Source organism: Chrysoperla carnea, chromosome 5, assembly GCF_905475395.1.
Source record: "Chrysoperla carnea chromosome 5, inChrCarn1.1, whole genome shotgun sequence".
Classification (NCBI taxonomy): Eukaryota; Metazoa; Arthropoda; class Insecta; order Neuroptera; family Chrysopidae; genus Chrysoperla; species Chrysoperla carnea.
In genome coordinates, this window is record NC_058341.1 from 32,971,655 (window position 1) to 33,213,714 (window position 242,060).

General features: G+C 28.8%; 5 protein-coding genes across 8 annotated transcripts; 3 read left to right on the forward strand and 2 right to left on the reverse strand.

Annotated features, from left to right (window-relative positions):
• Window positions 1-1,307: 1,307 nt before the first annotated feature.
• Window positions 1,308-129,751, reverse strand: LOC123301121 (potassium voltage-gated channel protein Shaw-like). The gene is made up of 10 exons (XM_044883853.1): window positions 129,555-129,751; window positions 94,505-94,637; window positions 81,206-81,385; window positions 66,834-66,932; window positions 66,624-66,743; window positions 57,527-57,841; window positions 25,672-25,881; window positions 24,392-24,545; window positions 5,911-6,027; window positions 1,308-1,732 (listed from the first exon to the last, which is right to left on the reverse strand). Exons 1-10 carry the CDS (start codon window positions 129,746-129,748, stop codon window positions 1,308-1,310), a joined length of 1,947 nt encoding a protein of 648 aa, XP_044739788.1. The 5' UTR covers window positions 129,749-129,751.
• On the forward strand, window positions 29,174-39,156 carry LOC123300349 (acid phosphatase type 7-like). 3 transcript variants are annotated; one of them, XM_044882913.1, is made up of 5 exons: window positions 29,174-29,534; window positions 30,461-30,669; window positions 30,732-30,829; window positions 30,914-31,595; window positions 39,097-39,156. In XM_044882913.1, the coding sequence occupies exons 1-5, from the start codon at window positions 29,192-29,194 to the stop codon at window positions 39,127-39,129; spliced, it is 1,365 nt and encodes a 454-aa protein (XP_044738848.1). In that variant the 5' UTR covers window positions 29,174-29,191; the 3' UTR covers window positions 39,130-39,156. The 3 variants fall into 3 exon arrangements, with proteins under 3 accessions (XP_044738848.1, XP_044738850.1, XP_044738849.1); XM_044882915.1 differs by having other exon boundaries at window positions 39,084-39,126; XM_044882914.1 differs by lacking the exon at window positions 39,097-39,156 and adding an exon at window positions 31,774-31,882.
• A 28,804-nt stretch (window positions 129,752-158,555) lies between the features above and the next one.
• Window positions 158,556-160,455, forward strand: LOC123300751. Its single transcript, XM_044883394.1, has 5 exons — window positions 158,556-158,669; window positions 159,145-159,292; window positions 159,452-159,640; window positions 159,728-159,839; window positions 160,208-160,455. The coding sequence occupies exons 1-5, from the start codon at window positions 158,558-158,560 to the stop codon at window positions 160,412-160,414; spliced, it is 768 nt and encodes a 255-aa protein (XP_044739329.1). The 5' UTR covers window positions 158,556-158,557; the 3' UTR covers window positions 160,415-160,455.
• Window positions 160,456-186,392: 25,937 nt separating this feature from the next.
• LOC123300748 lies at window positions 186,393-187,984 on the reverse strand. The gene has a single exon (XM_044883392.1). It carries the CDS (start codon window positions 187,880-187,882, stop codon window positions 186,731-186,733), a length of 1,152 nt encoding a protein of 383 aa, XP_044739327.1. The 5' UTR covers window positions 187,883-187,984; the 3' UTR covers window positions 186,393-186,730.
• Window positions 187,985-188,520: 536 nt separating this feature from the next.
• LOC123300869 lies at window positions 188,521-202,086 on the forward strand. 2 transcript variants are annotated; one of them, XM_044883526.1, is made up of 4 exons: window positions 188,521-188,704; window positions 200,745-200,933; window positions 201,002-201,175; window positions 201,872-202,086. In XM_044883526.1, the coding sequence occupies exons 1-4, from the start codon at window positions 188,525-188,527 to the stop codon at window positions 202,022-202,024; spliced, it is 696 nt and encodes a 231-aa protein (XP_044739461.1). In that variant the 5' UTR covers window positions 188,521-188,524; the 3' UTR covers window positions 202,025-202,086. The 2 variants fall into 2 exon arrangements, with proteins under 2 accessions (XP_044739461.1, XP_044739462.1); XM_044883527.1 differs by lacking the exon at window positions 188,521-188,704 and adding an exon at window positions 200,405-200,476.
• The last annotated feature ends 39,974 nt before the right edge of the window (window positions 202,087-242,060 follow it).

Genomic DNA, 242,060 nt, shown 5'->3' on the forward strand with positions numbered 1-242,060 from the left:
CAGGCTAATCTGGTTCTTTATCAGTTCAATTTCCATAATAGTCAAGGTACTTAATACATTCCAGGATAAAGTTACTAATACGCAGGACAAAGGTTTATTTTTATATGAATTATGTGCATTGTTTGTCTGGTAAAAAATGTTATCTCGAAGTGCAATTGACATTTAATTGTATATAATAGATAGTTTATTTTTATAATTCAGTATTTGATACATACGAAAAATTTTCATTCATTAATTCCATTCATTTTTTAAAATTATTTTTAAAACGGCAGTTTTTACATAAAAATTTCGAAATTCACTATTTTAAAATATTTAAGATATGCATATGATTTTTAATTCAGTTAATACATAAATTTTTCATAAAGATTTTTCAAATTACAAATATTTAAAATTGTGTGTTTTCTCCTGTTGAGAATTTGAAACATTCAGATGGCTCAAAAAAAACAAATATTACTTTTTCTTTTCAATGTTAAAAAAACGACTAAGCGTCAATTAGTTTCCTGGTGTAAGAGCGCATACTGAAGGACACTCAACTTAAAATTTTATCATTATGGGAATGCATTTTTGTTTTATTAATTATTATTTTTTTATAAAATGTAAACGCGTTCTCCGAGTTTAATAACTCTAAATCGTTTTTAAGTTGCCGAGCGAGTTAAGGTGCAATCGACTTTAACCGTTTAGCTACTTAGACTTAGGTTGCGGCTTTGAATCCCGATTGCGGTAGTCTGATCAATTGTAATTAATGTCTTTAAGTAAATAATTTTATTTCGAGTACCGGGGCTTATTTGTTAATTATATGCCCCTGAACTGAAGTCAACAAAAATGCATTGCAAGTCGGTAAGAACATTAAAGTTAAATCGTTTGTCTTGTTCTTAAAATTAAAACAAAATTAATGTCACTAGCAAAAATCTCTCTGAATTCTTTTTTATTCTATCTACTTATTTGTATTACCAGGCCATCAGTTTAAGTACGAATACTTCAAATTAAAAAATAATTAAAATTTTTGTTTAATAATTGAGTATTCTATATAAGGTAGTAAATTTTCTTCTTGGACATCTTCTTTCGACATTTCAAATCTTTTATTTCGTAGTGCTTATAATATAAAATTCTGTCACAAGTAGAAAGATTTTTTCTTCAATCAAAACGGAAAAATTTATTTTCCTTTTCAGATGAAGCCAATTTCAAAAGATGCAAAAATTTCTACAGTACTGAATTCTGAAAGACTTTCCGACATTTTATTGGACCATATAATACTTCAAAGATATCATACTTATAATTAATTACCCCAATTTTGTAAATGTCCAAATTTACAAAATTTCATTACGTTCAGCATTTATTAAATCTAAACACAATAATTTTTCCTTACTAATAGCACCACTAGATAGCGTTGTTGTCGATTGTTGCTTTTCCTGTTCATCGACAGTTTTACTAATTGTCACAATTTCATCATTGGTTTTCAATTCAGTATTTTTATAAGATGGTGTTATCGATGTTTTTCGATTTATGGCCACAGATGTAGTAACTTCACGTGGTTCCGATTTAGTTTCACGTTGTTGTTGCTGTTGTGAATGAGCTGTGCTTTCTTTTTCTGATGACAATATAACACGAGGTTGACGTGGTGCTGTAATTACATCTAATCCACCAATTGTTGCTGGGCGGGGTTGTAGAGGTGCCAACGGTAATATTGAACCGCAGCTGGCAGCCGATGGTGCCCAATCAACACTTGTTGTATCTGAAAATTATCAATTAAATAAATTAAAAATTATTCATAACAGGTTAAGTTAATTAAAATTATTCGTTTAAGTCGCACTTTCATTCTTCAAGTTTATATAAATTTTAAATAAAGGTACAAGTTTTTAGCGATATTAGTGATACTTAGAGGAGACTGGGTTGAGACTAAACTTGGCCAAATATTGATACTTAGTGTTACGAGAAAGGGCCAATTGCTTTTTAATCCATAATTAGGAAAAAAGTCTTGAATTAAAAACGTAGGTATCAAAAGTTTCTAGAAAATCATCTCTAATCAGTTTCAACGTATTTGCAATAGAATCCGAGGTATTTCCAATAAGCAAATATCTTTCAGGTATCTTTCATAAGGTTTGACACCGAACTTTTCATTGTCATATAGCTGAAAAATACAATTTGGTTAGGGGGGGGGATTCTGGATGGAAATCTATTCATATTTTATGCGAATGAGCTATAAATTAGATTTGTTTTTTCAAATATCTCGTTTTCTATTGAAAAAAAGTCAAAAGTGATTAGAAATAATTTTATAGAAAATTTCGATACCAACATTTTTACTATATCAAAACTTTTTCCAAGTCTTCGTATATTTTCGAGATATATTCAAAAAAGCAATTTTGGGGGTAGTTTTAAATGTTTTTCTATCCCCTTAACAGGGCTATGTATACTTCAAAATGTCAGAACGAATTTATATTAAAAAATGCAGGTTTCATTTTATTGGAATATTAAGATGCATTTTTGTTTGATATAAAGAACTTGTGAATCTTTGTACAGCTTTGTACAGCTTTGTACAACTTGTGGAATTTCGAAGATAAAAATGCAAAAAACTTCCAAAACGTCATACTCTTAAGGGAGACACTGCTCCTTTTTAGAGATATTATCAATGAGTGAACCAACCTATAAGAAGCAGTTTTTAGAGTTTTTTAGAATATTTCTAAAATTATTAAAATAGAATGGTTTTGACAATATATCTATGACGTATACAAAACTGTTATTGTATAGTCCTTTACTGACTATAAACTTATTACCACACAAATGTTTTTAGTGAATTAAGCAAAGTAGTTTGTTTCTATTGTATTATCAAAACTAATTTTGTGAGTTTCGAAAACATTTTCGAAAAACAAGCAACTGTTTTATAACATCATGTTTATTAAATCTACATTTATATTTTCGTTTAAATAGTCTAGGTAACTACATTTATATATTCAATAATTTGAAAAATGATTTGCCAGTTTTATTAACAGTCTTGAAAAATCACGAACTGAGGACAAAGTTTGAATGTATGTGATTGAAAACCCTTACACGATTCTCTTACAGACATCCTATTCTCTGAGGGTCTAGTAGCTTCAACTGGTATTTTTACGATTTGAGGTGAATGAGAATCTTTTTCGCATGTATACCTCACTTACGTACACTTAGTTATCCATAAAAAAACAAGAATTTAATCGAAAACATTTTGTGCACATATGTTACCATTTATCAAAGGTACCTTATGTTATTCGATTCAAGGTACACGACTTTGAGAATTTAAAATTATTTATTAAAACTTCCTCACTAATAAGAACTAACGATTTAAAAATGAATAGGAAATTGATAGGCAGAGGATCCCAAATTTTTTACTAATTCGTAATTTTAAAAATTCGGCCAGAATAATTCAAAGTATATTTTTTCTAGGTAGTACATCTGTCCCTATAAGTTTTGATGACCAGACTATAAATAGGGACTATTCATTATCTCGTCAGCTATAAACACATTGTTTTAAACGTAAAACTTATTTGAGTATGTTTAGCTGTAGTTATACATAACATAATATTCACATTCATCACTTGTATACATAAAATAATGTTACCAAACAATTTGCTAACATTTCACAAGTGTTTTATTTACGTAACATTGGTAAATAGTCGATTGCACGTACATTGCAGCATATAAAACCTATTATTTGAAGCACAATCATCTTGAGTTTTCACCACTCATTTATTGTAAATTGAATAAACATCTAATGAAGTATAGAATTCGATGAGTAGAATCTGATAATAAAGAAAGTATAAGTGTGAACAACATAAAAATTTTGGATGCTTTTACCTAGATTATTTAGAGTTAAAAAAAATTCCAAAGCTATTTGAAATATGAAAATAATTGTATTGCCGACTTAAGAATATTCATTAAAAGCTTAAAAATTTGAAATTTTAAGACTACCGCATCACAAATAAATTAATTTTAAGCATGTGCAATAAAAAATTGTTTTACTTCATGAAAGGGCAGAAGTTCTACAGATATATATAAGATGAATTTTTCGATACAAGTTTTAATCGGATACCTATAAATCAAAACAAAGCGTTTCTCTGCTAATGTTGATCTTAGCTTATTTCTACGAGTTGTATTTTTATCCACATCCTCAAGTAATGTTTCCAGTATTGTTAATTGGGGTTAATTGGTAGCATATTGAAAAGTTGCATTTTAATAGCAATTTTAATTAAAGCCTTCCATATCTAACGGGCACAATATAATGTGAATAGCATTTTATTTTCATCTTCGAAACTTCTAGCATTGTTCCTGATATTCTATACTAAAATTATTGTAACTTTATTCTTGACAAGTTCACAAAACCTATTGTTAGAGTAAAGTATTATAAATTTAAGCAGATCGTCGAACTACCACTAAAAAATATGTCTCCACACAATGTTACTGAACTATTCTTATTACGTTTCACAAACCTTTTATAAGTATTATTGTACCAAACAAAAGAAATTTTTTTTCAGGATTAAATCATATAATTTATCAGAATTAGTTTGTACCAACATGTGTCATTCATATATAGATAATGTTTTTTCTAACTTTCGAGGACAGGGAACTCGTCTATCGTACATAAAGGGTGTTCGTAAAACAAAGTCGGTATCGAAATGATGTTCTGTAATTCTTTGAATAGTTCTTCACTAAATAAAATATTATCTCTCCTGATCATGAAAAAATTTCAATAAAAAAAAATATAAATCCAGACAGAAGACAATAGAGCATCTGATTTCCGAATCTTCTTGGGTGCTCTCACACAATATATGGTCCGACTGTGTTAACCAAAACAAATATTTCAATTTCTCTTCAGATGCCAAGCAGCATTTATGGTAATTTTAATACGTGAGCTAGAAATTTTAAGATAAATAATGTATCTAGTCTACGGGAATATTTACTCTTTTGATCTTCAAACGGCGTCCCCTTAAAAGTTTTTTAATGAAAAATGATTTCTATTTAGTCCAGAAGAAACAGAATTAACCAGAAATTAAACAAATCATTTTAAATGGCATTTTGGTCCAAAATCCAGAAACAGGTAAGTTCTGTATTTCTCTTCTTTATATTTTACGAAGAAGAAAAGCCATCATATTTTACCGAATACTTTATTTTGTCGTCACAGGTCGTAGTTTTTAAATTTTTTTTATGTTAAAGAATCGTGTCTACGTATAGTAAAGGACGAAAATAAATTTTAGAAAATAAGATATTGTGTATGGAAAAACAAACATTATCCAAAAAAGATCTTAAAGTTTCTATTGCAAGTAACCAACATACATGGCTATTACAGCTTCAATATGTATTCACAAAATTGACAATTTCGTTCCAAACGCTGATTGTTCAATATTGGTTATTCAATTCTGGATACTTCAATTCACTTTTTCAAAAATGATTTTTCAATACTCAAGGAACTAACAACAGTTTCCTGCGGCGGAATACATGCAAGAATTCGCTATAATAAGAATACTTCGATTTTTTCAGATTTTATACGTCTGAAATGGAAAACATCGAACTAATTTAAGTAAGAGAATTGTTATGTTATATTACAACCTTTTAAGGCGACAATCGTAAGATGTCACGAGACCAATTTTTTAAGATAATATTAAACAGTACTACCTTGTTTCATTATCTTGACTTGGCATTTAAAAACGAAGGTCAAAAACAAAAACCACTTTGTATACCTGGAGCAAGATTTTCTATATCATTGGCTTAGAAGAAGTAGCTTAATATCCTGGTTTATAAAATCAGTCTAGTGTATATTAAAAATAATTCATGTTACCCTGTTTAGTTCAATGTAATATGTTATTTTTCATTAACTTTAAATATGTCTTTATCTGTAAACTTTATAAACTGTAGAAAGAAAAAAAAACGCTTATTACTTACCACCAGATGGTACAAGAGAACGCGAATCAGACGATGGGTGTCGTATAACGGCAAGACTTGGAACCACTGATGGTGTTTGTAATGCAATGCCAATCACGTTTACACCATTCACATTTCCTGTAAGAAAACCAGACAAACTGTGTTTTAACATGCTATTCAATTACTATTTTTAAAATATTTAAGAATTTAACGCCTCTTAAGATTTTTTTCATATGCTGTTCTTTATTTTCTTATACACCCGAAAAGGGTTAGTTTAGGGTACGGAATTCTAAACTCGCATTTGAAACGTATCTAAGGCTACTCTCCATTAAATTATAGTTTTCCTTAGAGCCTTCTCCAAACTGAGCCGATTTTGAGGATCATTGCCTATTTTTTAGTTGTTCCAAGTACGGAACTCTAACTCGCACTTGAAACATAGTAAAGAACACTTTCAATAAAATTATCTTACAAACAAAAGAAAAAAATGCAAATCCGTGCATCCGTTTTGGTGCTACGATGCCACAGCTGGTCCAAAAGTATTTTTCATCCTCCTACTCCTAGTCCGTCTAAGGGGGGGGGGGGGGGTTATTGAATCCACTACAAATTATTTCGACTTTTTAATGTTGTTGCAACTAACATGGGTTATATTTTATTTTCTAAAAAATTTAGATTTCACAGAAAAAAACAAATGAAATTTTGAACAAAAGGGAAAACAAATGAGGGCATTAGAAGTGAAGGCTATAGCGCGGAAATTTTTGTTTTTAAAGTTGAAATTGCCTAGCAAAAAGACATTCGTTGACCGTTAGACGGTATGAAGTTCGCCGGGTCAGTGAGAATCTACCATCGATTATTATACTAATTGGATTAACTCATTCAGTTAATTTAAGTTGGAGAGGGTTAATTTGTGAAAGCTATTAACATTAATTTTATTTGCTTAATTACTCTTTCAGTTAACTTTGTATTTTTTAGAATAAATCTGGTATCATTATTTTTTGCTTAAATTTTACAATTAGCAAAAAAATTATTTGTTCTTGTACTTCCAAACTCGCAAATAAAAAACACACTTTCTTCATTTAAAAAGGTTTAAATATAAAAAAAAAATTGAAAAAAAAAATTGAGAAAACAAAAAAGTTAAATGAGAAATAAGCAAATACTTTGATTTGATTCAAAACTAAAAATAAAAATATATTCTGATAATTTAAAAAAATAATATACAATTAATGTGTTTAATTTTTTGTTAATGTAAGTTTTCCCCACATTAACTATTAAATATATATAATTACAATAATAACGGTAAAAAATGTTTTTCTACTGCTATTTCACGGTAAATAAATTTTAATCATTTAAATGAATGAATAGTAAATAACAGGTTAGTAGAATATATTCGAATTTCTAAGTATATCTATCTATACCTACGTTTGTATAGTTAAAAAATATATATATCACGAAATAAACAAAATTTTTTTTTAAAACATAATTTCATTTATAAATATTTATTTATTTTGTTTATTTTTTAATTAAAAATAGTAAAAAACTACGGAGATTAAATTACAAAATACTTCTAAAGCTGACATATTCCTTAATTATATAGTAATGTTATTGCTAAGGCGAGAATTAAGAAGCCTTTCCTAAGATTCGTCGATAATAATAGCGTAAAACATTCGGTCATAAAAGTAGAGTGTCGAGTTTAGCACCTTTGAGTTTTGGTTTTCTTGGAGAACGGTGGCATTATTTGGCAGTCGTAACATAATGATGAGCCATTGAACATAAAAGTACAGAAGTGTCGAACTGGTAAAATATGTTCGTTACTAATTAAAACCTGGGCAGCAAAAATATTTGTCCGTGAATTACCTCTGTTTACTTCTACATTTATACTTCAACAAATATTACCGTTATATTACGACCGTTAAATAACGCCAACACTCGTGGCTATTTTAGGAGTATACACAAGCAAGAAGTTATCTTTCAAAGTAAGATTTTAGTCATTTTCAAAATAGGCTATTGAAAGTAAGATTTGTGGTAGGCAGTCAATAACAGCTTTTTGATCTAATGTACCTACTGTTAACGAAATAATTCTTCGTTGGTTTTCCTTAATTGTGGCGTTTTTCATGAATAATTCTTTGCCGAAAGATATTAAGGAATTAAAACAGTATACGGCCATTTTAATATAATAATTTTATACAACTGTGATTGCAAAAAAATTATTTATATTTTAATGAGCGATGAGTAAGCAAATAAGCCTGATTAGTGGTATCAACTTATCCGATAGTAGTGAAAGGAAAAAAGAAGTCAGTTGTTGCACATTCCTCATAATTTATACTTTCGAACAGATTGAAATTCGTTATGCTTGCAAGCAATTCAGCGATAAATTCAAAGAAATTGTTATGCATTTTAAATCCTTTTCCTTTCCCGAAATTTTTCGAAAGATGAATGTGCTATATACGGGATAATACAGCAAAATTAGATTGCTGAAAATCAAAAACACTTCAAGAAAATTTTTATACATAGAAAGAAAATGGTAGAATATTGAAATGACATTCTTAATTTGATGAATGGCACCCGAAACGAAGATAATAAACTTCGAAGTATTGTGTTTTTATGGACTATAAAATATGTATTCTATGTTATTTTAAGAAATTCATTTTTTTTCTTCCGTGTATATTTTTTTTACAAATAAATTTCATTTAAATACTTAATAAATTGTGTATTTTTTAGGTTCACTAGTCTCTGTCTGTTGAACATTGTTGATAATAATGTATTATGATTTCTTTAGGCTATAAAATAAAATAGGGCATGTAGAGAGTTCACACATGCGCAATGATAAATCGATAACAACACGTTCAGAATTAACTTTTCTATGTACACATGTACCGGGTATAAGAAAAATACTAGAATATTCAAAAATAGTTTTTTGTGATCTTCCTTTACTTAAAAAAACGAATATGAATCGAATGAAGAGAATTTGATGTAATCCTTATATTTGGTTGGATGGATTAAGGGCAAATGATGTCGAAAATGGTTATTACTTGATTACAAATTGTGTATAAGAAGATATATAAAAGTAGAATGAAAACGTTCACAACAAAGTACCTTAGTTTTAAAGTAAAGATTACGTTAATAGCATTTAAAACGAAAGTCGAGTGGACTTTCAACTAGAAAAATTCACATTCTGATGTCATTGAAATGGGTTTTGCGGAAATATATTAATGGATTAATTTTTTACTTCAAACTGAAAAGATAATTTTGTGTTACATTGATTTTGTTACACGTGGTATACATATTATTCATTTCATATTGTAATCACATGTATAAATTTATTTCTGTTGCATTTTTTCCATGGAGAGTGCGAATATTGAGTAAATAAAATCTATATATACACATTTACGGCCTTTTATGTTTTGCTTTTTGCTTGCGTAAATAATTACCTGATAGACATATGTGATACAAAAACTGTTTCTGGAGAGTTTTATTAAAAGTTGCAGTTTTATTATTTGTTGTTTGATTTTTCTTACGTATTTTTGTATTCTCAGGTTCGAAAACAGCCCTTTTACATTCGAAAAAAAAATATTATTTTTTTTGATATTGAAGCCTCAAGGACTAAAGAAAATGGCATCTACATAAACTGATTTTTCAGTACTAAACGATATCCTAAGCTCCATTTGACATGTCACCCATACCATCTGCGTTAGACCTGTACCATTTTTTTATTAAGTAGTCTGAAAAAAGTGTCTGTGTATAGTTAACAATCTAAGAACAATCCATAAGTAAGGTTCAAACCTCTTTATTTTCAAATATATTCTTATTTTAATTTAATTGATTTTAAATCTTTAAACATGTCGTATATCGATGCGATACAAAAATATACGAATTTTTGCAACATTAAGTAACATTATACATGTAATTTTAATACCTTATTTAGGGGAAAGCTGACTATATTGTACCACTATATAAAATGTATCACTTGTAGTCTTCCGTTTAAATAGTTTATTTTTTAACCCCCGAACTAAAGAGAGGGTTTTATAAGTTTGACCGCTATGTGTGTGTGTCTGTCTGTGCGTCTGCCTGTCTGTGGAATTGCCTAAAAGGATGAGCGGATTTTGATTTTCATACACGAAAAAACTAAAAATTAGCATGGATTTCGTACTCTTTTAACAAATCTAACAAATCGGTTCAGTTTGGTAAAGGCTTTAAGGAAAAAGGCAATTTAATGGAGAGTGTTTTAAGATGAGTTTCAAATGCAAGTTTAGGGTTCCGTACTCGAAAAATTTGTCGGGGGTGTTTTAAATTTTGTAAATATTACTTGTACTTTATAATATAGACAAAATACCAGACCTTGGTATGCTTATTCACTCATATATCTGACAGCCTCTTTAAAAACGAAATATTCAAGTCAAAACTGGTACGATGTAGCCAACTCCCCCTATACAATGTTTGGGTCGTTGAATGGAAAATTTATATCGATAGATATCGACACAAAATATTTTACCAAAGAAATAAAGTAAATAGTTATATGATACTTTTGTAACATCTCTATAAATATATACAACCCCCAAGGAATTATTGAAGTTACATAATGGAATACTAATGCCCACATCAAGTCTATTTTTTTCTGATCTTTATACATTGTAAAAGTACAAATTTTTTAACAAAAAAGTGATAAGACATTATTGTTCAGGTCATGTTACATTTTTCAAGTGTATTACATGATTACGGATGTATTTTACCGAAAATATTGTTATTTAGTAATATAACAAGGTACGGCGAATAAGCATGTTAATACCGAAATAACTTAGTGCGATTATTTGGTAAAGACTGCCATTTCTACTTATTATATAGAATATCCGAAATGCTCTGTTTCAAACAGTTATAATGAAAAAGCCATATCAAGTTCACTTTTATTTTTAACCCCCGAACTTAAAAAGGGGGTGTTCTAAGTTTGACTGCTATGTGTGTGTGTCTATGTTTTTGTCTGTCTGTGGCACCGTAGCCCCTAAACGGATGAACTGTTTTTAATTTTTTTTTTTGTTTCCTTTGCAAGATTTTTTAACGGAGAGTGTTCATACCTATGTTTCATGCGTGTTCTTAGAGTTTTGTACCCGTAAAAAATTGGCGATGATCTTCAAAATCGATTCGGTTTGGATAAGGCATGACTTTAATTTTAATATATAAATATTTACTATGGAAATTGAATGGTAATAAACATGGCTCTATTCATTTCGAAAAGTGAAATGGTATAATTCAAAAGAACAAAGTCAACTCAAATATTTCAATTTCAATTAAAATATTTCCAAAAATTTGTCCCAAAAAATGATAGTTCTCTAAGTATCCTTTTCATCTCATCATGATGTCCTTGATCATCACTTTGATATTGATTAATGAAAGAGTTTTATATGTTTAAAGTGTTTATTTGTGCGTTTGTGTGTTTCTCTGTGACATCTCATTTAAATGAGATTTTTTTTGTAAACCAATTTTACAATTTTTGAGATAATTATCTCACTCAAATTTTGTAAATTTCAACTTGTTACATTATTTGATTTAGACCATTTTTGTTAAGATTGAGAACTAAATGTACCTGTGGACATGAATTTGCGTACGTTGCACTTTTTGTTGTAACTCCGTATAAACATACAGAATTTTTGCAAATTTTGTATTACAAAAGTGAAACGTCATGAAAAACAGAAGTTAATAGGCTATAATTTGAACAAAACACCAAATCTTTAGACTTATTTTGAAACTTTTTCTAAATATCTAATGGTACGCGATTTAACCATACTTCGTTGAAATAAAAAATTGATACAAATTAAAGGAATAAAATATTGAAGTTTTTTTTTTTTAAGTGAATTCCAGTTATGAACTTAAAGAACTTTTATTTAACCGTTTTAAATAAACAATAGAAAATTGAATCTTATTATGAAAATGACATGAAATATGTTTTTTGTTTATACTTCATTATGCCCATAATTTTTTTTTTTTGTAATTTAAAATACAAATTTCGTAGCTTACATACTCGAAACTATATACAAATTTTTATGTACTTTTTTTTATACTTTTATGTACCTACACAGTTGCTATTCTTTTATTTTTGAATAATATTCACATTTATTTTATAGAAAGATAAAAAATTGGTTTAAAAAAAAAGTTTTTTGTATGCATAAATAAAAAAGCATTGGTTTTTATTAAGGCCGCTATCCACGGTCAGATTAATGTGTTCACATCGAACTGACTGTGTGTATGTTAATTTGATGTGAGCTCACATCGAGAAAGCGGACTGATGGACAGAAGAAAATTCATCATTTCGGCGTTGAATTGAATTAACACAACGAAGTCGGCGTTTAGTTAAAAGTGCCAGTTAGAAATTAACACACCAGACGAACACGCTAAATGGACCGTGTGTAGGCCGCTTTATAGAATAGTATTTAAAACGAGATTAAATATTCTTTAGGTCTCTCTGTTTTTTAATACGATTAAAGCATGAACAATATCAAATTTTTATTAAGTATTATGAACAGAGGAGCTGACATGCATTCTGGCATAAAAATCCCAATCGTCTGATTGTTGGTAAGCTGATAGCTAGTGATCACGCAAAATATTTGTTTCCTCTACATTTAGTTGAGAAAGTCGATGCTTTTGAGATATTCGTATCTAAGAAGGTAATTTGAACCTTTTTGATAGGTTCATTCGGCACTCGTAAACATTCTAAGCTGTTATTAAGCTTTTCTAACAACCTATATCAACTAAACTATCAAACTACCAAAAATCAGACGATTATGCTTCTTACATAAGAACGATGTCAGTGCCTTAACTATATAAATATAATAATCCAGAATCAATTGGCGTGGTGTATGGTAATAACCATTTATATGAAACTGTTTTTTACAATAATGATATTAACAATAATAACTTTGATAATTTATTCAATTTATATTTGTTATATGGCACGGGAATTACCAAGAATACAGGTATACTGTGAAAAATATAGGGTAATCTGATACTAAGTTTATAAATCCATAAATTTTTTGAACGAAAATTGAAACTTTTTATTGAAAATTAAAAGTAGTTCTATGCCGTTCTTATATTTCTTTCTGTTTTAGCATATAATTTTATGATGATCAATAGGTATTTTATTTTGTTATTACACCACTGTTTAATTTTCACGCTATATTAATATTTCGTGAAAATTTTAAAGTAAATTTTATATTCAACTTTATTAATTTTTTGAGTTCTATTTCTATTTTAACAAGTTTGGTATAATACAGGTACGTAAAGATAAGCATGTGACTCTATAAGTTCAACAAGACTTCTCGATAGGATTTAACTTTTAAGTTTTTTCGCGAAATATTCTTTTTATGACATTATCCAAATACGACCGTTCTGGGACACTCTTTATTAGTTATATTATAAGACATTTAAATGAAAAGTACGTCAAAATTTATTCGTATATAATTATTTAAAAGATAAATTTCCCAAATTTAAAAATAAATGGAATGTAAAAGTACCATAAATACCAATGAAAAATAAAATAAACTTGTCATAATTGAAAATTAAATTAAAAGTTTAGCAAATATAAAATTTAAAATTTGTCAGGAATAAAAATCTTTTTATTCTTAACTTCATAAACAAAAATAAAGTTATAATTTCCTTAACAAATCCTGTAATACCTGTAATAACTCAATTCTTACGTTATAAGGGAGAGTATATAGAACCATGAAAGAAAATTTACTTGTGTTTTAAAAAATCATTTTTTAAAGTATCGCTACGGAAATACTATCTTCTTGTAGGACTAATGTATTTATAGCCTACATGCTACGTTTTTGTTTTTTAATGAGAATATAAAAATTAAACCGCTATCGATAAACAGGTATGAAAACAAGGTACACGATGTAGTACAGTATTACAATGTACCATCGAACACACTCTAATGTACTCAGGATCATCCCCACTGATTGTATATACCCGAAAGAAACCTCTTAAACATGTGATCGTCCTAACACTTCAACACGGTTCGCATTAGGAAACGGCACCAGAGAATATATGTGGTCCACTACTCTAAGCGTCGAGCGATAGCTTCAACTAGTATTTTTAACGACTCAGGGTGAAAAAGACATTTTTTTCTTTTTCGATTACCAATTCTTGGTTACCAATACAAACAATAATATAATTGAAAAATTCAGTGCACAAATATTACCATGTGTCAATGGTACATTTACATTATCTTGTTAGTGGTACGTGACTTTGAAACTTAACCTCTAAAGGAGCATAATTCTATGCGCTTCTATACACTTTAAAAATAGCTAGCTGACATGTTCAAACATGTTTGTGTCGTGCTGGCACTTCAACAAATTTATTTTATGCATTTTATAATGACCAATTTTCTATTCGTGAAAATCATTCTATTTATTATTCTACCACCCATAACTAATGGTTTACGTTGAGTATGATTTATAAAACAATGTGCAATCAAAATTTATCACGCATGACAATTTTTTTTTATTTAATGGTGTAAAATGATTGTCAAATAAAGAAAATGATAAAAATTTTGATGATTTTTAAAATAATGGACAGTTCAACTGGAAAATAATTTTACAATGCGATGACTTTGATGTAGGCTGAATATGTTATAAATATATTTCGACTTTGGAAAAATTATTTATATTTTATTTTCCTGTTAGAATTTAAATAAAATTGGTTGTTTGCATTCCATGAAAGATACTCCTCACTTTATACAGATCAGCTATCCAATCTAAAAGCTTTATATTTTATGATCAGTAAATCGTTCAAAAAGATTATATGAAATATTACCATTACAATATAAGCTACCACTTTTGGTAGAAAAACATTTGGCGAGTTTCTCAAACAGTTGTAAAGAAATGGAAAAATATTAAAACTTATGTGTACCAGGGCTTTTAAATCTTAAAATTACCAAAACTTCCGAAAAGTACAAGGATATTTGAAAATTTTGGTTGTTGTGACACGAAACTCGAGTACTCAAATTTGCAGAAAAAATATATATATAGTTATCAATTTATCAAGTTGAAAATCACTTTTTGATGCTGTTTCTCCCAAGATGATGAACCAAAAACTTTAAAACAAACGCGATTATAAATGATAAGGTACGTATATTTAATTTTTTCAATATTTTGTACCCTTAGAAAAAACAGAGGGTTGAGCGTTAAACACTGTTCACCCGGCATACTCTTAAAAAAAAATTCAATATATAGTCTTATCGAAAATGAATGAGTATTGAATTAATTATACTTACTATTTAATACCCTGATAAAAGTGACAGGGCTTACGTTAACTAAAGTTTGGTCAAATTTATAGAAGATATATTACTTTTCATTTCATTATTTATGCAAATATTTCTTACTTTTCTTCACAATAAAAAAAAATGTATATATAAAATACACCTTCCAAAATAACTAAGTACCTAATGTGAATTTATTATCCAATTACAAATTCTTATGCCTAGGTACAGTTCTAGGAAAATTTATTGATTTATTATTATTTATTCAAAGGCGATACGTTCGGTTTTTTCTTTGTTCAATAATTAACATTAATCACAAATTATATAAGGAATATGTACATTTCCGGGCCAGAAAATACCCAGTACTTATAGATAGATTTTTTATTTTACACAGTATGTCCTAAAAATTTTTAGTTACTGACTCTTTGTTAAGTTTTTATAGCAAACAATTTTCTTTTAAACGAAATTGTATCTCTATCCAGTTGCTTTTCCAATTTCACGGGTAGTCTTCAAAAGAATTCTTAAATCGAAGACAAACCAGAGAAAATTAACAAAGACATCATTGAACTAGCAGCTCCACTATTACTCAACATGTCAAATAAAATTCCCAATACCTCCAACCATTGTATGGACACATAATCAACAATATCCACTTAAAATGGGTTCAAAAAAACGTTTATCCGAATAATGTTCGATTCAAATCATGTTAAGTTAAATTTTGGAATATTGCCATAATTTTAAAAACATGATTACACCAGTATTTTTGAATATTTTTATGATATAACTTTAAGAGAACCGTCTATTTGAAGAATATAACTTAATTTTTTTGTTTGAAGATGTAGAAAAAGAGAATAAAGTTTTATGCCTAGTATATATTTTAATTTAAGTAATCATAGTCACATCAATCTAATTTTTTTCGTAAAGAGGATTATTTGCAGTATATATCGATTAGGTAGCCTATTTACCAACACAGATCTCAGTGGATAGTTTTATGAAAAAGCTTTTCTACGGTTTCAAGAAGTCCGAAATCGTACCTTCTCAATATAACATTAAGAGAACGGTCTTCACATTTTAGTTTAAGTAATCACAGTCACATCCGTCTAATTTTCGTCGTAAAGAAGATTAGTTGCAGTACTTATACATCCATTAGGTAGCCTAATTACCTAAATAGATCTCAGTGGACAGTTTTATGAAAAAACTATTCTATGATTTCAAAAAGTCCGAAATCGTGCCTTCTAAATATTAATGGTCACATTTTTCAATAGCTGTCATTTTATTCAAGAAATTTTAATGGGTAGGTTTGAGTTTTATGACACAATGACATTTCCAAAAACTTTCTATATAACTACGCCATCCCTAATTAGAAAGTTCTTTTATGTCTTTTATATAAATCATAGATTTTATATATTTTAATATATGAAAGTAACTTCTCTTTATAAACCTATAAAACGAGGAGGAGTTTTCTATTTTAAGAATCAGATAAGTGATTAACGCTACCTATTATATATTTCTCCATAAATGTGGGTAGTTTTCCTTTACTTTGTCCAAAAAAATACCCATTATTAAGAATGCTACCACTTTAGAATAATATATCAATGATTTCAATGATAAAGAAGTTTTTTTTTTTTTCAAAGCGTGAAGAAGATTTCAAAATTTAGACCAGAAGGAAATTAATATATTTAAAGCTATTAATTAGAAAATGGAAAAGTTGAACAAAGAAAAATTGTTAAAATAATGACTTCGCGATTTGTTCTTAAAAAATACTTGTTGAAATTGTTTCAAAAATAATATTCATCTTTTCTATAAAAATCAACAAAATTTTTTCTTTAGACTTAGATTTAACAAAATTTTTAAGCTCTTGTATTGAGTTGTACTTTTGTAGGAAATCAACATGAATTTTTGATTTATATTATTTTGATGTTATTTACAGAAAGTTTCACAGTTATTATCTTGAACATTATTTTTTGTGAATATAAGAAAGATATTTTTTTTTTTTACTTTATAAATTTATCAAGTTGATTTTAATGCTAAATATTTTATATTTAATGTTTCCTGAGCTTTAATATTCTATTGCATTATAATGTATTTTCTCGAGTAGATAATATGATGGCGTGAGAATGATTTTCATAACCAAAAATACAAAAATACTCTCTTATTCTTATAAAAAATGAAATCTACCGACATGTAGCTTTCGTTTCCAAACCAACTTCATCAATAGAACTTGATTTATTTGAGTAAAACTTCAATCTTTACTTTCTTAAAGATATTTTTAGAGGGAAGCTGATAACAAAAGATAGATAAATAACAATCACATCTTAAAAAGGAATAAAGTAGAATCATGCAAGAAACAGAAACACTGAATCTCAATGAGGTTAAATTTTCGATAGTCGAGACGAAAGATGCAAAAATGGAACTCAAGCAAAAAGCAAATGAGAAAAATTAAAACTTAAGTTGATTGACAATTTAATAAATATTCAAATCTGAAATTGCTAGTCAAATGGAGGCAAATATTTTATGGATCATAATTAAATAATCAACTGAGTGCTATTAGCTTCCGAAGTAAAAATTGGGTTTGTTTACTAATGCAGGATACGTACTCACGTATTCTCCAAACTGTTCATCAGTGTTCCGAACAAAAAACATCTAAATGGTAATTTGAGTGCGACAAGTAAATTTTGGGCACTCAGCGATCAGTAATCTATTTGTTATTGGGAGGGAAAACGTCCAGTTAAAGTTAATTAATCCGGAATTCTTAGAAAAAATTGTTTTTGAAACTCATACTAATTGTCTGTTAACCACTCGATAGCTAAAATGCATTTACTTAGTTGGTTTTTCTGACTCTGTGAACTCATGTTTGTGCATTTTATCGAACTTTTTGGATATATTATTGTGATTCACCAAAAATCATGTGCATGTGGCCGAAAAACGTGATGTCTTGGAGCGATTCATGGAATTATTTTGGAAACAAGCAGAATTCTAAGCGTCAAATAATATAAATTATCGTTTCTTGAACCGTTTCAAGTTGAATCATAATGATTGATGATTCGAATGATGATGATTGAACCCATAAAAATTTATACTCCTTTAGGAAGAGATTTAAAAAACACAGGACTAAAAATAATTTTAGTACGAAATGCTAAATAAGTTAGTTAATATTGTAGCACATATAAAAGTTTTACAGTAGCAGCTATGTAATAATAAACACATGTTCAAAAACTTTCTGAATCCACTTTCAAATTTATTATTTTATCTTTATACAATTCAATAACTAACTGTTATAAGAATCTGTATGAACAAGTTTTTTATTCGTCGATGTATAAGCAAACAAATAAAATAATCATTACTTATTCGAAAACCGATATTTACTTTTTAAGTGACATTTAAATTTCAGTTAACGAATATTGAAATAGAATTATTAGTGTCATAAAGATGCGTAAAACATCACTTTACTTCTATCGAATATGGTACGTTCATATATAGTAGTCAATTAAAATACTTTATTTGTCAGTGTGAAATATCGAAAAAGACAATAGTTTTGTAAAACCTATTCGAAAGTTTTACAGGATGTATCATCGCTGTCTGTAATAAAGCTGCATAAAACAGTCTCGAAAATTGTGTAGAATACAAAAAAATACGCTGACGTCAGCGTGTTTTGTAGCAATTATATTGATTCAATTAAACATTGTTTTATTATTGCACGCTATTTGTTTGCTGGTTGGAAGTTAAAACCAAAAAACTGCAACAGGCACAAAAAACCGACATCTAGAACACTAAAACCTTTTCAATCGATTCAAGTTGCCATGAAATTTGAGAAAATGTAAAAATCGTTTTATTACTGTCAATTTGTATTTTTTTAAGTTGTTCAGTTCAATTGAGTTGTGAAAGTTATCAGAAGTTAAAGAAAGTAGAGATAATTTAGAGTAAGTACGCAAAATGAAATTTTTATGTTATGTCATAGTAAATATGGTAAAAAAGGATTCCTTCCTTATGAGGATTTATATCTCTCAAAGGAATGGGTAACTACTAAATAATAAAAATTAAACTGAACGATTAACTATCTAAACTAACTAAAATACATGATTAGCATATTGCGACTGCGATACTTTGCATAACGCCAAACATAACTTTTTATGGTGACTTTGTGTTTGAAAATTTGCATTACTATCGAACTCTAAACTCTTGTCTTATGGATGAGAGGGTTTTATAACTTAAATAAATCACATAATGAGGTCATAACATCTTAAAATATTTCTTTACATTTACAAAGAGTAAGTTCATTAAAATAGCTTCTTCTAAAAATTCAATGACTTTTATCAATTTTACATATGATAATATTTGCAACAAAAACCTATCTAAAAGTTTTCTGTGCCATATTTATTCAATTTTTACTCTCTCAGCTACAAAATGAAGATAGAATAGAATATAAGCTAAATACAGCCTGAATCATATTGTTGTAGAGTGCCAACATGTTAGCACTACGTATGTATAACTTGGCATGGATGCTCTATCGTTTATCAAGATAATGGTAGTAAAATGTGTTTACATGAGTATACGTAATGGCATTAGCTTTGTGGAAATCATGGAAATACTACTAATAAATATGTGAGTCTATGAAAACTTCGAATTTAGTATTTTTACTCCTGATAAAACGATTTCATTTTATTAAAATATATCCTTGTGAGGATCCACAATAAAAATATTTAGCTGAATTATAAAATTATTACTAATTAGCTAGACTGGTTTCGATTGCTTTGACAATCCTCTTCAGTAATCGAAACCGGTCTAGCTACTCAATAATAGCTTTATAATCCAGTTAAATATATTTATTGTGGGTCCTGAAGGGGAGTTGATTTTAACAAAATGTATAATACAGCCCACAGAAATGCTCATCTTTATTTGAATAAAACGATTTTCATCATGACGTGATTGTGAGTTTATCCCTAATTTCTTAGTTTCCAAACAAGTTTTTCAATAAGACGTTTGGCTTTGAAATCTTAGTTTAATCAAAAAGGCTTTTAGTTGTATTTGATGAAAGATAGCCACTTAAAGCTAAACCTAAAGTCAGTTTGTCAATCGTATCTTTTTTTTTCTCATTGTCAAGCTAAAATCATAATTAATATGCATAATTTTGATTCGGGGTTAAAAAAAGCCAATATTTTTTAACCCCGAATCAAAAGAGGGATGTTATAAGTTTGACCAGTATGTGTGTGTGTGTCTGTGGCATCGAAGCGCCTAAAGACTAAATAGATGAACAGATTTTAGTTGTTTTTTTGTTTCGTTTGAAAGATAATTTAATGGATAGTTTTCTTAGCTATGTTTCATGGGGAGTTTAGCGTTTCGTACCCGGAACAACTAAAAATAGGCGAATATCCACAGGTTTAATAAGGAATGGAAAGAATATCAAGGTTTAGTTTGGGAAGGCCCCAAGGTAAAAGGTAATTTAATGGAGAGTGTTCTTAGATGTGTTTAAAGTGCGATTTTAGGGTATCCGAAAATTTTGTCGGGGGTTTTTAAAAATTTGTTTTTCCGGGAGGGACAGACCGTGCAGTTATTATTCAAGTCCATCTCTGTTTACTTTGACGTGCAATGTGGCCCGCACACTACCATTTAAGTTTCTTGTAGTGGGTTAACGCATCAATAACTTTTGTCCATTCTTCTATTTCTCTGTGTCGTTTTCTGTGTCTGAATTTCAAGTTAAGAATGAATGCTCTTCTCCATGCCTCTTTGGCATTATTCAATTTTTGCATTCGTATGTGTATTATAGATCCAGGTTTGACTTGCATATGAGAGGCAAGGTAAATAACATGAAAGAATAACACAGGCAAAATAATAATTTGCGTTATCTATGTGCAGTACTTCTATGATGGCAATATAATAAAAAAGATAATATCAGCGAACGATGAATAAAAATGAACAATAATGGAAAAGACGTAGAAAATATGAAGACGATGATTATTATAATAGTCGTAGTACATGTATGTTACGTCTCGAAAAATATTCTACATATTTCGATTCTCAGTGGTATGTTTTATAGAGTACACAAATACATTCATTTCGAATACTTACAATTTTATTTCTAGAAGAACCACATCATTTTAATGAAACGAAAAAAAAAAAAAAACTGATTGCTATATGTATGAAAGGATAATTGTTTTAAGCTTAACTTTGTATTTAATTATATTTTTAATGAAGTAATTACGGTCTTAGTCTTTTTTACAAAGAAATAAAAAAAAACATTATTAATTAAAAATTTTGAAAAAAGCTGAAGTACGATTTGTAAAGATTCAAAATACAATATAGTACAGTATAAGTTCAGTCTTCACCCTCACATAGACATTGTGAAAAATCAAATTAATAATAAAACGTGTAAAAACATGACTGAGTTAATTGTTGAAATAGCCAGTATAGAAAATGGTGGCTTGCATTATTTTTTATAAATTAGAAAGGTCGACATTTTTCGTTTTCGAGAATGTGTTACAAGACTATTAGTTGAGGCAACCTGCAAATTTTCAACTCTCTATAGTTTTGGAGAAAATGGAAACCAAAATTTGGTCCTAATTCGCGACCTCACGGATAAGCAGTGATGTTTACAAAAAAAAAAAATTTCAAACAAAATTTGTTTATTTTTATATTAGGAATATTTTTTATACTTAAACTTTTGTTCTATCTCTACCAGTTGACAAGATGGGTTCAACGTACCCAAGACTCAATTGACCTATGTTGCTCAAACTTAGCCTCATTCTCTACATCCTGAGCACGCTATAAAAATTTCATCTTGATATCTCTTTTCGTTTTGGAGTAATCGTGTCGATAAACAGCCGAACTGGCGGACAAACGAAAATGGACTAAGTAGGTGAATTAATGAATACCTTTATCGAAATTTCGTTCCTGGCGTCAATATTTTTAAGCGTTACAAACTTGGAACTAAACTTAGTGTATCTTATACATATAACATAAAGGTATACAGTGTATAATAAAACAATATAGTAAAAAAAAAGTAATAAGTATGTCCACAAGACGCTGATTCCAGTTAGACACTCAAGGAAGTCTACACAAAGCCTTTATAATTATTTTAAAGCAATCGTCATGCAAATCTTGCATCGTAGAAATCTGCACAAAACAAAATATAATAGCCACTAAAAGTTTTTTCGAGTATACTAGACACTTAATTTAAATTTTGAGATATGCACGGAAAAAATTCGTAAGGGATTTTAATATCATTCAATGATATCAACGTTTCGTAAAAAGACTGATTCGCGGGTAAGTAATATGCCCCGAAAATTAAAACAATTCCGGACACACATTTTTTACTTTTAAATCTAACATAGACAAATAAGTAGCAATAGATCTATCGGCCACTTGACGGCCGTGTATTTCGTCTCCTTTTTTAAACATTTGGGATAACTATAGCGTATAGGGCTGATATTTGTGCCTTATAAGCCATTGAGTATGTGAATCGTTTGTTAATAACATCCGCGAAACACCCACTGTGTCTACCTTACAAAGACAGAAATGATCATGTTGTTGTTTCGTAGGAACTTGTTGGTCCAACACTTATCAAAGGGTTCAAGGTTGGGTAAATAGTTTATTGAACATCTCGAACCGAGTTCATTCGTTCGTTTGATTTAATGTTAGACTAAATTTAGTTCACTTTTTGCCATAAATTAAGACCTGTTTAAGATGACCCCTAACAATCCAATCTTATCCCATTATTTATAGTAAACTTGAATATCCGATACCCACAAACAAATAAGTAGAAATTTTGTGAGAAAATATGATATTTTATCAAAAAGTACTATTTGACGAATAAAACTTTTCAATAGGAAAATTTATCTTTCAACGAATCTAAATTAAAAGAAATATTCCTTTTAGAGAATTTGTAATAAGTTTTTCGTCTATTATTCCCTACTAATTTTCTATCACCCTTAGTTTGCACGTTATAATGTTATCGCAAAAGTTTATATATTATTTGGTAGAAACTAATTCAAAGAATAATTTCGTGGTTAAAAGTTTTCATTCGTACGTTTAGCATTACATTTGTGCGTTGACAATTAAACCACACACAAAAATTTTAAACATAAAGTTTGCTTTTAATAGCAACAAAAGAAATGTATTCAGAATTTTGAAAATGATTGAAATTATCTAAGTACTTTATTCGAGAGATCTTTAAAGTAGGTAGAAATGTTTGTTGTTACTACAGCATGCGATAAAAATATGAAAATCAAATACTCTGATGATCCGTCAGCAAAGGCTGTTCTTAAATTGCGTCTCAATTATGCTTTGAACCTATATATCAATCCTTCCACTTCTTAAATTGTAGTTTGTATGTTTAATCTTCAAAAATTTAATCTTAATTGAGAATTTTTCCAGTGTCTCAAAATTAAACCTTTGGGAGATATGTGCCGAGGGGACCCAAGCTCAAATTCTTCTGTGAGGATTTTTGAGAAAACTTCATTTTTCATTTCCAAATAGAATGGGACAAAAGAACCCATATCCCAGGGAGTCAATGAATGGCCCAATGAGACACCACAAAAGCATGTATCGAGAAGCAAATTTTATCGCCTTTTAATTTAGAGCTGGTGCAGCCCACAAAACCTATCGGCTGGATACGATTTTTAATTAACACAATGTTACCTTTCCCGAGTGGAAAATGAGGATTTTTGAAAAATAAAAAAAAATGAAAATTGCGCCTTTTATAGAGAACTTTCGGGAAAAAAAGGTCTTTTTTTAAATTTTCTACGGTCCAGTATATAGATGGCCTGAGGAAACCATCCGGGCCTTAAATTCTTCGTAAAGTAATATTTCGTAATATATTTCTTCTACTCGATCAAATTTTTTGCTTTTCCAGAGCCTGGATTATGTTTTTTCAGATAACAATTAATTTCCTACAAATTGATTTGTGTATCATCTGTGTTTTTTCTGGAAGTTTAGAAACTTGTATACGTAATCTTAGAAAGCGTGAATGTAATATTTTTTTAACAAGTTTCAACTTAGCTTGTAATAAATAGATAAGAAATATAATAATTATTGTGAATATCATTTTCTTATGAAATAATACTCTCAAAATATTTCTTTTATCATAAATAAATAATCGTATTTGTTTATTCAATAATTATAAATTTTTTATCAAGTATTGTGTAACTTTTATATCTTTCATATTTTTTATTGATAAATATATTTATACATAAAACGACCTCTATATTTCAGAAATAAATATTTGGTATGTAAACTGAAATTGTATAGTGTAAAGATACTTACCGATTTTAGCGTTACCGAAAGCATCCTTGAACAGCGCAGGGTGATGATGTTTTATAGCATTCATACGACGGTTGGCAGCACCATCTCCACGTTTTCTACGCGGTTGTTCAACTGGTAAAACACGTCGTCGCTTTTTCGGTAACTTCGATCTAGCCTAGTAATAAACCAATGTTTTATTAGTTATACAATTTTCTACTAGGTGGAGAGAAGGAAAATTTTATTTGAATGGTATGGTATTTTTTTTGAATGCAATTTTATACGAATCGGCGGATGAAGTTGAAATTGGAAATAGTTGTTGTTGTTGTCCCCTTACATAATTTAGGAAAGTGATCTCTAAATCTCTTGCCTTTTTTTAATTCCCCTTAACTTACTTTTAGTATCTACACTTTAAACCATATTCTTTAGCAAATCATAACATGGCCTGTTGTTTGACAAAACGTTTCGGGAAAAATTACCCAAAAAATTTTGAAATTTGAATGTTGTAATGTTTAATAGGTAACATATATGCAAATTCGTAGACTTACAAAATTTTGGCTCATTATTATCGAAAAAAAAGAACATTTTGCTTTGTTATATGAATCGAATCGAAAAAATTTCGAACATAATGCTGATTCTTATAAACAGAAAATATAACCGTATCACTAGAAAAACTCTTTTAAAATTTTGACTAACTAAAATATATATTTTATGTTTCTTTAGACATACTTTTGTATGAAATAACTGAAGTACACGTGTATGTAATTTGTAAACATTTTTTTACAATTTACGAGTACAGCTACGAATAAGTATTGGATATTGTTTGACGAAAAATGAAACAAGGTATCGAAATATGTCGTTAGTCTAAAGAACTAGTACAAAAAGCAGTCACAAGAATGGATAATATTCTCCCTATCCCCTTACAAGTTAATTTTTATAAAATCTGTCATATTTGCTAGGTCAGAAAGCAACATTTTTTGAAATTTCAGATAAATCTCACTCAATATTCTTAATACGGAAATATTTACTGAAAATTGAGCTTTTCAAATAAACAAACGATATAACGAAACTGAGCTTCATAAAATGATGCTTGTAGGAAGTTTTTGGAAGGAGTGTTATGAACTTTCCTTGATAATTTTTTTAGGTAGAGAATAATAGCTTCTTACTTTTACAGTTTCTTCTTGATCTTTCGCTCATTTACAAAATCGATTTATTCCCATAAGAGCACGTTATAGGTTCATTAACATTCAGATAATAGAAATCAACCTGTAAATATTTTGTTATTCGTATTTTTCTTTACTTACCTGTGTATGTGAATAGAACATACTGAAATTTGATACAATAACTGGTACAGGTAAAGCTATTGTTAATACACCAGCCAATGCACATAAAGCCCCAACGAACATTCCAGCATATGTTTTTGGTGCCATATCACCATATCCCACTGTTGTCATAGTAACAATCGCCCACCACAATCCTTCCGGTATACTCTTAAAATTATTCTTTGGATTTTCCTAGAAAAAGAAAAAAAAAACGAAAAGGTAGAATGTGATATTTATAGAATTTATAGCTATCGTTGGAATAACATATCAATAATAGAACAGGCTATGAATGAAGAATATTATTTTTCAAATGAAAATCTTTTTGGTAAACTCTAAGGTATTCATGTATGTAATATTACATAGATTGGTAAAACGGTGTGCGAAAATTTAGTTTACAAGCAATTGTTCGTATTTTTTAAAAGCTTTTATTTAACTTGCAATGTATGCCGAAAACAGCTTGCTTGAGAATCTTTTTTATCGTTCAATTGTTTATTATTGAGTCCGCATTAAGCTTCAACTAATGACAAAATCATCAACTTATGGCTCTACTATAATAAACTGGAAAGATCTTACTGTATGTCAAAAACTTATTAAAGTATGTTAATCTAATTTAAGTTTGATTCAAATTAATGTTTGTCTCTCCGATAATTTCTACTTTGGCGATTGAAAATATGTTTGCGAGATAATTTTTGAATACTGTGTACATTATGACTGTTCTATGTAAACTTCATAAGATATGAAAAGGTGGAGAAAAAATAGATGCTATTATCATGAATTTTTATCCAGGTTGCTTTTAACTTTTCAGGAATCATTCTTCTGAGATCATTTTCTGTTATATTTTAAAATTGTAGGTACATTGACTTGAATTTTATAAAACTTTTACTACATTCAAGAAAAAAGTAAAAAAAGTGGTGTTAGCATATATGAACTTGATTCAAAATATGCCCTGTTGTTGCGATCAGTACGCGAAGAATAGCATGTGATGTAGATTGTCTCATTTTGGAGGCTAGCAGTTAATTCCTGGTGTACTACGCTTGCAAAGTCAAGTAATTGTAGAGCTAACTTTCGCCTAGAAGAAAATATAGTATATGTTTCTATAATGGCAGAAAGTAAATATTTATTTGGTTTAAGAAAATATTTAGTAGCTATACTTTTTTAACAGTCAAAAACTTTTTTTCTTGGCTTAAAAATTGAGATCCTTAAACAGTTAAAGATTATTTACTTATTAAGAAAACATAAAAATGATAGCTGTCTAAAGACTCTTGAATAAGTGTAGCATAACATGACTACAAACGAAATAAACTCCTTAAGTACAAATAAAGTGATAAAATCAAAAGCACATGTTAGCTACTCAAATCCGGACAAATATGCTTAATATTTTGCTTCGCACACTGGATAAATATTTTGATAACTATCGTAGTCAGCGGTGTTTTCCATATGGATGCATCTATAACCGTCGGTTGAATTGTTTGTATGCGCTTTTGTTATTGCATTATTTATTACTGAGCTATTAGCTTCAGACATTAATTTAAATCCGTGTATTATTTCAACTATATTAAATATTATCAATAACTGGAGGCAATGTATATATATTATTAAATATCTTCAATAACAGCGGGAAAGTACTTGTAGTACAGTCAAAAATGAAACAGGATAAAGAGAATGAAATAAACTGATCACTTTTTGCTGAAAGCTGGTGGAAAGTGTTTCTTAGATGTCAAGTATCATTAGTAAACTAGTTGCGCAAATGTTTCTATTAGTAAAAATGTTAATTTAGTAAAACTTCCCATATAAAATCTAATAAATAGGCAACTTGTATTACGCATATGTTCTACATTTATGAGATTGTATTTTTCATGGTTGACTGTCAAATGATCGAGAACAGTATAACATATATGTAACAAAAGTTGCCTATTTATTAATTTTTTAAGTGAACTTCATATGGACCGTTTCATTCAATTACCAAGTTATTGTTTATTAACAAATAGAAAAATTTTCGGAACTAACTCATGAATTACGAATCGTATTTAGCTCCTCAGAAACACATTACAACAGGTTTTAGCAAAGAGGGACTTTTATTCCATTTTCCTTACTGAGCTTAATTAACCGATTTTTGTACTGTTGCAGGTATACCGTGAATCATTTGACGATTATATTTGACTAGAAAAATTGTCCGGTTTGAATACAAATATGCAGCTTTTAAAAATATTCTTTTCTATTCGTTATCTGTTTATTTATAATAGCCTAGAAGACTGGTTCGCAGCTTTACGATACTTGAAAAGTCGAAAAACTGATACAGATAATAGGGGATGGTGAATCAAGAAGGCAGTTCGTAGTCTTGGAAATTATCCATTAAAAATATCATAACAAATTAACGACCTCTGAATTTTTTGTACTAAAATATGCGAGAAACAGACGATGAAAAGCGAAAACTTGCTCGGAAAAGCATAAACAAGAAGAAGAGAATGCTCAAACGACAAAAAGCCAAACTTATTTCAGGAGCATAAAAGATAACCTTCTTTATGTATAGCCGTTTCGGTAGCGCCTGCAAAAACGATTTTTACCGTATACACAGTAAACACACTGTAAACACAGTTATTTTTAATCATACAAAGTGAGTATTATAACGATAAATATAAGATTAAATAACGTTCAAAATATTTAATTGGAAATAGGATAATAATATATTAGAAAATGGAAAATAACAGTATACGTAATTCTAAATATGGAAAAATTTCCTATCGTTATTTTCATGATTATATTGAATTGCATAAACTTTTTGTTTACACTTCTAACGCCATTTATGTAACATTATTTATTTATTTATGGCTAAAATTTTCGCAAGTTTTTACGTATGCATCGCCTTCGGAATTTGTTTTATCTAGAAGTTAGGTAAAAAAAAGTTGTTTAATATTTTAGGAACATTTTTCCATTTAAATTTTTATCTTATGTGTAATGATTTACAAGATGTGTCCTATGGATCCAAGACTCGATTGACCTATATTACTCATTTAAAAACTCATTCCCCCTCCTTACATCCTGAATACGCCTTAAAAATGTCATGATATCTCTTTTTTTTTGAGTAATCGTAAAGATAGACGGACAGGCGAGCGTGCAAATGAAAATGAACTAATAAAGTGACTTTATGAACAGCTATACTAAAATTTTTTTTGCAGCATCAATATTAAGCGTTACAAACTTGAATATTTTTTTGATGTCTCTTAAATAATACCATTACATAAACAGTATTTTAAATTTCTTCCTGCTGCTTCATTTTAACAATAATAATAATTTGAATATTTAAATGAACTCTTGAGCTCTGACTCATGATAAAATTACTATTAGATATTTAATAATTTTTAAAACATACAATAATGATGATTTAATTACTATCAATATTTTAGAACTAAAAAAAAGATTTGATAAAGATATTTTTGAACATTTAAAAATAGTTGTTGCAAATATATTAAGATTCCGTCTTGTACGATTAGTTGTAGTAAAAATGTCTCAACCTTTTATTAATTTCGTATTAAAAATTTTTATTTTAAATATTTTTGTTATATTAACTTCAAGTTTACTTGTTATACCTCCGGTTAACATTGTATATTACCAACCAGAACAAATACATATCGCATTTGGTGACGGAGTTAATTATGATTTATCAATTACATGGTCAACATTTAATTATACAAATCAATCAATTGTACATTATGGTTTAGATTTGAAAAATTTGAATAGTGTGAAATATGGTTCATCAAAATTATTTGTAGATGGTGGTCCAGAAAAACATTCACAGTATATACATCGTGTTTATTTAAAAAATTTATTACCAAATACGCAGTATGGTATGTATTATGATTTTTTAATAATTTTTAAGTGAATTAGCAAAGAATAAAATTGAAAAGCAGGAATTAAAAGTACTTATTCAAGATTGACATTATTACTGGTCATGTTATTGAAGTCTAAGATCTTATATGAATCCAGAGATCGAACTTAACAATTTAGATACATTACTGAAATATACTCTCAGATAACCAATTTAAGTTTGAAACAAAAGTTATTTATTTTAAAAAGATATGCAAGGATTGAGTAATACTAGGGATTTCAATAAAACTTTATAAATACATTTTTTGATTAAGAAAGTTTCAAAATTAAAAATCACAAAAAATTCCTAGCGATTTTTATTATTATTTTATCGTTCAAAGTTGGCTGAAAAATTGATGAATCACAAAGGTTATCCTTTTCAATTGGATATTTCTATATCAAAAAATCTAGAGCTTGTGATAAAAAACTATCTAAAATATTTAGACAATCTTGTTGTTTATAATAATACCATAAAAATATAAGGTTATATACCGATTATATAAAAACAAAATTTTAATTTAATTATGAGGTCATAGAAGATCCATCATTTGATAAACAGAGACGACTATAGGTAGAGTATTGATGATTGAAGGGCGATATCTATATTATCAAATTTATAAGCATCACTTGCACACAATATATAAATTATATATTTTTAGTATTGTAAAGCTAAAAATAAATCATTACTTGACTACAAAGCATGCATTTGGTTTATATGTATGTACTGTGCAATAAACCAAAACTTTTTTTACAAAGCTGTGGGTTAACAATCACCTTAACTTGGGCTTCTAAACTTTCTTCTGTGTCTTTATGCTTTCATTTTGCACATAAAAAACAAAACAAACTTCAGTAGCTTAAATCTATAAATTTAGGACCGTAAGAGATAAAAATTACTATTTATTTGCAGTTTATCGATGTGGTAGTGACTTGGGATGGTCAGGACTTTTTCGCTTCACTACGACACCAAATGGTACCGACTGGAGTCCACGATTTGTAATTTATGGTGATTTAGGTAATGAGATTAGTGTTTCATTACCATTGTTACAACAATATGCCCAAAGTGGTTACATGAATGGTGTGGTTCATTTGGGCGATTATGCATATAATTGGGAAGATGTAAGAACTTTTTATCATCTTAATTGTTTGTACACGGTTTGTTAATTGTGCTAAAATTACAGGATAATGGACGTTCCGGTGATGCATTTATGAATCAACTACAATCAATAGCTGCCTATGTTCCGTACATGGCTGTTGTGGGAAATCATGAACAAGCTTAGTGAGTATTTTTCATGGTTACAAAATTATAACTTCGCATTTCTAAAAACAAATTCTAACGTTTGCTTCTTCCCAAATTTTTTAGTAATTTTAGCCATTACCGTGAACGATTTACAATGCCTGGTAATACAGACAACTTTTACTACAGCTTTAATAAAGGTCCCATTCACTTCATAGTGATATCGACAGAACATTTCTATTTCGAAGAATTGAGTCCAAACTTAATGAAGTACCAATATGAATGGTTAATTAATGATTTAAATCAAGCACAAAAAGAACGAGACATACGTCCATGGATTATAATATTAGGACATCGACCAATGTATTGTACAAATATGGGAAACGAAGGTTGTGTCAATTACGAAACAGCTGTTCGTACAGGAGAATTAAATAAAACAACTGAATATGCCCTTGAACCGCTATTTTACAAATATAAAGTTGATTTAGCAATGTGGGGCCATGAACATTCGTATGTACGATTTTGGCCACTTTATAATTTTGAAGTATTAAATGGTACAAATAATTCTGACGCTTTTCATAATCCATTAGCACCAATACATGTTATAACAGGTGCAGCCGGATGTAAGTATCCAGAAAGTATTGTACCAAAAGCTGATATTTATGCATATCGAACCATCGACTATGGTTTTACTGTTCTGCAAGCGTTTAATAAGACCCATTTATATTTTGAACAAGTGTCGGCAATAAATGGTACAAAACAGGATAGTGCATGGATCATTAAGGACTCACCAAGTATTGAATACACGGTACTTAAGTCATAATTTTATTATTGTTATCGTATACATGTTGCAAATTTTTGAAAGGGTAGCGAATTCACGCTGTGGTGTATCAAAACCTCAGCCTTACGCTACGATAAGTGGTAGTATAAGTTTATTACTAATTTCATACATGATTTTTTTTTCATCGGCATACATGATTTTTCAGAAATCCATCAGCTTACAACTTTAACACTTGAAATTTTTCAGTAAATGCATAGTTACTGAGTTGTAAAACTGTGCATCCTTTGAAGTTTGAAGTATCTAAGACGAAATTTTGGATGAATTTCTTCTTTTTTATTTGTGCGAAGGGTATTTTAAATAAAAATAAAATTACAATATTACAATTTAAAAAAAAAAGCCATTTATAAATGAAAAATATATATAATGGGTTTGGTTTTTGTTTTCTTTTGCTTACAATAAAAATCAACAAACACAACCATTAATGTCAATAATTCCCTAGTAAATAATGTTCGCAATAAAATTTTATATCATTCCATTTCAAACAATAAGCTACAAAATTACTGAAGTCATTACATATTATTAAAACATTAGTGGTCAAATAACCAATTCGTTTTTAAACTAGGTTATATAGGATCGAACAAAAAAATTAAGTGTTTTTTGATTGATTTGAATAGGCAGAGATGTTTGGTTTATTAAAATACATGTCTTATCTCAAAGCATCTATGTTTCAGTGGCCATCAAGGGATTTTTGATCGTTTAAATAATGCATATTCAAATATGATTGTTTAGTTCGGAGCAGTGTTGTACTGCATGCATGTCGCTAGAAATTCAATATTTATCTAAATTACTCTATAGTTTAGGATAATTTTCTGAAGCCAATGCTAAAACCGCTAATTAAACACCCAGCAAACAATTTTTTGTAAAAAAAAGGTTCATTTACTATACTACTAGTCCCGCCAGAGACACAATTTTATGTTTGATTAATAAATTATGGCTCAATATTGACAAAAAGCCTCCTTTTTTATTATTGTTCCTTCTGTTATAACGCTACTATTCTGACGTAAGATTGAGTCTCTGGCGGATATACAAAGTCATACCGAAGGATTTTGTGTCAAAGATATTGTAAACAAGTGAAAACAAACAATTGACTGAGTTAATTGTTGAAATACCATGTATTGACAGTGTTGATTACTCTGTCACATGACACACATACAACTTATATACCCATATAGTACTACAATTTGCGCATAATATGTGCTCTCACGGGTAAACAGTGATGTTTACGAAAAAATGTTTCAATAAAAAGTTGTTTATTTTTTTATAAAGTATTTTTTTTATATTTAAACTTTTGTTCTATCTCTAACGGTTTACAAGATTGAGCCTGCGGACCCAAGACCTAATTGACATATGTTGCTCATTTACGAACTCGACCTCACTTTGTACGACTTGAGCACGCTATAATTCAGCTTGGTATCTCTTTTCGTTTTTGAGTAAACGTGATGGCAGACGGACAGACAACAGGCGACAGATGATAGACGACAGACAGGCAGACAGCCGGAAATGGACTAATTAAGTGATTTTATGAACACCTATACCAAAATTTTGTTCATAGTATCAATATTTTTAAGCGTTACAAACTTGGGACTAAGCTTTTTATACCTTGGTATATTTCATATACATGGTATAAAAATCACATATACCCTCCCTTTCTTAATAACCAAGTTATTCCTGATGAAAAAACACTTTCTTTTCATGTCCCAGCCTGCATGATATAGAGAAATTTTCTACTGTCCAATCAAGCGGAACATTCATTAATTTTGTAAACACCTATCAATGTTAATTTGAAAATGTTTTTAATTGTGATGGAATCATTATTTAGAACACAACGTATCCATCTGGTTGTTTATTTTATCTTTGTTAACAAAAAATAAGATTGACGATATACAATTTATATTCATTTTGCAAACAAATAATGTAAATAGGTTAAATAATACACCTTCCACCATATTATCAAAGTACACACACACATATAAAAAATTAAATGTTGTTTATTAAATTTCAACCATATTCAATAATACCTTCCCACACACACATTCGATACCCTGGTTGTTATTATTTGTCAAGTATCGTTGAATAAATACACCCACCATTCACCCTTGTTGAAAAAAATAATAATTAATTGACATCATTATTTGATTGGTAGTGGATGATTCAATTTGAAATTAAAAATTAAACACTGGTAATGGATTTTTTCGTATCGACGATAATTTGTGTAGCTACCTTTTAGGTTTAACTCGCTTAAAAATGGTACTCATCCGCTAAGTAAACTCGTTTTTATACCTTGCATATATGTAATATGCAAGGTATACTAGGTTTAGTCCCAAGTTTTTAACGCTTAAGAATGTTGATGCTACGAACAAAATTTTGGTATAGGTGTTCATAAAATCACCTAATTAGCCCATTTTCGGTTGTCTGCCCGTCTGTGAACACGATAACTAAAAAACGAAAAAAGATATCAAGCTGAAATTTTTACAGCACACTCAGGACGTAAAAAGTGAGTTCGTACATGAGCAACATAGGACAATGGGTAAAGGTACGGTACCCATCTTTTAAACCGTTACAGATAGAGCAAAAGTTTAAATAAAAAAATATTCCTTATCAAAAAAATAAACAATTTTGGTTTGAAACATTTTTTCGTAAGCATCACTGTTTACCCGTGAGGGCGCAAAGTAGGCGTAAATTGTATAGTATGTATTATACGGGAATATCAGTTATGTATGTGTTTTCAATTAATATAAGCAGGAAACTAAACTTCCACTCCATCAGAGAAATTTTAATGTAATGTGAACATCTTCACACTTCTTCATGAGAGTCGGAATGTGTACTCAAATATTGCTAAACCGTTTATTTTTTCAACGATCTTCAGCCAATACAAATTATGATGGCTGTTCACAATTACATTTTTTTTAATTAAATTTAATTAAATATTTCATCGAACATATTTTAATATGGTAGCAATTATTGATTACTGTTTTTATATCAGCAGTGTCCATTTAATGACACAGAAAACATGAGTGTTATTAAATAATATTAAATTGAAAATTTAAAAACCCCCGACATAAAATCAGGTCTGACCGATTCGTTTGTTGTATTTGATACATAGTTAAGAACACCATCAATCAAATTACCAATCAAACAAAAACAAAACATAGCGTGGGCTCATCCGTTTAGGAGCTGGTATGCCATAGATAGACACACAGATCAACAGATACGCAGATACACAGATACAAAGATGCACAAATAAGTTAAACTAAAAACACCCATCTTTTTTGTCGGGGGTTAAAAATCAAATGTGATATGGGGTGACTAACATACTGATTATTACAATAGTAGTTTGTGTATTTAATAGAAAAATAGTCCGCCTGGTTATGTAACAATAGATATAATTAAATTTTTTCGACATAATACAAATGAGATCATAGAAAAATTGAAAATGACACAGATAAATGACGATTCTTAAAACAGAAGATTCAAAACCGTTTTACCAACCTCTAAATGTACGTGATGTTCAATTCTATGATCCACCGTATTTACCAGTTATTGAGCCTCTGGAGAATTACTAGAACCACTTTTTCTGTAAATAATCTAAAAAAATTTGATTTCTCTTCGACAGGTACCACATCCCAAGCTGCACTTTCGAATTCAGACAGCGGCAGTGTGAACAAAAAAGTTAATGGTGCGGTAAATTGATCACACTGTTGTCGTTTGGATAAGAACGAAATAACCGACTTAACCCACATTCTAAAATTAATTGTATATTCAGATGTAGTTTAAGAAATGAACAAAGATTAAAAATAATGATGTGGGTGGCCTCAGTTATAGACGTGGTTTGAGAAACAGAAGTGAAACCCCATTATTAATTTAAACAACGACAGTTAGCTCTATTATTTCTAAATGGGTGCAGTGAAATAAAAAACAAAGAACAAATGTAGTGAAACGACACGGGAAAAAAATTTTTCTGATCTAGGACGGGAACTGTAATTTCCCCAACCGTTATTGGTTTCATTACTCGGTAACCATTTAAAATACCATAAATTTCTGACGTCAACCATCATCTGGAAAATTGAATGTGTGGACCATAAGTGTTGCTATCACATAGCGGCTTGTTTATATTTCTGGCATAGTAGCGCCAATGATCTTAATATTAAAATCCAATTGGTTTTTTTATTCAAAAAAGAAAGAAAAAGCTTTATGATTGAAATAAATGTTATACACGTTTTCTCCATGTGGAATAACCTTAGGAACGAAATTGCGTAACATTGTTTGATAGAGTAATACATAACGTATTCAACAAGAAATATTGATTGAACGTTGGTGTTTTTTAAGCCACAATCCCTACGGTCAGATTTATAAGATAATCAAATTTTCGTTTAAAAAAGAAACATTATTTATTCACAGTGCAATCAACCACCCAAACATACGTTAGTCAAACTTATATTGGGTACATAAGTGTTGAAAAACACTTTGCCAAAATCAGAAAAACTATGCGTAATAAGTGAAATTAACAAAATTTAAAAAACCCCCGACAAATTATCGGCTATGTAACTCTAAACTCACACTTGCAACATATCTAGGACCAATCTCCATTAAGCAGACCCAATTTTGACGATCATCGCAATTTTTTAGTTTTTTTTTTTTGGGTACGGAACTACAGACGCACTAGAAACGTTAAGAACACTCTTCATTAATATACCATTAAAACGAAACCAAAAAATCAAAATCGATTCATCCGTTTAGGCGCTACGATGCCACAGGCAGACAGACAGACAGACACACACACAAACAGACACACACACATAGCGGTCAAACTTATAACACCCCTAGACCGGGGGTTAAAAATGTCATGTTTACGGCAGTTTTTTTTTTTTTTTTTTTTTTTTAAAATAAATGTTCTAAAGAAAGTCCTAAAAGAAAAACAAAGTGTTCTTTAATTATTGTAAGCAGAAAAGGTTTGAAATCAAAAATAATTTGTAAATTACAATGTGAGGAATCCCTACAAGAAGCTTAACTAGTTGAAAAATTTTCCGAGGAATGTTTTAAAATGAACTGAATCCCTATTAAAGATCAATTTCTGTAGGAAATCTGTTCTTTGACAAAAATGACAAAAACCGTATCTTTAAAAGGTTGTAGGTCGGTCGACAATTTTTTTTCTATCTGCCCATAAAATTTGGAGGTGCTAGCGCATGAAGAATTTGAGTCGCATAATTTTTAGCATTGGTGACTCGCTGATATTTACCAGACTATCTGTGTTCGTTGGTGGTCAATTCCTTTTAAACTTGTGTTAAAACTTTCATGAGTTATACAATATTTTTTTGTGTGTGCCTTGGATTCACAAAAGAAATAACAAATTTGTTTCTACCTTTTTTGGTTACTTATAGAAAGAAAATTTAATATAAATCATTATTATGTTCTCAGCATGTGGACATTTTATTAATGTATCCTTTATTGTATATCGAAATTACTAAGTGATGCGCTAACAAATTGCTAGAACCGATATGAATGAGTTTCTGAAAATTGATCCCAAACAAAATCTTAAAGAATGCACGAGGGCCAAAGCAATTTTGAAAAAAGGGCTTCATTTTTTTAAAAATAAAGTTGAAGTAATTCTAAAGCGATTCCGAAAATCGAGGGGGGAGTTGCGCTGTTATTTAAATAAATAAATGACTTCAAAAGTAGACATATTTAACAGTTGCAAACTGTAGATGAACTAGTGAATAAGGTAAAACTGATGTGAACATGTTTTAATGGAATTCAATGATCGTGTATTTGAACCATATCGTCCCCAGAAAATCTTCTAAAAATTCCATTATTACACTATCGACTATGTGTTATACTTTAATATCGAAGCTTACAATCGACCAAAATTTCTTATCAAAATGCTATTTAATGTAAATTTCAGCTATAGGTATATTTTTTGTTTATTTCCCATAAGATTTAAGTTTACCCTTTTATCTCAATTTATTATTTTGTACATTAAGTTTACAATAAACCTACGTCTTTGTATTCTAATGCCACATTCACATTTAAAATTGTTATAAATCATTTATGGAAGAAACACTCATTTATACAAATAATAAATGTGTAGATAATTTTTTGGCTGTTTACCAATTTCCCGAATGATGGAAGTATTTCGTCAACAACAAAATAAGCCTTTCACGCAAATAATGCAATATCAGGAAAGATATCAGTAGCGGTATCTATCGATGACAACGCTGAGACCTTTCAATAATAAAGAGAGAGCTCCTGAAGAAATCCAAAGAAATTTTATATCTCGATTTCGAATATTTTTTAATCTAAATTTATCTTCACTTTCTAAAGATTTTAAGTGAGTTGAAGAGACACAGCTTTTTTTCCTTGATGTGTTTGATCATTATATAATCCTTTTTCACCATAAAACCTTCAAACTTATAATTCGCACCGTAGAGGACTTATCATCATATAAATACTTAAATTATATAGCTCACTTCTTTTACTAAAGCAAATGAGCAATCCTATAGCAACAATTAGATTAAAAGCGTCACTTTGTTTGGGTAATCTTTACTATTAAAGTTTAAGTTCTTCTAAAAATTCTTTATTCAAGTATGAAGGATAAAACTATGTTAATCAGTGCCCTAAGTAAAACTCTTAAAAATTGAGTTTATTTCAATCAAAAATCTTATGTATATTCTATTTATATAAATAGTATTGTTTCATTTTCTACGCTTTGAACATTGCGTCGATACAACATTGTTTTTTCGAAAAGAAATCGACCGACTACTTTATACGGAACCTTTGAAATACCATTCACTTAATTTTTGTCGATTTGAAATAAATAGTGTTTTTATATTTTTTTCTTAGTTGAGAATGTATTCGGCATATAATTATATAAAAAAGCAATATGTGTCCCCATTACAATAACACGCTGACAAACTTATGTGTTTGGAATATCTAATAAATTCTTTACTGCCTCTGTGTACAATTACGGTAGGAGCAAGATTACCACTATACACCAGCGCTTCACGAGGTGCAAGGTGAGGTTTTGGTATTGCCTTTAAAGTATAACCCTCTCCTCGGTGGAATGTTAACAATCCTCATCTCACCTCGACCTCGGCGGAGGTAAATTTTGACTAGCCTCGCCAAGGTAAAACTATTTTGTCAAGGTTTTGACTTATTTTGCAAGAAGGTACATAATATGGTTAAAAAAAAACCTGTTAGAAAATAAATTTCTCTTAATGTTCATGACTACTCGATTGAAAACAATAAATTCAAAAAAAATTTGGCCTACCCTTACAAAATACTTTGAAAAATTCTTATTACGAAAACCAAAATGAATTCATTTTTATCGCATTACGGTTTAAAACTGTAGGGTTGGCGGCCCCTGGCATAAAAAGTACATACTATGTTTTCGTCAAATCTGTTGTTTTAACATATCTTAGTATAATAAATACTATTTTTAACCAATAACATTAATTTTAGTTATGAATTGTAGAAAAACGCTGTAATGCCATATGAAACCAGTTAGTGGACGCTCGATGGAGCATAGAAATAGTGAGAAAATAAAAACTTCATAGATTGCATTAAACACAAATAGAAAAAGATGACGATTTGTGATTCTATTTTCGCTGATGTAGTTCTATTATCTACCTTCTATCCTATATAACATTTTAATTTCCCTTATGTAGTTTTGAAGTTATATCCAAGAAGTAGCACTCTCTACGTTATTCAATATTATTAAGAATATGGAAAACTTTACAAGGACCTTGAAATGCTTAAAACCCAAGGACTTTTAAAAAAGTATTATGTTCAAGAAAATTCAAGTATCACAATTAATTGGAAATCTCCAAGAAACAGCTGAAGCACTTTAGTAGATTAAATGTGCTATATGAATAAACTCAGCCATGAGCGAAAAAAATCCAAAATTTGTTCTATTCACATCTGTTGTTTGCACATAGAAGTCGTGTGGCGTTCATGCTAGTTTTTACTGTCTCTGTTGACAAGTATTATTTTTTATCAATGTTTACGTAGTATACGGAGTAAGGTTGTGTAAGTGTGTAATAACCATCAATATACTTAGGAAGAACGCATTAATTTTGGATTACAGGCGAAAAGATAAGTTTTTATTTCCTCATAGATAGAATAATAGGTAGGCGTTATATTATTACGTGTGTGAAAGATTTTTTTCGTTAAGATAAAGAAAAAAAAACAACATTAAACAATTAAAAGTACTATAATTTACGAAAGTATCATTTTCATGAAGTGAGGAAAACTCGTTGAAAAATCAGCGATACCATCTTAAAGACAAATTTACTTTGAACTTTGGTTGTGAAAAAAAGACACACATTACTGTTTCTCGTGGGAGCGCAAATCAGGCTCAAATTATATAGTATGTCTTATACGGGAATATCAGTTAAATGTGTGTGTCATGTATGAATGTATGTTTGGCATTCTTTCTTTCCTTATATGACGTCAATTATTTGTTTTCACTTGTTTTTAGATTCATTTGATCAGACGTCATCGGATGCGTACGAAAACTATAAACCTAGTCACTTATTAGTTTTTTTTTTTCAATGTTTCTAGTTTGTTCATTACACCCATAACTGAAAATCAATATTTGTGGAGTAATAAATTTCTCGGAAGTACATAATGATTAAGTATTTTACTTCTTACTCAATCTTACTTCCACAATTTTTTTTATTTATACTCGCCTTCATCATCTACCATGTTAAAAATCTAGTACAGTATGATTTGTTAATGATGATTACAGGTTCATAATGACATAATCATATATATAAGTTTTTATGTGGAATATGATATTATTATTTAATAAGTTTGTCATTTTAAACTTTTGGCATAAGAGTTGGCAACTTCACGAAAAATTTAATTTTGAGACGACTGGTTTATGCATATTTCTTTTCTTATTGAAATTAGGTAGGGATGGATTATGCTTGGCACCTAAGACTAGTTGCGTTTATTAGCGCAAATTCCGTTTAATTTTAAAGTGGAAGTAATTTTTATATGATTTAGTTTTACAATTGAAGAATGTTATTAGTTAACGCAACTGCTCTAAAGCTCAAGACATCCCTTGATGGCATAGATTCATTCGTTTATAAGTTCATTGAGGTGAGAAATATTCGAATTTCAGCAATCGTAAAATGAAATTTCGCAAGCGTTGCCATAGCTGTCGTACCATTACATTAATCTAATAGATTATTATACCCCTAATATAATGGATAAATATAATAGTCGTACCATTAATATAATAGATTATATACCGTATTCTGTTATTGGCTGCAGAAATTCAGCTTTACAAAATAAGCCCATTAAGAGCAACAAAAAAACTATTTTCCAAATTTGGATCTGAGGCCTATTTTTGAGAGATACGGGTATGGCAAAAATTGATAAATTTGTTCATTCACTGACTATCATTCGATAACCAGTAGCCAATTATAATCAGTAGATATTAGTAAATTTCACTTAATAATGGAAGGGATTTAAAAAAGTATAAAATGATTTAATTGGATTTGGTCAAATTATCCCACGTTTTATATTTTTATTATATTTTTGTTAGAAAAAAATATAAACTAGTATATTATATTAATAACGTAACATTAAAATCGCCACAATATAGTATACACATAATAATATATACTTTGTTTCATATTAAATTTAGATCTCAAAGTAACGTAGATAATTAGTACACAAAAGTAAATAAAATCTAATCTTAGCTAAGTGCATTGCATTGTTGTATATATTACATTATTACACTATGTGTGTTCATAAAATATCTACAGTCTACAGTTGATCTACAATAAGTCTACAGTCAGTTTATGGTCTTACGTAGACTGTATGAACCATGAAGGATGACACAAATTCAAATTATTCATTAAAATACTTAAACATGATTAAGTAAAATACTTTCCGAGAAATTTATTCCTCCACAAATGTTCATTTCCAGTTCATGGGTGTAACGCCTTAGGACAAATCATTTCAAATGAAACTATATGCAATGAATTAACTTTCCTCTCTCTTCATCAAACTTTTAAATGACCTTTGACACATTATGGAAAATTAAAGTTAGAAACAACTGTTTGGATTAAGCAAGGTTGTTAATAGTCACCCTAATGGGGATTGGGAAGTTATTAATTGGGAGGGTATTCCCATATTGATAACTCCGAAGTGGCATAAATGGTGAATCATCGAAATATAAATATATAATCCTAGTAACTATCCTAGACAATCCTAGTTTCACCTAGAATGTTCATTCGTTTCCAAAATCAAATTTATTAAAATACTTTCCATTTACTTTTAATAATGATTTGCAAACTTGTGTTACCATTTTCTGGATTGGTAGATTTGATTTAGGATTTTTATGGATGCTTGATTGCCGGGGAAGATAGTAATGCCATTAATAAAGTACTCCTGTCTCTTGATTCATTTAAGGGTAAGATTTCCAGTTACGAATGTGATACGCTCTGCGATTTATTTATTTACAGGTATTTCCGTACCTTCACTGAGGTCACAGTAAGGAAAAATATAAAAGCACAATTTCATAGTACAAATATAACATTTTCCAATGTTATTGGTTTGTTATAAACTAGATGAAATTTAATTTGTTTTAATGTCCAGAATTTTATATAATAGTTGACAAAAGTTTTTTCATTTGTTAAATGGCGCTTCTATTAAATATGGTTTGTTTCAAGTTGAGTTTAATTTTTCGCTGCCTTACATTTTGTAAAACAGTTCTGTTGTCTACTTTTCATTGATAATATGAACTAATTAACAACTGTGAACTATGTTTATCTGTTGTGAAAACTTTTATTTTATTTTTTCTATGAACATCGCAAAACTCAATTTACAATAGTTTATTGTTTATGAATGTTGTAAGGGCAAGTAAAGTACCAAGGATCAAAATATACATTTATGCTTTTTTATTACCACATGATATGTATTTTTTTAATAATTTCAACTTTAATCAGGTATGGGTAAAAACATAAAAAATTAATGTGTACGATCATAACGTACCATGAATCGCATCCTAATTTACCAAGGATTATTCCCGCTGATTATACCTGAAAGCGATTTCTTGTATGGAACAGCTACAACTGGTATTTTTACTTACTTGGAGTGAAGGAAACTTTGTCCAACTGGCTATGCATTGATATGGTTACCTATAGCATCGAAGAAAATTGTCCAATTTGATTCGTATCGTTCCATATATCAGTAGTACAGTCCGTAGTGTTATTCAAGGTTCATGACTGTATTATATCTTTTGAAACTTTACCTCCTCAACTTTTAACAAAATAGATGAAACTGATATATGTCTTAATAAAATATCCATAAATTATCAGAATGTGATATAAAAACACTTTTTTAATTTTTCATGAAAAACTTTTGTTTATATTTCACTTGAAAACAAGTGCCATGGATAATTATTCTCTCGGTTGCTGATCGTTCAGTAAGTAAACTTTTGTTGGCATCTCAATATTTGTCTATTAGCTACGTGATTCAGAGCATTTTACATCCAGGGCACTACATAGTATCTTACTGTACATTGCTGCAGGAAATTATATCTGTTGAAAACTACACAAACATGCATAGTAACAAATAATAACAAGTCAAAGACTTTGATAATAATGTGTTCTATATTTATTAATTCATTTACTCCATGACGGTGTAACAAAATTTTATTCTAGCTTTCCAGGCAAGATTTATAGTTCAATTTTTTAACTAGTTAATGGGAATTCTACACTGAAATGAAGTAGTTCACTAATACTCTTCAGTGATGCATTTGACTTATTGTCAGTGAAGCCCTGGAAGGCCTGGCCTAAAGCCTGTGGTAGCAACAATCTCAAGAACCTTAATCACAAGAACATTTAGATAAAAGTAATGCCATAAGTCCGCTAGTAATAAATAACCTTAACAAAAACAATATGAAGCTGTATGAGATGCAAAAGATTAAATATATAATAAAATTCAGACAACGACTAAAACGAAATGTACATGATGAACATAAAGAACAACTTCGTGGTCTTCACCTTAGTTTTGAGTTCGCTCATTAATACTGGATTATTCCAAGTATGTACGCCGTATAAGTCAGAAAGTATTTCTCTTTTCCCAACTACATGAAAGCTCATTAAACCATTATTCGTACAGCCATGGAAAATTTATGAGATGATTAAAAAAAGATGCATGAGAATAATTTCTAGTTCGTATAAGTTTTTTCCAAAATTTTCGAAAATTTTGGTATATTATTAATCATCTTAAAGAAAATTGTTTCCCTGAAGATGAAAAAAATGTGCTTGAACTACCTGTATGAAATGGATCATCAGTATAAAATGTCATTTAAGTTGCAAAACAATTATTGGTTAGCCTTGGAAATATTTGCTTATATTCACAAAGACACAAATTGCGCTGTGAAGGGATTACCTTTTAAAATATCAGAACTTTAAACTGAAATTAAACAACCTATCTCAAGCCATGGCTCAAGCCTCACGTATGTTGTTTGATTTTTTACCGAACCGGCTTAAAATGTCTAGCCAAATCACAAGAAGTTGATTGAAATTGAAAATATGAGACATAACAAATAAAAACAAATTATTAGACAAATTTCCATATCATACTCTTTAAAAATACCCTTCAAAGTTATATCATTTAATACTCTTCAAATTTATATCATTTTAAATAAAAACCCCTAAAAATCATATTGTTTTAATTATAATTAATGTTAAAATCTTAATTTTGTATTGAATTTCATATCTCAAATCAATTTAAACGTGACAATTGTAGTACATACGTGAAATAAGTAAGTTGGTAACATAATATTACAATCATTACAAAAGTAGAGAATATTCTAGATAAAATTACAGTTTTATGTTACATATTCGATACTATTAAGTAATTTACATTGTTGATATTCAATATTTTCTTCTAAGTAGCTAGTATAAACTTAGAAGGAAGTTATAAAATCTGTAAAATAAAATATATAATAAAATAAAGTATTGACTGAGTGCTTAGAACATTTACCAAAGGCGCGGAGTATATGGTGGGGATAATTAAATCGAGTTTTATGAGACCAGTGATTAAAGCTCTGTTCAATGTTTCGTCACGCCTGATAATTAAAATAAAAAACATAATGAATGAGGAGTTTTTAACTTCTCGATCAATACGCAGAAGTACAACTGGAAATTATGTTTTCAACTCTATTTAAATACTTAACTAGGAATTAATCAAAAAGATAACCGGGTAATTTTCTTTACTAAGGTAGGCGGTGAATTACTTTTGGAATTCAAATGATTCCTTAAATATGTAATCCTAAATAACACCTTACCGGTAAACTGAATTTTTTAATGCTCGGCGAGATTCTTTACTAGGATAACGACCATTTTTTTCTTTGTTTCAACAATTCAATAGTATGCGTATTAACTTTCGCTCATAGAGCAATCCGTTACATTCAGAATTCGTACTATATTGTTTTATCGAATCTTACAGTTTTCAAGCTTTAACATATCAAACACTTTTCATTATTTAAATGGGCAACTTTAAGCATCTGCTTCTCGGTGGGAATATTTTTCTGACCTAGAAAACGGATTAACCCGATTTATTTATCATTACCAGTATAATAATCACATTTTTCGCTTTAATAAACTAACAGCAATGATGTTGATATCCCTTTAAGCTACAGGATCATTTTATATCAAAATGATTTTTCAACATTTTAAACGGAATTAATTAAATTCAGTGGTTTTAATTTTCCATTAAGCCATATTAAAACTATTTTATCTAAATATGGTAAATAAAAATTTAATGTTGATAGCTCTTGGTTACGGGAGTATTTAACATACAATTTGTATCTTTTAATGGTTAAATAATTAAATTTTTGTTTTATCAATATTAAAATATAAATTTTAATTTTGTTGTAATTGATATAAAGTGCCGCACGTATGCATAATTTTCCTCTTTGTAGAAGAAACCATCTAAATAATTCATGTAAATTTGGTGTCAATAAATTGACAATATTTTAAGCAGAATAGAAATTTTTTTAATTAATTGATCAAATTTCTATATTTTATCCTTTTATAAATATACTACCATCTTCTTGCGTTGGAATTTTTTATTATTTTTTGAATACTTAAATAGTTGTAGTTTAAAAAATGACAAAGAGCTATGGAAAAGCGTCTGTTTGGAAAATATTAGAATTTTTTTCAAAAATGCGCCGAAACGATTACGAAATGTTGTAATAAAATGAATAATTGACATATTAAAATGAAAACCCCCCACGTAAAAAGTTTTAAGATACGACTCTTTAAAAGTTGGGTGTAACTCATTACAAATAAATAAATTAAAAACGTGATATACTAGCATATATAAATTAAATAATAATAAACATAAAATAACATAAATTTTGTATTTTATTTACATTTTGTAAAATTATTCCATTTTATTAAAAAGTATTTCAAAACATTAAATGTGGTGATGGTTTTTCAACTGTTTTAACCACAAACTTTTAAAAGAGCTTTTTATTGTGAAAGTTTAAAACAACAGACATTCATGAATATTTTTCACCTCTGAACATTTAAGAATGTTTTCTGAAAAACTACTTTCTTTTGTTTTTGCTTCATCGTTTTCTTGGTGTATGTTCTTTAATCATTTATGCCAGTATTTATGATTTGCTGATTAAAATTAAGTATTCTTTTGAGCAAACTTAAAGCCTAAACACCATTTTCTCTGATTGCAATAAAAGTTATTATTTTTGAATCATTTCTAATATTATATATTATAACTAAAAATAATGTTCTTTGTGAGTGAACTTTTTCCAGAACATAGTATTTTTTGAATCTTTATAGACTGTAACATTATAACAGACAGTTCAAGATACCCAGTTTCCATTTTTTTAAATTCGTAGAAGTGAAAATAACAAAAAAAAACGACGGGTTGCACTCCGGGAGTGCCGGCAGAAGTGAAAACTTGAATATTAACGTTGTGCATTTTTGATGTTTTGGAATGGCTAGGGAATAATTTTGCACGAATAACAAAAACAAAAACAAACAAAAATTATATTTTTAATAAAAAGAAAGTGAAAGTAAAAGGTCACATGTCCTAACGCGAGTTTAAAATTTTTTACCCATTCCAAAAAAGTGTACAACGCCGCTAAAGAATCTTTCACTTCAAAAAAAATTTCTGTCCCAACTTTTTTAAACAACTACGATTTTGTCTGATGTTAAGGATTTAATTAATATTGAAACAAGCAGTTATCACATCGCGAAAGCCGTAAATAATGTTAGCATATCGTCTGGGAATAGCAGAGTAAGGTTAGGAGATTGGTTAATACATTTTTCGATATATATTATCCTCGCTAAAAGCTTGGATAATAATTTCAAGCTTGACATTAAACTCTCTAGCAATAAGCAATACAATTTTTTTTTTCAATGTATATCGTAATAATATATTTATCAGAATTTTCTTTACATCAATTAACTAAATACATATTTCACTGAATACTGCTGAGGAACAAAGACCCTTATATGTGCACTTTCATCTAACTATACACAGACACTTCCAGTATAAATTCAAAACAATGCTAATTGTTCTTCTTGTCATATGATTTAAGAAACAGTATTTACTCGGGACCGTATTTAACTTTATACTAAAGCTTTCAATTTTCCATTTGTACCTATGAAGGTACCATAGAAATCAATACACCTAATCTTATTTTTCTGCTTTTACGAGAAGTTTTTACATATGATTTAAAAAAGCTTTCATTTATTTGATAACGCTTTGATAATTTTAAATACAACATATTAAAAATGATAAATTGGAAGCCTTTTTAATAACTACACTAGTTTAGCTGGTTCTTCAAATGTCCATTCAGTTAGCTTTTACTATGCATATGGCTACCATATTGTTTTTACGCAATTATCTTCAAAAGTAGCTATTACTCACTAAGTGAGCTTTGAGGCCTCTATGTGACCAAAGACCTTTGGAAAAATTCACTTTTATTTTGGGAAGTAATCAAAACAGCAGCGTTAAATAAAGATACATCCCTCCCTTGACATCCCTCCCTTGAATTGTTTTTTTGGCATACTCCCGAAACAAAAAATATTAGCTTTTTAATTTTAAATGAAAAGTTCTATTGAATCTCATAAATTAAAGTTTATTATAACAAATCTTAGATGAAAGAAAAATTATATAATGTTTTTCCAAAAGTCATTTAAAATTCAAGCACCGCATTTAAAGTTATAAATATTTTTAAATTTAGAAAAGCACACTCCTTTGTCACGTAATAAATTTAGAACCATCTCTATTCAGGTAATTATTTTGTTATTGGTTCACTAACATAGAGAATATAATTAAAATTACAATATTAAGTTAGAAACGAACTTGAAACTTTGTAATTTTAATGATACAATATTACCAAATATTACCAAACAGTATGGTAGCTAAGATATTTTTTTTATCATATTGAAGATATTAAAAATTTATTTTTATCGCAAATTTGCTCAGCCAATTATTTACAAGTGCCAAGTTTACATCTTGGAACATATCATGAGTTACGCTGAAAAATGGTCTCTTAAAAGTATCATATTCATAAGTAAATTGGCTTTACTAATATTGAGTTGACATATCAATACACCTAATATTATTTTTGTGCTTTTACGAAAAGTTTTTACATATGATTTAAAAAAACTCTCATTTATTTGATAACGCTTTGATAATTTTAAATACAACATATTAAAAATGATAAATCGGAAGCCTTTTTAATAATTACACTAGTTTAGTTGGTTCTTCAAATGTCCAATCAGTTAGCTTTTACTATGCATGTGGCTACCATATTGTTTTTACGCAATTATCTTCAAAAGTAGCTATTACTCACTATGTGAGCTTTGAGGTCACTATGTGACCAAAGACCTTTGGAAATATTCACTTTTATTTTGGGAAGTAATCAAAACAGCAGCGTTAAATAAAGATACATCCCTCCCTTGACATCCCTCCCTTGAATTGTTTTTTTGGCATACTCCCGAAACAAAAAAGATTAGCTTTTTAATTTTAAATGAAAAGTTCTATTGAATCTCATAAATTAAAGTTTATTATAACAAATCTTAGATGAAAGAAAAATTATATAATGTTTTTCCAAAAGTCATTTAAAATTCAAGCACCGCATTTAAAGTTATAAATATTTTTAAATTTAGAAAAGCACACTCCTTTGTCACGTAATAAATTTAGAACCATCTCTATTCAGGTAATTATTTTGTTATTGGTTCACTAACATAGAGAATATAATTAAAATTACAATATTAAGTTAGAAACGAACTTGAAACTTTGTAATTTTAATGATACAATATTACCAAATATTACCAAACAGTATGGTAGCTAAGATATTTATCATATTGAAGATTATTTTTATCGCAAATTTGCTCAGTCAATTATTTACAAGTGCCAAGTTTACATCTTCGAACATATTATGAGTTACGCTGAAAAATGGTCTCTTAAAAATATCATATTCATAAGTAAATTGGCTTTACTAATAATGAGTTGACATGCATTGTCATTTTTCAGATATTCGAGTTCTGAAAAATTATAGAAGAAATTTCATATATAATTTTGATTGAATAAAACTGATGAGCATTTAATTTCAAAGAGATATTATACGAGAGGTTGTGTTTTTATTGCTCTTCTTGGTGGCTTATGGTACAATTTTTCGATAAAAACATGCTTGGCTTGATCGTTAATTGTGCAAAGTTACCTATCATATTAATTTCTAACACATTTATGAATACAACCTTGCAAACACGCTGGCTTTTCGCTACTAAGTGTGTAAAATAAAAAAAGGCTAATTAGTCTTCTTTTTAACTTGGTGCCTGGTTCCAGAAGTGTCATTATACAAAAACAAATTCTTTACTTTTACATGTATGAATTTATCCCCCCCCCCTGTACGAATTTTAAATTCATTGTGAGCTTAAATGTTTTATCCCTTTTGACCAACCTAAATTTTCGTTTGATCCCTCTCCATTCGGGAAATATTCTCTATTGAAATTTAATTTAGAGTTAATAACATTATGGCACTCCAATCAACGACTATTATTTTAATCATAAACACAAGTTTTGGACCATTTTTGGCTATTTTCGTTAGACTATCCTCGGTTCAAAAAATATTAACGATTGAAATGATTTCCCACGACCACCACAATAAAATGATAGCACACTTGAACTGCAAACACTTGATCATCCATTCGCCTCTCTTTACCATCCGTGACGTGACATCATGTTTCATTAAAGAGTTATTAAAGATTACAAATTTTCGATAATTAACAAATTAAAGAAAAAAAAAAAAACATAAACTATATTTTAAGCTTAAATAGTGCGAATTTTTGAGTGTGGTTGGTTTTAATTGCTTCACCATCGTATGACCACTTTTATTGCTGTTGTAGTTTATTTTCATTAATATATCTGAAGCGAGACAAATATTGACTGCAAGCTCCGTGTCTCGTTCTTCCTCCCCCTACACTTAGTATCGTGTACACGGCCCTGTTAATTTTGAGCAACCCTCTTCTTATAACAACATCATGAATATACCATATGTACATATTATAAACGTACGACATCATACACTCATTTATACACAAAATGTTATTAGTTCGTTGGCTCTCTGCCATATCAATTATGAATTACTTAATCAAAATCAAGTAATAGTATCTACCATACATTATAATATACCTAACTATGTCGGGTGTATCAAAAGTATCGGAGTGGTCCAAAAACTTCAAGGATTAAAAAATCAATTTATTAAGGATCTAAAGGTGGTCATGAATTGACCATGACAGGTCTTATAATGATTAAGTTCAAAATTTCTAAAGGAAACGCCTATTTTTTCAATTCGTATAAGAGGTCGTAGAAAATATATTTTAACCAAACATTTTTTGATTACCGAATAGTTACGGCAGAAATCAACTGTAAAATTTTCTCCATAAAGGAACGAAAATGATTGATATTCTCTAAGGCTAGCCATTTTCAAGATGAGGTCATATAAAAGTAATTTTCAACGAGGAATCTAACAGTGACCTTAGTTTTGGTTCGTAAATTTTTTCTCTTATGATCCAACAGCATATTAGAATTACTTTTCGCTAAGATCGACACCAAGATCGAAATTAAGGTTAACGTTAGATTTCTTAACGATAGATCTTACTTAATTCAACTGATAAGCAGTCATAGAACAACTGGGTTTTTTTGAAAGCGATTTTCAACGTGGTATTTAAGTCACGAAGTATACATGTCTCGTCTGAAGTAACAATCCAGACCATGGTGACTACCAAACTAAAATTTTTACTCTCTACTAAATATTATAATAAAATTGCTCAACGTGGTTTCACTTCACAGAATGTCCGAGTTTTACAAGTAAAATTTTTGCAGTCTATTTTTGAGGTAACTATTCTTGTCGCAATAAATACTTCAGTTCAATATATTTTTCTAAATGTATTTTATACGAATTGACAATAAATTCAATTCGGTTTCAATTTAAATATTTGAAGGTGACCTTCATTTTGATAGATTTTTTAACTGTAAAAGCTTTTATTTGAAACATTTTTTCAAAAGATGTTTCTCTGGAAAATTCTTGGACCGTCTCGATACTTTTGTTGCACCCCATATATAATAGGCTCTATAATAATAGCATAAAGAAGGCTAGTGAATATGTATTATAATTTACCTGCTACATAATAATGACATCACTTCATTTTGTATACTAGCCGTGGGGCTACGGCCTTTAAGAACCAGATCGAAATAACTATTTGTTGTAGAGTAGAGTAGTCTTAATCGTAAACCTTTACTTTAAACAGCCAGTGCAACAATCTTGTTTTCTATCAAATGATAGACTACTTTAAAAATGTTATTTTCGTATTCTGGACAAAAACGTAAGGATATCACAAAATTTTGGGTTTCGTTTTTCGGAGTGAAAACAATACCTTCTTAGCAGGATATTCACTACTCAGTTTGTCTATCACCATTTATATATACTTTACAGTATAAATTATTTAATAATAATTAATAATAATAATAATCGAATTTTCAATTATATTATACCGACAATAGGATATTATTGTCTGTGTTTGAAAGATATTTAAATTGAAATAGATGTTTAGTCGATGTAAAATCTATTTCAATCTACGAAACTTTACTTTAAAGGTTCTACGACGACTATTATCTATTATAAATTACGTTTTATTCCGTTAAGATTTTCGTCATTGTGAATAATCGTCAGTAATATTTCTCAATATTAGCTTGTTTATTTGTATGCTTGTCCTACTTTCACGCCAAAAACGAGATAAATAATCCACGGAATTTTTTGCGTAGCAACAGTTAAAGGTCAGTTAAAATACAATGACAGCTTTCTTTCCCCCAAAATTTGTCATTCCTACGAAAAAATGTTAATAAATTCATAGAATTATGAATGCATATTCAAATAATGCTAAAATTAGGTCATTAAATTTCCTGAAAAAATAGGAAACAACTTTTTAGAGTTTGATAAACGTATTTTAATGATAAATTTTATAAATACCTTGTATTTTTTTGATAAACTTAAGGGAGATGAGAAAGAGACGTTTGAAGTCGTTTTAAAGATTCAGAGCACGATGTTAATATTTCAGCTCGTAATTTCTCTACGTTTCGAGAAAATGGGCTGGTTTTATGAGCATCTGTATACCAAAACAAGCATGATACTTTAATATTCCCTTCATATATTATATGTAGTATGAAAAATGTTAATAAGTATTTTAGGTACGAATTCAGGAAGCTAAATAAACATGATTCTTATTCTCGAGGTTTACAGAAATGCAGGATTGTATATATTCCTGTAAAGTTTATTATTAAATTCATTTTATAGAAAGCTTTATGTCTGCTTAATTTACATATTCGGGGGCGCAAAATGAATACAAACATCAAGCTTTACAGGAGTATAAACAACTCTGTATTTCTGTAACACATAGAGAATAAGAACCATGTTATAGGAAGTTTTATGATTATTTTGGGTCGTTTAATGCGAACTTAAAATATTTACTATTTCTCTTGAAATACCCTGTATATGCAAGACATAGAAAGCCAAGTTTGACGATATACGAATAGTCAGGATTTGAAAATAATGTTTATCACGACAGATTTGTTTTACAAGATAAGAGTTAAATAAACGATGTTTGTTTGTTATGCCTAGCATAAACAACTTGTTAAATGTTTGTTTTCGTTGGATAAAGTTGATTTTGAACGTAAAAATGTAAACTCGTCATCAATATTTAAATTTTATAGTAGGGTTTGAAGGATTATAGTTATCTGCAATACAATATGGTCTACTCAGTCATATATAGACATTTAATCTTCTATTGATTGCTATAAATAAAATAATGTATGAATTTTAAATTTTAAATAATTTAATGTCTAGACACCTTTTTTACATTAAAAGCTTAAGTAGTTTTGTACATTTTCATTCAGTTTTTATTACCCATTTGGTATATGATATGTTGGATATAATAAGAGGTGAAAAATTTAAAAAGATTACTTAAATATTCAACGCATACAATGGTGACCTTTGAATCGTCGGACGTTAAAAGGTTAAGTAGTTTTGTAAATTTTCATTCAGTTTTTATTACCCATTTGGTGTATGATATGTTGGATATATTAAGAGGTGAAAAATTAAAAAAAAAAACTTAAATATTCAACGCATACAATGATGGCCTTTGAATCCTCAGAAACCAATAAACTGTCGTAAATATTATTTGCTAAAGTAGGGGGGTCGTACAGAAAATCTTACACGGTAAGTGAGCTCCATGTTCTTTAATTTCAGTGTTCGGTTGTTTTTAAAGTGACGATGACGCGAGCTCTACGATTTTTGTTCATCCAAAAAAGTGTTCAACGCGTCTAAAGAAGTTTTCACTTCAAAACTTGCAGACGAACAACGACAAATTTCATTGAATATCTGCAGAGTCATTGTTAAGCCTTCTCAAATATCTTGAGGCAAGGTTTTCTTAATTATGACTTGATTGAGTATTTGCTGTGGCATTGTTTAGTCAAATCTCTTCGGGAAAGTTTTCTTAATGGTTGGGAAGAGGAAGCGGGCGAAGAGTTGAAGAAACAACGAAGTTTAGTAATCATAAATGTATTAGAAAAAGCTCACTTTGATCACTAGTTATGTAAACTACTTTTTAAAGTAGAACAAATGTTTCACTTTTTTTAATATTTAAATTATATTGCTATATAAAAGTGCAAAGTTTTATATTTGTTTAAACAAAAAATATTCGATTCACAATCTAGTGCTTATTCAAGATCGTGTTCTATATTCAAACATGATTTTTTCGAACTATTTGAGTAAGAGAAAATACCATTAATTTTTTTTATTGTATTATGTATATTTCAGATAGCCCATCACATCTTTTACGGATCAAATAATATATTATACGTATAGAAACAAATGGTGTAAAATAATAGCCATTAACAGAATATTTATATTCGTTGTGTTTTATTAGCCATCTAAAAAGAAGGTTTTATATTATATTTTGAATGCGTTTGTTCAGCGAGCATTTAAGTTTATTGTTTGATGAGCTTATGATAAGAAAGACAATTTTATAAGATAAATATAAATAAAAAATTCAATTATATTTCCTAGTATTATGATCGTGCTGGCATAGCTGGAAAATTGGAGACGTTGTGGATATATGAATAAGATTTATTTTTTACAATTTCGTCATTTCAACAATATTCCTTAGGCAAATTAGTTGAGAAAAATTTATTGAAAAACCGTTAAGAACCATTTAAGTGTTGCAGCAAATGAAATGTGGTTATAAAATGTATTATCGGAAAAGAGAGAGTAACGCAAGGTTTTAATTGGATCTTATTTAAACGTTTTTAATCGTATTCAAATTTGTTTCTTTAATGTAAGAACTATGGGCTGATATAAACGAATTTTTATCCGTTTTATATTCTTGCAAAGAAAATTATAGTGAGCGATATTTTTAATGGTTTTAACAGAACTTTTTCTATTGATATTTTTAAAAAACAAAGTTTTTTCAAATGCTTATTCTTTGATCCTTGATAAGGTCCCTTTTTCGATAAAAAAAATGTGCCTTCTATTATTAAATGTCTTTATTGCAGTTTTGGAAGCTTGGAAGTATAAAAAACAATGCTAGATATCGAACAATTTTACTCTTTCTGCCTAAATTCGCCGATTTTAAACATCGAGTCTAGTTGAAGTTTAGTAATAAGACCCTACAGAACCGCAATCGTAATATAAAAAATATACTTTTAATAAAAAAAAGAATTAATTTTTTCTTTCAAAAAATTAAAAGTGGTTCTGTGCCATTTATATATAACTAGCTGTGAACTGCCCGCTTTGCTGGACAACATCCCCGCGTTCACCCCGTCCCCCTATTTCCTTTTGCGTAGAGGTAGTTTTGTTATGTACACGTCATGCTGTTTTATTTGATACCCCATTAGGATATATTTGAAAATTTTCGAATATTCATCCCCACTTTTTCACTCTACTTTTCCACCTCCTAGGAAATATAATAGATAATAAAAATCGTTGAAGCTGGTTGTATACCATGTCAATGTTTGAGCTAAATCGATGGACAACTTTTTAAGTTTTTGAAACACATCCCTTCCAACCCCTATTTCTATCCCTTTATCTACTATATTATACATGTATCATAAAAACCTTCCTCCATCTATTAGAAAAAACTGCATCAAAGTCCGTTGCGTAGTTTTAAAGATCTAAGCATCCATAGAGATTAGGTACAGACAGACGGAAGCGACTTTGTTTTATTGGTACTTTGTATATAAAATAATACGAATTATATAACAATGACCTTCAGTGGGACAATTGCAGTATGTTCTTTTAGTTTATTTGAAAAGCGAATAGAAAGTGGATAAATCACAAACAATTGAAGGCAGAAAAGTCCACGGGGAATTTATTGCATAATTTAACTCACATTCACAGAGTGCGGTTTTCTAAAAATAAGATTTAGTGTTATTTTCCTTGGACTAGGTTTAAAGATAATGCAAACTTAAAAGCATTGTAAATAAAATCGTTCGGTTAATTTTAAATACGTAACAATCTACATAAAAAAAGTTCTAGTATAAATTTTTGTGGACAGGTCCATTATTTATCGGTATATACGTAAATGTTCTAGTTCATGCTTATGTAGTCTCATCTATATAAAATTTATATACGTTTGAGCTCAGTGATTTTCGTTTCATCTTTATATGTTTTAATATTTTATTAAACACCATAAACTGCTCCATATCGTTATGCCAACGATCACTATGATATTATCGACCCTAACAGTTTAATACAAATTTTACGATTTATTTATTATCTATTATAAACAAAATTTTGGTTATAATAAATCTATAAAGATAAAAATGTTCGCCCATAAGCAAACTTATAAAAGTATTTTCTCATACATATTTATAATTTTAACAAAAATTAATATATTCTTGAAGATAAAATCATAAATTTTAACGTATCGTTGCTTTTTACTGTTCATGCAAAACCACTGACAGTCAACTGGTAAACTTCAATCGTAAGAGAAAATAGTTGTGTTTTCGCAAAATAGGCTTAAATATAAGTATATTTTTCTATTAAAATTATTATCACATTATCAATTAATTATGGGGTTTATCAATTAATATTCCAGTGGCAAAATGTCACAAATATCAACCATTATCGTCATTTTTACAAGCTTCTATTTAGTTTCACCTATCCCGTTATATGCCTGTAATTTGGATGACATTATCTGGTAAGGTTGTGGCATCCTGATTTTCCCATCGCAATATGGTGGAAGCGATGGGAAAATCAGGATGCCACAACCAAAATTTCAATAAGAAATACTTTTTAAGGAACAAGCTTTTATTGTACAAAAAAGTAGAAAATAATTTTATCTATGAGTCACTCATACCCGACTATTTGTTGTGGAGTGGATGAGGCGTTCCGCTTCATTATTCATACATTAACCTCAAGCTTTTACAAATAGTCGGATATGACTCATAGATAAAATGATTTTCAACTTTTTAGTACAATAAAAGCTTGTCCCTTAAAAGTATTTTTTATTAAAATTTTATCGATATAATATCGACCAAATTGAAAATTGTTATTAATTTATATCAAATATTTACATGCGTTTATTAGAATTAAATTTGACGGCAGCATCGTAATATTTTCCATTCTACTGACTGCATTAAATATGCCGTCCGTTTTAGATCTCAGTCCATTGCTGTTGGGCAGGACAAGCAAAATGTTAAACCATTAACAGCTAAAATTAACATTACTTTTGAAGTGTTCAAGTCGTGATTCTATATGTTCAAAAGCGCTTTGATGAAAACTGTTTTTTAAAGTGAATATACTATAGACGCGTTAGACTATATTTAAAATATCTATAATAAATAATATTTGGTAGGATAAAATATAATGGTTTCGTGTCAGCAATTTGTTATGAACATAGCTACAGTACACCGTAACACAATAACATACGTTCTAAAACTATTTTCAATTGAAAAAACGATACTTATTAATATTTAAAGCTGTATAATTAACTACTAACTAAGTAATTGATGACTCTATTAACTGACTATATTTGGTTAATGAATTAACCATTAACTAAGTAATGGATCTTTGTTAATTTCTAATTACTGTTCATAGATGGCCTTCGACAATTTATTACTAACCCATACGCCGTCTATCAAAAACTTTCAGTTTTGTATTGATATAAATGGTAAGCAATTTTTCGGGTAACAAATTTTTCTGTTATATTTTGAAGTAAACATGAATGAAAATTATCAGAATATGCTAGAATTGTTTTTGAAGGAAGTTTTCCCAACAAATGATGATTTACCAAAATAATATCTCAACTGAAATACCTAATAAATATCAAATGAAAGAAACTTACCTGTAAACGTTCCGCATAATACACCAAACTAGCAAATACAACTATACCCAAAACAAGAAAAAACACTAATAATGTTAATTCTTTCGCACTTGCTTTAAATGTATGTATTAATATTTTTAGGTCCGGTGAATGACGTGTTAATTTGAATAAACGTAATATACGTATTATTGAAAAAAATTCTAAAATATTCGCTTTATCAGCAATGGGTTGGGCAATACTAGTTTGCAATATCCAATCCGTGTAAAAACTTAACGTTGCTATAAAATCAATTATATTTACTGGCGATTTTATAAAATCCATAATGTTTGGTGCAACCTGCAACAAAAAAGATTGGCTTCAATATATATGTTTTAATGTATTCAGTTATATTCCATTTTCAAATAAAAAATATTAATAAAATAATAGACTTGATAGTTCTTTGGTGTTATTTAAAGGTCTTGAAGACAACATAAAAACAATTTGTACTTAGCTAAGAAGATAGTATATATTTAAGTAAAATAAACCTTAAAAAAAGATTCTTCTGTCACTTTTAAAATAAACAAGTGAAATTTACTCAATTAAAAAACCCTCGACAAATGTAGTTTTTTTTTTGAAGCTTTCTCCAAACTGAACCGATTTTCTCTAAACATATCTAGGAACAGTCTTCATTAAATTATCTTTCTAAATAAAATTCAAAATCAAAATCGGCTCATCCGTTTAGGAGCTACAATGCCACAGACAGATATACCATAGCGGCCAAACTTATAATGCTCCTCTTTTTCTAACCGACAGGAGCAACCATAACTTTTAAGCTTATCGCATACTTTTCCCGCCTTCTCGAAAGGCAACGCCCCACTTACGGGAATTTAAAAAACTTATAAACATAAACAAAAAAGTTGTTCGGCTTAGCAGAATTAAACCACACATCATATCCTGACTGATACAAAATCTATAACAAGCCAAATTCCCTGTAAAATCGTTGAAATCTCCTGTACTACAAAGTGTAGAGGTAATACTAACATATTCTAGATTAAAACCGTAAATGTTTACAAACATCCATTAACCTCTATATACACTTGAATATTTATCAAAACTTGCTTACAAAAAACCGAACTGACTTCAAACAAATGCCCAAGCAAGTAAAATAAGAATTTTGAAACCAATAATGAATATTTTTTACTATAAATATTTTGAGCTAATATGTTTTGAAGTCAACGTCAATGAATCGATTACTAGACACAGATATGGTCGGGGCCAACTTCAAGACGTCATTGCTTAAAAAGGAAAATATGTTAAAAATATTCATTTCATAATTAGTTTTTATCTTTCTGTGAATTTGTTTAAAGTAGATTCTATAGTTTATGTTTATTTTTCTATTTTGTTAAATAAAGTACGTCTCAATAACTACATTAAATAAGTGAAAACAAACAATTGACTGAGTTAAATTTTGAACTACCATTTATAGACAGACAGTGTTGATAAAGTTATTGTTGGTAAAGAAAGATATCCACTTCTCTTACACACACATACAATACGTGTATACATACTATATGTTCGTTACATAATTTGTGCCTTTACGGGCCAACAGTGATGTTTAGAAAAAAATGTTTCAAATAAAAGTGTTTATGTTTTTATTAAGAGCATTTTTTTATATTTAAGATTTTGTTCTATCTCTAACGGTTTACAAGATGGGTCCTACGGGCTTAAGGAACAATTGACCTATATTGCTCATTTACGAACTCCACCTCACTTTTTACGTCCTAAGCACGCTTTACAAATTTCAGCTCTAATATCTCTTTTATATCGGTATAAAAAAAACGGTACCACCATGAAAAGATACCATATTTGATAGAAAAAGAGTCAATAAAGAGTGAATAGTTTATAAAAAGCGAAAATATCGAGCGACACAAGAAAATACACTCGTATTGGTAGCCTCCTCTTTTTTCGTCGGTTAAAAACACAACATACTATGTTTATATAATAACAGCTTATATTACAATGTATATTATTATTATACATCCAGATTTTAGTGTCAAATTATAATAAATTTTATCTATTTAATAAAATTACTTACACTTTGTTTAGTATAACTTAAAATTAATACATAGATGAATGTACTATATAAAATTTACATAATTATTGTAATATTTTGATACATAATCCATTTTATTATATCTTCACATAGGGAAGTTCTTATAATCGGCCCGAAAATTCAAACGAAAAATTTATCATAACTTTCGTTTCATAGTTAGGACGATATTTTTAATACCCCTTAAAATAAAATCAAGATTTCGTAACTATATTTTAGGAGAAATATAAAACAACACAAAATTGGAATTTTTGATAATTAGTGAAATTGTTGCAAAATTTCGTCTACAGACAAAAGTACTAATATTTACAAACCAAAACTGAATTTTATGAATTTGTATAATTAAACAAGTGAAATTAAGCAATTTACGGAGTTTTCCAGTAAGTAAAGAAAGATAGCCACTCTTACACACAACGTAATAAGAGTATATTTCTTCTCACTACCTGAGTAGACATATTAATAGTAACATTTTCTTACTATTTCGAATAATTTTTGTTTTCGTTGATTAATGAAGGAACTCTTTGTAAAAAGATTGTAATAATAAGTCTCGAATCATATAAAAATTTATTTATTTATTTATTAATAAACAAACAAATACATATATACATATATATACAATACTTGATACATTGCAATACATGTATAATGTTTCTGACCTACTTTGCGAATAAATAGTAATGTTTACGAAAAGATGTTTCAAACAAAATGATTTTGAGTTATCTTGATGACAGACGCACAGACGGACAGACAACCGGAAATCCACTCATTAGATTTTATGGACATCTTTACCAAAATTTTGCTGGTAGCATCAAAAATTTAAGCGTTACAAACTTTGGACTAAACTAAATATACCTTAATTTATTTCATATATACATGGTATTTAACGTGTCGGGTGTTAATTTCAGGACTTCTTGCTTGCAAAGCGTGTGGGTAGCCTCTAAACTACACATCTTTCTTATACAAATAAAAAAATATAATTTTCTGAAAAGATAATGATGTGGACCATAAGGGTCGCATTCACACCTTAGTTCATTTTATTATTAGTATGTAATTTCCAAATTACTTGGACTTTATTTATTATATGCATGAATGTAGTAAGGTTTTCAAAATTTGAGTTTTACGGTTGAGCAAATTTTTAAAGAAAATATAAAATAGGTTTAAACACGTTAAAATAACAATTATTACATAACTTACTATTACTAATTCAGTTTACTATCTCTGTTCACCTTTTCGTTTTCCCACTCAAATATATTATTCATTCAACGTTTTTTTTTCTTTCATTTGTATTAAGGAAACTCATAATGAATCGAGCATTTAAATTTTTGTCCTTTTCGACAATTTTTTTGTACACTGTATGGTAAACGAAAATTATTGACAACAGGCGCACTCTGTGTCACATCAAATGCAACTGTTTTACTATTCTAAGTGATATCTAACATTATATATGAATTACATGTACTATCATAGTAATGTCATTTAGAATGGTTCAACTTTTGCAATTATTTTGACACAGAGTGTACTTTGAAAAAATGGGAGGAAGTTTAAAGCTGTTGAAATAATTGAAAAAGGATTTTTCGCAAATAATTTGCCTACAATTTTCTTCATCTGTATCTTTCTGATATTTTTTTTTCAACAGCTTAGTTCTAAATAGAAGTTTGTTATCTGGTTACATGTGTTATGTAAGCAGACAACGCTGCATAATTGGCAGCGGCACTAATGCGGCGATCTGTATGACATTGTTATAATAATATTAAAATAAAAGTTTAAAGAAAACCCCCGACACAAAATTAAGGATGATCGATTCGTTTGTAACTTCTCGTTTGTAATCGTAGCTTCTAAACGAATGAACCAAATTTATTTTTTTCATATTTGGTTGTTCTTTGTTGGAGAGTTTTAAAGGTTATTTGTTGGAGAGTGTTTTTAGCTTTGTTTTAAGAAAATATGCTCGTATCTTAAAACATCATCACCTCTTTTTTAGTTGTTACCAGTTGCGGAAACAAATACGCGCACTTGAAACAGAGCTAAGAACACTCTCGATAAAATTACCTTTCGAACAAAAAAAATCAAAGTCGGTCCATTCGCTTAGGAATAAAGATGCTACAGAGAGGCACACAGATACACAGATATTCAGATTCACAGACAAGTTAAGCTTATAACACCCCTCTTATCAGACGGGGACTAAAACATTTACTACACTTTTTATTTGGTTAATGAATTTATTTAAGTTAATTATAAAAATTACTTCATTAGTAGGTACATTAAAATTACTTCATTATCACATTACTTACTAATAAAACAAACAAGTGGATAAAATTATACCCGAGTGAAAGAATACCTCTTTAAATATTTAAAATACGTAAAATGAAAACAATATTATTTACATTATAATGGATTGAGGAAGGAAATGAATTTTTTTTTTTTAGATTCATATGTATTTTTAGTATTTATCATATTTATAAATTTCAAAAAAAACCTCTATAAAAACACAGGATGTATCGGGAAACATTACCATATAACTACAGAGGCGGATTCTACTCAAGAGTATAATCTTTATACCATGGATATATGAAATATACATAGTATATTAAGTTTAGTCCCAAGTTTGTAACGCTTAAAAATAATTATGCTTGGAAAAAAATTTTGTCATAGGTGTTCATAAAATCATCTAATTAGCCCATTTCCGGTTGTCCGCCCGTCCGTCTGTCCGTCCGTCCGTCCGTCTGTCCGTCCGTCCGTCCGTCCGTCCGTCTGTGGACACAATAACTCAAAAACGAACAAAGATAACGAGCTGAAATTTTTACAGCGTACTCAGGACGTAAAAAGTGAGTTCAAGTTCGTAAATGAGCATCATGGGTCAATTGGGTCTTTGGTCCGTAGGACCCATCTTGTAAACCGTTAGAGATAGAACAAAAGTTTAAATGTAAAATGTTCCTTATCAAAAATTAAACAACTTTTGTTTGAAACATTTTTTCGTAAACATCACTGTTTACCCTTGAGGGCGCCAATTAGGCGGAAATTTTATAATATGTACTATACTTGATTATCATGTGTCATGTGATTATGTATGTGTCACATGTTTGTATATGTAATGCGATAAAGAAATCAATACCGACTATGCATGGTATTTCAACAATTAACTCAGTCAATTATTTGTTTTCACTTGTTTTTATTTTACTTCTCTTTGTTTCAAGTTTTGCGTTTATTTTGAATTAGAGTATACAATTTTCATTGCCCATTCTTTTTAACTCATCATGTAATGCATGGAGACAAATATAAATTCTTACAGAGTTTTTACACTTGTTATAGTGGAAAAAAAAGGGGGAGCGGACAAATACCATAGCGCTTACACCGTCTAAGCACATGTGTGCGCATCATGTGAGGTGTGAAGACATAAATTAACCGCGAAATATCAGATGTAGGCCTTATTATCATGTAGGCCTTATTATCATATTTACCTAAGGTACCTTATATTTTCACTCAATAATTTTGTCATTTAAATTTAGTAATTGTAGTGAGTAAACATTCTAAAACTATTTTTTCACCTGATTCCCTTTTATTTTCAAGTTAAAACTGTCTTTTAGAACATTTTTATGTTTCGATGAAAATTTATTAAATAGATAAATTCTTAAAATTTTATCTCGAAGATTTGATCGATTTTACTCAAATGGGAAAGGTTTGTAATCCGATATAGGTACCATAAATGAAATGACTTTGCTCTGATAATAACTATTAGGCAGTATATTCATTTCGAAAGTGTCTACCCTTATTAACTCTTGATCCGATGGGATTATTCTTTTAAGTGAATACACGTCGATTTAGATATCGACAGGGAAGTTGAAAATGACACCTAGAGAATTTTATGTTTCATTCCTTCATCCCCAGCTACACCAACTTTGAAATTTCAAATGGCACCCCCTTACTTATTATACGTCATTTAAAAGGGCATAATAATACTGTATTAAATCATAAAAAAGGGGTACACAGAAGATGGAAATATCCACCATTAATAATTCATGACCTGGTGTGATTATTGTTTTGAGTGAAAATTGAACAACATAATGAATTTAAAAAAAAATCACATTAGGATAAAAATATATGCGCTTTTTTCATTACTTCTCTATGTACAATATGCTACAGGGATTAAAACATTTTCTCATCCTGTATACATATGACATCAATGTTTTGTAAAAGGAATACTTTTTTTTTATTTGAAAATTTTCTGAGAAAATAATAAAATAAATGCATTGCGGTTTTATTTGTCATATAAAAATTAATAGGTTTATGTATTTAAAAAAAATAGTTTAATATTATATAAGATTGCGGAGAAAATGTTATGTATTTTATAAATATTTTTTGTTTATTTTTATTTTTTTTTATTATGAGTCCGTAGCAGTGCAAATGTTAAAAGGACCATACCCGAAACCAGTGTTGAAAATACAATCTCTTATTCTAATGTCAATTGAATTCTCTTTTTGGTTTTTACTTAGAAATTTCCCACTCATAAGGATACAATGAATGTGAGTATTGTAGCGTAAAGAAGAGTACACCAACACTAAGCCTGGAAAAAAAGGCTAGAGCTCATGTTAAGACGCGACACAAATAATTTGCTCTTCAAGAATCCTTCCAAAAAACTTTTTAGTCAAATTCTATACTTCGAAATAAAACGATTTAAACTTTTTTTAAATCTGAGAGCCTTTTATATCAATACAATACAGAAAGTGTTTGAAAAATCGCCTTATAGGTTAGTTATTTCACTCAAATTTAATTTGAAAAAGAGACAAGATTTTGATTTACAAAGACTTTTGATTAATAATGTGTCTCGCTCTTGGTTTGGTTAGGTTAGGTTATATTGCCTATCCACGAAGGACACACTTACTCTATAGAGCCCATCGTGATACCATATATGTGTTTTACCACATTTTCCGCTGATAATTTCATTTATCAGTTCCTCAATTATTTTCACTACACCAGCCCATCACAACATTTAAATAAATTAATTTTTGTTTTGGCGGCTGGAAGTGATTCCACTACCCTAGCATACCGCGAACAGAATTGGTTACACCTTAACCAACTGAGCTACTAGAGTTGACACGATCTAAAAATGTAACAATTCTGGCGCAAATTATAACTTTTGTTTTAGTTTTGCCTCATTATCAAAAGTAGAAATGACGATAACTTCCAATTTGAGTTACAAAAAAACAAAATTTTTAAATTGTTATTTTTCGAAGTATATATGTTGATTAGAATTGTCGGATTAGGTTATTAATGTTTTTTTGGAGCGTTTTTAACAATTAATGTATGTAGCGTTCAAATGAGAATGTTAGCCCAGTTTTCTTGCTAGAAACCTGACTAGACGATGTTTAAAAATCTCCAGTTACACGTTTTACTATGCAATGAGTTGTCTTGAAATTGTTTTGACATCTTTTAAAGTTACATCATGTATATAAAGATTTTGTCGCAGTATTCGATGTTATTTTCTTCTTTTTATTGCATTATTTATATGATTTTCTCAATTACCTATTCTTTTATTTATGGTATCAAATATCGTAGATAAATTTTTTTTAACCTATATATTTATAATATGCGTATTTATAAATAAGCACTTTAACATGATATATTCATAATGTGTAGTAACCTTTTACGCATGTTGTGTGGTGTGTTAAACATGAATTTACATAATTGAACTAAGCATGTGAACGATACGATTTTTATGCTTGAATAAATAGATAATCATTTTTCTTTCCACACTGTACCGTTTTTATAACTTTTTACGAAATCCCGCACAACCAGTATGTTTAGACAAAATATAATTTTTTTTATTTCAAGATATTGTGTCCAATTACCCTCTCAGAGGGTAATTATGACAGGAAGAGATTGAATTTATTAACAAAGTGTTGTGCCATTTTGAACAACAACACAACAACCAAAGCCTTAAGTTTGATTTGATCCGAAAAACAAAGTTTAGAATACAAAGAAACAATTCAACAACATTGAAACAAGAACAGAACAGCATCGATAAGAAGAAATGATGCAAACTTACATATTTTCAACCATGCATCAACAAAACAATAAAAGAACTTGGATAACATAGCCTGAAAATAGCTCCCATCAGTAGAACTAAATTGAACACTTACTTGGAAATCCAAAAGATAAAGTTAACAACGAACAACAGTCGGGAATATATTAGAAGAAGAGAATTAGAAGAAGTAGAAGACAAATTATTACAAGATTTAAAGAACATATGGAACATTTAAAATATGGAAGAATAGGTAAATTATGTGTAGACGCCCATGTTATCGAAAATGACCATAATATTGACAAATCGAACCTAAAACTGTTAAAATCAGTACCCAATCTTAGCGAATTAGACGCTTATGAAAGAATCTACATTCAAAAACTAGGTAATGAAACAATGAAATTGGACAAGGGACGTACTCCAAATTCGAATTTAATAAAATTGATAACGGATTGTGAAAATAAAATATTATTTATTTTCATGATTTATTTATAATTTTTAATTTAAGTTTGATTTTTTAAATTATTATTTTAAACGTCAAAAAATACTCGAATCTCATTGCGCATGAGGATCATGCGCATTGGCCGAGCACTAGTTAACTGAAAGGAGATGATTGGCTGACGTCACTGACATTAAAATTTGACAGATACTTGGAAAAGCATAAATTGTAGGTAGGTACACGAAAATATCCATGCGCAGTCCGCCACCAAATTAGCAACGAGTAACATACACAATAAGAGTAATTACGATTGGCTAATTCATACAGATGATAAGAACTTTGTAGTCGAAATACGTATTTATAAAATACAAAAACTCCTAGAGTTCTCATTTATTATCTTTAATAATATTTATATAAATTATCATACATTTTAAACGCTGAATTGATAATAATGACAAATTATGACAAATGATTAATTAATACTCATAGTCCAAACAATATAATTAATAATTATAGCAACATTAATAATGAATTGTTATAAATTAATGAATAATAAATTAAAATACACACTTACCACAAATCGTACTAATAATTCAAATGTAAACCAAACATTACATACAAGTTCCACATAAAAAAATGCTGAATGTGGTACATCATCCACTCGTGTTAAAATAATACTGCTACCATTAACACCCTCAATTGCCAATATTGTTGTATTTATATTACTATTATTATTATTATTTTTATTAGTACTATTATTATTATTATTATTATTTAAATTAACTATTGGTCGTTCAATATGTATCCGCATATCCGGATGTGTTTTTAAACAAAATGATAATACGGATATACATATAAAAAATACAGATATAACAGCAACAATCTGAAACAATACAAAATTATTATATAGGTATTATATTTGTTATCTAGAAATATGAATTCAATTTGTTTGATTTTAGAGTATTAAATAATATATAATAATAATTTAATACATTTCATTTATTAGGGCACTAAATTATGAACCACTTCTTATTTGGAACATCCTATTTTGAGCGGCTAATACCAAGTTTTGACTGAAATTTGTCCAAACATCAACTGTTTATAAGAAACACAAATACGAAAATTGGAAATTATTTTCTACATTTTAGTTCAGCTAGTTACAAAAGCGTGTTTTTTAGCTTTTTAAACTATTATTTATTACGTGTTTTTAGTTTTTTAATTATTTATCAAAAGTTCAGTATTATTTATATATGGTGGGAGCGCAAGTAAATATATATATTTTCAGATATGGAAATCGTAAATCAAAAATTTGCCAAATTTCGAGTTAATCCAACCTTTTGAAGGGGGTCAAAATCATGTTCAAATTTTCCGTTACATACTAACAACGTAACATACGTATGAAGTTATTAAAGCGTGTTAAAAAGGATAGAATTAGTTTGAAAAATTCGAGAAATGTTTGTAGAAATTTTATTAGACATTTATGATTAGGTTCCTGCAGATGTGATAAAGATATAATTATGTATGCGTTGGGAAGGACAAAATATAAAATTCCTATATAATAATTTCTCGTTTTTATTATTCAGTTATCCAGAATGATCATATTTTTAACGCTGAATGTAAATGCAAATTGTGTTGTTATACGTCGATGATTTTTTAAATTTCCCCAATTTGATTAAGTATAACGACACTTATTCTATCAAACAAAAGTAATTAGTTTAACGATATAGTATTTATGTATAAAATTTTATTAAAAATAATTAGTCCTCAAATTCCCAGATTCATTTGCTGGTAAATAATTTTATGTCATAAATACGTTAAATGATTTCTGTTTTGAGTAGAATACAATGAAGTTTACGTTTGAATACGTTTTCAACATAAAGATTTCTTCAATACTAGTTAGTATACTGGTTGTTTTATTTACACCTTGGTATGTACTTTACTATTAAGCAATGGGTACAAGAAAGAGGTGTTATAGGCATGTTTTCTTGCTTTGACTTGAATGTAGCTTCGATACGCGTTGAGCTGTACACAGCACACACAGCAGCAGTAGAACCAGTACAGTTGTACAGCTAAAAGGGAACTGAAGCTACAACACTTGCAAGAAACATATGACATCTATAAGACCTCGTTCTTACACGCATTGCTTAAGATATGTACTCTGTCATACTCGTGGGAAATGTCTATGCCAAGATGTAAATTAAACGCATGGTATAATAATATCTAAAAGCGTTCATCTTAATATAATTTGTCATGTTCTGTTGATGTTATAAATATTGTTGTCCTACATCTGCTGATATGATCATCGTATGAAATGATTATTAAGGCCTTTGGTTTTGTACTGATAACATTATGAATATTATATACATCTAGTAAGTAAGAGATTACACTGCGGTAAAATATGCTTAAATATTTCTCAACCGTCCACATAGAGCACTCTCGTGATTTTACCGTCTAAGTTCCCAAGATAAAAGTTGTTAAATTGTTTCAATTTTATTTCATTATTGCCTCAAATAATTGAACGGACGCCAATTTTTCTCTTTGCGATTGATTCTAAATTAGAAAAGTGTGTCCCAAGTGTCAAAAATTTAAAATCAAATTGAACAAGATGGGCAAAACTAGACAAATGGTCATCGATGCTTCACACTTAAACGAGCAATTCTTGTATATATATATATATATATATATATATATATATATATATATATCAGGAATCTCGAAAACGGATACAAAGATTTTCATGAAATTTAGTTTATGGATTTCGGGGGTGAAACGATTTCCATGAAAAGTAGTACGCAGAGGGTTTTCGGGGTCAAAAATCGACCTAGCTATGTTTCATTTTTAGAAAACGTAGTTTCATCTCAGCAACTTTAATCACGTAAAAACACGATTTATCAAAAAAATTTTAATAATATTAATGAGCTCGGTCATACAGATTCTAGAGATTCTTCTTTCTTAAAAAAGAAAACGCTTTTGTGTTTTTCTCACTTAATACTCAGTCTTCGATATACCTTCAAATTGTTAAATTACCCCCATGTTATTTAATTATAGCCCCATGGAAAGACGAAATTTTTTCTCATGCGGTAGTTTCCAATTTTCAAAGGAGCTTCCCATTTAGATCGTTTTGAAATTTAAAATCGTTAAATATAATACATCATTGAAATTTTGTGTTAAATGAAAGAGTATTTCATCTTTTTTTTGGTTATATTTAATACCTGCCAAATGAAAACCGTACATCTAAGCTAAACAGCGTTTACATGAAAATGCACAAACAAAGGAAAAACACAACTCTTTAGTGACTGGACCACAGAAATCGGTTTCGATATCATCGATGATATTATTTGAAAAGATAGCGCGAATTGTCATCACGATTTTTGATACCAAAGTTCAATAACGATGTATGATGGATGGTATTAGGGATCGTTAAACACAGCTTTTTAATTATACGCAAGTCTTCATCATTTTCTCATATTTAATATCAAATGACATTAAAGACATTTGAGGCTTATGTAAACACATGACGTCATTGGTTTCTTAACCGTAATACAAGGGATCAACTTTATTTATTTAGTGGTGATAAAGTAAAATAAATTTTCTGTATTAAGTGAACAGCAACTTCAGGAAGGCTGTTTAATGAATATTTAAGGATTTAAGTTTATCTATTTATTACGTGATGTAAAGAATACATTGATTTCAAAAACTTCACTCAAATTCATTTCTAATCAAGGGCATATTAAATAATTAAAGCATTCGATTTTCAACTAAAAAATTTCGATATTCCTATATAAGAATGCCCTACTTTCGAGATTTTACTCCAATCAATGTGTGTGACGTGTGAAAAAACATCTTTTGTCTTTAAAACAAAAATTTGTATGTAATAAATACTGTGTCCAAAAAATAAGGTGACATTTGAATTTAAACTTCACGCGTTTGTTGTGCATTATGAATTCCTTCTGGCCGGCCAAAGAATCAACAAGGAATATTATTTTAACGTTATGCATCATTTGCGTAACGCTATCCGCTTAAAAAGGTCGGGATTGTGGAACAATTCATGGTTTTTACACCACGATAATGCACCAATCCATAGTGTACTCATAATTCGCGGTCATTTCGTCAAAAACTCAACCCATATCGTTCCGTAACCACCGCATTCACCTGATCTGGTGCCGTGCGACTTCTGGCTGTTCAGCAACATCAAAAGACCGCGAGCTGGAGGCAATCCCGGAAAGTGATTGCAATCAGTGTTTCGAAGATTTTAAAATCCGTTGGCATAAGTGCATTACATGGGGAGGGGATTATTTTCAAAATATATAAAATGTCAATTTATTTTTTGGGCACATTGTATGTATCAAATATATTTAGGTCCCATTTGGCAAAATTAATTCTTTACTTAATAATTTCTGTATGTAACATTTTTTATTTTCCCGCATATTTACCGAAAGAATGACGTGCAAAAGGTTCCAGTTTCATTTGATTTCAAACAGCTAATTTTGTTAATCTTTACGACAATAACAATAGTATTTCTTCGATGTCAGGCAATGAACATATTTTGTCGTCATTAGTAGAATTCAACTAAACTTCGGAAGGTAAGGAATTGATTTTTGAGTTTTAGAGTTTAAATAGCCTCATAAACTGAATAGAAATCCAAAGCAGATTGATTGTTCGATTTTTTTAGTTTTAAAGGAATCGATCACGGAGAATCGCTTTTCGCATAGGATTTTAAGCTGTCTATTTAATGATCCAATGAAGTTTATATTTGAATTTTTTGGGTCTAAAAACGCCATGTTATCGAAAACGGTAATCAATAATATAATTTTAATGTTTGTTCCTTTCGAAAACTTGAGAAAATAAAGTTTGAGTACTCCTTTGGAAAAATCGAAAAAATCTAGAAATTTTTTTTCCCCGTTTTTCAAGTTATTCACTTTATAAGACGCCTTTCACCCAAAAAATTAAAAAATTCATTCCAATAAGAGCTTTTGGATGAATTGTGTATAAAGGGCGGTTTTATATCGATGTTAGGCGTGATATCACAGAAACTAGTCTTTTCAAGAATTACATAATAAAATTATCTAGTAGAAAGTTTGTATATAGTTTTCACATTTACAGGGTAGTCCAAGTTATTCAATTCAATTCGATTCAATCCAATTTTTATCCATTACTTTTTAAACAATACAATAAATTGTACAGCACATGTCATAAAAAAGGAAAATAAAAGTAACTGGAAGCTAAACAGCTATGGCTGACAATGAATTTATGGCTGATAACAGACTACAGTCATAACAGCAGAAGTTTAAGAAATGGTAGATAACGCTTAAATAAGGATTATTTTTCATGATTTAAGGTCTAAAAACAGCGGTAGAGACATGTCAACACCGTTTTGAAAAAAATATATAGCGGCATTTACTTTATGGCAAATACAGTAAATAATATAATGCCATGCTTGGAGCATTGAGTGAAAACTTCCCAATTTTCGTCAGAAGCCATTTTAACATTTTCACAATTACATCTTTTTTTTTATAAAATTTCTGTATGTATAAAAGGACACTACTCACTATAAGTGTATTGAGAAATTTTCATTACTATGACGTTATCTACCATTTGATAAGGCTAGTGGTTGTCACTTAGATCGTCCTGTATTGGATCGAACCATCTATCGATCAGATGACTGTCATTCATTATATTTATATAATAATAAACATGTTTGCTTGAGCACTATGAAAACATGGATTTCTATACTATTTGTATATAACACATCATTGAAATCAGATAGGTATATACTACGTAGTACGTATATACGTATGGGGTTTAGGTAACTATTATTGACAGACAATTCTTTACTATGACAAAATACCTGTCAAATACATTATTCTATTCGAATATAATATTATTTTCAACGTTAATGATAATAGTTTTGAATAAAAACTATACTTATATATCGAATTCTATAGTATCGTTAACTATTTGTTGACAGTCTATTTAGATTTATTATCAATAATTTTTACTGAAGTTAAATGTTTTATTGTATGATAAAAATAAAGTCAAAAGTTATATAAAACTAAAACAAATAAAAAAAATTTTAAATAACAAAAAAAAACCGACTACGGTGTTCAATAAGTTGGATAGTTGGAGGTGAAATATATTAAAATGAGGAGGAGGCGTTAGTATATATAAATTAGTTACAAATGCTGTAGAAGTTTCGAAACAAGAGCTATTTTCCTGTTTTTTTAAATTTTTCACGCTAGTAAAAAAGCGCTGCCAATATGGCAGTTAAACTGGACAGTTCTATTTAAATCATGTATAGGTAACTAGCTTTATACTCGCCCGCTTTACTGGGCTTAAAAGTAACAACCACCGCTTTTAAGGCTCCCGCTCACTTAATCTCACTTATCTCCCTTCCATAGAACTCGAAGGGACTGTTTTACACAGCTATTTTAGCTATACGCACAGTTTTAAATTTTTTTAAATGTAAAATAATCATAAGTCATTGATTATATCAAAAAAGATGGCCATGAATTTATTTAAAATCATTTATTATTTTAAATTTTTACAGATATCTTTAATTCCTAAATTATATTGTTCTCCAATTTCATTCAAATGCATTCGGTTGTTTATACATGAAAGCGTAACTAACAAACAAACATTTATAGGGAAACATATTCGCCATGGGAACTGATTATAGCGCTGAGAATCGCCATGAGAACTGATTCTAGTGCTAGAATCAGTTCTCATGGCGAAAAAAATATATGGATAGCAATTGGTTCGGATTGGTTAGGAAGATTTAAACAACCTGTTAAATTATGTATACAGGCAAGCATAGTCAGTATATAATCAGGAGTTTCAGAATATAGTTCTGAATTTAAAGAAAAAATAGCCGAATCATTGTAACTCTCAAATGAGACATGCCCTGTAAGCTTAAAATATATACCTCTGCGTTAGCAGTTATAATTAGTTTGATACATTCATTGATCCTCACCAAATTTCACATTATAATATATCAGGATCAGGATCAGAATTATTTTGTAGGTCTGACGTTTTCTGAATTTAAAAAAAAAAGGTAATAGGTTCATAAACACCCAAAAAATAAATGAATGATTTAAGGCAGTAAATGTCACTATTTCTATACTATTTTTTGATAATTTTCTAATAAGAGAAAATATTTACTTTTAATGAGTAAATATAAATGAAATGCCTACCAATGGTAAAAATAAAACGAGGAAATGATTGAAGTACTTACGGTAGTTTAAGAACTTATTTCCGGGAAGCAATTTGATTGGACTAAATTTTTAATAATTAATATTTCTACGAATGTTATGTAATACTTAAGTACAAGTATATAAAATGAAATTAAACTACAGTATTTAATTGTTAATTCATTGAAAAATGTTGACAAAAACATGTTTTAAAGTTATTTTTTCTTTTCAAATAGAAGCAATATATATTTTATTTTCCATAAAAAATAAAATAATTAAAAAAGTTACATTTTCATTTGTTTTGGAATTTTTTTAAGTTTTCATAAACAATTTTTTTTAATCCATTTATTTTATAAATTCATTAACTTTCTTCTTATATTCTTTTACGTAAAGTTAAAGCGTATGCTATTTGAATATTAAGTATTTTTGAAGAAATTTTTCACTATAATAAAACAGTCAAATTCTTGTTGCAAAATACTTAAAAATGTATTAAAAGCTATTTACACTTGTAGTGTTCTAAAGAAACATTCGACTGATTCGAATGCACTGATCAAATTGTTGAAGGACACTTTCGATGAAATTATAAAGAAAAAGCTGATATTAAATACGTACGAATTGGGAAGATTGTCTCTTTGAAACATGCGACTGAAAAGTAGTAGAAACAAACGACTAATGAAATGCGAGAGTTTAATTGTCCAAAGTGTTTAGGTAGTAATTGTCAAAAGTTCTTATTGTCAGATGCTCTAACCAACATAATCTAACTAGAATGTTACTCTGCTTCTATTGAAAATTTATAAATTATCTCTATAAATGCGAAAGTAAGCATATTTTTTTGTTTGTTACACTTTCACGCTTAAACTAGCGAATGGTTTTTAATGAAACTGTACAACAATATAGCTGATATATTAGAATAACACATGAACTATAATTTATAAAGATATATTTAAAAAAAAAAAAAAAATTTAAATTAATTTAACATTTGACATTACTATAAATTACAGATTTCTGTAAAAGTAGTCATTTGATATATTTAAAAAAATTGAAAACCATACATATATTTTACCTGTGTAAAACAATCCTTACCATTATTTCGAGTGTTATAGAAGAAGGGTGTTATAGGGGATAAGCAAGAGCAATATTTATAGAGCAATATATATTTATCAATCTTTACTTTTAAACCCAGCGAAGTATCACTCTAGTTTATAAATACAAGCTTTCGAGATTCTTTTTAATTAAGGATCGACAACGTCACTTATTCTTGTCACAATTCAGGGGTACATCTTCTGACACATCTGGTATTTGTATTCAATTTATGATGTTGGAATTTTTTGTAATAAATACGCAATTTGAAAGTAAATAAATATAAACAATAACAATATTTGCATAATAATATCTATTTGATAAAAATAATGATAATAATGAAAATATTAAATATCCATCCATATTCATAAAATTTTTAAATGTGAAAACGAGAATTGCAAATAAATATTTCATGATTTAGCAACAAAAATTTATACACATTTGCTTTCAAATTGAAAAATTGGAGTAAGATTATGCGTAATTTTTTTGTGTCCAATATTGTTTCATCTTGAGAACTGGAATAGTCAAAAAATTATTTAAATCCCAACCAGATGTAGATTTTGTTGGTCGGTATTGATTATAATATCTAATATAAAATATAACCTTATTTTGGGGCTTGAGAAACGTGTCAATTTGAATTTATTTACTATCGTATACAAGAGAAACAGTTCGATCAGTTGGAAGGGCAAAAATGTCAAGAATTGTTTCAAGCTTTCATTAGCAATTACATATATAAAACAATAAGTGTAACATACAAGCTCCGCTCTTCACACACCGTTTAAATTGAAGTCTTCAAGCTGTAAGAAATAGATCGGGAGCCAAATATAAATGATTTTGAGAGAGCAATATCGTTCAAAACAGCAAACCCTTAAAAATGATAGTCAAGACTAAATGAAAATATCTTTCCATGAGTGCAAATTATTTTGCTATATAGAAGACTTATTTTCTATGATAATTTTACTAAACAGGCGCTGCATTTAAACGTTGAATGGCGTTGTGCAAATTGTTTGAATATTTTATTTGGAGCGCATAATTATTTTATATCGAAGAGAAGTTTTTAAAGCCACTACAAATTATATTTAAAAAATAAATATTTACGAAATACTTTATATATATTTTTTATTATATTTTTACACTTTCATTATTTTAATGAAAGGCTGCCATAAAACAGATTTTAGCATAGGATAAATATGCATGTTCGTTGAAAAAGTTTCCGTTACGGAATTGAGTAACAATGCCTTACGTCCAAACAACCTACATTTTGATAATGCTGAAACAAGACATCAGTACACCTTCTAGAGTAACAAGCTTTCTATCTCGCTTCTTTTCACAGTTAAGGATGGTCTTGGAAAAAATACATATTACATTAGTGAAAACAAACAATTGACTGAATAAACTGTTGACATACCCCTGTATCAAAAAACCTAAAGACGGTCTTTTGGTTGCTATTTGTTTTGATTTTCGAAAATATTTTCTAGTACTGTTCATCGTTAGTACATAAATATTACTAGTTGAGGCTACCTGCAAATTTTCAACTCTCTATCGTTTATAGACAACAAAGATTTGTCCTAATTTGTATCGTTGCGGGTGATATTTACGAAAAAATGTTTTAAACAATAGTTGTTTATTTTTTATAAAGCAAATTCTTAAATATAAACTTTTGTTCTATCTGTACTCGTTTAATAGTCGTACGGACCCAAAATCCAATTGACCTATGTTGCTCATTTACGAACTCAAACTCAAGTTTTACTGTAGGTCAATGAGTTGTATATGCCTGACTTCATTTTCTTTAGTTTCGATTATTTCTTTGAGCGAACTTAAAGAAACATAAAATTTAATCGGAAAACCGCGTTCACCGATTTGGCCTATGCTATTTCTATATTAAAATATTTGTGTTATGAATAGAGTAAAAATGGTTTTTGAGGGGTATAACACTGCATGTTCTACCAATAATTGCACATAGTGTGACAGATTTGTACTATAAAGACAAAAGGACACCTGTTGTGAACGCAACATGACCTCTGTATACAAAATTTAATGCATGTAATGAAATGCCTTTCAAGAGAGAATGCTTTGAAATTCCAATATGCCAATATTGTACTGATTTATGCATGTATTGTATATTACACTTTTGTGTTTAACTTATTATTGATTCATTTTTTGCATTTTTGCATTTTCAATTACTTTTAGGCGAGTTTACTGTGGTTCTACCTAACCACTGTTTACCTGAGAAGCATCAGCCTAACTAATTACTGTATATATTCACTGAATAAGCAAGCATAAATAACTTATTATTTCGAAAGTAATCGAAAATCATGCGAGGGAAACTGCGTTTACCAGCTTTGTAATGTAAATATATCATTGTATTCCTATTTGTCAATAATACAATCAAAATATTCAATGTTTTCGTTTTCAAATAATAATAAATTCTTTATTATACCTAGACTAGTCATTAGAGGTGATGAATTTTGAAAAATAATTTACTAGTAGAAATTCTGTTTAACTGTTTTAGGGTTGGATAAAATAAGAAAGAATAATTTCTAAGAACAAAAACCCCAGTAGCTCAGTTGGTTAAGGCGTAACCAATTCCGTTCGCGATATGGCTAGGGTATCCAGTTCAATTCTCGCCGTTACAACAAAAATTAATTTAATTAATGGTCATGAGGGACTGGTGTAGTGCATGGTATATGCATGAAGGAGTTACACTTAGCCTCTGAAAACAATTGAGGAGCTGAGAAATGGAATTATCAGTGGAAAAGGTGTAAAGCACATATATATTATAACAATGAGATATATAGCCTAAGTGTGTTCTTTGTGGACAGCCAATACAACGTAACATAACCTAAGAACAAAAAGGCAATGCTCTTATATTACTCAATAGGACAAAAAAAAGTAAAGTAAAATATTTAAATTGCTTAAATCATAGCAATTTCAAAAAAATGGAAAATAAGGAAGGAACTTTTCACTCATTCTTGTCAATTTTCGTACCCCATATTTTTTCATTGTAAGAAAACCTTTGTAACAAGAACAGTTAGGTTATAATTGTAAAGAGCAAACATATTTTCATAATTTATTTTTTCCAAAAAAAAAACACTCTCAAGCTATGCCCATCGAGGGAAGGACACCGATTAAACGTATATAAACAAAAGAGCTTGCCAAAATGATTTCTTGTAAACTGATACACACATATTTTGCCACACAGTCTGTTGCGAGCAAACAAGATGCGATGTCAAGGCAAAAGTTAAATAAGTGAAGAATATTATGTGCTATTTGGAAGTTTCCAGTGTTCAGCGACCCGGGTGAGTAACGACGACTGGTATTCTATAAATTCAGAGAAGCCTTAAATATTACCCACATATGACTCTTTGTTTTCAATTTTATCACATAAATATCATCCATAATGGCTGGTGTAATAGTATTTAGAGATGTAATTATTTTGTTACTGCATTGTTTAGTTTTCCTAGTAATAATACTACAGCAAAGTTATGACGTCAATCAACATGCTACAAAGTGTATCAAAATATAATTCTGTGTAATAGTTAGTTTAGTTACAATGTAAAAGCTTTGTAGGCTTTGTGGTTATATAATATTAAATTCACATATTATTAATTGCTTTTTATTGATAATGTAAGCAAATGCAGTTCCATCAGAGAAAACCAATGCAATCAATGTATTCAATTTTATACACACCTTTGATACCAATTAATTTATATACGTTTTGATACCAATTAAGGTATAAAACACACTCATTTACACTGACATTGAAGTTCGAGCGTTTAACATTTAATCAGCATATAAACAGGAATAATCCATGAATAAAATAATACATTAACTTATATGGAGCTTTTATAAATTTGATATATCAGTGCTTACACTCACAATTTCTTTAAAATTAATTTGCGTCACCCCCGTGCAGAAAGTGTCAACTTTCTGTTCACTGTGCAAAACGAAGTTGTCACTTTCCGACTTTGTCGGGGAGAAAAATAGTATACACACCACGGGAGCAAGTAAAGTATATCTCAAATCTCATATTTGTGAACATACAATCTGAGACAAATGAACATACGATCTGAGACATTCTTTACTTTTGCTCCTTAGGTGCGTAAATTTTGTAATGAAGTATTTTATTATCAGTTAATATTTGATATATTACTGCTCGATTATTTGAGTAAACGTTATTTGGCAACAAAGGAAATTTTCTTAAAGCAAATGCGGAGAAGCTCTAGTAGTGATTGAAGAAAAATTTTAATCAAAAACTTTAAATTACTATACTTAACAATATCTTTACTTTATTGACTACATTCATTAGTGCCCATACCTCTTTTACTATTCATTAGTGCCCTTAGCTCCTTGTGTTTTGGCCAAAAACATAAGGCACTTTCGCCTTAAAATCCAAAGAATACGCTCTTATCTATATACACAAATTCCAATGTTAATAATTTTGGCAATAGGGTGGTATTTTTATTATAATACAGTCATCGTTGATAAAAACTATATCCTTTGTTGGGGAAAATGGGAAACTAAAGTTATATATGTTACACATTTACCGGAAATCGACTTCTGAACGTCTTTCTATCGCGATTTGTGTCTTTACCTTCGACCACAAAGGGTAATGGTGTTGATAAATAATTCAATCATTTATTTCATTTACAATAAATTACTTTGATTTTTAGTCAAAGATAAAAAGATAATAAGTTTTAGTGTCCAAATTATGAAATTTATAAAATTATTATTAATGAATGTCACATCATATCTATATCCTATTATTTCCACTAACGATGTGGCTTTTGAAACTTCTGGGTAGATGGGTTAATGTGGTCAATATATCGAATAACAGAGAAAATCATAACTAAATTATATACGAATATTGTAAATGGAATAAACAGTTTATGACATAAATTTCCGTCCGTGTAATTTACTTGATATTTACTGTTCTGTAATAGATAATGATAATTTTATATGGTTTCGTATAGGACGGCCCTAATTATGATTCATTAATTCCATAAAAAAACAATATTGTTTGGGGGCATGCAAGCAAAAATATTTTCTAAACAAATTCGTGAAAATTTTAATATACCAATCAACGATGACATTCAATATAGACCAGACTAGATATAGATCTTAGCTCCCAAAAATTAAAATAATTCCTAAAACGTTTAATCTACATCGCAAAATATGGACAGATACGAAACAACATATCCAACTATCACTAAAGTTCCAACGCATCAACAATTCGAACAAGTGAAATTTACAACATTTTAAAAACCGCCCATAAATTTTTCGGGTACGAAACCCTAAACTCGCACATGAATAATTGCTAAGAACACTCTCCTCCATTAAATTTCTTTTCAAACGAAACAAAAAAATCAAAATAAGTTTATCTGTTTAGGCGCTACGATCTCATAGACAGACAGGTAAACACGGCCAATCTTATCAAATGGCGGTCAAACTTATAACATATCTTTTTTGTAGGCCGGGGGTTAAAAAATATATATTCAATGTAACTGCTCGGGAAACGAATTCAGATTTCTAATAATGAGCAGATTATTACTCCTGTTGGCCCTAGACTTACAATTTAGGTTTTCTCAAATTACCAAGCATCTGAAAATTAAACGTTCCTCTGACATCTATTCTGAGGATTATATTTATGCGTTTTAATGAGTATCCTTACTGTCCATTGGTTAAAAAATATTCTTGAATAAAAGTTTTTTGACTTTCATGAGTATTGAACTTTATTTGTCTTCTTATTTTCTTCAATGCTAGAGACCAACAGATAGAAATTTTACTGATATATTGTTTCTAAGTGCTAAGTGCAAATTTAATATTTAATATTTGATGTATATACTGGAATATTCCAATACATATAAGTGGTAACATTATACTGAAGAACTCTGTAAATGGTTATATTTAAGCTTATACACAGCTATACACAGCTTATACATGGTTATTTTTATTTTTCTTCTTGCATACTTAGTGAATTTTTAAAATAATTTGTTTATCATTCCGTGAGAAATTAGTAATATTCGATGATTGTGTCATGTTTATTGGATCGTAATTGATTGAGAAATGCACTTGGGTATTGCCTACGAGGGATATATGTATATACAGATACGTTTGTCAGAATAATTGCACCTGAATTTATTTAACAGGCTAATTATTTTCCTGTTATAAAGCATCATCTATGTTATTTCATGCATCAGCACAATCTACATCATAATTTTGTCATGTATTCAAATCCATTACAAAATGTTTGCTTTATAAGGTGTTATATTATACAAAGTGATTACAAATTTTGGAACCACGATCCTTATCGCACGTTATAATGTTTGCCTAAGATGTTTGCTGGTTGGGAAGTAAAACCAAAAAATGTGTAACAATTTTAAACGACTCCAAAATTCGACGATGTTACCTAGGAAACTAAAACTTTTTTAATCGATTCAGGTTACCATGCATTTTGAGAATATTTTGAAAAGAATTTACAAATTTAAATTTTTGCTCCAAAGATTATGTTTGTCATTGAAAAAAATTAGTTGTGAGTTAAAGAGAGAAGAAGTTAAACATAATAGAGATAATTTAAAGTACATTGGATTGACTACTAAATCAGAAATATACCTTTTTTAATATCAAAATATACCGATTAATCTCATTGTAAATTGCATAGCCCATTGGAGATGAGAATCTAAAAGACTTCTTGACTCCTTAAAAATGTCGCTGCATTTTAAATTAGTTCCGGCTTATATTTTGCTTATCCAAGAAATCATGTGAATAAACGAACGCTTCCATTTGTTTTAAAGCAACCAATTCATTACGCAGATTATAAAAAACCTTCATTTAAATCCTTCGAGCGGCCATAATAGAAAACTGTATATAAGAATAAATAAGAACTTACTTTAGCAGCCGTTGAAGAGTAATGTTCATCGAATAAAGACCATATTTGAGGTTTTATTCGTTGCCATCGTGTTAAATTACCAGCTAAAAATGCTTCTTCATAACCAAATAAACGAGCGATTTCTTCATCATTTGGTTTTTCAGCATCAATATCTAATTTATCCAAAATTGCAAGCGTTGCCTGAAAAATACAAATTTATCTATTAGACCTTTATAGAATTCTTTTAAAATTTTTTTCTAATTAGTCCGTCTGTGGGCACGATAACTCAAAAAAAAAAAAAACAAAATATATCAAACTGAAATTTTTACAGCGTACTCAGGACGGAAAAAGTGAGGTCGAGCTCGTAAATGAGCAACATAGGTCAATTGGGTCTTGAGTCCGTAGGACCCATCTTGTAAACCTTAGATATAGAACAAAAGTTAAAATGTGAAAAATGTTATTATAAAAAAATAAACAACTTTTGCTTGAAACATTTTTTCGTAAACATTACTGTTTACACGTGATTGCGCAAATAAGGCGTAAATTGTATAGTATGTATTATATGGGAATATCGGTTATGAATGTGTGACATGTATGTATGTGTAATATGAAAGAGTAATCAACATTGTCTATGCATGGTATTTCAAAAATTAACTGAGTTAATTGTTGATTTTCACTTGTTTAAAAATAGTTTTACAATACACATTTTAATAATTATGAATTTCAAAAAATATGAACATAATATTTATTATCACGTTATTGCAGTAATAATAATAAAATTCTAAAGAGATTATTGTTCTGTTTATAAATAAACTCATAATTCTGATTAAAAACAATTTTCACGCTATATAAATCTATTTATTGTAAATTGAAACAGTTCCATTAAAAACTAATGGATTTTACAATAAAACAATTTTATATTAATATTTACGTCTACGTTATTAAATTTTGTTAAAGTTACATTTAATTGATGTTGTGTTGTAAGAACAAGACCGACTATATTAACATCGTGAGTTGAAATTTCAAATCGCATCGTGTTTTTGGGCACAAATCAGTTTGCAGATAAACCACAGACAAGTCAAACTACACCAAAATTATCAAATTTTAATGAATAAAACGCAATGTATGGTCGTTAACGCAACGAAGTCATTTTTAAGGGATGGCGGCGAAAGGGCTTATTTCTTGCGTACGTAAAATCAAATAAAAGTCTCCAAACAACTACCTATTGAAAGAAAAATCTTGTGGCACAAAGTTTAGGGTCAGGTGATTGTAAGCCTACAGTATTGTAAAAAAGTTTTGATTTATTGCACGTTACATATCTTAGTGCCACAAGAGCTGCACGGATTACATATAGTATTATATGTAATCCGTGCATCTTTTTGTGACACTGAGATACATATAAACCAAATGCATGCTTTGTAGTCAAGTTATGATTTTTGGCTTTGAAATACTACGCAACTACAAAAATACATAATATATTGTGTGCAAGTGATGCTTATAAATTTGATAATATACATATCGCTCTTCAATCACCAATACTCTAACTATAGTCGTCTCTGTTCATCAAATGATGGATCTTCTATGAACTCATAATTGAATTAAAATTTTGTTTTTATATCATCTGCAACTTTATATTTTTATGGAATTATTATAAACTATAAGATTGTCTAAATATTTTAGATAGTTTTTTATCACACTCTCTAGAGCTTTTAATATACAAATATCCAATTGAAAAGGATAACCTATAAGATTCATCATTAAATAATAATAAAAAATCCGGTGACCTCCGAATATTTTGTGTTTTTTGGAAACTTTGCTAATCAAAAAATGTATTTATAAAGTTTAATTGAAATCTCTAGTATTATTCAATCCTTACATATCTCCTTAAATGATATCACTTAAGTGATGGAGCTGTTTTATAACAAGTTTTTATTTATTTATTCATTCTCATGATTCAATTAAAACTTATTCAAATAGATAATTTGTAAGATATTATTATTTTCCAGTATAAACATGAAACCTTAATAATCACGTAGGAATATGAACACATATTAGAGTAATAATAATAATTTGGCATGTTCATATGCTGATTTGCTTGTTTATATTACCTTTGGGGTTATAGATCGTTTCATATGTTCGTTCGTATAAATGGATTTGAACAAAGCTTACAAATTAATCTGGTACCAATAATTTATCATTCTATATATGAACGTAATTTGAACATTATATTGACAGTTACTAACCAACTAATTTAAATAATACAAGCGTGTTGGCTACAATAATGTGTTATTTACTTAAATAAAATTTCGCTTGTTAAATTTCCCAAGTTAGCTTAATAGATTTACAAAACTCCACGAAATAAATAAATTTGTTTCATTACCGTATTACGAGCGAAAAGGAAAGTTAGGCTTGTGGTTAAAATTATTTGTACCTTATTTTCAACCTTGATGATGAACTTTGCTATAACTTCATGAATTTAGACGAAAAATAAGAATAAAATTTTTCGAAAATTGCTTTGGTTTTCGAAAAAGCAAAAGCTAAATAATTAATTAAACAAAATTTGCAATATTTTGAAATTATATTTTCAATTTCAGTCTTTCGCTTACCATATCTTGAAATTTTTTTATTTTATACTTTCAAAATTAATAATATCCATATTTTTGTATATCATATCGTAAATATTTACAAAAATAAAATATCACCGTAATATTTGTTGCCGTTTGATGAATTTTAATTTAAATGAATGATTCAGTGAGCGTACTTTATTAAATTTTTTTTAAGTTCCTGTTTTTAATACAATGGGAAAATACAGAAATTCTATTTTTAACTTTCTGATAGAAAGCTATTGCTTTGAGATTTCCAGATACTTTGATATACCATTTATTTTTTATTAATTATTAATTCAAAATAGTTGCCTATATCACTCAATCATAAAACGGTTGTGGCGTATTTACCCTTGTTGAGGCCGTGAGCCAATCGCAATCACGCTAAATTCACTTTTTTCATCTTGTTTCTATGGAAAATTACGTTATAATATATTGAAAGCAAATTAAGAAACAAACCATTTATTATTCTATATGTTAAAAAAGATGTGTTGACATTTTTAATTGTAAAATTACATGGAAAAGCAATTTTTAAAAATTTCATATTTATTGATGATGATTACTAAATAAGAAATATTTAACAGTAGTGTTGCATAAATTTGACAAGAATGTAACATCTATCTTCTTAATATTTACGATTTAAATATTATTAAATACAAAATTGGTAGTTTTTATACCATGTATATGAAATATACATATTATACCATGTATATGAAATATACATATTATACCATGTATATGAAATATACATATTATACCATGTATATGAAATATACGAAGGTATATTAAGTTTAGTCCCAAGTTTGTAACGCTTAAAAATATTGATGCTACGAAAAAAATTTTGGTGTAGGTGTTCATAAAATCACCTAATTAGTCCATTTCCGGTTGTCTGTCTGTCATCTGTCATCTGTCGTCTTTCGTCTGTCGTCTGTCTGTATCATCCCGATTACTTCAAAAACGAAAAGAGATATCAAGCTGAAATTTTTATAGCGTGCTGAGGACGTAAAAAGTGAAGTCAAGTTCGTAAATGAGCAACATAGGTCAATTGGGTCTTGGGTCCGTAGGACCCATCTTGTAAACCGTTTTAGATAGAACAAAAGTTTAAATAAAAAAAATATTCCTTATAAAAAAATAAACAACTTTTGTTTGAAAATTTTTTCGTAAACATCACTGTTGACCCTTGAGAGCGCAAATTGTATAGTATGTATGTTATGGCTATATCAGTTATATATGTGTGACATGTATGTATGTGTAATGTGACAGAGTAATCAACACTGTCTATACATGGTATTTCAACAATTAACTCAGTCAATTGTTCGTTTTCATTTATTTTCAATATAAAATATAAATATTGATAACCAAGCAACTTTTTAAGTATTTTGTAAAATGTTATTGGTATGCATTCTGAGAGTAATATCCATTACGACTTGTTTAATATCATATCATATTTTCAAGTTTAAAAATCAAACATCAACAAATATGCGGTATAAAAAAATAGATACTGGATATACTATTAAAGTTATGAACAGATATTGAAACTTTTTTCATTAGTTACTAAAAAATTACTGAATGTAACCTTTATTTATTTGACTTGCTTATTTATTTATTTGGTTTTGAATATGGTGTGGGCATCACGCAACCTCTATGTACAGTACAAAATTACACTAAAAAAATAGAATCCTTGTTTGCTGGCGTGGAGAAAACACTTGGAATTAAATTTCACCGTTTTTTTAACGTTTTGGTGGAGAGATATTGTGACTATTTTGTTGCTTTTATTATTTTGGATATTTACGTCAATCTCAAATTAAATAGTCGAATAAATATAAGAGAACTGGGTATAGATTAAATAATCTTTCGTTTAATTCAGAAATATATCAACCTATTATATATAACAAGACTACACTAATATAATAAAGTGTTCTTGTTTAGGTGAAAATTTGTAAAATTCACTGAAGATATAGATAGTAGAAATGGAGAAGGTGTTTGAAAGAAAAATCCTTTTTCAGTGTTAATTTCTCCGTTCTTATGACATTTTGGTGAAAAGGTTTTGTGGCCATGGTTATATTGTTTTGGATATTTACGATTGCCTCAAATAAAAAAGAGGTATTTAGACTAAATTTAAGAGTATAAGGTAGATACATCTTAAATAATTTATCATAGAATTCAGAATAATATCAACTTCTAGGTACAAAACAAAACTACACTAACATAAAAAAAATTTTAATAAAAATACTTTTTGAGAAAAAGCTACTATTGTACTAAAAAGTAAAACATAATTTATCTTATCAGTCACGTCGTGCATGACTACTGCAAATGCTCGATGCACTAAATTTAAAATATCAAGGATGATTCGGAGAGCCTTAAGCTTTTGCAAATAGTCATGTGTGAATGGCTCATAAAACAATTTAATTTCTACTTTTTAGTGCATAAAAGCTTGTCCCTATTGAAGAGTACATTTAGACATAACTTAAATAATTTGTTACTTTTTACATTTTTAATAGATTTCAAAACTTGATTGTAGCACACCGTAACAAAATGACGTCTACAAAAAATTCTTAGGGTATCTCCTCCGATTTAAAAATATATTTTATGATTAAACTATGCGAGAAAAGTAGTATAAAATTTAAAAAATATATTTTAAGTTCGTTGGATAACATATCCATTACCAAGATGAAATTTGCGATGCACGCTATAAAAATTACATTAAACTAAATAGTTAAAATGAGACTTAAAAAATTCCTTATCAGTCTTTCGGCCATACGAGAATGAAAAGTAAATTCAATTGTGGCAACAACAATGGCATAAAATATGATGCCTGGACAGTTATTGTACATTTTATTATGAATAAAATATAATCAGTTGTTTATTTATTTTTTGAATAATAAAAATATATGGGTTGCAACTTAAAAATGGTAATTTTGATGAACAAAGAAAAGTTTAATTTACCAAATACAGTCATTTTTGACATATATTACATTTCTTTGCTGTCTTTTACCAGTAGAATTTTGAAGCACTTTTTAAACATTTCAAAAAGTTACAGAAGAAAGTTGTTATTACACTCTCTTCAAAATTGTGCTTATGTATTCGTCGCTAATCAGTGATCAATGCCCTACAAATATGAAGGGAATAAATAATTAAACATATGTGCGTCGAAAAATTTTCCGAAGTTTTTATTATTCTTATTTTTAGTATTCTCCTCCTTCAAGGATAAGTAGTTTTTTGTAGACAAGCTAACAAAAAATATCTCAAATACCCCTAGAAGATAAACAACCAGTTATATAAGTAGAGTGGCTTTCCCGTGGCCCAACGACAGCGCTGATAGCCCTAACTGGATTATTATGCCTTCTTAAACGAGTGTCAAGGGATACGGGTGTAGGCCGATTTATCCACTTTCCTAGTTGTGATACCTTTAATTCTGAGACTGTTACGTCCACATAACTTTACTCTACGCTTTTGACTCAAAAATTTACCACTTTCAACCAGAATTAATAAGTATGTACACTCGTTTTATTTTACACATAAAACGTATATTATATTTATTCAGAGAAAATATACTAATGCAATTGTATTTTATATATTTATTTTATTATATTATATATATATAGTTACAATTGTGCAGAGAATTTTATGCATTATAACACTTCGAAAGATTAGAACAGATTAACTATAATTGTATTAGCTTTTAAAATAAAGTATTATCACAGTTCCTTTCTTTACTATTACTATTTTACATGTGATAGTGATACATATAATAATCATCTCATTCTAATCCTTTGCATAAGAGAATTATTATCTTCACACTTTTGTGGACCAGAAATAATCAGCTGTGGTGTATATGATACTCAAAGATGAGGTTAATAATTTTAAAATGGAGTAAAAGCTTTCGTTGCAATGAGCCAGAAATGTAACATTTGCATTACTTTATTATTTTGATACATCAAGAATAAAGAACACTGGAATATTTTTGGCAACAATTTACTTAATAACAAGTGAAATTTACAAAATTTAAAAAACCTCCGACAAATTTGTCGGGTACGGAACGTTATAATCGCCCTTGAAACATACCTAAGAACACTCTGCATTCAATTACCTTTCAAACGAAACATAAAAAATCAAAATCGGTTCATCCGTTTAGGCGCTAAGATGCCACAAACAGTCACACATACCCACATAGCGGTCAAACTTATAACACCCTTTATGGTGCGAGAGTTAAAAATGCATTCAAGGATATTCAAAAAGAGAAGCAAAGTTGCATGCTAATACATTCCTAAATATAACATTCTATGGCTTTTGGTTTTTAAGTGATAAATGTGTTCCTGGTTGGCGAATACTTATTCGATGTTATTCGCAATGCATTTTTGCGATTAATAATAAAAATAAATAAATGAAAACTATAAGCTTTTAAGTATTAGCTTTACGGAAATCTTTGGAACTACTATGATTCAAACTAGCTTTTAAAATTGACACTTCAAAACTTTGCCTCTGATAAAATTTTCAGAGAAATCTTATATAAACAGCATCCTTTCTACAAAAATTTCCAGATAGAATCTTATGTCATAGTTTTAAAGGATCTTAAGATATTAAGGACGCCTTAGAAAGTAGGTTCATTTTATAATTTTTTATTTCATGTTTCGAGGTGAAATAGGAAATTTGTATCAGCCAGTTAAAAATAAAACGCAAGACAAGACAGACATGGCAGTTAATCGAATGATTTCTTTATTTCATCATTTCATCATCGTGTTAAATATATTTGTTTCGAATTTACTTACATAGATATAATGGTATTAATCTGAGTAAAACCCTGAAAATTGTATTTTATAGTTGAATTTATCAAAGTAAACTATTCCTTTGATTCTTCCAATATCAAACTCTACAAATAATTTCTTACAACAGAGTAATAAAGGATTATGATTAATATATAAATCATTTGAAGTTTGATGAAAATGTACTCAATGTGTTTAATGATCATCAGATAGTTTTCCTATTTATTCAGAAATGTTAGAAAGAAAATACGATTTGAATTTGCATGATTTTAAAATTTATTATCTACCCTCGCTAATAGAAATATCAAGCAAAGTTAATTGTTTGCTTCAAAGCTTGCAAATTCCTCTTGTAGCATTCTTTATTCAAAGAATGAGTTCCTCGATTCAAAATAACAAATAGCTGACTCTCATAAAGAATGATTACTAACTTTTGGTATCTGGTTTCTAGTACTTAGTGAGTATCGTCAAGCTGATAATAAAAATCATGAAGTAGATCAAAATATTTTGTTCTTCTTTCAAGCCGATGATAAACTTAAAAGCACAATATAAAACTCAATAGGAGAGTTATCTACTAGGATCGCATGTGAAAATGAATTCCTTGTTTTAGAAAGGACCGACTTTCTACACTACTTGTGGTTCAGAAAATATTAAGGAGTAAAGCAGAAAGTACAAAAAGAACAAAGAAAATACCTGACTCTTTTGGCCACACGAGTAGTTAGATATTTATTAGAACGGATAATGTGTGCAACACGGGCGAATTGTCGTTAACCTACTCGAATGGCAACGCCACAAAATACTTATCAATACACAAATATACTATTTTTCTGTAAAATCTAACAACTGGAGCAAATTTTTCGAATATATTTAACCTCTTTCACAAACCACTGTGATATTTCTAGAGGCATAAACATTATTTGATCCCGCATTAACTGGTGAAATTATAAAATAATATAAAATCATGTTTATCATATTATACATGTTTGTTATTTTAGGAATATATTTCGGTATAAAAGGTGTTTATAGTAAAATACTAGTTTAGATTATAAAATGTTGTACATGCTGCATAAATATAGTGTACTTAATTATATGTAAATTATAATTTAGTACAAGGATGATTTTATAGTGAAGGTACACCAACTTTTGAATTTTTAGGTAACAGCAGACCGGGAGCCTATATTGAATCGTATTTTCTATGTTTCATTTTCTTGTCTGCTACATGCAGCATTGATAATTGTAAGTTTTGTAACATTAGAGAAAAGTTTCAATTCTGACGTGAATGCCGAATTTAAGCAAATCGAGTAAGTTGAATTTCATGTTTCGGTTTTTGTTATTCGTCAATTTTTTGTCTGAAATGTGTATTAAAAGATCATAATAACTTTTTATTGAATATAAAATTTTCCAGAAGGTTTGCAATTGTCTAAAGGGTTGAAGGAGTTTTCTTATAGTTTGAATCCGTTTTACAATTCCTTTGAAAGTTTTAATTGTGTTGTCAAAGATTCTTTTAATATATATGATATAAAAAAAGGCAAGAGAGGCTCAATTTTCATAAATTAGGCCGTCATGCTATGTTTGAAATCTCATTTTTTGAACTCAGCAATATGTGCTTGAATGTGTTTCCTTCATTTTTTCAATCCTTTCAATTTCAATACCTGTTTTTATCTTGAAACATTTCCAGCTTTCAGCAAAATTCATTATCATTTTAAGATCTACATTTCCATTTCAACGACACACAGATTTTCTACTTTATTCTCGATTTTAACATTTTAGAAGAATACCTTTTATATGTTAAAATTGTTTAATTAATCTTGGACCAAAATTTTCATGCGACTATTATGTTATTAATAAAAACTATTTTGATAATTTGTGTTTGAGATATCAGCCAAAGTTTTCAGCCTATACGACTAATTTATCATTATTAAAAACTATCGCAATTATTTATACTTAAGGTTAAGACCTCGAACCATTATGTTTTACATACTCTCATACGGCTAGTTTCCTCTTTCTTATAACGAATTATGATTATTATGATAAATAGAATATAGTGTACATAGTTATAATACCTAGTTAGTACTTTAAGCACATCTTTATACACAAATGAAACTACAAATAATTGTATAATCAGTGCTTTATAAACAATAACGATTTGTGTAGTTATTATAATAATGTGTGTGTATCTACATTAACCATACTGGCTGATTAGAATGGCAGACTGTTGTTTCTCTCTTTTGGCTTATATAGATAAACCCCTGAAACAAAATATCATTTTTTTGAAAAATTAAGCATGTTAGTGGTATACTTTATTTATAATTTATTTTATAATTTATCTACTTATGTAAATTTAAAGGGAGGAGAGTGAACATTGAATTAATTTTATCAGAAATTCGAGATCAGCGAAACAGTAACCAGTAAAACAACTAGGTTGCATGCAGTGTGGTTGTAAAGCTATGTATATACATATAGCATGTGTAATAAGGCAATAGTTTTATACTGGATTCTAAGGAGGAACTACTTTAATTAGTTAAACATTTTCAATTAATTATCGAAATTATTGAACTGAAAATTATTTATATTATTTCAATAAAGAATAATGGTTGTGCTGCAGGCATATTAATATAAACATAGTAAAACGAATAACGAACAACTATTTTAATTGTTAATGTATAAGGGGTTACCTACCAGGTATATTATAAAATATGCTATTTACAAAACTGAAAACTAGTTATGGTCCGGGTGGCAGATCGGAAAAATACGAGTATCTACTTCGCAAAGTCGATTTTTTTTTAATTTTGAGTGTGTTTACCTTTAATTCAATTGAAGCAATGCGTGTAAAAAGTGTTAAAACTTAATAGTTGGGTCTAACTTTCAACGTGTTGAAAGTTGAAAGTGTTTCCCAAATTATTTCAGTTTTGTAGTTTTATATCTCTCTCCTGATTTGAATTAAGAGATCGAGTCCAGGCGGCGGATAGAACGATATCTTTGAATAATATTAAAATCTCGACACTGTGGTCTTGTACGAAATTTATTTATATCAGCAGATTGGACAACGTCTTCGAATAGTATTAAAATCTCAACACAGTATTTTGCTCAGATTTTTCTCTGTCAAGTCCCAGACATTTATGTGGAGTATGAATTATGGATTATGAAATCAGCAATTATCAAGTTTTAGTATCTTAAACACTTTGTATATATCGCATGGATGGTTGTACGTTATCTACCTTATGATGAAAATTATAATTCGGTTCATTTCCTTTCTTTAATTTCATTGGAAATTACTGTTCTATATTATATCTGAATATCCAGATTTGTATGTAATGGGTCTTCCATAAAGATTTTATTATATAGTTCTAGCAATTTTAAGATTGCCAGAAAATAGTCTGTTATTTTAATTGCTCAAAAAAGAGAGAGTTACTATCGGTGCATGCGAAATTTTATACAATTACTACATAACGTTCAAATAAAAATTTGCCACTATCTTTTACCAAAAAAAATTCAGTTACGAACATAAGCTATTTCTTTGCTCTTTGCGTTATGTAACACCTACGACCTTATAAAATTTGACATTTCGCTTTAGAAACTGTATACTGAGTATTTAAGAGAACAGATTGTAATCTGCTCTTTTAATTTTCTATTAAAATCGCTCGATCAACCGCAAAATTAGTATATCAACAGAAAAATGAATTAATTTTGTGAAAAGTAGAACAAAATATTTTTTGTTCTAAAATTATAAATTCTGATCCTGGCATGGAACACAGTATGCCTTTTGAATAACCTTTTTAGATTATCAGCTTGGTAATCTTCAGTTCATAATAAAAATTGAACTGGATAGCGAACTTTTTTTTAACCTTTTTAGATTATCAGCTTGGTAATCTTCAGTTCATAATAAAAATTGAACTGGAGGCCAACTCTTGTCTATAAAAGTTTAAATACATAGAATTAAATTAATGCATGTTCATTTTAAAAATGTTTATAGCTTTTTTGTCTATCTAGTTAAAATTTGAAAAAATTGGTTCCAGCAAAAGTTAGCATTTCTATAAATTTATGTCCGAATATCAACATTGAGGCTATGAGAGTCATCTTTCGGATAATGTAAAATTTTAATTGGTAATCTAAAAAAGCGTTTTTTTAACGTTATAAACATCTTTTGCTATAAATTCAAGTAAGAGTATTTTATTTTAAATGAATTATTTGCTCTATTTCAGTTTAAAGAAAGAAAGACCATTGAAATGCAAGATGGGGCAGAGAAATTTTAATTTTGAAAACGCTACAAAGAAAAATACTATCCAAATAAAAATGTATTTAAGAAAACTACAAGCTCGTATTTTTAAATCGATGTTGCTAATTAAGTAAATTGTATTGAAAATCAAAAGGGCAGGTTTTCTGTTTGCATATCACGTTTTCCTTGTACTTTATACAGTAACAAAAGCAATGGATATGCACTTCCACTGTGAAAGGCATTATTTGCATAAAAACACAATTAATTTTTAACAGTAGGTATTAAAACTTCTTTGATGCTTATTTATAAAGCTTAAGGTGGTAAAAATATTTTGATATTTCTTTTTACAACATTTTTAAAATCGCACATTTTTCTGCCCCACCCTGTTTATGTTCAAATAATTTAATATATTTTATTTATATAATTCAAGTGTTTATATATAAAGTTTTCTTCACCCATTTTGTATTGAATAAATATAAAAAGAATCTTATTAGATTGTCACGATTCTTTTTTCTTGGAAAAAGTTCGATAATTTTTTTCTAACGCTTCATTTGACAAGTAAAATTTAGTTCATGTACTATTCGTACAAAGCTGAATTTAACGCCTTGCGCATATATTGAAAAGATATAAAAGTTATAGATGAGCAGCTTCGAAACGAGATCTTCAGATAAACATGTAAATCGTAACTTTAATAATTGATATTTATAATGCAATGTTTCTTAAAAGAGCTTTTCATAAACTGTATTAATGTAAGTGGCTTTCTATCAATAAAACATCAAATTGAAAATGTTTATGATGTTTCTCTTACTTCTTTGCTATATTTAAGTATTTTTAAAAGAAATATCCTTTATTGACGTTAAAAGAGCAGATTAATAAATAATATAACAAAATATCCCTGCCATAATCGTTGAACAAACAAAAATATTAAGGCTTTTCAACATCCTAAGTTTTGCGATGGGAGCTTTTGAAATTTTTTAATTCACTGAGAAGTCAAATTGGATAGTCGCAAAAATACTTTTATTTTGTTTCAGTATATCTCATAGTACGGTAGTCCAATTCATTACATACTCTCGGATAAATTAATTATTGGATAATTATTTCTTATTGAATCGCTTAGCTCCCGACGGTACTTACACGAACAATTTTTTAAAACTCTAATACTTCCACTCCATGAAAATACAAATTGAAATTAAAATGTTTTCAAATTTCCGTTTTGCTTGGTCTTTAACTAATGAATAAAACATTCCATAGATAATGAAAATTATAAGCACAAAAATCACAAAAAAGAATTGAAATCATGTCTGGCATGACATTCAACAGACAAAGTATTATCCACCAAAGATGCACTAATTTCTTTAAATAGCTGAACCTGTTACAACATTTTCAAAAATTTGATAATTATATGGTGATATTTTTGAGATTTTTCGAACATTTTTCTAAAGATTCGAGAAGAGATTAGTCCGAGGAAAATTGGTTTAGGAAAAGGTAGTTAACGGTCTTAATAAGTCTGGTAGGGGTAAAAATAATTAATTGGATTTAAATTCAAAAATAAATTGTATACCTACGGTAGTCATTTACCTTAAACCAATATTCAAATAATTTCTAGTAGAATTAATTATTATTCCCAAATGTTTACGTTAATTACATGGTAATTAAAACCAAACAGGCATGATATTTATTCAAATGACAAACAAGATCTTACAGATAACAATAACAAGATTTTGGTAATAATATAATTTACCTGTGTATCACGATGAATACTGTAAGTACTCCAACAACATGGTTCAACTTGATTTGAATCAAGTCCCCAAAATTCTAATTCTTCTTCAAATAATGGACCACAAACATTTGTTGGATAGTGTAATTTACCAGTTCTGAAATAATAAATAGAACGAAATTTATCAATATTCATGTATATGTAATAGATAAAGTAAATTAAGAGATCGCGTTAGAAAAACAGAGTAAAATACAGGACGGCATTCCAGAAGAAAGTTTTTGGATACGATATAATATTGACAAAATAATGTTTCCCAAATATTTGTTTCTAATTTTGAGAATTTCTGGATTAATATTAATCAAGTTTAAATTTAATACAAATTTAAAATTTTTTTCATTTTTTTTTAAATACAAACTAGTAGAAAGTTTACTACAATTACTCGTCTTGAGTGTTCTAAATAAAATATTCATATTTAAAGTTTTTCGACATAATCGATAACTTTTAAACAGTTCATTATTCAATTTTTTTTCTTTCTGAACAAGTAGTTCGATAAAATATGGTGGAAGTGCATATAAACACATAGTGTATACTAGCTAGCATTTGACAGAATTGGGTTGAGTAGTGTGTGATTTTAAAAACGCTGTAAAACAATAACTCATTTCCTCAAATTTTTTCTTATTTACTATAAATAAGTTAAGTTATTTCAAAATTTACATAAATATTTAAGATGAATTAAAAAAAGTTTTTTTTTTTTTTTTAACTAAAGATAACGTAAGCGTTCATACAGGCCTACATTTTCTTCCGGACGACCAAGTTATTCGTACATGACACACGATTTGAACTACAAATTGTCAGTTTCGTTCTTTCGCTGGTTCCACTTTTTCAGATAAACTCAAAAGAAAAAGTTAAAAGTTGTCTGATATTCTCTGAGCATATTTTATAATATATTTCTTAAATAGCTCGTTTCCGATATTCAAATTTATTTTCCACGAAATATAGTACTTTGGACACGGTTGTGTTTCAAAATTTTTTTAATGTATTCTGTTAAGAAATTGTTTTGTGAAATCATACTATCAAAGCTGCGGGTGCAGCTTGTATAATTATAAAGTGGACATGACGATTATTTCATGTCCGCTTTGATATTCTGTTTAATCTGTTTTATGTAATATATATAACGACCATAATTTATGTTATACAAATTTAGTTTTATGTGAAACCTTTAAAATGTAAAAACGCCCTTTTTAATCCTTTAAGCACTTTTTTATACTATTTTTATAACAAAAAAAAAAAAATTAAATATTAATTTTTTTCCTGTAATATTTTATTAATTTAATCTCTCATTTTATAAAACAATTTATTCTTTTTGAAATTTGGGAATCATAATTTTTAAACCATTCTCGTTAATTGTTTGTGATTTGATATGATATGAAAGCATATAAACCCATCATTATTATTTCAAAATGTTTATTTAAATAAAATCGGCCTGGCATACACGCTTAGTAAATTTACATTCAAATAAATATAGATTCTGGTAATTAAAAGGGATTAATTTCCCCAAGTTAGATTCAATATTAATTTTGAATCGTCGAATATTATTTCCCTTTGATCCAACCTTGATAGTTAAGCAGAAAGATTTAAAAAAGGTTCTATAACATTTTGTTATCGACCCAATATATGCGTACATTACGTTTGGTTTGATCAGGATATTTATTATAACAGAACATATAAATTTCATTGCACGTACTTTAAATTATCTGTGTTATCTTGAACTTCTGATAACTTTCACAACTCAATTCTTTCAAATCATAAAACATAACAATTTGACAAAAATTACAAATTGATAGTTATAAAAATATTTTCGCATTTTCTCAAAATTCGTGGCAAGATGAACCGCTTGAAAAGTTGAAAACTAGATTAAAACAGTCACTTTTTAGTTTCGTTTTTTTAACACTTTTTTTGGTTTTACCTCCCAACGAGCAACCAAATCAGAACGATAACGTTCGATATGGAACATAGTTCAAAAAGATAAATATTTGTACGAGTTTTTCAACCAAAAAGTTCTCCATACTTCAATATAATTTTAAAAATAAATATTCAAAATTCAGTCGTCTTTAACTTCACTTTCGAAAATATTACCAACTAGCGTACCAATGAGTAAAAACGTTTATTTTCAACAATAAAGATTATTTATAAAATCCGATAATATAAACACTAAATAAGTAGCATTCAATCCAATTTTCATTATAAAATAATTCCTATACAACCTGATAATTTAATTTATATTTCGTTTTATTTCAGACACATTTCTTCAATAGGTATAGGTACATAATAACATGAATTCAACTTACAAACAACAGCTTTAAATACTTTCATACGCCTACAAATTTAATTTTGAATCACAGTTTATTATTATTAAAGATTCAAATTGCGTAATTCAACAGTCTATATAAATTTGCACACAATGGTTTTACTTTTGTACTTCTTATAATTATTTTGTATACATAAAATTTATATCCACTTTAAAATTTTAAAATAAAATTTACCTAATATTTACCAAGAATAAAACATTGATTGTCTTTAGGTATTTAATAAAAAGAGATAAACGATGTAAAGAGATAAATGATATATTTTTTAATCTGTTAGTTTGCTTCTAATTTTTCCCCTTTATTTCTACCTCCGGCCATAGACTGTAACAATACAATGCAATCAAGAGGAGTTAGGGATTTTCATCGAATGCTAGTGTTTCATCCTAAAAATCGTAATTTTACAGAACTAGTCTATAAACATATTTAAGCAGAGATTTAGAACATAATTTAAATATTTTGGTTTCGGCTTAGGGTTGCCACCTCAAAAAAAAAAAAAAAAAAAAGTGGGAAATCGGGAGATATACCAAAAAGCCAGGAAATAGTAAAATGAATCGAATTATAATTAAATAGGTATGCTTCAAGTTATTTAAAATAAAAGCAGCTCAAAATTGTCAAATTTATCTGAATATGAGTCAAATAATCAAAATATATGTTTATTTGCTGAACTCTAGAGAATATATTTTGATATCGGTGGTCGGGAGAGAAACCATTGATAATGGGGTTTTCGTTTCTTGTGAATTTTCAGAAAAAACAGTTTTATCGATTTATCTTTTCATTTTTGTTTGTCTTGAAAATGACCTAATTTTAATTATTTTTTATGCGTACCCTTCAATCATTTTACTCAGGAAAATTATATAAAAAACTGGCTTTTTGGAGTTTTTCTTTCATGTTTGTATCAACCAAATAATGAGTGATCGAAATGGATTATAAGTTTTTTGCTTATCATAAATTAATTCTTGATTGATTTTCGTATAACGTAAATAATGCATATCCTTATTTTTATTTAAGCTATATAAGCTTTGATATCTCAAAAAAATAAGTTGAATATGAAACAATTTCATAAATTTTACTTTTTTCAAGTTCTTATACAATTTATAATTAAAACTGGAATTTGAAATCATAAAAATTTTTAAGCACTCCTATGGTAGAAAAGCTTTTGGAAACAACTATTTAGAGAGCCGGCCATATAATTTACTTATGAGCCTTGAAGATGGCAATAGAAGATGCCCCAAGTTGCCCCGTAAGGGTCCAGAAGAGGGCGGATTGAAGAAACTGTTAAAAAGTGGTGGTGTTGTTTGATAATACATTTGATGTGATTCTGAACAGTCTTTCTGCAAAGTCGTGTCGCAAGTGGTTCCAATCCCGAGTTATGCCGAAAAAACTGGCTATTCGATTTTTTCCGAACTGAAGAGTTTAAAATGTAACTCCGAATTGAAGAGTTTAATATGTAATTTTAACATTTTAAAAAATGTTGTTCGTTCAAAAATACCTGTAACAATTTGATGTTCGTTTGACTTTACACTTTTATCTCTTATTTTCAGCTGTAATCAATTATTTTTCTGGATGTAATAGAAGGGTGGTGAAACAAAAGAGAATGGAGCTTTAACAATATGTTTTACTGTTTTCAAATAATCAACATCACTCATTTATTTATTCATCGTATAAAATCAATGGAAAATAAAAATTACAAATTAATATTTGTCATATTATCATTAAATTTCATAATTTGATTATTATTATTTTACGGTTTTATTTATTAGGGATGTAGGGTTGTGTGTATAAAAATTTTTTTTGTAATTAAAGTCAATAATAACATTAATTAATTATCATTATTATGTTTTTGTGTTTTGGTCGATTGTTACTATTTAAATATTTAAACACGGGACAGCCACACACCCACACACACACAAATTGAAAAAGTTCGATAGAAATATGATTGGTCCATAATAGATAATAAGGGAAACGTTTGGAACGCAAAGGTGGATACGTTGAAGCTAAAAAGAACTGTAAACCATAAAATAAAAATGTTTTCCATAGTGTGATATGTATCATATAACGGTATTTATCGAGAAATTATAACAAAATCCATCCTTAAAGTTTGAATTCAATATTTGACAGAAATCTTAAATCTTCTAATACACGCATTTAAAGATGTATGAGCACGGTAGTGCGGGCACAAATTTAAAAAATTGATATTTTCAATTTTGATTGTGAATTATGTTCTAACTTGACGATATAAGACGAAAAGTAAGAATTCAATTTTTCGATATTTGGCGTATTTTTCAAAATATCGAAAATTGAAAATTTTGTTAAATTATTCAGCTTTCGATATTTGGTAAACCAAGATAGATATCGAACGTTTTATTCTTATTTTTCGTCTACATTCATCAAGATATACTAAAATTCATCATCAAGGTTGAAAATAAGATAAAAATAATTTCAACCCTAAATCTACCCTGCTCGAATATCCCTTATATGGATGGACACTTTGTTTTTTTTTTCTATGTCATTGCCAATATGTTTACTTTCTATTAAACCGTTTTTTTTTTTAAATTTGTTTTCTTTCATTCCTAGTAAAAATTATCAAAAAGTTTCAAAATATGTCGTTTTTTGAGATTTCTCCATAAGAGCAAGGTTTTTTGTATAGATTTTCAATGATATTTTTTTTAACTATGATATTTTTCTACCCATGAAAAAATTTTGAGCCTTTAAATCAATTTTTGTTGCCATGCTCATACATCCTTAATGAAGAATAATTATAAGTATAAAATTTTATTTTTTTAAATGGGAAACCTCTAACATTAATAGAATACAATAGAAATAACTCCAACTGACTAGTGACTACTTTCTTCGATATAAACATTCTACATATGTAGCATCTTCTACGCTATGAGTGCTAGAAGGTAATTTAACTGATACTAGGGTAAGTACTCAGTTTATAATATTTACTATTTACTTTCAACAAACTATTATATAGAACGAAAAGCGGATTATTTGTTTGTTACTTACTTTATTATGTACAGAAAATATCTGTTTGTGTTGTGTAGGTAACGAGGTAACGTAAGGTTAGTTGCCTTCTATCACCTACCTACGTAAAACACATGCATACAACAAAGTTATGAAACAAACATAAGGTTTTTTTTTATTATTATGTTCGTACTAAAAAGTATATCATATACTTGAATACTTTTGTTTATACAGGGTCCGCCATTTATCACAAAAAGGAAGTGGGTCCCAAATCAACAGGAACACAGTTTATTATTTTCTGTTATCCAAACAGGAGACAATTTTTCCTAGTTACTGATTTCAGATTTTTCAGGTTAAAAACTTTCTACCAAGAATATTTCAAATTTGCTAGTTTTCAAAAAAATTATTATTTTCTGATAATTTTTTTAATCGAAAAGTAACTTTTGTCCACAAAATATTTCCCCTTGTTTGAATTTTAACCAAGTAATGGTATCAGCTACTAAAAACTTTGGTCTAGGAAAATTTCTTACAAAATTTGCTTTTCTTAAGGCCAAGAACAAGAATATGCTTTCATTCCACCAAAAAATGAGACGATATGTGTTTCCGAGTTGATTTTTCGTTTTTTACATATAGGGGGGGGATAATTTATATTGGCTTGAATGTTTATCTGTTACTATTTTAAAGGCATATTCGTTAAAATATCGCAACGAAGCTGCTTAATTCAACCATTCAAAAGGGGAAAGTAGTGTAGCACTATTATGATAACTGCTTAAACATCGCTGCAGCGAAAATATCCTGCCAGAGTACCTACACAACGATCATATTAGAAGAAGGTCTTCTTAATTTCTGGCAATCACTTTACTCCGAATTATGTATGAAGATTTTTAGTTTCAAACAAGATTTGAAGTCTTTTACCACACAAAACACCGAATGATTAAATTCAAATAATGAAAATATTCCATTATTATGTGATCCATTTATACTTATTCCATTTATATGATTTAGCACCTTTTGTTATTCGCAAATTCTCACCTAGCCTGGTTCAGTCACAATTAATTTCTCGAAAAATATGAGATGAACTTGTTTCTTCGTTTTATGTTGAAATATAAGTAAATTTCCGCACAAATAACTCAAATAAAAAAACACATACTTATTTCAAGTATTGTGCTACCTATCTTTGTTCTGGATGTTCTAAAAGCTAAAGATAGCTTTTTACCGATATCCATCAAATTATAATATTTTTCAGGCAAGTATTTTGACAAAATGTTTGTCCGGAAACTTCATAATCATTTTTTCGTGATTTTAATGTTTTAATTTTGTTGACAATTTTTTTTAATCATACTTTTTTCTAAGCACTTAATAATCGAAAACATCAAGCCACTGAAGTTGGTAAGTAATTAACAATTTGTAAAATCATTGCAGAGAATATAAAAATTGTTGCGTGGTATGTTCAATGATGATTTTTGGAGACTAAACGAATATATTTTGTAAGGAATTGAGATAGTGTGATATCTGTTACTTTTATATGCATATAATATGTATAAATAACGTAATTTCATTTTACAACCTTTCTTATATAATCTTATTAAAACCAGAACGCATCTTTTCTCATTTTTAAAAAAAAAGCCACTTTGGCTTTAAAAGTTTTAACGTTTTTTATAGACCTCGAAATCTATGCAACTGGATAAAAAAATCTATTCGCTATTAAAGCTCTCCTTTCTTTTCTGTTGATACCTATTTATTGTTACTAGTCTGCCTAATATCTATTTTGATGAGAATTTGAATACCCGATGCATGTTTACACCATAATGAATATTCAAAATTTATAAGTATACATGTTAAAAACTATTCCATTTATTATTAACATACAATGTTCTCATTATTAGATAGTTTGAATGTAACATGTCAGTAATAACCAACATCATGCTGCATTTGAAAGTATACAAAGAGTTCAATTTTTGCCGAATTTCAAAAGATAATTTAATTAAAACTCGAACGAATGTCTTAATGAGGAATAAAAGAATTGTCCTATAACAAGAACACTTATTATCTTAACTCAATCATTCTTTGACAACCGTTCATGATTAAAAACTAGCCAGTCTACTACAAGTGTCACAATATTCTAATATAGACAACAAGTCCATGGTAAAATTTTTCAGGTGAAATGAGTCACCGGGAATCAAGTTGAAAAGGATGCTCCTACCTCCTTGGTGTCTCAGCCCTGCAGCAGCAAATATGTACAGCGTTACTGGCAACTAACTCCCTTATCGGCAACTAATAATTATCCGAAACGATTTACATAAATGCCATACAGAAATAAATGCGGTACCGTATATAGTAAAAGTTTTTGATCTTCCGTCAATTTCGAAAGTCCTAAGTGATTTACTTCTGTACGGCATTTATGTAATTTGCTTCAAATACTTACGCTGAGTTACTATCTCGCAACGCCATACATATTTGCTGATGCGCAGTGTCAGATTGTCACCTGTACTGCGCAAAACGGATGCCATGGTGCTGAAACTTACTTTTGCATATAGGAGCATCTTTTTCAACATAATTCCTGGTTGGTCATTTCATCCTAAAAATTTGTGAAGGACTTGTAGAAAATTGCCTTATTCAGTATAGCCAAAGCGTAAATAAAAAGGTAAATATCACTTCGCAAAAAATTACTGACAAAATTGAGATGAGGCGTTGCTTCCTTATAATATCTTAGTGACTATTTATTGGCTCACAATCTGTGGCTGACAGACTTACAGTTTTCTGACTCACTGCATCATCATCCGCAAAAGCGCGGTCAGACTTTTGCAGTTTTATGAACTACGTTATATAGGAATCTCTGCGTCTTTTGACATTAAAAACATGCAGGCAAAAGCATTGAAATTTATTAAATAAAGGCAGGTATGGAAAGTTATCTTCATCGGCAGAAATATAATTGAAAAATAATTTTAATTTGTTTTTTCTTATGCTGGAAAGTTGATGTTGTGACTTTTGAACCGTATGAGTGGTACTGACGTGAATAGTTGATTTTAAATAAATTTGACACATTATACACAAGCTTTTATTATGTACAAACCGTATACTAGCAGTCTAACATTTATACATATACATAAAACTACATGAATGTATACAGAATGTTCGATTTACATCTAGGCATATAAATATCACGAGTATGACAGAATACATGTGTTGAATCTTCGATATGCGTTAAGATAGTTGTAAGATGCTTGGAGAGTGGGAGTTTCTTAGTTGCATAGATGAAATACAACAGATAAGCCACGATACAAGTCACTTTTGCGATTTCATATAACACCTATAATACTTCTTACTTAGATGCATTGCTTAACGCATGTACTCTTTCATACTAGTGATATTTATATGCCTAGATGTAAATCAAACAAGTGGTATAGTTTTAATATATTACGTCCTTCCGTATTTTATGTGAAAAGTCGAGTACCTTCATTTATTATTGATTACATTCTCATTGCTAAATTGTTACGTATTACAAATACATGCATATAAAATATATGATGTATGATGTCTATAACATATGCGAATAACAGTTATTTTGTCTATTACGAGCGAAATAATATTGATTGTAACTTAATCAAAAAAATATAACAAACTGTTCAAGTTAGTGAGTCCCTTTTGGTTCACTCATTCAACTTGTAGATGACGAAAATATCATTTTCAAAAAATGTCGATTAAAAATGAGCTATCCAACATGGATAAGTTTTTATCCATGATTGAAAAATGAGCTATCCAACATGATTAAATTCGTATACATGAACATCGTATACATGATTAAAAAAGTAAACAAAAACAAAAAATAATAAATCTTATTAGTTGTTTTTTCATTACATATTCAAACATAATTTAATTTTTTAACTTTAACCCAGTATAGTTGTTGTAATGGGTCCGATTTTCGAGTTCGAAATTTTCAACTTATCTTTACGTTTTATGGTTAGGACAAGAATGTGTGTGTGTGTATGTATGTATGTACGTCTATAGACATTTTTTTCGTCGTCGATATCGCGCGAACAATAAGGGATACCAGCTTCGTTGAGGTATCGAGCGTATTAACGGAATTTGATCCGACAGGAATTTCGTAATATTTGGTCTAGTAGTTTCAATAAGGTCGAGAGATTTTGACTATTTTTATGTGTGAAGTTATTTGTGTGAACCTCAAGGGTCGCCTCAGACAGAAACCACGGCTTGTGTTTTTTTTTTTTTTTTTTTGAAAAAACATTAAGAAAACATTTGCACAGTTTCTTTCGAATACGATTGCTCGGTACATCACTATTTTATAATATAGCATGTCATGCAACGTTCATTCTTTTTCTCATATATGTACATTTCTCATACATGGTACAAAAGTACCAAATAATAGTTGAATTTATAAAAGATTAAATTGAAATACTGAATTATTCAAACTTGACAATTTGTTTTTATTTATTCTACTTAGAAACTAAAACGTCGTGTTAGCAAAGAAACTTTTAAATCTAATATAGATATAGAAAAAGGAAAGTGCACAATCACTACGTGCTTTTGGATGGGTGTTTATCGTTGGGTGTAAATCTTTTAGTTTGAGTTCACTATTGTATTTTTATAATAAACCTTTCCTCGTACTATTTTTATTTCTCTCTTTCCTTAAAAATTGTGTTTTAAATGAATATAGGGTCGAGTTGCTACCAATTATAGCTTTAGAATTTTTTAGATTCAAATTTCTACAAAATTTTTGCTTAAAACTTTTCAATTTTTGAGTTACGCTCAGTCTCAAAATAAAATGAACCGCCCTGTATAGTAGTTAACAAATCTGTGATGATTATTATATAACTTTCAAAAATGATTTTGTATATGTGCGGGTTACAAATTTGATTTGTGGAAACTTTTTTTCGTTTAAATACCTGAAATTAGGTTCCAATGTTTCAAACGAAAGTTTTTTGTGGTAAATAATAAGAATTTAATGTAGTTTCATTTAAAAAAATAACGTGGACCCTGTTTAGAAATGAAGACGTTCCCGTATAAACAAATCTAAATAGGTACTATATGTTGTCATTTCCTCTAAAAATAGAAGATATGTGTTTTTCCGTTTTTTTTGGCCCCACTTTCGAAATTTTAGGGTAGAAACTTTTTTAAAAATCATCCTGTTTACAATTGTCAACTGTTGTCCATAGTATCTTAATATAACTCTCATGACAGGGGTTAAACATAAAATACGATTTTGAACAAAATAAACCTCATATTACCAACACACAAAAATGGAAAGGAGTATATATTATTTATGAAATTTAAGAGTCTGAGTCCAAAACACGTTTAATTTTACCCATGCTTTCAAGTTTTAATTCACCAGGGGCAGAAAATCTGCATTGGAAAACTATTCAACTAACAAATAATAAATTAAAAACAGAAGTTTAATCCGGTATACAGAATACTTTTATTGTATAAAGTAATTACTAATTACATATACCCATAGGTATGTATAATAAATAGGTTTTATACTTGTGAATTTACTAGCAATAGGCATACGAGAGTAAGTACCTATGCACAGAAAGTTCGTGAGAAATCATTGCTGATTTTTACATAATTAATTACGCGACACAAGCCGTACACCGAAGAAATATTCCAGATGGGCAATGAAATATCTGCTGCGTTTACAAAAAGTGAAGAAAGTGTGATATAATAAAGTTGTTTAACTAATAAACTAAGTACACGAATAAAAACTGTTATAACGACAAAAGTTGTAGCTTAATTGAGGAGAATTAGAAAAAAATACTCACGTACCAGGAACGCTTAGCAGGAAAGGAGATTCCTGCTAAGCGTTAAGTTGAAACAAATTGCACAGTGTGTCCAGTTGGTTATTGCGCTTGGCATAAATCGCAAAGACCCTGGCTTGAATCTCGGTACTCCCAGTGAGTATTTACTCCAATTCTCTTTAATTAAGCTATAACTTTTATAACTTTTATCGGGTTAATTTAGAATTTTGCATTTTAAAATTTTTTATTTTTAGTTTACGATATAAACCCTCTTCACCTCAATGGCACGGAGGTTAAAAAGTTCCGTCTTAAACCATATAGACTTTTTTTAGGATAATTTTCTAGATAATGCAAAAAACCACAAGGCAATTCACCCAGCAAACAATTTTTTGGTAACAATCTATGAGTCTAAGTCAAAATCAAACACTATTAAATTTAGATCATTGTAAAAATCTAACAAATTTCATATTAATAAAAAAATTCAATAAAAACAGAGTCGATTCAACCACTTTTTTTATGTATTTGAAAAGTAAGAAAATTGCATAAGCGAAGATGAGGTTCGTAATTTTAGGCTTTATTAAAACAATTTCAAACATTCCAGAAATTTTTGCCTTTGGCATTTTTAATTTTTTTGTATCATTTCTTTGGTAATAAATCCTGTCTTTAAAATTTCAACAAGCATCATCCTAATCCCACTCCTAAAATATCTTGCTTTACTACATCCACCCTAGACGAAGATCGTTCAAGTCTAACATGATTAAAATTAAACTTTTATGTTCTTGTTTAAGATATGTGTAATACACTGAGAACTGGGATCCATTTTACGTTTTCTCTTTTGGTTGGGTTTACAGAAAATAATAATTATAACCTGATATATAATGAATAATAAAACACATACACACAAATATGGAATATAAGGGTCATCTTCCCTGTAACAGAATTTGTGTAGCAGGTATATCAACCCAATCCACACATGTGGAACTAATTTAGTTAAGGTTTTAAAATTATATATCAAATTTACAAACCACTAAAAAATATCATCAAAGAATGTAAAAGTATACTCACACTTACTATTTGTATCTGCATTCGCAATCTCCGATTTTTTGAATTAATTTTAACTTTTGTATTCATATTTGCATCCGTGATAACGAATGCTAGACTTTTGCAAATCAATAACAGAGTAATTGATCATATTTTACACTAGATGGGTAGAGTCTCTATTCGTAATTTGCATTAGAAAGTCTTTGGTCAAGAGTCTGGCAAAAAAGTCACTTTGGAAACATTACTTGTGTTATTTGTGCTGTGCTAATTTTTTTTTAATCAACAAACACTTTTTATAAGAAAATAATCCGATTGATTTATGAAATAATGGTACTGATTAATGAAAGAACAGAGCTGGCCAGTCAACCTTCATGTATGTACAATAAAAAATAAGATTAAGATCTGAATGACCAGCTCTATTATCACATTTAACTGACTGACTGGCATAACTGTTATTTATGTGTAATACACAACCTGTAAACAATTTTAGCATTTGCAAGAGCAAATTGGGTAAGGTTTGGGAAAAAAAGAAGAGCCATTGAAAATATGGCTTTTTTTCAGAACGCAACTATTATTAAACTGTGTGAAACTGGCTTTCTTTTCAAAGAGTACTTCACTGTGTGTATTGATAATCAGGCCATTTCCGTAGATACTTTAACCTCAGTTTTTGTTTGAATTGCTTTTCACACCCTTCATAACAAATCTTTATGTTATGTTAAATTATATAAATATTTAAAATAGGCAAAGGAATTAATGCATAAGGAAACATCTGGCGTTAGTAACGCATGACCTCTATGTGTAAGCCTACAAAATATTAATAATTAAATGTAAAATTGTGAAATAAGAAAAAAATTTATAAAATCATTCAAATAATTTAATAAATTTTTTTCTATTTTAATAATTTAGCCAATCGAGCCAATTGATGGTTTAGAATTTGGTGGTTGTGAAACAAAATATCTCAGGAAAATTATTGAAAAAAACATCTGTTAAAAATATCCTCTAACAAATTAAAAAATACGTTCGTAGAAAACAAAATCGATAACAAAGTGTAAAACATGCATCACTCTTTTAATGCTAAGTAGGAAAAATCACACTCTTGAAAACTCAACCCGTTTTTGCAGGAAAATAAATTATGCGGATTTCTTATTCTATTATTAGAATTAACAATTTATTCTATTTATTTCTTATTCTATTATTGAGATTCTTTTATTGGAATTAACAACTTGAAACTAAACTCGTAATACTATCACATTAAACGTTCTAAAAATATCAAATTCAAATAATGTATTCTCTTTATTTTGAAAATAATTCTCAAGTAATCCAAAGTTGTCAGTAACAATTTGTTCTAATACTGCGTAAAAAACAACGTATTTTTATGTAACAAAGAAAATAAACCCATAAATTTTATGAATATTTTTATTTAAGTTTAATATTTCAATAAGGAAATGAATAAAATATTATATTTCATGATCGTATTGGTTCTTATTATTTATATTTGAAAATATTTTCAAGTTCAATAAGTATAATAGAATATATGTCTTTTTATTTCAAAATATAATATAGGGGAGAGTATTGTGGCTTGAATTACAATTTACATTTTATCCGGGTTATTTATAAAAATAAACTTTATTGATATGCCAATTGACTAATAAAAGTAATACATTGTTGACATTATATAACTTATACACAGAAAATCAGAATAAAATTGAAAGATAATACAGCGCACAAAAAAAAAACATCATAAAAATATAAATAATAGAAATTTTAAACTAAATCGCCAATCAGAAATAAATGAATTATAAAATAAAATAAAATATGGTCACAAGTCAAACAAGGTAGACTGAAATTCAAAGATATTGTGAGCGCTTTTCCCAGGTGAAGAGCAAATATTTATACACTGCTTAAAGATCTACAATATGCTTAGCGTCCAAAATCAATTTGGTATTATTCAATCCGCGACTGTAAAGATTGTCTCTTTCTTTCCCTACTGCCCCATAGGATTCCTCTGTAAGATGTTCAATTGTTTCAATTCCGTTACACAGAACACAAACCCTCTCCCCGCTTCGGTTTTTCTTATTTTCTCAAGCAAACCTGTTCATTCTGAAAATAGCAATAGTTCTTCTTACATCTCTGACTGTTAAATTAACATACATTGTTCCACCCTTATAGTGATCCAATATTGAATACAAATCCAATGAAATTTTATTCCTCACATCCATAATCATCCTCAATTACTCTTTTTGTTGACTCTATCTGAATAGACGACTTCTTTATTTGCATTTTAACAAAAGATAAAATAATTGCAATTAACTGCCTTTCAAGGTTCATTCTATGTTTAAAACTGAAATATAGCATAACAACAAATAAGCAGTGATATCCCCCAATAAACAGTGGTTTGGGTGGAATATGAGTAAAATCCCAAAATACTGGGAAGCAAATATATAAAAAAAGTTACTAAACTAAAAATGTCGATTTCTATTTTACTGGAAAAAAAAGTATTATTTGCCTTCTGGTAGATAAATAAGCTTGATTGTCAATTGCAAACACATAATTGCTGTCTCGTAAATATCAAAACATTGCAACTAACTCAAAAGTGTTCAAGGCACAACCCCATAACATATACTGTATCTTTTTACTTCATAAAATAAAATACATGAAATATACATTATTGAATTTTATTTTTGAAAAAAAAATCTAAAAATAAAAATCCTGAACTGAATAATTATTTATTTAATATTGTTTAAATAAATAACAAAATTTCAATGAATGCTTTTTTTTTGTTATATAAATAGTTAAATTTTATAAATATTTATTAAAATGAAAAATATTTTTTAAAAAGTTCATATTAAACGATTTAAACTACTATTGTTTATTTTGCTTTACCTATTCAATATTGATATAAAGGCTGAGAGCACACACATTTCGTTCTCTGTACCAACTTTTTTTTACGTTCACTGATTTATAAAAGAATTGAAGAAAGCCTATTACAATTTTTAATAAAAATGCCTTCATTTTAATATTTTGAAAATCGAGAACTTTGAGAGCGGTACAAACTTTTCAACACACAAATAAGAAAACGAAGTTGTGCTGAATCAATTCATTTGACCCTCAAAGCCTATTCCATACAACTTTACCTAAAAGAGACCGCACATTTTCATTTTGCAATGTAATGCACTTTTTAATATATTTGAGCATAGCGCAATTTCGAAACAAATTCATATTATCTTTCATATCTTAGCAAAATGCTTGCCTCAGTGTTTATAAACAGTTTTGGTGTTATTGAGAAACATACATACATTCTCTAAACGTCCTCATAAGCAGATAGAAATATAATCTATTTTGTGTTCCCATGTTAAGCATCAATTGTATGTAGTTTCGCGTTTCGCATTGAGACTATTAGACCATGGGATAGAAAAGGTGCTTTTTTAAATTATTAATATAATCTAGAGTAGCTCCCGAGTCTACGAAATTTTTCTCTACGACTTTTTTCGAATGAAAACGGCTTAGTTAAGCTATTGATCTGAAAAAACACATCAGAGAATTTTTCTAACCCTATGACCACTTGATAACATAAAAAAGTAAAATATTTTTACCGACAAAAATACAGCATCGATGAGCTTGCCGTACTTAAATATTTTTGTTTTTGAATTCATACATTTTGCTGTTTAATAATTTAATGTTATCACGTGATCATAGTGTCTGACGAATTGTAGGCTGCGTTTTTTCAAAACGATGCGATAGCTTAAACATGCCGATATCATGCTCATAAAAGCAGCGCTTTCGAAAAAGTCGTAGAGAGAAGTATATGGTACACTTGTCAAAAGGAAGCCACTCATGAAGTTTCAAGTATGTATATTAGTAATTTAACAAACCTCCTTTTCTGTCCCACGGTCTGTCTATAATTCGAGTATTCAAAAGAGCATTTTATAATTTGTTAAAATTATCCGACTATTATTTATATTATTTGGAATCTATATTGTAATACTTTTTCTGAAGAAAGGCACTTTTAATATTCGAACATTTGTGAGAATACTAATGAATAGTAGGTACGTTATAGAACTCCATTACATACCTTCTAGTTGGGAATAATGTTCGCATATATAGCAAACTAATGGCTTAACATTTTTTTTCTAGAAATGTAGTGATCCGGTATTGTTTTAATGTTCATATATGCTGTTAATGGATCGATCATACCCTAACTATAATAATGTATAGGAATGTTGTCAAGTATGACTTTGGCTTGAAAAATTGTCGAATATAGAGTGAAATACAAATAGGCATTTTGAAAATAAAAAATTTTAGACAAGGAACAAAATCTACGTAATATTTGCTAACATCTTCAGTTGATAGAAGTGGTGGGATATTTGAATTGAAATTGTAAATTTTCCTTAATTTCAGGTCCGTTTTTAGGACTATAAATATGAACTTCGATTACATTGTTATTTATAAATTAATTAATCGCCTGAGAGGGATAAGTTACTTATCCCTTATTTGAAAAGAGTTTCATGAAACATTTATCTAGATGGCAGGAAGACTTAGACAACTTTCCTCTACCTTTACTATGAGGTAGAATTTCACCTTTACTGTTTTGCCTAGTTACCCATAGATTTTTTTTTGTTATAATTAAAAATACAACACACATATGATATACTCGGGTATTGTTTACTTTAACAACAATAATTGCTTTTGTTTTTATTTAACATGAATATTCTGTACATTATAGTTGCAATACTCAATTACGTCACCGTTGTTTTCCACATCGAATGTATCCAATTCATTAAACAAGGTCAATTAGTTGGAATGTACGAATCGTGCCAATAACTTTCTGATTTTTATTTATGAACTTAATTGATACCCGCCCGCTTCACTGAGATTAAAAGTTAAAAGCACCGCTTTATAGCCTCCACCCTTATCACTCTTTCGTAACACTCGAAGAGATTGTTTTACAAAGCTAATATATATGTACTGTTTACAATTTTTTAAAGTGTAAATAATAAATTGAGTATATCAGAAAAGATGGCCATGAATTGTTTGACATTTACTATTTTAAATTTTTACAGACATCTGTAATTTATGGTACAATATGATGAGCATAGATAGAGCAGTAAAATATCAGATTAAAAATTTTTTTTAAACTTTTTTTTATTATATTATTGTTAAATTTCATGCAAATCCATTTATAAGTTTTTGCGTGAAAGCGCAACAAACAAACATCCTTGCTTTCACATTTATAATTTATAGGAATGAAAAAATGTACCATTACACAGTATTAATAAATGAAATGAAAGCGTTACTTTTGAAATATGGCTACGTTTTGTGTGCAAACAAAGAGTTGAAAGTTTGGTTACATAGAGCACCGTCTATTTTTAGGTAAATTTAAATGCTTTTCAAAAAAATTTGTAATTGAATCGGATCAAATCCAATTATTATAGAAAAATTTTATAAGTTCTGAGAAAATTATTGAAGCTTTTTTATAAAATGTGATAAAAATAATGAAAATTTAAATAATGGTGTTCGCAGCACTATCTTTGAAAAGTTCTGAAATAAGAGATCGACTACATGAAAAAAATGGATCATTGGCAAAACAGGAAAAAATTTATCTGTCTAATGGTCATGTAAAGCTGGTTCAGATAACAAATACAAGAATTTGGTCATTACTTTGTTGTATTGCTACCTAAACTATTTTCTAACCTTAAATGATATTGAGAATTTTATAAAAGCTTATTAGAATTTTATTAATTTTTGTTGCCATCATATGATAAAAAATGTTCTTTTTTTAAAAAAGGGGAGGAGCTACATTTTTTTTCTTGTACTGACAAAACATGTTTTTGTAAAAGCAAATAAGAGCGAATTCTGAAAAAAAAATTTTAGCCCAAGTTGATGAAAATGTTTTTATAAATATTCGCTGCCACCAACTACTCCTGGTCCATCACTGTTGACTATGTGTTTATACACATCCTGTAGGATAAATATGCGAATATTTATATTTGTTCTCTTCAACAGTATAGTGTGTAAAGCGGAGAATTTTGTTGACAATTGGGATTAATCCTTAATATTACTCTCATCACTGTACTAAAGTATTCACTATCCCTGTAGGATTACATGCATTTGTAGAGGTCGGGATTATAATATCTATTCTATGAAATTTAAAAATAAACATAACATTTACAAATTATCCCCAATGTATTAAAAAAATACGTAAAAATATTTTTTTTCTCTTGTATCAAATATGGAAAACCAATTAAATACAGGCGAACGTTTATTGTGACAGTAAAATTATAAATCTCGCCACTGATTAAGCTTAGCAGATTAAAATTAATAGAAGAGATCGCAATAACTCAAATTAACGTACTAAAAACTTTTTATAGAATTAAGTTTAATTTTTATCTTTATTCAGTTTTTTATTACATGAAAAATGATTAATTTTTTTTTCATAATTTTGATTGAGGAAATAATTAATACTTAAATAAATATAAAAAAATAAACGTATACCAGAAATCGAACCCGGATCTTTTAGATTCATGCCAAGCTCCTTACCAACTGAACATACGATTTTTATTTTATATTTAATTATTGCACTTACTTATTTATTTAATATTTTTTGTTTGTTTGTTCAATTTTGTACGCAAATTTAAACATCAAAGTCGATTTACAAATTTTATTAACATTGAGACCCGGGTTCGACTCCTGGTATACAGGTATTATTTAACGCTGCTACTTATGAAATAATAAGTCAGTATTCTCGCTTTTAGATTTTTTGGATTAATATTGACTCATCCAGGTACTGATTAAATTTGAAAAGTCTTGAGTTCTCGTCGATAAGATTTCAAGTTCCTTTTAAGACTTTGTTTGTGTCTCGATTGTTGTGCTTTAGGGTCTATGCATAATATTTCCCAATTTTCTTTACTTAAGATTAACTCGACATCTTGTCCTGATAGTTTATAGCATTGTATCACAAACATTTAAGAATTTAAAAGCGATTAAGAAGTTTTAGTTTGTGCACAAATTTGAGTAGACAAACAAAAAATAATAATTAATACTAATATTTACAAATTATCCAATTATTACAAAATAAATTAATTTTATTTCTATTTAAAATATGCATAATTTATTTAACCGTTTTTTATCACGATAACAAATTATGCATAATTATTAGTTATTATCATAATAATAACTTTCATAGTCATTACATCTATATATTTTGGTAGTACGAGCGCCAACACAAGTTTAGACATGTGGTTGAAATAATTTGTACCCTGTTTTCAATTTTGATGATGAATTTTGTTATAATTTCATTAGAAGAAAAAATGGTTTTTGAAATATCGAAAGCTAAATAATTAAACAAAATTTTTAATTTGCCATATTTGGAACTGCCCCCCCCCCACAATGCAACTCACATAAGTAACAGTTTTCATATAAAAAAAACTATTATCCAAAGCCTCTTATTCAAAATTGCCCTTGCGCTCGTACATCAAAAATTAAGAAATGCGAGAACTGTAGATTACATTGGTTCAATTTATTGACACAACTATTTACCAACTTAAAAGACATTTAAATCTTAAGAAACTTAAATGTACTACTTCAAGTAGTTAGTGTTATTATTAATGACAGACACTATTGCAATTCACTAATTCACTAATTAATAACAGTAGTAATCTTGAGTATCAATGTTTTCCTAGAGCAAATAATCAATTTTGTTTACAAACAATCATGCTAATAACATCTTAAAAGTCTATTAATGATTTGTCTTCATGTTCAGAATGTGAATCGTCCTGTATGATAATGTTTAAATAATAAACATGTTGCAAGTATATGTATGTGCGAATAAATAAATGGATTTTTTATGTAATAATACAGGAGCTTAACCATGATTCAAAGAGATATTAAAATTAAACAAATATGTTTAAAATATTAAAAACTGAGTTAAATTAGTTTTTATATGTTATATGTAGAAAGTGTTTTTAGTTATATTTTCATCGAATGCGAACTGGACAGAGTAGGGGTATGTTATAAATTAGGTTTATGCCTACCAGTTTCTGTGATTTTTTTGAATATATATACATATACATGTATATTATATACCGATTGTAAGCTGTCCCGTTAGCCATAATATGTATGACGTAAGAAGACTTTTAATGTACGTTCTTTTGTATAAAACAAAGAAGGAATGTGTATTGTGTGTTATGGTAATGTGTTACTTGTGTGATTGGTATTGCGTATCTACAACTTCAAGTGATGAGTCTGACCGGCGGCGTTCATGCATACCCATACAGAATCCCTCTTTGTTTTATACATAAAAACATCCATACAAATTCAACAGTAACAGTATATTAGGTATATCTAATAAATAATTGTCAGCAAATAATATGGGCTTTATTGGGCTCTAAAAAATTAAAACCTATGTTGTTTAGAAAAAGTGGAGACAGGTGAAGGCATGGGAATTAAAGCCTTCATCGTGGTAGCCTTCGTTTTAAAATTCCCCAGCGAATACGATAATCCAACAGTCAAAATTAATTGACTTTACGATAGCCAGCCATTGACTGTATAGCCAGCTAGTATGCAGGGTGCTTTTTTATGTTAACATATGCTTGAAACTTGATGAATTAATATTTAAACCAGGAAAATGCTAGTTTTAAAGGCACACATCTTATACCAGTATCGAATTCTTCTACGATTCTACGGTTTCGTTGATCTTTAATCATTAATCCCGTAACTTTCAGGTAAAGTCCACCGTTTTACTGTTTTGTCATCGGTTTCTAATAGTCTGCAAAATTTGGACCATTCAGACTCCAGGAAATGGTTGAAAAATGCCACAACATACACACATACTGGGTTAACAAATAAAAGTGGTATAGTTAAAATAATGAAGATATGGAATCAATAAACCTAGTCATGGATGAGCATTTTCTGAGAAATTATTTCTTTACTTTTCGAAAAAAGAGCAAGTGTACATGTTTTTAGTTTATACTTTTACCAAATTTACAAGTATATTGGATACAGAACGTATAACAAATGAATATAACTATATTTTTTTCAATGAAAATACAACAGAATTTTCTAATCAAACTAATGGTTTTAAATACTAAAGCTCTTTTACTTATTATTACTAATTCTTTTATTTTGAAATATTACTTAAAAATATTCAATGCACTAATACATTTTGTTTCACCATAAAAAATATTATGATTTTATTATTACAGTAAAAATAGACCAGCAGAAAGAAGGGATAATTTAGGGCTAATATCAATGATGATCTAATTGCTTGTAAGTTGTGAATAATAATCAGGAAAGTTTCCAAACTATGAGATTGTAAAAAAAAATTCAAATTTAAGATATTTTTCAAGCAATTGTCAACCAAGAATCTTGTCTTATTGCTTTGAACGAAAATTCGATATTAAATATTAAAAGTGGAATAAAAAGAAATTTTTAACGAATTTAAAACCGCATATTAATGTAATTGTTAAATTTGATATATAACAGCAAATAGATAGATAAACAGATAGATTAGCAAATAACAAAAAAAAAAAAATTAAAATCGTTAAAATATTTAAAAACTTCTCAATTTTAAATTTAATTTAGCTTAGGGATACAGAAATGAAATGAGAAGAATGAAAAAGTGAGTTTTGTGATATTATATGCGTTAAAAAAAATCATTGACAACGTATTATGTAAGAAAACCATGAAGTTTGCAGATTTAGATAGAAATTTGAAAATGCAATGTAATGGTGAAGTAAGTTTGACTTTTTTTGCAACAATCATGTGAGACAAAATTCACATTATATTACTCAGATAACTATAATAAATATTTAGTACATAATACATTCTATAAACTGAAAAAAAAAATATATTGAAAAAATTCAAACCCGATTTTGAAGTGGAATGAATGTTACTTTCTGATAACGTACATTTTTTGTGAAAACAAATTTCTCGTAGATGAAAGATTATTTCGAAATTTTCGAAAATTTGAGGTTATGAAATAGCTTTGAGCTCATAAACTCGCGTTTTGGTACCTATTTGTAGACTATTAATTTAACAAACAAACAAAAAAAAGGTAGTCAGTCAAGGGACTGTCCACGGAATTGAAAACTTAAAACTTAGGAATAATTGGCCTATGGCCTGGCGGAAGCCTTTGGCAGTGGAGATCGCTGCGCTTGCATATAGCTTTAATAAATACCTGTTCGCAATACCTGAGTAATTATAATAAATAATGCCTCAATATTATTCAAATAACTGTTCTAGAATTTAGATAAATACATTACAATTCTAGATAAATATGGTGGGAGCGCAAATAAATACATTTGAATAGTAAGATGTTATGTAGCATAATATTTATGTGCGTTTCCACCATTTATTACATGAGATTTAATTTTTTGGTGACAACTCTGATCACCAAAGTGATCAGAGCTCTCATAAACATTTTGTAGTGGACCGAGTTGTGAATTTAAAACATCCTCGCACCCACTTAAAATCACCTATACAAAATTTTATCAAACCGGTCCATCCTTTTAGGAGGAGTTCAATTACAAACAACGATGATGCGAGTTCCACAATTTTTGTACACAAAAAAAGTGCTCAACGTGTCAAAAGGAATTTTTCACTCAAAAATTTGAAAACATTAGATTCAAGCCGCAAAAATGTTTCAATAAAAAAGTTACAACGTATGAATATTTTGTCGTTTTATTCAAAATCAATGTATTATCAATGAAAAAGTTGTTGATTATTTTTCCAACAAGCAGTACAAATTATTGCAGGAAAAAGAAATAAAGTTTATCCTCTGTACGTAACATAAAACACTTTTACATTAAATGTAAAAAGAACATGTCTCCTAAACCACCACATATAGTCATATATGTTCTGGTCTATACGATAAAAACAATACCATTCTGCTGTAATTTATTTGAAACAGTATTTTCGTTTATATCACATATAAGATACGATTGTGAAAAACTGTAATTCGGAAAGTTCCATTGTGCCTAAATTGCACAAAAAGTAATGCTTCAGGCTTTTCTATATATATTTAAAAAAAATGCAATCTCGACATCAAAAAAAGCATTTGCCTTAAAAGAAATTCAAACATTTGTGAAATTTCAAACATCTGTGTCTTTAGAATCTCTCATCGGGTGTTATCGGGATTATCTGAAATTCATTCGACTGGTTGCATTTTAAAGTTTTGTAATACGAAAGCAAACAATTTTTATCACCTTCCCTCGCTTTGTATCGAGGGTTAGAAGGTAGGCATGAAGTGAAAAAATGAATTATTTTACAAACAATTCAATCGAAAGCTTATAAATTTTATAATTAAAAATTACAACATGAAAAAACTTTTAATAAAAAAAAACAACTTCAAAAAATCTAAAGTGCACTAACTTATTTGGCACTTAAAAAAGGATCATCAAAATCGGTTGGCGTGATATCGAGTTATTTGTCCGTTTATCGCGCACATACTTAATGCACTCTCTCATGGATGGTCATCAAAATCGGTTCATCAAGTCAAAAGTTCTGAGGTAACAAACATAAAAAAAAGTTGAATTGAGAACCTTCTCCTTGTTTGAATTTGGTTAAAAAGAACTATACTTAGAGTTATTGATCGTAAAAAACCGTTTATTTATTTATTCATTTTTGGCTGCAATACTTAGGAAAGATATACCATATTTTGAGCCGAAGTTCTAAAACGAAATGATATTAACTAACATTAAGAGACTTTAGATTTTTTTTTAAAAAAGGTATCTAAGGCCGAAATTATTTTTTTGTTTTCACTTTAAATATACTTTTATGAACAACTTATGCACTTACTAGACAAAGCCTTCATTTGCGAATTTTAAAAACCGATTACTTCATACAGATAATTCGTATATAAGTTAAGTGTAAAGAAAAAAAGCTATAAATGTTAAAATATATAAATTTATTAGTCATAATAACCTGTATGATATACTATTGTTTTGTTGTTACACACAAAAAGTGTACCAATTGTCCTGCAAAAAGCAAACACACATAAAATCACAATACCGTTAAAATATATTACGTGATCAAAAAAAACTTGTTGTTGTAGTTCCATAGACAACTAATTATCTTTATATAAAAAAATTACGTGTCACGTTGTTTGTCCGCAATGGACTTCCAAACTACTGAACCGATTTTAAATTTGATTTGCACACCGTGTACAATTTGATACAACTTGAAAGATAGGATTCAATTACGTGTCGCGTTGTTTGTCCGCGATGAACTCTTAAACTACTGAACCGATTTTATATTTGATTTGCACACCGTGTGCAATTTCATCCAACTTGAAAGATAGGATAGCTTACATCTCAATTTATAGTCGCAATATTATTTTATTGCAAATTTTTTGTCTACTATTTGACCGTCACAATTATATGTTAGCTCCAAACGATTCTAACAGATGGCGATATGTGTTGACTGGATTGAGTAAGTATTCAACATATGGCGCTATGTAAAAAATACAAACATTTCATATAAGTTACAATTTAATAGAGCCACCACGTGTTGCTGAGCCTAAGGTATATGAAAGGCTATTGCTGAGTCATGTCCTTCTACTGTTCCCCGTGAATAGTCTACTACAATGTAATATAACAAGAACCTTAGCCACAGAAACGCGTCGCCGGGTCTGCTAGTTATAATAAATATTTATTATCTATGTGTAGTTCTATTATTGAACAAAGAGATAATATTGGATTTAGTTGTATTGTTTAAGCTTTATCAATTACATTATGTTGACTGCTTATATAATCTGACGTCAAACGATGGCAGATGGATTAAGTAATCCATCTTTGAATAGAGTAATATACATACGATTAGAACTTCTCGATATTATGTCTTCTATGTAGGTACCAATGAGATCTGTGCAATATATAATTCCAGTAAATTAAAAAAAAAAAATTAATTTAAAAAAATCAAAAACCCGACTATATTGAATAAAATCTGAAGAGAAAGAAACAAGTCCAGTAGTTTACGTGGCGGCTCTTAACTTTAATAAGGCTCGACTGTAAAAGTCACTTTGTAAACTACGGTACAACGGTACCAACGGCGATTTGATGACTTTTTTCACCCTATATATTTCAGAAAACATATTGTCATATATCATTGTTACATTGTTGATGATACGAAATTATTATTTTTAATTTAATTAAATTAATAAAAATTCGCAACATGTTATTATTTTTGTCACAACTAATTAAGATTTTGACATTTATGACCCATATGCTCATTTTATATAATAGAAAAATATTATGAAAATGTTATAAAATAACACAAATTTACGATGACATATAAAAATTTCTGAGTAATATTGCGAAAGAAATACACTAGTTTTTCACTTGCACAATGTATTTTAATTTTACTTTCAGAATGTTTGGCTGAACAATATACCTACTCCATCAGCCAAGAGGCCAAGAACGCTTTGACATCTCATCGTTCTCAATTCAAAGTATTAGCTTCGTATTGTTTGAAACTGGATGGTTATGGATTCAATTCAATTTGCCAATCAAGTAAGCGATTGCACTCGGGAAGTTGTCTGTAGTTTTCCGGTCGCAACCTGCAGCCGTATTATCGGTCTTCATCTAATTATAGTTACAGACGCATTGTTGTCTCAGTTCTAGCACCTTTGTCTTCTCTGTTGAAACTTTTTTTTTTCATCTTTTTATTTATATCACCAGTATTTTTCCAACGATTTTTTGCAACAAAAGTGAATTCGGTAAGTTAACAAATCTATTATATAGAGACAACAAAAATTTTGTTTGTATGAATAAATGTTTTGAGCCTTGACAGAAAATTTTCGTTTATTTCTTTAATGTATTGAAAATTTATATTTAGAAATTCATCATATAAACAATTATTTCCTGTTGACCTTTCAAAATATTGTTAATCCTACATCTTTCTTTCGTAAAAAATTGAATTGTATTAAATATTTTAAACCTAAGTTTATAATAAAAAATTAATAATAATATCACCTTTTTTTTTATACTTTCAAAGATATTATCCTGCAAAAGCAAAAAAAAAGCATAACAAAAAGAAGCTTTTCAGTTAATATTCAATTCTGAATTTATTTTGTAGCATTCAAGCATTCAATTTGATTCAATATTTATTGCAATATAAGTTCCGCTTATAATAGAAACCAAATTTAAAAAAAAATATTTTTTACATAAAAGAACTTCCTATTTTACTTTCTTTTTTTCTCAAAAAATAATAAGTAAGAAAATGAAATATAGTATTCATGGTATCAGAACTTTATGACTCTACACATTTTGTTTTTTCCCGAAGATTCTGTTCAAGTTTAACATAAATAAAATTTCGAAAAAAAGGAGTTTTTTTCTCTTCATTTTATAAAACCGACTGATAATAACTACATTTTCAACTATTAAATCGATTTTTATCAATTAATTGAAGCGCTATTACCCGAATAAAATACATCAATAGTAGAAATTTAAAAATCATTTTTTCGATGAATTTTTCTTTCTCAACACCTGTGTATGCGTATATGAATGACCTAAAGTTTAGTTAAATACTGTGTGACATTCCAAAAAGCACGACTAACTTACGTACTAATATAAGTATCTTTTTAAGAGACAGAGTTCTTTAAAACGTAAAAATCCATTTTATAATCGATTTTTCGAGTTAAAATCATTTTTTCCGTATTATCACGTATATAGAGGGAAAAAAACCACACAAATTAAAAAATCATTTCTCAGTATAATATCTATATAAACAAAATTTTTTTTAAATAAATTTTTTTAATTTAAACCCTCATCATACTTGTCAAATTATATACAAGAAAGAGTTTACTGATACCGTTAACTTGGTAGACATGAAACAGTACCCAAATTTTTAATTATTTGTCATAATAATACCTGTTATAAATTAAAATAATGGAGTTGAAAGGATATTATGGTTTTGGTCTAATTAAAACAAGATATGAGAGAGCTTGCGTTGGGGTAGAGAAAGGGTAAGATGTTGATAATGTACCTTGAATAACCCTTCTTGTATAAAAATTGGAAACGAAATGAAATATTTAATTTTAGGGAGGCCGCATTTTTGATATTTCTTTTTTACTGAGATAAGGAATAGGTGAAATACGGATAAAACTAGAGAGCGGGCTGTGTTTACAAGTGAATATTTTCGGAAAAAATGATAAATTTCTTGTCTTTAAAATTATTAAGATTTTTTTTTAAATTCTCTTTTTTATCCATTTGGCAATTTAAATTATAATTGATAGATAGGGATTTAAAAAAAAACGTTATCAAATGATTTCAGTGGGGCTGTAATTTATATGCAATTAACTTACGTTACTTAATAATTATAGTTAAAAATGTTATTTTGATTTTCCAGGCAAAAATTTGGTTGCTTTACTTGTATGCAATCCGTAACTGCTTTCAAAAACAATACTTTACTCCTACCTTATATTTAATAAAGAAAGACGCGTCGTTACTAGCTCTCGTCAGTTTCTTGAGAAACATTTAAACTCACGAAACAACGACTCTTTGTAGGCAACAGTTGCTCGATAGGGAAGGCCAATGTAGAAAATGGTTGACCATGTAATTTTACTGTTTGTTGTAGGTTGGTTGGCACATCAAATAGAGTAGTATCAATAAAAAATAAAGTAAATAATTTAAAAAAACAAAAACCCGATTGTGTTAATATAATAAAATCTGATAAGAAAGAAACTAATCAAATAGTTAGCACAGCGACTTTAACATTCGGGGCCCATTAAAATCTAAACCGGCTCAAATCTCCCCAATAATGAACCCCGCCCGTTAAAGTTTCTTTGTGAACTATATTATACTTGTTTTTTCTTTCCAGATTTAATAAAGCACAGTTGGCTTTTTGATTTTTTTAATTATTTATTTTATTTTACTTTTGTGTCCCGACACTAAAGAAATAATATACTCCTAAACACCTACTTAAGCACATTTGGGTTTTCATGACGAATATAGCGATTCCTTAAATGTCGATGTCCATCGAAAGTTTTTAACGGTACGAGGTAATAAAGACATTTACAAACAATTATACGTACATACATACAAATAAACATAACCACTCCTTGACCGTCGGGTAAAAAGAGTTTTCAAGATCTTAAAAAGTGGTATATTAAAGTTAACATCTTCGAACAGAGGTGATCCAAGGTACAAATGGGGGTGGCCTATGGTATACAATAGTTTTGTTGTAACATGGGCTATACATATAATAAAATGTAGTTGATAAAGTTTTTATCGATAGCATATTAATATATTTCTGTTCCTATACATTTAAAAACGTGTTGAACTAATGGTGTTAATTGATTATTTTAGCTGGTGCATATAAACAAATTATGTATGAAAAAACATACAAATTGAGACTGTGAGCCAAGGCACGACACTCTTTAATACGAAAGCTGTGTATATAACCAGCAGCTAAAAGGATGAGCTATATAAAGCAAATTTTAAAATAAAACGTCAACAACAACTTTTGTTTATTAATTTATTGAATTATTAAATTTATTTTAAGGATTAACAAACGTATCCTGCGGCTCTACTCACATTCAATTAGTGAACTTGTTGGTTTTATTTATTCCTATACTCGTAACTTTTAAGATATTGAATGATTAAATAGACTGGCTGTACACAGAAAAAATGATTTTCTGGAATAAAGAATATTGGAAGGAAAACGAAAACTTGGTTGAGACAAGAAACAAGTATCTCGCGCTAAGATACCTTTTGTAGCACAGTTAAATTGATTTTCGCTCCAAGAATATTTTTTCTTCCTTGTAAATTCATTATCTCTCAACTCATTTTCTCGTTATGTACATGCAGTGGTCATTTAAATACTTTAAAATTATTTTAAGCTTCTTAACTGCATTAACAGTTTTGAAGGACTTAAACACGTATAGCTCATATTTCGATGTTATTTGCCATGATGAAAAGTAAGGTTGTGTTTGGAGAATAACTTCCCTGAACTTGAAAGCCTTGCATTTGGTATAGTCTCTTTCACTCTCTTACCAGCTTGCAATGTCTTTGACTGACTTTAAACAAATAAGGAGTTGGATGATTTGCATAAGAATTTATAACGGCAGAAAAGCGAAAACCTTCAAGCTCGATCACAGTCAAAGTTGTCAAAGTATGAAAATCCCAAAGAAGACAGGTTGGATTCTCAACCTCAGGTAAGAGGGATAAGAGAGAGAGTGGCTTCAGAAGTTTGATTGAAATTTTTATTTTACAGAGCGCAAAATTCATATGACTATGTTTAAAGTAATTTTTATCGAGTTAATTAGAGGAACTTTAGTGTAAATAATCAGACAAATTTACGACGGTAAGATTGAAGAATAGAAATTAAAATCATAACGACATGATGATCAAGTTATGTACGATTAATGAATACAAGAGTGTGCATGACCGAAAATTTTTTGATCCTCCAACAACCTTTAGCCTCTAGATGGGAAATGAATTATTGCTGTACATTTTGGTTTTTTTTTTTTCTTCCATTTTAGCTACAACGGTTTTAATACTTATTGCATATAAGTAGTGTCGTGTACACGAATTTAAGGTTTTACTTTGTTCATCCAAACATTTCCTTTTTCCAAGTGAAAAATTGGAATCCCTAATCCTCGAGAAAATAACCGTTCCGGTCTTTCTATTTCTAGAAATCAAGCTTATGACAGTCGTAACATCACTATTGATATCGGTCATATTATGAAATCATGTAATATTATCACTAATACTTATAGTATTCCTTGAGCTATTTTTTTCAGGATATATCCGGAAGAAACATTCAACAAATTTATTTATATATTGAAAATATGAATATAAAATGTTTTTCTTATTATGTCAAAATAAAGTATAAGGTAGCCAATACACAAAATGAATTTCAAAGAAAATGATAATCAAAAAACATCTCAGCAAAAAGCCATTCCATACCATCATAAACACAGTAATCATGACATATTCAAAAGATGACCTCATGTTTTTTAACGAATTGTGACATATTCACGATCTAGGGTTTATTAAAGAGAAATGAGATATTTATTATACAAAGCTTTTTGTTTGTTCATAATCAATGTAACCAACTATTACCCCCAACCTATATATCTCTTTCAATATTTTTAATAAAATAAGGTTTTATGAAATGTTATATAAAAGATGAACTTAAATTACAGCCGTCAGACGCCATAACTATATCTTTATAATAACATTGAGTTGTGTTTATACATACAGTGATATAAATACGATATATTTATATTAAGAGAATGAAGTTTTTTAAAGTTAATTAAAATATCGCAATGGAAATTGTCTTTGTTTATAGAGCACCGTTAGCCTTCAACACTATGTATTTTTTGCACACTAAGTTATCAAATTTTTTCACTTTTTATTTTGAATTCGAATGGCAATAAAACGACGTGACAGTCAAAATAACCTTTACTTATTTGGGTAAGAAAACAAGCACATATCTTCAGATTATTTTCTTATATTAATATTGCAAAGTGTACCTCATTTTATGATGTTAGTAACAGATAATCTTACTCAAGAAAGAACCTAGTAATTCGAATATTTTACGGCATGTTTAGGTAACCATACCAATAACCAACTTGGTTGAGCTAAATTTACATGGAACGAACTAGCAAGATTGGTCGTTTTTGGAAACTCAACACAAGAAATATATACTACGATCAATAGAGAAGTTGCATGTTTTTTTATTTAATTTAATTTATTTTTGTTCAAAAGATTACTAAAATTTACTAAGAAAAATTTAAAAATAATTTTTAAATTGGTTTTTCATGAAATTTTACAATTGAAAATGGTTTTTCCAAACTACAAACTCAAAAGACATAAAATAAAATGACTAATAGTAAATGGTTTGTCTCTCAGCTGACTTTCACTATATTATAACGTAAATTTCCATAGAAACCGATTCGCTGATAGCCTCAACGGAGGTTCATACGTCACTACCGTTTTATTTATTCAAAACTATAACTATATTTTTTATTAATAATTAATAAAAAAAATGGAATTATTAATTTTTTTTTTTTTAATTACAAAATATACTTTAGATGAATTATTCTATGAATTTGTGACAAAAAACAATTTAAAGCAACTTCTCTATTATCCTAGAATATTTAGTCATCGATCCCTACCCCCACATTTACAATTATAACATTAACTATTTTAATTTGACTATTTTCTACAATTATTTATTTATTTAATTATTTTTACACAATTTATTTGTTACTTTTTAATATTTACGAATTTAATGAAAGTAATAATCTGTTGTTGGTTCATCTCCACATCTCCACATATTATTTTCAGAAGATATTCGAATTATATAAATATTTTTTAACATTTATTTCCTATAACGATATTTATTAAAAAAACGATAAAATATTTCTCTCTTCATTTTTTCTAAGGGCACGAAAAAGGGGAGCTTAACAAAATTAATTATATACCTTTTTGTTTAATTTTATTAATGAAAATTATCAATTAATATTTATTTATCAAACTTTTTTAATCCCTAATGTAAAAGGTGTTGAATTTAAATTGAAAATTGAAATTATATTTTTTATATAAATATTTGTATCCCAAATTAATGGATTAAATTTCTATAAAATAATAAATTGAATTAATTTCATTATCTCTCTCCCTATCCCTATATATTAGAATCTATAAATGTAAAAGTAAGGATGTTTGTTTGTTTGTTACGCTTTAACGGAAAAACTAGCGAATGGATTTTAATGAAACTGTACAACAATATACCTAACGATTTAAATGTATTCAAATTGTTATATATAATGTTTCCAATTGTTATATATTATGTTAAGGAAGGAAAATTACGTCACTTCCCTTTATTTTAAGTGATTGTCAATTTTCCCCCTGAATCCAATTTGTTTAGGTGCTATTATAATCGAAGATTTACATGATTAATCAATATGTTTACTTGTGAGTTTTCGAAATGAAAGCTGTATGACCAGCGTGTATTGAATAAAATTAAAACTATTAATCCTTCAGGAATTTTTTCTTCTAAGAAGTCATTTTTTAGAATATTTCGTCAGTTATAGGCGGAAACTTATTCAGTCAGAAGGGCAAAAGTACCTGGCAACTCTATTTCTTAAATGAAAATTCATATGTTCTTAGCAAATTGATTTTCCTTTGTAAAAAAAACATGAAACTCTTATTTGAAACAGGTTTTTCTTAAATATAATTTTTTGTTAATGAGTAATCAAACCAACTCGTGATTTTACTTATATGTATGTATCCTAAAATTAAAAGCAATCAATAGCCTAAAATTAATAGCAATCAATTTATAGAGAAAAAAAGTACTGACATTCTAAAATTTAAATTAGAAAAATAACGATAAAAAATTATACAAAATTCTGAATTTGTTACTTTCACACATAAAGATAAATGCTTGACTTGATAAGAATGGATCACCCTATTATCCCTGTCGATAAATAGACAAGTTGATTTTGCTTATCGGCAACAGCAATTAGTATTTTGATCTATTTCTATAGTTTCCATCTGATCAGTATTTTTTATGACAACAAGTAACAGTATCGATTCTTATCTAAAATATATTTAAACTCGCTTTTTTTTAATAAATTAAAGATTATTCATTTCATAAATAATCAAAATATATTGTTGAATAAATTATGAATTACTAAGAAAATGTACAATATATACCCTCCTTCAGAAAGGCATATCTCAAGGTGAACGTATTCATAGTGGTGGTAAGTAAATTTATGAAAACTTTGAACATTTTTTTTGTGGAACTTTTTAGAAATTGATCCACAATATCGTCCAACGCATGTAATTAATTTTTGGTCGTATCACTGATTTTAGGCTATATCTAGGAGAAATTTATAAGAGAAATGTTTCCCACTTCTGAGAGTTCTGTTAAGAAACGATTTTCCACTTTAAAATAATTGTTTCTTCGTGATTTGAACCTACTTGGATAGATAGATTGGATAGATAGAAGTTTTAACCCAATAAATACAAAAATTCAGTTCTTTAAACTAATTCATTTGTATTTTTTGAGATATTGTCCAAAGTCCTTTACAAAAACCCTTAAATTTAGTTAAATTTTGAAGATATCTCAAAAAATACTAACCATAGGGTATAGTCAATTCCAAAACACGAAAAACCCGATAAAATTGCCATAGTAAAATTACATCATGTACCTACACGATTTTAGTCGATGCACATATTGTTCGACCAATCATTCTCGAGCTAATTTCGCTAAATATCTCAATAACCAATAAAAATTGCCAAAAAATGTAGCAAACACTTTTTACTTCATATGCCATGCTTTAAATTACTTATGGGTTCAATTGCGCCATAATAATTCGCTAGGCAAGGTAATTTGATCCGGTATAAAAGATTCTGTCACTTCTTACAAAATTCGATGAATATACTTTCGACTTTCTTACTTCTACTTTGTATGAGTCTGTTATTTTTACATTATTATTTTTGAATGCGTATAGCATGGGGTCTTTCAAGAAGAGTGATACTTTTTAAAATTGAAAAGAAATTTCTATTTTACAAGCTTTTATTTAGTTTCACCTGCCTCTTTGTCTGTCTGTAATCAAATCTTGCAAGTTAAATTTGATCCACTTCCCCCTTTCTGACCGAGCTGAAATTTTGCATTCATAGTAAAGCGGATGACAATGCATTTTTATGGTAAGTACGACCTGATTCTCCCATCGGTTCTACCATATCTAATATACATACGTTTTTTAGTTTTATATGAAACATTTTAATAAATATACTCTTTTAGAGACAAAATTTTACTGTACGAAAATGCAGCGAAAATAATTTTTATTATGAATCATTCATACATGACCATTTTTAAAAGATTGAGCCGCTTCGAATCAGCCTTGATATTATAAATTGTGCTCGCCCAACTTTCACAGTCATAAGAAGAAATATTTTCTACTTTTTATTGCAGTAGCTTATCCCTAAAACGTATTATTTGCTAACATAGTCTCATTCTTTTTAGAAGACCTTCCTATATATATAATAAAGAAACAAACATAAATCTTTCCATGAAAAAGTAAATTCAAAAGAGAGAAATGAAAATGGTTTCAAAGAAATTAATTAAATTCATTTACTTTTTATTTCCATTAAATAGCATTATAATGAATGTTTTGTGAATTTACCTGCACGCCTATAAAAAAAAATTTATTTTCAATTTAAAGAAAAAATTATTTCACGTTTTTCAGTATTTCTTTTTTGATATATACATGAATACTAAATAATATAATACTAAAGAATAATAATCATAAATATGTATAAATACGTATCTATTAACATAATTGCACTTTGAATTTATGTGAATAAATTAAAGTTCACCTTCGCCAGGATATTAATTTTATGATTGAGTTTCTGAGTCTGTTGATCAATAGCTTTCTACGCTCATGTTATGATCAAAGTTCAACCATAGTAATCTTCCCTTCAAAAGTAATAAAATTAAATACACAAGAGACAAGTGAAATTTACAAAATTTAAAAAAACCAAACAACCAAACAAATTTTTCGGGTACGGAACCTTAAACTTGCACTTGTAACATATATAAGAACACTTTCCATGGAATTACCTTTTTCCTTAAGGAATTTTGAAGATCCTCACCACTTTTTTAGTTTTTTTCGGGAACAGAACCCTTAACTCGGATAGTTTAGAACATTCTCCGTTAAATTACCTTTCAAACAAAACCAAAAATTTAAAATCGGTTCATCCATTTAGGCGCCACGATGCCACAGACAGACACACACATAGCGGTTAAACTTAAAACACCCCTTTTTTTTAGTTCTGGGGTTAAAAACTAAGTAAATGTAACATGCACTAAAGCAATGGTAGAATTATGCGAAAATAATCCAACTTTTTGGGAGTTTTTAAAGTTGGGTGTAAAACACTGTTTTTTTTTCAGAAAGCAGGCAACTTAAATACTATGAAGTAACTATCTTTATTAACTTACCTATAGTAGTTTAGAACTTGAGCAAAAACGCCTGGATGTCGATCGAAGAAATATTCATTCAATATTGGATCATAATTGGCTAATGCTTCAGTTAAACGAGATAATCTCGTTGCAGGTATCTTTTTCAACGTAGCTTTATATGTTTCATATCGAATTCCACCAACATTTAATATTATACGATTTTCGCCATCCATTATCGTAATAAAATAACATTACTTAATCAAATATCTTCTATAATTCTGAAACAAACAAAATATTAATGTGATAAGTATACTCCTTGTCATTAAAATCACTTCCATAAAAAAAATTTTGGTGTGCTCATTAACATGTAATGGTATAATAATAGCACTTAAATGTTAAACCGAAGCGATTTTAGTGATTTATCAATGAGACCATTTTTGTTTTGCCCCTTAACCTAATTTTATCAATAGAAAACGATAATTTTGAAATTTTTTTGGATTTAAGTATTTTATTTTTTGATACTATTTCTTTTTTCTTGTTTTGTTTAATCAGATTATTTAAGTTAAATGTAAAGAAATTCAAACTTCCTTAGATAATTAAAAAGTTTTTGAGCTTCATTTTTCTTTGAGAAAACTTTAATGTACTTTTTTTCAAATATGGCTAAAATACAAACAAAAAATATCGAAAAAAATTGGAAAATAAGGTGTTGCATATTTTATTCACAAATCAACAAAAATACTTATAAGTCTTACATAAATTTATTGATAAATATCATCTTCAAGCTTCATAAATAATGTATTCTGATATTTTTACGTCCATATACAGACGTAAATAACACTATATAGTATGTCAAAAATCTGTTCATTGACCAAACAGTTTTGAATATAGTTTTCAACCAGAAGGCTTAAAAGCTCTAAGTAATTTCGTTCAAGATTGCCTACAAGCTACAATTATTAATATAAATGGTTTCAAAACTTTAATATTGAAGTTTTATTTAATTGACTGAATAATATAGAAAGGTATCGTCTAAAGATGATAAAAATTGACCTTGAAAGTAATTTGTTGAAAATAACAACAAAGCCTTCGGCAAAAAGTCTCAACGAAGCCGAAGCCAAAGCTTCGATCGGACACTATTTGAATATCAGTTTTTATTACACTGTTAAATGGTTGTCACATTAAGGCTCAATGAACTGAATAGTATATTTGACGTGCTCATATTGTCTGCTAATTTTTGGAATATAATGTGTCAAAGACACTCCCCAATTAATTTTTTTAATTCAAAAGATAAACTTAACCAGAAGTTTTAGTTTGTATAGAGGTATTGTAAAGTGATTTTTTGGTATTGAAAAATTCTAAAAACGAACGCCAAACTGTCAATGATACAGTGACGTCATTTGATCGAAAAAAAAGAAATATATATTATATATTCTTCTCATAAAACTTGGATGTTGTTTAATGTATACCTGTCTACAGAGTTATCAAAAGTTTGTAACCAAATTTTGTTCTTAATTTTAATAACTATGACCTTCAGAACAAAATCTCTATCGATAACGATATAGACTGTTTGAAACATGTTTAAACATAAACCACACTCGTGGTTTACTGTGTATGAATGAAGTATGTATGAAGTAAAATATTTTTGAAAATCAATGGATTGATATCTTCATTTTGTTTGAGTGTTGTTTTTGCATACAGAAAACTATTCGTAAAAACTGGAGGCGCTCAATTAAAAATATTCAGAAAAGAAAGGAGCACCTCAAGCTTGTATATGTGTCATTAATGAGTGACTATACACAAAATTTCAGCTGAATGGGAAACCGGGAATTCAATCAAATTAAACTTGGATGTTTTGTTTACAAACAAGCGGGCAGGTGAAACTACATAAAATCTTGTATAATGGTAATATAAGCTAAAAAATTCAAAAATTCTCCAAAAGCCAAATACGAATTTTTTAGTGCATAATTTGAAATATTTCTACTAGAAAAAATTATTTTCTACTTGTTAGTACAATAATGGCTAGTCGCTTGAAAAAGATTTTTTATTTAAATTTCTTATAAAAACATTTTTTTACATGTTTTGCTAATTTCTATACCTTCCTGTATTTGCATATCATCGTTCTTTTATCATCTCTCTGTATATCATATATTATGAACCTTACTACATAATTTAAAGGTTAAAAAGTATTCTTTGAAGATTCGTTGCTGGAGACATTTTTTTTCTAAAAGCTATTGTATAATAATGTCCAAATGCAAATGAATATAAAATTCACATATCCGAATCTAGGCAACATAATGCAAAGTTCTTTTTTTTTTTCCTTTTTGTTAGTCTTACAACATTGTTAACAAAATATACGTTGATTTTTTTGTGGTGAAAATTCTATTTTTGTATATGTATACCTAGTACTTCAAACTATTTTCTTGGTATTTTTCCATCTAGAAAAATTTTATAGTGGGTGAAAATGCAGTACCAGGGGACGAAATTTACAATTATGTGTTTGTTAAGCCCAATGGAAATAGCCTGTATTTCTATCAATGTTATTTCTCTAAACAACTGTCGATGAAAACATGTGATCGTTGGCAGATGAAGTGCGTTTCTAGATATAATATCATAATTTATCATTGATCATACCCTAATATTACTTGAAATTTATACCTGAAAGTGCTCTCTTCAAAATAAGCAGAGTTCATTTGAGATAAATGAGTCGTATCATCATTAATGTATGTGATTAAAATTGAGGAAATCTTACAAGTTTTTATTACAGGCGTTCTCTTCTCTTAGTGTCAGTTGTAATTTTTATTGACTCAGGCTGAATGAGATTTATTTTTTTCCGACTTTTTACTACGCTGATCTACATAAAAATACAAAGCAGAAAATAATTATAAATTTTACTATGTATTTATTATCATATTATCCGTTGTAATACACGTTTCTCAATTCGTAAAACTGAGTTCCGTAAACTGAAAACTGAAATCCGTAAAACATTTTATAAATGAATAGAATGAGCAAAATGCTGTTTGTTTTTTTACTGGCTCATTCTTATAGATAGCAATATCTGACAGGAAATTAGAGAATGTATTCTTGGTACTGCGCCTTACCCTGCATCTACTTTAATAATGTTTCTTTTCATCGTATTGAAGTGTATTTCAGCATAACTTTATTTTCATTATTGTTATATTTGGGACAATTTTGTACTAATTCGTCATTTCATAATTTAGAATTTGATGGTAGAGATATTGATTAGTCATTCATCCATGTTTTACAATATGACATTGATAGAAAATATCAGAAGTCGGATAAGTATTATCTTTTTTCGCTATTTCCGTGTGGAAAATAGCAAATTAGTAAATTAACTTGTCGAATAGTAATTTGCTATTTGCATGGAATATCGTGCAGAAAAGGAGATATAGTTGTATCTATTTTGTATTCTATTTCTAACCCCCGAACTAAAAAAAGAGGGTGTCATAAGTTTGACCGCTATGTGTGTCATAAGTTTGAACGGATGAACAGATTTTAATTCTTTTGGTTCATTTGATGAAACTATAATAAAATTTAATAATCTCAGTCAGACAATACACTATAATAAATAGTTTTATTTACATAGAATTTTCGTATTTTCCTTATACCTAATAAACTGATCTATTTAAGTACTTCAAAGAAACTCTTCTAGGAAACACATCTGGTTAATTTTCTTCAAAATATTCACTAACATTTAGAAGTCCTGTTGTAAAGATACTTCAAAGAATATTCAATGTTGTATAGATAAGATCTTCATAAACCAGTCACTTCAGTTTCCAGATTATTTGAATACTCATAAACAGATACTCATAATCAAAATTGAAAACAGTTTTTAAAATGTCTTTTGATGACACTTCATGCAAACCAAAAAAGGGATATACATAATAATATTATTGTAACTGAAAACATTTTAGGAAATTATATAGATAAAAAATCGGATAACACATATTTGAAGAGGTTGTTCTGGGTTCCGTAAGGGTTTATTAATGCAATGTTTAATTTTTAATAACATGCATTTAAATCACATTATTTTCATAATTTTTTTGTCAAACGTTACATGTTTAAAATCAATTTATCATACAGGGTAACCAAGGGTAATCAAAGATAGCCAGGGGTAGCCTAGGGGTAACCTTAAGGTAGTATACCCACCCTCTACGAATATATTTTCTTCTTCTTATACTTATACATATTTCTATTTTCTAAAATGGTATCTTAAGCTGCACTATTTAGCTATATTTTCTATTTAAAAAGTTTGGTATAACTTTATTAATTAGTCAGTTATTAATTATTCTCCCAAAATGAGTTTGTTCAATTTCTCCAGCGATGGTGGGAGACCTCTCCCCACAATAAGGGAACCATTGACCTAGTGAAAATGCGTAAAACATCTATGATAAAAAGTTACATTTAAGATAATTAACTTTGTATTACATCATAATACGATGGAAAAATTAGGAACTTTGAGGTATAGTATCACAATGATTATATGAGCATTGGCTATTTCAACCCCCTGGTTAACTCGTCCGACCTACTTTCCTCCTACTCTCGCAAAATCAAGTCTCCGGCTACCGATATCGTAAAACAAACATTTGAAATTTTCGGCCGGACTTTGTATCAACCAAAAACTTCAACCTGTTGTTTATTATGTTCGATTATATCGTGCGTTTCTGTTGTCATTGGGTTTCCGGCGCATTTACAAAGAAGCGAGAGATTTTCCCCCTTAAGACTTTCCTATCTAGAAATTTCCTGTAAATTATGTTTCTGGAAGCTGATAAAATAGTTAAAATCATTCAAAATAGATTCATGGATGTATAGGGGACATTTTGGCTGTAAAACAAACTTCCATGTATGAAAATCTTTTGAATTTCCAGGTATCTTTTACTTGTGTAGACTTTTTCATGTCCAAAATTCCTCACATATACAGGTCTTAGCTTATGCGATTCACATTTCAGTTGCTACGGACCATTAAAAAATAACATTTTTTCATCATAAGTGAATTGAGTTTTGATAAAATAGACTTCTTATTATATTATAGTAACGAAAAATGTCTTTATTATGAAGACGAAAAGAAAATATTATATGGTTTTATTTTCATTTTTTTGTTAACAGATGTTATATCCCAAATTGAATATTTATATTTCTGTTTATTTTTTTCAATGTTGTTTATTTCCTTGAAGTGATGTAGGATCCCATACCGTAGTATGGAAGACCGTGTGCGGAGACAACTTGATACATTCCTGTAAAAGAGTTTTCAATAAAATTCGTTTAAAACCATTTTTGTATATCATCCGCTTTTAAACCTAATTTTACCTTTCAAAGATTTCTTTCTTGGAAAACACAGCTATACATAAATATACAAAAAATTACTAACATAATTCTATATTCGCCTTTTCCTAGACACACAGACCTATGCATTGTATCGAAGGTCAATGGAGAGGGCGAAAATGTGCATAAATCTGATAAAAAAAATTGAAAAATGATTATTTGATACATAAACTTTTAGTACACAAACAAATCAGAATGATTATGTGCGATAAGGAACATATTTCCAAAAATAAATGAATTTCAAAAAGTTTACAAGTTTTATAAAGATCAAAATAATAAGACAGAATACAGAAACCCGAATGAAAGAGTTGCGTTGGTTGGCAACGATTTGATATTTCTTTTGAATGATTTCTTATTTAGTTGAAACATTTTAATTTGTCATGTAATTGTTTATGCTTTTAAAAAATCCATTTTAAACTTTACCTTACAGTGAATAATCCATTGTAAAGAAATCATGAAACAACTATTTTCTAAAGTAGTTTTTAAGACATTAAATAAAACATTGAACAATTGTGCATTACTCACATATTTAAGAAGCATCAATAAGAATTTATGTTACTTGAACACCATAATAATCCATTTCTAAATAATTATTGTTCAAACTATTGCCAACATTCTGAAAGGATTTACAGAATAATTCACTCCTGAACAGATTATGTCATAGAATTATTAAGACAGATAGTATGGAGCCATTCATTAATTACGGAAGCATAATTTTGACGATATTTGAACCCGCCCTCTTCCATGTACGCAACTATAAGATGTCTCGTACCTCCCCCCTGCTCCATCTTACGTTAGATTCACTCTCGTTTTGTCGAATAACAAATAACAAATTAAAGATTTTTATTTTTCAGCACAGGAACTTTAGTTCACGATGTGCAAAAATAATTTCTTATATTAAATTTCAACTCATAAAGTCTTATGTAATAATGGCTTTAACCCTCCCCCCTCCTCCTCCACTTAAGCACATAATAAGATTTTTTTAAACCATTTTAGTCATTTCTTGTCTAATACAAATTTCTTCCAAGAGGTTGAATTTCACACAAACATCTCGAACTATAAATTTTTTAAATTTAATTTTCCAACTCTATACCTCTTCACTATCCAGCACCTCTTCACCGGAACACTGGCCGACGAAGCCCTTGTGTCATTTTGCTGAAGGTTACTGTTGAGGTAATCAACAGCTTATTTAACCCTTTTATTAGGTTTCTAGAATTTAAGCGAATGATTGGTAGTCAAGTTATATTTTAAGCTTTGTTCCTTGAAAATTTTCTTAAACACTATTGGTGGACATAATATAGATCAATATTACAGAAAAAACCTAAGGCTACTAAACATAGAATTTTGAAAAAAAAAACCCAGTTCTTGCATAGGCCATCTACAAAATGTACCCATGCATTCTCGTTCTTATTAACCACTATCTGAAACCTTACCATAAATTTGTAATATCAAAACAATGTTGATTAAATTGATACATCTGCACTTCCAACAAAGGCTACGAAATAAAATAATCTAAAAAAAAAGTTTTTTTATTACCAATTTGTTATTTCCAGTTAACCGAATTTAATAAACCGATGTACAAGGTTTTATTTTAGGTATTATATGAAAATTGAGTGAATTTTCTTTCATAAATGTATAAAAATGGGTAAATGGTCGAATGGATATTTAGCAAATTTAATCAGTATTTAATATCAATTGTACCGTAAAAATAAAATTTGTTTTTTATGCCGTTAAGTGTATTTCTATTCTATTTAAACGTAGGTAGAAATAAATAGAAAAACGATAAGTGAAATATTTTTCTTATTTTTTTTATACTAATGTAATTTTAACAGTAGCATCCACTTTATACTCTTGAGACGTCATACAATAGGGTCATCCTAGAAATATCTCTATCATCTATTTATTTCCTAGGAAAACATTGTTCTTCAAAGAAATCTTTGTTTCCAAACCCACCGATAAGTCACACATTAGTTTAGTTATAAAAATACTCTTTATTTATATCCTTAAAAATGTGGTTTTGACACCTCATGACTCCCTTGTGAGTTGACCGACAAAAAAATTTTTGAATTTATCGAGTGTTAGTTAAGAAACTGCTCGATATATTGAAGATCTGGTGTCTGAATAATAAATCTTTTATTCTGTTAGATTAACAAAAAACAACCATTTTATCTGACTGTCCTGATTTTCTGAATCCTGTGAAAAAAGGCCTTACCCCCGATAAGTTTTTACTAAAGACACTACCCGTTACGATTAAAATAACCCATATACTCTCAACTGTGACGTAAGCTGTGGATAACTTTCCTGTTAAAAATTGTTATTCTTAAAAGAACAAACTTAATCAATAAAATGGAAATAAACGTGAAATTTGTAAATAAATTAAGTCAATAAATCTCCGTCTACAGAATGAAAAATCAAAGGATCAAATGACACACATAGATTGAACATGGTGTTATTTTCATTGCTGTCCTTGTTGTGGTTAACCTTTGTTTAACTATGTGTCCAGACATAATAAGTCTAACAGGACTACTACAGTATCTATGATACTAAATAAATACATAAATCTTCATTTTCAGAGTTTTTTCTATAGTTTGCTTACTTTTCGTGCAATTAATATAAAGTATTAAGGATTACAATTATCGACATAGTAAGGAATAGTAAAAAACAAATTTTGGCTTGATTGAAAAATTGATATTCAAGCTGCAACGGGATTAAATTATAAAATTATACTCTCCTATCAAATAGGAGCCTCCCTTCTTCTCCCCGCGGTACAATTACAAATGGTGTTGAGAATCTACTTTGCACAATTTATTTTGAAAATATCAATTACAATGAAAATTTAATAATCTTAATTTATATAATTTCAAATTTTCATTTCTAAAAACTTTAGTTTTCTAATTTTGTCGCTCATATTCTGAAATTACTCTCAAATTGTTTTGACAAAAGTAACACAAAGCTCAGATCAACACCCACTCGTGGTTTAAGAGATTGCGAATGTAAGGAATAAAAGATAAAAATGAAACATAAATAAAATAGAAAATCAGAGTGAAGTAATGCATTTACTTTAAAAATGTACTGTTTTAATAATTGAAATTTTTTCGACTTTTATTTCATATTTATTATAAAAATATGAATCTATGCACCGAGAGTAAAACAAGAGTGTTCATTTAAAGTACAGGGATTTATTTAAAATTCAATTTTAATTTCTATGTAAGTTAGTGTCAATAAAAAGCCTGTCAAAATATGAAGATTTTACTGTTTCAAAGCTTGCACCATTCCACTATGCGATGCACGAGATTTTTATTATTTACACGAAAGTAACCTTTTTATTGCTGTCTCCTTGGAGCCCTATATGACAATTTTTCTTCTTGGCTTTCTAATGATCTTCAATACTTCTGATAGGATTTTAAGAACCCAAACTAACCAGGATTAGTAACTATTAAATTTAAATTGCCAGTTTCTGTTTCATAGCTGTGCAGTTTTGAACGAAAATGTGAGTTTTTCTGACTTCTAATTACTCAAGAAAATCAGACATCCTATTAAATTGAACAAAAAACTGTGCATTGTAAAACGTAAAGTGACTCTTCTACAATATTATATCATAGGCGGGCATACGAAAAGAAAACAAAGAAAACTAAACAAAACTTTTGTTATCTCAATCAAGATTAATCGATCTATTCTTTTTTACTCGCCTGATTTGTCTAACTACATAGAAGCAATTATATTTTTATTTGTTGAAAAAAATAATACTCTTGTTTTCATTAAAACTTTAATTAATTAAAGCTTAAAGTATGCTTAAATCCTTTTAATTGTGTATGTTATATTGATGACAGGAATTAAAAGATTTATGCAAACAAGCTTGTATTATCATATAAATACTTTTGATAAATTTTTTTAATTCACCTATAGATAGGATTATGACACAAAAGTACATAGCTAATATAAGGTATATTTTATTGGAAAAAAGTTAATTATATCCGAATTATACTAATCAATTGCTGTTATACATCTCAAATACATGATATCTATCTATCTTTACCAGTGGCGCCAGTTCTTCCAATCCAAAAAAACTATAAAATAATATATAAGGTATCCAAAAATTTATTCAAACTCCTGAGCCTAAGCTTTTCCGTTATTTAAAAATAGGAATGTTTTCAATCGAAGTTATACTCTTTTTTAGAAACTTAATTTTTTATAAACAGTTCTATCAGGGTGTAGCAACTTATTAATACTGTTTAACATTAAATAAATTGACTATCAAGCTACGAACTTTTAATTTGTTTATCCTATATATATGTAATATATATCAAGGTATACTAAGTTTAGTCCCAAGTTTATTGATGAACACCAAAGAATATTGATCCTACGAACAAAATTTTGGTATTGGTGTTCATAAAGTCACCTTATTAGTCCATAGGACCCGTGTAGTAAGCCGTTAGAGAAAGAATAAAAGTTTGAAAGTAAATCTTCCTTATAAAAAAATAAACCACTTTTGTTTGAAACATTTTTTCGTAAATGCCGAAAAATTATAATGAAGTTGTTTGTTTATCCGGAAAACTTTGATGTCCATTTTCTCCAAAACTATGAAAGAGAGAGAGTTGAAAATTTGCAAGTAACTTCAACTAGTAGTCTTGTAAAACGAAAAAAAAAAAACTTTCGAAAATTCCCACCAAATAAATAGAGGCCGAAAAGCCGTCATAATTGTGTTAGTTTTTCTCTTTTACTAATTCATAAAAACATAATGCAAGCTCTGGTATTAAACAGTTTTATACAGAGTATTTGAACAATTAACTCAGTCAATTAGTTCTTTTCACTTGCTTCCATTAAAAACTGTTATCTATAAATATATAGGAGACTTTCTATAGATATAGATAGTCACTCATCACGATATCTCTGGAACTATAAAACCTAGAGACTTGAAATTTGGCAGGAAAATTCCACCCACAAGGGGGGTTGCGGGGGTGTTCATGAATAAAAAATTCATATTTTTCAATTATGGCTTTTAATAGTTCAAAACTTGGTCAGAATGTTTTAAATTACATTTAGAAATTTTTTTAACCTTCGGAGGGTAGAAAGGTGTAGCGAGAAAGTGGGAAGGAAATATCGAATATTTACAAATATACCTAAGTGGGGTATCAAATAAAAGAGCATGACGTGTACATTACAAAACTGTTATCCAACGCAAGGAAATGTGGAGGGAGGGGTGCAAGTGGAGATGTTGCCCAGCAAAGCGGGTAGTTCCCAGCTAGTTATTAATATTTTAAAAAGTAAAAATAAGATAAAACTTGTCACAAGGAGCTGATTGGATTTTATCCAATAGCTGTTTAAGTAACGGACATAACCAAATACATACTTCCATATTTCAAAAACATAATATTAAAAAAAAAAGCCGGATATTAAATAATCTAGTACTTGGCATTTATAAATGAAGGTAATTTTCTTCTGAGAAAACTAATTTTATTCTTTGTCGCTTATATCATATATGAGCAATAGGTATACTTCTTATATACATAGATATATTTTATATTATGTTCGAGTAATTTATTACTTACATAACTTTTTAATACTTTAATGGTTAATGGGGTACTAATTTTTTTATCAAAAATACATTACCAAGCATTTTGTTTCATGTTCTATACATACGGATAGTGTCTTATCATTTGCCTTTCTTTTAAAAAATCGCTACTTTGAATATGTTTAAATGATAGTTGCTGTGCAAAGAATAAGAAAATAAGAAAGGCGTTAAACATATTTTGCTCAGCCAACCTCAACTTTACTTACTTTTTTTCAACGAAATTCAGACTGCCATAACAGAAATACTCTTAAAACTTTCCAAGTGATAGTACTACAGTCTCAGACTATGAAATAATGTTCGGCTATGAGATGGCCACCTGAAAGAAGCCCACCACTCTTTGTTTTGGGTGGTTATGCAATTAAATCTCATGTGCAATTTGTAGAATTGATGTTACTTACAAAAATTCATATATTTGTAAAGGTTGTTCTTCATCATATTAGATGCTTTCGAGCAAAACAATGACTAAAACTCTTATTGTTTATGATTGGTTAGCACAAAAATACTTTATGGCAAGCGAAAAAGGGGGTCTCTAAAGTAGGGGATGGAGAGATTAATTGAAAAAGTTGGAGTGAAATTAATGAAAGTGGTTGGCCAATATTATATGTCATAAATATGTAATTCTATAACAAGCAGATCTTAAGTCAGTAGAAATCAGTTTAACAAAATTGTTCTCAAATCAGTTGCAGTACCAGAATCTTTTTCCTTCAAGACTTTTTTTTCACTACGGTGCCATTTTACGATAGAATATAATTCAAATTAATCGAAAATTATATGATAACTTTTCACATTTTTGAAAGTTTTTATTCCTACAATACATCCGAAACTATATTCTTATAGTATACTTTTTATTCTAACACTATGCCCGAAAGTTCCTGGAAATCTAACGTTTAAAAAAATCGATTATAATAGATTCTACGTATATACACTTGTAAACCTTCATTCTTTATTTTCAGTACAATAAAATCAGTTCAATGGTTTCAGATATAAGCTAGTGTTTGATACTTTTAAAAAGCATCATAGTATTAAATGTATGCCTGCCATAAAATGTAGGTAAGTGTTATATTCCCTATTGAATAAAACAGGAACTAATGCTACGCTTTTTACCACATTTAGGATTCTGTTTTATGTTTTTAGAAAGCTTTGTATATGCAATTCAGGTACATGGAACTAAAACTTTTTGGGGGTGGAGCTGTTCGCATATAGAAATTTCCATCTTATAATGTGGAATTTGTAAATAATAAGAAAAAACAAATGAACATTGCAAAAATTTTTGTTCTACAATGGCCCTTTTTAATTTAATACATATACAGACAATTGTTTCCATTTTTGCATCATATAATACAAAAATAATGAATAATTTGACATTTATTCAAAATATTACTACCTTCAAAGTGTTACGTCTTTATTCGATTATATCAGTAAATAAAGATCTGGTTCTGAATAAAGGTCAGGTCAAATTTCTTATTAAGACCTGCCAAAAATAAGTTTCTAAATAATCAAACTTCATTTTTACTCAAAAAACATTTTTATTTAATACTTGTATTGATACCAAAATACATATTTGTTTTTCTCAATATACCATGTTTTTAATAATAAATGTATATATTGTCAACCCAAATAAAGCAACCTGTATATATCATATATTGATATCATAACAATTATATCACATTTTGACACGTGTATTCAGTTTATTTGGGTTACCTTGAAAAGATGGAAAACATTTGCTAAAAGAAAAACTGTTCTAATCCGATGTTCGCATCATTTGAGAGATCAAATATCATTTTATTTTCGATATGAAAACTAATGATATACTTTATATTCTACGGCTATAACTGTATTGAATAATTCGATATAAATAAATAATATGTGGGTTATAGATATAGATTGGTGCTAAAACCATGGCTGTTGTTGGTTAGAGTGGTTTACTTCTGATATTACGCATTTAATTGAAATAATATTAAAACTGTCATAGATGTTCAACATAATAGTTTGACGGATTTAAGGCTTACTGATTGAAGGTATTTACAAATTTTTAACTATCTATCTCTTATAGTTTTAGAGAAAAAAGAAACCAAGTCTCCCTTAGTTTGTACCTTAGGGAAAAAAATTATTTTTACGAACCAAATGCAAACACAAATGTTAATTTTTTTATAAAAAACAACTTTTATTTTCAAGCTTTTTTCTATCAATTACGGCTTAAGAGATCCAATGATCTATGGCCAAATTGATCTATATTGCTCACTTAGGAACTCAAAAATTTCAGTTCCTAAGCTTTATTAATTTTTTAGTTTGATTTTTGAGGTAGCAGACAGACGGATGGACGGATGAACGAAAAGCCAAACGAAAATGAACTAATTAAGTGATTTTATGGGAACCTATATTAAAAGTTGATGTACCTAATTTAAAGCATTAAAAAGTCCTTACGATTTTAAGTCAAATCGTAATAAGATAGCACATTAAACAAAAATTTAAATTGATTAAAAATTTTTCATCATAAGATACTACTTAGATAATGTAGGACTTTGTCAAATCTTTCGCTCGTCCTTCGACGGTGTTTACTGAGCAACTAGGTTTAATACTTGCAAACTTTAGGTTTAAACTATTCTCAACCTATGTGAGTAAATGCAATACACGAAGCACTTTAATGTTTATGTTTTCAAGCTGGTTTTCTCCATCAGATATTTTTCAATAAGAATTCATTAATTTTATGATGTAAGAAACTAAACAAACTTACCCTTTTTCATAATAATTTCATTTATTATGTTTACTATGGTGAAGTAATATAATTTTAATAATGTTTCTTTCAAACCATAAATTATTTCAGTGTTCTTACAATATTTCTTCTTTACAATGTTATAAAAATCTACACATAAGCCTTTTAAAGTGTAACAACTAACCAGCATGAAGATATGTCATAAAAGAAAAAACTTTACGAAAACGACTTGAATATAATCGAATTACAAATTGTTTTTTTTATAATGAGAAAAAAACATATTTACTGTTTATAATTTAATAATCAATACAGGGAAAACCTTAAACGTACGTGACTTAGAAGTTATATGGACTTGACGAAAATTTTCTGGGAAAAAACAATCTTTCTAAAACAGCGACTACGAGAATGTCGAAATAAAATATAATGTTATGAATATAAGGTCTAAAAAAATATTTAAATATTAAAAAATTAATTTTCTCTGCGGCATGTAATGGAAAACGTTGCAACAGTGGCACTTTTAACGTTAAAATGATTCAAATAAAAACAAAATCCGTGTCGGTCAAACAAAAAAATCGATCTGTTAAACAAAATGTCGATTCAACAGAAGATAATAACGCTAGATTTCCCATTCCATCTTCTTCCAGATATTTCTTGAAAAAGAGATGTTTTAACCAAGCTCTGATATGAATGTTAAAAAAGTGATAGCTATTTGTATATGTCATACATATGAATAACTGCCCAATGTCAGTATCTAAGGACTGTAAGTTTTTGCATACTTGCATATACAATTATTTTATTATGTTTGATTAAAAATTTCCAGGCACGGGCCCCTTGGGATGTCCTACTTTGCCTTGTGGATTTTCACCTCTGCTTTCATCGTATTTTCAAATTTATGCAAATCTTATTTTTCGTGTATTTGGAGTTTTCGGTATGTATTAAAAGACACCCATTGTCAACAGAACACATCCAAAAAAAGCTGCAAGTTACAAGTACTCTAGTTATCAATAAGTAACCGCACAGTAAGAAATTTTTCTGGATAGACTAGGTCAGTATATTGTGAACGCCATTCTGTGTACTGTATTGAGCTCATAGTAACATTAGCAATAATTATAGGCCCATACGGGTTGGCGATGCCAACAATACTTCTAGTGGATAGCCCTATTCAATGCTGTAACATATGACAGATGCAATCGTATCTGTCTATTCAAAAGCATGGTAGTAAACGCCATGCATTTCTTGCCGGGAAGAATGGGCTTACGTACAAATTGATGCTCAAAGTACAAAATTTCGACTATTTTCAAAATAAAAACATACTTTTGAATTTTTTGATCAGTTTTAAGCAATTAAGTACTTTGGTGATTTCTTCTCTAGACGATTAGTTTTTGAAATAAAAATTATTGAAAAATAAAAATGGGGAATTCGTTTAGCTACCGCAGCCCCTGCGTTAAAAGTAGTAATTAAATAAATAGTAGGGGACTCAAGGTCTTTACTATATGAATTTTGGAAACGAATCTTGAATACAGGAATACACCGCCAACGATTTTGGTTCACGACAATGACAGTAAATACATAGAAAAAATCTATTTTTCTATTTTTAATTAGTAAACTTTAAACTAAAAACTTATTTTAATTAGTAATTAGTTTTTTAAATAATATGTATATAAACCTACAAAGAAACAGATTACAAAAATAATGAACTTTGGTTACGCTACGCTTTTAAATAAATATAAGAACTTGTGGTGAATAAACTTGTGGTGAATAAACTTGTGGTTCTGATATGAATTTTCATTATTTTCCATAAATCCACAACTTAAACGTTTGTACATAACCACATAGTATTTGGGTTATAGGACGACACATACTTGAAAACAAAAGTTTATGTTCAATTTTATAGTACTTAAAGTTTAAACATTTATTTAGTTCTTTCAAAGTTTTTACATAAGGTAAGTTTTTGTAAGTTCAATTAAACATTTCTACAAGATAATTGATAATAATTGTGGAAATATAATATATGAATGCAGATACAAATTCAAAACATCCTTCTAATATAGTAAATTCTGATAGTTTGATAAAAGTTATGATTTTAATTTTTCAAAGTTTTCTATTTTTTGTATGTAGGTGTTTCATATACAATGTACATAGAAAAGTTAAGAAAATTTTCTATGATTTTATTCGTGGGTTTAAATATTAATTACCTTTTCAACAAGAATGTCTATACAGATTGTTTTGAAGAGAGTTTCTCTACAAAATCTAACACGTTGAAACTAAATTATGGGATGAAAAATCATATTAAAATTATGATTTATATCCACTTATTGGCATCGAATGTAGTCGTTTCAAGTGATATTCTCCCCTAAATTATTACACCAATGTATAAAAACTCTTAACGATACTCTATGACTTTCATGGTTTATTAGAAAATTTTCAATGTTAATCATTGGTATCATTTGGCTTACATATCCAAATTTCTGTCCAATAATTCATCCTAGTTATTCTTTGGAATAAAAAAATATATTTATTTGATATATTCATAATCAGGGCGCATGTTAACTCTGGAACTAAATTAATAAAGTACAAAACTTCCTGATCATATAAACACAACAAAATTTTAATTATTTTTCACATAAATAATTTTTGTTTAAATAGTATATTAACTGTATTTCCAACTTAAACGGTCATATAAACTTCAAGTGATGAGTCTGACCGGCGCGGCTGGATTTATGTATACACATACAGGGTGCCCCGTAAGTATCGCACGCTTTGGTTGCATCAGATAGAAAACCAAATTCTAAGACGAACAGTACTCTTCCAATTTTTGATCCGATCCGATTATTTTAATTCATAGCTAGTTATCTGTGAATCGGATCAAAAAATGATAGAGGACTTTTCGTCTTAAAATTTTAATTTCTACCTGATGCAACGAAAGTGTGTGGTACTTAAGGGACACCCTGGGCACAAATCCTCTTTATTTTATACACAAGAACGTCCGTAATAACTCTTCTTACTTCATTTAATATAAATGGCTAACAAAATGATTTACAAATTGCATACAGCACTATACATGTGTTGAAGCTTCGATATGCGTTGATATAGTTGTAAGACACTTTGAGAGTGGAAGTTTCTTAGCGGAATAGAAGAAACTACAACAGATAAACCACTATACAAGTCACTTTTTCAATTTCATATAACTCGTTTAATATCTCTTACTTAAATGTATTGGTTAACACATGTACTCTGTCGTACTCGTGATATTTATATGCCTAGATGTAAATCGAACATTCTGTACAATACATATACATGCATACCGGTTGGTTAGTGTTTAGAGGCTGTTGTATAGTATTAGATTATATTTTAATCAGTTTTCTATGTCATTATCAATTCGTAAGAATCTAATTTAATATTTTAACTGAAATACACTACATTTGAGCTTATATAAATAAAAGATTTTCAATGTTTTACTGAGTGTATGCAGGTACTGAACGATATATATGTCATTTCTGGAATCGTTAATGTAACCAGTGTACAAGACGTTTAAAATGTAATTGTTTTTGAAAATATTATTAGGTGATACTCTAAGTTTTTATGAGCATAAAAAAAACACGATATGTGAACTAAAATTGATAAAACTATTTTAGCACTCTATTTAACACATATCGAGCACCCTATGTCTTTTTCTGCTAATTAAATTTGATCTTGCCATAACTTGTGATACGTCTTAGTTTAAAGGGTGATAAAGACTGTTTTTAAAATTATTGAAATTTAAGACCGATTATTCTTAAGAAACATGTGTCTTCCCTGCAGATCCACCATTTCTATATATATTCTATATTTTGTATAGTATTTTCGAACGACGCTACGATTCCAGGTAAAGCCTGTATAATTTCACACCGTTCAGACATCTGGACGTAAATAAAAACTGAATTGCAGCCCATAAAAGCGTGTTTCAATTCAATTAGATATATTGCTGTTTCTATTCAAATCTCGATTTAAGTATATCAATAACATTGGCTCGTTTTAGTCAATAATTTTTCTTTAATAATATACACTGTGTTTTATCCTTACTATATTATAAAATAAATAATAGCTCTGCCTTTCTCTCTGGCTGTCTGTCTGTCTGTTACGAAATCACGTTCAAATTACTGAACCGATTTAAATAAAATTTGGTACAGAGAAAGTCTAGAGCCTGAGAAAGAATATAGGATTTTAATGCTTTAAAGGTTTTGAATAGGAGATGCATGTTTGTATGAAATTTACGTCCATTGTAAAGCTAGACGCTCGAAACTTATTTTTTACGCTTATCATTATATAAAGTTTTCGTGTGAAGACGACAGCAGAAAAGCTTACGACCCAGAAAATACATATAAAGAAGAAATTACAAAATGTGAAACTGAAATTACCGCAATAACCCAAAAAAGGTGTCTTTATTTAGAAAGGTGAAAATAACAGAGAATAGGAACTAGGCCACAGTTTTCAAAACAGGTATATGCCTCAAAGATATAGATGTAGGTAGGTACTAGGTACTTAACCGATTTGTAAAATTATTTTATGTATAGAAAACGTCATTATCAGGGAGTAACATGGGATGTTTTCAAAAAAATTAGTCTTCCGCACCAAAATAATAATTTCGACGAAATTTGGAACAAAAGGAGGATAAATGATGGCATATGAAAGGACGATAAGTTGGGCCGCATATATTGGGCCGATATTATATTGGGTCGCAATGTGTACCCTAATACTCCTCTCTCTTTTTAGCATACGATTTATCTGCCATGTTTTTATTTAGGTACTCGCTTACCAAAAATGATTGACTTGTATTATGGATTCCGAATTTTAATGTAACTGTATTGAGTCAATAATATTGCTTCAATTATATTGATCATGTGAAGATAGTCTATTGTTCATGTGATTTGGTCACAATAAAGAAAATATATTGTAGTTTTTTAGTTTGTAAAACATTTTCTTACGTAATAGCATAAATTTCCATGATACCAAATTATAATATTTATACAGTTGTTACTATTTCTGTACAAAAAATTTACAATAACAACAAAATTTATTTCATTACCTGTGGCTATGAAACAACTATAGTTATAATAATAACATTGTTACATTTAACATATGAGTGGGCCGTAAATGTAATTATGTGTTATTTCTCTCAAAATTATGATCGAGGTGACCCAGAAAATACTTTAAGAGTAATAAATAAAAATATGATCCCGTAAAACTCACAAAATTCATACATCCAATGAAATGTAATATCGCGTGTCATTTTATCGCCAATATTTTTCCAAAATACTTTTTTTAGAAGCTTTATAGCTTTATTTTACAGATTAGTCTTGATGTAGTAAGACTTTTTTGGTCTTGCTATACTCATCAAACAGTTTTTAAGGAAGATTTAATGTTTTTTTTTTTAATAAAAATAACCACTGTTTATTTCAAAGCGTTCTTCTACCTAGTATCAATAAATTAGGGGTATAACATGGGATAAATTTAAAAATATTTAACAATTTTTCTCTCGAAGTCTGCCATTCATGAAGAACTATCCGTAGATACCTGAAAATATTTGTTTTTAGTTTTTTTGATTCAATAATTGAATATGCTAAGCCAGAAGTATTCAAACTTCTTTCGTCTACCGCCCAGTTTGAGCTCCTCTGTAGGCCTCTCGCACCCATAAGTGGGCTTTATTGCCCACGTAGAGAAACACTGTGCTAAGCATTGAATAGGTTTAATGGCTTTATAACCAAAGTGTTCATCTTTTTTGTTCTGGTTTTTTTTTGCAGATGTATCGCTTTCAATTTACTTTCAATTTCGACGTTGCAATAAGTTAAGAAAAAATTTTTTCCGCAATTGTAAATTTACTGTTGGAAAATTTAGTTTTTTATCACCGGGCAGGGCCTTAGCTAATTTTAAATTGAACACCAGCAGATTTCTCTTTTGTTCTTTGACACACAAATCTGTGGTTCAATACATATATGCACTTTACTATCAAGGTTTAGAAGTAAATATAGTCTGTAACAAACATTTTCGATATAAAAATGTTTATTTACATCGATTAAATGAATTATACCAAAACAACGAATAAAATTTATGCGATTTTCTGTACCATATGTTTACAGAAAACAATACCTATTAACATTATATTTCTCCTCGGATTATTTTCAATAGAATGATAAACACATTATCTGTCTCTCTACAGCTTTAATTAGGTTTTAAGAAATAGAAGCTGGTAGCTGGTAGTTTAGTTGGTAGATCTCTAGGGATCTGTAATTCAAACTGAATGAATTTTTGTATTATATATTAAATTTGTGAATAAGTCATATCTGCATGTAGTTTATTGTCAAAGTAAATAAATATTATATTCTCTCTATGTTTTCATTGTAACTGTAAATTAAATAGATTAAATATACAGGGTATCTCAGAACTATAGATATGAGTGAAAATCGGCAGGGTATTTATTTATAAAAAAGCCAACTGTATGAAAGCTGTTGTGTTTATAAGCTATAAAATTCTGATCTAGTATTTGCCCTTGAATACGTTTTCAAATAACAACGATGGTGAACTTTGTTAGTGGATTTTATTACAACTTCGTTATTTGGCAAAAATATAAAATTTCTGCTTGAAAATTTTTTTTCTACTTTACGTGACATATAATACTGGAAGTGTACTTTACAAATTCATTCTAATATTTTAAAAGTGTTCCAGTACAGATTGTAAGCTTTTTTGTTAGTTTTCTCAAGTAAAAACTCAAAAATTTAAAATATAAGTAATATTTTACAAAAAAGTATCGTATAGGAGAGCAAAAAATTAAGATTTCTATTTAAGTTGATCATCATTTAATCTTGAAAATTTCCTTCAATGTAATCTCTTGTATGGATCGCCATACAAAAACTATTATGCAGGGAATTTTCGATATATGACAATTCTCCAGCTCTCCTGATACTTTTGAGTCATCTTGTATATGTGTATAAGTATGACGTCATATAAATGAGATATTTATATTAATACGTATATAAATTATGTATATAAATTATTATTTTACTTACACTGCAAATTAAATTGAATAAAATTCATAAATAATAACTTTTAAATGATAATAAGCATACATTTTACGGGGGTAGTATTCCTGGAATGCATAGGACGAGATTAATATGTATAGACCATGTAAGCAATTGAACTCTGGTATACGATCCAACTATGAGCACTTTATCTGATTCGAACACTCTTTCCATTTCAATTTGGAGGAATAAAACATCAAAAGAAAAAATATTGTTCTGTTAAAAAATAGCTCGAATAAAAAGTTTGAAGCAGTTTCCTGAAATGACAAACTCCACAAAAAATATAAATGCTTCTCGCTGGTTTGCTAAGCTTATACGCCCGCTCTATTTCTAATTCAGTCTTTTCAGCCAAACTTCAAAAGAATTCAAATTTTACGCTACTTTAACAAGCCTATATGTGTTATATTTGTAGTAAAAAGTTAAAAAATTGCTGCCTTTTCCTACTCCTTTGTATCAAGTATTTATTTATATTGTATCAAGGTAAAAAATACCAGTTAAGTGCAAACTTTTGCAAAAAATGCTAAGAGCTAAGTGCAAACTTTTCTTTAAAATGCTTTTTATACAATCGCGTACGATCTTTTTTGACAGATTTATCCACTGTTATAGCAAGTGATTAGGATAATTAATATTTTATATATTCATGCGATTCCATTAAGATAATGAATTAAACTTTTATCAATGATAACTTTACGATAAAACAATTTTCATGAATATCCAATGTTTATCATTCAATGTTGATTACTACAGAGTCAACGAACTTTGATTTCAGCTAATTTTGAAATTTTTTTTTGCCCAGTGAACTATGCTACTTAGGCAGTTGAAATTATCAGTTTAATATTAAACAAAAAAAATTATGAATCAGGTACCATCCAATTCGTCTTGTTCTTTTTAAAAATTGAATTGTCTATTTTTAACCGAGCTTTTTACGTAAAAAATAGATAATACCAAGACCGTGGGACAGAATGGGTGCTTTGACAAATGATTAGTACATACTTCAAATACGCTTCTTTTTGGCGAGTCTACCAAACTTCTATTACTTTTTTCAAAGATGCTGCGTTTTCGAATGAACATTATATCGGCATATTTAAGCTATCGGTCTGACAAAACGCGGCATGGAATTTGTAGGGTACTATGACCACTTGATAACATTAATAGTTAAATTACTATTGTCTTCAATTATTTTATGGTTTATTTTATTACGATAAATAAAATTTTTGTGGTAGTATGGTTTACAACTCAACGAGGTTCAGCTAATATAACTGTGCTAGTAGTATATTAATCATAAAACAACTAGTCAAACTTTGAAGGAAATATCTAAAGTGAAAAGTTCTCGTTTAAAATAATAATTTGAAAGATAACTTTTCAGAAACTGAGTTGTTGATATGAAATGATTTTCGTACATCTAAAATAAAGGAAGGTCTGTTTCTACAACTTTTAATCACTTCAATATTTTAATAGATGAGTTCACTCAAAAACAAATATTAGTAGAATTGATTACTCAATTAAAGATCGACAATTGCCAATGACATATAATTGACTTGTTTAAATATCCAACTCATTCTGTTTCGAAATTTTAGAAACTTTATTAGGCTTTAAACATTGAGGTAAGATTTAATACAAATATGTGACGGAAACACATTTTTTTGTATTTTTACCGTATACCTTCTCACATCTGTTCCAAGTAATTATTTTCCTAACTACTTGTATAAAGTAAAAATCTCGCGAAATTACATACAAGTATCTGTTCTTTTTCTCAAATTTCTAAGCTGCTTTCCAAATTCTAACTATATTACTAAAGGTCTTACTTAGATTTTATAAATTTTCTTGAGTTTTATTGAGTTCAGCTTTTATTTCTAGGATGTTTCTTTTTTATTATTAGTTGAGCAACACGTTTCACTTAATAAATCTGCTTAAATCTTCTTCACCCATTTGGCATGTATAATTCTGATTATCTGATAAGCTCGATTTTTTCATCACATATTTATTTCATGAACCTTAAGTGTAATCAGAATAAGTTTAGACGAATGAGGTTTATTTATTTATTTTTTTTAACCAACTTCAAACAAAAAAGGAGGAGCGTATCAATTCGACTGTATTATTTTTAATGTGTGATAACTTTCGACTGGATGAACCGATTTTGATATATTTGAAAGCTGGTGCTTCCTATGTGGTCCCATTTCATTTTGGACTAGTTCTAATAACGGCATCCATGAAAAAATCATAAAAGTCTTAAATTTGCGTTAAGTATGCACGACTAGAGGACGAATATCTCAATATCACGCCAACCGATTTGGATGAAACTTTAAAAAAAATGAAAAACCGACTTCAAAAGAAAAACTTTAAAAAGTAAAAAAATAACAATAATAAAATGTAGTTAAAATTATTTCTGTTTTTGGAGTCGGTGTGAGCCAAGCTAATGTAGCAAACTTTTCCGTCAGAGTTGTTTTCTTGCCTAATACCGACTCCAAAAATAACAAAAATATTATATTATCGTTATTTTTTCACGTTTTAGTGCATATTAATTTGTTTTGGAAAAGTTTTTTCTTTTGAAGTCAGATATGAAGTTAAAATAGATGTTAAAGCAAAGTCTACATTTTGTTCACAAAATAAAAAAAACCATAGATTTAAAACATTATATTTAAATATTAAAGAAATTTATTTTCAGAGAGTCAATTTATAATAATAAAATTGAAACATTCTTTAAAAGTTACCACCAATATTTTGACGTTTACACTTAAAGATCAAATGAATAATGTCCCTGAAGCCACTCTTTTATTTGCTGTTAGGTTAACCAAATTTTTCATTTTGTGATTCTTTGTAGTCAAGTATTAAAGTCTTTATATTAAAACCACATAACATGATGTTAATAATATACGCACAAATGATTACATTATCTGTTGAAGTATATAAAGTATAACCGTAACTGGTTAAGATCAAAAACAAACACAATAATATTAATGCTATATAATCATTTCTAAGTAATACCATCATGAAAATATTTTTAGAACAGGCATGTATTGCAGGTGTATATAAAAATTTTATTTTTACAGAATGTTTTATGAACGACGTTCACGTTACGGCGTTTTTGTGACAGTGTTTTTAAACCAAAAAGTGCAACAAATAAAATAAAGAACGAAAATTAAAAGCTCGTTATGATTTTACTTGTCATAACAATTTAAGATGAAAATATTTTCTTGTTTTCATACTTTTAGTTCTGTAATTCTCGAGGTTTTATTTTTCGAACTTTATTTTATTTCAAACATTTTTGGGTCATAAATATCTTTATATATTTCTTGTGTGCGTGTGTATGTAATTGAACTCCTCCTAGACGGCTGAACCGATTTTGATGAAATTTTTTGTGTGAGTTCAAGGGGATTCGAGGATGGTTTAGATTTACAATTTGGTCCAGTACAACTGTTTTTGAGGGCTCCGTACCAAAAAAATGAAATTTCATTAAATGGTGGGAGCGCATATAAATCATATCACATTATGTATACTATGTATTTTTAATAGTATTCAGGTATTGTCAATAGGCATTTATTAGAGCCATATGCGAGCGCAGCGAGCTCTACTATCAAAGGTCAGGCCAAAGGTCGAAGGTCAGGCCAGTACAATAAATAGGAGTTAAATTGGGGTTTAGCGGGATAGGTTTAGCGGACAGGCTAAACGTAGTATAGGTATTCATGAATTGGAGTTACGTTTTTACGGGACAACGTCCGTCGGGGCCGCTAGTATAAATATATATATATATATATATATATATATATATGTATGTCCTCTGGAGGTTTCCGTATTTGATTTAATGAGACGGCACATAGACAATTTCAATTTGTTAAGCAATTGCTGATTTTCCGATGCAATAATGTGTAGGGTAGGAATACTCCTTTTTTATAATGCTATATACTTATGCACGAAATACATGAAACGATGGCCATTTTTTAGATCTCAGCACTTAAAGAGTCGGCAAATACTTGATATTATATACATGGATTCATTCTCTCATTCTTTGTCTTCCTTTGACACTGCCGGTATGTAATTTCGTTATGTAATTTTGTTTCGGGTGTTTTGTGCACTCAACAAAAGTAAGAGAAAATTGTTACCTACTGTATTTGATGTAAGATACTTCTATTTGATTTCACAGTTCACTTACGATTTAACTTTTTGTAATATAAAATGTTAATTTTATCAAAACACAAATACAGAATCGTGGGACAACAAAATTTAAAAAAAAGAATCCATCGGAAATCATATTGTAAATATTCTATTCAAGAAACGATATGTCACTCATTATGTAAGTAAATATTTAATCCATTTTCAAGATAGAAGTAGGATAACACATTCTTTGTCACTGAAAGATATACTTTAAGTATGGACGAAAGCAAAGCTTTCGCAGTTAATCCAAAGTAATGGGGTATACCATGTATAGACAGTGTTGATTACTCTGTCACATTACACAGACATACATGTCACATATTTATAACTGATATTCCCATACAATACATACTATACAATTTTTTATTTTTTATAAGGAAAATTTTTTACATGTAAACTATTGTTCTATTACTAACGGTTTACAAGATGGGTCCTCATACGGACCTCAAACCCAATTGACCTATGTTGCTCATTTACAAACTCGACCTCACTTTTTACGTCCTAATCACGCTATAAAATTTCAGCTTGATATCTCTCTTCGTTTTTGAGTTATTATGATGACAGGATGACAGACGGACAGACGGACAAATGACAGACAGACAGACAACTGGAAATGGATTATTTAGGTGATTTTATGAAAACCTATACCAATTTGTTTATTTGGTCATAGCATCAATATTTTTAAGCGTTACAAACTTGGGACTAAACTTAGTATACCTTAGTATATCTATAAATATATAGGAGACTTTCTATAGATATAGATAGTCACTCATCACGATATCTCTGGAACTATAAGACCTAGAGACTTGAAATTTGGCAGGAATATTCCTTTTGCCAAGTAGAGGTCAGCTAAGAACGGATTTTACGAAATTCCACCCACAAGGGGGGTTGCGGGGGTGTTCATGAATAAAAAATTCATATTTTTCAATTATGACTTTTAATAGTTCAAAACTTGGTCAGAATGTTTTAAATTACATTTAGAAATTTTTTTAACCTTCGGAGGGTAGAAAGGTGTAGCGACAAAGTGGGTAAGTGGGGTATCAAATAAAAGAGCATGACGTGTACATTACAAAACTGTTATCCAACGCAAGGAAATGTGGAGGGAGGGGTGCAAGTGGGGATGTTGCCCAGCAAAGCGGGTAGTTCCCAGCTAGTTTCATATATATGGTATAAAAAGGTACCTATAGCATTCCATTCTACGCTATCTGCACCATGTAAATTAATTTTGATCATGATAGTACACATTTTACATGAAATAAAATGTAAATAAAATTAATTTATTGTAAGTATGTGAAATACATCACATATCTACAGATATGCGTAGTGCTCACTCCTTCATATAAATATTTATTTTAACATATATAAGACATTCGTATGTGAGTTATATTATTTATAAATTCAACATATATTTTGCTCTAAAATTATATATTCAAGTTCAAAAGATTTTTATTTACCATTAAATCGTTTATTATATACTTTTTTAACACACTGGAAATATTTATTTTTAATAATTATTGGAGAACTTTGTGTGTGGTAGAGATATACGGTATGGTCTAACAGCTAGACTTCATGAAATGGTATATAACGTTAATGAAAGGATATTTTTCAATGTAGGGAATGTAGGGTTATGCAGAAAGCATCCTTTTCTAATAAACTGCTGAGCAGATTTTATTGAAACATAAAATTACCCGAAAAAAAAAATTAATTTAATTAATTAAATTTATTTATAATAAATCAATTTAATCTCTTGAGTGATACACCAATAATTAAAATTATTTTTTATTCTAATAAAATTACCTTTCAAACAAACAAAAAATAAATAACGGTTTTGCCGTTTAGAAGCTACAATGGCACAAACGAATCGATCAGACGTGATTTTGTTCGGCTGTTTAGATTTTAATTTATGAGTTATAATAGAAATAAACTAATATTATTTGTATGCTTGTTATTGTGTTTTATGGAATTTTAAATTCTGTGGCAGTCTTCTTTTGTAATAATCATATTTTACAAAAGCCCAAAATTTTTTTTTGAAACTAGTTTATAGTTATCTTGACTAAGCTTAAACTACGGACATCAGAATCAACATGTTCTGACTTATCGGTGCATTTTGACGTATCGAACCAGGTAGAACCAGTAACTTATTGAGTATCTTGAATAAAGTAATCTAGTTAAAGAATTTTACTTGTGTGTACCACAAATTGAATGCATTTTTTACAGGGTGTGGTATATGTATTATCAACTAATTAATCTTGTTAATAATACACATACCACACTATAGTTACATTGACATTGAATCTATGTGCTAGAACGACCTTAAACCTTCAAACTGTAGGTATTGTAGGTATATTTATTACATATCTTAACTGTCCTTGAATCCTAATAGTTCTGCTTATGACTTATACAGGGTCCGTCACCATATGTGGTACATTGAGTATTTTAAGGCGGTATCAATTTAATTTAATTTAGTATTTCATTGGATATATATATATATAGATAGATATGGACACACACACAATATTTTTTATTTTTAAGTAGTGGGAGATTTTGGTACATAACAAAAAATAATAGTTTTTATTTTTTGTTATGTACCAAAATCTCCCACTACTTATTATTTAAATTAAATTGATACCGCCTTAAAATACTCAATGTACCACATATGGTGACGGACCCTGTATAGTCTAGTATATTATGATTCTGATTTAAAATGCGCTGTAGCCTTTAGAAATCCCTCTTTCCTCAAAAATACCTACAAAAATTTCATTTGAAAATGTTTCTAAAGAGGTGACAACTTACGTGATTTCAATAATTACAATAAAAACCAAGTTTATACCTTATGATTCATTTTTATGTAACTAATAAATTATTTATTAATAATCCTTTAAAATAAACATTTATCACCTACAAACATTTGAATGATTAGATATTTCACATTTAATCTATACATAATCTCTTGTATTAAAGATCAATCATTACATTAAAGTGTATTTAAATTAAAAATAAATAGGTGATTATCACTAGAGAAGAAATTAATATGATATGATTCCCTTAATGAATGTTTAATAACACGTAAGCAAGCAAAAGAAAGCTTGTATACAAAGTTATTAATTTAAATAAATAGATATTCACATTTAACTTTAACCTTTTGAAACATGGAAATGATTTCACAGTTCTTGACTAATTTCGCCGAATATTCATCGTTCGAGGGTGGGCTATTTTAATTTATACAGCAAAATATTTCGTTTTGTACTTACCCAATCAAAAAGTAACCTAAACAAAAGTTAAAGAGTTTGATGGGGGACATCATCTTCTGACATCAGATTGGACCTAGTTCTTCGGGTTTCTTTAAAAGCCGATTTAGATCCTAAACGGTAAGAGATAGAATAACACTTTAAATTAGAAAGTTGATCACCATAAAAAACTACCAATTTTTTTTAAAACTTTTTTTCGAAAAACGTTGGCTTTCGGAGAGCATAGGACTTATAAATATGTAGTTATTGCATTTAATCGAAAGAATATACGCTTAAAGTTCATCGATAATTTTAGATCAAAGTCATAAACACATGCGAATGTCCTCTATAGCCCTTGACAACTTTTGGCTAACTAAAGCATTTTTCTCAAGTTAGTGTGGTTTTTTTTTTATGAGGATCTACTTTCTAAATTAAAGTGTTGTTCTATCTTTTGCCGTTTACGATCTAAAATGTTTTAAAATAAACCCGAAGAAATAAGTCCAATCTGATGTCCCCCATCAATCTCTGCAACTTTTGTTTAAGTCATTTTTTGATTGGCTAACTTCAAATCGAGATATTAACGCATAAAGATTAAAATGGTCCGTCCTGTATAAGTAAACTACCATTATTTTTCATGAATATAGATAATTTTTGTTCACTTATTTGTAATTAAGATAAATATAATATAATATTTCCATTTACTCTCTATTTACAAAATGGAAAATGGCGCATGTTCTTTGATAGATAAATTAACCAAACCTATTTTACTTACTTGTTGCATTAAATAAATAACTTGTAATGTTCATAAAAATCCAATATCCGATAAATAAAATCAAACTTATAATATAAAAAAGTTGAAAATATTCTTACATAAATCTTCAATTGTTTACGTCTGAAGTGCAATTCATTTTATCAATAATTTTTTCTTAAAGGATTATTGATTTGCTTTATAAATAAAATATGATTTACAAAAATGTAAGTTATTTATGTGTATTGTGTTAGGACAGTTGAAAAATTTAAATATTATAACAATGAAAATTTTGGTTATTTTAAGTTTGTGCTTATGTTTATTTTTAAACATAGCGTCTACTAGATTTGGTAAGTTGAACTGCATCCCCATCACTTTACTTCTAGATAACTCATTTTTTATCTCATTTTATTGGCGATTAATGTTATTTATAGAATAATTCACTCGATTGCATTAGAGTAAGGATCGATGGCGTAATTTGATTTTTTATCTTTGTCCCACTATATACCCAAAACTTCTTTCTGGAACGGTCTTTGTCGATGTTTTTTTATAAATAAATAGTAATACACGCACAATCGACCGGAATTTAAGTTATCTAATTTTTTAGTCTTATTTTCGTTGATATAAGTATACTTATACTTATATGAGAACAACTACCAGAGTAATGACTTTTGACATCCATTTTTGGTTTTTTTTTTTGGTTCTTTCAAATTCTTTACACTCGGAATAGGTTTCTTTCTTACAACTTTTTTTTAAATAAAGTACACGTGAATATAATTGTAATGAAGTTGAATAAAAAAAGTAATACAGGTAATTATTTTTTAGTTAATGAGTACTCAGCACTTGACGATAAAATCATACGAATTTTGGATAAATATCGAAATGAATTAGCTGACGGTAAATGGATTTTCCCACCTTTAGATCCCTTTGTTGTTCCTGCATTTAATGTATCGTATGAAAATAAAATCGCCAAGTAAGTATCTAATTTCAACAATCGTTATACATAACGAAAACTAAATTAATAAATCAAATAATGGGTACCTACTAAAACCGATAAATTTTTTTAATTAAGTGCCCAATAACATTTTTAATTTTTTAAGAATTTTTTAACAAATAAATTCAATATTTGTAGAGTTGATGGAATATCGAAAGCCTTAAATGCTTCCGGAATTATAGGCTATGAAGATCATGTAGTGGAAACTACCTTAGATGGGGATTTTAGTGTTTATGTAAATGAACCGTTGGTAAAAGTAATAGGTGAATATAAATCTGAAGGTAAACTGGCATCAGCCATTCCAGTCAATGGTGAAGGATCTTATACGTACGTAACAATTGATTGATTTTCTAAATTTATCGATTTCGGTGTAAATGAAAGTAAATTTAGAGATTTTTATGATTGATTTTTTAGATGTGATGTTAAAAATTTACAAATAACAGTATATGGTAAACTTAGTGAAAACAAAGATGAAACATTGTATTTAGAAAGATTAAATGTTACTCTTCATGTAGAGGAAATTAAGGTAAGCTATAAATTATCTATTTTCGGCAGTCATTTACTTATTTCAAGTATTAACACTGAACGCACTGTTTATGAGCAAATATAATTCATTGACTTATGCTACTAGCTACGCTATCAGCTAGAAATAACTTTTTAAAACTTACTGGAACATAATTCTTTAAACTTATATAAATCTTGAATTCGTTTTTCATGAGAGCTCTTGCATTTCATCCTAATTCGAAAACACCAAGAATTGCAGTGCGTAATAATTACATTTAAGATCGATTTGACGAGATTTTAGTTCAAAATTATTTTAGTTTGTTTATCATTCAATCAATATGAAATAAGGCATCTTTAATAATTTATTTAATAAAATATTTTTCTTTTCAGTTTAAAATCGATGGTTTACAAGGTGGTAAATTGTACAATGATATGGTTAGTGCTATTGTAAGCGATGGTGCACCAGCATTTATCAATGCAAATGTTCCATTATTTGATGAATTTGTTGGTACAGCTTTAAAACATTATTTAAATCCAATTTTCAATGATTACACAGCCGCAGAATTAATAGATTTTATCAATTCAATTGATGCATAAATAACTGTTATCAATCGATAAAAAATAAACAAAATGCTTTATATTGTGTTTTTATTTACATGAAATAAATACCATTTGACAATTTTGCATGTCTTCCATTATAATGTGGACAATTGTTACAAAGATATATTTTCGATATACGTCTGGAATTGCTTCAAAAAAAAACTTGTAGGACAAGCTTTTAGATCGTATCTCAAATATCACCCACATGATACTTAAATGAACACGATTTTTATATTTCTTGTTTAAAAATTGCCTCGTATAAAAATCTTTCAAGAGCCGAAAACAAACAAAGAAATTTTTCTATAACCCTCATTTTTTCATGGTAACCCAATAAAATAATTTAAAAAATACTTTTGACGATTTGACCAATTGATTACAATTTGGACAAAAACTGTAGATGAAACATCCTTGCCAATAAAATATTATGTAAGATAAATCCATGGAAAACAAAGATTCTGTAAAAAAAATATAGGTAGATTATATATTCAATCGTTTGATTTTTTTTTTTTATAAATTTAATTTAATTTTAAATATAACTGTCAAAACCAAAACTGTTTTTTGTTCCCTGTGCTTGAAATATAAAAGTAATACGTTTTGATCGGATAAATAGATTTATTCAAAAATTAATTTAAAAATACATTATAATAATACGAAACAAAAAGTATATATATTTTATTTATAACGTTTCTCCTTTCGATATTATTTATAAAAAAATATCATGAATCGTATTTTTTCGTTCAGAAAGAGAGTATGAGATATTTCAAAAAATTCTCGAGGTGCAGAGTTCCATCACTAAGGTCCAATTTCCCTTCTCTCCATTATATAATTCATTTAATGTTTGTTTTTTAAATGATTTTACAATGTATGTATGTATGTTACTATGTTTGTTCAGGTGGAACCTTGTAAATCAATTTTGAAACAGTTATTCTCAATCGATTGAATTGAAATTTTGTATATATGTTTATTTTGGATGACAGGACCTGATTATCTTTCACCATATTTCCTATACAAACCTTTTTTTAAGCTTAAATTAAAAATTTTGAAAAAAGACTTTTGAAAGGACGGATTTTTCTTTTCTCAATTTAAAATTCCAAGAATGAATAAAGTTTGTCTTTTAAATGGCATTTTTTATTTAAATTTTTATCATATTTTTTAATACATGAAATATTTATATAATATGATTGGAAGAAGATCCGGGCTGTCGACATTACCAAAAGGCACGTCTTCAGCATTAACTAAATAAACTTAACTCAATTCAGAAAAATGCGCGAATCCTTAACAACACCCGTTAAAAACACTTCATTGTTATTGATCCAAACTGCTTACCAATTTTCATAGCCTCTAGCTTCTTAAAAAGCGTTTTGCCTTGGGAGTTCCCTCCAAATTTCTAAAATCAGCTGCACCTTTATAATTTATTAAATAAACCTACCTACCGAATTTCCGCTCATTTGAATAAAAAGGGCTCAATTCTCGCTGGAAACATGTATCAGACATCCCCAGAACTCCAAAAATTATGTTCTATTGATTATGAAACGTATGTGTAATACATCACAACCCGTTCCCTGTTGGTCTTCGTTACAGTGCATAAGTCTAAATTTTCAAAAGAGAAGAGACAAAAATGCTAAAAAATCGAGCATGATTCATGTACATAATTAAAATAAATTAAATATAGATTAACCAGGGTTAAAAATACTTCAAGACAACGAAATTAATGCCTGGATTGAATAAATAAAGTCTTTAGTTCGAAACGAGAATTTTGTTTACTGTTTCTTGGATTAATTATTTCAGAGATATTTGAGCTACCCTCTCTTCTTATCTTGAATTTATTTATTTTTTTACATATAATGTTTACTTCTTCATTCTCATTGCAAGCGCAGAAACGTCTTAAAACTTATTTAACTATCCGTCCATATGTTTTCTTTCACATGACAGTTTACTCTCGTCGAGTAGATAAGACTATGAACAACTGCTTAAAGATTATTAACAGCTTTTTTCCCAGTTTTAGTAGCGATCTGATCATAGGCTCGAAGGTGATTAGATTACTCATAGACTTTGTGATGAAGTTTTTATAGTATATAGTTTTACGATAATATTCACTGAGCTGGACTTCGGAACATAATCGTAGGGTGATTAAAATATTACAAGCATTATTATATTTTTCGATATTTTCCAGATTTCCCAAATAACCATAGCAAATAAAATAACTCCACGAGCCGTGGCCATTATTTCCCTTTTAATAATAAGTAATTTGATTTATTTATGAAACTTTCAGTGGCTTCAAGTTAATAAAGAAAGATTTTTATTTCAAGAATAAAATGATTTGATTTTGCACATAACGCAAAAGTTATGGATGGACTAAGTTAAAACTTCACGAATCAATATACTCATTTTTCATATGTGATTCAATTTCAGATACCATAAAATACAGGAATTTGAAATGTTTATTCTCCATGTATGAGCAAGTAGTTATTTTATCTACTCAGATTCTAAACGGATATGTTTACCAACATGACTAGAGATGAATGTTGTCTACTTATGTAAGCACATTTGTAGCACATCATCCAGTTTATTCATATTCTAATATTAAATTTACTATATGCTATTTTGTTGTATGTAAATCGAAACGGAATAGGAAAAAAAAATTAAAGATTATGTAAAGATAATCCCAAATAATATGCTGAAATGTTATTGCAAAAAAAGACTAAAACATCAAATCTACCAAGCGTACATACATGTTAATAAATTATATTTGTAAGTACCTCGATGTTAGGGTGTCAACAAAATACAAGATTTCAAAAAAATACATTTTTAACACGTTGAAATTAGCTTCTTGATATGTATATATTCACTATGGATCTATGTAACGAAATCCTTGATTCGTCGGATTGAATTGAAACTTGACACAAAGATCAAAGATCTTCGGGATTAACGATTAAATTCTTAACGATACTAAAAATTCTATGATGGTAGTGGAAGCTCAGATAACATTCCATTATATTAATAAATAAGTAAATTATAAGCAGAAAAAAATATAAATTTAATAATAGTTAAAAATATAAACGCTCACTTGAAACCTACCTAAGAACACTCTTCATTAAATCTTCAAACGAGACAAAAAAAATCCAAATCGATTCATCCGTTTATGCGCAACGATGCTGCAGGCAGACAGACAGACACACACACACACACACACGCACACACACACACACACAGCGGTCAAACTTATAAAACCCCTTTTTTTAGTTCGGGGATTATATAACTTGAAAAAACTGACGAACTGAACTAAAAAGTTGAAAATAATTTCTATGTATTCAAAAAAGAGATAGTGATTAAACAAAAATATTTTAATCGTTAAAAAGGGTGGGTGAATTTTGAAATATTTTATAATGACTTCACTTTTACCAATATCTGTATATATCTACAGTTTTTAGTTCAGTTAATTAAAAAAGCATGTTTCGTTAGTTCTTTTTTTAAACTATTATTTATTATATTATTATGCAATGGAAGATTGGTCACTACCCTCTGATCAAATTCAGCTGAAAATGTACTGCCGCCTCTCGGAATGATTTATAAGACTTTTAATTTAAAAAGACAAAAAAATTGCGAAATTAACGACTTCATTTTTTAAATACACTGTCCCACATTTTTATATGATTTTCTACATGTTATTTTGCAGGTAAATAAAAGTGTAAGTGCGTAACACACAACTTGATGATTTATTTTCTTTTATTATAAAAAAAAGAGGTTCATGGTAGCAACAGAAAAAAATCTGAGTAATAAAAGAAAAATTTATACGCCTATAAGAAATATTTGTAACGTAAATTAAAATTTTGTTACCGAAAAAATAGAATTACTTTATGAAAAGTTATGATTTTCGTGTATATTCTAAAATATTTTTTCACATTGAGTCAATTATTTTCAACTTTATTAAGTTTTTTATTTTTATACCCTGTATGTATGAAATACATATCAAGGTATACTAGTTTTAGTCTCAAGGTGCTGAGAAATATTGATGATACGAACAAAATTTTGGTATAAGAGTGTATAAAATCACCTAATTAGTTCATTAAAATTAAATCTCTAAAGATTTAAAAGTTTAAATGTAAATGCTTCTTCTAAAAACATTAACAACTTTTGTTTGAAGCATTTTTAGAAAACATCATTACTCGTGGAGGCGCAAATTAGGACAAAACTTTGGTGTTCATTTTCTCCAAAACTATAAAAGATAAGGAGCTTAAAATTTCCAAGTAGCTTTTTCTATGGGTTTTGTGATAGATTCTCAAAAAACGTAAAAAATTCTAGGAAAAACTTTTGAAAATTTTCGGAAAACAAAACAGAGGGCGGTTGAAAGGCCGCAATAATTCTGTTAGTTTTTGGACTCTTCTTATTTATTAAAGATAATGTAAGCACTGGCATTCAACACTTTCTATACAGGGTATTTCAATAATTTACTCTGCCAATTGTTTGTTTTTAATGGTTTAATTGGTAAATTAGGAGTGCTTTTAAACAACAATGGAAATTATTCCAGCCATTTCGAAATATTACTTAGAATAGATCTTTAAATAAATAAAAATGAATTCATTATATAACCTAACTAATATTATGGCATTAAAATTTAAAAATAACTGGTGGAAGCAATCGAAAATCCAATTGCTTTTTCTTTTCATCAAGTGCACCATATTTTGATAATGGTATGTTCTATTTGGGCTTGACTTACACAAGCTTACTGTCTCTAAAGAGAATTATACATTTTATTTTTATTTACTCAAATGAAAAATCTTGAAGCACTCAGATCTTCCTAAACTTAAAGTGAAGTCCTTTAGTGATATTCGGGTTTAGTCGAACAATATATACCTTTTACTCTTTCGTGCAATAAAGCTTGCCTTTCATTTAACTCTAACGTCAAAAATGAATTTTCTCCTTTTTCTGATTTCAAATTAAAACAAGAAACGTTTTGACCCAAAACTCTCAGGTTTTTAAAAAAATTTTATATTACAAAACTTGAAACATAATCAATTGACAAACATTTGCTACTATTATTTTAATTAAAATGGTAACAAGCTTTTTAAACCTAGACCGTAATAACTGGACCGCTTGCAGCAATATTACAAACATAACATGTTGTAAAAATATTCTGATATATTGTAAAAAAAGAAAAAAAAATACAATTCACTTTACGACCCTTATGTAACTGTTGGTCATCATATTAAACAACAAAAATTGGGAACCAGAGGCCTATCTATATACAATATGTGTTATACGATGTTGTACACAAGAAAAACTTTTATGGAAACGTTTTATATTTTAATATTCAATGGAGATAACATATTGCATTCTATTAAAATTTTTAAAATATTCAAAATATTTTGTTATTAAAATATTTTTTTAATCAATAAGTAAACCAACGTAAATTTTTGATACATTTCAAAAAATGTGATGTGATGACATTACTTCTTGACGTCACACTGGATGTATAATTCTAGGGATGAAACGAATACGGAAGAAAAGTGAATATATTCTAGTATTTGGCTCGTAAAAAATCTATAAATTCTAACTTTCTGCCACATGCTAAATAAGTGGACCATTTTTGGGATAGAGGGGAAGGGGAAAATAAAAAGAATAAAAATTGAAAAAAGTTTGTTATCCTTGCCAAATACATTCCCCAACGACCGGACCGCACAAACGTTGTGTAATGCTAGCAGGCATATCCCTCCTCCCATTCCCGATTAATGGCAATCAAACCATGTTGCCTTTTTCAGGCGTTTGGGTTTAGAAAGAAGAGCTTATTTGACCCGAGGCAGAAAGTTAGGATTCGTGAATTCTTTACGTATCATATTCTAGAATAATATGTAACCAAGTACCCTTTTTTTCTGTCTATTTTCTATGGAAGTAAAATTTAAAAAACTTAAAATTTTCACCTGCATAAAAATACGCACCTTTTAAAAACATAACCCTTACATTGAAACAATTTGCGATCAAGGATTGCATCCAACTACAAACAAGTACAAGATCCCATGGTGACATCATGCTTCTATAGCTCAATTTTTGTTAAAATATGAGCATTGAATTTTTTTTGTTATGATTTCTTATCTTCATAAAAGGAAGTATTAACCTATATCTCCTTTTTCGCTGATTATTAAATCTCCCTTCAATTATTTTGAGGGGATGAAGCTATTAACTTAATTCCTTTTTATAAAACGGCGGGAATCATTTTCGCTACCCTAATAGTTCTGCGTCGATGCTTTGACCAACTGAGCCACTGGGTTTGATAAAAAGAACTAAAATCTCGTTGAAAATTAAACGAAATAACTACAAACTACATACACTTTTTGTTTAAGACCTACAAAGGCTTGATTATCCGTTAAAAAAGTTCCCGACAAAATAATATCCATTGAACTTAAAGAAGTGCTTTTATTTTAAAGAAAAGTTTGTTATCTATAAAATTGTACCATTAAAAATACGGAGAGAAGAAAATTCAAAACACAGTCACCAGACACAGCTACACTTCAATCAACTTTACAAATTTTAAAGTCTGGTCGATAACATGTTGCAGATTGATTCACTCCGGTACATAAAGTAGATTGATTCATATACAATGCATATTCAATTCTATGCATATAGAGAACTTCTACTCGAGATTCTGGTTGTTGGGTAAAACAAACTATAGTTATATATTTTTTAGAGTTAGTGATACTTGAAAACCTGTGGTCAGTTAACGCTGGATTAGTGTGAAAAGTGTTATTTTATAATAGTTATCATAATAGCGCAAAGTACTACTAGCAGTAAATGTGCAAGCAACAGAAATGTGATAGGAGAGAATGGAATGAGTCGGAGATAGACGCTGCCGGCATGGAGCTTCCTATATCTAACACAATACCTGCACTACTAGCCAGTGGCGTACTTATACTTATACTTGTAAAAAGGGGGAAATTTCAAATTGGTTGAATTGAAATGAGTGTTGAATCTTTATTGTGAGCATCACAAATTAGAAGTAAATCTCAAAATCTCTAAACATCTCTAAACCTAAAGTCCATCGATGTCAAAGCACTCCTGCAGTTCTTAAACAGCTCCCAATGGTTCATAGAATAGTGGTCGGTGATGGGCCAACCCTTTTTCGGTATCACACCCCAGGACAGCCACGCTAACCTAACCTAACCTAACCTAACCTAAGCAACTGACTCAAATGAAATATTCTTAACATTAATTCTATAAACACCCGCCAATGTTATTGTTCATTGTGAAACAATGTTAGTTCGGATATATTATTATCCAAGTACACTTAACTTGTCAGGAAATTGGCTCGGATAGACAAATTAATTGAATACAAGATTTACTTTGAAAGAATATATTGTACTATATATAAATATAATATACAGGATATAAATTTGTAAATACAAACATATACACATTTCATATTATTTTTTGTTGTTGTGCGAATGTGTTTTTAATTAAAATAATGGCTATCCTAGTGATGATGATAATACTATGAATCTATTTAATTCATAGCCAGAAATAAAATACAATTAAAAAATTCTATGAATAAATAATATAAATTAATATGTATTTAAAATGATTGTATACAATATCCCGATGTTTATTAGAATAAATTACGTATAATCGTTCAAGTTTTGACAGTTTGTAAATTAAACCGTAAACCTATACAGGGTTAAAAAATTCGCTTGCCCAATTTGGATGTAACGAAATGTGTCTATGTTGATATATATGGATTGAAGACTCCTATCCTTTCAACTTTGAGTGGAATGTGTCTGTTTGAAGCCATTTTGCTTGGGGTATCCGAGGTAAAAACGACGCGATAATTTAAAAGCGTTTCGTTCGCATAAATAGAGGTCTTAAAATAATTTTCTCTTGTCGTAAATAATCAGTGGTATGTATCGGAGAACGTCTCTGTTAGTGGCTCGACTACAGGTAAACATGCACTACATAGAGTACACCTGTATACATTTCTCCTGGTCATCATCACCTTAAGTTTCTATGGCCTACATTTCGTCACTACTCCATGAATTTCGGAACTGTTTAAAAACGGTGGTAATAAAGTATAGTATATAAGCAGTGACAAAAAAGTGAATTTTTACATCATCTCCTCCCTTGCGAAACTCCTGTAAAAGAAGTGATGCTTTTATAAGAATATCTAATAGGAAAATAGTTCCTCTGCATTGTCACTATTGGATTTGAATGAAGACAGTGACTTGACACAAAGTGCAAATCATCCGAACTTCTTCTTCGTCTTCTTTATTGATTTGACAACTTCTAGTAGTCTAAACCATTTTGAGGCGAATTTTATTTCAATTTTCCGTAGTTTGATATTTCGTTTAAACCTTAAAAAGGTCTATTAATAATTGACATCCTGTAAATATCAGTTTACGTTATAATTTCGATTTGTAATTCTAGTAGAGCACATTCATATGCGAATAGAACTTTGTAGTAGAAATGTGATTAAGATGGAAAAAGTTTTTTAATGACATAAAAAAGTTTCTATTTAGAACTTGTTGATATTCAAGAGTTTTTTTTCAGACTCTGTTATAGTTGTTACTTACATTAAATGTTTAAAATCTTGTTGTTTTTACAGCCACGATATGCATATCTTTTTTCGATAGCTTGTTTATTTTATAAATATTAAAAAGTGGTTTTGAGTGTTATCGGATACTGTTGATTAAAATACACCATGATTTATTCTCTGATTTTATATTGTATTTAATTTTTGGTTTTTACGAAAACATTTGTTTCAGAATAAAATTCAAAATTTAAGTCATTACCTTCATAAGTTTTTGAGGGTACTGTAATAAAACTTTCAATCTATATTTTTAGCCACGTTTTCTCTATCACTAACGGTTAAAATTGTTACATACATTTTGGAATTATCAGATTAATTTCATTTATCAAAATCAGAATTTGTACCTAAACTCTAAGTAACTTGTAACTTCAGTGTGAAACATCGACAAGGGCTATCAGTATTATATAAGTGAAATTTACAAAATTTTAAAAACTTCCCACAAATTTTTCAGCTACGGAAGCCTAAACTCTAGTTAGAAACATATCTAAGAACTCTCTCCATTAAATTGCCCTTTTCCTTATAGCCTTTTCCAAACTGAGTCTTTTGGGTACGAAATCCTAAATTCGCACTTGAAACATAGCTAAAAACACTCTCCATTAAATTACAAACAAACAAACAGACAAACACACATAGCCGTCAAACTAATAGCACCCCTTTTTTTAGTTCGGGGGTTAAAAATAAATAGGTGTGGAATTCATTTTATAAGGAAACTTCTTATTACTGTTCATAGATGGCATTTGATAAGGCATTTTTAAACCATGATTAATTTTATGATTTGTTTATATTTTTATAATAATAATGAATAAGAAAATGTCTATTTCCATAGCTTGATAAACGAAAACTTGTGCTTTTTATTCTATAATACATAATTTAAAACGAAAGGCAAATAGTCCCTACTGGATGCCTACAACACCTTTCGCCCTTTTTTGTTTGTCAACATTAACTTTAACTTATTGACTTACATATTATATTATGTTGCTTACAAAATTTTGTATTTTTATGGATTATTGGATTATGGATATTATTAAAATGGAAATATTTGTATTTATGAGGAAGACTTTTAAAGGAAAATCTTTGTTGGTAAGAATTCCGATTGATTTTTAAAATCGTTTAAAATAAAAAGGACTGCTCTGATAGTCAATAAATAATTAGCTTAATCAGAAAGTTAATAATCGTTAAAGGTCATATCCGCCGTCCTGGTTTGTTATGTGAATGTTTCATAGCATTCTTTTTTATTTAATATTTTGAGTTAATGAAGCTGAATTGATTAAACTCACTGATGTTGATTGTTGAATCGTTATAATACACTGGTAGATAATAAAATTATTTAATGTCTGGAATTTATAACAAAATAACTATTTAATTTGTCTGGAAATCTAATTTATATTGTTAAATAGAATTATAATTGTGTTTTATTCAACTTAAACAGAGTACATAAGATTTATATTTTCATTAGTTATCTCAATTGGTTTGGCTATGTTTACAAACAAAATAATAATGCATTTTATAGACTTAATTCGTTTGTCTATAAATAATATTTTAAAATATTGTGTATTCTGGATGTACCAAAACACACTCCACGATACTTTTTCGGATTGACTTTTTACTAATATTGTTGATAAAAATACGCTACATTCCGATTCCACTCGCCTATTTCTGATTGCATTGTTTTACTACGCTTTTCGATTGAATAATATTTTGACAAAATTTCTTTTTCACTGTCTTATTAAAGAATTGTCAATCTCATTTAAATTTTATCTCGTTATTAGTATACAGAATAATCAAAATTTTATTGGATTACATTTATTCTACATATAGAACCATTTTTTACCCAACAGGTATACATTATCGTCTTCCAATCATTCAAGATTAAAAAAATCATACTAATTTACAGCTCGGCTCGGAGCACTAACAAAAAAAAAAAATAAATCCAAAATAAAAACGGAAAGATGTTATTATAATGCCAGGGCAATTTTTTTTCGACAAAGTTTATTATTTACAGAGATAATTGCGTGACAAATTTTATTCAATTCGTAAAAAAGAGATATCTTATGGCAGTTAAAGTTTATCTTTATTTCTTAAATTTGTTTTAATTTGTTAAAAATATTTTGATTTTTTTATTTTTACATTTGAAATAAATTAATATGATTTCAGTATGTAGATCGTAAAGAATTCATAATACGTCTTTTTATAAAATAAACAGTTTACCAAATTATAGCACAAGTAAACTTAATTAATTTTATCAACAAGCAATAAAACTATTAGTATAGCAGCTCGCAACGTTTTCGAGAGAGAATTTTATTATTGCTGATCTTATGATATGTTGTTCCCCTTGCTCATTCTGTTAGAGCTTGGGCGGTCTGGCTGCCGGAAGTGGTTGCGTTTAGTACTGCGCAGCCTAAAAGTTATGAAAAATAAATGACATTTGTTGAATATATATCTTATGTTATGTCTTTTTGTCAAGCGTGGTACATGGCTGTGGCCGTTAAAGCGCTAGCTCTAATTATTTTAGTGATTACTAGTTCCGAGTTCGAATCCAGCGGCAGTCACCAATTTTTTTTTTTAACTTTATTATATTATTTCTATTGATTTTTTTTAATTTATTTAATTTTTCTTATATTGAACGTTTCTTATTTTATTTTTTGATAACTCTGTACAGTTTTAATTACGAGTTAAATTTTTAAGTCCATATATAATAATAATAACAATAAAAATCGACCAATACTTCTTTCTTTAAAAAATCATTGTGTCCCATTTCTGAACGCAAAGGGTAAAAAATTCTAAACTCAACCACCTCCTCTATTGAACAAATTCAACCCAATAATTAAAACTTCGTAACTAAGACGATACAGAGTTATCACAAAATAAAATATGAAACGTTCAATACAATAAAAATTAAATAAATTAAAAAACTTGATAATTGAAAAAAAAAAATGGTGACCGCTGCTGGATTCGAACTCGGAACTAGTAATCACTAAAATAATTTAAGCTAGCGCCTTGACGGCCACAGCCATGTACCACACTTGACAAAAAAACATAACATAAGATATATATTCAACAAATGTCATTTGTCATAACTTTTAGGCTGCGCAGTACTAAACGCAACCACTTCCGGTAGACAGACCGCCCAAGCTCTAACAGAAAGAGCAAGGGGAACAACATATCATAAAATCAGCAATAATAAAATTCTTTTTTTGCCGACGTTGCGAGCTCCTGTACCATATTGTTTTGTTTATTTAGGTATATTTTTAAACGAACAAATAAAATGTAAATAACATGAAAAATAGCTGATAAAAAAAAGTATAATTAATTGTCTGATAGAATGTTGCTGGTTTCACGATGAAAAGCGATATAAATGATGATTTGAATGATGTTTTGAGGGGTCATCAATGATTTTCAACCTGTTTTAGCGTTGGCAGATAGGGAAAAACACTCTTTTTTTATAATAAGGAATAATATTCATAGGGAATATTTATCATTGTTACCATGTTTTCTGCAAGTTGTAAATGTATTTACAAATTAGTTGTTAGAAAATAAATTCTAGTTTTACTTATCAATGAACACTATAAATATTCCGATCAAATAACTTTTCGATGCTCGTACGTGCGACCATACGGCGTGTTATATTCTATTTTTTGAAATACCTAATATCAAAATGTTAAAAACAAATATGTCAGCTAGAATAATACATTTTTGTTTTTATACAAAAAGATGGATAGCTGAGAAGAAAATGAAACAGAATTATTAAATATGATATATCTGAATAATATATCCATTCAAATGTATGCTTTAAGGTAGTATGTCTACCGTAGCTTTAAATACACAGAGGCTTGATTTTTTGTTTTAAGATATTTCTAATGTTTGAACATTAATTTTGAAATCTCTCGCTGGGTTTTAACAAATTATTAACAAATAAAAATTATTAACAAATTCATTTTTGGAATTTGGATTTTAAATGAAATTAAACATTATATCAATGTCATAGAAAAAGATAAAAAATGTACGAGCAGAGTAGATTAAGGGTTGTAGCAAATCTTCAATTTTTATGACTAAGTTTATTATAAATCGATGAAATTAGACGAAAAGTAAGAATACAATTATTCTATAGGCTATTTAGTTTTCAAAACATGGAAAGCTGAGTGATTATGTAAAAATTTCCAATCTTTGATATTTTAAGAAATATTACTTGGTCATATATTTTCGTAATAGTAATTTTAACAAAAATTGTTGCTTCAAATTTCCATAGTACCTCTTTGGGGGTGGTATTATAGTAATTTGATGCACATATATTAAGGTATCGCCTTCTTTTTATCCCTTTCTATAGATATCGCGTTACTTCCCAATTTCAGTTGATTATTTTGTCTTATGTTAAAATTGTCAGATGAATTGCTATAACGACGATCGTACATCCTTAAAATGAAAATACGAATATTCTATATGAAATGTAAAAGAGAATATTTTGGTGTGTTGACTGGCTATTTTTATTTCATTTTTTTAGTTTAATTTCCGTTACATGTTAAAATGTGTGACATTTTGGTTTCCCTTCCTCGAGAAATTTTTTAAAGTAATAAGTAAGCCAAGAAAAATATCATAGTTTCAATTCGGAACTGTTTGAAAGAGTCGGAACAGAAGAACAATTAAAAATTCCAAACTATACTAACTTTAATAAAGGTAGACTAATCAGCGTAAACAAGTACATACACTTTGCACAAGGAATTTTTTATGCTAATAAATTCATTTTGAATACACTCATGCTTAATGTATAGTATTTTATCATACTAAATTCGATCTGGAGAAACACCAAGTTACAAAAAACCCACTAAATCTCATTTTGAATTCTCTTTTTAACCTCCGAACCAAAAATGGTCTGTCTGCTTGTCTGTCTGCCTGCCTGCCTGTCTGTCTGCCTGTCTGTCTGTCTGTATGTTTGTCTGTCTATCTGCCTGTCTGTCTATCTGTCTGTGGCATTGTAGCACCTAAACGGATATACTATAATTTAATGGAAAGTGTTCTTAGCTATGTTTCAAGTGCGAGTTTAAGGTTCCGTACCCGAAACAACTAAAAAAGTAGTCGATTATCCTCAAAATCGGTTCAGTTTTCAGAACGCTCTAAGGAAAAAGGTAATGTATTTGAGAATGTTCTTGAATGTGTTATTAGTACCAGTTTAGGCATCCGTATCCGAAAAATTTGTCGGGGGTTTTTTAAATTTTGTAAATTTCATTAGTTTTCACTTTTTATACCGTTTGTTTATTTTTTCAATATCCAATCTAGTATGAGAGGACGAAGAGGATAATAAGGAGGTTTTGAATTCGACAAACTGATGAAATCCCGATCATGCATTGGAGACTTCAATCTCACCCAAACAACGAAATTCAGGCACGCAAACCTTGTAACACTTCTGTTTGGGTCAAAAGGTTGTAGCAAGTAATTTTGTGTAAAATCACTTCTAAAAAGCTCATGCTTTTTAAAAGTGAAAAAAGTTAAAAATAGTGTTACCATAACAAGAACTTGTCCTTAAAAACCCTTTATTGAACTAGGATGATCAATAAATTTTCAACATGTATTTTTTTGATATCTATAATGCACATACGATTCTTAATAGGTAATTTTTCTAAACCTTTTCTTTTTGAACTATAATTATTATAAAAAATTTCTGGTGCACGAATTGTATCATAACGTGAAGCATAATCATATTGAAAGACAAAATACTAAACTTCAGTGCTAGTTTGCTACATAGTTTTTATGCTGCAAACCGTAATAAAATTTTTTTTATTACCAATAATTTATCCACATTCATACAATGTACCCAAACGTACCTCTAAATTTGTTTTCACGTTTTTCTATAAAAATATCATGATATATAACCTTCATGATGTCACAAATTATTTAAAACATAAATATTTCATTTCTGTAATTTTCGTTCGAATAATTTATTTTCTAATATAATTAGAATAGCCGTGAATAGCTTTTGTACTGGAATCATACCTGCGGTGATATTTGAATTTGTATAATCAGATAATATGAAAATCATGAATGTACCAAAGAGGGCGGTTGGTCAGAGCAGCTCCCCGACCCTGGATTGATTTAGAAGGTATAGTATGTATTTTTAATAAAAGCTTCTCCTTTACGCTAAAGTTTGGGTACAACCATGAAACTTTAGCAACTGTATTTCTAATCAATACACAAAGCCACAAAAATGACGTTGAGGTACTTGAGCTTAATGTAAGTTAGTTAACTCGATTTCCTAATTTTGAATTAAATTCCATAGGACGGAGAATTCAATGCTCATTAACCTTAATCAATCCTTATCCAGCGTTATAGTTTGCTGGGTGCAATTTAAGGAAAACGTGAAAATTGACGTGATAATTTCATTTATCAGCTTCTCAATTTCAGAGGCTGAGTACACCTACTTCATGCATATAGCGTGCACTACACCAGCCCATCACAACTATTCATGAAATTAATTTTGTTGTGACGGCGGGAATCAAACTCGCTACCCTAAGCATACCGCGGACGGAATTGGTTACGCCTTAACCAACTGAGCTAATTAAAGAAAATAGTTCTACTTAGGCTTCATTTTGAAAAACCTCGTCGGAAACTTTAATTAAATAGCAAGCAAAGCTCGATCATCCAGGTATACTAAAACATATAATAAAATAAAATTATGAATAGCTGTAGAAAATTTATTTTCGATGTGCAATTCTTGATCAATATCTTGATCCATACTTCTACGCCTAAATATTTCAAATAAATTAAATTTGGTTTGTCATCTTTCTTCTTCAGATACACAAAATATGAATGTTTCTGAATAATAATTTGTATTGCCTATTAAAACAATCCAAAATATGGTAGGTATTACAAATCATTATTTTTCTTTTAACCTTTCGTTAGTTATAAAAATATCTACAAAAAATTATGGAAGTAAAAAAAAATCTAAAAGTAAAATAAATTATTGTGATGAAAATGTCTTCTTTTGTATAAATATAAATATAATGAGCAGCAATATTTATACATCATCATATTATTTATAATTTCCTTAAACGTCCTATGTACCCTGTCCTTTCACATTATAAACTCCGTTCATTTACATTCGTAACACATGATTATTGGCATGTTTCTTCTTTATCTAAACCAATAATGTTCAATCACCAGTATAGGTACGGAAATATAACTACCTCTTTTAGTTTTTAAGTTTGCTTGTTGAGGGGAAGACAGATAGAATCTATCATGGCATGGGCAAACGGGATTTACAGAAGTTCCTTAGACTTCTTGCCTAAAATACGAGTAAGACAGTGACAACCTAACCAGTGAAAACCTAAAGTACGAGTAAGACAGAGAGACAACATTTTTTTTCCTACTAATCTCATTACAATTAGAGAAACATAGGTAGGTAGAAGAGTCGTACACCCGTCTCGCTACCTCCTGTATGAGCGAACTTGGATCAAGAGACACACACTAAAGCTTATAACACACAATAAAGTTATAACAATGATGACTTCGACTTAAAATATCTCGCCCATGCCTATTTATCATTGATAAACTGAAATGTGACTAATTATGATTTTATGAACATCTAAATCATGTTTTTTTCTTTCTCATTATTTCTAAACGTTTCAAACTTTAAACTAAAATTTAACATTCGGCTGAATTATTTCATAAATATAGGGTACATAAACCCTAATCATGTACGGATATCCATAAATGTAGGCAATTATGTTACATTGGTCTAATGGGAAAACGGTAGATGGATGATATATTTACATAGATTTAGTCTCTTTAAGGATGTATGAGCACGGTAGTGGGGACACAAATTCAGAAATATATATTTGTTCAATTTTGATGATGAATTATGTTATATTTTGCAGATATCGATAAATTTTATTCTTATTTTCGTCTACAAGTTATAATAAAATTAATCATCAAAATTGAAAATAAGGTACAAATAATTTCAACTACAAGTCTAAACTTGCTTGGCGCGCGTACTTCTTTAAATACAAATAATAACTTATTGACATATTTTTCGAAATTTTTTCCTAGGAATTGAAAGGAAAATCAACTATATTTATTTCAAAGTCTAATTTTTCAAAGGGTTTTTTAGTAGATATGTAAAAAGTATATAATATATTAAATCTTTCAAGCGTAAGTTTATGTGTGTATAGGGTACGTAAATATAATTATGTAAAAAGAGTAAATACAACCTGAATGAACTATAAGCCTTCCACTTTTTTCTAATACCTCCCTTATTTCACAAATATACAGGACGCTTTTGTAAATAAAAAAAATGAGACTCTTAGAAACAAATACAAACTATCAATACTTCCATTCCAGCTTGCACTAATACTGGAATAATTTCAAGTACGTTAAGAGGCAAATGTCCCCCCCCCCTCTTTGTGATTAAACAATCGAAAGCACATTTATATATAGGAAAAATTGCGTCCTAATATGTATGCTGCGTTCGTTCGTTCACATTTTTTCGATCTGATTTCTGGTGAATGAAAGATAGCAACGATTTCGTATTCGCCTCAATCGTTGCGTTACATCGGAACCAAAGATTTTTGCCCAAGTGTTTCAATTTCGATTCCGGATGTCAAAACCAAATGTAGGATCTTCTTCCTACTAAAAATGATGAATATCTTCATAGACAATGCAAAACACTCGAAGATTTAACGAAATAAAAGTAATACTTATATATCAATAATCTAACTGATCTTGTACAAGATCAATAAGAAATAGTAATCACAAAGTCTTTAGAATACCAAAATATTCTGAGAATGCGTTTCAAGTTTTGAATGCGTTTCATAAAGTTGAGATGATGGACTATTCGGAAAATGTTAAGAAATTAGAAATTTTGATAGGTAGTAAAGTTACAGAAAATCAATTAAAAAATAATTTATTACAACCATTTTTTTTTGTAGAACTAATATTTACAGAAATATTAACGAATATTTAATTTATTAATTTTTAAATTTAAAAAAATATTTTGCAACTTCCGGCCCGTGATACCAGTAATTCTTGCATACATAGCGCACTTTTAGCTTACCTCTTTCATTATTCTCATACCAACAGCTTGTTTAAAGTATAATTCCTAAAATGTAGACATCCTATACTAACATTTTGTTATATTTAAACACGAAGGAAAAACATATTTTTAGTATTAAATATAATATCTCCCATGTTTCTTTCCATTCATCATTATAATATGTTATTATTGACGTCTTCTATACAATGAATATAATATTTTAGATATTTTATTATTGATAGTAAAAGACAGTATATAATAAATATAATATAGTCAACTATAATATTATATATATCTTCATACCACATTTAGTACTATAAATAATTTTTATGCTATATTAAATATGAAGTCTTCATATTTTTCAATCTATCAACGGAATTTATACGGAAATTTTTATGAAGTTATGAAGAGAATACATTCACAGTCCTTAAAGATGACCTTGGAATAATCTAGAAAGTGGGTTTATGTAATTTATTGTGTATTCAATATCTATATTTGAATTTGTTCGGGTTACGTCATGAAAGAAGAAAGTCGAAACAGATAAAAAAACGAAAGGAAACACTAAGAACAGGATTTTGCTCGCTACTAAATACACTACTATACATGTGGTTTAAAATTGGAACCTCTAATTCGCTTTACACAATTTTAATGTGGAAATTGATGATAAAAATTCCAAAGGTTTTATGTTTTAAGGTCATTTTTATCGTTTTTTTAGAGAAATACAAAACATGCATTATTAATCCTGATATAAAAACTACAGATTCGATTAAAAAAAATGTTGTTTGCATATTTACATACATTTTTTTATAATTAATTATTTTCCATTCGTGAAGAAAAAGTTATGCGAATGCATGCCTTTAAAAATATATACAACACCATTGATTTTTATTCGTTGACTGCAGGAATAAAATCTCGGTTCAAATGAGAAAAATAGTTAATGTACATAAATAAATTAATACCACCTATATAAGTATTAAAATAAATTGTTTTCCATTAAAAAGTCAGTTCAAAACAAATCACTAAAATACATTATATTTTAATGTTATATTTTTTTTATAGCTAATTCTAAACTTTTAAGTGTTATGCAACACAACGATTTAGAATCATATAAGTTAATGTGTATATTGTAAAACTTTTATGAGTTAATGAGTATTTGTGTATACAAGGTGTCTTTTTAAAGTTGAAAAATTTAGTCGAGGAAACTTCTCATTCATTTTCAAATGAAATCCCACTCTGATTCATAATTGACAAACATTAGATGGATACTTTAAGTAAGAAAGTTGTTCTTTATAACTAAGCAAACATTTTTTTATAAACCGTATATTTCAACAGTAATTTATAGCAAAAATATACCCTTTTAAACGTTCATTCGATTTGAACAAAAATGGTCTTTACAGAAAAACAAACCATTTTTATTGGATTTGATGGACAATTTTTTTTTTCGAAGAGTACCTAGATTTCGTAGAAACAATTATCATCAATAACAATTTTTATACGAAAGAGCGATTTTGAGTAAAACTTTCAGTCCATTTTTGCCTAAGCTGTACGGTTTGCGGAAAAATGTTTCGAACAAAATATGTTACTTTTTTAATCAATAACAACTTTTTTATTTAAATTATTGTTCATCTATAGATTACTAGTTAGAATACAGTGAGTTAGAAATAGAATAGAGTGAGTCTGTCAAGTCTGCGTAAGATGTGCGCCTACACACCCACAGCCAAACAAAAGTTGATTTTTTGCCGAAAAATTTTGAACTACGAATAGTGAGGTTAATTTTGAAATTGAAGAAAGCAGGAGAAATTGTGGTAAATTTTCTTTTCTACAGCTTTTCGTATTATATAAATTATAATTATATAAAAATTACATATTAGTTTTTGAAATTACATACGATAATTATAGAAGCTTTTTCTCACTCAAAGTTTATCAGATCTGAAATCTACAAAGGTATTTTCTTCTAAATATTTTTTATTCTCTATGGTTCTGCTTTTCTAATAATATAGTTTTGGGACAGCATGTATTTGAGATTATCTTGTTTATAATTATTTTAGCTATAAAATCGAATAGGTCATGATACTAATGAAAAATTGAAAAAGAATTAATGATGGATATAACTTTTGATTTTTAATCCTCTAATATAGTAATGATCTTATTTAAGCATGCGTGAAAACGATCTCAACAGAAAATAGTCGTGAAAGTTTGGATTGCTGGGTTACGGATTTATGAGATATACAGTTCCTGTAGGATAGCATACAGTAACCGTGTTTTTAAGCGTTTTGTTAGACTTCGTGAAATAGATTTTTAACGCTTTTTACCCAAGAAAGCTTGACTAATTTACATAGAAACGATAAAAAATCTACAAATTTCTTTTCATCGCGGGTAACACCACTCTCTTTAACCGCGGGTAACGCCGCGGGACGCAGCTAGTTAAGAATATTTCCAATAACTTGAAATCATCTGCTTTATTCTTTGAAAAACTTTAAGGTTTCAAATATTATAAACCACTTTTTTAATTTTCAAAATTTGAAAAGAAATTTTTGGAAATAATTTTGGTCTTAGCATTATTCTTGTAAAACCATTATTTGATTATGACGCCATTCCTAAAATTCGAAAAATTCAAGAAACTGTAAATTTAAAAAAATATTAGTAAAAAAAAAACAATCCAGTTTCAAAAAGCAGAGTCTCTTGGTGGATTACTTTAGAGCTCCCTTGTAGAAATAAAAAAGTATATTACAAAAAAGTATATTAACTTGTACAAAAAAGTATATTATTTATATATTCTTCTGATTCATTTAATAAGAAGATTATGAAACGTTTGGAAAAGATCGTGTTTTGTATACAAAAACTCTGAAATACTATTAATACTTGTATAGATAGATATACTGAAAAATTGAGTCTTTAATATTCTTTTTTTTTATCATATTTATTTATTTAAAACATGTATTTTTTTTTCGAAATATACTAAGTAATAAAAAGTGATAGACCGGGTTTTTTTAATGGATGCATTTTGTTCAATTCTTCAAAATGAGACAGTTATTCAACTTTTCCCATTTATTATCTTTTAGTTATTATACCATGCATATATATAATATGCAAGTTATACTAAGTTTAGTCCCAAGTTTGTAACGCTTAAAAATATTGATGCCATGAACAAAATTTTGGTATAGGTGTTTATAAAATCACCTAATTAGTCCATTTTCGGTTGTCTGTCCGTCTGGCCGTCTGTCCGTCTGTCTGTCAACACTGGAAAACTAACTCAAAATCGAAAAAAGATAACAAGCTGAAATTTTCATAGCGTACTCAGGACGTAACAAGTGAGGTCGAGTTCGTAAATGAGCAACATAGGTCAATTGGGTCTTGAGTCCGTAGGACTCATCATGTAAACCGTTAGAGATAGAACAAAAGTTTTAATGTAAAAAATGTTCCTTATGCAAAAATAAACAACTTTTGTTCGAAACATTTTTTCGTGAACATTATTGTTTACTCGTGAGAGCACAAATTAGGCGTAAATTGTATAGTATGTATTATATCGGAATATCAGTTATGTATGTGGGACATGTATGTATGTGTAATATGATATAGTAATCAACACTGTCTATGCATGGTATTTCAACAATTAACTCAGTCAATTGTTTGTTTTCACTTGTTTTTTAGTATTTTTCTTTAGACTATCAAAGAGCCAGAGTTCGATTCAGTTGTTAATTAATATCAGACACTATAATACAATCTCTACCTATCAGATTTTTTTTCATCTGTAATCTTTAAGTGAAGTTTAAAATTTTGGTAAAATTTGATGTAAAAAATTTTTTTCTTGAATGCTGGGGTTCACTATATTTAAATTCTCTTTTGTTACTTTAACAGTAAGTAAAATCAATGTAGAGAATTTTTGCATTACAATTAAAATTATTATCCAAAATTAAAATTGTTTCCTATTTCTTTAACAAATCATTTCATTTGATTCATTTAACTAAAAATTGAAAATGAAGCAGAATGATTTAGTCCGACATTATTTCTGATCGAAAGATTGAGTAGAAATTCTTAGTAAATATATTTTTAAATCCTTTTACCAACAAACTTAAATTATAAAAAATTAGTTTAATTTAAACAATGTAAATCGGACTACTTACTACTCAACGAAAGAATTAGATTAGAGACATTTATTTAAAAACTCAATATAAGTTACAAGATTCGGTATCAGCAAACGTCTTAGAAACAAGTAATACCTTGTTTTCATCGATGTGACAATGATTTTATTTATGGAAATTTATAAATAAAAACATTTTACAATAATCTTCGAGAAATATGGGTAGGTATAGAAAATTCAAATATCACTTGATAATTTTAAAAAACTTGATAAACTAGCAGCTATGAAAATATATCAGACAGTTACTCAAACTTTAGAAAAACCTGGAAGTTTTTTTTTTCAAATTGGCCAACAGATTTTGCGAATAATTAAAAAATTAACTGCCTTTTTACCCGACTGAGGGACGTAAAGCAGTCGAATTGTACTTTTCAGTCTATATATATATATGTATGCACGTGTGTGTGTCCTTTGTGGCCAAAGAGGTTAGATAACATACAGGTTTAAAAGCATAGGAAACGCATAACTAAGCATAACTGAATTATTGACCGCTAAAAAAGACACAAAAAAAGAGACCGTCTTCGTTCTGTGTCTCGCAGCCTGACAAAGCGCGAATATTAATATTTTGAATTATTGTATAAACACGTGCATGTCTGTGTATATCATAGAGGTAATATACGACAGACAGAGGCAGCTATACAGTCGGGACCCGCTAAAACGCGTATTTTTATTTATTTTTATTTTTTTTATTTTTACATTTTTGACGATAACTGTATAAAGTATTAAACAATTCTATTGATTGTGGAATTCTCTGGTTTAAAAAATTGGCATGACATGAATATGAAACGGATGCTAGCTAGAGTTGTTAAACGGAAGTCACGACTAGGTAAAAAATAAGTTTTTTTTAAAACAAAATTTAAGTATGTAAGTTATTAATTTATTGAATAAATAACGAGATTGTATTTAATCCTGAAAGGAATATATTGACAAAATTATATAAAGGAATTACACTAAATTTACAAACAAAAACATACCTGAAAGGAATAAATTAAATTACAACGTTATTTAATAGAATGTCCACTAATAAACGTTTATGATTCTAACACAATATAAATTATAAAAATCTTTAGTTCAGGTATGTCAATTGAAACAAAAGTAAACAATTATATCACTATGGAAGTGATAATAATTTACACCTTCCCCCCCGAAGTCATTTTTTGCGAAGTAAAAGGTGACAGCTTACTGCTATGAAAATAATTTGATTCACTTCTTTTCTTGCCACAATCAACTTCATAAAACGAAGATGAAATCCGGCTTAATATTTTAAAAGGCCCAAGGCGAACTTTGTCCATTTTATTGCGATTTAATTTGTTCCCATTCTCTACGTACACAAGATCTCCAATTTCAAATTGAAAAGTTGTTCGATTTTTGTCAACTCTTTTTTTATTTTCCATAAAACTTCTGGATGAATTAATGAAAGCTTGCTGGCGGTCTTCAGCTAAATCACTAGGTTCATATATTGGCGAAATGTTTGATTTCTTGCCTAGGAGCAGATATTGTGGCTCATAGTTAGTAGAGCTATGAATCGTTGAGTTATAATTTTCAACACATTCAGCAGCAATCGTAGGCCATGCTCGTTTATCTCCATCAATAATTTTATGGTTCATATATTGGCGAAATGTTTGATTTCTTGCCTAGGAGCAGATATTGTGGCTCATAGTTAGTAGAGCTATGAATCGTTGAGTTATAATTTTCAACACATTCAGCAGCAATCGTAGGCCATGCTCGTTTATCTCCATCAATAATTTTACACCTAATTCTATTAACTAGAGTTTGATTTAAACGTTCGTTGAGACCATTTGAACTTGCACAATCTATGCTTGTAAAAACAAGTTGGATACCTCTTCTATTTAGGTAATTTTTGAGTTCTACGGAATTTAGTCCAGTATATTGATCGGCAAGAATCAACTTTATTTTATTATTTTTAGCGATCGGATGTATAAGATTTATAAAATCTTTTGCGCATTGGCTTTTTGTAGTAGAAATCCAAGCATACCTGCTAAAATGATCCACTAGTATGTGCATAAATTTCTTTATAGACTTATTTCCGGCAAAACCACCCACTGTATCTATGGACAATATTTCATAGGGTTCTGTTGCAGGTCCAATTCTTGACAATTTTCCAATCAATCTTCCTCGGCGAGTTTTACTTTGCCTACATGTCACACAGCCTTTACAAAAGTCAATGATAAGTTTATCTAAATTTTTGAAATAGTAGTGTTGTCGTATTTTGTTTCTCATTTGTGCAACACCAATGTGACCATAGTGATTGTGCAACTTGTTAATTATTTCAAGGCCTAACTTTTCCGATACAAAAATCCGCTTTCTTCCTTTTAACATCTTAAATATAATATCGTGTCTACGCTCAGTTCCCTTTGCAGTTGTAAGTTCTCTTTGATTTTCATATTGATCCCTCTTTATTTCAGACAATTCTATTAAATTGACCACTTGAATGACATCTTCATTTTCGAAATATTCTAAAACTGGTTGCCGTGATAGTAAATCAGCGATAATATTTTCTTTTCCTTTTTTATATATTATCTGGAAATTAAATTGTGACAAGTAGTGGACCAGATCGCCAAGAATCTCATCAGTTCGTGACTTTGTTCTTAAATTTTCCAATGGTTTATGGTCACTACAAACGAAAAACTTTCGTCCAATAAGATAGTATTTCCAGTATTTAATGGCTTCTTTTATCGCCTTGCATTCTAAATGAATCGTTTCCATTTTCTTTTCTCTTTCTGACAGTTTTCTAGAAAAATAAGCTACAGGGTGTAATAGACCATCTGACTGTGGTTGCCTCAAAGTCGCTCCAAGTCCTTTTTGACTAGCGTCTGTGTCAATGTAAACATCTTTTTCGACATCATAAATTGATAAAATTGGACGGGAACACAGATATTCTTTGATCATGGAGAAGCTGCGTTCACATTCTTCCGTCCAAATAAATTCAGTATTTTTTTTTCAGCAATCTGTGAAGGGGCTCAAATTTTTGAGCACTATGATCGATATATTTTATAAAGTAATTTATTGTTCCTAGAACACTTCGAACCCCAGATTTATCTGTAGGTCTTTTCAAATTTTTTATTGCCTTTAAATTTTCTTGTGCTGGTGATATTTTATTTTCTTCAATGTAATGGCCAAGATACTTAACCGATTGGGCTGCAAATTTACACTTTTCGAGCTTTAATTTAAATCCTTCTTCTCCTATTACTTCAAGAAATCTTGAGATATGTTGCATGTGATCTTTCCAATTGCGTGAGAAAATAAGACAGTCATCCATGTAGTTGACGCAAAACTCATCTAGGTTATTTCGTCTTATAATATTTGAAAGTATGCGTTGAAAGATTGCAGGAGCATTTTTCAATCTAAAAGGTAATACTTTGAACATAAATTTCCCGTACTTTGTAACGAAAGAAGTTTTCTCACGGTCCTTTTCTTTTAACCTAATACACCAAAAAGCGGAGTTTATATCAACAACAGTAAAGTATTTACATTTCGAAACTTTTTCCGTTATATCATTTATTGTTGGAAATGGGTAGCACTCTGGGATAGTTATTTTATTTAAGTTTCTAAAATCGATGCAAAGCCTTGATTTTCTTCCATCTTCTTTTTTATATGCGAGTGTTACCGGTGATGCGAACGGTGAATCAGATTCCTCTATTAGATCGGATGCTAGTAATTTCTGTACTTGATCTTTGATTTCACGTTCATCTGGTATAGAACATTTATAAGGGCGGGCCGTAACATATTCATCTCTCATTAACTTTATTTCGGCCTCTCTAGACTTTACTTTACCGACATCAAATTTATTTTTGGCAAAAATTTTCTTGTGATTTTCAATAATATTTAAAAGTTCTACTTTTTTTTCATATCCATCTATGTGATCTAATTTAGGTTTGAACTGATTTTCATTAGTTTCTTCTTGATGGTAAATTCTAATATTTTCAGTGTTTTTCTCTTCTTTTTCATTTTCATTGATTTTACCTTCTTTATTAAAATTTTTAACATCTTTATTATCTTCTTTCTTTACATCTCTATTATCTTCTCTCTTTACATCTCTATTATCTTCTTTATTGACATCTTTATTATCTTCTTTCTTTACATCTATATTATCTTCTTTCTTTACATTTTCTTTATCTTCTTTATTTTCATTTGTAATTATTTTGTTAGAAATTTCACAAGATTTCTTCTGATTTTGATTACTTCTTATTTGGAGCATCTCATCATTTTTAGGTTTTTGGTATATGTTTAAATTCTCGTCTTGAATTAGTTTAAATTTTTTAATAGCATCTAAACCTAGTAACAGGTCATAAGAAAATTCTGAATTTTTAACTACAAAAGTATTCAAATTGTTTGTAATATTTCCAATTTTAAGCTTTATGTTTGCCCGGGCCGAACTAAAATTGAAACCATTAATTGTCTTGAATGCAGTGTTATGCTTTAACAAACTTGTTTTTAATACATCTACAACTCTTTGATTAATTAGACTCACGTTAGATCCTGAGTCATACACTGCTTTTATTTTCATTTTATCATCAATAATTACGTTTACATGAATTAATGGAATCAAATTATCCGGGCTCTCTAGTTTAAAGAATTTTGGTCAATTTCCATTTTCATCATTTCAGCCTCATTTTCTGAATCAGATTTCGTTTCAATTAAATTAGATTCTTTTTTCTGAGCGTACAGTATTTTATTTCGGCATTCGTTAGAGGGATGAAATCGATTTTTCCAACCAAGAGCTTCACACATGTAGCATGGTTTTTTCAAGGGTATATCAATTTGTTTCTTTTTAGTCGATTCTCCTAATTTTGTTTTTTCATGCCGATTATCATATGGTTTATTTTCTTTCGAACGTTTATTATATTGACCATCTAGCTTTCGGAGTTCATTGTATAATTTTTTTATAGTGTTAATGTCTTCGCGATCTAGCTCATCTTGAACTTGAGATGGTAAACCCATTACAATCAAGTTTATTCTGGAACTCATAGTACTATCACTTTCTACTTCTAAACATAAATTTTCTTTTGTTAAAGCGTAATCGATCAATGAGCCGCCTAAGTATTTATAGGTATATGCTTTTCTGACAGCTGTCCAACCTTTGTCAATAAAAATGGAAAAAAATGAATTTCGCCATTCAGACCAATTAGTTAGACCAAATTTTTTCAAATTTCCTTCATACCAGTGTTTGGCCGATCCAGCGACAAAAAATCGTAAAGCTTCAATCATCTGGGTACCACTTTTTATTTTATTTCGGTCACATTCACTTTCAAATTTAGAAAACCACTCAGAAGGGTTTTGTGTTTTGTCATATTTATCAAGAACAAACTTCTTTTCTATATTTTGCAATTTTATCTCATCTTTGTCATTTAATTTTAATTCTAATTCCTTGATTCTTTTAATTAAAAAATTTTCTTCTTGGAGTTTTTCACTCACATCAAAAAAAACTACAGATTCCTGTAACGGATAGTTTTTGTAGCTAAGGTTTCCATCTTCATCAAAATATTCTTTTTTCAAATCCTCATCTAATTTAATGCCAATTTTTCGGAAACCATTAATCGGTTTAATAGCAGCAATTGCACTTTTAATGGTGGTTTTTGATGATAATACCTTATGTTCATATAAATTTTTATGTTCATCTGGTAAGCTAAACCATAACCGCTTATCTTCGGATAGTCCAGCTAATTCAAAATATTCATCGCTTCTTCTTATTAAGTGGACAAACAATTTTTCCATCTTAAATGATTGTAATTTAATTTGTAAGTTATTAATTTATTGAATAAATAACGAGATTGTATTTAATCCTGAAAGGAATATATTGACAAAATTATATAAAGGAATTACACTAAATTTACAAACAAAAACATACCTGAAAGGAATAAATTAAATTACAACGTTATTTAATAGAATGTCCACTAATAAACGTTTATGATTCTAACACAATATAAATTATAAAAATCTTTAGTTCAGGTATGTCAATTGAAACAAAAGTAAACAATTATATCACTATGGAAGTGATAATAATTTACAAGTATAAAATACTTATTTCACTTGAAATAAAATTTAGTTACAAACATATCATCTGTGCTTGAATAATATTTGTAATGTTTCGTAAAGCAGTCCTATCAATTTTATTCCATAATTTAATTTTACTAATGAATGTAATAATGGTAAGTTGGTATTCGTTTTTCGCGGTATTGGGTCCTACGATCCGCTTGACTCGTTTACAAACTGAAACTTTCAACACGATATCTTTTTACGTGAAAAAAAAATTAATTTACAAATCTTGATATATTTTATTCTGAATTTCAACATACTGGAGATACTGGATTTCAACTTGCAATAATCAAAATAATCGTTTGGTTTCAGTCTTATTCAATGACGCCAATTGGAAATAATCATATGCTGAAAATAAACCGTTGGGAGCACTTAAGCCATGATGGAAAGCCATACATGGAGATACCCTCGTTAGAAATAAAACAAAAAAATCAAACACATTGGAGTGTGGACGGAATTATAAGAATACGTAGTACTGATATGGATCGTTTCGATTTCACGGTAAAATAACTTCGTTTACTAAAAAATGAATTTCATATAGGAATTAAAATACTTTTTTTAATTTTCAGATCCGAATGATAACTATAAATCAGGATGTTCCAATAGAAGCGGCAAGTGATTATGTATATTTATGCGAAGAACTAGATGCAGATGATGAAGACGCCAAAAGCGACGATTCTTTATATTTACAAGATATGTTAAAATTTTTAAATGTAACCAACATTCACTGTCCAATTCCTGAGGTAAGATTCAATTGATACGAACACTCCCCCTAAAGAATCTTTACAGTGCTTTACTACACACAGTACAACTCAAACTAAGATGATTTTGGTAACAATCAATAAGCATAAGATAAAGAAGAAGGTCGCGTATACAGGCACGAATGTCATCTGGTATTTGGGTCTTTTGAATCATACTGTATTTACAATGGAATCAGTAAATGTTATTACGATATTATTATACAGAGCATAGTGCAGAGCAAAACCCAGAGGTTCTTCGGTCAAAACTATAATCTGCTAACTGATTGTTTTTTTTAATTATGGAGAAGGGCGTTTATGACTGGACGAAATCACTAGAGGCGTTGAAACTCGTATACTATTTTTTAACATTGTCAGTAATGGAAGCCTTCCTTTTCCTCTATCTTATACTTTTTGGTTACCTTTGGATCATTTTGAAAGCATCACTTTGATATTAATGATAATGATAATATGTGCCATTAAAATTGGTTCAACTTAAGAACTAAAACATATTAATTGTATTGGTATTCATATTAATTGCTAGGCTTCTTACTCTTCTCGGCATTCTCAAATTAGTCAGATTTTACAAAACTCGCCATGCTGAGTTTTCTTTTCATTTCTACCATACGTTGCTTTCTTTTCAGTTTTTAATTTAACGCAGTCGGGTTTTTTTATTTATTTTTTTATATTCTTGATTTTTTAAGGGTGACTATGCATTGAATAGTTTTGAACTTGATACAAGAAACCTCCCAGTATACGTCGAAGGCAAAAAATGGATGTTCGAAATTCTTTTTAGAGAGACGGGTGATATTATTACCAGAGGTCTTCATGTTTTTGCCGAAATCGAAAAAGTTTAAATAAGGTACGTACCTACTAAAACAGAATAAATCAATCCTCTTCAAAATTTTAATATTTTGTTTTTGTAAAATTAGAATTAAATAAATTGTTAAAACTAAAACTATGAGATTCACATACTGCAATTATTTAAAATCGTTCTTTACAAAAAATTCTTTAGATTATTCTATCATTGCTAAAAATAATGCGCAACCATGGTATAAATTGCAGCAAAAGGAAATTTCGTATGTATGTACGTATGTGTATTTATTTGTTACCTCATATCTCTCAGGTGGCTCCATGGACCAGTTAAGGTACATCGTGGTATTCGTCTTAAGCCCTCAAGTGACCGTAGATTGGTGTTTTATTTAATACCTGATTTTTGCGAGAACTAATTATACGTCAATAAAAAATTATCTAACCCTATAGAGTAGGTCGAGTAGGATATCAAAATAAAGAAAATTAAAAGAGGGTTACAAATACATATATATATATATATATATATATATATATATATATATATATATATATATATATATATATATATATATATATTTTAAGTACACTAAAAAGTCTAAAATGAAATAAATGATTAAAAAAATCAAAATCACACGCGACTGCGTTAAATAAAATTAGAAAAGAAAGGAAAAAGTTCAGTCCGAGTTTGACAGTATTGGATTGGTTCTAGTTTTTTATTATTTATCTTATTTACTTTTTTTTGAAGGCTTATAATAATTTTTAAAATGTCTTTTCTCAATTGTGAATTTTAAAAATCTCGACTTACTCGACGACGAGTTACCTTATTTATGGTTAGTTTTAGCACGTACCAGACGAAATTTAGCTCTGAAAATCCGAATCTACCCAGTGTAACGGAATAAATAGAAAGTAATCAAAATGGCTTAAGAGCTGCTCAAATAGAATATTTACGTCAAAAACAGCGAATTTGATCACCACTGAAGTACTTTTAATAATGCTTACTTGCTTACTTTTTTTAGTTTAATTACTTTGTATTAGGAAAACATTATACAAGTGAAATTTAAAAATTTTTTAAAAACGCCCAGATATTTTTCGGGTACAGAACCTAATCACGCACTTGAAACATAGCTTAGAACATTCCCAGTAAATTACCTTTCAAACGAAATTAAAAAATTAAAATCGGTTCACCCGTTTAGGCGCTACGATGCCACAGACACACACACACACACATAGAGGTCAAACTCATAACACTACTTTTTTTTTAGTTCGGGGGTTAAAAATTGAATTTTTGTGTTCCGAAATCATTTTTCTTTTTCTTTTATCGCAAAAGAAAAAATATGAATCGCTCCATTTTATAACGTAAAATCTAATTGTAGTTTTATAGTAATTTCAATTAAAATTTTATGATCATTGTTTTTGTTTCGATCACATATTAAGTGTATGAGCAAGTTGTCAAAGTCCAATTTTTATTAATGTCCAAAAGTTTCGTTTAGAAAAAAACATGACATAAGTTCTGGAATAAAGGGATATTTTTCTGGGATCGTACCTACATTGGAAATGGGGAAAGCTGTGGTAAATGGAATCAAAATTTACATTCTTGTATTTTTTAAGAACATGCTTTACAATATTAACATGAAAATTGTCTCTATTTGTAGCTGTAGTTATTCCTCCAAACTTTTTGTAAGTTAAAATGTTGTAAGTTACACTGAAATGAAGCCACTCACGAATTTTCCTGAGTGTGTTAATCACGAAATCATCCCCCCCACTCTCTGAACTTTATTAAGTATTGTAGATTATAAAATTTATGACTTAAAATATTTTAATAAATATTTTGCTTAATTTGTTAGCCATTGACTGCAAAATACATGTTTAGACTATCATTAAGAGTTTTTTATTATTTAGAAATACATCAAATTAATTGCTCGAATACGGTCGGAAAACATTGCGATGAGCTCATCTAAGCACTGGACTCATCTAGACAACTCTCCTGCATATTAAATGTAATAAAATTATTGTAACATTAAAATGTCTAAAAATAAATTTTATTAAATTTTAATCGGTTTTACTCGAACACTGGAATGGCTGCTGGTTGATTAACTGCTCATTGCCTATTACAATTTGATTTGTGCTATAAAATTTAGTGTTTTTAAAGTATAACAAACTTATTTATTTTTAAATAGAAAGTTATTAGTTTTATCCTGAAAATCGAAATTTAAAACTTTTAGCATATTAGTGCGTACATAAGTATTAAATTGTCGTATCTTAAATCCTTTCAAAAATATATGTATATGTTAATTTAAGTCTTTCGAACAAAGTAAATCATCAAGTAATTATTTCAAATAGAAAGTTTTAGAATTTCTTCAGAAACCATTGTTTATGGTTTCAACAATACAAAAAAATTGTAGGCATAGTTGTACCATAAAATTGACTATAAATCAAACTGTATATTAATATGCCTGTACATGGTCGACTGGGCAAACTTCAGGCAAATCAGAATGAAGTTTTATGCAAATGTATTTTTGTTAGTTGAAACACATTGTTCCTAAAAATAAGTTAGCATAATTCTAAAAATTTGAATCAGTTTTATTAATAAAATGGAAATATCAATAGGGGGCAATCCTTATTTCGAACTAGCCATATTACCCATAAAAATGTAAAAGTAGACTCCATACCATGACAAAATTTGAAAGTGAAATTAAAATTGATCAAAAAACCAAGAAGATATAAGCAATCAAAGATTGCATTCAAAGCCTTTCCATCGTCTTTTAGCAAAACAAAGTTTTATATGTAATCTCTATGACGATACACACGTATGACGTCACTAGTCGGTAAAAATTATTCTCACTTCTCTCTTTTATTTGCGCGTGCGAAGTGAGAATTCTTCATCTGTAGTGATAAGAAAATTTATTCCGATTCCCTATTTACAGACTTGTTAGAATGTTATACCTTTTTTTGCGATTTATGCGATTCACAACATTACGTTTTGAGCGATTCACATAGTAAGTTGCCCAGATATCGAATTTTTGAAATCAATTTATTTTTTGAAGATGTTTCGAGAATTTTTTGTTTGCCACACATGTTGGAAGAAAGATATAGGTAACAAAGTTCGTGGAAAAAATTGGGGGAAATTTGTAATTGTCGAAAAAGTTAAATCATGTGAATATATGTAAAAGAACAAAACCATAAACAAAATGTAACCGGTAGTTTTTCACATATCCTGTTGTCAATAGGTTTTTATAACATATACTACGGTGATCATACAGCAGGCAGCTAAAAACCTGAACATCGAAAAATTTTTCATGAATTTGGCATTCGATCCAACACTAAGCTTATCCTTTTCAGTCATTAAAAATAGTCATAGAAATTTCAGTTTATGAACTCACGGTCTATAAAATGTATAATTGTCTCTCTATACTATTCACCTAGAACATTGTTGTCAGCTGAAGGTATAAAAAAAATGAAAACATAGGTAATAGCCGTTCTTTATGTAATACAATGCCATTGTAAAACATTGCTCAAATATTTTTACACACAAACTGAATAATGAATTTCATTTTAAAAATATTTTTTACTGCATTAAAATAGGTATAGCATTTTAGACCAGTATATAACAGCAACGGTGTGTTCATGCAAGAACAATTAATAACTGATATTTTTAATGATTCGGGGTGAGTGCGACTTCTTTTTCCCACTTTTACTTAGGCTCGCTAGGCTTAGAAACCCATATAACACAATATAACAATTTTTATATTTATATTTACAAAATTTATTGATGTGAATAAAAGCTTTAAGACCCGTAACTACAAGACGATGACCTAGTTGACAATGGTATTGAAATTTCAAGATAATACAAAAAGTGTCGGTCGGTATCAGACACTTTTTTTTTCTGTCATCCGCCAAACACACTATATAGAACATAGTTCCAATAATAATTCGTTAAACAGGGTGTTCTGTTATTTACTGCAGAACGTTGGCCTTCAGGAAAGTAGGCCTCAACTCCAAAATTGGTAAATAACTTTTTCCATTGTCTTTATGAGCTTATTCAGTAGGCCCAGGTTCTGTAGTCAATAACAGAACACCCTGTATATCAATTTATCGTACCAGCCTAAGTATTTCTCTGTGATTGATAACTAAATCGGAGTCAAAACCCACTTTTCAAGCTAGATACCGATCTATACGCATGTACATACCATCCAGGTAAAGGTTGGTATTATTATTTTAATATGAAATATTTACTTTGTGAAAGCAGCAGTATTCTAACCTATGTGTTATTTTAAATGAAAAACCACGGATATATACCAGTTTTTTTTTTTTTTGTGAATGGTTATAATAAATTAGCTTGACAACGATAATAATTCTACCGAAAATGTTTCAAAACAACAGCTAAATGACTGTTATTTTATTCAACATGTGCTAGAATTATTGATATGTTACTCAATTTTGGCAATACAAAGTTATCTTCCCACAAACTGTAAACAGCTTAAATTCCACTACCGAAGGGCAATTAAAGATGTACTATCGCCAGGGAAATTTTTGATAAAAAGTTTGAATTTTTTATTTCATGTAGTTGGGCTAGGTCTAAATCAATTCTGAAAATTTAAGGAGGGGAAAGAGTGGCATAGTTATTTAAATAAATAAATGTCTTCAAAAGTAGGCATATTTAACATTGGTCTTATAGGAAAACGGTAGATGAATGATATGTTTTCTTAGATTTCTTGGAGGATGAATTATGTTATAACAAGACAATATAATAGTTCAACAAATTTCTCTACTACTGAGTCCTTCTTTCATTACGATGCTTGTCTTCGAAGTCTATAAGAATAATTAATTCTTCTTCTACGCATTAGTAAACTTTATTAGATTGATTTAATACTAACGTATTATAGACAATAAATTGATTGTGTTTACGTACCACGTATATTCAACTTTTTGTGTTGTCCTCGAATTTAGTGCAGAAATTTTGTCTTTCGTTGATATATTTCTGTAAGGGTTTGTTAAACGAATTTTACGATGAGATTATAATTAGATTTATTTGGTATCTTTTTCATTTTATTGTTAAAAGATAAGACGCATTATTAGTATAAACAATGGATTGGAAAATGAAACCTATAAATTAATATTATAGTTATTTATATGCGAGATTAATTAAATAACGATTTTCTTTCTTAAAACAGTTACATTGGGATTCATTTGAAAAGAAGATTTCTCTTACACAAGTTATATATATAACCGACTTCAGAATTTACGATTACTTGTTTTCTAATGAATGAAAAATAATGTTTTATAATCCAGTAAAACTGTCTCCAAATTCTATACAACGATAAATGAATAAAAAAGTTATGCAGCTGTGATTTTTTACTTCAAGACCCAAGTAAAGTTTATAAATGTTTTACGCTTATTTAGTTTATTTATTTGAGTAGCCATATCATTATCCACTCCTGTAGAACAAATTGTCTAGTCAAACTAAGCGAAAATAAATATTACGATCCATTGTACCATTAATTCGATTATTGTGTACTCACGGCCAAAGAGTAAAATTTATATTACATACCCTAGGAAATCTATCAGAGTATCCTTGACATATTGTTTCCTAATCGCAATATTTAGGAACATTTTTAAGTTCTAAAATTCATAATAAATATTTCGAAAAAATTTTTATTTCAAAAAATTGCCCTTAAAAAATTAGTTCTATAAATATTATACTTCAATAATAAATGATCAGAAAATAATAAACAGTAGTTAAATTGATTATTTTCAACTTCGCGTATAGGTAAAATTTTTAATTTTCCAGATGCACGAAATTTTGTCAATACAACATCCGACCAAAAACTTATAGACTTTTCGGCCTATATTAACTTCGGCCAAATTCATTCGCATACATCTATATCAGAGCCGATAAAAAGCTCTCGTAGCTTCCCATGTCGCAACAATATTTGTCTCAATAGTGTGATCAAATAAAAAAAAAATGGCGTCATTTTTTAGATAATTCTGAGTTCGGAGAAAAAAATTGAATTTAGTAGATCATTATGATACAAATTGAAGAAACTAAAATCCAACATTTTTTGATGGTCGGAAGGGGTCCAAAAAAAATGGTAAAGTGGCCTAATCCGGTCTTTCGCGTCAGACACCGTCGGATTGAGTTAAAAATAAAAAAGTGTTTAATAAGCTTACGCGCCGTAAAAAGGCGAAAAGAATGAGCTGAGAATGAACCCGATTGGTCCATCGATGTCCCCACAAATTGCAAAAAACCATCGATTTTGCTCGAAATTTCAAAACTTCATAGCTCTTGTTGTTTTAAAGATTCAAAGCTGAGATTTAAATGGATTGTAGCTTTTGTACCCATGAAGTATCACACACAATTTCAGCAAGATCGAATGTATACTTTTTGCAAACCGCAGCTGAATGCAAAAAACAGGACTTTTGTAAAATGGCCCTAAAAAAGTTGTGGTGCGGTAACGCGCTATTTTTTTTACGCGAGCATATGCTTCAATAGTTAAAGTAATACCTACTAAAGTGCCAACCTCTCATCTTTAGTAAAAGTTACTAAAATATTAATTTTAAATTACTATTATTTTAAATTATAACATTAAAAATAGGATGGAAGTAATGGGAGCAATTATTAAGAGACAGAAGTTATGTGACATTATAGTCTTAATAATTGCTCCCATTACTCCCATCCTATTTTTAATGTTATAATTTAAAATAATAGTAATTTAAAATTAATATTTTAGTAACTTTTACTTAAGATGAGAGGTTGACACTTTAGTAGGTATTACTTTAGCTATTGAAGCATATGATCGCGTAAAAAAAATAGCGCGTTACCGCACCACAACTTTTTTAGGGCCATTTTACAAAAGCCCTGTTTTTTGCATTCAGCTGCGGTTTGCAAAAAGTATACATTCGATCTTGCTGAAATTGTGTGTGATACTTCATGGGTACAAAAGCTACAATCCATTTAAATCTCAGCTTTGAATCTTTAAAACAACAAGAGCTATGAAGTTTTGAAATTTCGAGCAAAATCGATGGTTTTTTGCAATTTGTGGGGACATCGATGGACCAATCGGGTTCATTCTCAGCTCATTCTTTTCGCCTTTTTACGGCGCGTAAGCTTATTAAACACTTTTTTATTTTTAACTCAATCCGACGGTGTCTGACGCGAAAGACCGGATTAGGCCACTTTACCATTTTTTTTGGACCCCTTCCGACCATCAAAAAATGTTGGATTTTAGTTTCTTCAATTTGTATCATAATGATCTACTAAATTCAATTTTTTTCTCCGAACTCAGAATTAAATTATTCAAAAAGTTAATTTGATCATATCACAAGCTTTTTTTTAAGAAATTTCATCTATTTTAAATATGAACGCTTTCTATTTTTGTTTTCAAGCTATAGCTTGAAAGCTATAGCTAAGTATGTACACTATAGTGTACGTACAAGGTTATACAACAATTAATTTTTAATTGAAGATGAATATTTATATATAAAATTGATGTTTTTCTAGGAGTGCTTTCTGACCAATTTGCGGACTCAGGAGAGTTGAAAAATTTATCAGGAAAAGTGGGTCGCTGGTTATCTGGTGCAGCGGATCGCGGAGGTGGTCGTAAGGAGCGAACCAAAAAAATTAAACTAATAAAATTTATTGTATTTTTAATTCAATATTTTTAGTTTCAATAAATTTTTTTTTTCATTAAAATCGTTGCTGGCTTAGTACAAATTTTATTTATTCCCATTACTGGGATATTATTGGCTTCAATCTTTGGCCAATTAACTGAACCCATCAATGGGTCCAAGTTATCATCCGATGAAATTATTTTAATGGCCAAGTCATGGTATATAGTACTCAGCCATTGCTGCAAAACTGGCCACCAGCAATGGACCATGACTGGGCCAATTGTAAAACCTTGTATGGGTAGGAACAAAAACTGACAGCTTTTTATTTAATTTAAAATTCGTTTTACAAAACTGATAATACATTTTTATCTTTCACCATCTCTTTACAATGACTTACGAGGCTAGAATAAGAAATTGAAACTTGTTTTACCAAACTAAGGGAATTTTTATGAGAAATTTGTAAAAAGTGTCATTCAATTGTACTATAAATAAAAAGTACACATTGAATCTAAATGTAATAATTATCCATTATTGGATAATGTTTCAGTTTTATTTAAATTATTTTTTTATCAAAAACTTTTCTATTTTAGCACATATTTAAAATTGAATGTAAAAACAAAAGGTTTATCACAACGTTAATATTATATATTTTAATGTCTAAATTATTCACGAAATATATGCAGTACCTTTTTCCTTACTTAAATCCCTGAAAAAAATTTTATTATAAAATATTCCAAAAGATATTGTCAAAAAAAAAATAACGTAGAGAGGAATTATCGTAAAGAGGCCACTTATATATTATATTTTACAGTGAATAGGTTGGATGTCATGACGTAATTACATAATTTTTCTGGAAATTTATTATATTTCGTGAATATGAAAATTTTATAAATATCAAAATTTAAAAAAGTTTTTGATACCCAGTGATGCAAAGACGAAAACTTGTATAAGGCAATCCTGTAAGTAGGTAGTCCATTTAATAAAACTTTAAGTTTCTAAAGAACGATAAGGAAAGAAATTTAAAAAAAATATGATAATATAAAAATTTCAATAACTTTGAATGATTTAAAGGTGACAAAAAGAAAGAAAATACATGGACTAAGCGGATAATACAAATCGGTTTTTCTCTAAAATAATTTCGATAACTATACCTGACATTTTTGTAAGCTGATAATTAAAATGTAATTCAATTAAAATGTATATAATTATTGTAGGAAACGATCCACCCGACTGAGGAAAACTCCGCGCCATCTGATTTGTATGGGAGCCGGTGGAAAATGTTCGCCTAAGCGTTCTCAACAAAATCTTATTCATGATAACTTGCATTTGCATTTTCGATTTACGCCCATAGGTTGAGATAGAAGTTCCCAACTCACAGACACAATAATATTTTTTTTTTTAACATTTAAAAAACATCTGAATTTTATATTTTAGACAAGCATTTCTAAGCATTTTTTAATCTCTGATATTTTGATCTAACCATCCCGTTGTCGAGATATAAGCATTTGAAAAAAAAAAATGCGGAAATTTCGCTCAAAACTCGTTATAGACCAAACAGAAGATTATTTTGTGGCTTGTGTCACTAAAACTCACCGTTTTCGATATATAAGCATTTAAATAAAATAAAGCACATATTTTTGTCGAATAATCGTTATTGACAAAAATAAAGATTATTTTGTTGGTCTGCTCAAAAAGGTGTTGATGTTGATAAATAACAAGTGTAAGCCAAAATGAGAACAAAATACATTTGTGAATTTGTTTTCCTTAAGATTTACAAAAAGTGATTTTATACCTTGGGGTACTTTGGAAAACTTTTCGATGCCAGGTTTGTCGATAAATGATTGTAAAATATGCCTTTTTCAATTTAGCTTTATGGCCAGTAAATGACACTTTTTTTCTTGCTCTTGGATAAGTTTTGATTTCGTCTAAAAAATCTTTTTCAGTCCTAATGACTTTTATAAGTATCAGAATGATTTAGTCCGACATTATTTCTGATCGAAAGATTGAGTAGAAATTCTTAGTAAATATATTTTTAAATCCTTTTACCAACAAACTTAAATTATAAAAAATTAGTTTAATTTAAACAATGTAAATCGGACTACTTACTACTCAACGAAAGAATTAGATTAGAGACATTTATTTAAAAACTCAATATAAGTTACAAGATTCGGTATCAGCAAACGTCTTAGAAACAAGTAATACCTTGTTTTCATCGATGTGACAATGATTTTATTTATGGAAATTTATAAATAAAAACATTTTACAATAATCTTCGAGAAATATGGGTAGGTATAGAAAATTCAAATATCACTTGATAATTTTAAAAAACTTGATAAACTAGCAGCTATGAAAATATATCAGACAGTTACTCAAACTTTAGAAAAACCTGGAAGTTTTTTTTTTTCAAATTGGCCAACAGATTTTGCGAATAATTAAAAAATTAACTGCCTTTTTACCCGACTGAGGGACGTAAAGCAGTCGAATTGTACTTTTCAGTCTATACATATATATGTATGCACGTGTGTGTGTCCTTTGTGGCCAAAGAGGTTATATAACATAGAGGTTTAAAAGCATAGGAAACGCATAACTAAGCATAACTGAATTATTGACCGCTAAAAAAGACACAAAAAAGGAGACCGTCTTCGTTCTGTGTCTCGCAGCCTGATAAAGCGCGAATATTAATATTTTGAATTATTGTATAAACACGTGCATGTCTGTGTATATCATAGAGGTAATATACGACAGACAGAGGCAGCTATACAGTCGGGACCCGCTAAAACGCGTATTTTTATTTTTTTTTTTTTGTTTTTAGATTTTTGACGATAACTGTATAAAGTATTAAACAATTTTATTGATTGTGGAATTCTCTGGTTTAAAAAATTGGCATGACATGAATATGAAACGGATGCTAGCTAGAGTTGTTAAACGGAAGTCACGACTAGGTAAAAAATAAGTTTTTTTTTAAACAAAATTTAAGTATAAAATACTTATTTCACTTGAAATAAAATTTAGTTACAAACATATCATCTGTGCTTGAATAATATTTGTAATGTTTCGTAAAGCAGTCCTATCAATTTTATTCCATAATTTAATTTTACTAATGAATGTAATAATGGTAAGTTGGTATTCGTTTTTCGCGGTATTGGAATAAAATGATCCTAAACGGAAAGATTTTGTCATCAGAAACCATTTTTTCATTCATGGTTTAAAAGTTGGGTCCTACGATCCGCTTGACTCGTTTACAACCTGAAACTTTCAACACGATATCTTTTTACGTGAAAAAAAATTAATTTACAAATCTTGATATATTTTATTCTGAATTTCAACATACTGGAGATACTGGATTTCAACTTGCAATAATCAAAATAATCGTTTGGTTTCAGTCTTATTCAATGACTCCAATTGGAAATAATCATATGCTGAAATTAAACCGTTGGGAGCACTTAAGCCATGAAGGAAAGCCATACATGGAGATACCCTCGTTAGAAATAAAACAAAAAAATCAAACACATTGGAGTGTGGACGGAATTATAAGAATACGTAGTACTGATATGGATCGTTACGATTTCACGGTAAAATAACTTCGTTTACTAAAAAATGAATTTCATATAGGAATTAAAATACTTTTTTTAATTTTCAGATCCGAATGCTAACTATAAATCAGGATGTTCCAATAGACGCGGCAGATGATACTGCATATTTATGTGATGAACTAGATCAATATGATGGAGATGACAAAGACGACAATCATTACTATTTACAAGATATGTTAAAATTTTTAAATGTAACCAACATTCACTGTCCAATTCCTGAGGTAAGATTCAATTGATACGAACACTCCCCCTAAAGAATCTTTACAGTGCTTTACTACACACAGTACAACTCAAACTAAGATGATTTTGGTAACAATCAATAAGCATAAGATAAAGAAGAAGGTCGCGTATACAGGCACGAATGTCATCTGGTATTTGGGTCTTTTGAATCATACTGTATTTACAATGGAATCAGTAAATGTTATTACGATATTATTATACAGAGCATAGTGCAGAGCAAAACCCAGAGGTTCTTCGGTCAAAACTATAATCTGCTAACTGATTGTTTTTTTTAATTATGGAGAAGGGCGTTTATGACTGGACGAAATCACTAGAGGCGTTGAAACTCGTATACTATTTTTTAACATTGTCAGTAATGGAAGCCTTCCTTTTCCTCTATCTTATACTTTTTGGTTACCTTTGGATCATTTTGAAAGCATCACTTTGATATTAATGATAATGATAATGGGCCATTAAAATTGGTTCAACTTAAGAACTAAAAAATATTAATTGTATTGGTATTCATATTAATTGCTAGGCTTCTTACTCTTCTCGGCATTCTCAAATTAGTCAGATTTTACAAAACTCGCCATGCTGAGTTTTCTTTTCATTTCTACCATACGTTGTTTTCTTTTCAGTTTTTAATTTAACGCAGTCGGGTTTTTTTATTTATTTTTTTATATTCTTGATTTTTTAAGGGTGACTATGCATTGAATAGTTTCGAACTTGATACAAGAAACCTCCCAGTATACGTCGAAGGCAAAAAATGGATGTTCAAAATTCTTTTTAGAGAGAAAGGTGGTATTATTACCGGAGGTCTTCATGTTTTTGCCGAAATCGAAAAAGTTTAAATAAGGTACGTACCTACTAAAACAGAATAAATCAATCCTCTTCAAAATTTTAATATTTTGTTTTTGTAAAATTATAATTAAATAAATTGTTAAAACTAAAACTATGAGATTCACATACTGCAATTTTTAAAAATCGTTGTCTACAAAAAATTCCTAAGTCCTAATGACTTTTATAAGTATCAGTGTATATAGTCCAATTTTCGCATAATAAGATATTGTTACACTTTTACCTAAAAATCTGATTTGATAATGACGGATATTTTATTTCACCGTTGTGTATGCTAAAACTTGTGACTTGTGAGCAGAAATAGTAAATTGTTCGCTAGAGTAAAAACATTCTTTATGTTTTAATACACGTCCAGTTCACTGAGCATATTTACAAAGAAAATTTATTTTTCTTACTACAATAATATTAAACATTTCATTTGTTTCATCTGGTGCAAATAAAACTAAAAAGAAATTAGAACAGAACAAAAGAAAAATTTAATTAGTACAGTAATTAAAGAATACAAAAAGAAATCAAATAATTTATATTTCTTATATAATAATAACAAAGTAGCTGCATAGAAGTGTATATAGTAGTCCTTTATTTCAATTGTTAACCAATTATAAATTAAACTATATATGCTCTCAAAAGACACGCGACCTACGGCTCCACATTAATAATAACAAGCATTGTGGATATGGCTTTTAGAAGACCGACCAATCAATTACTGTTAATTAAATCTTATCATCGTCACAATTTATATACTGCTTGTTTAATTTACACCTTGGCATAGTACATCTCTTACGAGTATGAGAAAGTACGTATGTATACATTAAGAAATGCATACAAGAAAGAGGTGTTATAGGCATGGGTTGAATGTAACTTCGATAAGCGCCAAGTTGTATACAGTACACACACCAGAAGTAGAATCGTACAGCTTTTAGGTAACCGAATCTACAACACTTTCAAGAAACATGTAACACCTTTTTCTTAGACGCATTGCTTAACGCATGTACTTTGTCATACTTGTGGGAGTAAACGAATGGTATACTTTCTTAAAACACATATCCACACGCTCACGCAAACACTTACACTAACATTATAAATATTGCAAAAATACCGATAAATGTAATGAGCATTATAGAAATCTCACAACTTTATTTCAATTTTGAGAGTGAAAACAATCACTTCTATCAAATCCGTTGAGTGTCATTGTGAAAACAAAATTTGTATATCACAAAATTATATCACAAAACTTTTATACCACTGAACGGAAAAACGAAAATTTTTGTAAAGTCACTTGTCTTGCACAAATTTTTTCATTTTTCTTCAAGTTTCAAACTTGTCTATAATCAATCCTATTACCATTGCACCAAATAAATCTTATGTAGATAGATGTCAATTTTGGACTACTGATACCTCAAAACGTATATCACAAAATTTTTTGTTTAATTTTTCCAGGTGAAAACAATAACTTTCTCTCGGATAATTAATAATAATAACAATATTATAAATGTAGGCACTCTCATACAGTATTTCAAAATGAAATTTTATTTTTATTCTTGAATTCTGTAACGCCTTTTCACATACAATTACAACTTATAATATTAGCTGTATTATAATTATCTGCGTATACATGGTGAATAATTTGACGTATTAGTGACACGAAAATTGAACGATATTCGACTTTTTTTTCATGTTTGAGCGTAGTTTTGTTTGAAAGTACTACGCTCAAATAAAAGAAAATTTTGAAATTTTTCATTCACTATTTTAAATGGGGATATTTTGCCTGCACTGGAACTATAGAAATTTTTCTTATTCCATTGTATCTGAAGCTGGAAAAATGAAAATTAGGAAAATTAACAGGATTTTCAAAAACAAAAGTACGCAGGGCAAGTAAAATATGATAATCAATAACATATCCTAATTTCAAATCGATATAATAGAGTAAAGGTTATAATCGCAGTGCTTGAAATTCAATTGTAACTTTCACCGTTCTTGTTTAGATAACCAATTATCTTTATAAATTTTTGTTTACACCAATGAATATTTAATGAGAATTCTTAAAATAATTATAAAGTTTCACGCCAATCAAAGAATGTTTAATATTTGTACATCAAAGTCACAAAGTATTAAAATTTTTTGAACTCTTTATCTTGTTAAGTATATATTTCTTCTATCTTGTTAAGTTTATATTATCAAAAAAGGGCTCCACGAAGCCAAAAATTTAACGTCCATTATTTAAACTTTCCATTATTTATAATTCGAAAAAATATTGTTAATAAACAATTGTCCAACTTGTTGAAAAATTATCTAAAATATAAATTTCCAACGGTAATTAATTCTTTCAAGTGTTTTCTTCTCTTTAATAATCTTTCTTTTTAAATTTCTTATATTAATAATTCATAAAATATTGGAAAAAAGTGAAACATCTTTTTTTTCACATTTAATTCTTTATAACAATGGTAAATTTTTATGTGCTTAAAACGCTTCACGACCATTATCTCTATATTTCATCAATTTGGACTTGTTAAATAGACTAGAATGCAGTATGGCCATCACACCAATACTGATATAGTCCACAAAAAATTTCTAACCGTGTAGAAAATTTAGATTGAAGAACTGATTTTACTCTATTGTGCATAGTAAAAGATCCTCATCAAAAACTTTCAAAGTAATTTTTATCTAAATCTGTTTAGATATATAAACATAACCAATTTTACGTATAAATAAAATAATTTATATTCATCCTGTAATACGGAGCTAGTAGCAAAAATTTTATGTAATATTTATTTAGTAATCTTTAGTGTAGCCAGAAAAAGATAAAAGATTCTTTTCATTTTTACAACATACTATATTACGGTTAATATGATGGAAAAAATGGAAAAAGTACATATACCTAACCGAAGAAAAACTTAACATAATGTACATATTTATAATAGAAAGTTTTGTCAATCAAGTGTGAAACCATCTCAAAATTTATCCGGTGTTACCATCAGAATAACAGAACTTATTTAATTTTTCACTCTAGATAAAATTAAATAAGGAATATTTAATATTTCGGTCGGATGATAATCAAAAACTAAGGTATGTTAAAATCTCTTTTGTGCAGTAGAACTGTAAACATGGACGTAAATTAATAAGAGTCTGTAGGTGTGCTGAGAATTCTGAGAAATAATTCCCATAAAAAAGAAGAAATAATACAATATGTGGAATAATACTAAAACAGTTGGGGTACAGAGAAACAATCCCAACTATTATACGGATTGCCCATTTCTCAGTTATGCTGAAAATATTGGTTTTTGATAATAACTCGGAGAATTTTTACTTTTACTTTTTCGTTTTTGTAAAATTACTTTCACTTGCGGCAAAAGTTATTATTTTTCTGATAACTAGTACATATTTCAAAAAATATTTGTCTTAGAATGCCGTCGTAGAAAAATGAAACGTTTTCGAAGCTTATTTGATACAAAAAAAGTTATTATGTGGCACAGTTAAACACCACAAAATCGGTTGTTTATGCTAAATTGATATGAGGGAAACAGCTTCATAGTTAAAGCAAGAAAACTGTTCAGTGAAACAGAGAATTTTTAATATAAACACGTTAGTTACATAGAATAAGAAAAAAAAACAACTTTTTAAGAATATAGTTCAAATCATGGGACAGAATTTAATTTAGCCTTATTTGTGCTATAGAAGTATAGATGACAAAAATCTATTTTCTGTACTTAAGGTTGTTGTTTTGCTATGGTTATATCGACAAAAAGCTCTCAATTTTTTTAAACTTATTAAGAATAAAATTATACAATTTGAAATCGATTGGTCGAGATAAATTTACTGAAATTCGGATAATTAACATGGAGAACATAGAAAAAGTTGTGTTTTTAACAAGTTTTTTAATTCAAGAAAAAAATTAGATATAAGATATTTTTTAAAAACTTTTATTTTCGAGATATAATTAATCAAAGTTATTTAATTTTATTGTTAAACAGAAACAATGATATTTAGAATATAAGTGGTTGAAGAGAAATGTCTATTATCATACACACTTTAATAGTTAAAATTTTATGCCGAAGAACTTCAGTTTGTAAACATATATGTTTAATTTAATACGGTTATTTACTATAAAAACTATTTTTTAATATTTTACCACGAGTTTTTAAACAGATTGATCATTTGGTTTTCAAAGTCCCAAAATACTTGTTTGTATCCTCACTTGCCCCAATATTTAAATTTGTATTATTATCATTATACTGTTATTAACTAAATCAATCATCTGAAATGGGGTAATAATATTAACAAAAACTAGAAAAGCTTTTTTGGTAAGTATAAATATTTATATATAAACGTAAGGCATCCTACGGAGCTTGAAAACAATTGTATGAACATTCTTTTTAAAGAATAGTATTTTTTTTAAGAATTTTTTTTATTGGCAATCATAAAATGTAAAGAATAACGTCACACAATTTTTGTTCAAATATTATTTTTTTTATTAGTGCAAATAAAACTAAATTTAAATAAAGTGGTAAATTTATGCTTGAATGCAAACTGTACAGCCGTTAGCATTCAAATAAAAATTAAATATATTGTATAGCTACTTTGTATGCTTTTTTGTACGTACTACAAATGAAGATGAGATAATCGATAAAAAAAGTTTAATAATGAAAATTACGACATGATCATGTTAAACACACTTCCATTAAAAAAAAAACCTTATACAAGTAGAATGTTACAAAAAAATATAATAGTAATTTTCTAAAATATCAATAGTGCGAAAAAATAAAATTGCTTCTAATTTTCGGAAAGAAATTAATGCTTTCATAAAGACTAATTTGAAAATTTTATGATAACTTTCGGTTTCGATGATATTAGAGCAACTATTGGATTTTCAATAATTCTTTCCATATTGAAATTAGGTAGGGATGAAACACCACGTCAGTTATTATTCTAATAATTGAGAAAATAAAATGGTTACAAATCATTTTTGTGATTTAGTTTTAAAGCTAAAGAATGTTATGTTAATTTTTCAGATAGAATTTCGCTTGATTTACTAGCGCGCATTCATCGTTGGTTAACACAGGCTCTAACATTCTCAAGTTAAAAAAAGTAATAAATATCTGAAATGTCGCTGTCTTAAAATAAACTCTTCGTTAAAACCGTTGCCAGCTCTCAAACTATAACGTTGTTGCAATGTGAAAATAATACAAAAAAATGTGTATTTATTTAAGTTGGATGAGTGAAAAATTTTAATGACGCAGCACGAGAGCTCCTGGCCAAAATATTCGAGGAACTCGAAATTTTCTCTAACGTACAGCTCAATGAGGTTAAGATTGCTCTTACACATATGCAATACCCAAAGCCTTGAAAAACCAAGACTAATGAATAAGATAAAAATTTTAAACCCATTACACTAAATTCGTTATCCGACGAAATGTATAGGAGACAATTTAAGAACGTTCCTTTATCAATACATCTATGGGTCTCGTCAACTTGCTTTTACAAAGGATATACTCTACTCTGTAAGGATGTTGATAATTTCATAAATTTTTATTTTCGTCTGTCCACACCAAAATCATAACCTAGATCACTATGTATACGATACAGGATATAAGAGATAATTAATGTAATGGTTAATTGATGCCGAGACTGCAGGCTACTTGAAGTATTCCCCTAGTACATATATATTCTAGATCACTACTATCTGTTTCACAAGAGCAGTTTATCAGAACACCTTCCATAGTTACACCATCATTTCTATTTACTATATTTTTGTGTGCTTTGGATAGCACACGTAATGTTTGGTTAGTTATAGTTAACTGTGATAGGTTAAATCATTTAGCCGTAGTGTCCATGCAATTAAATAAAGCACACTTGTATTAAAACCCAGGCAGTATAGGAGCTGAATTCAGCATAGCAATAGCTATATGTAAGCATTTTAGAAGGATAGCAAGGTCAAAAGAATCGGTCAGCCGGCAGGCAAAAATTAAGAATCGAAATTATTCGCTTTTGTCCACTAAGCATAAATCGGTCGAATAAAAGTTTCTAATGATTAATCATAATATGTTGATAAGAAAACACAAAATTAATTTTAATAAAATTTAAGGATCATTAATATTTTACAACTCAGATGTTACATGGTACTACGTCACATCATATGAACGACAATGTAAGCTTACAAAAACAAACACATATATCTTGCAAATACTTGCAGTAAAGATTTTGACTGCTGAAAGTCAATCAAAAAATTGCTAAAAGCATTTGAAACAAAAGAGTAACTAATCCAGACAGACGAAATAATCCAAGTGACGGAAAAATGTACAGTGGCATAAACCAGTAGTTGTAAACACACAGTCTAAGTTCTACCTACTTAACCTGATGTATGCTAAGGTAAGAATCATAAAATTCATTTAATAATGTATACCAGGTATTCAAAAAGTTAATGACAGTCGATCAGGTGGTTTTTCTAGAAATAATTACGATGCCGATTGAATGCAAATTGACAAAAATTAACTACGTATTTAAGAATAAATGTCTTAAGGAAGTGCAAGTCGCGTAAAGTGAAATTTAAGGTGTCCAAGGATATTTTACGATAGTATTAGTTAGTAAATCGAGAGTTTTCGTGGAAGAAAGCGATTATAATAAGTATAAACAATTATTTATTTATAATCAACCGTTATTTCTGGACTGTTTAATACGAACTCACTTCGGAATGACAGCGTCTATAGTACCCAATCTACAACCAGTATGTACTGTAATGTATACGTTATCGAATTTATTGTTCAAATACGTATGTTAAAGGTCTTTATTCTCTTGATATATTTTACCCACATTAGAATGTTGTGTCACTGTTAAATGAAGTCGCCATTAGACGATACAATTTGTGACAATGCAAATACCTTTGTCACGATTTTATTTCAGGAGTAAAGGTATACCTGCTTTGAAAAAAAAGGCTACGAAAGAATAATGAAAAGAAATACGAAATTTCCTAATTTATACCCTTACCTATGAGCCAAGTTGTGTTCAAATTCAAATATATCTTATGAAAAATTGATTCTAGTATAGTTCGATATACTCACGTTATTTGTGAGAATGTGAGAAACACAATGGAATAACTTAGACGAAATTTTTTTGGAAATAAACAATTGAAAATAACTACAAGTCATGAAACATTGATTAAAATAGAGGAATGTAAAACTATCTATTTAGATTTGAGTTTTAGAGACTATAAAACGCAAATAACGGTATAAAATAGTCCAAATTCATTGTTGAATATAGTACGATATAAAGTGAATGGTTTTAGAGCTATGGTTTTACATAAAACAGCTACTATTATATACAGATAGTACACAGAACTCCCTCTTCTATGTGGGCGATAATCACGTCAATTTAATGCATCTCAAAGATTTATAAAAATTGAAGGCTATTTCTGACTGTATCTTGTGTATACAAAGCTTACTAGACTACTTTCAAAAGTGCTAGCTTCGATTTTTTTCTGTGCGGTAAGTTAATTTACTTTCTATTCCGAAAAGTGATTCATAATACAAAAGTGGATTAAAATCTTCAACCACACAAACATTAAGCATCTCTTTTCAGTCGGAGAGATACACAGCCGCAGAAAAAGATAGTAAATAATAGTAATTTTATTTTCGAAATTTCGTTATTTCGAAGAATCGTTTTAATTTCATGACGTTTTTGTTATAATACGATTTTGTTTTTTTAATGCGATACATTCGAAAGCTTATATTTTTTATCATCTATTAGTTTATAAATTATTAATTTAATGTCAAAGTACTCAACAATATACGGAAATAAAAGTTTTCTAATTTTCTAAAAAGCATTGGACCCTCGAAAGCCAAAGGTCTTAATAGGCCGAGGACATAAAAAGTTAAAAGGAAATGGTAACAAATGAAAATTAAAAACTTACAATCTTAATTGTTTAAAAATTTGACATAAATATCTCAATCGTAAATGCAAGTACCGTGAATGAGAGCTTCCTAAATTCTCGAAATAAAACTTTCATTCAATTAATCTATAGTAACATAATTTATATCCACAGTAAATAGAGTTTTCTTTCACCAAATGAATGCTAACTTGTTAGAAATGTATTTTGATTACTTTCACATTATTTAACTGTTAAAATACAAATCAAATAACATTATAGATATAAAGTTTATTTCAAAAGCTTTACAAACATAATGCTTAAGTGGTATAATATAGTAAGTGGAATGTTTAAAATAATAAAGTACATGGAATTTTGTTGGTGAAAATTTATTTTACACATGGCATGACACATGTTATAGTCCGAGAGATTATCACCCAATCATTTTCTTTGCGCAACGAAAAGTTTCTTGCTTACGATCGGGGAATATGTGATAAAACACGAGCTATCTGTTATCAGATAACTCAAATGTTTGTTGTATTCTTATGTACTTTGAATGTATACATCAAAAAGAACCAAAAAATTAGTTTTTCTTAATATTATTCGTAATCCAAAAGATCCGTCAATCCGTGGCTATAAAAACGAATTAAATCCAAAATGTTTTCAAAATCCCATGTCTCACTCAAATTGAGAATTTTAAGATTCGCGTATATTCTTCCGATTTTAGCATACGAAATCCCCCCCCCCTGCCGACTACAAATAATTCAGAAGGTTTGAAAGAAGTTAGGAAAAATTTGTTCTAATTCATATAGTCAAAAAACGTAACTGCTAGAAAACAGAAACATTGAACCATCGTGAAAAGTATTGTTAATGTATACTCGGGTTCTATCATGAATATTTGTGTTTGACAAGGATGTTAGGCAGCCAGATTGCTCCAATCGTCTTCAAGATCGGGCAGAGGTGTTATCGAAAATCTCATTAGTACGATTCATTAGTTTATGATGAAATAAAACAAATATCCACACATTAAAAAGCCCTTTGAGCCAAAAAGAACAACGAAAAAATAACATACCTGCATTCAAACTTGGATTAGATATGATCTAGCCTTGTTGCGAGAATGTTCGATTTGAACAGACGCTAGAATTTGCGTCCTAGGTACCAGTTAAGGTCAATCCTAACGAAGATCCCCAACTTACCTGCCAATAAGACGCTTTTTCTACTAACAACAAAAACGATTCATGAATCCGATTTTCGAATTCGGTCGTCTCTTGGGCTATATACTAATATAATACATGTTAATACAGTATGATAGCTATTCAACTCACTCATTCTCACGCTCAATGTGGAAACAAGTTTTATACGAAAAGTTTTATACACTAACCTAAACCAAACAGTATAATATTGAAACAAGAATTGCATCTGACAATAACTGTAATAATAAAGTAAAAGTTTTCATTGCGTTGAAGATTGAAATATGAACTCCTTATCTTGTGAATAAAAGGGAAGTAAAAAGAACGTATGTATTTTATTATTTCAAAGACAATTTTACTTTAAGTTGGTACTGGGTTTATACAAGAATCAAAAGTGGTATTCAGAAAAATTTGTTAAATATTGCTTCAAGAATATCTTATTATTTAGTGGAAATGATACATAAGGTACCGCAAGAAAAGCACATTCCAGGAAAAACGAGTGTAGCATTTTACTGTTGGAAATTATTTAATTAATTTTTATCCTGTGCTATTAATGGTGCTTTTGGTACCTTTTTAAATGTATAAAACTAGCATTGTTTGAGTTTTGCAATTTATTATCGCAGCATCGTTAATTGATAAGCAAACTTTGACAACCCCAATGATCGAATTTTGACGACAATCGGCTTTATCAAGTTCACCCACACCCCTGCATTTCACGTTGGGGAAATGAATTATTCTCGTAGTATGAATACATTTTACATTAACCATTCCTTCCATGATGTTTCAATGTTTTTGTTTCCAAAAAAATTCAGTTTCACCAACATAAATGGCCTCAAAAGTGTAGTAGCTAAATACGATTATTTTATTTATGTCTATGAATATCGCTCTAAGAATATACCTACCGCTCTAAGGATATACCTACTTGTAGGATTTCATCTTAGGCTCTACTCCGCTTTCAAACATGATATTTTAGTTTATACCAAATTATTTAATATGCATTATGTGTATATAATTCTGTGATATTAATTTTATTATATATGTATAGATTTTCCCAGAAGTTATTTGTTAAAAACTTTTTTGTTCAGTAGGTATATGAAGCGAACGTGTGTGATTTCATAAAGAAAAGTAATTACCTTTGTGAAGTAACAATTTTTCCATTTTATATGCTGTTATTTTTTTCAAAAAAAGATGAGTACACCTATAACATCTCCCGTTTCTCTGAAAAAATTATAAAAGTTCGATAAAAAATTCAATTTTCCCCTGACTTTTGTCACGGGAACGATACAAAGCAACTGTTTTAGTCACTAACGCCATTTTAAAATGTAGCATTCATTTTATTCATAAAGTATATCCTAAACTAGGAACAATGTTACACCTTTCATGACAACGAGAGCGTTTAATAAGTACTATGATTTAAAACAATGGAAATAATTACTTTATGAGCAACTTTGTCACGACTAGATATGAAAAAAATTTACCCGAACAAGAATCGAACCTAACATTCTGGTTTACCAAGCCATCGCTCATACCAACGCAGCTAACTTCAACACAAATACATGATGAGATTGAAGTACGGTAACATTTTTCAAAGAAAATCTATAACATGTCTTCGTAAAAATTTATCGTTGACAACTATTTCTCAACAATTTTTTGATAGATTAGTTTAAATAACCAATCCAAACAATACAGGACATCGAGCTATGGAAGAATTGTGCAATCTCTCGCTTTTCCAAAACCCAACTGACAGGAGCATTCAAAAACCCAGAAGTTGTGGTTGCTATTCCCTTTCAGGTGTACCTTTTATATATCAAGCATATCTTCATCTAACTGCTAATTTCTAACACTTTATTAAATCAATATTTATTTACATTCATATCTCCTGTTAACTAAATATAAAAATTTGTTTGTTGTTTATTATTACAATGAAACTCATTACTGTGTATTTTGATTCTATATTATTTATTTTAAAAAACATGTAGGTATATGTATAAAGGAATGTTACCACATGACTTCCTCACACACTTAAATACATTACTCGAAAGAAATGGAATCAGGGATAATCTGAAAGGAAATACTTCTATTTTTACGTTCTACTCGCCGGAGGTTCGATACAATAAAACCAATACTAGGTGAGATCTTTGAACACTGCTCTACTTGTTAATTGCCAAAAGTATTAATTAATCCACACAACCAATATTATCTACGAAAACTGCTAGCACTGTATTAACCATCGACAATAACTGCCCGCAAGAAACTGTTCATATAGACAGTTTATACGGAACTCTCCATATCGACTGGCTTATTATTTTACAGTAATGATAACTACACTTTACTTCGTACAGCAACCTAAGATATCAGATAAATTTTTATTCTTCTAGAAACCATCTTCGTAATATACCAGACTCGTTACATTATATTAAAAGCCAATACGTTATAAAGAACTACAAAATAACAACTTAATTCAAACTTTCAAAAGTCTTTAGGACAAAATTGAATTTCCATTTTCCCAAAAACTATAACAGGTAGAGAGTTTTGTATTTGAAAATAGCTTCAAATAGTCAGTATTTAGTCTATTATAAAAGTTTCATAATAAACGCTCAATCAGTCAAAGGGACAATTTTCGGGGGAAATTTTTTTGTTAAGAAATTTTTTCAAAGATTGCAGATTCCAAAAAACTAAAAAATAAAGCTTTATAAAAATAATACAAGCACTAATATCCTACACTGTCTTTATAAGATATTTGAATAATTATCTTATTTCCTTATTTTCTAAGTGCAAGGAATATTCTTATTGTCTTAAAAAATCGATTTACTATAATATTCTTGATTCAAAAAAATTATTTTTCCTGTGTTCCAAAGTCAAAACATCCTGTAAATATACGATTTTTGAGCAATCTTACCTAGATACGTCAGTCCGAAACAAATGCTTATAGGTACATCGATATTCAAAACAGATATTCTCCTTTATTTCGATCCTCTAACTCGACATGGATTTTTTTTTGCGATTCAATACTTCCTTTGTTTACAGTAAAAAGAAGTAAAAATGTGAAAAAAATATAGAATAAAATAAATATCTACGAGTAAAAATCAGAATGACAGGGAACAACAAAAAATAAAAACGGAAATTGAATGAATATTTTAAAGTATATGTATGGTGTATACACAGTCATTCATTTTACTACTTCGGTCGTATATTTTCTATTACTTTCTTTTTCAATTTGTATGTCAACTAAATTGTATTTTTTATTGATGGTATTTATTTACGAATGATGGATATTGAACTTATTTTGGTAATCATAGACGATTTTTCAGTATTCAATATCAAATGGATCAAAAAATTGTATGTAAATATCGTAGAAATCCGTAAGTAATGCAAGTAGTCCTAGTCCATGATTAATATTTGTGATATTGTACGTACAGTTTATTGTCATGGTAGAAGCGCTTTCATTTTAACAAATTTTAATTTAATATTCACCGTTTAAATGGCTTTCTTCTAGTTTAAAATTCGTATCTGATTTTGTGAATTCTTTCGGATTTCCCATCAGTATAAATTAGAAAATTTCAAGTTTAGCTGTTTTCTTTTGATTCAGATGTGTTTACGCCAAGTAAGTCTTCTATCAAGGTGTATACCCAGATATTTGACTTCATTATAACAACTGAACGCGTTTTTTTTCTCAAAGTGAACGTTACTTGAACGGATTTCATCTCGTTAACTAGAATACGCCACTTATTCAACCAATGTTGTATTTTATCGACACTTGTCTGCAGTTTTTGAGAAGCTGAATCCACATCAATGGATAGAATCGGAGTATTATCTGCAAATGTAGCTGTTTTGTTTGTGTCATCGACCGGTAGATCCGCGGTAAAAATTAAATAAAGAGTTGGACCCAGAATACGGCCCTGAACTACACCAGATTGGATAGGAAACAGATCAAAAGTTCTTCTTGAATTTTGACTTGGAAGTATCTGTCTTCTTAGTATGATTTTAAAACACAGAATTAGATGTTTTAATTTGTACAACAGGCCTGGATGCCTTACTTTAAATCCATGATGGCATACTTTAGATTGAATGATATGTAATGGAATAGCTCTTTAAACATAGCTCTGTAAACACTATACAATGTTCATTTAATTTTATGTCATAGCATACCTCTCTCTACCTCTACACAATTCAAAATACAATTTTTTGTTGTTTATAGATCCTTTATTTTAATAAAGCATAAATTAAAAGAAAATAGAAAGTTTACTCGAGGCATTTTTATTTTATTTTATTTATGCGTACAAATATTTATGTTAGATCCTACACATGTTTGTATTTTATTTTATGATATTTTTTTTTAAAGATTCAAAGTATAGGCTCTTGTAACGAGCAACTACATAAAGATAATAATAAAATGTATAAATTATATAATTTTTGACAAATATATCAAAGAAAGTTTATTAAAGGCAGTATCTTCAAAGACTATGTCGATATGTCGTCGTCTAAGAAATTATATCATTTTATATTTGATTCTCGTACTGAAATTAATTGGCTTACTTGTTTTAACGTAAGTAGAAAAATTTATGTTGAAATATTTTTAAGGATTGGGATTACTTAACCTGTAGTTAATAGAAGAAGTTATTATTAAACCTGTAAACTAAAAAGTAAATTTTAACTGATGCGTAAAATTTTTCCCATAAATCTATAAATCAAATTATATTTACGACATTGGAAACCCAAATTCAAAATTTCACTTTGTTTTTCATACTTGGTGAAGTAATAAAACGATTTTCAAATTTTGGATTAAATATTTATAATTCGAATCAAATTAAGCCAATCACGAGATTTGAATAATTATGATTAACTTGAATTATTTCCGAAATACAGATTTTCAAAATGTATCCTTTTTGTTTGTTTTTCTTTATTAATTTCTCAATTTAAATGGATGTAATGGATAGCGAAAAAGTGGCCTATTATAATAATTTTTACAATTACAATACACATACAAGTTTAATAACAAAGAAAATGCCTTCACTTCCTTGCCCCCACTTAAGAACTCTAACTTTCTTTCCAAAATAAAAGTACCCTATGTCATTCTGTATCCCCGAATATTGAGTGATGAGTACCAAGCCCGATACAAGGATTTGACTGTCTGTATGTCACACACTTAAGCTTAAACTTTGCTCTTTGTCTTACACATTGGTCTTGGTCTTTTTTAAATTAACCGCTTCTGTCTAGCAAACTTGATGTTGTACTTTGATCTTGCTCTTACACATCCAAGACCAAGACCAATGAGTAAGACAAAGATGCTAAACCTGCTAGAGGAGGCATCTTGTAATTCGATTTTTGATAATCCCATAGGAACGTTATTCCTGTGGAAATAATAATGTTCCTGTTGGATAAAAAAATATCGTATGTATTAATTTAGATAGTGTGCCAAACATCTGTGCCAAACATCTGCTTTTGCGTTATTGAGTAACAAATATCCAAGCATACTATCACATTTAGATAGAAATTTTGTCTGCAAACTGTAACGTCATACTGTATATAAATATATCAAATAATTTAAAATACAATCAGTAAATTTAAATTAAATATTCATAGAATGATGATGTAATAATTATAGTTATTTTATTTCTCATATTTACCTCAACTTGCAGAAGAAAGAGATCACTCAATTAGAAATAAATTTTATTTGCTTTTCATACAAATACAACACTTGTGTGTCTGCCTGTGTCATCATTCTTTTCGATGTTTTCTATGAAATATGAGAACGCAATATGATATTTTATTTGATAGATGTTTCAATATGCACAACCATTTTGGTACAAAGCCAAGTAATCACATCCGCTTTATAGTACCGAAAGTCTCTAAAATATCGAGTGAAGTGATTAAACTGATGGAGACGATACTCTACTCACACCTGCAGTTTAAGTTGCTAGTTCCTGAAATGGATCTTCGACTTTAATATTATTTGACGCTAAAAAAAATTTGATAACTTTAGGCCAGTGAATGACAACACATAATTATGACTTTGGAAATTACTACTTCAAAGATAAAGTTCAATTGCAAAGAAGCGTTGGGATATATCCGCGGGAATGAAGTGAATCACTGCTGCAAGCACAAACATAACAATACCATTGGGGAAATTATAGTAGATAAAGGATTCAAGAGTAGATCGGGAAACTATTGATCAAATAATCTTGGTGAAACAAAAAGCTGGATGCGGAAATAATGAGGATTGTAGCGCAGGAACTGCATTTAAACTGTAAAAGGACAACCACATTTTTGTATACATAACAATCGGTGTTATTACCCGCACAGTCACCGGTCTGATCTCAGGGTAACACAAGCCCTAAAAGAAAAAAGTCGCAAACGCAGGATGCAACAACATAAGCTGAGAAAGTGATTGAACACCTTGTATGCCTTGTATGTAAATTTAAAGAACTAGGCAAAGGGGTTTGGTATCGTTAAAATGAAGGTAAAACATAAACCATAGGTCTTCGACTGAAGGGGATGAGTTTTTACTTTGTTAAGTCTTCTCAAAATATATTTTTCTTAAAAGCTAAGTTTCTTAATTATTGTTCGTATGCTCTGGAATACTATTGTACTTTATACAGGTGAATAAATATTTCCACCTTCAATACATGTTAAAATTTCTGTACAATCTGCAGATATATGCTTTCAAACTTCTGCAGATATATGCTTTCAATCTGCAGTATTTGATGAATAATATGTTTTAAAATATGTTTCAACATATTTTATAACCCAACCTTAAGCGTTATATAAAGCTCAATAGTATCACATATTTGTTACTTTCCAATAAAAAAACTTTTCCTTTACGTAAAACGAATTTAACTAGATAAATTGTTTTGTGAGAGTATTATTACCAAAAGTAATGGTACTGTGTGAAGGTTTTTCTTTAATTTTCATGAGTTATAGATTTTAGATAATATTATGGTATTTTTCCCATTTTGTAAAAGTAGGTACATAATCGTGTCCATTACTTTAAATTAAAAACATATTGACAACATACGTTTACTTTTGAAATAGCGTTACTACTGACTTCATATTAATCTTCTATCAAATACAGGTGCAGTAGTGACTACTTGCCGCTGATATATGCCGTAGATACATATTCAACAGAACATAGATACTGTAAGAACTTTACCCGCCTGCAGGCAGCTAAAGTGATGATTAATGCGTATTTTGGAATGAAGTTCTTAGTCAGATAATTGAGTACGATTGAATATACCGACTATACGCATTCGTAGTCTCGATTTCACATATACAAATCATCTGAAAGGGGTTTTTGTATGAACATAAAAATATATATAACAAGCCGTGGATAGGATCTGGTGCGACCCTTGAGGTCCACACGAATAACTTCTCAGTAGAATACAAATAATAAACATGTAAACACGAATACCTCTTGCACTTTAGATTGGAATATATTAAACGAAATGAGAAAAGTAGTCACTTTAAAGAATGAAAATTGCACAAAAAACACATTTTTGTATTGCTTCAAAAAGCAAAACTGCCTACCAGCAATAAGATGGGAGCAAGACTTCAAACATTCTGCAGAGAGTTAATGTTATTCATTAAATATCAGGTATTCTACTCATTAAATATTAGGTATTCTACTCAAAAAGAACTTCTGCTGCTGGTTCTCTTCGCTGGACAGTTCCATTGGCCTTCTGGTCGCAGTTTCATTAAATACAGGATGAGTCGTTGTCCATAAAATGAGATATTTGCACAGGACAGTAAGTACTGTAATGCGGTTATCCAGCATACATACCTACGGACAGGTGTCATGCCAAAACTAGAAGAGAGGGCTTCAGATAAGCTCAAAATCGATATTTCCGTTGAAAACATACCGAATATTTAACCATAAAGTAAAAGAAAAAAATTGGCATTGAGAAATATTAGAGTAGCCCCTTTTTTTTCAAATGTAATTTTTGTTTTTTTGCTGTTTATTTTAACTAAATTATTACAGAAAATTACAAAATGGGAAAAAGTGAACGAAATTTCTCTAATTTTACACATATAATAAAACCAATTAAAATTTTCTACGACTAAGCAACTAGCAACTAATATAATAAAACATATTTTCAACAAGAATGAAAAAAATTTATTTGATTTGATTTTTTAAAAGGAATATATTCTTCATTTATCAATAAAAAATAAAACTAAAAACGTAGAAGAAATACTTGAAGTTATTTCATTTTTTTTTATTAATAATCTTTGGTGCGTCTGTTTGTAAGCATGAACAACTTATTCGTAAATATATGTTTTGAAGAGAAGATAGTTCCTGGTTGTATGAGAGTTTCTTGTCGATCCCTTCCACCTTAGTAATGTAAAATAACCGAAACCAAAAGTTAAAGCTAGATTGAAGTCCGAAGAAGAAAACTCTCTTAACCATGAGTCATTGGTGGAAAGCGTGGATGCCATATATATCTTTAAGGATGTAAATGGTACATCACATACGTGTTTTAAGGTTGAAGGTCTGGTTATTAGAATAACCATCTTTGATATTTTTGTAAAATAGAGATACATAATCACATATTTCGAGCAAAGCGAACTCCGGTGCCATATATCTATGATTCCGAAGTCAAGTCGAACGCCTTTGTTATGTCTAAGGGAAGCGCTTAAAAAAGAACTTATGAGAGTTAAGATAGCCAGAGTGATTATAATGTGATATTATTTGTTTTTGAAGCGAAGGATTAACGGCTAGTCCAATAATATAATAATAAATATAAAATTGTAAATAAAATCTACTCCATCATAGTAGAGATATAGTAGTCGAAGCATATACACTTGAGAACTTGTGTACAAAATAATAAAACAAGTGAAAACAGACAATTGACTGAGTTAATTGTTGAAATACCATGTATAGACAGTGTTTATTATACTGTAACATTACACATACATACATATCGCACATGCATAACTGATATTCCCATGTAATACATACTACACAATTTGCGCCTAGTTTGCGCCCTCACGAGTAAACAGAGTTGTTTACGAACAAGTGTTTCAAACAAAAGTTGTATATTTTTTTATAAGGAACATTTTTTACATTTAAACTTTTGTTACATTTAAACTATCTCTAACGGTTTACAAGATGGGTCCTACGGATCCAAAATCCAATTGACCTCACTTGCGAACACGACCTCACTTTTTACTACCGAAGCACGCTTTAAAAATTTCAACTTGATATCTCTTTTCGTTTTGGAGTTATCGTTATGACGGATGGACAAGCGACAGGTAGACAGACAGACGGACAATCGGAAATGGACTAATTAGGTGAGCTTATGAACACCTGTACCAAAGTTTTGTTTGTAGCATCAATATTTTTAAGCGTTACAAACTTGGGACTAAGCTTAGTATACCTTGATATATATAACATATATACATGGTATAATATAGTTGAAACGGTGAACCAATAAATAAGTACATTTGCATTAAAAAAATTTTTTTTCTTTCGATGTTATTCTGATTTCTGTTGAATTTAATAAGGATGTGAATAGATTGGTATTCTAAGGTAGGTAATAAGAGTTTATTAAATGTATGTCGGATATACGATGTGAAATATGGTGCAATATGTCTATTCATATACTAATATCTATAGGCATTTTTTAGATTATAAATCACATACAATATCAGCTAGGAATGTTTATACTTCACTATAAAAAGAAAACTTTCCTAAAATTTTAACATTAACCAATATATGTTATCCAATATATTTACCAATCGAGGTCCTCTGCTTCATTCTTTTTTTTTTTATATTTTTCATTTAAAAGACATTCTGATTTAAATTTAAATTTGATAATTTAGAATGAAATGGATCAGACTGAAAGGTAAAATGCTAACCAAACAATATTCTAATTATTTTTAAGTAGAATGGTCTGGTAATAATGTAGATTGAAGTTAAAAATTATTATTGATCAAAAAATTTGGTAGTTTAGTTAACATTTTTTTATGTGTGCAAGTTGGATCACATTCAATTGGCTTTAACACTTATTTTTAAGTAAGCTAATCAAAATCTAGCTTTCTCTAATGGATTACACATATTACTTAATAAAAAAATTAACGAAAATGTAAATACGATAAATTTAAAACAGACGGAGATTATTTCAATAACTTTAACGGAACTTTTTATTCAACTTTACCAGCTTCATTGATAAACATTAGTTAATAAAAGCATAGATTTGTCTTACACTGGTCTTTTTGTAATTAAATGCTACTGTCTAGCATACTTTGATCTTGCACTCACTCATATGCAAGACAAAACAAGACTGGTAAGACCAAGACCAATGAGTAAGATAAAGGTGCAAATCCATTACACTGTATTGGTTAAACAAAGCAGTACAATACAGTCTTTTTTTTATACCATGTATATGATATATACATAGTATATTAAGTTTAGTCCCAAGTTTGTAACGCTTAAAAATATTGATGCTACGAAAAAATTTTGGTTTAGATGTTCATAGAATCACCTAATTAGTCCATTTCCGGTTGTCCGTCCGTCCGTCCGTCTGTGGACACGATAACTCAAAAACGAAAAAAGATATCGAGCTGAAATTTTTACAGCGTACTGAGGACGTAAAAAGTGAGGTCGAGTTCGTAAATGAGCAACATAGGTCAATTGGGTCTTGGGTAGGACCGTAGGACCCATATTGTAAACCGTTATAGATAGAACAAATGTTTAAATGTAAAAAATGTTCCTTATAAAAAATAAACAACTTTTGTTTGAATTATTTTTTTGTAAACATCACTGTTTACCCACGAGGGCACTAATTAGGTGAAAATTTTGTAGTATGTATTAATATGGGAATATCAGTTATGTGTGTGTGGCTATTTAAGAGTGGAAATCTTTCTTAATTTACGTGACGTCAAAAAAAAACGATTGCGTCGTCAAAACTATCTATACATGGTATTTCAACAATTAACTCAGTCAATTGTTTGTTTTCACTTGTTGGTCTTGGTCTTGGTTTTGCACATCACTAACGCCAAATTTGTAGTTTACTATAATATTTATTCGTGCGGACTGTACAACAATCCTCGAGGTTTTTACTCAAAGGTTGTACAGAATTTGGTACAATGATTTCTGAAAGTTCTCTATAGTTTCACGATTTCTTGCTACACAACGAATATAAAATAACGCGTTCAGTTTAAGTAACTAAAGGTTTTTAGATATATTAAACTACGTGTAAGGTGCAATTGTTTGTGTTCGTAACATAACAAAAAAAAATATTTTAATAAAAGTCTATCGCATATAGCTTTTTATATTGGAGAAAAGAAATAACTTACTAAAAGCACTGTTGATAGAAAAAAAACACACATTTTTTATAAAAGAGAGTGTAATGAAATCAGAAAGGCTACTGTTACTATTTATAGAATGGTAATATCAAAGTGAACAATAGCAGATAGCATTAACTATGTAGGTAAATACACATAGATTTACAAAAACTGAACTATTCTAAATAGTATTTTCTCAAAATATAAGTTTTACATTTTTTTCCAACTGATAATTCATGAAATCTGTCAAAGTAAAAAAAGTTCTAAATTCCAATATGGAGGCAGGTAGTCGAATTTATAAACAAGATAATTTTTTGAAAAATAGCTACATAATTTTTGAGAAAAATTATGAAAAACCAATAAGTATGATAAAACCAGAGGCTTCATTCAAGAAAGGACACACCTATTTAAAGAAATAAAGACCCAAACAAATTGTTGCCAAATTCCGAAAAAAAAACCATGTTTAGCAGAAAATTTATGACATATGTTTTGTAAAATGATTAACAATATTGGTAATACTTAATTTAATAAATAGTTGATAAATATTTTGACCTAGTGTGAACAACGTATTTACCATTTTGTTAGAGTAAGAATTCTCACTACTCAGAATCTTTAATCCAGGCGCATATACTGCTACCAAATTTTCTTTTTATAAATCGAAGACTAAAGCTTACGTTCATCATAACTGTAAATCAAGGCAGTGGATACTTGTGAAACAAGTCCTTTCCGAAGTCATTTCTGAAGTCGTGACTTTATTACAGAACGATAATTCGAAAATATGCAATAGTTGTCCCATATACTGTTAATATTTTCACAATTTTCACAAAAGAGAAGTATTCTGAAAGTATACCGTAGTGGTTTTAACCAAGACCTGATTGGAATTAAAATTTGTATTCATTCATTAAAACTAGGAATTAGTTTAATGGTTTTTTTATTCAACTTAGTTGAAATTTTTTGAACAACATATACTGCTACACTTGTTATTTTTCCATATGGATAAAATCAATTTTTTTTACTTCAAAAGCAGCAAAAAAACCCTACTCGCATTCTTTCTAATATGTGACAATGGCATTTGATATGTATTAATGATATAGAATTTTATTGTTCGAGAATATTTTTTTTTTTACATAAGTCAAATAATGATTAAAAATTTATTACATATATACTGCTGTTGTGTGAAAAACTTTTTACAAAACTTTCTCATGTAGGTAATTAAAATACATTTTCTTATTACATCATTTTCGAAGCTAACATAATCTACTACCTTAGAATATAAAATAACTGTTAATAATTGATGAGACTTTCCAGAATAAGCGCATAAATTGTATCGCGTAGTATCGTAAAACAAGTTTTTGTTCAATTTTGTACGAAAAAACAGTATGTGGTTTTAATAATTATTAAAGATTTATGATCTTTTAATGGGTTTGGTTTTAAAATTAGTTTAGTGATTGATCATCAAAAAGTAGAGACTTTCTTATAATCAGCAATTCACCGATCGAGAACTCACTGATCTTCTTAAAAGTTGACTCGAGTGTTTTATTTTTTTCTACAAGTGAAATTTATAAAAATTTTAAAAACGTAATTCAAAAGAATATTAAACAAAAGTTGCAAATTTAAGTTTGCAATTCAAAGTTCAGGCAAAAGCCCCTACGGTTATTTTTTGAAGTTTTACAACAACAATGCACTTACATGTGAAAGAAATGTTTTTTGTTTTAAAATATTGTGTTGACATACATATGGCTAAAAATATTGAGTATAAAAAATTAAATTATAAAATATCAGCAGTATTTTGACCAAAAGTTTAATCAAGAATATATTAAAATTCTAAAACTAAAACCGCGACTCTTTTACAAAATCTTGCTCTTAAAAGTATCAAGTTATAATCAGTAAAATCGTCATTAGGTACAGTCGGGGAACCTCTGAGATTAAACAGTTTTCCACAGGACGAAAAAGAGGTCCCCCGACTGTAATGACGATTTTAATGATCATAATAATTTCTGATGAAAATATTTTCTTGTTTTCCTATCTTTAAGAGCAAAATTTTGTAAGAGAGTCAGGGTTTTAGTTTTCGAAGTTTATTTTATCTAGACTATTTTGGGTTTCTAGTTTTGTGATAAAGTATTACAAATACTAATTACGTCCATATATTTGTACTTAACACGGCATCATTGAATTATAATATGTTTTTAGTTCGTGATTTCATGTACTCTAGAGAGCGCCATATTCAATTTAATGTAACTTCACATAGCCTATAACCAGCGGACGATCAAGACGCTTTTAACGATACCTCATTTGCAAGTATTTTAGAAGCTAGGTGCGAACAGATAAAAATACATACATACATACGGGTCAAACACATAACCCTCGCCATTGTATGTATAGTCGGGTTAAAAAAATGTTATTCCTGTTTTATTTCTATTTTTTATATATAATTCACTGGCCTGCATGCAGGGCTTTTGTTTCGTATTATTTTATGTAGATACACGTTTTTTTACATACACTTTAAAGAATGTATAATTAATTATAAATCTGAGAAAATTTATTACTACTAATTATCAACAGCATATAAATCTGGCAAACTTAGCTGCATGTATTTTATTTTCTATATAAAAAGAAATTTTGAAAACAAAATTACTATAGAAAAATAAATTAAAAATAGTAATAATGATATTAAAGAAATGCTGAGACAGTAATCCCTTTTATTGGTTAGTTAGAAGTTTTTGGAAAATTTTATTCTATCAAGTAATGTCAAAAAATGAATTGTTAAATTTTTACGTAATAAAATAAATTGTAGCTATCTATGTATATATTTGTTTTTGATAAAGAATAAAACTGCAATTATATATATTTAATTTGAATGAAAAGTAACACTCCAAAATATATTGTTTATCATTCAAGAATATAAATTATATTTACAATTTAATGACAACTTGTAATATTAATTTAATATTGTTCTTGTATAATATGTATTTACATACAACAATGAACTTATGGGGTGTCTCAAACTCAAAACAAAGTATTTTAAAGGGGAAATTTGCAACCCATTTTCAAACAGACTTTTCATGTTTATCATGTTTACTCAATGAATGATTACAAATGAAAAAATGTTTAAACAAAGTATTTTATGTTAGAAGTAAAGATCGTGTTGTCAGGTTTGCGAAAACCAAGTAAGATAAATAATCTAGAATTTCAAAAACTCAAACTGCAACTAAAACAAAAACAAAGCTGAAACTGAAATAGCCACTGGCAAATACATTGTCAGTCTCCAAAAAGTTTGTAAAAAGTTGCAGTTTTTTTTTTTTTTAACTCGAGTTTCAGTTTTGTTTTTGATTGTCCGTTTAGTGGAAAACTGCCCTTTTCCACGCAATTCACTTACTATACTAATTTTCATTCTCCTTCAAGGAAAAAAAGTTGATTATATCAAGTCTTTCAAAATAAAAAGGTATAAAATCCAAGAACAACATTGACAGAATCAAATCTCAGAGCTTGTGGGTTCACTCACTATCCGATATTAGTTGACTGTTCTTCATACTTAACATTCTTAAAATGTCAAAAATATTAAGGATGGCATTTTTTGCCTCCCCAATATACACATTTAAATACTATATTTTGAAAATAAGGGTAGGTAAATAATAGCAGAAAGTACATAACCAAATAAATCAAACATATGCCTATGTGATTAGACTTTGTAAACAATTGGCATTTGAATTACATCACGTTATAATTGTTTTGACATGAAATATTATATAATATATTTATTGGAGTTAATATATTTATTGGAGAGTATTTTAGTGTTCCCTATTCTATATAATTCATGGAGGAATTCTGTTATTCAATTTTTTCTTCTTATTAGTTTTTGTTCGTCAATATGATTCTCTTTTACACATGAACAAAATATTTAATAGATATTTTATCATACATCAACCTAAAGTGTTTATGTGAAAGAAATTTTTTTTACTTTAAATGTGCAGTTGGTAAGATTTAAGTAGAGTTGGTTTAAATTAAGGTAGAGTTTAATCACGGTTGAATATTTTTTCAAAGTTAGAAAACCTTCTGGTAAAGCGTTTTATAGTATTTGGTATGGAATCAAAAATTACATTTATGCGTTGTTTAAAGCAGTAATCTCTTTTACATTATTTTCATATTTTGTAAATACGAAAGAAAAGCTTCATGCACCCTGTAGCTTTCTCAAAATGTATGTATAAATTAAATGAAACATATGCTAAAATAATCAAAATGAAGCTTTTTTAACCCCCGAACTACAAAAAGGGGTGTTATAACTTTATAAGTTTGACCTCTATGTGTCTGTGTCTGTGTAGTATTCTCCAAAGTAAACCGATTTTGAATATCCTTTTTTAGCTGTTTTCGGTACGAAACTCTAAACTCGCACTTGAAACATTCGCTTAGGAGCAACGATGCCACAGACAGACAGGCAGTCACACATAGCTGTGGCACCGCTTTTCTTGGTTCAAGATTTAAAAAATAAATTTTACTACTTCATTTAATTTTTCTTGAATTAAATATTTCATTTGATCATTTTTTGTCAAATAATTAAAGCAATATTTGATACATTAATGTCCTCCTACTGAAGTACAAAAATTTTGTGGTGCGATTCGTGATTCGTGTATAATATTAGTACACTTTCTGTATGGCTTAGTAAAATTAGTCGGATCAATGCAACTCAAGCGTGTCAAACGTTTTTTATACTTAAAGGGAAAATTAGTGCTCCCACTCAAGCTATAAATGGTGCATCCATCAAAATAATGTTGATAACATCATGTTTGGCGATTGTAAAAATTTAATATAAGTTTTTATTTTGAAATTTTTTTTCCAGGCGAACCATTGTTAAGAATGGGAGTGTATACAAATGCGCCAATTTGATTATAAAACTGATAATTTTATATAATGAAGTTGAAAATGTATATAAATAAATTTAATAATATTTCAACATCAAAAATAGAAATGAACAAGTGTATATAATTATATTTAGTTCATTATGTTATTTTAACTGTTTGGGCAAGGTGTAGTACCCCGAATATTACTTTGAATCACTCGAAAGGTTTTGAACAGACCTTTATGTCAGTTTAAAACATATCGTTTTATGTCGAAGAGGTAAAGTTTTTAAAAAGACGCAATTACAAGTATCTTGGATCAAACAACCCGATATACTATTGATACGCGATAACACGCATGCCCTAAATTTTTTAGTTCTTTTTTCCTTTGTTTTAGGTTACCTTGACTATGCAAGCGTAATTCCAGCAGTGGAAAAAAATTTTTTTTTTTCACATTAAACCAATAAAATGTCAAAAGAAGTTTTAGATGGACGCTCAGAAAAGTGGGTGCCTGTAAGAGTAACACGTAATGTTTTCAATCTTTCAATCAAATACATTATCCATTTTATGCGTAGGGACAATAAAATCGACGTCAGCGCTTTCGGTGGATAATTTAGAAATAATGAGAAAAAAGGAAATTGTGAAAATAAGAAACGAAATTGTATAAATAATATTTTTTAAATGTAAATTAACATAATTACTTATTTAAATTTGATAGACAATATTATTAAATTTTCAATGTAAACTGTATATAGAATTATATGTCCATCCATACAATTATATTAATAGAGTAGTGTATCGTGACCATGGAAAACGCTATTAAGAAAACTCATGCACGGTACGAATAAGATTCTGTTCCTTATAGTGAAATGTTTAGAATACACCTTGAAAAGTGCGGCATCACCTCTTTCGATGGAAAATCATTTTAGATTCATTAGAGTGTGATCATGATCTACCATGGATCACAAATCTTGTACCATGCGTCACAAGGTTATATCGATAGATGTTTAATATACAAATTCTCAAATAAAATACATACTGTATAGGAATAGTAGTGTTATAAACAGAGATTATTTCCGTTGTTACATTTTTAAAGATGACTTTAAAAACACAAGAAGATAAATTTCGATCCTTGGTGCAAGACTCTACCCTATAAGTAAGTGTATGTTAGTAAACAGACAGACATTTGAAATTTATATTTTTTAAAAGCTACTACCATGCAAAGTAACTTAAGATGAAATCAAATGTAATGTCAATCATAAATGAAAAGTGTTAAAAATAACACTTATATTTTAAAATTGGTTTTATTTTATGGCGATTTACAGTATGTACTATAAAAGTTTAACTGTTAAACTTACAACAATAATTATGTTTTACCGTAAAGTTATTATAAAGTTGACTATAATAGGGGATAATCCTAATTGGCCATATTACCCATAAAAATGTAAAACTATACTTGATATCATGACAAGTGAAATTAAAATTAATTAAAAAACAAAGAAGTTATAAGCAATCAAAGTTGCCCATTTCCCTTTAGCAAAACAAAGTTTTATATGTAATCTCTATGTTTCATTTGGATTTTTAATCTTCCTCTTTGTTTGCTTAAATAGGAATTTTAAACATACATATTTTGCATACTAGTAAAGATTTTTAAAAGCCAACTTCACGTGTATGATGGGAGAAGACAAATTATCAGTATTTCCGAGAAAGAGCACTCCAATGAGAAATTATTTTTTGATTTTGATTTTATTTACTAAAAATACAAGACAGAATATTATTTAAAAAAATATATTTCAAAAGAAACAGCATCGCTTAGAGCATAATAGAATATTATTTAAAAGACAATGTTAGATGATTATTTTAGATGTTGTCTTTTTATTTTATTAAAAAAAAAACCACAAGATATATATATGGTTGATTGCCCGTGGGAATTGTTGAACGAGTAGATAATATGATAGGCTTGGAGACACTCACGCCAAATTTCAACCTTTTGGTATAAAATGGAGAGTGGCTCAGATAGTTAAAGCGTCAGTTTAACCAAGTTCGTACTCCAAATGCGAACGGCTATTATTGCAGTGGCATGGTATAAAATAATTGAGGAGCTGAAGTAATCTGCCCTGCCTACAGTATGGTGTCACAGTAATATGTTGAATTACGTAACTATTGAAAGGTAAAATCGAAGGTAAAAAATGATATATAACATTAGATTTGTTGCTAAAATAATTTTCTTGCTACTGGCTGGGATAATCATTTTCCTAACAATAATTTCGTAGTTTATCAGCTATAGACGGATCGCAATAATTTGAATAAAAAAATGGTTTGAAATATAGTGTCTGTGTCTTTCAGTCTATGACTGTTTTAGATTCTTTTAAGCTTTGTAAAAATCTATATCTTTTTAATATAAATCCCTGTTGTATTTAAGCAACAGCCGTATTGTTTAAAATACAAAAATAATATTTTCTATTCTTTAAATGCTTTAGTGTAATCAAAATCAACTGTGATGGTATAATGTCTAATTATTGTAAGCTGGACAAACTATTTATTAACTTCATTTGTTCACAGATGTTTAGATAATAATAGAATTTAAGAAATGATACTTGTTACTTGTTACTTCTAAAACCATAATTAAATACACATTGTAAAGGTTCAATGACTATCTTATTTTATTGTTTTTGCTCTTCGAAAGAAAGTACAAAACTTCTTCAAGATATGGTATTAGGGCCAACGATGTCACGAAAAATATGATTTCAAGACGACTGAATATTATTATATTGAAATAAGAAAGGGGTTAAATACGTCTGCCTCCTGTGAGCAGTTGCGTTTACTGCATTTACTACATTTAAAACATTTCTGAAAAAGAATTGTTGGTTTTAAAACCATATTTTTAGACCATTCAACACTATTTTCCATACTCTTTTAGCAATTCAAATTATAATTATCAGATAGTTTTGCCATTGCTAACACTGTGCCAGATATTATTCTTAAAATTAAAGGAAATGTTTTCAAATCATATTATTTCCCAGAAGTGAGAGGTACATTATTTCTCTCTGCAGCTCGCCAGTTGCCAGCTCTCATACCAGTATTATTAGACAAAAGTCACTGACTTTTGTAAAGAACGATAGTTTTTGTACTGTAGATTTTTTAAATTATGTGTATTAAAAAATATACTCCAAAAATTGCCCTGATTAGAAACCACGTCTTGACTTCAGTAAAGCTTTTGCACAATTATTCCGGTTAACTTTTTCGTACTGAAATTTTTAAAAAATTTTTGAAATTTTTAGCTTACTCGGAGCAGAATCTAAGGCTTGTTTCAACTACATCAAATAATCATTTCATCTTCGCTATATAATTTTATTTTATTTTGTATCTTAGCCCAATTTTTTTGTGACACAAATAATGGTATTATACCGTAAAAACCTCAAAACTCTCCAATTTACGTCTAAACTATTTATCTCATTTTGTTAACCTTAATCAAAGGAAATATTTACAAAAACTCAGTTTTTTACTTACTAATATTTTTACATAATCTTTTTCCATATTTTACTAGGCTATTTGTGTATCAAGTTGTAAAAAAGCGTTCAAGTATTTGAACCATAAACAAGTGTGATTATTTATTTTACTCATAAAAAGTATCGATTTTCCAATTTTTAAGTTTTATACGTTTAATGATGTTAATCCTTACGAAACTGTACTATAAACACAATTGTAAAAATGTTATAAAACTCCTCGATTTCTTTTCATAAACTTTTCACTACAATATCAATCTTTTAATTTTACAAGATAAATGAACTGTAATGAAATTTTCTTCAAGAAGAATTCCAGTACATTACAAGTTATTGTATTGAAATAAGAATAAACGAATAATATAGCATGTTTGATTGTACATAGTTAAAGTAAAAATGCATAGCTTAAATAATTCTATTCAATAAAGTTCCAATTTTAATTTTAAATTAACAATCACATTATAAGTACCTATCGATTATTGTTGTGATTCAATGTTCGAAACAAAGAGAACCAAGTGTTTGTTACAGTCATAGAATATTATACATACAGTACGCCATGGCCTAAAATTTGCGATATAACGAATGAGAGAGAAGACTCCCAGTTAGTTTCTTTGTGTCCTTGTCATAGTGATATGTTATTGGCTAGATATTGTTTACATTACAAAAAATCTCTATGCATCATATGATTATGACGTATGACTATGACAAAGACACAGGGGAACTAACTGGCAGTCTTCTCGCTCATTCGTCATATGTCAGTTGTTTCTAAAACTGACAATTCATGGTTAAACTTATTTCAAAATTGAGTAGATCTTTAGGATCCGCAAGTCAGACTGATATAACAATTGTGGCTACTTGATCTTATAGTAGCTAATAAAAAATGCTATGTGAAAACTAGTCTCAACATCATCTACTCGAATATTTTCGTTACCTTGAGGCTATTTTCAAGGCAACGACAATATTCGAGTAGATGACGTCCAAGATACATCTGTTCATGATTATAAAAGCCGTATATCTGACCATATTAATACTCAAACCAATGTTTGCTCGTTTTACAACTAATTTATACTAAATAATGCTATGAACAAACTTGAAAATGAATTTTACTTTGTATTAAATTAAGTTTTCAAACTCCATAAATAGTTAAATGTTTTACTTGGATTTATCATTGGACTAGCTTACAATTAGAATATAATACTAGTAATATTAAATATTTCATAACTTTGACCATTGAAATTACACGAAAAATAAAGTACAAAATATATAAATATTTGGAATATTACGCTGAAAAGGGTGGGTTTCAATTCTAGACGACGTCCCCTATTTTTTTTAGCGGCACCCATTAAAGTCATCTCACGATTACTATTTCCCAAATTTAGGCATATACAAAAGTAATCCAAATAGAATATTATACAAATTTTTACAAACCTATTGTCGTTTATTGAAATCGCTTAGTTCGTCCTTTATAAAAATTCTTGAGTGAAATTTTTCAAAGACCATTTAGAGAAGAATGTAAAGAAATAAATAAGGCAATTAAGCAGCTTCATCCTTACGAGATGATGTTATCAGAATCGAGCTGTATGTGCCATTTATGGAATCGGTTGCCAAAATTGTACTTTTTAATGCATTTTTACAATCAGCGAGTCAAATAAATAAAAGTTTTAGCAAAAACTAAAAAACAAGCTGAATTAAAAGAAAGAAAATAATTTATTTAAATTCAAAAAAATCATTTTATCATCAGATATTGATAACAGTATAGTCATTACAAAATATCTGAAAAAGCATCCCACGCTTTTTTATGATAAAATAATTTTTTTGAATTTAAAGATATTATTTTCTACCTTTTAGTTTAGCTAGTTACAAAAGCGTGTTTTTTTAGTTTTTTTAAAACTATTATTTATTTTGTGTTTTCTAGTTTTTTAGACTATTATTTATCAAAAATTCAGTGTAAAATATGGTGGGAGCACAAATAAATGTATATATTTTCAGATATCAAAATCGTTAATCCTGAAAATCCTGATGAAATAAACTTGTTTAATTATTTCCAAAACAAACTTTTTAAGAAAACATGATGTATACATATTTATATATACTTTATTAAATTTAATATAAATTACATTATTACATTTGAAAGTAGAAGTACTCGAAAATACTCTAAAATGTTCTTTTGAGTATTAGGTATTATTATTCACTTAATAAATTTATTTTACTTTTTCAAACTAGATTTCTTGATAAAATCTCTTCACTAAACGAAGACACTTAAGATGACTACTTAGAAAACTGTAAAAATTAAATGAAATTTTGTATGAATGCCAATTTTTTAATTCGATTTTTGTATCAAACTAAAAAAAGTATCATTTGCTTTTCTTTACAAATCGTAAAAAATATATCACAATTTTTTCATTTACTTATTCGACCGTGAGTTCATAATGAAGTGAAATTTTTGTGATTGTTTTTGTCTGGTTTGGAGAAGAAAAATAAAGAAAATGAAGTTTTAACCGTAGTTCAAGTATCGAATTTATGGCAACCAAGTTTTTCGTAAGGATTGAAAAATGTTTCCTAAAAATTATATTTAAATACTCCATTCAAAAAATTATTGGATGAACAAGTTGTACAACTGGTTTGAAAACATAGAGCAAACAGGGGCGAAAATAGAGGCAAAATGGGAGAGAACCAAATTTGAGAGCCCCATCCAAAAATACTTCGCTACAATAATATTTTGGAAATGCAAAGTAAAAATAACAGTATTTTGTCGATCAAATTACAGCAGGAAAAAGTCTTTCAAATACCCACGGAATTTAAAACTTCGTACCTTGTTTTTTTCTCTGTTTGCTCGGCCTTTTCTGAGTACCACTTGGATAAGTTCTTTTCATTTCCAAACTATAATTTTTATTGCACTCATGGACTTGTGAAGAAATCACATATAAATTGAGGTTGCTGAGGGTTCATTTATTAATAACGTGACGATTTTTGCAGGTTTTCGCCCAGAACGTAAACATTTAAATAACAAAAACGTTTCTCGTAAAAATACCTACAATTTTTATCTGCAACATTCTTTCAATAACGAATGGTATTCAGCCCGAAGGAGTCTGAAAAAATAATTCGCAAAAGCCACCTGCACAAATTTACATTCACCCTGTAAGGTGTGCACATGCAATTTAAATTTATTCTTCAAATAATTAATTTCGAACAATACAATGTTTTAAAATTCAAATTCCCAATAATACATCATAAAAACATAACAAATAAAAACATAACAAAAACATGTTTTATGCATACAATACATATACACACAACGTTGATATTTCTATATGAATATTTCGAGCGAATGTTTTGATTGATCAATTAGTAAGGGTAGAATATTTAATAATATTGTTTAGAATATACATAAAATATTCAAAAATCGTTTTTGTGAATATGGGTTGATTTTTTTTAATAACTACCACAAGAAAAAATATAAAGTTATAGTTTTATTAATAAAAATTTCAGGCCTTGAACTAAATATTAACGCAAAAAATTAATAAAATTTAGTCGTGTTAAGAGTATTACGAAAACAGCAGGTAGTATTCATAGTCATAGACATAAGAAATTCCGCTTCCCATTTCATACAATTTTACCAAATAAAAATTTATTGGCCTAAAATTGTACTCATATCGTGATAACTTTCGAAAAAGTTCATGATAAGTTGTCGAGTGTCTTTAATAATAAGTGGCGCTACGAGCAATTACATTTGAAGAAACTAGAGTTATATTTGTAGACAATTTTGTCAAAATTTAAGGATAGGTAGGTAATCTGTTTGTTTTTTAAACTTCTGACATTTATTAAAAATAATGCAAGCACATATACAACAGATATTCAACATGGTCTCTACAATTGTTTTTTTTTTGCTTTTTATTTTTAAAATTAATGATAAAACCAACATAAGAGAAATTTACACTTTTTAAAAAGCCTCCGAGAAATTTGTCGGGTACGAAACTCTTAACTCCAAACCAAACTGAACCAATTTTGAGGATCATCGCCTATTTTTTAGTTGTTCCGGGTACGAAATCCTAAGATTGCACTTGAAACATAGCTGAGAACACTCCCCCATTAAATTAACTTTCAAACGAAACAAAAAAAAAATCTAAATCGGTTCATTCGTTTAGGCGCTACGATGCAGAAGACAGACACACAGGCTGACACACACAGTTTGAGTCTTTAACAGACCTTCCACCTTTTTTAAAAATTATAATTGTTGTCGATAATGACGACATTTCCGCTTATAAAATTATTAGACATTTTTTATATTTAAGATCAATTGCCAACCCTAGCTGTAAATTAACATATAAATAACGAAAGCATTATCTACCAATTGGTAATATCGCTAGTGTATTGTTTCAATGCATAAATAATAATTCTCTATACGAGACGAAAATTCTATGAAATGAAAAAAAAAATGACGAAATACACCACTTTTATTCAATTCTAAATGAAACACTTTAATTTTTTGTTTCATACCGTAATCTACTAATAGTCAAACAGTCATCTCCTAAAAAATCTATCTCCGGCGCGGCGATAAATTATAAATATGCTTTTGAAAACAAATCATTTCACAACTTCCATATACACAACATCGAATTCCATATAAGCAAATAATTCGCTTTTCGAATTGGTTTTAAATGATATCTCAATAACTATTTATTCAATCGCCAAATTAATCTTTTTTTTGATCTAAATTACCTTTAATAGTTTTTAACAAATTATGAACAAAAACTTATTGATTTTTTCGCCAATCTTACTGTTTTTTCTACATTTACATTGACAAACTACAGAAATTGGTTTAGATCTGTAGCCCATAATAAAACTACACTTTTCCATTATCATGCTTTTCCACGATTTGCTATGTCTGCTGTATATTTTTAAAAGAGTGAGGATCAAGAAAACTTAAGTAAGTCAAGTAATTTGAAAATGAATTGCAGTTTTTGCAAATTATTATTACTACAATTGGATAGTTCCAGCTTGTACCTAGAAACAAATATTTTTAAAGGTGTATTTTCTCGATGTAATACCTTAAGAAAATCGTAAGGAAGCTGGAAAATGTTTTTTCTCCGATTTGGAAAGAACTAACAATACAAAAATCGAATCTTTGGATCAACGAATCGACATTTTGACGATTGGAAGAGAAGAAAAAAACAATAAAATATTTTACGATGGTTGATATATGCGAGTCATTTTTTCAGTCGATATCTCAAAATCATATTAAATCATATAATCAAATCGTGACTAAGAATTATCCACGGATAATAAAAATTCTAAGGATGAACACAAGCATTTATCAAACATAGATTTTTATATTTTTAAGGATAAAAATATCCTAAAATTTTTGCCTCAATCGAAGTTCGATATCAAGCCAAAACACCGTGAGGGAACAATTTTTGGATAACATCAAAAACTACGAAAATATAAAGGATTCTAATGTACAAATAGAAAGACAGGAAAATAGCACGTGGTGACATGATAACTTGCGACTGCCATAGAGACTACATATCAAAATTATAGATAGATATGATTATAAAATTATATCTTTCATGTTAAATAATCGATTTCAATTTTTATTTCAGATCGTATCATCTGAACATTTTCAAATTTTAACAAAAGATTCATTGAAATCAACATCAGGCAACTATCGTATTGTCAGTATACTAAATATAATATTTGAATGAAAATAGGATTAAAATTCATTCATTTCAACTGTAATCAATAAAATTGAATTTTGATCTAAATCATATAACTATGAAGTCTGCGTCACCCAAAACCGCCCACCATAAATATTATTTTTAATGTGATACATTTAATTTCATTTGAAATTGAATAATAAAATCATGTGTAAAAAACTTTGTATAATATTTAATTCATAGGAAATTCGTATTTATTTTAACGAACGTAGATATTTATTTGAATTAAAAACATTGATCAATAAAATCGGTTTTCATGTTATTTGTGTGATGTCATTTGTCCAAGTAAATTCTTATGAAAGGAACGATAATAATTATTTTTACACATCAGCCCTTCTTCAAAAACACTAGACAGTTAAGCTATTAATTTTATTTATTTGCGTTTTCCCATCTTCTTCTGTACATCTTCCTCCTCTGTCTAATTCTCATTCCAAAAGGCCGATATTTGATTGTTGAAAATTTATTTAGTACCTACATAGTATATTAGAAACGAATAGAACAAATTTTATATACATAAATTCCAAGAAATTTTAATTACATCAGAAAATCGTAAACGCAGTCTTAGTACAGTTAAAGATGTTACAAATGAAGGAAAATGGAAGAAACCGCTCGAATTTTGCTTAAACCTCATGGAATGTGTTTCTTAGATGATAAATATCATTAGTAACGCATGATTTAGTGGCACATATGTTTCTATTAGTTCATAAACAATAAATTGATAATTCAATGGAACGGTTAATGTTAAAGTTGACAAAATTAATGAATAGGAAACTTGAATTACGTATACGTTATACATGTATAATAGTTTTCGATTATTTGACAAACACATAGCATTTAAGTCATACAAGTTGCCTAATTACTATTTTTTTAAGTGAACTTTAACATTGATTGTTTCATTGAATAGAGAACTTGCATTAATTTTATGAATTCTCTTTTTCCCAAAATTTTCCGCCTTTCAGTTCCCATGATGTCACACTCGATATTTCAACTCTCTTGAATTTTAGCTTGTAAAACTGATTCTTTAAAATAAAGTACAAATAATTAATTTTATTGTGTTTATTTCGTGTAGGCTGGTCATCTGTCATCAGATAAATATTGCCCTTTTAAATAATCAAGCTTTACAAGTGCATCAATGATTGACATCGTTTTCTTTTGAAGAAAATATTATTACAATCTTTGTTTTGTGTTTTCTAACCACTTTTAAAAGGAAACAAAGCATATTCACTTGATATAGAAATAGAGATATCAAGTATAATCACTCGAATCCATATAGGGTGTCAAAACAGACAAAATAAGTGGATTTGTTAAATTTGCTTCGTTTGAAAGCTAGGCTATAATCCTATAGATGAAGTCGTTTTTATAACTGAACTAAAATTTAAAATTTTAGCATTTTAATATATTTTTCAAATCTGGTATGTTGTTTTAAAGGACGAAAAAGCCCACAAAGAATAGACAAATTGCATTAAATTTATTTGGCCACAAATTCATATAAGACCCAACTGATCTATGTTATTCTTTTACGAATTTAAACTCACTTTTTACATCTTGAGCACGCTAAAGAAATTTCTGCTTGATATCTTTTTTCGTTTATGAGTTACGTGTCTACGAACGAACAACCGGAAATGGACTAATTAGTTCATTTTATGAACACATATACCAAAATTTTGCTTGTGTCATCAATATTTCTACCTTTACGAACCTGGGACTAAAATTAATATACCTTGGATCATGTAACTCCCAACGAAGCAACTACTTAAGGTATTTCCAGCATGGTATTTGCAGTTTCTATGTTAAAGCAATGGTACAATTTTTTTTTCGACAGAATTTAACGAAAAATTAAATTTAAGAATTTAATAATGCTTACTATTAATTCCCAAAGTTTCAGAAATTTTGACCGTTTAAAATGGGAAATAATTATGCCAACGTCCCAATTTCGATCAATTTACGTCAAAATTAATATCTCGAAAGGGAAAATTAATTTCTAAATTTTTTTTTTAGAATTGTATTGTATAAACATTTTTTTCTACTTTTTCTTCAATATATAATAATATCATAAAAAATAGTTGGAGAGACCGGACATTTTACATGCTTTAAATGGGACATGACCCTCAAAATCGCGAACTTTGTCTTTAAATATCTCGCGATCTAAACGGTCAAAAATTATGAAATTTTAGGAATTCATAAATAAAGCTATTATAAACCCGAGAAAAAAAATTCGGCCAAATCTGTCGAAAAGTGATTTCATGCTGGTACTACCTTAATGAGACAAGTTTAGCTAAATCGCCTTCTTTTGTTGTACACATCTTTTAAAGACTCTCTGTATATAATGATTTTTCGTATCTGGTTTTCCCGCAATTTGAGAACACCATGTATTATATACAAGCCACTCAGTATAAAGCATATGCTTGAATAAATAACAGGTATGTATGTTTTAATGGAAGTATACAAGTACTGAGTATAAATGTATGTATGTATGTTTATTACATACTTACGTCAACCAATATCGAATCTACTTCCAAATGTATTTTCAAATAATCAAATCATTCACCAAAAAATGTGCTATGTTTAAAATGCTTTACTGATGCTAACATAAATAAATACTATTCGAACAAATATCCAAAATACTCAACAGTAAACATATATTATTGAAATTCTTGTTCAATCTGTATTTTTTTTTAAATCTGGACAAGCGACAGTTTCTATGACTTTTTTTAATTTAAAACTTTTTTAGCCGCGTAGAGCGATTTTATTATAAAAATTTTTTATTAGGAGGCAAAAACTCTAGTTTGGTGGTCACCATGTTTTGGATCGTCAACTCAAGAGGAACAGACATATCATGAGTGAAAATGAGACAAACATACACGTTGAAAACATTGCAGACAGTCAGTACTTGGATGGAAGACCGCTTGAGAATATTGTATGCTGTTGTCTTTTTATTATTTATAATAGTTTTTTGTACCCATTGTATAACTTATATATAAAATTTAACTTTCGAATCTTTATGGCCGCAATACTCGAATATTAATCGATGGATTGCCTTGAATTTTGACAGACCCAAGACCATTTTTTATACATACTTTGCCTTCCAAAATTCTACGAATATTTAAAAATTACTGAAAAAAGGAATGAAAGTGATATAAATGTCAAATGTGTTTCTAAACTATTTTTATTTACTCTAGTAGTAGTTAATATCAGATAATGCCATATCGAAATGTTGCTGGGTTTAGTTAGTATGTTAATAATTTCAATTTTTCAAATTGTAAAAATTCAAAAAAAGACAGTTATTACAAAGTTTTAAATTTTCAATTCGCTCGGCTCTTTTCTCGAGTGCCTACCATTGTTTTAATTTCAGACATTCTTCGCTTTTTTCTGTGTTTGTTTTTCAGATTTCTCACCTAGGGTTAGTGAGGAAGCGGCACTCACATTTTTGGAGGTAAAAAAAAGAAATACATATTTTTGTGCAATATTTGACTTGACAGGTGTCAATGGAGATTAATGTTTTAGAAGTAAACGCCTGAGAGTAGTGTCATCTACAAAGATTCATGCTTAAATAAAAGCCTCTATCTCTAATTTTACCTTCGGAATCTGTATATCGGTTTCGGCTGGTTAAATATAATTAATCTACAAAAAAATGCGTGTCATTAAAATCAGTTTAGTTAATTATACTATATTTTCTCGTTCTAAGAAATTCGGTCGTTTATACTCTCTGCTTTTTTAAAATGTTAAAATATATAATTATAGAAAAAAGATTAGTCGACTGAAATTGGATCAAAATCTGAATTAATAAGAAAATATTTATATACTTTTTTAAGAAACCCAATATTGATGACAATAATGTCTTGAAATAATGTACCTCTTAAGGAACAGATAATTCGTAAAACCTTCCTCTGTAACTTGTGAGTTTATTCGTTTTCTTACTTTGACATTTTCCTACTGAGCATGGTACCTAAAGAATTAAATAATTTGCACAAGTATATAATATATAATTAGATGAATCGAAGTGTAAATTTTTTAATCGCTTTAGTTGTCATACTCATCAAATTATCTTGTTTATTATAAGATTCCTTATGTTCATATTTCAAGTAACTAATTCTATAAAGATTTATTTACATTATATCAAAAATATGAATATTACTTATAATTAAATGTAAACAAATGTTTATATATTATAATTATACAAATTGTATTTGTTGAAACTGTATATGTATATTTAAGTTAATTTCAAAATTATTTTCCAAAGAGGTAGTAGCCTCTTTTTTTAGAAACTTGTGTACCTAATCACAAAATCAACTACATTTTCGTGTGTATGGGTGAGAATTATCTTGTATATCAAGTTTAATCAAATTCCAAGGCATAATTTATTTTGTAATTTTCCCAAAACGTTACAGACCGAGGGATAGAATGGGTGATTTGTTAAGTGATTAATAGATAATTGAAACTCCGTGAGTGGCTTCCTTTTGGCGAGTCCGATTTTTTTCGTAAGTGTTGCGTTTTCAAATTACCACTTGATATAATGAAAATATGAATGTTTTTCAAGATATCACCATAGTCGTTGTGAAATAAAATCTTTTCATACAGAAATTGGGGCCAAATCTCTAAAAGTACTCACCCAATCGTTAAATGAACCTGATTTTTGTATTTTTCAGTCATTATTAACCTATACATCTTACTTCAACAAATAAATTAAAACAAAAAGGATTTTTACGCAGAGGTTTAAGAAAATTGCAAAAGAACCTCTTTTTTTTTGTGTCACATAAACATTTCATTTATGTGTGACATTTTGATAATTGGATAATTATTTTTAAAGGTACTGGCTGAAAAGTTACATACGGGAGCTGTTATCTCGAAGGAAATTTTTCAGCCCTTAAAAGCTAGTAGTAAAAAAGCAAAATCAACCCTATTTTCGAATTATTCAGTGTGAATATAACCCTTGTGTTGTAATCAGGACATAGAGAGGATCCAAGTTATGAAAGCAGGATGGTAGATAACGCTAAAATAATGACAATTTCTCAATACGCTTATAGCCGGGAAAATGTTTTTTCTTTTTTTCTGTATACAGAGTGTTAAAATTTCAAAAAAAAAAAAAAAAAAAAAAAACATAGTCTTGTTAATATTTCCAAGATGGCTATTCAGAAAAATGGAAAATTTGATCCCATGCATTGTATAACGTTATTTTATTTACAATGAAACAATGAAGTTAGTGGCGCTAGAAATTTTTCCTCAAAAGGGTGTGAAGCACACTCATACCCCTACTTCTCTATCGCTCATTTATGTTGTTTTTCACCGTATACATTAAATCGGATCCTTACCAAATTTTTCCGAGAAAGCATTTTGGAAAAATTCACAAAAATATCCTATAATCTGTATTTAGAAGAAGGAGCTTCTCGAGCTTTAAGTGCATTAAGAAATTACCATTATTTAAATGTCATCTACATTCGATAAAGTTCTGCTGTTATAACATGAATTACCCTGTATACGTATCATCATAATATTCTTATAATACAAAACGGTATATTTTGTATCAGATTTTATACGTAGCTGCCACATTTTATTCAATGTTTCATAATAATCTATTTCAAGGATTAAATTAATGTTATAATCATCGTATATAATAAAATTATTATTACTTTATTGAACTCTTATAATTAAATA

Bases quoted from the DNA above. Each gene is read 5' to 3' on its own strand.
- LOC123300349 (XM_044882913.1), top strand. From the start codon at position 29,192: ATGTCTCAACCTTTTATTAATTTCGTATTAAAAATTTTTATTTTAAAT. The intron at 30,830-30,913 runs GTGAGTATTTTT...CAAATTTTTTAG, and splicing joins GGAAATCATGAACAAGCTTA to TAATTTTAGCCATTACCGTG. The intron at 31,596-39,096 runs GTACTTAAGTCA...TATGAATTGTAG, and splicing joins CACCAAGTATTGAATACACG to AAAAACGCTGTAATGCCATA.
- LOC123300751 (XM_044883394.1), top strand. From the start codon at position 158,558: ATGTGTATTGTGTTAGGACAGTTGAAAAATTTAAATATTATAACAATG. The intron at 159,641-159,727 runs GTACGTAACAAT...TTGATTTTTTAG, and splicing joins AATGGTGAAGGATCTTATAC to ATGTGATGTTAAAAATTTAC. The intron at 159,840-160,207 runs GTAAGCTATAAA...TTTTCTTTTCAG, and splicing joins TTCATGTAGAGGAAATTAAG to TTTAAAATCGATGGTTTACA.
- LOC123300869 (XM_044883526.1), top strand. From the start codon at position 188,525: ATGACGCCAATTGGAAATAATCATATGCTGAAAATAAACCGTTGGGAG. The intron at 188,705-200,744 runs GTAAAATAACTT...GTTTGGTTTCAG, and splicing joins TGGATCGTTTCGATTTCACG to TCTTATTCAATGACTCCAAT. The intron at 200,934-201,001 runs GTAAAATAACTT...TTTAATTTTCAG, and splicing joins TGGATCGTTACGATTTCACG to ATCCGAATGCTAACTATAAA.
- LOC123300748 (XM_044883392.1), bottom strand. From the start codon at position 187,882: ATGGAAAAATTGTTTGTCCACTTAATAAGAAGAAGCGATGAATATTTT.
- LOC123301121 (XM_044883853.1), bottom strand. From the start codon at position 129,748: ATGGATGGCGAAAATCGTATAATATTAAATGTTGGTGGAATTCGATAT. The intron at 24,546-25,671 runs GTAAGTAAAGAA...GTTTATTACTAG, and splicing joins TGTTCTATTCACATACACAG to GCTAGATCGAAGTTACCGAA. The intron at 1,733-5,910 runs GTAAGTAATAAG...GATAATTTTCAG, and splicing joins TTCTCTTGTACCATCTGGTG to ATACAACAAGTGTTGATTGG.